At 58.1% G+C, this 236,223-nt stretch overlaps 8 protein-coding genes and 1 long non-coding RNA gene across 13 annotated transcripts in view; 5 read left to right on the top strand and 4 right to left on the bottom strand.

Moving 5' to 3' along the window:
- Positions 1–15,318, bottom strand: part of RNF4 (ring finger protein 4) — a 21,585-nt gene extending 6,267 nt beyond the window's left edge. The window contains exons 1-5 of one of the 4 annotated variants that reach the window (XM_053672378.1): positions 15,108–15,303; positions 14,167–14,295; positions 4,512–4,673; positions 3,353–3,467; positions 1,300–1,379 (exon numbers count right to left, since the gene is read on the bottom strand). In XM_053672378.1, the coding sequence (XP_053528353.1) occupies positions 1,300–1,379; positions 3,353–3,467; positions 4,512–4,520 (204 nt within the window). In that variant the 5' untranslated portion in view covers positions 4,521–4,673; positions 14,167–14,295; positions 15,108–15,303. Of the gene's footprint in view, positions 1,193–1,299; positions 1,380–3,352; positions 3,468–4,511; positions 4,674–14,166; positions 14,296–15,107 lie in introns of those variants that run through there. The other 3 variants (XM_053672377.1, XM_037126838.2, XR_008392835.1) reach the window with 3 other exon arrangements.
- Positions 15,319–18,678: 3,360 nt separating this feature from the next.
- CFAP99 (cilia and flagella associated protein 99) lies at positions 18,679–44,827 on the bottom strand. Its single transcript, XM_037126765.2, has 16 exons — positions 44,730–44,827; positions 39,200–39,327; positions 32,311–32,455; positions 31,423–31,517; positions 30,416–30,525; positions 28,850–29,021; positions 27,281–27,361; positions 27,063–27,137; positions 26,209–26,277; positions 25,899–25,987; positions 25,110–25,314; positions 22,961–23,102; positions 22,726–22,877; positions 21,566–21,771; positions 19,973–20,129; positions 18,679–19,884 (listed from the first exon to the last, which is right to left on the bottom strand). The coding sequence occupies exons 2-16, from the start codon at positions 39,308–39,310 to the stop codon at positions 19,768–19,770; spliced, it is 1,926 nt and encodes a 641-aa protein (XP_036982660.2). The 5' UTR covers positions 39,311–39,327; positions 44,730–44,827; the 3' UTR covers positions 18,679–19,767.
- A 317-nt stretch (positions 44,828–45,144) lies between these two features.
- ZFYVE28 (zinc finger FYVE-type containing 28) lies at positions 45,145–90,570 on the top strand. The gene is made up of 13 exons (XM_037126992.2): positions 45,145–45,411; positions 61,055–61,195; positions 65,505–65,642; positions 66,213–66,415; positions 67,063–67,152; positions 68,212–68,301; positions 72,822–72,923; positions 73,850–75,130; positions 86,263–86,396; positions 87,496–87,612; positions 88,420–88,524; positions 88,744–88,847; positions 89,370–90,570. The coding sequence occupies exons 1-13, from the start codon at positions 45,373–45,375 to the stop codon at positions 89,499–89,501; spliced, it is 2,676 nt and encodes an 891-aa protein (XP_036982887.2). The 5' UTR covers positions 45,145–45,372; the 3' UTR covers positions 89,502–90,570.
- A 4,841-nt stretch (positions 90,571–95,411) lies between these two features.
- Positions 95,412–109,392, top strand: MXD4 (MAX dimerization protein 4). Its single transcript, XM_037126853.2, has 6 exons — positions 95,412–95,658; positions 95,749–95,848; positions 99,262–99,291; positions 104,538–104,652; positions 105,584–105,746; positions 106,091–109,392. The coding sequence occupies exons 1-6, from the start codon at positions 95,595–95,597 to the stop codon at positions 106,231–106,233; spliced, it is 615 nt and encodes a 204-aa protein (XP_036982748.1). The 5' UTR covers positions 95,412–95,594; the 3' UTR covers positions 106,234–109,392.
- A 3,736-nt stretch (positions 109,393–113,128) lies between these two features.
- On the top strand, positions 113,129–120,871 carry HAUS3 (HAUS augmin like complex subunit 3). Of its 2 annotated transcripts, XM_037126813.2 has the most exons (5): positions 113,129–113,193; positions 113,841–114,856; positions 115,698–116,137; positions 117,237–117,465; positions 119,745–120,871. In XM_037126813.2, the coding sequence occupies exons 2-5, from the start codon at positions 113,942–113,944 to the stop codon at positions 119,976–119,978; spliced, it is 1,818 nt and encodes a 605-aa protein (XP_036982708.2). In that variant the 5' UTR covers positions 113,129–113,193; positions 113,841–113,941; the 3' UTR covers positions 119,979–120,871. The 2 variants fall into 2 exon arrangements, with proteins under 2 accessions (XP_036982708.2, XP_053528342.1); XM_053672367.1 differs by lacking the exons at positions 115,698–116,137; positions 117,237–117,465; positions 119,745–120,871 and adding an exon at positions 115,137–115,477 and having other exon boundaries at positions 113,192–114,856.
- POLN (DNA polymerase nu) lies at positions 113,137–213,968 on the top strand. Its single transcript, XM_037126812.2, has 25 exons — positions 113,137–113,193; positions 122,573–122,717; positions 132,697–132,776; positions 135,206–135,700; positions 137,914–138,110; positions 143,489–143,601; positions 146,447–146,604; positions 149,185–149,253; positions 150,388–150,448; positions 151,073–151,137; positions 156,076–156,159; positions 156,675–156,770; positions 162,898–162,954; positions 163,822–163,875; positions 164,430–164,495; positions 182,146–182,203; positions 182,708–182,785; positions 183,836–183,950; positions 196,076–196,158; positions 200,286–200,417; positions 201,228–201,338; positions 203,626–203,704; positions 211,521–211,588; positions 212,515–212,576; positions 213,636–213,968. The coding sequence occupies exons 2-25, from the start codon at positions 122,579–122,581 to the stop codon at positions 213,819–213,821; spliced, it is 2,706 nt and encodes a 901-aa protein (XP_036982707.2). The 5' UTR covers positions 113,137–113,193; positions 122,573–122,578; the 3' UTR covers positions 213,822–213,968.
- Positions 213,969–216,533: 2,565 nt separating this feature from the next.
- Positions 216,534–224,062, bottom strand: NAT8L (N-acetyltransferase 8 like). Its single transcript, XM_037126997.2, has 3 exons — positions 222,906–224,062; positions 221,555–221,719; positions 216,534–219,341 (listed from the first exon to the last, which is right to left on the bottom strand). The coding sequence occupies exons 1-3, from the start codon at positions 223,246–223,248 to the stop codon at positions 218,974–218,976; spliced, it is 876 nt and encodes a 291-aa protein (XP_036982892.1). The 5' UTR covers positions 223,249–224,062; the 3' UTR covers positions 216,534–218,973.
- Positions 224,063–227,950: 3,888 nt separating this feature from the next.
- On the bottom strand, positions 227,951–229,811 carry CUNH4orf48 (chromosome unknown C4orf48 homolog). The gene is made up of 4 exons (XM_037126998.2): positions 229,712–229,811; positions 229,408–229,559; positions 229,133–229,221; positions 227,951–228,062 (listed from the first exon to the last, which is right to left on the bottom strand). Exons 2-4 carry the CDS (start codon positions 229,532–229,534, stop codon positions 227,997–227,999), a joined length of 282 nt encoding a protein of 93 aa, XP_036982893.2. The 5' UTR covers positions 229,535–229,559; positions 229,712–229,811; the 3' UTR covers positions 227,951–227,996.
- Position 229,812: 1 nt separating this feature from the next.
- On the top strand, positions 229,813–232,472 carry LOC128628453 (uncharacterized). Its single transcript, XR_008392864.1, has 2 exons — positions 229,813–230,049; positions 230,421–232,472. It is a non-coding gene; the product is annotated as an uncharacterized LOC128628453 (long non-coding RNA).
- Positions 232,473–236,223: the final 3,751 nt, after the last annotated feature.

Genomic DNA, 236,223 nt, shown 5'->3' on the forward strand with positions numbered 1-236,223 from the left:
TGCAAGAGACGTCAGCCTGGAGCGTTTTCCCCTCTGCTGGTTACTGTGTGGCGATCCTCGGGGCCTGGAAACACGGCCCGAGTCACGTTTTGGAGGCCGCCCTGGCTCTGGGGTGCGGGGTTTGGGCCTGAAGACAGCTGTCACCAGGACGCCATGATGGGGGTTCGTGCCCAACAGGGCCAGCCACTGTCCTCCGCCTGCGGCAGGGAGCGGGGTGCAGCAGCAGAGCCTGTCCCCTCTCTCTCACCCGGGGCCGGCACGCCGAGCCTTGGAGAAAGGAAGAACTTGGCGCCTGCCGTCTGAAGTGTTAGCGAGGAGGCTGCAGGTTTCAGCCAAGGTGCCAAATTCAGTGACCTTTCTAGGACCCCTGGGCGCCACGGGGACTGGCAGCCATGCTGCGTGCCATATGGGCCACAGAACACTGACCAGGCGTGGACGGGGACCAGTGCCAGCCACGCCCACTCCAACTCATCTCTAGAAGTCCCAGCTCGTCTCCAGGCAACTGCCACCCCTCTGCAGGGGCCAGAGACCCGAGCCCCGTCCCAGCTGCAGGGGCAGCCCAACAGCTGAAGGAAAGGACGCTGCTTTTCTCCTTTGTGATGGGGGTGGGGACAGGACAACACGGACACTGACGCACAACAGGACAGCCCGGTGGTTTCAAAGCTGGTCAGTCTAACCCTATATGCCAGCACCGAGCGGGCCCCCGGAGGCGCTAGAGAGCTGCTGGGAGAGGAAGGCCACCCGAGGACGCAGGTCTGTGGGCCGGCAGACCCCCACCCGCAGGGGACCAGCCCAGGTCTCCTCTCAAGCCGAAGTTCCTGCCCGAGTCCAGACCCGGCGCCACCAAAAGGGGGCACCTGCAGCCTCCCACATGGCTCCTCCAGGCACCCGCAGTGCAGAGCCGGCACCCTGTTCTCCACTTAGAGGCGCACGCCGGATTCCGGGTACCGGCTGGGGGCCAGACACTCGAGGCTAGCACCCATTAGTCCTGACACCCAACTGACCCAGACGGCAGGGGTTGCACAGCTGGCACAGGGTATACACTTAGGCACTGAAGAGAGAAAGGCCCCAGGGCTTCTGTGCCCGGCCGAGGAAAGGTCAAGGGCACACCAGCAGCAAACCCACTGCAGCGGACTTTCCTGAACCATCTTCTGTCATGGGCTCGTCACTGAGTGCAAACCTCCACCGTGTACATGGCCTTCAGGGCTCGGTGCTGGCCAGGGGTCCTATCAAGAAGAGCTGACCATCCCCCCGCTCAGGGGACCGCCTGAGCCCCCCCCATCCCGACTCAGGGCTTACCACAACAGAGTCGCTGTGTGTCAGGTCAACGACCACGGGCTCCAACGACTCACAGGTGAGGTCCACTATTTCATCTCCAGCTTCAAAACAAAGCGTTCCAGCACACGTCAGGGGAGAAAGCACGCTGACCACACTAGTAAGGCGATGAGAGCCCGACTCCGGCCCGACCCCCGAGGGGCAGAGTGCAGAAAGCACAGGACCAACCCCATCCTGAAGGACAGCCATGGACACCCTTCCCAGTGCTGCTGAGTGGCAGCCCGTGGTTGGACAGGCACACGCACACCCCCATCCCCGTGGCCCTGCACTGCCACGCGGCTAGGCCTCCATGTCCACACCTGTTCCCTCACAAGGAGGGGCAGGGACAGATGGGGAGGGCAGCGGACACGCTCAGCTCGGGGCCCTCCTCCTTGGGACGGGCCTGGCCTGGGGCCAGCCCTGAGCCCTCGGGTCCACTGCGGCATTCATGTGAGCACAAGGCCAAGCGGGGAGGAGCGTGTGCCCAACAGCTCCTGGCACTTAGGACCCATGTGAAGGGCGGACACAATTCCAGTCCCATATGCCAATAGGAAACTCACGCCCATGTTCTTCTGTCATTGTCAACATCAGAAAATTGAGTAGAACGTTCAGAAATAGTACTTGCTTAATATTTGGGGGAAGTGACTTGTAATATGTTTAGCATATTCAGGAAGTTTTATTTTCATGTATTAGAAGTCACAGGAATAAAAACACACTGTATGAGAAATGTCTGATGTAATTTACACAAAATGACCAAGTTCTTTTCAGAAGCACAGTCCACATGCTGATGTCCCATCGTTTCCAGAACCCTCCTCTTTCTGGTTTTTGGCTTTTACAAACAAAACGGAGACTCTCACAGGCCACCAGTGCCTGCAGCCCCGTGCCTTCCCCAGGCTCGAGCTCCAAGCCCCCCCGGGAGATGCAGGGAGCAGCCCCTACTCTGGCCTCTCCTGGAAAGAGCAGGATGTGCAGGCCCGGGCGTCAGCTTTGGGGTGGGCAGGCCAAGGTCCCAGGCTCTTGCGCTTTCTAGGACTCATGGTTTGGGGTCAGGAGAGACCAGAGACAATACTGAGAACCTCCCTCTCTGAAGGCCCCACGAAATGTATCTCAGACAAGTTGCTTCTTCTTAAAGTCAGCTTGCAGGCAACATGGCTACAAAAATAATTTTAATATATGCAGAGCAAAGAGACTCCACTCAGGCCACCTGCCGCTTCCCAGAACAGCCAGTGGGGAAAAGTCTCCTGGCCTCTGCCTACACCAAACGCCTTCCAACACAGGCAGCTCTGGCCACACATTTGCCTTTTGGGGCAATTTTCTGTCTTAATGAAAAAGAGAAGAAGAAAGCTGAGCGCTTACGAGGCCACACAAACTGTAGATACACTTTGGGGCAGGGGGCAGTCTCCCCCACCCCGAAGGCCGAGCGGTCGGTCCGCCAGTGAGCAGCTGGCTCAGACCCATGGGAGTCCTGCAGCGACAGCGGGGCAGCTCTGCTCCAGGGAGTGGGAAGTGGTGACACAGGCAAGACTGAGCCTGTGAGTCGTGGAAAGGCACTGATCGGAGAGTTCACGAGGCCACTATGTGGAGTGCTCGGTAAGGCCGAGGACCAGGCGGGCACGTCCTGGAGGGCTTGCGAGTCCCAGGGAGAAATCGGGACTTTGTCCTGAGGGCACTGGGCAGGCAGCGGGGGGCAAGCAGGGCAGAGACTGGGTCAGCTCAGAAAATAAGGAGAACCACTCCCACCATGGTGTCGAGAGCGGATGGAAGGGACAGGGCTGGAGGCAGAGTAACAGGGTGGGGGCTGGGCAGTCACCAGGGCGAGAAGAAAAAGAAGGAAGAAAACAGAGACACCCAGTCAGCCTGTGCCACTGCTGCGACCCGCTGCGGCCTCCGGACAGCTCTGCAGCAGGGTGACCATGTCTGGGTCCGCACGGGAGGCCGAGGCACGGGGCTGACAGGCAGCAACGTCAGGTGCCCAGCGGTCCAGCGGTGCAGCCGTGCCCTCCCACACCTTACATCGCCGTGTCCCCGGCCACCTTACCGCTTTCCACGAGCTCAATGGGCTCCGTTTCTAGAGTCGTCTCGAGGGTGGAGGCCACTTCCCGAGCTCGCTTCTGGGCTGGTCTAGAACTCGAAGCCCCTCCTCGGCGCTTCCTCTGAGGGCACCAGAACCAACAAGGGACACTCGAGTTAGTCCTGAATGACCGGGCTCGGCAGGGCTGCGAGCAGGGCGGCCCTGAAAAAGGGCCCACGCACCAGGAAGGAGGAGCAGGGAGCAGGCCCAGGGCAGGTCCTCCCAACACAGGAGGCTCCAGACACTGCGGGTTTAGAGATGAATCATCCATAACACACAGCGAATGTAAATCCTTGAAAGTAAAACTCGCTCATCAACCCATCTGGCAAAAATGCAAGACACTCACCTCTATGGAGGCCTATGGCCCAGGTCAGGATTTGGCGGGAACTCCCTTTTAATCACAGGGACAGACCTCCCTTCCTAAAATCTGTGTTTGGCCTCACTTTGTCTTTAGCCCAAAGACCTTCAGTTTTCCCAGTTTCTACTGACCAAGGAAAGCAGGTCTTCCTTGCAGAAATCTGACCTCTGGCCTCTGACCTCCTAGGATACAGCAAGTGGGGTTCAGCCCTAAGAGCACCTCCCACCACCCAACTCAAGGAACCAGAGTTTTCTCAGCCTGTCCCCAGGGCCACCAGAGAGCCCCGCCATGGGGCGCAGACAGGAAGGACCTTCAGGCAACCTTCCCTGGAGCCCATGGGGTCTCGTGACGTCTGGGCCGCACCGGAGCAGAGCTGCCTCTGCAGTCCGAGAGATCTCACGGCCACTGTCACAGTGACATGCCAGGCATGGTCTCTGAGGGCTGGAGACCTCTCGCTGAGGACCCTTACCACGACGCTCACACTGGACGCAGAACCACACAGGGCAAAGACAGCAGAAACCACGGAACGCCGGAGCCCTAGCGTCCAAGCACACCGGCAACCGCCCTGGGCACAGAATTCCCAAGCCTCCGCCGCCACCCCGTAGGCCGCCCTCAGAACACCGCCCAGACACTGGGCCGGTCGGCGCGCACACTGCTCTAAGTCCTAGGAGGTCCCAAACTGGGGTGCTTAGAAGCATCTTAATGTGCCATGCGGAGCAAGGTAGTTGCTCAGCCTTGAAAATAAACTCCTGGGCTGACAAAACTCACCGTACTCATGGTGCTCTTGGGCTGCAATCTACAGAGAAGGAAGTGACCTGAACCAAGGTGTGCAGGGACGTTGAACGTTCGACTGCTCACGGCCACTACCTGCTCATCCTCTGGCCAGCATAGGGATCTGGGGCCGTGCAGACCTCTCCGTACCGTCAAGTTCTGAAACACAAAGACATCAAGTTGATGAACATGCCACCTGCACCTTCAACCACATTCTGTTCTCCTGGTCACCAGCAGGGGGCATCGTGCAGTGTGTCCTTCACCTCACCTTCCCCTTAGGAAGCAAGAACTCTTGTAGGATGCAGGGCCACAGATCTCAAAGCCTGAGACCCTGTTACCATGCTGGCTGTTGAAACCACGACAGCTGCTGGGAAAAGACGAGAGAATCAAACTGCCACGTGTGACCGCACCCACTCCTCGCCATGGGAAGGGACACAGCTTCCCTGGCTGGAGCAGAGCCACAGGAGGCCCCTGGCTCTGCCCATGACGCCACTGTCCTCCTCTGGATAAAAGGACTAAAAGCAGAGACAAGGGCCACCCACTGATTCACCCTGTGCGCACAGCTGAGTGGGAAGAACCAGGAGTGTGGCTGGTGTAGCCGAGCAGGAGCTTCTGGGAAGGGCAGAGAAAGAAGGTGCCAAGGACGCTGCAGAGGGAGGGGCCCTGGGTTTCACTGGGAAGAGGCAGCCAACCACGGCCCACTTAGTGTCAGAGAGGCAGTGGACAAGGGCGCAAACGAGGAGGCAGCTCTGTGGTGGCCCAGTCACAGTTGTCAGTGGTTTGGATCAGGACTCTGGTTCTCAAACTCGGGCTGGCCCCAAGCTCCCATGGAAGAGCTTCCAATTCGGCAGGCCGGGGGTGGGCTTGTAACTGTGCATGTCTGATATACTCCAGGCAATGCTGACAGTACTGCCTCAGAGGCCACCACCCCAGCAAACCGCATAACCCGGGCACCCAGACCATACCATCCCCCACCTTTCTGAGCACAACAGCCTTCGCTGGGCCCCAGTCAAGTCCTCACTCCTAAGCACAGAGAGTGGAGACAAGCGGGCCTTGCTGTCCAGCGTCTCCGAACTCTCCCCGTGACCCTGGGCACCAGCCCTGCCTGTGCCATGCTTCCTCCGAGCCGCAGGACTGGCTGACGACAGGGCGGCAGGAGCAGGTGGGGCAGGGTGCGCATAGTCCAGGCTATGGACTGGCTCCGCCGCCGCCTCGGCCAGCACCACCCACTGCACAGCCCCGCCTGGTGCTGCAAGCCCCCCATCTCGCTTCCTTACCTGCACAGCCCCTGCCCTGAGAACACAGTGGTGAGTAAACTGGCCGCCAGCTCCAGCATGCCAAGTGATGGAGGTATGCCACGTGTGAACGGAGCACAGGGCCAGGAGACGCTGGAGAAGGTCTGCTCTGTACACCAGGGCATCGGACGCTTTTCCACCAGGGCCACATCGGCCTCGGGGCTGCCTTCAGAGCCAAGTGCACATCCTGCTTCCCTGGCGCTTCCTTGGCACCATCTTCCAGCACTTCCACAGCCTCCCACACCAGAGGCACCAAGGCCAGCCACCCACCAATTCATTCCCAATCTGTTTTTCTTTGGGGGATGGCAAAGGCCAGTGGCCAGCAGGCATAGGAAGCTGGAAGGGGCAGGATTCCACCGGAAGGGGCAGTGGGGAGAAGGGGCATTCCCAGCAGACCAGCATGGGACACGGAAGGGATACGTGTGGCAGGGACTGCACTGTGGGAAAGGTCGACCTCACCAATCAAAAAGGCTCTGGGGTCCTGCCAGGCACACAGGCCACACCTCAGAGGCCACCGTCACTGTGTGCAAGGCATGCACTTCCCAACCCCATCGCTTGCCACCCTCCTCTCACCAGAGGAGGAGGCAGGTTCTGTGCGGCCACCCTTCCCCACACAGGGAGCTGAGGATGACCTCCAGGAGAAAGGGACTTGCCCAAAGACCACAGCTAGTGTACGTCACAGCCTGGGTTCAGAACAGGGCGCCCGTACAGAACCAGAGGTCTCCACGCACGGGGACTGGGCTGGGGAGGGAGTGAAGGGGCAGATGCTGAGGGCAGGCGGGTCTGCAGGCGGCTGGAAGGCTCCAGAGACAGCGGGATGGGAGCAGACATCGCAGAACGTGCGCAGTTTGGGGAGGCACGTGGAAAGAGAGGAGCATGTGAAGAGAATGGAGAGTCAGAAACAAGCCTGAGCCACCCATGGACACGGCAAGACAAAAGCAAGCATCTCAAGAAGAAAGAAAGCAGGCGGGGCCTGGCTGCTGGCTGGTGTGGCTCAGTGGACCGAGTGCCGGCCTGCGGACTAAATATTCACTGGTTCAGTTCCCGGTCAGGGCACCTGCCTGGGCTGTGGGCCAGATCGCCAGTTGGAGGCGTGTGAGAAGCAACTGATTCATGTGTCTCTCCGTCTGTCTCCCTCCCCTCTCTAAAAATAAATCAATTAAATTGAAAGAACACACAGGTGGGGCGAAGGCCAGGACGAGGCCATCGAGCAGCCTCAGGAAGCTGGTCACTAGTAACCAAGCAGAAGAAGCTCTGTACTGAGGGTCAAGCAGGGCTGCCTGGAGCACTGACACAGAAAACGAGGCCCAAAGTGAGGGGTTCTTCAAGAAATAAAGCAGGTGGGTGGGGCACACAGAGGGCAGAAGATGCCCCAGACGCTGCCCTGTGTGGTGGATGGGAGAACCCAGGATGGGCTCAGCTCCTGACCCACACGACCCTGGGGACAGTCAAGGGCCTTGGACAGAGAGACCTCCTTCAGACACTCAGAGACTGTGTCTCCTGTGTGCTCCAGGGGCCAGTGGCAGATGCAGCCTGTGCAGCTTGGAGGTGGTGGCACAGTCTGGAAGGAACAGAGGTGCCCGGCTGGATGGCAGGAGGTGTGGCGGAGGCTGGTACTTGCTGTGTTTGTTCAGATTTCCCAGCCACCCCACCATCCCACTGCTGTTAGAGGGGACCCCACAGAGTGCAACATGCACGCTCACGTGTTGCACACAGTGTGGACATGGCTGTGTATGTTGCAGACCTCATGGATGGAAGCGCACTGGGCAGGAGGAAACCAGCCAGGTGAGACAAGGCAGATTCTGTCCCAGCATCTCACAGCACTGCTGTCCAGGGGCCTCACCCAGGGGCACACGGAACTCTCACACCACGCCAGGGCGGCGGAGACCGCTACTACCACCCTCACCACCCAAGGGCTCACTCCCCACACGGGTCCCCATGGGGAAGCAACGCCGACTCACAGGTGTCCCCAGCGTGCTCTCCTGCAGGGAACTGGTGTGCGGACATGCAGGCCCTCATGTATGCCTGGTTGCCACCCGATTGATCAGGTACTGCCTAGCTGACACCCCCCCTTTCTAACCATAAACTTAGAATCATCCCCATGTTATTTTAAGTACGTCCATAAACGAAACTTCAAAATCAGGGTTACAAAATACATACTAAAAGCAAAATCTTTCAAGGACTGTTTTGTGCGGTGCTTGCTTGAATGCCTTTGGCGACGGACCAGTCCCCAGCACAACCTGCAGTAACTTTCATTTCGAACTCTCTTGAATAGAATTTTATGTCACCGTCACACCAACAACTAGGCCTTCGTACTTAAGAAACGCAGGAGCCTCTGGTGTGTTATCAGAAGAAGGTGCGTGGCAAACAGCCGCACCACGCAGCGGGCAGTCTGAGCCCGGGAGCCCGCCACGAGTACTGGCCCTCCACACCTTCGCTTTGCCATCTCCAGTGTGGAGCACATCCCTCACCCTGCAGCTGTTCCATGGGGCAGGGATGCAGAACGCAGGTGTCCAGGGTGGTCCCTAGCACCCTGCAGGCAGCCACACCAGCTGACTAAGCCGACACCCCCACACAGGCACCTGCTGTGGGTCATGCACTGCTCCAGAAACGGAGTGGGGACCTAGCAGACACCAAGCGTGAACCGTAAGTGGAAAGACGATTGGTCAATAAAATAATGACTGCGTGCTATGCCTGAGGGACGAGCGTCCGAGCACCGCACACCTCCAACCCCAGGGAGAACTGGAACGCCCGCTCCTGGCCCTCCTCCCAGGCGCTCATTCCAAAAGCAGGCTCGGCAGCCTTGCCCACTGCCCTCTCCTGGGGTGCTGTGTGGTCTGGCAAGAGCAGAAGGCAGCAAACCGTGCTCGGAGAGACAGCAACAGGCCTTCCACAGGCTCACCTTGTGACCCCAAGGAAGCTACCAGCACAGTCCCAGAGGCCTGAGAGGAGCACCAGAGGCGAAGGCCTCACCGCTGCTCAGTGGTTCCCAGGCACAGGACCGCCAGGGACCACCTCCTGCCCCCACTGGAGACAGAGAGCAGCTGGCCCTGAATGAGGTGGCTCTCCTTCTGCCTGAGGCTCAGGCCTCGAGCTGCAAGTGTCTAGAATGAAAATGAATGCCAGCTCTCCAAAAACCTGAGAAAAATCAGTACCGATAAAAATATTCTTCAGCCTTAAAAAGAAATTCCGACACACGCTGCAACATGGATGAACCTCTTAGACATTAAGCTCAGTGAAACCAGACACAAAAGGACAAATATTGCGTAATTCCTCTCACCTACAGAGAACCACCCAACCCAGAGACAGAAAGCGGAAGGGTGACTGCCAGGGGCTGGGGGCGGGGCTGGGGGAGGACAGAGGCGGGGCTGGGAAGGGTAAAAAGGCCCTGCAGGTGTCGGGCGGTGAGTGCACCTCCTGCCACTACCCATCAGAAGTGGTCCAAACGGTCTCTGTGATGTGCGATTTTACCACAACCACAAAACTAAAAATAAACTTCACCTAACACTCCTTCTCTAGACATTTTAAACGGACAGGTTCTATCAAATACTCGAAAATGCTCCGCAGTGGGCACAGCCGACCTGGCTCCCCCACCCTGTTCGCACCCATGTCTCTGCAGCCGAGCCCCTCGCGTGGCGAGCTGACAGGTCTGTGGGTGAAGCCGGCAGCCTGGGGGGCACCTCAGGGCCTGACAGCCTCGGAGCATCTGTCACTGTGGGGGAGGGTTGTCACAACTGGGCACCGCAGTAAAAGACACCAAGCCCAGCCCATTCTGGCAGGTGGGAGCCAGCGCCCTGCCCCTCCACTGCTGCTTGGGGGGGGGAGGCGGTCCTCTGGGTCACCAGAGGCCCAGCTAGCTGGTGGCTTCGCCACCTCTGACCCCCACCCAACTTTTAGTTTTCTCTCAGGCATGGTGGCCTGGGAACTGGGGGGCTGGTGACACAAATACAGCAATTCCTGAGGGCCAGGAGCAAGGGTGATGGAATGGAATGCTAAAGGCCCTTTTCCAGAGGCCGAAATGATGCCAAACACCAAGGGGGCAAAGCAAGGTCAGGTGTGGAGGCCACCAGCAGCCCCCACCCCTCCCCAGGGTCAAGACCACAGCGGCCAGGAAACTCAAAGCAGGCGGGCACACTGCTTGTGTGGACGCGGCAGAGCGCCGCACCTGCAGCAGGGAAAGCCAGCCGGGCGCTGAACTGCTTCTACAGAGCTGTCGACCGGGGACAGGTCAGGGTGGGGTGAGGTGGAGGGAGTCTAGAACCACTGCAAATAGCCAAGGCACAAGCCCGGGGCGGGAAAGGGAGAACCCCTCATTAGCATGGGAGCACTGGTCTCTCCCTTCCACTCCCAGGCAGACGCACCACAGGCCGGTGAGCAGCTGGCCACCAAACCCCACAGTCCACGGGCATTAGTCTGAGCAGTGGGACCCCCACGGCCGGCAGGCAGCAGCAGAGGCCCGCATCCAGATGCTCCCCAGCAGTCCTCTGCTCCCACCAAGCAAACTCTGAGCCAGGGGCGCCCTCACACAACCAGAAAAGGCAGACCGGAGCACTAGGAAGACCTTTGAGTGGGCCCAAGGAAGCTAGAGGCGTCACAGGGTAGCTATTAAAAAAGCCCACCAGCCCCCCCCCCCCCGCCCCAGGAGTACTGCAAATGTCCGGAAATGATCACACCCATGGCTTCAAATCCCCTCCCCTCCCTGTCCTTTCTGGTCTCATCTGCAGTTACAGACATGTATGTTGTAAAAAGCGCCAACCAGTACAAAAAACCCAAAGATTATGGGGGAAAATGGAATTATGGTCCCAACACTCAACAACTTTGCCAACAACACACACAGGTTAAATGGTTAAGAAAGGCACGACACCACAATAACCACAGTGCTTTCCCAGCGGCACTCGTGGGGGAGCGAGGCATGGGGAAGCAGGTGAAGCACGACACCAGGTGTGCATGGGCGTGGCCCAGAGCACACACCAATCCAGGTGGCTGGTGCTAGGAGGTGTGGACAGTCTGAGGAGCGCGCGGTTGGCTCAGCTGAATTCAGTTCTGTGTCCACCTAGTATTGGGTTGGCCGAAAAGTCATTTAGTTTTAACCCCACAGAAAAAGATTGTTTGACCAAAATGTCAGCAGTATCAAGAAATGTCACAAACCACTTCTGACATGTTCAATCAGTCACAGAACCTTCTCCATAACCCTGCACAAACCTTTTTTTGCATTTCAGTTTTTACCTTTCTTCTTAAAAAAGATTTCATTTATTTATTTTTAGAGAGAGGAGAGAAACATAAATGTGTGGTTGCCTCTCACACATCCCCAAGTGGGTATCTGGCCCACAACCCAGGCACGTGCCCTGACTGGGAATCGAACTGGTGACTCTTTGGTTTGCAGGCCAGTGCTCAATCCACTGAGCCACACCAGCCAGGGCAGTTTTTACCTTTCTTGAAATAATAACGAATACGCCAAAATTGTTGGGTATTTTCTTCCATCTGCAATATTAAAATGGCTGCACAGAAATTCACCCATTTTAATAAATTTTTAAACGCACGCTGATATGACAGCTGTCACAATACAATCTAAAAAAAAAAAAAAAAAAAGAGAGAATCACTTCGAAAGAAGTTAGCCTGGCTGGTGTGGCTCAGTGGATTGAGCGCGGGCCTGTGAACCAAAGGATCACGGTTCGATTCCCAGTCAGGACACATGCCTGGGTTGCAGGCCAGTTTCCAGCAGGGGACGCCCGGACGCCCGAGAGGCAACCATACATTGATATTTCTCTCCCTCTCTCCTTCCCTCCCCCTCTAAAGATAAATGAATAAAATCTTTAAAAAAAAGAAAAGAAAAGAAGCTAAAGACAACTGAGTGCTACTACAGCTGTCATATGGGGGGGAAAACCAAAGGAAGTTTGGCCGTCCCCGTACACGTCTCGTACACAGACTCAATCTGCGCTCCAACGCCCAGTCCCTGCAGCCACGACCCTCACCCCAGCGAGCACGGGAAGCAGCACTGACTGCCCGACTCCAGGCATCCCGATGGCCTTCCTGACTCAGCACCGTGCCAGCTGCCAGGCCCCCCACCCGCCCACGCGGGGGAGCTCCTGCTCACCCTCCAAGGCTGGCCTCAAAGCGCTGCTGCTACTGACTGAACCGCTTCTCCTGCCTCACTCAGCATGACAGACACGGCTGGAAGTCAAACAGTTTTCCCAGCATCCCCTACTCTCAGCACAGCCCTCAACACAGACAAGTCAGCAAAATGATTTTTTTTCCCATTGAAATCAAATTACCAAGCTCATCGGAAGAGAGGGCTCAATGTTTTGGGGGTCGGGGAGAGGCTGAGTGGAGGCAACGGAGCCTTACACTCCAAGTAAAAACAGTCACTACAAGGACAGAAAGGGAGACTCAGACAGGTGGTCATAGTGGGGTGGGGGTAGAGAAGGTGCTGGAAGTTTTACTCCTGCAGCAGAACTGCAGGAGCGGGCATGAGAGGTGAGGTGCCCGCACCCCAGGACCGCCATCCTGGCTGGGTGGGGACTCCTCAGGAGCAGCAGGCTTCAGGAACACTGTGCAGTGGCTGAAAATTGGGTTTCGTGAGGATTTCTGTAATCAGACCCCTCCTGAACAGATGTCACTTCAAAAGAAAAAGGAACAGAAAAGAAAAAGCACCGCCCCCCCCAATTTTGAACAGTCCTCATTGCCTGAAGCTACTGGAAACACTGGCTGGGAAAATGCAGATGCCCAGGCCTAGAGAAGGGAAGACAGATGCCGGAGTCGGAGGCCCAGAAGCTGGTGGGCCTGCTTGTTAACTGTGTCACAGAGAGCAGCAACCGCCGGACCTCCCGTGCTGTGGGACCTCGAATGCTCAGCACAGCGCCCGGCTGGCTGGTCTGTAACAGAGGAGCGCGCGAGATGCTACTCACCAGCAATGTGGCAGATCACACACAGACCCAGACAACTGCCTCCCATTCCTCGAAGAACTGTGGTTACAATTCCAAAACAGGAATGTGCAATCTGTTAATAATGACCTTTAGCAGACCAGGTTTTTACTGTAACTTCGTGCACGTCAGATAATCTATACGTCCAGCCAATGTATTTGTTGTCTGGGGGTATCCGCGTGGGTATACCAGACCATGTGGTTTAGAAAGAATATTCCAGGAGAGCCAATGGTCACGATTTCTCTTTCGCACAACAGGCTACGATGACCCTCATTTGGACGCCTCCCCAGGCCTCCCCTATGCTGCGTGACGTGGTGCTCCATGAAGTGCCAATCCCAGTCACATCTGGAAACACCACTGGCAAAGGAAGTCCAGGCCCCAGGAATGCAGCTTCCATGTCAACCCCTTGTCTCTTCACATTGGGACCCTACCTGAGCATCAGAGCTCTGGGCCTCCCTCCTCAGAGAGGAGACCCCCAGTGCCTTGCTCTAAACTCTCCAAGTCCTGCCGGGGAATCGCTGATGAGAAAGGACCAGTCGGACGAGCACATGAGTGTACGGAGTCCCATCTCAGTACGCCAGCCCTGCCGTATCCTCCAAAGGTTCTGAACTCGGGGACCAGGAAAGATGCAGCCCGCTGTCTCACAGAGAGACAATGGAGAGACCTTCAGGGCACACCAGCCCACTCTCACCCAGCATGCAGACCAGCCACCCTGTGCACGGACCGGCAGAGCAGCACCTCCAATCTCCTCCAGGGGTCCCAGGCAGAGGCCACTGGGCTCAGGCTTCGCTAACAGTCCTTCAGGGAAGAGTGAGTCACCAGCTACCTGGTCCTGGCTACTCTGTCCTCACCCGACCTGCCCTGAGGCCACTGACCTCGCTCCCTTCCCCCAGCCCAGTGACTGCTCTGCAAGACACATCTAACCCTGTCACTTCCCTGCTTAGAAGTCAGTTTAGTGACTTCCCATCTGGTTTTAAAATAAACTCTGAACTCCTCCATGGAAAAGCATGCCAAAGACCTTCTGTGACCAGGTTCCCACTGTTCCCTCCAGACCCATAGCTTGACAATCTCTATTTCCACCTCCCACATCCCCGCCCATTCACCTCCACCCTCACTGCTCTGCCCCCCAGGGCCTGTGCCAGGCTTATTTTGTCCACTGCTGCACCCGCCCTGAGCAGGAAGCCTGGCACACAGAAGACCTCAAACATGTACTGATTGGAACATTAAAGAATGTAATTCTTAAATAAAGGAAGAAAAAAAAAAAAAAGAATCAGAGTCGGAGGCTCAAATGCAGGCAATACAAACAACCTGCAACACAATTTTCTATTTGAATGTTCCCATTTCACCTCAAATTCAAACATTATACCAAAACCAATACCAATGTCCCTCCCGCCCCCATAACAAACAAAAAAGGAAGAAAGAAAAGTCCTTCGTTACCAGAGGCCCCCAAACTCGTCACTGAACTCGAAGGCCTGGTCCTGCAGTCTACCAGCTGGCCGAGTGACCTTGGGCGGCCCGAGCTGGCCACAGGGATGCAGGCTGCGACCCCGAGCCTGGCTCCAGGGGCTGGATGGGCGCAGAGGCAGAACAAAGGTATGACAGGGAACGTCAGTGGACACGTTCAAGGATAGCACAAAACCCACCCCACCCGCCAAAACTGCCACCGCAGGCTCCAGCCGTTCCAGCCACAGAGCTCTCCCCTTCTCTCGACGGGTCGAAAGGGAAGGCGGCATTCCCCGCAGTTTCGGGTCTCAAGCTTCGGCGTTAAGACGCTGATTAACCTTCAGGAACCGGTCCACAGGCGCCCAGGGGGCGGGCCTGCGCCGCAGCAATCACGGATCGCCAACGACCGGAAGCTGGGGATTTACCAAACTCAGGCCCTAGCTGGGCGCCCCCAGTGCGGGCCCCCGCCCCCTGCAAGCCCACAGGAGGCGCGGGGGATCAGCCTGCGCACACAAAGGGGGCGGCGTCAGCAAGGAACAAAAACCTTGCTCAAGTCTCCCGCGAACGGCCCGATGCCCCTCTCTTTGGGCCGCCCCGCCCGACTCTCCGAGTGACCTTGTGGGCATCCCTTCCCCTCTCAGCCTCGGTTTCCCCACTCTAGCTACTGCCCGCAGCCGTCCGCTGCCCGCCCGCGCAGACGAGACGTACGGTGAGGCCGCCCCACTTTTGTTGCCCGCACCGAACGGGACTCGTACAGCCGCGCGGACAGCGGGCGGATTCGCCGGCTCCGCGGTCCCGGGGAAGGCCCGGCCTGGCGTCCTGACGCCCAAGCAGGGTCGGCCGCAGCACCCAGGCCTCTGCAGGCCGCGAACCCACCCAAACCCGGTATCTGCCGCCCTGGCCTGCTGCTCCCTTCCCGAGAAGCCTGGCTTTACCTGGAACTGGCTTGGTCTCGCAGGAGCCGCAGCAGACGCGTCTGAATCAGGAAGCAGCTTCGGAAGCTGCTGAGGAGAAGCACTCCAACCAGACGCCGCCGCCTCAACTGCAATCCACTTCCGCTCCGGAGGCCTCAGCTCCGCCTACCCGGCCTTTCTATTGGCTGCCTCCGCCTCTACTCCCGCGTTTTACAGAGTCAAGGGGGTATATGTTCAAGTCTATTGGATGAGACAACCGTCTATTACCACTTTGAAACGCGGCTTTTTCCGGCCTCACTTACTCTCGCGAGACTAAACTCTAATCTCATCGCGAGAAGTGCGTCCGGCGCCCCTCGCTCGCCCGCAAGGCCTCTCGGGAATTGTGGTCCCCAGAATAACAAGGCCGCCGGCCGTCCGGGAGCTGGATGTCAGCGTAGGCCAGCCCTTCCATGGCGCTGATTCCCGCCCGCCCGCCCGGTACCTCTCCCGGCCTCAGTTTCCTCGTTTATTAATGAGGCCTTTGTGAGCAATGTTCCCGGGGAAGCTGCGTCTGGGGAAGCCCGCGCCCCCAGACGTGCCGAGCCCTGGGCCAGCGCCTGTCCCCGGAATCCTAAAACAGCCTGTCCCAGGCTGGCAGTGGAGATAGGAGAGAAGCACAGACCGGCCCATCTGCGGGAACCCGGAGGAAGCGGCTTCGGAGCTGGGAACTGAAAGGACTCGAAGAGCGTTCCAGAAGAGGGAGCCTGGGTGGGGAGAGATGGGCTGGCAAGTCCGGGAAAGTGAAGGCCGCCCGGTGTGCCAGGAGCGCAGAGGTAGGGAGCCGTGGGGGCGGGGGAGGCGAGACTCAGACCTTGGAGGTCAGTAACCTGGCCCAGATGCCAGGTTGAGAGTCTGCATTACTCTCAGGGCCGTGGGTGTCAACGAAGGGAGGACTGAACGCGTGGGGGTGGGAGCGCTCTTGCCTGGGTCTCCAGGGGGTTTAGCGGAAGCCTGGAGCTCTAAGGGGTTCCTGGGGCCGCCAGTGGAACTCCAAGGGTCAGAAGCGCACAGGTCTTGGGTCCCTCCTTGCCGAGTTCAAATCCCAGCTCCATTGTTTAAGTGAATTTCACTGTTCTCTCACCTGTCCTGTGGGGATAATACAAGACCCACGGGCCGAGGAAGAAGGTGGAGAGCTGAAGGACTCCGTCCTGCACCTCACGGCCAGCTGCAGGCCAGCCTGTGGGTGGGGGCTGCCCATGAGCCCCTTCTGTTCTAAGAATACCTGGTTCTCAGGCCTTGGCCATCATCTCTGGACCCAGACACCTCCAAGCAGCGAGGAGGTCACTCCCCACAATGTGCCTTGGGATGGACAGTTCCCTCAGAGGGGGTTTTGAACCCAAAAGATTGGGTCTTGTTTGGACATGACTAAGCAGATCGAAACCAGAGCATTAATGTTTTGGTGTTGTTTACAAGCATTCTCTGGGTTTGATATTTTATGCAAGCAGGAGGGAATTTGGCATGGCAGAGTGTCAGAACAATCTGATTCCAGCATGAAGTGCATGGTTGTGTTCTTAATTTTGATAGTGATTTTAAGTTGGAAGGTATAAGATTTGCCACAGCTTGTAAGCATAATTGAAATAGTATTACAGAGAATTTACAGGTTTAAGAGGAATGCAGACATTTAATTCACCTACAGGAATTCTAAAATACTTGACAAGGCAGACAACTAAAATGATAAAAAAAAAAAAAAAACAAATCCAGATTCTACATGTGTGAATGCAGTTTCAATGGCTAGGGGGAGTTTACGGTTATAAATCACCACCCATGACCGATCAAAGTGATAGCTAAAAACACCCAGCTTTATAAACAGATTAGTAACTTGGATTTCACAGCCTAAGGAAAAGCTGCGGTTTTGTATTTGTAACTTCCGTACATTGAAGTGTGATGTTGAGCCCTGGCTGGTGTGGCTGGTGTGGCTGAGTGCCAGCCTGGGAGCCGAACAGTCGCCTGCTCGATTCCCAATTATGGCACATGCCTGGGTTGCGGGCCAGGTCCCGGGGTGGGGGGGCACGTGAGAGGTAACCACACATTGATGGGGTTTTTCCATCTTTCTCCCTCCCCTTCCCTTCTTTCTCAAAATAAATAAAATCTTTTTTCAAAAAAGGTGTGATGTTGAGAAACGGTCATGACAAACACCACTTTCATGCCCGAAAGCTGCCTCCCGGGCCTCTGCAAAGCTCGAGGGACATGAATTTGTCACGTAAGCATCCCTAGCTTCCTCACAAGTAGTACCTCTGATCCCCAAAATCCACAGCTTAGAGGCAAGATTGGTGCCCTTCACAGTGCCACACAGCTGAGTGCAGGTGCCCGGCCGCACACCAGAACCTGGGTCCCTGTGCACAAGACCTGAGAACCTGCTTTTTGATTATCTGCAGACAGAACCGCCACCAGAGTGAGTTGCAGATATTGTCAGCAAGGGTTTTCCAGAGGTACTCATGAGATAAATACACTTCAGCAGAATGGCGTCTTCCCCGGGTGGTCCCGAGAGGGTCCCCCTGGGCGCCAGCCACACCTTACTTCTCAGGCTCGAGGAGGGAGGGGAGGTGTGCACATTCGCCGCAGCTTCAGGATAAGCCTCCACAGGGCTCAGTGCTGCCAGCAACCGGGATTTCCTGTTACTTCGGAATGCAAGTTAGTTCTGGAGGCAGGTTTGGGTCCTGGCAGAGCTCACATGTTGGGGTCTGCTGGTTTGCGGGGGTGGGGGGGGTGGCGATGACCTAGGTTGGGACAACTGGCTCTGCTGCACATAGGGCTTCATCTGAGCAGGCCACCAGGAGGTGCTCACACTGGGGTGGGCAGGTTTCCAAGAGAGCAAGAGGGAGCTCCAGGGCTACTGGCGGCCCAGGCTCCAAGCAGGTACACAGCCACTTCTGCAGCATCCTGCTGGACAAAGCAAGTCGAGGGCTGGGGGAAGCAGGCTCTGCCTCTTGATGGGTGGTCACAAGGCAGGTAATGTGGATGCAGAGAGACATTTTGCATCTATCTACCATCCGCATCCTCGGGATGGCCAGAGACTTGCTCCCACCAAGGTGTGTATGGAGCAGAAGCCCTGGGAGCTCTCGTGGCATCTCTGGGCAGCGGGCCAGTTCAGGGGGGTGGGTAGGGGCTTGTGGGCTGCTAACCACCATCGTCAGCAGTACCCGAATTGGTGGGGCCACAGCCTCTCCCCTTTGCCACCTGTGCTTTGGTCACCCACGCCCACAGCAGGGACCGGCCTGGAGAGCATGTTCAATGCAGGTTAGACGCTGCAATCGATGTTCACCCAAGGCTACAAGGAGACAAGAGGCTTCCCTCCTAAAGCACCCAGAAGCGAAGGCCTGTCTCTGTGCACACAGAGTGAGGCTGGAGCTGCTATCAGTGTGGAGACAGAGTTCCTGGGTCAGGCAGCTCCTGAAGCCCACCCTACATTTGGAGCACCAGTTCTGGGAACTAATAATACCCCTTGTGAATCCCTTGGAGTTTCCAAGCGACCCTTGGACAGGTCTCAAGTATTCCCTTGATAGCAAATGAAATGGGTTTGAAACACAACATAGTGTATCAGAAATGTCACATTTATTTTTCTGAATGAAATTTAATCTGCTCCCAGCTCTGATTTGACAGGGGGTGGGAAATTCCTCTTTTTACCAGCCTGCATTGTAGGAAAATCCTGGGGTTCTAATGCTGTTCAGAATATCATGGGAGAACTCCGTTCTTTCTGTTCTTGTCACTTTGACATACCTACCTTCCTGACCAGAACGTGCCCTGGGGCCCAGCCTCCAAGATGCCATCTTCTTTGAGGACCCAGGCAGGATGGGGGAGGGGACCTTTCTCCTGGACATCTACCCAACCTGGCAGTTTCTAGCCCTGACAGTTTGCTTTACTGTCCCTTCTTCCTGGGAGTGGCAGTACAGCCAGCCTGTCCCCAAGGCCACACCCTCTGCAGCCTGGTGCTGCAAGACCCAAGACCCAAGACAGCAAACCCATCCCTGTCTGTCCCTGGGCAGGCTTGTGCCTAGTGGTCCAACCTTGTTCTCTTGGTGACACTAGAGGAGGCTGGGCAATGCTCTGAGGTTCCCAGGCTTGGCTTTAGGCTCTGGCTCTGGGGCCATGTCCCTTCACCTCTGACTACAGGCAGATGGGGGGGGGGGACAGCTCCTTTGCCGTCCTCACTGCCCTGCCCCCCGCCCCCATCACCGCTGCGAGGTTTCCGTGAGATGCCGCATGAGAAGGGCCAGTTTCTAGCGGCTCAAGAATCCTGGCCACTTCTCCGACCAAACACACACACACCCAGTCTTAGGGGCCCCCAGGTAAAACCACTGGACTCCAGGTGGAGAGTGGGGGTTCCAGGTTTCCACTCGCAGGAGGGGCTCTGGGACCTCAGAAGAGGGCCTGCTGGGCCTGGGGAAGGGCCAGTGGCCATCTTTAACACATAACATACAGGGGCCAGGTCGGCTGGAATTCCAAATAAAAAGCAGATACTCTCTCCACATCAGTTTGTCTCGATCTGGTGTCCCGCATTTTATCTGAATACGCTGCTCCAAGCAGGTGGGGACTGGGGCGCGGGCAGAGGGACAGAAGGGGGGTGGCCAAGGAAGTGCACAAGGCAGGCCGCTCACTTTACTCCGGGCGGGGTCTCGGGGTCCAGGGAAGTTCCCCCCCCAACTCAGGCGGCCTGCAGGGGGCGTGCGGGCCCACAGGCCGAGCCTCTCCCCGCCATCGCCCGCAGCCTGCGCTCACGGCTCTGCTCCAGCTCCAGCCAGTGCTGTGCCTTCAGCTGCGCCTGAGGCGGGTGGGTGGGGAGGGTTGGTGTGGGCAGGGGCGTCTATTCTGCTCCCCGCCCTGCCCTGCCCTGCCTGGTCTTGGCTCACCTGGGGCTTGGGGCGCGGGGCCCGCGTTGCCTGCACGCACAGCTCGGCCGCCTGCCTGCGCCGCTCAGCCGCCCTCTCCTCGATCCGGCGCTGCAGCTCCTGCACGCGCTCGTCCTGTGAGGGCGCCTCTGCGGCCGTGGCTTTTTTCTCCTCCCACCTGGGCGGGCAACAGGGTGGGCTCGGGAGGGGGTCCCAAGCGCAGGCGATGGGTGGCCTAGAGCGGGGGAGCCCCCCCCCCCCAGGACCTCTCCGGTGGGGTTCCCCGGCACCACTCCCTTTTCGTTCTTTGTACTTAACATTTTAAAAAAGCTTTCCATCTGCATTAACGACGTGCATTTGGGTAATGCGTGAAAGTCCCCTTCTACTTTGCACCCCCACCCCACCCCTGGCCTAGAAGTAACCTCTGTTGACACTGCTATCTTGACAAACCTCTCCCAAACTAAGCCGTTTTCCTTCCAAAATGAGGCCAGGATACTGGCTATTCCCAGCTGCCTTCTGCTCAAGTGTGCATCACAGCCCAGGGGACGGCAGGTGCGGTTCCCCGGCCACCAGCTGCCCGGCTGACTCCAGACCGAGCGCCCACCAAACCACCCCTCGAGCCTGAATGCCAAGGGCTCTAGCTCCTCGCAGGGGCTCCGGGGCATTGGTGGAGGGTCTGCAGCCTCGGAGGCTCCCAACACCAACCAGACTGCAGTTAGGGTCTGTCAGGCACCTGGGAAGTGGTGAGGTGTCCCAGGTGCATGCCACGGTGGGGACCCCAGAGCTGTCATGGGCTGCCTCTGAAGGATAACCAGAGCGGCAGACACTCAGGGCCAATGGTGTTGGGTTTTGTGACTGTCCCTACTCTGTCAACCCCACCTCTGTCCAGTTACACTCCGACACTTTCTCTGGAGCCCTGGGTGCTAGAACCCGAGCTGGGCCCCGCCTCCTTCGGGGCAGCCGCGCCTCCCTGCCTTCCCACCCCCCCCAGAAGGATCAGGCCTGGGGGCCCAAAAGCCCTCCCAGCCTTGGAGTTTGACGCCAGCCTCTGCCTGACCCAACTGCCACTTGAAGCTGGAAAAGTCGCCACTGTGTCCCCTAAACAAAGGAACTGCCTGTGAGGGGCATGGAGACGCCAGACCACACGACGCTGCGTGAGTCTCTACTAGTAGCTGGTTTCAAAAAAAAATGTTGCAGCAAACAGCCTTAGGAACCCCAGTGAAGTGTGGGAACAGGATGTTCGAGCTGTCGAGAATTTCTGCTAAACTTTCTTCTGCCCGTGTTGCGTGCCCTGATATGGGACAGTGTGTCTCCTCTCAGGAGATGCGCACCAAATGCTTAGAACAGAGTGTCAGACGCTGGAAACCACCTGCAGACGGCTCTGCACAGAGGGATGAACTGCTGGGGGGGGGGGGGAGCACGCAGCAAAGGCGCACTCGTGACCCAGATGCAAAATGACCGGATCTAGGTCATGGGCATCCAGCCATTACTGTGTGATTTTTCACCTTCTCCAAATGCCTGAGGACCACTGATAAAAATAGCAGGGGCGGGGGCCCTCCCTGGGCCCAGGGGCACGTGTTGTGAGGAGAACCCAAGGCTGCGAAGGGCACCGACCTCAAGGCCGCAGACCGCCCCATGGCGGTGCGGCACAGCGAGATCTGCTCCAGCACGTTCTGCAGCTCCTGACTCTTGGCACGCTTGCCCTGGATGATCTGGTCCCGCTTCTCCTCCTCTTCCCGCTGCTGGGCCTCCTTGAGCAGGGCCAGCCGTTCACGCAGCTCCACGATGGACATCTCTCCTTCCAGGCCATGCCCAGGGATCTAGAGGGAGTGGGGAGGCCCCAGGCCGGGAGCCCGAGCCTTGGCGAGGGTCCAGCCCAGCGGCCATCTCCTGGACCCTGGCTGGCCTGGGGTCCAGCACTGGTGCCCCTCCCACCTTCCATGGGCCTGGCCAGGCCCCCAGGACCCCACCTGCCCTCTGCCCGGTGGTGTCTCTGTGACATTCCTGCCATCTAGTTTCTCTGGCCCAAGCCCCCTGCAGCCCAAGACCCAAATGGAGCCAGGGCTGGGCCTGGGCAGAGTGCACTCAGGGTGCCTGCACCCCCAGGACCAGGCCTGACCCCACCTCACTGAGCCGGCCGGCCTGTCACGGCGCTTCCCACATGGGCTTCCAGGCTCGGATGCCCAGACTCAGCTCCTGCCCATCCAGCCACTGGCTGCCATGCACTGAGCTCTCCCTACACCACCCTTCCCACCTGGGTAGTTCTGGACCTCTCTGGACACACAGCAGTGCAAAGCCCACCCTGTCCAACCCTGGCTGGCATAGCTCGGTGGATTGAGCACAAGCCTGTGAACCAAAAGGCCGCTGGTTCGATTCCCAGTCTAGGGCACATGCCTGGGTTTCAGGCCAGGTCTCCAGTAGGAGGCATGTGAGAGGCAACCACACACTGATGTTTATCTTCCTCTCTTTCTCCCTCCCTTCCCCCATGTCTAAAAATAAATAAACTCTTTTTAAAAAAGCCCCCCTGCCCACCCTGTCCAGCCCCAGGAGCCTTGGCCCCTGCTGCCAGGGGTTACCAAGTTCTCCCCCACAGAACCGTGACCTCTTAGGCCAGCTCCAGCCCCCCAGCACAGCGGTGCAGGACCTACAGCTGGGCGTGAGTGGCCACGCAGAGTTGAGGTGGGCACCCTGGGTGTGCCCTCCTGTGGCAACACCAGGCACACCCAGTAAGACACCGGGACAGGGGGAGGGCTCCCTGGGGGCTGTGCACTCACCTGGGTCAGGTCCACGAGCTTGCCCTGGCGAGTGGGCTGTGACTCCAGGGCCCGGAGCTGAGAAATGAGCTCACGGCGCCGCCTCTGCTGCTCCTTTGCCTCTGCTGCGCTGCGCTGCAGCCGGGCTCGCCTCTCCTCTGCCACCTCCTGAACTTGGGGCCAAGAGGGCTGCTGAGGGCTCTGAAAGCGGGAGCCGGGGGAGCCTTGCCTCAGGGGCACCTGGCCCCTGCCATACCTGTCTGCTGCCGGCCCCTCAGGAGCTTCATCTGCGCCACCTTGACATTCTTCTGCCCCTCGGCCACCTGCTCCACCAGCTCCTTCAGGGACTTCTCCTCCTGGAGGCGCCTCTCAGCACGCTGCCGCATGAGCTCAGCCATCTGCTGGGACAGTGACCTGCCGCCATCAGGGGTGCCAGGAGGGGTCCCCTGAGCAGACCTGTGTCCCCTCCCCAACCCTGCCCTGCCCCACCCCAGCCCCTGAAGCAGCATGAGGTCTGGAGGGCAGATCCAGCCTCAGACCCCAAATCAGCCTGGAATCAGATGGAAACTCATGAGCCTCCGGAGGCCGGGCCTGCTGGGGACGCCCCCACTGTGCCCCTGGGGCACCAGCCCAGACCCTCACGGCCACCCGCCCAGACCTGGAGGTGAAGTCGAGGGCGCAGCCGAGAGAGTTCTGGGGAAACCACATCGAGCCACTGGGTTCGCCCCAAAGCCACCCACCCCTGGGCTCTGGCTCAGAGACAGGTCATTGCTGCATTTGAGCCACGGCAAGCTGGCTGTTCAGACACTGCCCAGGACCGAGTACAGGATGTGCCAGGCCCCCTGTCACTGGCCCTCGGGCACGTCCTGAAGGTCGCCCACACTCTTCTTTCTCGAGGTGCCTCGGAAGTGGACAGCACTGGACAAAGGTGCAGTGTCGCTGCTCTGACCACGCGTCACTGATGGCCTATGTGGCGGTCCTGTCCGCCTCTCCTGCTCAGAGCGAGGCGTTTCTCAGCTGCACCACCCTCTCTGCCGCCTGCAGTGCGGCTGGCTCCTTTCCGTGGCTGTGTGTGGGACACACCGGGGCTCTCGGTCCATTCCACTGCCCACGGCACGAGGCTGTCAGCCACCAAGAACGAGATTTCTGGTCAAGACCCTGCGACGGACGGGGCGGGATTTGCGCCCCGGTCACTGGCCCCCCCGCCTGCGGTGGCCCATCGGGCTCCCAGCCCCGGGGACTTTCTGCAGCTGGGAACCGGGCCGTGATTGCAGGTGAGCGGAGCAGCAGCCAGCAGGCAGCGGGGCACCAGGTCCAGAGCACAGAGTCAGGCTTTGTGGACGGTTTGCTGGCACATCAAAAACGGCTCTCAGCCACTTCCTTCAACGCTGTGCAGTTTCATTCCAGGTTCTGAGGAAAGGCAGCTGGGGCTCTGGGAAGTGGCATTTGGGGCGCAGCAGAGACACAAGGCTGACTCGTTTTACAGCGCCGTGAAGTGAGGAAGTGCTCAGAAAACACAGGCCGAGGGCACCTCAAAGGGACTCGGAGGGTGGACCTGAAAGGCGCCCCCCAGTGGCCAAAGCTGGCACCATATCAACGATGGCGAATTGGATCACGGCCCAAGTGTAATGCCAAGTGCAGGCAGCCCACGCTGACGCAGCAAGTGACGGAACACACTAGCTCGCGGCGAAGACTCAGCCCACCACCCTGGGTTTGGGCTCTGCCTGGTGACCCCTCCGAAGGGCACAACATGTAAAAGGGAGGTGATTACAGTGGACAAACCCAGCAACCGCAACCCCAGCCAGATGATCAAGGTCAACAACAGTGATGAGTTTGAGTTTGTTGCTGGCAGCCTTCCCAGATAGGGAGGGGCAGCGAGGACGCCGTGGGGGTGAGTGCGAAACGTGTCCCTGGCCCCGGGCCCTTGGTGGTGCGTGTCTAAGGGCAGGCAGAGCCACAGACGGGCCGTGCGGGGCACACGGGCACGGAGGCCGTGTGTCCTGGGAGGGGCCAGGACTGACACGTCTGGACTTCTACAGTGGAAGGCGACGTCCACAGACCCTCCCGTGGGAGAGGACACGCACACACGTCAGCCTTCTCGAAGTTTCTGCCACAACCTCAGGTCTTCCTGCGTGTGCGGGTGGGTGGACCAGCTGGCCCTGCTGGTGGGGCGGGGCAGCGGGGACCTCAGGCCGGCTGAGCCCCAACGCCCCCAGAGTCCCCGAAGCTGCAGAGGTGGGACAGAGACCACAGCCGCCCTGTGGGTCTCAGGGAGAAACGGCCCAGGGCCAGCTGCAAGCCCAGGACCGCGAAGTGACCAGGCGCGAAGTGACCAGGCCCACTGCCCCCAGAGCCCCAAGGCCCTGAGGCTCAGACAGGTTCCCAGCTCCCTCCGGACCGGTCACCTCCTCTTTCTTCTGGGTGGCCCTGTCTCGGTTCTCCCGCAGGAGCTGCTGCCGGGCCAGCGCGGCCTCCTCATGGCTGAGCTTCCCCCGCAGCCTCCGGCACACGTCCGCAGCCCGCTGCTCCTCCCGGTCCTTTGCCTGCATCTTCTTCTGCCACTCGAGGAACTCTGAGAAGTCCCCAGCCCCATCCACAAGCTTGTCCACTCTGGAAAAAAGGAGAGAGGTGGCTGAAGTTCCTCCTGGGATGGGGCCTGTGCTGGCCCCCAGGAGGCCTCGGGGTCCCCTGTGGACACTGAACTCACAGGTGTGGGCCTCCCTGTACCCAGAGCAGCCGCGTCTCCCACCCACCTGGTGCCGTATCCTCCCTTCATCCGCGGCTTCCCACCCTCCCTCATTCCACTTGTCTACACACCCGCTTGTCCATCGCCATCCCCTGCCCACCCATTTGTCCATGCTCCACCCCCCGTCCATCTGTCTGTCTCTCATCCATCTGGTTAGCCGCCCCAGCTCCCACCCAGCACCCAGCTCAGGGGGAGAGCATGGGGCAGGTCAAGGTGGACCCAGGATGTGGCCTGCGGAGGCGCTGGCCCCCGAGGGAGATGTGGGGTGGGCCAGCGACTGCTGAGCCTGCTCCTGCCCAGTCTGACTCCTTCTCGGAGCCAAGGTGGTCTTTCAAGGGTGCAGCTGTGACCCCAACACCGGCTGGCTGGAGGCCCCACAGCCTGCAGGACCACAGCCACCAGGCCCGCCCCATGCCCTGCCGGCCAGGCCCCGGCCCGTTCCCCCAACCTCTGCAGCTCCTTCTCCACCTGCCGCTGGTATAAGGCCCCTTCCCGCAGGATGGTGGCCGTGTTCAGCTTGACGGGGACCTTGTTAGGCTGCGGAGAAGGAGGAGAGGCTGGCTGTGGCAGGGGTGGGGGGCGCCCCGGCACAGGGACGACCCTGCCCTCGGCCCCTCCACATCCACGCCTGCCCAGGTACTTCCCTCTTCGGTAAGGGTGGCGCTCTGGCCACCCAGCCCCTAGGGGCAGAACGGGCTGGGAAGTGGGTGCCCCGGGACACCCTGCGCCCACCTGGACCACTTAGCAGCACCCCTCACCCTGTAGAAGGTCAGTTTCGGAGTCTTATGAATCCGGGGCAAGAACCGGAGCTGCAGCTTCCTGGAGCCCTGCAGGAGTCAGGGCCTGGCACCGAGCCCGCCAGGTGCCCGGAATGCCCCCCGGGGGGCCCACCCTGCACACAGACTCCCCCAGGGCAGCGCCTCTGTGCTGCGGTGCACCGCAAACCTCGGGGGGCACGGGGCTGCGCCGGGAGGGCCAGGGAGAGTGCAGGGCCTACCAGGCTGGGAAGAGCGGGTCCTGGTCAGGAGGGCTCAGCCTCTGGCTCAGAGTCCTGCTACCCGGCTGTCCCCAGGGCTGACCCTGTGACCTGTGGCGGGCTGCTCCCTGAATCTGTCTGCTCCCCCGGGTGGGCACCACAAGCCCCAGTGTGGAGAGCCACTGGTAGAGGTGCCCTCCATGGGAACTCAGCCATCAGCGGCCAGGGCATGCAGCTAGGCTGGGTGGCTGTGCCCCACTGGCCCCAACTGCAGGGGCCCCGGAGGGAGGCAGGCAGGGGCTGGGCTGGCACCCACGAGGCACCCAGGGCAACTGGCCTTCCTCATCCTGCGCCATCACCTCTCCAAACACACCTTGGGCTTTTTTCTTACAGACGCCATCAATGCTGAGCGTGGAGATCTGGACACCCCCAGAGAGGCTGGCCAGAGGCTTCCCAAGATGTTTCTGGGGCTGCGTCTGCACAGCCCCCAGTGGGGCTGCCCTCGGCCTGGCCCCAGCCCTGGGGGCCTGGCCTCCCGGCTCCAGACGGGCCACCCAGGGGCTCGTGTGTTGCCACTCCCCCAGGCCCAAGCAGATGCCCCATGAGGACCTGCCGGTGCAGAGGGCAGGCTGTCACCTGCTTGGGGGCCTCCCCTCGGGCCCTGGGCACTGCACACCGCATCTCCTCCAGGTTCGCCCGCAGCAGCAGCTCCTGCAAGGCAACAAGAGGCTCAGCCTCCCAGGCTCTGCCCTGTCCTCTGTCCTGGAGTTGGGGGGCAGAGGCGCACACTGGCTCCCTCCTCCTCCTCTCCTTTCCCACCTTCCCTAGGGGGCCAGGTGCTGTATGTTGCTCACCTCCGCCCTCCGGCGGTTGTATCTCTTGGTCATCTCCAGCACCTTCGGCTCCATGGGTGGCTGGTAGGTGCTCTGGGGGGCCTGTGGGTGGTGGAAGGAAGAGCCACATCACCAGTGGCCTAGGGGTGAGGGGCAGCCACAGCCCCCAAGCCAGCAGAGGCTGGAAGAGAAGCCTTAGCTACGGCCGGGCCTTGTGGGGTATTGGCCATCACCCGGGGAAGGGAGGGACATCAGGCCAGCAGCAGGAAGCAGGGTGGCCGAGCCCAAGCCACCGGCCACTGGAGGGACAGGCAGAGGACTACTGCCTGACTGGGCGGGGGGGGCATGGAGCGGCTGGAGCAGCAGCTGAGGCCGTCCATTCATCCACCCATCCGCCCCACAGGTATTTGATGAGGGCCTGCCCGGGGCCAAGGCTAAGCTAGGCATCGGGACAGGTTAGATGGACAATGTCTGCTAACAGACCCACAAGCTACCAAACAGCCACAAAACCTGAGCAGTGCCCGGAAGAGACGGAGCTGGGGGTCACGAGGAGGACGTGGAGCGAGGGTCCTGTCCAGGGGAGGGCCTTGCGGAATGTCTCTCTAGTGAGGCTGCACTGAGTCCCAGGGGGGGCCAGGGTAGGCGGGGCCCGGGGACCACCAGCACCACCCACGACCCTCCCGACAGCCCTTAGTTCTGCTGGGGAGCAAGGCTGGTTCTGGGAAGCTGAGTTCGCCCTCAGTGCCCAGCACAGAGTCCGTGTTGGGTCAGAGCACCGCACCCTCGGTGTGGCAGGCAGCTCACCGAGGGGAGACACGCGACTGAAGCTGGTCTAATCGTGCTTTCACAGAACTCTGGGCCTTAGATGTCCTCTGGTGCCTGGACACTGTGCAATGTGGTTATGAGGCCTGGGCGTTTTGCTACACTGGGAGAGGTTAGCCCAAAGAAAAAGTAGACCCACAGAGGGGACCAGGGCAGAGATGGTCAAGAGATGTGGAGCTGGAACCCTGATCAAACTATGCCTGAAACCTATCCTACTGCAGCCACAAATATCTGAGCAAGACTGAGAAGCTTTTTTTTGTTACTTGCAACACAAAGCATCTTGAATGACAGGAGCCAGCAAGGCAGGGGGAAGGGGGAGGGGACGGGAGGGGGAGGTTCTGGGCAGAAGCTGTACAGTGGGGACAGGCCATGTGACTGGGGTCACACAGATAGACATTGCCACCTGCCTGTGGTAGGACCCCCAGCCCCACCAAACTGACAACGTCCACTAAAGGGCCAGGAACACTTTCCTGACCCCTGTGGGCGCTCAGCCTGGGCCATGGGAGGCGGTGGCCCACAGCGGCAGGGCTCAGAGTGGGCTCCAAGCACGGAGTCCAGCAGCCTCACCCCACGCCTCCTGACCGGAGGGCGTGTGGCGTGTGTGGAGTGTGGCGACCCACGGCGCAGGCTCCAGGCTAACTGAGCTCCCCTCTCTGCGGGGCGGGGTTGGCGAATGCTCCCGCCCTGGTTTGGGCCGCCCACCACTGGCCCACAGGGCCCACTCTCCTGGCCTGGACGGCCTGTGCCACTGCAGAGGCCGGCACTTACTGGTGTTGCCTTGGCCATGACAGGGACAGGCTCGGGCACTGGAATGGCACGGGGTCTAGGGACAGTGAGGTTGAAGCTCTTGGGTTCTGTGACCTTGGCCTTTGAAGGACGGGGCTGACTGGCCGACTGGCCCTCCAGCTGGCTGAGCAGCTCCTGGACCTCCGGCCGCCATCTGGAAGGCAAAGGTGGGAGCGACCGCTGAGGGCTTCCCGCACCGGCCTCACCCCAGCGCCTCACAGCCCCGCGCTTCCCGGTGTAAGACGACGCGGAGGCCCGGTGGCTTCCCTGTCCTAGGTGAGTGGGGAGCGGGGGGCACAGGGACAGGGCAGACCCCCTCTGGCAGAATCCAAGGGCTCTGCAGACCAGCTGCGGCTGGGACGTGGAACTAACCTGGGCCCAGGCAGACGGCCCAGGGGAAGGAGGCAGGTGGAGAGGAAGGGAGACCCCAAAGGGCTGGCGGCGGGCGGGTGTGGGGCAGGGGAGGGAACCCTGGAGCAGGGGCTGGGGAAGGGCCCAGCCGGCTCCAGGACCGGGGCCCCTTCGTGCCTCCACACCCTCCATGTCCCCTCCTGTGGGGCTCCCCTGGGGGGCGACCACAAACACCGAAATAGCTCCTGCCCTCGAGTGGGAACCAGGGCCGCCAGAGGGGGGAAGGGCATACGTGAGGGCCAGCAGGAAGTGAGGGGGGACAAGTCTGTGGTGGCACCGGTCCCAGGGCAAGCAAGGGCGGGCTGCACATGGCTGTGGTGGGGCGGGAGGGGCATCCAGGGCCCGCTGAGCAGCTGCCCAGCGGCCGGCAGGTCCAGGCCGTGGGTGAGCACCCCAAGGGGAGGCGGCGAGTCCCGCCTGGCTGGGCTTCTCATTCCACAGGACGCGGGCAAAGGCGCAGCGCCGGCCTGGGCCAGGCCGCCTCTCCCTCAGGGTGGCCACCTTCCCTGAGCCTCCCACTCTCTTGCTCACGCCAGAACAGTCCGTGTGTCCCCAGAAAGACAGGGGTCCCCCAGTCCTATCAGAGGCAAGCAGCTGGGGCAGCCGCCCTCGGCTCCAGCTGCCTCTCCGGGGAGGCCAGGCCACAGCACTGGTCCTGCTGCGGCACCGGCGATGGCAGGGCTTGCCCGCACCTGTCAGGAGAGGCCGAGAGGCCACTTTGGGATGACAGACCCAGGAGCGGTGCCCTGGGGGACTCAAGACAGGGACGCAGGCCAGGATCCACCAGGGGCTCCCTGCCCCCGGGTTTACAGGAAGAGGCTGGGCAGGGCCGAGCCCCACAGGGTCCCTGAGGGCCCGCAGGGCAGGGGCCACAGTCACAGTCCCGCTCCAGTGGTCAGCTCTGGGGCTGAGGGGCCACTCTCACCCCACAGACTCAGATGGCCCTGGAACCACCCTGGCCATCAGGCCTGTGGGCCACCAGCCGGCCGCCTGCGGTGGGGGTCAGCCTGGGCCCCTGGGCTGCATGCTCTCACACATGGGCCATGGCTCTCCAGACACCCTCACCCCCCGTGGGGCCCTGTGAAGCAGGGAGGGGACCCGAAGAGGCCTCAGGAAGGGGCACAGCGCCCAGCCCACCTCAGCAGGGGATCCGTCCAGTCCTTCACGTGGGCTGTCTCATAGATGAGGCTCCACTCGTCCTTGATCCACGAGCACAGGTTTAAGGGGTTGAAGAAGAACCCAAGGAACTGAGGGAGGGATGGAGGTGGGGGGCTCAGCCGAGACCCCTGTGCCTGGTGAGCCCTCAGTGCCTCTTACAGGGAGTCGGTGCCCTGGGGCAGGTGTGGCTGATGTGCCAGAAGCCGGGGCCAGTGCCCACACCAGGCAGGAGACCCCTCAGGACAGACCCCCCCTCCCCAGGGACAGGAAAGGGGCCTGGCCCCTGTTCACTGCCCCTCGTGCTGGGCTGGGGTGCCCATTCTGGGGGTGCTGCCCCTCACCAGAAAGGCTTCTGCTCATGGTATCTGGGCACTCGGGGCAGCCAAGTGGGCTTGTCCTCACGGCGGGGACCCCCGATCTAGCCAGTCCCTGGAACCTGGAGGCCTCCACCTCCCTTCCAGAGAGTCCATGGTGGGAACAGGCAGATAGCTGCCCTATCCCACCCCATGGGCTCGGGAATTCCCAGAATGGACCGGCTCCCTTTTCTGCAGCCTGGCCTCCACCAGCCCAGGGCAGTGCGGGGCAGGGGGGTCCAGGGGAAGTGGGCTGCCCACTGCCCCTCCCCTGGGTGGCAGGTCCCCGTGCTGGGACTGAGGCTGTTTCCCCTGGGCAGACCTCGGGGCCTGGGGATGGTGCTGGGCAGCCGGGGCTTCTAAAGAGATTTTCCCAGCGCCTGGCCCTCAGGAGACCTGGGGTCCCTTTTGGTTGCCAGGGGAGCCCCGCCATCCCCGGGGGCTAGAGGCACACACCCACACAGAGGCCTCTGTGGCCCCTTGAGGGGGCTCTCTCGCAGCTGAGACGGGCACAGGCGCCAGCCCTTGTCCCAACACAGAACAAGACCAGCAGGGTCTCCCTCTCTCGTGAGGTCAGCGCCTGGTGGGACAGACCTTTACCCTCAGGTCCAGGGAGAACCGGCGCTGGCTCACCTTGCGCATCTTGTCCGCAGGCTGGGACCTGACGATGTTGCAGAAGAGCTGGAAGCCGAGCTCCTCCAGCTGGAACGTGGCCAGGTAGCAGATCACTGAGGAGACAGACGGGCACGGTGCGGAGGGCACACCCTCGGACAAGATGCGGGGACCCGGCCTCAGGGAGTCAGCCGCAGGCACCCACAGGCCATGACGGCAACATGGCAGGACTGATGACCTGTCCAAGCCAGTGGGACACCCTGTGCTTCGGAGCAGTTCTCGGCTGTTATCTCACTGAGAAAGCTCTCAGAAGTTCCAAAGGCTCCCGGTAGAAGTGAGATCACTTTGGGCTTTATTCGCTCGTTCTGAGAGACTGCACTGTCTGCTTCAAGCCAGTGGGGACTCCGACTTGCTGAGTGAGGCAGGGGGTCTGGGAGGTGAACGCCTGTCCACTGTCCATCAGGCCTACGGCCCACCGGGCACTGCTGGCCCAGGGACCCATGCTGAGTGGCGAGGGGGCACTGGGGCCAGGACCCCAGCACTGGACCAGGCAGCAGGCCACCCAGCTCAGTCTCCGAGCACCTGCTGTCCCCAGCCCCCCCCCGGACAGTGGCACCCAGACACAGTGGTCCCCACACCCCATGAAAGCAGGCCACCTACAGGAAGGCCTGGGCCCAGAGCTCCTGTCTCACCCCTCAGGTCTGGGCCCTGGAGCCTGGCCTGCAGTGTGCCCAGCTGGAGCCCGTGTCCAGGTCCCTGAGGTGGACCCCGTCCACAGTCCACACAAGGCAGGCAGCCAGGGTGGCAGCAGGACCGAGACGGGGAGGCTGCGTGACAGCCGCTGGGGGGAGGGGTGTGAGCAGCCAGGAGCAGGCAGCAGGCAGGGTCCCAGTGGCAGGCGGCATGTACCCTGGAAGAGGTTGTAGTCAGCCCGCAGGCACAGCCGGCCGTCCCGCACGTAGAAGGCATCCACCACGACGGTCAGCAGCTTCCGGTACTCGATGCAGCCGGAGAGCACCTCCAAAATGAACGCCTGCTTCTGGGGGCTCAGAGCCTGGAAAAGAGACAGGCTGGGTGGGGGCTGCAGCCTCTGCATGTGGAACACAGGCCGGTGGGCACAGCCCAGGGCCCGGCCCCGCAGGCTCTCCTGAGTGACGCAAGGTGGGGGCGAGGACAGAAACACACAGAAAACGACCAGGCAGGAACAAGAACGGCGCAGCAGGGCCGGCACTGTGTGACTCCACTCACGTGCAGTCCTTGTCTCCCAGGACAGAAAAGCAGACAGACCCCTGGCTGGTGTGGCTCAGTGGACTGACTGAGGGCCTGCGAAGCAGAAGTCTGCCGGTTCAATTCCCAGTCAGGGCACATGCCTGGGTTACCAGCCAGGTCCCCAGCAGGGGGTGTGTGAGAGGCAACCACACATGGATGTTTCTCTCCCTTTCTTTCTCCTTCCTTCCCCTCTCTAAAAATAAATTTTTTAAAATATTTTATTTATTTATTTTTAGAGAGAGGGGAAGGGAAGGAGAAAGAGTGGAAGAGAAACATCAGTGTGTGGTTGCCTCTCATGTGTCCCCCACTGGGGACCTGGCCTGCAGCCCAGGCATGTGCCCTGACCGGGAATCGAACCGGTGACCCTTTGCTTCACAGGCCCATGCTCAACCCACTGAGCTACACCAGCCAGGGCCCCCTCTCTAAAAATAAATTTTAAAAATCTTTAAAAGAAACAAAGATGGACATTGCCAGGGGCGGGGCGGAGGATGGAGAGTCACTGTTTGATGGGGACCGAGAGTCATTGTGGGGAGGTAGAGCCCCGGAGGCGACGGATGAATGTGCCTGATGCCACTGAGCTGGACACAGTGGTTAAAAGGGTAAATTTTATGTGTGTATTTTACCACAATAAAAAAAGAGCGAGCTACTACAAAAGTTGTCAGATGAGTGATTTAAAAAATACTACCCCCCCAAAAAAAACCCCAGAATGACAAGGAATGTGGCTGTGAAGGCTGGTCAGTTACACAAGCCAGAAGGAGGCGGCCGGTCACAGGGGGAGGCCGGGTCTCCGGGGGAACTGGAGTTGGGGCGACCGGCTCTTCCCTGCTCACGGTGGACCCATGTGGGGTTTGTCACTGTGGGCCACGCGTCACCCGCTCACACAGATGACCGCATTTTGGAGATGAGGAGATAGGACACCCGCTGCCTGCTCAACGGCGGGAACAGCTGGTGGGTGGGTGCTGGCAGCACTTCCCTGAAAACAATGTAAAAACATGCTTCCAGAACTTTCTATTTCCACGTCCTTCATCCCAGTCGTCATACTTCCAAGAGACCAAGCAAACAGTCCAAAATTCAGGAAACACTGGGGGGTGGGGGGGGAGGACAGCTCCGGCAGCGGCGCGAGCAGGGGTGGGACGGCGGCCACATCCACAGGCCGGCGGGGCCTCTGTCTGCAGGTCCCGTCACTGTCACCGGGGCAGGACGCAGCTGTCCGTGCCGACCCCGGGGCGTCCAGTGAACTCACCAGCAGGGACGTTAAAAACCTTTATTTTTAGCCCTGGCTGGTGTAGCTCCGTGGATTGAGTGCAGGCCTGGGAACTAAAGGATTCTGGTTCGATTCCCAGTCAGGGCACGTGCCTGGGTTGCAGGCCAGTTCCCAGCAAGGGATGGACGAGAGGCAACCACACACTGATATTTCTCTCCCTCTCTCCTTCCCTTCCCCTCTAAATATAAATATAAAATAAAATAAAATAAAAACCCTTTACTTTTGCCAATCGATTAGATAAATTTTGGTATCCCATTGTTTTACTTTGATTTTTTATTGTCAGTGAAATTTTTATGTTTACTGGACACTTATTTGTCCTTCTGTGTGTCCCCAACTTGTATTCTTGGCTAACCTTTTTAATTGAGACGGCCTTTTTCTTAATAGGTTTTTACGAGTTTTTGCTGACAGAGGTGACTGACGGGGCCCCTTGGTCAAGCCCTGTGGCCACCACCCACCGTGAGGTCTCTCGCAGCGCGCGGTGCGCCCTTCGCTCTGGGGGCGTCGGACCGGTTTTCCCTCCTGTGGTTTCTCCCCTTGTTCTTGTGCTGAGGAGACAGCAGGCGGGCACCCGAGGGGCTTGGCCCGAGTCACCACGGGAGCAGGACCCCTCCGGAGCCTCTGCGGCCCTGCATCTGTGTGCTGGGCGCAGGGGAAAGCCAGGCTGCCCACCATGCAGACCCTGCAACCTCCCCGTGGCTCGCAGCACCAGGGCGAACCGGGGCTCCCTCCGGAGGCTGCCTGGCCTCGGGCTTGGGACCCCGGGCAACAGGCGATGACCCCGTTCTGCGACCGCGACCATCCTCTTGCTCCCACAGGCTCCCCCTCGGCCTCGCTGCGCCCGTGGTCTCAGGGCTCAGCCCTCAGACCTCACTCCGTGACCTCCCTTCCCAGCGTCAAGGCTGAAAACCTGCCAATTCCAAGTGCACGGCAGCCCTCCAGGGGCTCTGTCCACTCCTGCTCCACCTCCCGCTCAGACGGACAGACAACGGGCCGACGTCTGAGGCTGCGCCGGCTGCCCAGCTCCTGCAGCTTTTCAGACAAACCTCGAAGGCCTTCCCCACACGCCCTGTCTGGTCTGCACCCCGTCCTGAGGCGAGGGGGGCCCAGCAGCTCTCGGTCCCCCCATGGTCTGCTTCCAACCCAGTCGCCAGGCGCCCAGGCCTCCGCCTCCAGCACGTGGATGTGCCCTCAGGGCCCCTGCGGGCTGTTCCTTCTGCCCTCCACGCTCTTCCCCACGTGCTCGCTCCCCGCTCCTGTCTTTGCCCCGACACCACCTGGCCCGGGGCACCTCTGACCCCACCCCAGTCAGACACTGCCCAGTCCCCGTGCCCAGCACACCAGCGGCTGTGCTGCCCCTGCCCTGTGACGAGGTCAGCTGGGTGCCGCCGGACAGGGAATGGACACCCTGGGGGGATGGGGGTCCCACTCCGGGTCAGCTCTGGCCTCAGCACCAGGCTTCTGCCTCGGTGTCCCTCTCAGGCTCCCCAGTCCTGGAGCTGAGCCCACGCCGAGGGCACCAGGCACAGTGACCCCCCCCCCGCACCCCTGCCGAGAACCTGGTCCACTCAGTGGGTGGCAGACAGGGCGGCGCCGGCAGGGCTGGCACTGGGGTTGCTGAGTCAGCTCTGGCAGCAGAGCTGAGTGACTCTGCACCCGCCTCCCCTCGAGGCTCAGAGCACAGCCCCTGCACTTCCCATCAGTAACCTCCAGGCCTCTGGGGGCAGGGAGTCTGGGGCGGGTGCACTTTCAACAAGGTCAGACCCAGAGCCCGAGACGCGGGTCCTGATGCCATTGGCCCCCAGGCAGGGAGGTCAGGCAGGGCTGCACTGGGCCAAGGGGTGGACAACACGCTGGCCCACGGCCAGGTCCCCACCACTGGGGAAGATCAGCCCTGCTGGGCACAGAGAAGACACTGAGACCTGGGGATGGTGCAGGTCAGAGGGCGCCGAGCAGGCTGGGCTGGGAGGGGGCAGGGGGAGGCCAAGGCTGTGCTGGGAAGGCCCTGTGCTAGAGCTGGGTCCCGACTCCGGCCAGCCTGTCACGGAGGCCAGCGGGCCGTGGCTGCCCCAGGGTCTCTGGGTCTACGATGCGCTCGTGAGCTGCTCCCTTCTGTTCTGCCCGCCCTGCCCTCCCTTCTGGCTCGGCCTTTCCCCACCCCCGCCTCACCCCTGCATCGGCAGACTGATGACTGCGGGTCACCTGTCTGCCAGCCCAGTGCCCACGTCTCATTCTCCTGCCCGGGGGCCCCCTCCCGGGCTCCAGCACCCAGGCGGTGTGCCTGCGGGCCCTCTGCAGCCCCTGCCCACACAGTGCCCGGACCACTGACTCCCCGGGGCAACAGGTCAGGACTGTAGTCCCTGTACCTGGGTTCCTCCCATCCCCCGGGGACCTCCTGACTTCTGGAAGCCCCGGGCTGCCCGCTATGTGCGATGCACCCGCCTCTGTCCCACAGGCCTGGGTCCATCCTCTGGGGGTTCCTAAGCCCAGCCCGTCGGCCCTGGTGCCCGAGCTGTCGCACTGGCCAGCCTGGAGGGGCTCTGCAGCTGGCGGCAGGGAAGGGCGTGGCCCCCAGGGAATGACAGATCTGTTCCCCTTACAGGACATTCCCACGTCCCTCGTGGTGGTGCCCTAGTGAGATGATGCCAGTTCCCCCCAGAGAGCCTGCAGAAGCCCGGTTTTGGGGTGGCCCAAGCTGCGTGCCAGCAGCGTGCCTGGTTGCTAGCGCCCCCTGTGCCCCTCGTTCCAGCCCCAGGCCCGGCCCAGCAGCCCGGGCTCAGAGTGGTTCCTAGCCTTCAGGCCACTTCCATTGTTCTGCAGCCGAGTGGAGACACCCAGGTCTCAGCATCCTATGTGAAAGGTGGGATGATGGGTCCCTTTCTGGTCCCTCCAACCTTCTCAGTGAAGGGCCGCTAGATAGCTGTGGAGGGAAGGCCATCTGGGGCCAGGGGGCTGTTCCCTGCCTGTGTGTGGGATGGTCCCTGGACGTCCATCTGGAGGAGGAGAAGCTCCACACCTGCCCCAAACCCACGACTGCCTGCACCCTGTGGGCTGCCCCGCTGTGCCGGGCCTGACCGGGGCCCTCGGGTCCCTCCTCTGCACCTGGCCCGGGCCCAGCACTTGGGCAGCAGCTCGGAGTGCCCCAGCCTGGCCCTCCGTCCCCCAGGCTCCTGTCTGAATGGCTTTCCTGCAACAGGTTGCCCCAACTTGCTGGCCAAAAACAGCAAACCACGTCCTCCCACGGTTCTGGAGGCCCCGAAACCCGAAACTGAGGCGTCAGGGCTCGGGCCCTTCCTGGGCAGCCAGAGGGGCGGCCCCACACGCATGCCCCCCTCCCCGGGCCGGTGCGGCCGGTGCTCTGCCCCCGCCTCTGCAGTCCCTCGGCCTCCTTGTGTCCCTGCCACCACGTGGTCTGCGTCCCACCTCCCTGCTCTTAAAAGGACCGTCGCCTCCAAATTTGGGGTTCACTCTAAGTCAAGGATGATCTCATCTCGAGATTCCTAATCATGTCTGCAAAGATGGCATTTCCAAATAAGGTCAAGCTCGCAGGTAGGGGTGAGGGGGTGAGGACTCCAGCATATCTTTGTGGGGGTACAAGTGAGCCCCACAACCCTGCCCTTCCTTGGCTGCCTGTTGTCTGTGTGCCCTTTGACTTCTGGCCGGGGCCGTCCCAAGACTTGACCCTAACAGCTGGAGATAAACATGTGCGGCTCAGATCGGTCACTGTCGCCTGGGGCCCCCGTGGCCTTCTGAAAGGGTCAGCAAGGGCCAGTGTGTCCGACAGAGCAGCTGTGACTCGGCCTGCGTGAGTGAGCACCCCGCCATCCCAGCACGCCGGCCGCCTGGGGTCAAGGTGTTGGGTACCCCCCGTCACGCAGACAGACGTTACGCCAGGCTCACCCAGTGACGGCCAGGGTGCGTTCCCCATTCATAACCCACTGGTCATGGGGACGAGGTCCCCCAAACATTTTGCAGTAACAGCCCAACTGTCTGTCCCAGTTATGAAATAAAGTCACTAACTTTACCACTTCCGCCTGAGCCGGTGGTGAGCAGCGAGGACAGAGCCGCACGTGGGACAGTAGGAGCTACGGGGGGCGGGGGGCGGGGGCAGGAGGGCTGTTCTTAGAGAGGGAGCAAAGGCCCTGGCTGGTATGGCTCAGTGGCTTGAACACCAGCCTGCAAACCGAAAGGTTGTTGGTTCAATTCCCAGTCAGGGCACATGCCTGGGTTGCAGGCCAGGTCCCCAGCAGGGGGCGTGAGAGAGGCAAGCACATGCTGATGTTTCCCTCCCCTCCCTCCTCCCTCCCTTCCCCAGCACACAGTAGTGGATGGGGAACCCCTGGGGGCAGCTGCAGGCAGGCACTGGGGGCGGGCAACAGGATGGGTCGTCCTGAGCCGCACAAGGGCACTGGGCCTTGCAGCCTCGGGACGGACGGGTGTGGTTGGGCCTGGCCCTTGGCAGCTCCATCATCTTCCCAAACTGCTGTGGGTTCAGGGAAAGGCCTGGAGAGTGGGGTGCAGAGCCGTGGGGGAGGGGGACACAGCCACCGGCCTGCAGCCTCAGTCCGCGAGCTTTCTCCCACAGGTCCTGCAGCCCCTCCCGTCCTCACGGGCACGGCCCAGGGCCCTCCGCCTCTCTGAAGGGCAGTGACCACCTGTCCTGCCCCACCCACATCCAGAAGCTTTCTGGGGGCTGCACTGCAGGGCCTCTCCACCCCAAGGGGGTGCAGCAGAGGCCACACCTGAGCAGGTAAGGGGGCTGCGGGGGCCGCCTCCCTGGGGCCCACAGCCCTGTGGGAAAAAGCGACACCCAGGCCACTGCCCTGGCCCGTAAGCAGATAACACAGGACAGATAGGACAGACAGGACAGAGGGGTGCGGCCGAGGGCAATCTGGCTGCCAGTGCCCAGCCACCCCACGGGGACTGAAGCAGGGGGTGCACAGCCCGGCTGGGGACAGTCAGGCGTGCGGACGCGGCAGCCCGAGGTTCACGCTGGTGTATCTCGCAGCGTGACGCACACTCTGGGGCCCGGCCCCCCGCCCAGGGCCAAGAGGGGTCTGCCCCTGGAGGGCGCTCGGGTGAGCACTGTCAGCCCCTCCAGGGACCTGCTGGAGTGACATTTAGGATGTCCGGGCTTTGGAGACCAGGGTGCGTCCCCAGGCCTCCTGTCAGGAAGGAGCCTGATGCCATCTCCTGGAAGGTGACCAGCTCCCTGACAGGTGTCCCTGGCCAGCCCCTCGGTGACCTGAAGCACCACTCCACGCCTACCTGCAGGGAGGTGCGCGCGGCCTCCAGGAACTGCCCCGGGCTGTCCTTCTCGGGTCTGAACCGGCCCAGCTGCTCGGTCACAGCCTCCAGGCACTTTCCGTAGTAGGCCATCTTCCCAGGGAGGGGCCCTGAAAGCAAACGGTGCAGCCCGCTCAGCAGGCGGCAGCAGTGGCTGCAGGAGCCTCACCAACAGGGCGGGAAGCCGCCAGGGCCCTGGGGCCTCATGTGCCGGGGAGTGTCGAGCGGAAACAGGGACCCCAGCCGAGGCAACCTGGGCCACTTCCTGGGCTCTCCCTGCATCTTCTGCTGTCCAGGGACTCACACTGCCCCCACCTGTCCCCCAAACCTACACGGTAGGGGTGCATGGATGGGGACGCCCCCTGGGAGGTGCCAGGCCAGAGCTGAGGCACCTAGGGGCGTCCCTCAGCCCAGGGCTCGATCACGTTACTCCGCAAGACACACCGAGTGGGGATGTGTGACCTAACCACAGGAGTTTGGGGTGAGAAGAATTTCAGGTCGCTAGGTTGGTCACCCCGCTTTAAAGATGAGGGTGCAAGCTCCGGGGAGGCTGAGTAGCTGGCCGTGGCCAGGCTCCTGCGGGCCCTGGAAGCTCTGGTGACACCGGAGCTCCAAAAGAGCAGGGTGCCTGTGCCCCTCTCTGGAGGACCCTGGAGGAGCTGCTTGGGCTGGGCCCCAGGACTGGCTCTCCCGGGTGGCTTCCAAATTGCCCAAAGGGTGTGGCCAGGCCTCCACGGGCCCCCTTCCCACCGGTTCCGAGCTGACTGAGCAGCCCCTCTGGGCAGCACCGCCGCTGGCCGTCCTGGGCACCAGCTGCTGGCTCAGCCAGACGGCTCATGCCCTGGGACAGCAGGGCCACCTCTCTTCCCCTGGATGGCGGCCCCCAGATGGGCTAATTCCCCCTCCTTGCCCCATCACTTTCAAGAGAATGAGGGCCAAAGCCACCAGCACTTGGGACAGATTCGGGTAGAGAGACACACGAGCCGTATGAGAGCTGGACCCGAAACATTTTCTGCAGTAGGAGCAGCCCCTTGTCCGTGGCTCGAGGGAGGGGGTGTCCACTCAGCCCCTCCTGTCCTCCGGCCTGGGCAGGGGAGGGGGGGCGGGTGCTCAGGCAGTGGGCGAGCAACGGGGGAGGGTGCAGAAGCCTCCTGGGGGGTGGGCACTTTGGCGGCTGCTGGAATGCCGGGTGGGCTGGGCACCTGAGGACGAGTGGCTGAACCTGCAGAGCCCAGGTTCTGCAGAGGGAATAGGGACCATGGGTGGGTCAGTGTGACCCCTGCAGCCTTGGTCCTGACCTTGCTGGCCCATCTGGGTAGGTCTCTGCCCTGCCCCACCCCTCACCCCGGTGGTCCCAGACTGGCTTGGACACTGAGCTCTCGCTACTGTCCTTGAGCATGGGGCCCCTTGTCCCTCTCCAGGTCACTCCTAAGTGGGAAACTGTCCCAGGCTCTGCAGGAGCCTCTGAGCCAAAGGCAGCCCTGGGGCTGGGGATCTGAGCTTGGGTCCAGTGCCCCCCAGGTTCAGGGCCTGGCCCTAAGGGCTGGGGAACGCGGGCACGCAGGTCCCTGGAAGGTGGGAGGGTGCCCAGAAAGGACACAGTTTCCAGGTTTGTGAGCGCCTCTCCGGAACAGCCCGGGGACACTGGCTGTCTGTTCTCCACAACAGACCCTGGAGGGGCAGGGCAGAGGGCAGGGCGGCCAGAGCTAGACTGTCGCGTTTCTCAGGGCCCCAGAGTGGGGCCCACCCTCTCAACTGGTTCCCTTCCCGGGGCCGCAGGGATGTCCCAGCTGAGGCTCATTGAGGCTGGCTGCACCCACTGGCCACACCAGACCTCCCAGACCTGGCCCGGCCTCACCCCCCAACACACCTGTCCCTCCTCCCTCCCTCTCAGGCAGGCCTCCTGCCAGACGGCAGAGCCTGGGGCCCAGCCTCCAGTGGGGGTGGGGGTGGGGGTGGGGGGAGGGGCAGGTCTGGGGAAACGGTCTCAGCTCAGGGCAGTCTCCTGCCACCCCAGCTGTCACCAACACATCCCCCACCTTCTCAGCTGCCTGGGGACCCAGAGGGGCCTCCTCAGCATGCTCACCCTTCGCAGCCTGGACCCCAGTCCCCGGGACCCTCCCTGCCCCGCCTCTCCACTGCGTCTATTCAGGCTGCTTCCTGCCTCAGAAGCCCCTTCCCGTGAGCCCCCTGAACCTCAGACACTCCCCTTCCCCTCCCAGGTGAGCTCCTAGGCAGCCCTCAATACCCAGCTCGAACACGGCCACCTGTGAAGCCCGCCTTCCTCCTCCCCGAGCTTTGCCCTTTGCTGTGCCTCCGCTGACGTCACCCGAACCTGGTAGAGGGCTGGCTTTACCACTGGGTTCCGCCCCCCCCCCCCAAAGCTCTCCATTTTCATCTGAAACTGCCTTTGACCTCCTGAGAGAGACCTACCCGGGGGTCACATTCATGCTGTTTTAGGCCTTGGGTTTCTCAGATCCCACAGCCCAACAGAGCTCAGGCTTGTCTCATTGAGCTGGAAAATCAGGTGCCACCATATTTACTGAGCAAGTAAAGGAGGAAGAGAAGGGGGAACCATGCTGAGACAGGGGTGGGGGGTGTCAGGCTCCCGACCCCCATGGGAAATTTTTCTGCCTGTGGGAGCCCCTCGGGCCCCGCACCTGGTCTGCCCGACCCCCGCAGCCTCTCGGGATGGGCGGCAGCTGTGTGAAGAGGCGCCCACGTCAACACGATGAAGGAAACAACCCCGCGTGTCTGGGGCTCACAGCGAGGAAGAGGACACATCCCTCTGCTCCTCACTGGGCAGGGACAGTGGGGGGCCTGTGCCTGTGCAGTCGGAGCCGCCCTGGCCAGATGGCTTCCCTGCCCTCCCCTCCTGACCTGGAGCCTGAGCATTCTGGGGGAAGGACGATTCCGGGGCCCGCTGGTGATGAGGCAGGTCGAGGAGCAGCATGAAGCACCACCAAGCCCTCCCCAGTCCAGACGGGGCCTGGATGAATTGAGGGGCCCAGGGGAGGGTGGGGGGAGTGTGTGGGACTGTGGGGCAGGGGAAGGGGTGCTGCCGCAGCCTGGCCCTGCTCCCATCGCAGGGTACGGCTGTGCCCTGAGGGCTGACATCAGGAAGAGAGACACCTGGGCTGTGTGTTCCCATGAAGACTCGCCTATGAACTTAGTCAAAACACTCACGCCTCTGGGCAGGAAACAGGCCCTAACGTTTGCTCAACTCTGCCGCCAGCTTCCGGCACCTCGGCCTGATCAGCGGTGCAAAGCCATCCATGTGCGTGCGCACTGGGGTTTCACTCTCAAGCTTACCGATTTTTTTGGCACTGATTTTCGACTTTGCTACTCAGGACTTGACTGTCTCCTATTTAAGGAAACTCCAAAGGTGGGCTGGACCAACACCTCCCTTTCCTCAGCAAACCTTTTACAGACAGAAGTGAGAAGATCTGAACGTTACGAGACACAGACTAGTCCAGTGCTCTGAACCACGTGAGAGGCTTCGCTCACAGATCCCAGATGCGTGCTGATTAAATATCTATTCCTTTCTGGCTTTTAACCCCAAGGGTTTCTGCCAAGTCATGCTCTGATGGCCCGCGCTTCAAGCACAGGCTCACGTGGCAGGTTTTGCTGGTTGCTCTTCAATCTACTCCCCCTTTCTTCCTGAGTAAACAAAACTGACTTTGAGTTGGGCATCTTCCAGCCTCCCTGGCAGCTGTGTGGCCAAGCAGTGACAGGGTGCGAGACTTCGGGAAGGCCTCCGTGTAAGGAGCAGGGGCATCCCCTCCTCTTCTTTTCTGTCCCACTGCCTGGACTCGGGAGGTAATGGCAAGAACATAGGCAGCTATTCAGAGCCGTGAGGAAACACATTAAAGAAGAGCAAGCAAGCCCCCAGGTCTCTGATGACCTCCCAGGATCATCTCCCTGTGGATGTCCTTCACGAAAACATGAATAATTTTGCTTGGGCCACATGACGCTAGGAATTTTCCTCTCATGCAGCCAAACCGAATCCTAACTGATACATCCACGGCCCTGAGGTCAACCTTCACCCTGAGCAATTTCAAACTGGGGTGCTTTGGAAGGAGTCTCTGAGCAGTAACAACAGCCTGGCCTTCCCATTAGCCAAAGGCAGACCCACAGAAAACGGTCCTCCAGGTGTCTACCCTGAGTTCTCCCACTGGACAGGTGGCAGCGGGGTAGCAGAAGGTTTTACTGGGGAGAGTGCAAGCTGGACATGTTGAGTGGGAGGGGTTCTGTCAGACTCCCAGCTGGCAAAGAACAGGGAAAGGGGGCTGGAGTCCCAGGGCAAAGTTTGGGCTGAAGATGTGAGTTTTGGCAAGACTGGGAAGAAATGCTTGTTTATGAAACCATATGACCACAGGAAGTCACCTGTGTAGGGCTGGAGAGAGGGGCTTCCAAGGACTAAGTTTGGAGGCCAGGCAGCCCCAGGGGAGAGGTGGACAGTGTGACCTGTGCCGGCCAGGTGGGGACAATGTGTCCAGGAGGGTAGCACACAGCCAGCTCACCTGCAGCAGGAAGTTCAGGGGAGAGATGGCATGAGGTCTAGTTATGGGACTTAGCAACATCGGGTCAAGGATGACTCGGGCAAAGAGCCTCGAAGGCGGCACTGGGTGAGAATCTGACTGGAGTGGTGGGGCGGGCCCAGGAGGGAGGGGGCTGAAAGGCCCTGCAGATAAGAGGCAACTCAGGAGGGCTGTGCGCTTTGGGGGAGCCAGGGCTGGGTAATGGCCGGAGGCCAGAGGGGAAGGTCAAGCAGGTCCTCAAAAGTGGGCATGGATGACCACCAGCACACGGGGACATCTTGGAAGCTGGCTCTGCCCGGACGCACCTGACTTTAAGGGAATGGAGGGGTCAGGGGGTCCAGAACCATTGGAGTACCCACCCTGGGCCAGCGACAACACAGTCGCACAACTTAGCCTCTGTAGCCTCTGTCCGGAGGACCTCACTTTCCTCCCCTGCGGGCCGAATCTGCACCTGGGGGAGCAGCCAAAGAAGTGCCACTGGGTGGGGGTGGGAGGGTGCGGGGCTGAGCAGGAGGGTACACCTGCCCTGCCTGGGGACCCTCGTCCCCTTCCCCAGCCACAGCAGGACAGCCCCTTCAGGTCTCAGTGTCCTCAGCTGACAATCGGAATGTAATGTGAGACCAGCTACTTGTCAGCTTGGCACATTACAGGTTCTCAGATTTTGCTGACTGCTTTTATAGATCCAAATTAGGGCACCGTTGCGGGTAGTAGTGAATGTGGGGGAATATACATTTTTTAAACTACTGTTTACTGTGGCGATTCAAAAAAAAAGCTCCGTTAACTGAGTGAAAGAGCTGGGAAGACCAAAAAGGAAGGTAGTGAGCGAAAGCAAGAAGGCGGGAGCCAGGGCGCCGAGGACCAGCCTGCAGGGCTGGGATGGTGCTGGGGTGTGGGACCCGGCCGCGCTCCACCACCCGGGCCCCACCTCTTTGCCTCCGTACCCGCCGGCGGCGCCGGGGGCGCTTTCGCACCTTTCTCGCCTCCACCCGCCGCCACAGGGGCTGCCAGACGGACCGGGCGCGAGGAGACTCGGAAACTTCGAGGGGGTGCCCCACCTCGCTCCTGCTCCGCTCGGAGTCCGCGAGCACTCGGAGAGTGGGCCGTGGGGGCCGGGGGACCGTTTGAGCGTCGTCGCCTAGCAACGGCGTCACGCTCGCGTGCCCTAGAGAACACTACAACCCCCAGAATGCACAGCGTGCGCGGTGTGACGAAGGACACCACGTGAATTGCCTCGCCCCTGCGTCGTGGGACGGGACTTGTAGTTCCCCAGCCCCGCTGGGTGCTTCCCAACGCCCCCGGGCGGGGAGCGCGCCTCGGACGGGGGGCGGGGGTTCGCGGGCATCAGCGCATGTGCAGCGCTGGGCGGTGGGGGCCGGCGGAGTCGTGGGGTGTCAGTGAGCGGCGAGGAGCCGGCGCCCCGTGCCGCGTGAGCCCGTCCGCCCGCCGCTGTCTGCGGGTACCCGTGGCGCGCTGCTTGCGGAGCATCTCCCGGCCGCACACCTGTCCCCGCACCTGCCCGCTGCCCGCCCGGCGCCCCGGGACCGCCCGCCGCAGCCGGGCCCGGGCGAAGCGCCGCGGAGGGAGGGCCGCCGGGCGGGCCGGGCCGGCGCGGCGATGATGCACAGGTTCCGAAAGTGGCTGTACAAACCCAAGGTGAGCGGCCCCGTCCCGCCTGCGTAGACAGTCCTCCGCCCCTCCACCAGGCACGGACTGTCGCCTTCGCGAGCAGTGGGGCACAGTTCCAGCCCAGCGAATGGCTGTGTCCCAGGGGGTAGCCCCAGCGCCGTCTACGGTAGACCGCCCGCGCTAGCCTTTGGCCTGTGGGCACCCCTCTCACCCCGTCCGTGGCCAGGGCGGCTCCCCTCTCTTCCCATCCCAGTCCGCTCGCATCTCACTTCAGCCTGTGGCAGACCCCTACCCCTGGATCCCCGAAGAATACTTCCATCCCCCCGCCTGCCCGGGTGTGACTCCCTCATTCCCCTCTGCCCGCCGCCCCCACCTCTTTACCCTGGGCTTCAAATTACCTCTCAACCTCGCTCTGCACTCCGGAGTGGTCTGGTCCCCTTCCCACTTCCCTCAGGTTCTACAGGGATCCCGTGCCCCTCTCCCGGGTCTCGGTATCCAGAGCGAATCCCCATCCACTGTCTGGGCCCTGCCTTCCCGAACCGGGACCCTTCCGCACCTCGGCCAGTGGCGTCCCCATCCGCGCCCGGTGCCCACCCGCACGCTCCCGGAGCAGGACCGGAGGCAGTTCCCCCATTTCCTGGCGCGGCATCCCTCCTCCGCACGGGGTCGGGGTCCGGATCCGGGCCGCGCTCCCCGCGCCCTGGCTGCTGCGCCAGTGGCACTGCGGGCGTAGCGTCCCCGCCGCCTGCCTGTTCAGGCTCGTGTCCGCTGCAGCCCGAGCGGCCAGGGCAACGGCATCGCGGAGCCCGACGCAGGGTCCTGGGCTCCTTCTCCGTGTCGGGGCCGGCGCTGTGGGAGGGCCCGGGCGCCCAGGTCTTGGTTGGGGGATTGAGGCTTGGGTGGGGTTACGGGCGACCTGAGGGCGCCTTAGATATCCGAGGTCGTAGTGTCTCTGATGGACCAGGTGCCCACCCCTTCCCCCAGGCTGACTACTTTTCTGGATTAGGCTTCTCAGCTCCCGTCCTCCCCCACCCCCAGGGTGGTTTCTCCGGGTAGGGGTTTCCTTAAATCCCTGCCCTCTCGGTGCCCCCATGCAGGGAGGCAGCAGATCCTTAGATCCGGCAGTCTCTGCAGGTCGGGGAGCGAGAGCGCAGGGGCCCAAAGGCCTAGAGGCCTTGGGAGGGAAGAGCCGTCCCAGTGTGAGTGTTGGACTGGGGGCTCAGGATGCCTGGGGCCCGCCTTGGGGGCCTTAGATTTCCGTTCTTTCCTGCTGGAGCAGCAGCCCTGTCCTTCGTGTCCTGCAGCAGCTGCTAATTGATGGCGGCGGTTCCCCAGTGCCCGGGGCTCCCTAAGGTTGAGTGTAGTTTAGGGCCTCCACCCTTGGCAGGTCCCCCAGGGAGGCTCTCGCTGGGTCCGGCCTGCTTTTGCTGTGCAGGCTGCAGGGGAAGGTGACGGGCGGCTTCTGCACAGGAGCAGCTTCTTGTGTATGTGACTTTTATCACGGGTTGAAGAAAAACTAAGTTCACTCGTCAAAAGGTCATTTGGTGGTGGGAAGCAGCATTGTTTCTTCAGTGACAAATGGCAAGGGCCAAGGGAAATGTATCACAGGTCAAGTAACAATTTGTTCTCTGAAAATTCAGGCTTCGTCTGGGGCCCTGGGGGTCCCGTGGCTGCTGGCTGCCGCTGTCCAGGTGTGGCTGTGGAAGAGCCTCGTTTGCGGGGCCACCGTGCCTGCGCTGTTGTCGGAAGGGGAGAAACTGTGTTTCATCAGTAGCTGGGTAATTTTCCTGGCCCTGCCTGTTTTGGTTGAGGGCAAGTCTTCAGAAGTGGAAAATGATACCGTCCTTGAGCTCATGCCCCAGAATTGGGAATTGTGTCCCTGTGCTTCCTTCTTCAGCAGGCTGCCGCCCTTCCAAGGCAAGCCCTGGGTGCTGACCGGGCAAGCGGGGGCAGGGCGAGTCCTCCACCCTGCTGGCTGTGCCCACAGCTGTTTGCTCTGGGGTGGCAGGGTCGACTTTGACCCTCTGACCCTCACCTGTTCCTCACTGTCATCTCTCATCATGCTGTCAGATATGTGTTGCTGACCCCTGCACTGCATCTGAGACCCCTGTGTCCTGCGTGACTTTGTGGAGAGCAGTGCTCTGCGGTCGGCCTGAGGCTGGGCAGCCCCTGATCCCTGACCTGCCTTGCAGTTCAGCGTCCTGACCATCGGGAGGGGCGGGGCGTGTTAGGTCACCCCAGGAAGGTTTTCCTTTGTCACACCGGAGCTCACATTTCTGCCTGGCGGTATGAACTGAGTTTTTGCCCCTCCTTCCTATTCGGTGAAACGCATTTTGGCACCAGGGAGCGCCCAGCCGGTCCTGGAGGAGTTAAACGCCAGCTGTGGGGAGGGCGTGCTGGGGGACGGCTGCCTGAGGGCTTTCCACTTTTGTATTTAGATGCGTGCAGGATTCCGAGGGCATTCTCGATTTACTCCCAGCTCTGGGTTAAAACCAAACACTGAACTTCTTGTTCATTACAGTGCAGTGGAAAATACTCTGAAACCCAAAATACTCATTGTTCTGGTAGTTGTAGAAGCATTTGCAAATGCTTTAAACCGTTCCGACCTGATGCTCACTAATTCCTGTCTGCATCATTAATAACCACCTGAGGTGAGTAAGAAATAAGTCGGGTGTGTGTTGCGGTGGTTTAACGAGGAAACGCTAGTTGCAGATGCTCACACTTCCTAGAGGTTCTTGAAGGCCAACTTTCCAACGCCACTGTGACTCTGTTTCATGCCATTCACTGGGGACGAGTGTCTTAGCAGACTGAGGGCGGCCTGGGAAGGCCAGGGGGTGAGGGGCTGCCTAGCCTGTGCTTCCCTGGGCGTGTTGGTGAAATTCGTTCTGGGCTTTTGTTTAGGGAGCACCTTTCCAGGACGGAGTCAGCTGAGAAAGGTGAAGATACCAACACTCATGTTTCTGGCAGGATGATCACGTTGCTGTTGATCCCTGATGACGGGGCAAAGGGGTGAGACCGTGGCGTGGGGGGAGGGGCCCCGGGCTGGCCCCTGGAGGACTTCTTGGCCATCCCCAAAGAGCATATGAATGGTGGCCCGGTTGACTTTGTATTCTCCATCTCTGAGGCAGAATCGACAGGCAGTGGGCGATGCTGTCCAGATGGACAGCCCCGCCACAGCGGTGTGGTGGCCCACTCGGCCACGCTGTCCTCACTGAGCTCCGTCAGAGCCCTGAGCCCGGCACAGATGCTGCACCAGGGCTTGGGATTTTCATGTTAACTGCTAGCGAGGCTGCAGACTGGCTTTTTTTTTCAGCCGATCAACTAGGAGTGCCTGGCTGCGACTGAGGCTGTCCTCAGAGCAGGGGGCTTCTCTCTTAGGGGAGCTACTGGAAAGCCAGGCTTCCGGAAAGCCTGGCCGCACAGGCTCTGTCCAGACCATCTCCTGCTTCTAGCAGGTGCTCAGCCCGGAACGGGGCCAGGCAGTTCTGGGAAGGATGCTGGGCAGTGCTGAGTCAGGGTGGGGCTGGCAGGTCCAGCGCGCTGTGTCCCCTCCCTGAACTCAGAGGCATCGGCCCCTCCTCTCCACTGCCCAGTCCGCCGCCCCTCCCAGAGGCTTCCTTCAGATGCACTGGCGCTGCCAGGCTGTGGGCAAATCAGGCCGGCTTGGCTGGCTCCGAAGCCTGGGGTGGAGGTGACTCAGCAGGGTTCTGGACTCCTGTCCTAGGCCTGCCTGCGTCCCTGTCCACAGCGGGGGGCGTGGGGGCCTTGGCCTAGCCCCAGCCGTCAGCACCTGCAGGCCGGGCAGAGGCCAGCTACATGTCATCGCCCAGGGCCTGCTCTTTGCTGGTGGCAGTGCACTTTCGGGAAGTGCACAGTGTGGTTTCTGTTAAATGGGTGAGTCTCGGGCGAGGTCGGAGCGTCACCTAATGGTGTCTGGCCAGGGTGTCCAGTGGGAGGTGGTATGCTCCCCCCTCCCCCCAGTCCTCCGGGAAAGGGAGCCCGTTAGGCCACTTCAGAGCTTACTGCCTTGCCGAAGCTCAGGCAGCCCCAGAAGAGCAGACACACTTGCTTCGAGTGTGCAGAATGCGCCACAGTGACCTGATCGTCTGGACGGCCCGGCGTGGTTCTTGCTTCGAGGGGCAGCACACGTGCCTCAGTGCTGTGTGGTGCTGTGTGCCATCCCCCGATTCCAGCTGTGGGGCGGCAGACCCCTGGTGCCACGGGGCCCAAGGATGCATTGTCCTGCCTGCCGCCCTTGGGCCCGAGGAGGGAGTGGCTGTGCAGGGCCCTCCAGGGCTGTCCCTCCAGGGCATCCCACAGGCCCCAGCCCGGCCTCAGTTTTCCTGTCTGTTGCGGGGGGTGACGGGACCTGCTGCATGGGATTTGAGAAGACCGTCTGGGTGGAAGGCCGTCAGGAACGACCTGGCTAACTGATGGCTGCAGTCACGTCCAATGGGATGCAGTCATGGCCAGTGGGACGTGCTGGTGGGTGAGAGGGCGTGGCCTTGACTCAGGAGTTTTCTGGAGCCCCAGGGGCCATCAAAGTTTCCAGTGACTTCTGATGGGTTATGCTGACAGCGGAAGTGTCTCAACAGGTGCACCCCCCCTTTTTGGTGGCATGTCAGGTACTCGGTTTGGGGGCACAGACCCTCAGGCATGCTGACGGGTCCTCACTGCCACAGCACCCACCTCCCGAGTGACAGTGGGCGGCTGAAGTTCAGCCAGCGCGGGTAGCGTGGGGCCACCATGTCAGGCCTGGCCCCCAGATCTCTCTACCTGTCTTCCTGAGGCTGTGACCAGGGGCTCAGGACCCAGGAGAGGCCCCCAGGGCCATGGAGGGCATGGGTACAGGGGCGGGGCTGGTGTGATTATGGGTGGGGGTAGGACTCCATTGGCTTAGCCGCCGACGTTTTAGGGTGCTTGTCAATGGTTACACTGTCCTAACGAACCCTGTTTTTCAAATGGGGGCTCAGAGGCCCGTGTGAGCTGGCTGGAGCCTCCCAGGCAGGTCTGTGGCCTGCAGCCACAGCTGTGTGGTCCGTGGTCCCAGCCGGGAGTCTGGTGGGCGGGGCTAGCACTGTGCTCAGTGTTCGCCAAGTGTCTCTTTCAGAGAAACAATTGCTTTTGTACTTTTCACAGTTGGATGGCAAAGAAACTTAGACACTGACAGGCCGGTCAGGTGCTGGGAGAGGGGAGACTGAGACGAATGGGTTGGAAGCCCCTCTGAGCAGAGGGGGCAGCAGAGAACAGGACATACTGGGTGGGTGTGGGGCGGGACAGAGGGCCTTCGGCTTCTTGCAGGCAGGACCTGTTGGAAGCTCTTCCTTTTCACATTGTTTCCATGCTGGGTGGGCGGAGTCACTGGGGAGGGGACGCCCTTCATGGCCGGTGGTCCTCCCAACTGACCTGCCTGGGGGGCTCTGCTCCAGCCACGCCTCACCTCCCACGTCCTACCCGGTGCCCGGATCCTGGGGGCATGTGGGCTGCCACACCCACTGTGGGTGCTGTCTTCAGAGAAGCCATTTTTACCTTTGGATTTTCAGTTCTTCAGAATGATTCTAATTATTTTTAGGGATGTTACCATTATAAAAAAGTCTGGCTCTGCCCCAGCAGCTGGGTTGGTTGGAACGTAGTCCTGTGCACCAAAAGGTCTTGAGCTCAGCCCCCAGTCGGAGTGTGTGCGGAGACAGCTGATCCATCCGAGTCTCTCTCTCTCACACCCATGTTCTTGCCCCCTCTCTCTCCTCCCCTCCCTCCCTTACTCTCTTTCTAAAACCAATGAATATGTCCTCGGGTGAGGATTAAAACTTTTTTTAAAAGTCTAAACTGAGAACATAGTACTTCAAAGTCAGAAGCATTCGCAAGTTCACAGCGAGCTCACAGCAGCATCAATCATCACAGCCAGAAGGCGGGAACTGCCCACAGGCCCGTCCACAGGGGCAGAGCGGGCCAGCCTCGGGCTGCGCCCTCCGTGGGGCGTCGCTCGGCCACGAAAGGGAGCGAAGCACCTGCTGCAGCCAGGGGGGGGGGGAAGGCTAGAAACAGGAACGCAGTGTGGGGAACCAGGTGTGCGTGGTTTTAATCCTCACCCGAGGGCACGTCTTTATTAAAGACACGTTTTTTAAATTATGTTTTACTGATTATGCGATTACAGCTGCCCTGATCCCCCCACTTTGGCCCGCTCTACCCAGCACCCCCTCCACTCAGGCAGCCCCCCCACCCCCCGTTCACATCTGTCCTGCGGATATGCTCCGTGGCCGCTCCCTGTCCTGTGCTGCACTCGGCATCCGTGGCTGCTCTGTGACTGCCCGCTATACTCTGCCGTGTATCACGCACACCCGTGGTTCTGCACACATGTTGCACAGTGTTACTAAACCCATGGAATAGAATCCCTAAACCTCTGTTATAATGTGTATCCTTCTCTTTTCCCTCAAAACATTCAGCAAAAAGAGTGCATTACATACGGCAAAATAGAGTGTTTGTACTTGTTACTCCCGTCACCTTCTCATGCACTCCCCCCACCCCCTCCCATCTGGCAACCCTCAAACAGCTGGCCGAGCTCTGTGTCCATGACTCTGTCCCCCTCCTCGCGTTTGCTCAGCGTGCTTCAGAGTCAGTTGTTGGTACATGTGTCGTCATCGCCATCTTATCATTCGTGGTTCCCATCATCCTTTTCTTACGTAAGTCCCCTTAACATCTCACGTGACAGTGGGTTGGTGAACTCCAGCTTTTCCTTGTCTGGGAAGCACTACCATCTCTTCGTTGTAAGTGATACCTTTGCCGGGTAGAGCAGCCCTGGCTGGAGGTCCCTGCTTTTCAGGACTTTGTGAGTCTGTCTTGCCAGGCCCTTCTAGGTGGCAGAGTTTCTTTGGAGGGAGAGAGAGAGAAAGACCGGCACGAGAGACCCAGTGGGTTACTGCCTGCCCACGTCCGGACTGGGCGCCGAGCCTGCACTCTGTCCGAGCATGGGCACCTCTCTGACCAGCCTCTCCAGCTGGCACATGTGGCTTTACGGATGTGAGAGGTCGGACAGGGGAGTCCAGAGCCGGAGCAGAGCTGGGGGGGCACGGGGCGGGGGCGACAGCTGGAAGGTGCAGGCCGCGAAGAGGCTTTCCCGCAGGAGAGCGGAGAGCAAGGACGGCCCGACCGTGCTGTGGGGGTGCAGGTGCCGCCCTGCACACGTTCAGACGGCCAACTGTATGTGGTGTGACTTTAACCTCAACGGAGAGAATTTGAGCGTTTTTAGAGTTTTTTTCAGAAGTGTAGCATTTTTTAAGGTAGCCCAGGGAAAAGATGCTTTTCAGCTGAGTCAAAAGATGCTCCGGGCCAAGGTCCTGGAGGGGCCTGGTGTGCTGAGGCCCAGCCCCCATGCGTCCGCCCATGGGGTCCACAGGGCCAGCCTGTGCTCAGCTCTGCCTCTTGGGGGTGGGTGCTGCCTCTTGGGACCACCCGGGGCGGCCCTGTGGGAGGTGGCCCTGGCGGAGCTGTGGGTGGCCGGACCACCATAGGGCCAGGGCTGGGGCCCAGGTTGAGCTTCGGAGGGAGCGCGTCCAAGGCTTCAGGAAGCGGTGCCCTCTGTGCCAGGGGCCCGGAGCCCTACCCATCGCTTTGTCCCCTGTGGGCGCAGAGTCACCTGGGCGCCTGGCAGATAAAACACCTCTGAGGTGAAGGTCACGGTGAAAAGCTACGAAACCTGGGAGAGAGTGGCGAGCCCCGAGCAAGAGTCTGCACTCAGCAGGGCCCACCGACCAAGGGCGGAGAGGCACTCACGTGGAAGAGGAGGGTTGGAGCCCACCGGGCAACACCAGCCGCGGAGCCCACCCAGCCGAGGACGAAGACCCGCCCCAGATGTGCTGAGGCCTCCCAGGGGCAGCACCCCGCCCCCCTGCACGTGCCCAGCAGCTGCTGTTCTGGTTCTGGTTCTGGCTCAGTGAGCCCAGGTCGCAGCAGGGTGCCTTGGGCTAAATGCCCGGATACCGCAGGGCGAAGCTGCTGGGACCGACCCTCAAGTGTGGTCTGCAGCTGAGGGCTGTGGTCGGAGGGACGCTGACTCCCGGGGGGTTCTGGTGTCGGAAAGGGAGGGCAGTTTTGGATGGGGACAGAAGAGCCCCCTCCCAAGTCCTGGAGGACAGGCCGGGACGTGCTCTCCAGGAGAAGGACCTGGGTCGGGGGTGGGGTCAGGAGGCCGGGGTGGGAGACCCGCAGGAGGCAGGGCAGTGGCTGGGCCACCGGAGTCCCAGAAGCAAAGCGAGCGGACGGGGGCGGCATCACCGTGTGGGTCCTCAGGTGTCCCGTGGTCGGGCGAGCTGTCCGCTGACTCCAGACGGGAGTTAAGTGTGTGACTCAAGCCTGGGTGATGCCGGGACAGCTGGGCGGGAGGGAGAGAAGAAGGAAGGCGTGCCGGGTGCGGTCAGAGCGGGAGAGGAGGGAGGGTCAGGAACACGTGTCATGGACGTTTTCATATAAGTCCGTGTCTCGGAGACTGCAGGGTCCGGGCTGTGCGGGGTGGCCCCCGAGGGACTGAGTGTCAGAGGCTGGTGGCGAGAGTCACACGGGCCCACTCAGCCCCTGCGGTTGGATTCCCAGGCCTGGGATCCCCCCCTTTGGCCCCCCACGGACGCCGTGTCCACACCTGCCCCCCTGGGCCCCCGGGTCCGGCCAGGTGGGGCTCCTGCAGTGTCTGGGGCCGGCCCTGGGCCTGCGAAGTGCAGCCCCGCCGCGGCTGCCGCCAACACCAACCCTGGACTTCTAGCCTCCAGAACCACGAGAAAATAAACGTGTTTCAGCCGCCCGGCCTGTGGAGTTGGTGGTGGCAGCGCGGCTGACGGAGGGGGGCGGCACTACCCCGGTTTTGTGATCTGGTTCCAGGAGGTTCTCTGAGTCCTGGTCTTTCTGGGTTTCCAGAGTCCTGTGCTCTGGGACAGCCAGGCCTCGGTCTCCACGTGGTCACCCCCCCCTCCCCACAGTCTGCACTGGGCTTCTTTCTGTGCTGGTGCCCTTGACCTGGACAGGGACAAGGTCCCAGAGCACACTGGGCCTTCCTCCTCCCCTCTGCACTGGACCTCAGTCCCCACATACCAGACTTCACCCCCCTGTGCACCTCACCCCCCCTCCCCCGGGCACTGGACCTCACCCCCCCGTGCACTGCACCTCACACCCCCCAGGCACTCCACCTCACACCCCCGGGCACTGCACCTCACACCCCCTGGGCACTGGACCTCACACCCCCTGGGCACTGGACCTCACACCTCCGGGCACTGCACCTCACACCCCCGGGCACTGCACCTCACACCCCCGGGCACTGCACCTCACACCCCCTGGGCACTGGACCTCACACCTCCGGGCACTGCACCTCACACCCCCTGGGCACTGGACCTCACACCTCCGGGCACTGGACCTCACACCCCCCGGGCACTGCACCTCACCCCCCCGTGCACTGCACCTCACACCCCCTGGGCACTGGACCTCACACCTCCGGGCACTGGACCTCACACCCCCCGGGCACTGCACCTCACCCCCTGTGCCTGTTTAGTGGTATACCCTGGGTTCTCTTCTGGTCTCTCCCAGTCTTCTAGATCATTCCCCTTGAGGTGAAACCTGCTGTGACCTCCTGTCTCTAAAACAATAGCCCGGTCACCCACCCCCAGCCTTGAGGAGAGCTTCGTGGACCCTGATGCCCCTGGCTCTCAGTTCTGCCAAGGCCACAGGAGGCTGACTCCTCCCCCACCCCTCCCCCACGGCCCACTGTGTCATCGCCTCCTAGAGCCGGCTGTGCTTGCCCCTGTCGCCCCTGCTTTCCCTTGTCTCCCTGGTCGGTGGGCACCTCGGGGCTGCATCCCACCTCACGCTGTCCCGCCCTGTCTCCTCGCCCAGCCTCCACGGGCGGTGTGTCCCTGGCTCCAGCCCTTCTCCGTCTCCCGGACTCTGGCACGTGGCCGGCCAGCTCTCAGCCCTCTGTGCCCTGACGGTGCTCACACGTGTCCCTGCAGCCGTGACGCCACCCACCCATCCCATCCTGGCCACCCCTGGACAGAGATCTGACTCTCTCTTGGCCCGTCACTGCGCATCCCCACCAGCAGCAAACCCGTGGTGACACGCCCTTCATCTCGTCTCAGCAGCCTCGTTTCACAGTGGTGGGGGACGGCAGGCACAGGGTGGTCTGTCCATTCCTGTCCAGCCTCACAGAGGGGACCCTGGCACCTGCCATACCATGGGTGACCCCGGAGGACGGCATGCTCCGTGAGATAGGCCAGTGACAGAAGGACAGATGCTGGCGATCCCGCTTCCCCGTGAGGCCCTCCAGGTGGCCGGGCTCTTCCAGGCAGAAGGGAGGAGTCAGGTGCCGGGCGGGGGCGCTGCTCGGTGGGGCCGCCTTTGAGCTTTGCAGGATGCGACCGGTTCTCGAGGTCAGTGGTGGCAGTGGCGGCGGCGGCACGGTCCCGCGGCGTGCCAGGTGCCTCCGAGCCAAGCACTTCAGGGACGGTGGCAGTGACAGGCTTTCAGTCCCATGTGTCAGTGCTGCCTGAAGTAAGGACAGAAGAGTGTTTCTGGGAGGTGCCACCTCCAGCCCCGCACCTCCTCTGTGTTCAGCCACCGGCATCGCCGGTGCCCCCATCTGCCCTCGTCCACCCCCAGGCTGTCCCCACGCAGCAGCTGGAACCACGTTTTAAACATGAAGTTCGTCTCCTCTCTCTTCCCGGACGCTCGGCCCTCCCAGAGTGAAGCCCCAGGCTCCACTCTTCGCCTCCGGGAACAGGGGGCCCCACCTGCACCCTCCTCTCCCCGCCGCTGTCCTGCGCAGCCCCACTGAGCTCTTCCCGGACCAGCCCTTCTTGCAAATCCCACCTCACCAGACCCACCTGCCCCCCCCCCCCAATTCCAGTGGTTCTCAATGGGGGCGACCAGCCTTCAAGGACATTTGGCGACGTCTGGAAACATTTTTGGTGTCACAGGTTCGAGGGGATGCTCTGTTGGCGGCTAGTAGCTGATGCTGCCCTCTGCCCAGCAAGGCCTAGGATAGCACAGGCTACTGGCCCCAAGGTCAAGTGCCGAGGCTGAACAGCTCTGCCATCATCCACGGGCCCCTCGCCCTCCCCTTCGCCTGTCTTCCCCTTGTCCTCTGTGTGTTCCCACAGTGCTGGCCGGTGCCCAGCAGGTGTGCGCCCCTGCAGGGCAGGGCAGAGGTTGAAGGCCATCCCCATGGTTCTGGGTCCGGCTGTCCCTTCTGGCCTGGCACTCTTGGTGACCCTGGTGGCTGGAGAGCCGGAGTGGGCACGCCTCCCAAGGAGCCTGCCTGTCCTGCCCCCAGTCGGTGACGATGAGATGTTCATGTCTCCAGCCCAACGTGACGGGCCGCCACCATGGCAGCCCTGGATTGAGCAGGACTGAGCGATCTCGAAAAGACTTCCTCCTGCAGTTTTGTGCTCTCACCTGCCCTTGGAAGCGAGCGGCGTGGTCAGGCATCACGTCGGAGTCCTGTCGCCCCTTCGAAACCTGACTGAAGAAAACAGAGCACAGGGCGCAGCCCTTTCTCACTCTGCCCTGTGCGTGCCGTTCGCTGGGGGGGGCGGGGGGTGGGGGGGGAGCGGCTGGCCTGGCTTCCCGCCGGCGTGGCCGGACAGTGGCGGGTTTACTTCATCCTCGCGCTCCCTTTCTGTCCTGGAACAGAAGGTGCTTCGCTGGGAGCCTGCCTGCATCCCAGCCCGATTCATCCTGTTTCCTGGAAAGAAGGGAGAGGCTGGGGGGTGAGGTTGGGTTTTTTTTTTAATCCTCATCTGAGGACATTTTATTGACTTTAGAGAAAGAGGGAGGGAGGGAGGGAGGGAGAGAACGTCAATGAGAGCACTGTGGATTGGTTGTCTTCCACACATACCTCTACGAGGACCAAACCCACAGCCGAGGCATGTGCCCTGATGGGAATATGGGGATCGAACCTGCAACCTTTTGGTGTGCAGGACGATGCTGCAACCCGCTGAGCCACCCAGCCCGGGCTGAGGTTGGACTTTTATTGGGAGGGCCGGAGAGGTCCTGACCAGCAGGCTGGCCTTGTTCTTGGCAGGAGAGAGATTTCCTGGTCTCCCATCGGCTGGTCACCAGCAGAGCCACCCACTGCACTGAGTGTGGGTCTGGGGGTGAGACGAGGACTGGCCTGCCTGCTGGTGCCCCAGTCAGCATCAGGGCCAGGGCACCCCTGGCTGGGACCTCAGCCCCAGCTGTGACTGTCCCCATGACTGCATACCCCAGTGGCCACCACCCAGACCCCCAGGCCCCGCCACCTTGGGACTGTGAGCTGGAAACTCCCTCCTCACGTGGTCAGCCACCCTGTGCAGGGGAGCTCGGGCCCAGGAGTCCAGCGCTGGGGCTCCACCCCACTCGGTGGCAGCACACCACGCCCCTGGTGCTGTGCTGGGGAAGGTGGGACCTGGGAGCTGCGGCTGCTGGGTGCCAGCTGTGTGACCCAGAAACGCCACCAGCGGCAGGCAGGGTAATGGCCCCGAGATGCTCGCATCCTGACCCTGGGAGCCTGGGAACAGCTCGGGCTCCGTGGCAGACTAGGAGGAAGGTCGCCGGTCAACTGCCCTGGAAAGGATGAGATGGGCCGACGTCAGCTGGGGTCCAGTGTGACCGGGGGCTGTGACTGTGGAAGAAGGTCCAGGAGGTACCCCACTGATGTCTCCAAAGACCCAGGAGCCACCGAGGGAGGAGGACAGCGAGGGAGCAGCTCTCCCCTCCACCTGCCAGGAGGAGGGGCAGCCCTGCCGCCTTCAGGTGCAGCCACGGAGACCCCTGGTGGTCTGTCCAGCAGACCTGCCAACGGGTGCGTTTTGTTTAAGCCACTAAATAAAGTCAGCGGAGATTTGTTAGGGCCGCAGTGGGGAACTGATGCCTGCCTCCTGGGGCTGTGCGCACACGGTGAGGGGGCAGCCGTGAATCTACCCGCACAGCAAATCCCCCAAGGCCTGGGCGCCCTCTGGGGGCAAGGCCAAGTGCACGTGGGCTGCTCTCAGGGCCGCCATTTGTGGGACAGCCAGCCACCTCGCGGCACAGCGCACAGGATGTGACAACTGAAAAGCCAGCCTCAAAATACCACTTACGCGTGACATGCTTTTTATAGAGTGAAAAACAGCCAGAAATACATTTGAGGGCTACATATGGCAACAACCAAGCTGTGATGAAGGGGCCGTGTGAGTCGGGATGCAGGGCGTAGGTAGCCTTGCGGAGAGCGGGGGTGGGTGGGGCTGCAGCTGGTGGGCGGGTTCTGCCTGCGCCGGCTTGGTGGGCTCCTGGACGTCAGAACAGCTGTGGCTCCATTGAACTTTTTTGCATAGTTGAGAAAAGGCCTTCTGCAGGGCCCGGGTGGCCTGTGAGGCTGGGGCCTGCCTCCCTCCGGAGCAGCAGTTCCAAAGCTTCTGGAGTCGGATGGTCTGTGACCGGCCGGGAGGCAGGCGTGGGTGTGCAGGGAGGACAAGGTGAACCAGGGCGCTGACCGCTCCGGCAGCTCCCGGGGCTGCGGGATGTGGGGTGTCTTCCTGTGGCCCGTGTTTGACGCGTCCAGCGGTGAGTCCTCTCTGGCTCCGCAGAGGAGCACCAGCCGACTTGCGTGGTCAGTGAGACGTCTTTGGTGGCAAGAAGGACAGCGCCTTGCCCCTAGAGGGGGAGCTTTGCAGTTTTACTTCCTTCCAAGGCCCCAGCCAGAGGTCCCACTGTTTTGCTTGGATCTGGAGAGGGAGAGAGCCTTGTCTTGGAACTCCGGGGCTGACGCCACAACTCGGTCCCCCTAACTTCTGTGAACTCCCTGCAGTGAGCTTCTTACTGAACTCGGGCTCAAAGCGGAGCTCCTGGGCATGGCAGCCGGTCAGGTCCTGGGTGTGGCCGTAGACAGGGTGTGTCCAGAGACCGTGCACAGGAGGGGCACAGAGGAGGCCGCCCCTGGGTTCCCTCTGGGGACTTCTCCTTTGAGAGGTGCAGGGTGGGGCGAAAGGGCCGCTGTGTAAGACGCGCCCGAGTCATCTCGTTTGCTGCAGGGGATGGTCCCTCTGGACTTGCTCGTCAGCACTGGCTGTTAGCACCGTCCTTCCCGAGTCACCCAGGTGGCCGCCTCCATGACTGAAAACCTGATGTGGCCGAAATGTGCTTTCCCTGAGAGGTGTGTGTTTTGCGCCCTTTTGGGCCCGTCTTCACTGGTCACTGTGTGGCACAGGCCGCACTCAGGCCCCAGTCTCTCAGTCAGAGAGTGACCACTCGGCGCTGCTCGTCTCGGGGAAGTCGGAGCCAGCGAGCGTGTGCTGGCCGAGGGCTTCTCCCGGACCCGGCACTGTGCCGGGTGCTTCCCCCCGGAGCGAGCCTCGCTTTACTTTGTTTTAACTAAGAGAATTCAGGAGATGCGATGTGAACTATTGCATTTAGAGCAGACAGTTCTGTGGCGTTTGGTACCTTCACAGGGCGGTGCGGCCGCCCCTCCGTGTAGTTCTAACACGTTGTCGTCCCCCCCAAGGAGACCCCGTGCGTGGCCAGCAGCCCCCCTGCCCCCTCACACAGCCTGCAGCCCGCAGCCTCCCCTCTGCTGAGGGGCCGCTTTCCAAAGTGCACAGGGAGCAGCTTAGAAGGGTTACAGTTAGGTTTCTGCCGACTCGTCACTCTCTGTGTGTTGAAGGATGAAGGTCACCAGCGTGGCGGGGGTGCACCAGGCACACCTGGCCCCATGGCACCATACTGTACCTCTCTCTGTCCCAGTTTCCTCTTGAGGGGCTGAGCGAGAAGCCCTCTGGGGGCTCAGTCCCCACCAGGGTCCAGTGGGAGCGAGCGACGGGCAGCTGGCACCATGGCTGCCCTTGGCCCTTCCTGAGCCCGAATCGTCACTGCCTCCCTGGCCGTGGCTGGCACAGCAGGGCCTGTCACCGGGGCGCCGGTGTGTTTGGGCCTGAGGTCTGTAACGCGTGCCCTGCCCGAGCCCTCCTGTGGACAGGTGCGGGTGTGGCCCCAGCTGGTGTCGCCTTAAGCAGACCCGGCCTCCCGGAGGCGTCTCTGCTCCGTGCCCTAGACTCAGTCCCGCCGCCCTGCTCACTGGTCCAGACGTACGTACGTGTCGGCAGGTGGGCTGGGCCGCAGGACAAATGAAGGAGGCTCGGCCCACCCACCTGGTTTCAGTCACCACGTGGCATCTTCTGTGCGAGCGTCCCCCACTGTGCCCGCACCCACACGGTGTGAAGGGAGGTGGGGGGGTTGGGGGCTGGAAGGACCCCAGTGGGCTGTGGTGACCTGGGCCCGCGCCTGAGCTAGGTCTCAGGATGTCGGTCAGGTGGCCATCATCCTGGGGCCCCTGGACCCCACTCTCCCCAGGCCCCTTATTTGTGGGTCATCCTATCACAGGGGGCTGTGGGACTGACCATCTGGCTTCCGCACAGAGACACTGTTCTCTGGGGCCCCACAGCCTTGGGCGGCCTCCGAGAAGCAGGCACAGCCCTGAGGTTGTAAAGTAGAGGGACTCAGGTGTGTCAGGGACAAGCAGCAGAGAGATTCCTGTGCAGAAAGCTGATGGGAGCGCCCACTCTGCTCACTGCCCGGGGGTCAGGGCCCTGGGCCACAGCCACACCTCACGGCCTGGGAACAGGCCATCCCCGGGCCGCCCTGCCTCCTGCCCGGCTCACGCCCGCCATGTCTGTCTCCGCAGAGGACAGACCCGCAGCTGCTCGCCCAGTTCTACTACGCCGATGAGGAGCTGAACCAGGTGGCCGCCGAACTGGACAGCCTGGACGGGAGGAAGGACCCACAGCGGTGCACGCTGCTGGTCAGCCAGTTCCGCTCCTGCCAGGTGAGCGCGGTCAGGCCGTCCTGGGCTGGGCGGGACCCAGGCCTCGTTTGGTGTCAGGCAGAGGGCCCGCCCGCATTGTGCGGCCACGTGGCGACCTCTGTCCCCACCCGGTGTCGGCCTCCTTCTGCCGAAAGACGCTCTTGGCATTTCCCACGGTGCCGGTTTGCTGGCCGGCAGTTCTTTTAGCCTGTGCTTGGATGGAGAAGGGCTTTGCCTTGAATTTGAAAGATTTTTTTGCTTGGTTTAGAATTGTAAGTTGTTAACCATTCTCCCCTCAATGTGTTCTTTTCATTCTCTCTCTGTTTCTCTCTCTTTTTTTATCCTCACCTGAGGACATACATATTGATTTTAGAGAGAGGAAAAGGAAGGGGGGGGGACATCGATTGGTTGCCTCCTGTGTACACCCCAACCGCCCCGACTGGGGACTGAACCCACAGCCCAGGCGTGTGCCCTGTCCGTGAACTGAACCCGCAGCCTGTTAGCCTGTGGGGTGACGCCCCGCCGGCCGAGCCACACCAGCCACCAGCCAGAGCCTCCCCTCTCTTCCCACTGGCCTTGTTTCCAGGGAGAACATGTGACACCTCTTTTTCTCTCCTTCTACTTGTAAGATTTCCTCGTTTTATTAGTTTTGATCAATTTGACCATGCTTCAATTTGGCGTATTTTTCTCAGTGTTTCTTGTGCTTCAGGTTCACTGAACTTCTTGCATCTGTGAGTTTATAGTTGCCATTGAATTTGGGAAAAATTTGGCCTTTATCCCTTCAAATATGTGCTCTGTCCCCTCCCTCCCCCTTCGGGGCCTCGAATGACGTGCGCGATGGGTTTGTGAGCCTGGGACCTGCCCCGTCACTGCCGCTCCCTCGCGCACTCACTTGGATTCGGCCGCCTCGTCTCCGAGCTCCTTGTGCCCGCCCCCCAGTGTCTGACCCGAGGTGCATCCATCCGGGGCATTCCCGTGGGACACAGACACAGTGGTTTTCCTCCCCACCCCCATGTGGCTCCTTTGTCACTTGGTCACCATCTCCTATAACTTTCTGGACTATCGACCTCGGCGGGATCTCACTGTGTCCGCAGCAGGTGTTGGTTGGTTTTGATTGGTCGCTTCTCTTTTCTTCACGCGACCCATGCCCCTAATTCTTTGTAGGCCTGGGGATTTTTCGTGGGCTCCTGACAGTGTGAACTTGACCTTGCTGGGAGCCGAGTGTTTTCTTCTTCCTGTGAACCTCCCTGAGCTGCAGTTTGGTCGCCTGGAAACACTTGGGCCCTTCTGGGCCTGTTTCTGAGACACTGGGCGGGTTCAGATGCTTGGTGCAGTGAGGGACGATTGTCTTCCACTGCTGAGGCCATGCCCGGGTGACCGCTTGCTCCAGTCCTTCAGGCCCACTGCCCGGTCCTCACCAGCACGGTGTGGCCTGCGGCCCGCTGAACCCTCAGGGCCCCGATCTTGAGGGCTGTCCTGGGGCAGTGCCCTCTCCTCTGGATTCTAGCTGCCTCAGTTTCCCTGGACTCTCAGCTCTGTCTCTTCCACCAGGGAGTTTTCCGGGGTTCACCGGCGACCTCCGCCTGTGCCGTGACCTGAAAGTCCCCTCAAGGTGGTGACCAGAGCGGTCGCAGCTCCCGTCGCTTGCTCCTCTCCCCTCTGCAGTCGCCTGGCACCCAAGTCTCGTCTCTCGGAAAGCCTGGCTCATTTTCCTCCCCTGTTGTAGTTCAAGGGCGCACGTTTGGTTCCTGGTGCTCCCTGTGTTTGCGGGGGCCCCGAAGTCCCGTCCGTCCCAGCCAGTCTTCGCCAGGCTCACTCTGTGTTGGGCGCAGCTCTGGGCGCTGGGGGCCTGTCAGTGAATAAAAGCAAGACCCTGCCCTGGCCCTCGGCAGCTGATGCCCTGGCAGGCCAGGCGGCATGGGGAGCAGGTCCACGCACACCCCTCGGGCAGCCCAGCGTGGGGCCAGACCACCGCCTCGCCGAGCTCCGAGCCCTGGCAGGTTTTTCTTTTTCAGTCTCCCCCTCCCCATCCCTCCGCTTCCACTGCGGCCTGTTCTCTGCGTCTGTGGGTCTGTTTCTCTTTTGTTGTGTCTGTTTACTTTCTGTTTCGGATTCCACGCCTGTGTGAAATCCTGTGGCACTTGTCTTTCCGCGTATGACTTATCTCACTCGGCACGACACCCACCCTTGTCCATCCGTGGTATGGCAAAGGGCGAGAGTTTATTTTCACGGCCGGGCGGCATGTCCACGTGTGTGCACTCACTGCGCCTTCTTTACCCGTCTGTCTGGGGGCGGACACTCGGGCCACTTCCGCGTCTGGGCCGCTGCGGCTCGTGTGCCGCGGACGGCAGGGCACCAGTGTCCTGTTCTCCAGACCCCGGCTCTGGACGGGGGCCGCCATTTACGCAGCACCGACTGCTCTTCCTTTCCAGCATCTGTTCACCACTTTACAGAATCACGAGAAAGGGACCTTCCCACCCTGAAGTCCTGCAGAGCGAGCTCACAGCCGAGCCGCTTGGCGGCGGCTGTGTGTCGTCTTTGTGTTGCTTGGGCTGACGCTTCCGTGGGGCACAGAGTCTCCTGCAGAGTGCAGTGTGCCCGTGAAGGACGTGCTTCCCTGCACGGTGCTTTCTCAAGTCCGCTTCCTCAGAAACACATGGCAAGCCCTGGCGTGGGGGAGGGAGGGATGCGGAGACCTGGAGTGGCCAAGGGCGAGAGGGCCAGGTGGTGCAGTCTTTCTGGGAAGCAGTCTGGCAGACTGCAGTAGGAGCCTGGAAGCACGGCTTACATTCCCAGCCTCGTCATGCCGTCCCCAGCAGTGTGGGGACCCCAGGGAAACGGCCCCTACTTCAGAGTCACGCACCGCAGCAGCGACTGCTGGTCGTTCATGGAGGTGCAGAGTCAGAGACCCTGCAGATGCCCGGCAGGAGGACACGGCAGTCCACGGGAGGGTCACCTGCTCACGCCTCACGTGGCTGTCCGAGACAAGGTGGACTTGTGAGGTTATGATGACACGTCCCCACAGTAATGACAGCCCCAGGGCACAGAACCGTGTGTGTGCACACAGGATGAGCTCATCGACTGGAGCAGCACCCCCCCCCCAGAATAAGAATCGGGAGACATGCCCCCCGGCCCCGCACCTCTCCCCCAGGGCTCTGCTTTCCACTGCTCCCAGGTTTCTGTGGGGAATGTGCATTGAATTGATCTTTGACAAATTAAAGAAAAAAGTAAATTTCAATGTTTCTGTAATTCTACAGCACAAGTGGCACATGTTTAAAGAGCAGGACGATTTAAAAGAAGAGAATGGAGTGTAATTTAAGGTGCAGTAACAGCGATCTCGTTGCCCTTTTATACACAGCATCCAAAACAGTTGTTTCAGCGGTGGCAGGAGCACAGGCTGAGTGGCCTGTCCAAGGCTCACAGCCGGTGTGAGGGGCGCCCGGGGCCCTGTGTTCCAGGCGCAGGCTGGTGCCCCTCGCCTCTGGCTGGTGTCCTAACTTGTTGCCCTGGCTGATCTGCTGGTCCCAGAGGGGTTGGGAGGGGACAGACCTGAACGAAGAGGACAGCTGTGCCCTCCACCAAGGCGTGCGGGGAGGTTCGGCCGGGACAACAGCTGCGCCCAGGAGCCCAGCCTGCGGAAAGTCCGTCTGAGCCCCCACGACTGTAGCTGCTGCATGAGGCTTTGGGGTGCAGTCTGTGGGCAGTGGGAGGGGCATCACAGGTCTTGTCTGCCTGTGCTGTGCACACGCCCGGGTGACACGGGCTAACATCCGTGTCAGCGACACAGCAAGTCGGCGGTGACGATCAGATTGGTGTCTGTCTGCCTTACCATGCCATTTCTTCAGCTCTGTCCTGAGAATCTCACATGTGGGTGCTCAGTGGGGATTTGGGGGGCCAGTCACGGCAGCCGGGCTTTGGGGGGTGCAGTGGGTCGGCAGGGTTGGGTGAGAGGGCCGTCAAGGTGACAGCATCGCTCTGGGAGCAGAGGAGGTCACAGAGTGACGTGCGCAGCGGCCGGTGCTCTAGGCGAGTCCTGGGTAAGCAGAGGCAGGTCGTGAGTACTTGAAACGGTTAATGGTCATCGTCACTAATGAGCGTGTAGTTTTGCACACGAACGACGGTGACCCTCCTTGGCTTCGCCCTGACGTGACCCCCCTGAGCGCGCGGAGGGCAGTGGGAGGCAGAGTTTCACTCCTCACTGTGGATCCTGCTGGAGTCCGCACGTCAGTAGCAGCTGCGCGGCCAGTGCGGACGAGCCGCCACCTCGGTGAGCGCCCGGCCTGCCCCCGCCAGCCGCAGCCAGGCCGCAGTGCCCTCCCGTCTGTTGCAGGACCACGTGCTGAACATCATCAGCCAGATCATGGACCTGTGCATCCCCCAGGACCGCGCGCCCAGGGACTTCTGGGTCAAGTTCCCCGAGGAGGTCCGGCACGACAGCCTGGCCGGCCAGCTGTGGTTCGGTGCCGAGGTAGCAGCCGTGTGCCTGGGGCCCGGGGCCCGGCGTTGGCATCATCCAACTGTTTCTCTGTGAGCCCTGCTCAGCCCCGGAGCATGGCTCTGAGCTCAGCACCTGGGCTGCTCCTGTGGGCTGCGTGGGAGGGGACAGGCACACGTACCCGAGGCTCCACCGGCCCTCCCCTCCTGCCTGCCTCTGGGGTCCAGGCCCCAGGGAGAGCGTCCGTGGCCTCTGCCATGACAGCTCTGGACTTCAGAGAAGCCCGGGGCAGGGGCCCACTTCCCTGCCCACCATCCCCATAGCGAGTGAGGGGCTGTGAGGCGGGGATACCTGGGAGAGGGGGCTTAGGGGGGTCTTGGGGATGACAGCCACGTCCCAGCCTTTTCCACATGTGCCTGGCTCTGGGGACCACAGTCCTCTCACGGGGACCGGCCCTGCTCGGGTCGGCTGGCTGTGTTGGGGATCCTGGTCTCTGCAGGCCGGAGGAGCGTGGGGGGCAGGGAGGCTGGGGCCCCACAGGGACCAGGCGCAGCCCTGTGACCCCCGAGAGCCAGCGCCCTGAGCCACCCCTCCTGCCCACAGTGCCTGGCTGCCGGCTCCATCATCATGAACCGGGAACTGGAGAGCGTGGCCATGCGCCCGCTGGCCAAGGAGCTGACCCGCAGCCTGGAGGGCGTGCGGGGCGCCCTCCGAGACCAGGCGCTGCGGGACCTGGACACCTACACGGAGAAGATGCGGGAGGCGCTCAGACACTTCGACGTCCTGTTTGCCGAGTTCGAGCTGAGGTGACCTGAGGGCCGCGCACGAGCTGTCGGCACAGGGGTCGGCGCAGGGGTCGGGTTGTGGCCGTGCCGTGCGGGGAGGGACGCACCGGCTCTGGGGGGCACGCTGGACGGGGAGGGGCTGCAGCCGCCCGAGGGCTGTCGCCCTGGGGGACAGCGTGGGGCTGTGGCGGGGAGGCTGGGACACCTCTCCAGGGAGTAGAGGTGCATCCTGAAGACAGGGGTAGGTGACCCAGCACGCAGGGGCCCTGGCTGTCCACCCCCCACCACCGCCCTCCCTGGCACACTCAGGTGCACCAGACGGGTCCTGCGGGGGGGAAATCGCCGTGGGCCTGCCGCCTTTGAGCTGGTGACTGGGCTCAGGGGGTTACTCACGCACCTGAGTGTGTGTTCATTTGCTCACTGGCTGGGGCTGGTGACATTGGGAGGTGGGTGGGGACAGTCCAGGAGGGGCAGGGCTGAGAGGGCGGGGCTGGGGCCCCAGGGCGCAGCCCTGAGGGACCGTGCTGTCCAGCTGGTGCCGTGGACCGAGGCGGCCGCCCCGGGGGGCGCTGACGCGGTGCTGTCAGGCGGTCTCACCTGAGACCCCGTCCCTCTGCTCGGGGCTGTGGCGCGGGGCAGCCCTCACGCCCTGCCCCCCTGTGTTGCAGCTACGTCTCTGCCATGGTGCCAGTGAAGTCCCCCAGGGAGTACTACGTGCAGCAGGAGGTCATCGTGCTCTTCTGCGAGACGGTGCAGAGGTGAGCGGCCTCGGCCCCGGTCCAGGGCCTGTGCCTCGTCCTGAGGACACACCGGCCGGCCGGCGCCTGCTCCTGCCTCACCCTTGGTCTGGGTGGGGGGTGCCCCCAGCGGGGAGGCCCGCCCCGGCCTTGTCCTTCATCCTGCATGTCCCCCTCTCCCTCCTGTGCCCCCCAACTCTGTCCTTTTCTCTGGGCCCAGAGGGCCTATCCTGCTGTCGAAGTTCAGGTGATAGGAAGTTCTTGGGACAGAGCACAGAGCTGCACAGGCTCCGCCTCCAGGAGCTGGGACTCCCCGCCCACCCTCCCTGGTCTCCCTACCTCCCCCAGTCGCCCCCTTGTCTCCCCACCCCGCTGCACTCACCTGCACAGGCCCGGAGGGACCCGTGCTGGGTCTCCCGTCTACCGAGCAGGTCTGGGGTAAACGCCCGGTGCTCTCAGCATGACACAGCATCAGATTTTCTGGATGGGCTTTGGGACTGAGGTTTTACCTAGAACATTTTTCATGTTTGACCAGCGCTCTGGTGTTGGGTTAGTTTTGAAATCGCCTGCTGTCCCCTCATAAGTTTTTCCTTTTTAAAGACACATCACTCGGTGTTTGGGTGTTGAGAGAGACTCCAGACCACCAAGTGTCAGACGAAGGAAGTGCCCTTCACCGGGAGCCCTGGCGCCCGCTCCTGGGGCGTGGAGAAGCCCTGCCCGTTGTGGGCAGGGACTGACCGGGAGGGTCTCTGTCCCCGGGAGTCACCTGTTTGGGGACGTGGTTTGGGTCGTTTCAGTCCCCTGGCTGAGCAGCCTGCAGCCGGGTTAGCTTTCTGATTGGACTCCGTGGCCGTCCTGCCTGCCACCCACTCTGCAGCCCTGCCCACCTGCCTGCCCTGGCGCTGGGATCGGGCCGGTGGGCGTGGGGGCTGCCCACCCGTGTCGCCTCTCACCTCCTGACCACCTGCGGGGCCAGGTCTCGGGCCGGGTCGAGCGGGCCGCCTCCCCGACTCCTCCCACCTGACCCAGGACACGGGCGGGGACGGGCCTGCCCGCCTCACTGCCCCCTTCCGCGGCCAGGGCCCTGGACTTCGGGTACCTGACGCAGGACATGATCGACGACTACGAGCCGGCCCTCATGTTCACCATCCCCAGGCTGGCCATCGTGTGGTAAGTGTCCCTCCGCCCGGGCGGTCCTTCGGCGGAGACCTGGCAGGGCGCCCCGGGCTGAGGGCCCTTCTGGGGCCCGGAGATGGCCCTCACACCCCCAGAGGCGACCGTTCAGCCACCCAGAGCGGTCGCCCGGAAGTGCTGCTGCCGTCCCTCGGCAGGTGGGAGCCACGTGCCCCCTTGGTGAGTGGGAGCCCCCTCCCTAAACAGTACAGGATACCTGACACCGGGGCCAAAGGGGAGATCAGGGGAGGAGGACCCGTGGGGAGCAGCGACCCAGGAGGGGCTGTGGGGCGACTCTGAGGAATAAGAGGCGGTTCCCCTGGGTCTGAGGGAGGCTGTGATGGGCTCACTGGAATCATCTCAGAGGCCGGCAGGGAGGCGGAGCCTGGTAGGTTGAGTAGCAGCTGGGGAATGTGTGTGGGGGGCACCTCCAGGAGAGTGGGGGGCTCCCGTCAGCCTTGTGGTCTCGTGGGCTCAGAGAGGTCAGGGCGGTCAGAGCTCGACCTTGAACATGCCAAGGCTGGAAGCCCACAGCCACTTACAAAGAGTCTCCGAGCGCAGGTCAGAGCCCAGGTCAGAGCCCAGGTGTTCTGGGCGTGGCCTGCTGCTGCCCAGCCACCGCCATCTCCCAAACAGAGACCACCCCCTCCTGCCAGGTGAACGGGCATGGGGTGGCCCATGGGGATCTGGGCAGACGGGCCTGTGGGCTGGCAGCTGGGGAGGGCCCCGTGGGCAGCTGGCACGCAGGTGTGGAGCCGGGCAGAGATCTGGGCGCTGGCAAGGTGGCCCAGGACTGTCGGTGGGTGTGGGGGCCAGCACTGGTCCAGCGCAGGGCCCCTCCTGTGGGATGCGGGGGTGCAGTGGTGGGAGCGGCGTGAGGCTGTGGGCGGGCAGCTGCTGGGGCAGAGGGGCCCCTTAGCCCAGTGCAGGAGGAGGGGCGCCAGCAGGGCCACCCTGCCCTGGGCCGGGCCAGAGCTGCCTTTTCGGCCTGAGACTCTGGAGAGTTAAACACCTTGGAGGCCTGTGAGGCCTGGGCAGGACGGGGACTTAACGCCTTTATTCACGCTCACATAGTACCTGTGACTCCAGAAAGCAAGAAGGTGTAGCAGGCACAGTGACACTTTGCAATACGATAATTGGCTTTGTATATAAGTAAACATGGAGTTAAAGAATTAAAAGATCCAAGTCCAAGCTGACTCTATCCAGCAAAGGTATCATTTAGAATGGAAGGGCAGATAAAGTGCTTCCCAGATAAGGTCAAGTTCCAGGAGTTCATTATCCCCAAGCCCTTATTATACAAAATATTAAAGGGACTTATCTCATAAAAAGAAAATTAAAAGTATGCACAGTAAAATGATAACAAACTCACAATTATCAACAACTGAACATAAAAACTAAAAACAAACTAAGCAACCAACCAGAACAGGAACAGAATCACAGAAATGGAGATTACATGGAGGGTTATCAGTGGGGAGGGGAAGGGAAAGAATAAGGGAAAAGATACAGGAAATAAGAAGCTTAAATGGTCAGTACAAAATAGACAGGAGGAGGTTAAGAATGGTATAGGAGCCGTGGCCGGTGTGGCTCAGTGGATTGAGCGAGGGCCTGCGAACTAAGGGGCCATTGTTCAATTCCCAGTCAGGGCACATGCCTGGGTTTCAGGCCAGTTCCCAGCAGGGGACACACCAGAGGCAACCATACATTGATGTTTCTCTCCCTCCTCTCTCCTTCCCTTCCCCTCTAAAGATAAATGAGTAAAATCCTAAAAAAAAAAAAAAAGAATAGTATAGGAAATGGAGAAGCCAAAAAACTTCTGTGTACGACCCATGGACATGAACTAAGCAGGGGGAATGTGGGTGGTGGTGGGGTGCAGGGTAGAGGGGAATAAAGGGAGGAAGAACAGGACAACTATAATAGCATGATCAATAAAATATATTTTAAAATAATTAAAATGAAAGTTTTTTTCTGAAAGTCTGGGCCAAGAACACGGGTGCACATACATAGTAAAACATGGTAACGGCAGTGAGGACAGTGGCTGCCCGATGCCGGGGCCCTGCGGCCGCCCCAGGCCCACGGAGGCTCCCAGACGACTGCCTGCTTCCTGCGGGCGCCTTTCTCCTCGGTGCACAAATGGGGAAGAGCCGGGCGGGCGGCCTGTCAGCGCCTCTCAGGTGACGGTCACCTTCATTACTAGAACGCGAGCATCTCCCTTCACACGCAGATGTCAGGGTGAAGGCCGGGCGTCTCCAGCGGACCAGCTGAGGCAGCCTGGGGCTCGGGCCCGGCTTTGAAGCCCGGGCTGCCCCCGTGCCCTCAGCTGCGACCCGCGTGCCTTGTTCCATTGTTTTCTTTCCAGGCCAATGGCTCTCTAAGGCCAAACTCATTTGAAGAAGTATTTTAGGGCCTTTCCTTAAAAAACAAAACAGTAAAGCTGCTTTGAGCTCAGCCGGTGGGGACAGGGGGCTCCCCACCTCTGTCCCCGCCACATGTCCTGTCAGGCCCGGTGAGCGCCGTGTCCAGGCCCAGCCGTGCCTCCCAAGCCGCACTGCCACCACGCGCCGCGGTCCTGGGCGGGTTTCCTAGGTGCGCCGGCCCTGCCCGCTCTGAGCCGCCCAGTGGCACCTGTGGTCTCTGCTGTTGCCTCCGCGTTCCCGTCCAGCCCTGCGGTGGGCCAGAGTCCCGGACCCCGGGGACACGAGGGGCTCACACTGCCTCAGGGGAGCCGCTCCTGAAGCGCGCGGATGCACTCGGCCAGCGCACCTGTGTTAGATAACAGCATCACGAGCCGACGCCCAGCGTGTCTGGGTTTCCACCCTCCAGTCTGTGGCGGCTTTGTTCAGCTCTTTGCAGTCAGTCCTTCTCGTCACCACTGCCATTGGCCGAGCCGGGTCTGTGGCCACGGGCCTGTCTGCCTCACTGAACTCTGGCCGACACAGGAGGTGAATTTCCACATCCTCGGATTGGCCAAGGACCCTTTGACACCGAGGGCACGAGCGGCAGGTGGGAAAGAGACAACTTGGGCTCGGTCACAACGAAGAGCTTCAGAGCCTCCAGGGACATGGCCCCAACAGCGAGAAGACAGCCCGAAGATGGGGGGCCGCCGGCTTCTCACCACGCAGGGTGTGCCCCCCGCTGTGCCCGTAGCCGCATTCACGCCTCCTCGCTGCCCGCGTGGGGCCCAGGAGAGAAGGGAGGCTCCATGTGCTTTGCACAGGAAACCCGCTCTTGTTCAGGGAGGAAGAAGTCCTTCTGCTCAGCGTTGCGCACCCCTGACTGCGCAGACTGGGTGTGCTCCTGAACACGCAGGACCCGCCCTCGGCAGTGACCGGACCCACGCTGGCGGTGAGGTCCCACTCACTCGGAGAGTGGAGGCCGCTGCCCTGCTTGCATGTGGACACCCGGGGCCTGAGCTGTCTGGACCCTGGAGGTGGGGAGGCCCCAGAGTAGGGTCCTCTGGAGACACGGGCTGGGCCAGGCAGGGCTGTGCGCAGTGTATGGGGGGCTCGTCGTGGCTGGCGCGACTCCGCCTGCAGACTTGGCCCCTGGAGGAGCAGCCAGTGGGGTGTGGGGTCCCAGCACAGAGCAGGGGCGCCTCTCGAGGCCCAAGGATGCCTGAGGGAGAAGGCCATGCTGCCTGGGCCATGACAGGAGGCTGGCTGTTGTCCTGTCTGGGAGGGGGACGGGCATGGGCCAGACTTCTGGGAGGGGCCCAGGGGCTTGGGGACGACCTGGGAAAGGCCAGGGAGCACAAAGCACAGAGCTCCCGTGGTTCAGGGGGGCTGGCAGGGAGGGGCTGCGAGGGGATCATCAGAGCTGGTGGGGGCCGGGAGCTGGGAGGCCACGGCCAGAATGTGTCCGACACAGGGCAGTGCCTGGGTGTGGGGCGTGGACCGGGCAACGGGACTGGTGGCCTGAGTGCTGTGGAGGTGGGTGGGGGGTCGCCGGGAGAGCGCCGCTGTGAGGTCTCACTGTCTGCAAAGTGTCCCCAAGATGCTCATCCCGGATCCCACCAGGACCCGGGCAGGGCCCAGCATAGGCACCCAAGGTCGCAGGGGGTTGGGGGGAAGCCGGGGTCAGGCTTCTTTCTGTGTCCAGCGCAGTGGACAGGGGCTGCCTGCTGCCCCAAGTGGGACTGTGGCTCGACTTCTGTTTGGGGGCAGATGCTTCCAGACCTCGTTCTCCCGAACCTCTGTCCAGATGGCCAGTGAAATAGACACAAAGCATGTGTTTCGTCCCCCGGGGGCAGCTCTCAGTGACAGCCTTGTGCTGACCGATGCCGTCGCCATGCTGCACGCACACGTGTGTGGTGGTTGATTTGTGGTCCTTCCAATGACCACGGGCTAATCGAACATGGTACCATCTGCGTGGCAGCTCCTGCTGCTTTTTCCTAAACTAACTTACGTTCTGGCCACGAGGCAGAGTTCAAGGTGGCTGTGGAGGCCACAGGTATGGTCTGGGTTCTCCCAGGCCCCACGCACAGGGCCAAAGCCAGGCCAGCTTTTTTGTCTTGAATGCAGTGGCCTCGTGGTCTACTCAGACGGACCCCTGAATTTGGACCGCAAGGTGGAGGACATGTCCGAGCTGTTCCGGCCCTTCCACACACTGCTGCGGAAGATAAGGTAGGGGGGAGAAGGTGGGGGCGGGTCGGGGGGGCAGCGTTTGCCCCGCCCTCTTTTTCTGTCCGGTCGGGTGTGGTGCAGCTCCTCGCCCTCTTCTGCTGGAGCCTTGGCCTTGGCCTAGCAGCTGGATCGTGACGTCAGAGCCCCTCAGCAGTTCTGTGCCTATCCTCCCCCAGGGGACCAGGCCTTTGTGCCTGAACAGTAATGTGCCGACCTTCAGCGCAGCACCCTGGCTGCTGGCCTGGCGCCAGCCCTCGTGGTTCCCCACGGCCCTGTGGGATGGGCCGTGGACTGGGCGGTGCGGGCTACGGCGGCCCGACCCACAGGCTGGGCGCTCCTTCCTGCGTGCTCGTCCATGACAGCACCAGGGTTCCGCGTGGGCCACGGGTCCCAGGCTGGCTGAGCTCCTCTCCGCACGGAGTGGGCCTCCGCTCCCTGGTTCAGGGCGCCCTCCTCCAGGACGTCTCCCAGACTAGGCCAGGCACCCTGCCCCCGGCCAGCATTTTCCTCTGTTGCAGTTGGTGTTACTGGAATTGGATCATCCCTCGCATAAATATTTGTTTTTCTGCCTCTCCCGAGGCAGACCCGCAGAGCGGGGGCCACCTGTCTTCCTGAGCGAGCCTGGCACACAGACTGGGTTTGTGGTGGTTGCCCAAGGAAAGGGTGAAGGCCTGTGTGGAAGCCAACACATCTTTTTCACTCCTAAATGTGCTTATTAACGCAATTACCACGTCCCCGAGGACCAGAGCTTTCTCGTTCACAGCACGAGGTTTCAGAGCCCCGCGTCCAGGAGGAAACCACTCGTGGCCCCCGTGCCTCACTCTGCAGTGAGGAAACGTGTGCCCGGGACCGGGTGGCACCCCGCCCAGTCTTGGGGGGCCGGTACGGCCGTCAGGTCTTCACTCCTTTCATCTCGTCCCTCACAGGGACCTGCTGCAGACCCTCACCGAGGACGAGCTGCAGGCGCTGGAACGGAGCCTCTGCATCTCGCAAGACGTGGAATTCCCCATCCGGGCCGATGGGCCGGCGCCGCCCACCCTGGCGCCCGCCTTCCCCGCGCCCCTGCCCCCCGAGGAGCTGCTCTCCACCAAGGCCAAGGACCCGGAGGCGGAGCTGGCCTGCTCCATGCAGTACGATGACCAGGAGCTGGAACAGCTCAACCGCATGGTGTGCCGGGCTGGGGACGCAATGTCCTCCCTGCTGTCCCCACCCAGCGCCTGTCAGTCCCCTGCCCGCAGGCCAGGGGCCGAGGGCAGCCCCCGGGGCGTGGCCTCCCCCAGTGACGGGCTGCTACAGCCAGGCAGCGAGGAGGAGGAAGGAAGGGTGTTCTTCATGGATGACGTGGACGGGTCAGCAGAGGCCCCGGGCAGCCCGCCCGGGTGGACAGGTGGCCCCCGTGCTGAGCCCCGGGAGAGAGGGCAGGGTGGGCAGGCAGGGGCCCGCGTGCCCGGCACCTCCGAGGAGGAGGAGGAGGACGTGAGGAACAACAACGTGGAAGGCGGCAAGCCCTGGGCCACGGGCCCCAACTCCTGCAGCTGCCTGGGCGCGCCGCCACCCCTGGACGGCTGGGAGGTGACCGTGGACGACGTCGAGACGGCCGAGGCGATCGCCCACCGGACGGGGGGCATGAAGCTCTCCGCCACCGTCATCTTCAATCCCAAGTCGCCCACCTCCTTGGACTGTTCTAGCTCCGCCCCGGGAGGCTCCGGAAATGGCCTCTCCCCGTCAGAGCCCGTGGCCAGGGGGATAGAGGATGGCTCCCATGGACTCAATACCACAGCCACCAACTGTCTCCTTAACTCCTGCGTGTGCTGTGGAGGCTGTGGGGGCGGCAGGGAGGACACGGCCGGGGGTCTGCAGGACAAGTGCGGCCCGGGGGGCGTCATCAGCGCCTCCTTTGTGGGCGTGGCCAAGGCCAGTGCCAAGGGTGCCCCCGAGAGACCAGAGGAGGCCCGGCCTGCCCTGGAGACACTGCCCACGGGCACCCCAGCCCCCCTGCACTCAGAAGACACCCTGGACGGCCAGGAGCCCAAAGCCCCTGCTTCCAGCAAGTGCCTGGCACCCCCCTCAGGGCCCCCGGCAGGTGCAGTGGACGGGTCTCATGGAGGTGGTGATGGCGGTCAGCAGAAGGAGCCTGTGGCCAGGCTGCAGGACGCCAGGCAGCCCACAGAGGCCAAGGAGGGGCGCCAGCACCCGTCAGGGGCCAGGTAAGAGCCTCAGGCCACTGGACTCGTCCTCTCTGGCTTTGCGCTTCAGGGTGCAGCGTCTGCTGCTTCTCAGGGGCCACGTGCTTCCCTCGGGGCCTCTCCAGTGAGGTGCCTGTGTGACAAGGGCCGTGTGTGCCGCGGCGGACCGCCTGTGGCATCGAGGCTGCGGGGGGCTGGAGTCTCAGGTCAGGCCCTCCTGGGCCTGGTGTCTGCACCCAGCCAGGAGATGTCCCCCAGTGGGCCCCTGACATTATGCGAGCCCTTGAGGGCACGACACAGTGCCCAGCCCTTGGCCCACGCCCTTTGGCCGCCGTGGCCCATCCTGGCCCTGGCATGGTGGGCATGTGGGTGGGCTGGGCAGTGGCGAGGGGCCATGGCTGCCTCTGAGCTCACTTTCCACTTGTCTTTGCTGGGCACCCGGTGTCCCTGCCCCATGGCTGCTCGGCTCCCATGGGCCTCACAGGCTCTCAGCCGGGGTCACTTGGGGTCCCGAGACTGCCCTGGGGGGGTCCTCAGGCAGCTCCCTCCCTGCCCCTGCCCTCCCTGGACCCTCCTCCCTTGCCCCCAGAGGCCCTGACTGGGGTGAGGGGTGGGGGGGGCCTGACTGTCTCCCTGGACTCCAGGTCACCTTTGTCCCCATGCTCCCCACAGCCCGACTCCTCCTGGACAAAGCAGGTTCAGCCTGCCACGCACCCACTCTGTCCTTGACACTGGGCAGCGCAGGGGCGGGACTCAGCCTCCATGGCTCCCGTGCGGCTGCCGCGCCATCCCCAGGGCCCTGACTCCCAGGCTTGCACTCTGTCCAGCGGTGTGAGAGCTGGGCCAGAGGGTGCTCAGTGGGGCAGCTGGGGGAGTCTTCGCACCAGGGGTCTGGGTGCAGGGCAGTGTGGCCCCACCACCCCCTTTCTGGCCTCATCTTCCTACCGAGTGGTATGAGGAGCTGGCTGGGACCCTGCAGGTGTGGGGACCACGCCCGATCCTCTGGCCACCCTGTGTCGACAGCACAGCCCGCACAGCTGGCAGCCACCATTTCTGTGTGGGGTCGGCGGTGACCCCGCCCCTCCTGCGCCTGGCACCCACGACGCTGGCCCCACAGACCGGCCTGGTCTGCACGGCTCGCAGAGCCAGGTTCCCGTGCTCGGCAGCCTCGTGTGTGGTGTCTGGCCGAGCGCTGTGCAGTCACAGCTCATCTGCGGCCACAGCAGCGCCTTCTTCCTCTTGGTGGCTGCGAGGAGGGACCAGGTGTCGGTCACCCTCCCGTCCATTGAGGCGTGTGCATGTGCTGTTCCTGCCTCTCGGCTCCCGCAGCACTGCGGCCGGCACGTTGTATGCAGGGTTGTGCGGTCACGTCCCCGTCCGTGCCCTCTGTGCCTGCGCCCAGGAGTGGACTTGCCGGGCCACGTGGTGTAGCTCTCTGAGGTGCTGCCATCTGTCTCCCACAGTGGCCACAGTTAACACCCCCACTGCCCCAGACAAGGGCCCGTTGCTCCAAGTCCCCGCAGACACCTGGGGTCCCATAAGGTCTTGTCCTCAGGGCACACCTGCCGGAACTCACCTGCAGTCCTGCCTCGGAGCGCGGGCACCCAGCCCACCCAGGGCAGGTCCCTCCGTCAGCACCGGCTGTGTGGGTGCCACCTTGCGCTGGGCCTCACGTGGTTATGTGAGGTGTCGGTGTGGGTCCCAGTCGGGGCCACGGACCAAGACGTGACTGAGAGTTCTGTCCCTCTCCTGAAGTAACAGTTTGAAGGTTTTTTAAATAGTTTCTCCCTCCCGTTTAACAACAGTGAGGCACACTCACCCACACACGTGATTTTTGGCGTCCTACAGATGTTCTGCTCCTCCTTGCTGGCCTGGCCTGGCCTTGCCTGGGGCTCCTCCATGGCAGTTTCTAGAGAGGTCCCCACTCTCGCTCCCGGCCACGTGGGACCCACTGCGTGGCTGCACAGCGCACACTCAGACCACTCACTGCCGTGGCCCACACTTGGCTCCCACACACGGCGCTGCAGGGTCAGCCCTGTGCGGTCCCCGGTCTGGGAAGGCCCCTGTGCGGCACACGCCCGGCCACCTCGGCCGCGTCCAGCAGGACGGATCTGTGCACCGCGCTCTCCTCCAGCTGCATGCAGAGCCCAGTCGGCGGGTAAGTGCGTCGCTCTTCTGCAAGGCTGATGAGAAAACATCCAGGTTCTTGGACGGCAACCACTGGCTTCAGTGGTTGACCTGCACCTGCTTCTCTTGCTGTTTGTGCAGGTGACAGCTGGTGGACACCTGCCCTGTCCTGATGTGTCCTGCTGTGGACACGGCTTGTGTGCGTCACGCCACCGGCTCCCAGGCCCTGTCGGCTCAGCACGTACACTGAAGCCGAGCTGGGAGAAGGAAAGAGAGCCCTAGAGCGGCCTCGAGAGATGTCCCGCCCTCCGGGATTCCGGAGGTGCAGAGGGGCTGGGAAAGGGCCAAGTGGCAGGTGGCCAGGTGCTCGGGACAGCCAGGGCTTGGGTCAGGACCTCGGACAGCGGTGCGGGGCCGGCAGTTAGGGATCCGGCCAGCAGGTGGCGCCGCCCCACCCACAGGAAGGCCCCCGTCCCATCACCGGCTGGCTCCTGGGTGTGGGGAGAAATTGGGGAGGCCCCCAGGAACCAGACCCCGCGGCAGGACCTCGCGGAGCCTGATGGAACGCCGGGACGGAGGTGACGAGGCAGCACTGACAAAACAGGCACAAAAGACCAGCCTGGTGTCTAGCCGCAAGCAGAAATTTCACCCACACGCATGCGGCGGGATTCCCGGAGCCAGGCCAGCATTGTTAAGGTGACAGCGGCTGGTCTGCTGCGCGGCGCGCGCACGCGTCACCCCGCCCGGCTGGTGGAGACACACGGAGCCCACAGGGGCGGTTCGTGCCTCAGCTCAGGGCGCTGCCCTGTGACCCTGTGACCAGGCATCCGCTCTCCACTCGCTCGGACCAGCTGTTGTCCTGATCTGCCCCAGAGGCCTGCCTGTCCAGCAGGGGCTTCTGCAGGATCTGCGCTCAGGAGCTCCTAGTCCTGGGCGTGAGTCCGGCTTGGGCGCCGCACTTTGAGGCCGTGCCTCGAAGGAGACACACGGAGCTGTGACGGCGGGGGCGGGGGGTCTGCTTGCCTGAAGGAGCCCTGGAGGGTCTTTCCCCTGCCCAGCCGAACAGCACGCCAGCCCGCCCCACTGGAAGGGCCCGGCTGCGGGGGTCCTGGATGAGGTCCCAGCCCAGAGAAGCCCCGGCCCTCCGCTTGCTGCCCTGGCCCAGAGTCCTCGGCTTTCCTTCACTGCCTCCTTTCTTTCCTCTTCAGGGCTCATAGATTAGCCTTTTGAGGAAACGTTAGCACTTTTGAAAAAGCGTGTTGTCCCTGTGTAGACTCGGCTCATTATCCAGAACCTTCCATACTCAAAGGCAGCTGAATCAGTTACTTATCTAGAAACAGGAAATCCATCCACCTCAAGTGCCTCGTCTTTCCTTGGATGTTTTATCACTAGCAAGTGTTTCTAGCCTCTGCCTTGAAAAACAACACTGACTCTCTCTTTTCCCTAATTAGCGGCTGGGCCCCTTTCACTGTGGAAACTCATGAAAACGTAAACGAGAATAAAGGAAGGCAATGAAAACCACCCCACATCCTATGAGCAGCTGTTATTTTCCCACCGAGTACTATTTTGATTGTGTTCCACAAAGACCACTGGAAATGTGGTTTTCTTCGTAGACTTTCACCGCTGATTTGTTCCCTAGTTTCCCCGGGCTGGTGAGCCCCGTCCGTGTGCCCCTCAGGGCTCTGCCTTCTGGATTGTTTCCTTAGCAACGGTGCCTCTGGACAGAGTGACCCCAGCGAAGCTGTGGGGTGTCTAAGGCTCCGCCCGTGTCCTCAGGGCTTCCTCGGTGGCCTGTCCCCCACTGGGGCTGTCGGCCCCCGGTCCTCTCAGCCTGAGAGCAGAGCCCGTCTCTTCCTGCAGCTTCTGCTGCTTCCACCCTCCTGCTCCTCTCAGGGCAGGGCTGGTGCTGCTGCTCCGCCGGGTGCCCTCTGTGGGTTGTCCAGATGGGTTGCCAGGATTCCCTTGCTGACTCAAGAACGTCCCTTCTGGCTGCTGTGTTTGCTGCCGGTGGCTTTCCCCAGACACCCTTTCATTTGGTTCACTGATATCTTTCGACTGACAGACGCCTTTGGTTTTACTTTGCGGACTGAGTTTACAAGTCCCAGAGACAACTTCTGCCCTCCGGTCCCCCTGGCGGGCTGCGCAGTGGCGAGCGGGAGAGAACATGCCCTGTCACCAGGGTGGTGGTGACTGGGGTGACTGCCAAGCCCACAGATCCATATGGGCCCACTCGTCCCAGGCTTGCCACCCTTGGGATCTCGTCTGGCCCCAGCTCTAAGGCCCCTCATTCCTGACTCAGCTTCTCCCACAGCCTGGCTGCCTCCCCTCCCCTCCCCCTTCCGTCTACCTTCACCGCAGCCCACCTCACCTCCTCGCTGGGCCCGTCTCCCACCCCACCTCCATCCCTCAGCCAGGAAGGAATGGAATGGTGCTGGGCCATGGGGGGTGGCCTCCCCTAGGGGGTGACATTCCTGAGGCCTGGCGGGGGTGAGCCAAGGTGGCAGCCTGAGGGGAGGGCACAGAAGGTGAGCAGAGAAACGGGGTTGCTCTCATGTCATTGTTGGCGTACAAAGATGCCTTTTATTTCTAGACATTGACTGTAGGGGCAGCGCTGCAGGGGGTGGGGCATGGTGGCACTTTCTGAGCGGAGGACACAGTGTCAGTGACCCGTCAGCGCAGTGGAGATAGTCGGGTGCTTCGGTGCAAACAGCCAAACCAAAATAAACCGGTCTGTGGAACACTGCCGGAGCAGAGGGTCCCAGTCCCGCACAGCCTGGCCCGCACTGTCCCTCAGCCGCTGTTGGCTGGCCTCACCATCTCCCGTGCACGTCCGTCACCCACCTGTGCCCCCAGGCGAAGCATCTGTCCAGATCTTGTGCTGTTTCCCTCTGCTCACTTCCTCGGCGGGCGTGGAGAGCTCTCCGGCTGCGTAGGCGTCCTTTCTCAGACGCACACCGCACTCGCCTCTTCTGCAGCCCAGGGCTGGTCCGTGTCTTCTAGGAAGAGCTTGAAAGAGCAGAACTTCTTCATCTTGATGAAGCCTGGTTGGCCCAGTTTATCACCTTTTTGTGTGTGGATTGTAATTTTGATATTATGCCTAAGAATTATTTTTATAATCCAAGCCACAGTGATTTTCTTCCTCTTTTTTAAAAATTTATTTATTTATTTTTATTGATTATGCCATTACATTTGTTCTATTTCCCCCCTTCATTCCCCTCCACCCTGCACACCCCTCCCCCACCATTCTCCCCCCTTTAGTTCATGAACACGTGTCTCAAGTTCTTTAGATTCTGTATTCCCCCTACTATTCTTACCCTCCCCATCTATTTTCTACCTACTGTCTATGCTACTTATTTTCTGTACCTTCTCCCCCTTCTCCTCCTCCCACTCCCCTGTTGCTAACCTTCCTTGAGATCTTCATTTCTATGTTTCCACTCCTGATCTAGCTGTCCTTTTAGTTTGCTTTTGTTTTAGGTGTGGTTGTTTATAACTGTGAGTTTGCTGTCCTTTCACTGTTCATATTTTTTAACTTCTTTTTCTTAGATAAGTCCCTTTAACATTTCATATAATAAGGGTTTGGTGGTGATGAACTTCTTGAATTTGATCTTATCTGAGAAGCACTTTATCTGTCCTTCCATTTTAAATGAAATTTTTGCTGGATTGAGTAATCTTGGTTGTAGGTCTTTGGATTTCATGACTTGGAATACCTCTTTCCAGCCCCTTCTTGCCTGGAAGGTCTCTTTTGAGAAATCTGCTGACAGTCTGATGGGGACTCCTTTGTAGGTGACTGTCCCCTTAGCTCTTGCTGCTTCTAGGATTCTCTCCTTCATTTGAATCTTGGCTAATGTAATGATGATTTGCCTTGGTGTGTTCCTTCTTGGGTCCAACTTCTTTGGGACTCTCTGAGCTTCCTGGATTTCCTGGAAATCTATTTCCTTTGCCAGATTGGGGAAATTCTCCTTTATTATTTGTTCAAATAAGTTTTCCACTGGTGGCTGTGCCTTTCCCCCTTCTGGTACCCCTATAATTCGGATGTTGGAGCGTTTAAAGACATCCTGGAGGTTCCTAAGACTCTCCTCATTTCTTTGAATTCTTGCTCCTTGACTCTTTTCTGTTTGGCCATTATTTGCTTTCTTCTGGTCCACTCCATTGATTTGAGTCCCAGTTTCCTTTTCATTGCTATTGGTGTTCTGTGCAATTCCATTCATTTCAATTAGTTTCGCCTTCATATGTTTCTCTAATTTGTGGCTATAATCAACCAGATCTGTGAGGATCCTGATCACCAGTGTTTTAAACTGTGCGTCTGAGAGTTTTGCTATTTCTTCATCGCTTAGATTTATAGGCTGTGGGGCTTTGAGATCTTCTTGAGCCATTTTTGGTCTGTTTGAGCCCGTTGAGTGTGAGGTGTGGAGCCTTGGACTCCCAGGTCGCTGGGTCGTGACGCTGTATGTGAGGGTGTGGTCAGAGCAGGGAAATGGTGGTGCTCTCTACTGCCTCTCGCCACTGGGGACCCGCTGGGTCCCATCTAACTGCCCACTCCCTCGCTGGTCTATCTGTGCACTGTGCAACCGCAGTCAAATCTTGGCCCTGCTCCCCCGCTGGTTCCCCGCGGTCGCTCGCTGGGTTGCTCACTAGGTCCAACCCTGCGCCTGGGTTCCGCGTGCCTGAGTCTGTCTGACCGAGTTTTCCTGTGTAACCTGCTCCACCAGCTGCTGGTTTCGCCCCTCTTACTGGTCAGGCTGAAGAATTTGTTGTTAACAGACTTCCGAAAAGTTCAATTTTCCGTGTTCTGGCTGTGTTTTCTGTTGCTAATATTTAGTTGTCTCTAAACTTGGTTGTGTGAGAAGGCACGGCGTCTCCACCTATGCCTCCATCTTGGCAGAAGTCCCTTCTTCCTCTTTTGTTTTTCCCCCAAAAAGTTTTATACTTTTTGGTTTTACTTTTAGGCCTCTTACCGGCTGGCGTTCACTTTTATCCACGGTGTGAGGTGCGGGTCCGAGGCAGACTTGGTTTTGTGCAGGAAAGGGAATGGCTCCAGCCCCGTTTGCTGGGACACACGGTCTCTTCTCCGCTGCACCGCCTTTGCGCCCACGCCAGACACCTTCTGCTTGGTTTGGGGACTCTCCAGGCTGCCCCCCTGGCCTGGTCTGCATGTCACCGGCGTCACACTGTCTGGGTGGCGGTGGCTTCCTAAGGAGCATGGGGTCAGGCAGTGTGTGTCTCCAGCTCGCTCTCCTTTCTCCAGGTCATTGGGCTGCTCTGGGACTTGCGTGTTACGTACGGATTTTAGAACCAGATTGTCAGTTTCTTCCTTTTTTATTTTTATTTTTTAAAAGCCTGCTAGGAACTTTACTGGCCTTATGTTGAACCTATACGTCAATTTGGGAATTAAGAGTTAACAACTTAATACTATTTCATCTTCCAGTTCGTGAAGGCAGTAAATCCCTCTGCTGATGTAGGTCTTGGATTACTCGCAGCCACACTGTCTCTTTCACTGCGGGAATCTTACACATCTCTTGTCATATTTATCTCTAAGTATTTTATATCTTTGACGCTATTACGACTGGTGCCGCTTTGTAATTCAAGTACCAAATTGCTCCTTGCTAATGGAAATAAAATTAACTTTCGTAACTTTTGTATTGATTACCTGCAAACTGGCTAAATTCTCTTAGCTACAGTGGGGTGTTGTTTTTTTTAAGGTTCCCTACGTAGATGAACATGTCACCTGTGAATAAAGCCAATCCCCCTCTTTCTAATCGGATGCCCTTCACTCCCTGGCCGTGTGTTTTGCCCGGTGAGGACACAGGGTGTCTGTGCCTTGTTCCTGGTCTCAGGAGGACATGCTCGGTATCGGCCTCAGGCTCAGGAAGCTCTTCTTTGTATCTGTAGTGTCTTCACCCGAGGACATGCTTACTGACTTCAGAGAGTGGGGAGAGGAGGAGAGGGAGAGAAACATCGAGTGGGTCACCTCTTGCACGCACCCCAACGGGGGACTGAACCACAGCCCAGGCAAGTGCCCTGACTGGGTATTGAACCTGTGACCTTCCGGTTTGTGGTGATGACACAACAAAGCCATTTCTGTACTGGAATATAGAGAGTTCTCACTGGGTCCACGGTCTGCAACATTTTCTCCATTCTGTGGGTTGTGTTTGCTTTTCTGGCTGGTGTCTTTGAGGAACAAAAGTTTTTAACTTGGATGCAGGCCAGTTTACCTGTTTTGTCTTTGGGTCTGTGCTTTTGGTGTTAAATCTAAGAAACTGTTGCCTAATTCAAGGGCACAAAGATTCGTGTTTTCTCTGAAGAATTTTAGCTCTTGCATTTGGGATTTTGCTCCATTTGGAGTTCGTGTTTGCATGTGGTGTGAGGTGAGGGCCCAGCTTCCTTCTTCTGCATGTGGGGCCCGGTTTTCCCAGCCCATGTGGTGGAAAGCCTGCCACTCCCTCGGTGACGGGCCTCAGTGCCCCACAAGTGTCCAGGCCCCCACCCCTCTCGATTTGTTCAGTTTCATGCTGAACGGCACATCACCAGTGGGAGGTCTCCAACTTCAATCATTTTTTTCTTTTTCAAGATCGTTTTGGTTGTTCTGGGTCCTTGGGTTTTCACGTGGATTTGAGGACGCGTCTGTCCACGTCTGCACGGCAGGAAAGGGCAGCTGATACCCTGAGCCAGATCGCGCTGACCCCGCAGACGAGGTCGGAAGAACATTGTCCCCAGTCCGCGCGCACAGCCTGCCTTCCCGTTGGCTTAGGTCTTTAATCTAGCTCAGTGCCGCGCTTCAGCTTTCACTCTGAAACTCTCCCACTTCTTTGTTAAATTCATTCCAAGTACCTAAATCATTTTGATACTATTGCGAACAGGCGTGGTTCTTAATTTCACTTTCAGTTTGTTTATTGCTACACTATGGTCATGTAACCGATTTTTTCAAAATAACGGCTTTATCGATAAACAGGGAAGGGCAGAGGAGGGTTTATGGTTGGTTAGTGGAGAACAGCACAGTGATGAATGGACCGGTTTCACCTCCTCCCAGCTGGAAGCCCGCCTCCGCCCGCCCGCGCAGCGCACGCACGTGAAGTCCCTGCTCTGCAGCGCGTTCGCTCTCACCTCGCATACTCTGTGTCTTTTCCCGTGTTCTCCCCTCATTTCTGCTTTTTACTTTCGGCAAAACAGAGAAAGTGCCGTGTATCCAACCTCACGCACGCGGCGGCGCCATGCGTCTCCACCTGCGAAAACCGCCACCTGTGCACGTGCGCGGCACTCACTCCCGCCGCCTTCCGCTCTCCGGCTCCGCGATTCTGGTGCTCCCGCGCCCCCTGGAGCGGGCCGACTCGTGTCGTCTGTCCTCGGTGACTGGCAGTTTCGTGCAGTCCCTTCCTTCCGGAGTCCGAATGACACCCCACCGTGGGCTGGGGCACGTTTTGTTGAGCCATTCCTGCATCGGGGGCGCACGGGCACTCCCACCGTCCGGCTGCTCTGAGGGTTGCTGGGTGAAACTGTGTACCGCACGGACCGCAGGTCTCCTCCTGTGTTTGACCTGCCTTTGCCTTGACGTTGAGCTGCCACGGGAAGCAACTCTTGTCCGAAGCAGGTGCTCCAGGCTCTGGCGTCCCTCCGGGAGTTGCGGAGCCTCTGGGCCTTGCTAGGTTGGACTCGCTGAGTGTCTGACCCCTGCTTCCAGGTCTTTCAAAGGAAGCTGCTGCCCCCCCCCCCCAGACAGGCGGTACTGCACGAAGCCGACATCCTGGAGAGTGAGGCCCCCTCTCCCCTTGTGCAGGTCCTGCCCCCCCCCCCCAGGCTGAAAGTCAGGGGCTTCTGCCTCAGAGCCCGGAGGCCGGGAGGGCAGAGCTGCAGATTGTTGCTGGGGTCTTCGTGGGGCCTGAGTCCCCTCAGCAGGCACACCCGGCCCCACGCGCGGCCTCCTGTTCTACTGGAAGGCTCAGTACTCATAAGTGGACAAACGGCCCGTCCTCCCGTTTGCAGCGGCCGAGGTCTCAGCAGCTCCACACCCGAACGTGTCCCAATGGCCTGGCGCAGGGAGGGTGAGCCCATGTCAGACTCGGGGCAGCTCTGCGTTCCCCACTGTGTCTAACGGGGCTCATGCCCCCACCCCAGACCCGCTTGCTCCCGCAGAACCAACCCGTGGGTTCCCCATGGCTGCGGGGTTCGCTGGAACAGCCGGTGCACACGGCTGCTGCACTGCGTGGGGCGCAGTTTCCGGGGTGCCGGTGACCCAGCTGGGAGTGGGCCAACCCTGACTTACCCAGAGCCAGAGGTGTTTCCAAAGTCCCCAGCAGGTTTACGAGGGGGGCCTGCCTGCCCGCCAGGCAGCTCGGCCTGCTGAGGACCTTGCCAGGGAGGGGCCTCTGGCCTTGGAAAGAGATGGTCCCTCCCAGAAACAGGTGCCGGGGATCCTACAGGCGCCAACGCAGCTTCTTAAAGTTTGTAAGGAGCGGTCCAGATAGCCGAAAGATTTTGCATCCACGAAACTACAGCGAGAGCAGGAAATTAAAATGCCAAGGGGATATTAAAAGGAAAAAATGGAGGGAATTGCCCAGAAAGTACGACCAAATGACAGAAATTGGGGACCAGAAATAAAGGATTGAGGAACTGCAGGGTCAGTCTGCACCCCGCCTCAGAGTCAGGCGAGGGGAGCACCTCAGCTTAGCACAGAAGTAGCTGTCAGCTGTTGGAGCTGCCAGGGCTCCCCTGAATGGCAGCCTCAGAAAGGGGGCTACACCCCTTGGAGGCTGGGGAGGAGCCTGGTGGCCCGGCTGTCCCGGGGCTTGGGGCTGCATCCCACAGCCTCTGCGTCGGGCCACTCAGCCTCCCCCTCCCAGGCGTGTCTGGGTCTGCCCTTCCGTCTGCCGTGGAGACACCTGTCCCCGGGTCAGGGCCGGCAGACACTCAGAGCAGGTGCAGGACCCCCCCCCCCATCCCCGCTACCGCCTCAGGAGAAAGTCAGCACACGATGCTACTGGGGGCCCCTGCCCTGCCTCACCCCACGCTGCCGTGTCTGCTTCTCTGTGCAGTGGCTCCCCAGCCAGGCCCCAGCCCTCAGACGAGACCGCAGTGGAGGCGGCCCCTGTGGCCACCAGGGAGAAGATCCGATCCAGGTTCCATGGAAGCCACGACCTGATCCATCGCCTGTTTGTCTGCATTTCAGGTGCCACGTGTGGGCCTGGGGTGGGCGTGGGCTTGCGGCCACCTGGGGCTGTGTTTTGGGGGAGTGGCCGGTGCCTGTGGGGGTGGGCCCCGGTGTCCACCGGGGCCGAATTTGGACCAGAATGTGACACGGCAGGATGGGTGGTATGGGCCCTGTCTGGGGCTTCCCCACTGTGACAGGTCACCCTCTCCAAGCCCTGCCGCGAGCCCGTGTGCCCAGTGGAGAGGAGGACTTCGTCTGTGGCCAGGGTCGCCCCGTCGTGGCCCCTCAGCTTCCTGGACAGGGAGGCTCGGCTTCTGCTGCTTTCTCTCTTCCCTGTGGGCGGCTCACAGTGGGAGGCTGGGGGCAGGTGGCTGTTCCATCTCCCAGGATTCAGAGGGGAGCAAGCAAATAGGCATCTTTTCCTGTTCTCCTCGAGCTTTGTGTGTTTTAAATAAGTGCACGCCCACATGATTCAAAAGTATAAAAAGGGTGGCGTCTTTGCCCACGCCTGCCCTTCCCACCCGCTCCCTGGGGGAGGGGCCCCAGCCTGGTGCCTCATCTGGGGCCTCCCCTGCTCAGGGCGGTGGGCGCAGCCACAGTGCAGCCCGTGGACTGGCGTCTCTGCAGAATCGGGGTCATGAGCCCAGAATCGTTGCCCGGCCCCCCCACAGGTCGGTTTTGAGGGTTAAGGAACATTGTGCCCGGCAGGTGCTCAGTACAGCCGGCACACAAGGGGCCCTCTGGAAGCATGGGCCACTGCGTCGTCGCTGGGAGGGGCCACGGGGCATCTGCTCTCTGGCGGGGCACACATAGCTCCCCTTGGCTTCACTGTGCGGAGCAGCCAGCTGCCCTGAAAGAGCCCACGGGGCTGTTGCCTGAGAATGGCCGGGTCTGGAAGGAGGGAGCCACTGCCAAGGGGGCCGTGAGTTCATCCCTCAGGGGTGACTGCTTAGTGGTGGTGGCTGTGACCCTGAGGCTAAGACGTATCTGAGCCTTTGAGTCTGCCCAGGGAGTGTCCCCGGGGCTTGGGCGGAGGTCCTACCCTGGTCCATCTGAAAACACATGGAGTCCCCAGGCGGTCCAGCCCACCCTGCCCTCCCTTGGCCCCCTCCCCCAGGTGTGGCTGACCAGCTGCAGACCAACTATGCCAGTGACCTGAGAAGTATTCTCAAGACCCTCTTCGAGGTCATGGCCACCAAGCCAGAAATGGACGACAAGGAGAAGTTAAAGAAGGGTGAGTGCCAGCCCGGGGACAGTCTGCAGCCGTGCGCCCGCGGTGCCCATCGGCCCCAGGCACCAGCACGTGGGATTCCCGACTCCTAGCCCTGGGCACATGTGGCCTCTCCATGGCCACCCAGCTCTTCCGTGACCCGCCGCACCCCACACAGAAACCACCCAGCCGTGCCGGGCTGTCTGTTGGGGACCCAGGGGCCCACCATACAGGCCCTGCCACTTCCCCGAAAGGCCACCTGCCTGGAGCTTTGCAGGCGGGTCACGTGCCACACACACGCCTGCAAAGGCGGCGCCTGCCACTTCCCCACCTGCCCTCTGCACACGCCCGGCAGGGCCGCCTGGCCTCCTGTGGCCAACAGCAGCTGGAGGGACGGTGCCTGTTTGCTCAGAGATGAGTCCCAGACGTGACATAGCATCAGTTCCCTCAAATCCCATCTGTCATAGTGGTCAGGGGCCAGCCAGAGTCACAGGGGACAGAGGCCCTGCGTCCTGAGGGGGGAGAGGCCCCCAGGGAGCTGCCTCGGGTGTCTGCGCTCCACACAGCACAGGCCCTCAAACATGCTCAGGACATGTGGGTGCATGCATGTGTGCACACACATGTGCATGCTCTCCCACACACACCTGCACACACTCACACAGCCCATCACGTGGTGAGGGAGTGGGGGCAGGTCAGGCAGGGTGCCCACCCCTTGCTCCTGGGAAGAATGGGGGACTTTGGCCTGGGTTTGGGGGTTGACCCCCTGCTGGCAGCACCAACAGGGGACGGGTGATGGTGCACGGAGCCCAGCGGCCACCCTTCCTCTTCCAGTCACCCAGACGCTGCGGAGCGCAGCCTTGGAGGACTGTGCCCTGTGTCAGGAGACCCTGTCATCATCGGAACTTTCAGCCAAGACCCGGGATGGGGACCTGGAAGGTGCGTGGGGGACTCTGGCCTGGGAGGACGCTTCCTCTCTGACCCAGACCACCATGAACACGGCGCTCTACCAGCGGTCCCCACCCAGGCCACCCTGGGAGCTGAGGAGGCACCTCCCAGCATCTCCTCAGCTCCCAGGTGTACACACGGTCCCCTTAGCCACTGCCGAGCAACCCCCGACCCCCTCTGCCTGACGTGTGCCCTACTCTCTTGTCACAGACCCGCCCGAGTGGGTCCCCGATGAGGCCTGCAGCCTCTGCACCGCGTGCAAAGCCCCCTTCACGGTCATCCGCAGGAAGCACCACTGCCGCAGCTGCGGGAAGGTGGGTGGGGCTGGGGACACAGCACAGGGTCTGGGAGTCGCTGACGCCCTGGGATGCAGGGCGGGGAGGGGGCACTGGCGAGGATGTCGGGGGCCTTGTGCAGAGGCCCTGGAGCCCAGGCCCTGCTCCGACTGGACACAGAGCGTGGACCCTGGGCACTTGGCCCGAGCGATTGGGTGGTGCCCGCATCTGCTCCCCACTGCCTTGGAGCTGGGGACAGGGAGGGGACAGGGAGGCGGAATAGGATTCTGCGGCAACCTCGGTGTGGGACTCTCTCCTTCCATCTGGCCTCCAGAGCCATGGCCCATCCCAGGTTTTCCTGAAGGTCATAGCCCCACCCTGGGGCCAGGAGACCCCTCCCGCTGACACCCTGCTTGGTCTGGCTGGGAGGGAGGTGCAGGAGGCCAGAGGCACTCTCAGCTCTGACATTGTCCTCTGGGTGCTCGGCCTGTGCAGCTAAGGCCAGGGGCAGTGGCAGGGGGGTGGGAACCCCTCCCCGCTCACTGCCCCACTGCCTTCCAGATCTTCTGCTCCCGCTGCTCCTCCCACTCGGCCCCGCTGCCCCGCTACGGGCAGGTGAAGCCGGTCCGTGTGTGCACGCACTGCTACATGTTCCACGTCACGCCCTTCTACAGCGACAAGGCGGGCATATGACACGCGCCGGCGCTCCCCGGACCGCCGGGTCCGACAGGTCTCCCAGGAAGGCTGCCCACACTCCCCACCCCTCCACCCAGATGCTGGTTCCTGGAGGGTTTTCACTGCATTCCATCAAGTTGCTGCTGCTGCTGCTGCTGCTGCTGCTGCTGCTGCGGAGACTTCCAGAACGTCCAGGGCCTCCGCCCAGCCACGCTGTCCTCCCCACCTGTCAGGGCCACTAGGAGGTCAGCCTCAGCAGCGGGGGCTACGGGGTGCCAGGTGGCTGCCCAGGCAGGGCAGGCTCTCCTCCTGCTTGTCCACCTGCCCTGCTGAGGTGCCACCTGGAGGCTCAGCCACAGCAGAAGGCCTACTCGGCACAGTGACAGGAAGTGCGGCCGTGGTCGGGGCTCTGGGCAGCCTCAGTGCCTGGGACGCACCTGGTGACAGGGACACCTGTCAGAGAGGGTCTGGGCTCAGAGTTCCACAAAGCTTCCCTGTGAGCTCACCAGCCCAGAGCCCAGGGCGCCCAGCTCATCCCCTGTGCCACCCACATCTGCTCCTGCAGGGCCTTGGCTCAGCCACATGCACCCCATTGCGCCCAGTGCTCCTGCAGGTGAGCCCTGGCCCCGTGCAGCCTGTCCACCCTCATCCCCCTGCTGATGGGGACGGGACAGCGTGGAGACCTGCAGGCAGAGGTTCTGGGTTCTCTGCCCAGGCAGCCAAGGACCAGCGGATGGTGCCCACTTGCCCGCCGCTACCTGCTTCCCTCTGTGCCCTGGGACCGGCGCACCTCCCCAGACCCTGGGGCAGCCGGGCCCCAGCACGGACACCTCCTCAGGCTTAAATCTCAGGCTTCACATTGCAATGACAATTGCAGCTTTATTTTTAGAGAGAGGACTCGCCTCCTGCTTCTTTTATAGGATAAACCCTAATTACTATTTAATGGTGGGATATACCTGCAGAAAATAGCTTCTGGGGGGAGCAGGATTCTGTATTGAGATTATTTTTATTTTCTAAATGCTGTAATTCAAGATCATTTCCATAAATCTATTTACGGGTTGCAGACACTCGCTTGTCTCCCTGTGACCACGGCCACCTGCCCGCCCTCCATCTGGACACGACGGGGCTCCTGCTCACGTGCCCCCTCCCAGGAGGCTGGGGGTTCTGGACTTTTGGGACAATCCATGGGAAGGATTGGCTTCCTTCCCACCAGGTCTCCAGAGGAGGGTGGCCAGCCACCCCAACCCCTGCCTACAAGGGCTCCAGGGCCACTGCCTGCCCACTGGGATGCGTGGTTGCTCTGTCCTTCTGCAAGGACAGCCCCAGCCTAGGGGCAGGACCAGGACCAGGACCCGGGGGTGTGGAGGGTCAGTCTAAGGCAGAGACCGCTGCTCAGGGCTGGGAGAGCCTGCGGTGGGCACCGGGAGAGGGCCAAGAGCACCAGCTGTAAATTCAGCCCTCGAAAGCTGGCCTCAGACCTTGAGCAGGTCAGCCTTCCTGAGCCTCAGTTTCCCCATTGCCCCATCATCGGTTGTCCTTCCTGTTACTGTTTTCTGAGTGATGTCTCGCCCACTCCCTGTGACAATCCCATGTCCCGAGTGGGACCCCCATGTCACAGATGGAGAAACTTAAGTTCACGGAGGTGAGCAGGCAGCACAGCCAGGCACCCAGCTTTCAGGAGGTGGAATGGTGCCGGTGCCTTGTGGACTGCGGGGCAGCGCTGGCCCCTGGGGGCTCTGCCTGGAGGCCACTTCCAGGGAGGCAGCGCCGGAGACGAGGGCTCAGCTGCGTCAGGCACTCCTATGCGGCAGCTGGAGGAAGGCTGGGGGCCGCTAGACGCTGGGCACAGCTGGGCACTTCACTACTCTCTGGGCTGTGCACAGGCCTGGGGAGGAGGCCAGCGTGTTCCCCAACATTCCCCTTAAGTTCCCAGTAGCAGGCGGGGGCCCTAGGCCTGGCTGCCCACCCCCCCGCCCCAGCCCAGGTACTCAGGACTAGGGATCTGGGGAGTACATAAAAGGAAAAATGGTGTTGGTGTCCTGGTTTCTGATGAAGGCGATGAGACTGCCATCCCAGGAGGCCAGGTTGGGGGGCAGCACTGGGGAAACTCCCCTCTCGCCCTCCTGGGACCTGGCTGCAGACCCTCATGACCACCAGGGGGCGCCCGTCCCTCCACCTCCTCTCCCAGTGGCCTGACTGGGGGGGTTGGGGGCAGAGGGAGAACTGCCTGCAGGGGTCGCCATACTGTGCTTGGGCATTCCATGACCAGTCATGACCACCAGCAAGGCCACACCCACTGGCCAAGCCCTAATCCTTCAGGTCCTTAAGGCAGTTGGAGGGTCCATAGAGGCCCCTGGCCTAGCGAGGACCACAGGCAGGGGAGACCCCACCCAAATGGCTCTGGGAGCGGGTGAGAGGGGTCCTGGTCAGAGCTGGGCACCTCGGCCCCAGGGCTGGGGCGCAGAGGTGCACTATGGAGGGGCGGCCCCGCCTCGCCTCTGGACTCTGAAGCAGGAGCTAGGGCAGGTGGGCAGGACTCAAACTGCCCACCCCATGTTGCCCGGTCTTGGAGGCACTTGTCTCCTCCCAGGTCACCCAGAGCTACCTCCTCCAAGCAGCCTTCCATCCAGTGGTGGCCCCAGCCCCCGCCCACACACGCATTGTCAGAGCAGGGCCTAGGCAGGAGGGTCCCCTCGCAGGGCCAAGTGAACCTGTCAGAGCCGCTGCTGCCCCTGAGGCTGGGCAGGAATGGGCTCCAGGCCAGCACGGGGCAGTGCTTCAAACTCACCCGCACACCAGCTGAAACATGAGCAAGGTCTGGGTTCTGCTGCTGTGCCCAAGTGTCCCCAAATGGTCTGCAAGGATGGGAACCCTGGTACTACGGACCTTCCTGCTCTTGGGGGCCTGCAGGCCTGGGGACGCTGGAGCTGACGATGCTGACTGGGCCTTGAGGGTGAGCAGGGTGTGTCTGTGGAGAATGGGGTGCCAGAGCTATAGAACGGCCCTGAGAGACTGAGGGGGGCCAGCAGGGGGGCCCAGATGGGGAACGTGGCACTGGGAAGCCCTGGGAGGGCTCTGAGCAGGGGAGGAGCAGGTCTGTGCAGGGAGGGCGGCCCCACTGCTAGGACCAGAGCTACACCAGAGGCAGTAACACAGCTTAGCCACAGTCACCACTCTGGCTTTGCCGTCCCCTCACCCCCAATCACTCAGGACTCTGTGATCCCAGGGGCCTCTGTACCCTTGGAATGAGGCCACACTCACCAGAGTCTGACCTGCTCTGTGTGTGGAAGCCGCTGGATGATGGGCCCTGGGAATGGGGAGCTGGGTGGGTTCTTGGGCTCAGGCCCTCGGAGCAGCCAGCCAGCGGCGAGGAGGGCTCTACCCTAGGATGAGCACAGCAGCCAGGGCCACCTGGCCATGGGCTGGGGGAGGTGGGGGAGCAGGCCAGGACGGCACCGGGCAGAGGAGCCTGGACGGCACGACCGGGAGAGGGGTGTCGGGGTTAGCCCCAGGCCCTTATTGTTCCTGGCAGCGGGAGACTGCAGGAAGGGCTGCCAGGGCTCAGGGAAGGCTCTCTGGAGCACGTGGCGGGCACCTGCTGGAGACCCGCACTACACAGCTGGACCCGGGGCACCTGGGCCCCGCCCCGACGAGGGCCCCGAGCGGGGCCAGTACGCGAGCCCTCCTGCTGCCCTCTTCCTCTCCCCGACTTGCGTTTTAGCCCGCGGCACCCACCCGCCCAGCCGGGGCCGGTCCGCTTTAACCGCCCCTCCGCTCGCTGTCTTCCCTTCCCTCCTCTCGCTCGCGCTTCGCGCCGCCCGCGCACTCAAGTGCAGACTCCAGGGCTCCCCTCCGCCTGGGACTCCGACGCCTTTGCCCACGCCAGGCCCCGGCGCTCCGGCCACGCCCCTCGCTCACGCTGCTCACCCGGCCCCTTCTGCCCACTGCCCGCGGTACCACCGCGCCCACACTCACAGGCGGTGGGGATCCCCGTGGCACCCGATGTGGCTGGAGGAGGGGTCCCCGAAATGGCCTAGATGTCAGTGGAGGAAAGGTGGGGACGGCCCCTTCTGGTCTCAGGCTAGCACGCGGCTCCCACCGTAAGCCCTGGGAACTTGCGCCGCCCGCTGGAGTACCAGGCGCACCGCAGGCCCCACCGCAACCGGCAGGTGCGCGCACACTGGGTGAGGTGCTACTTAGGCCTGCGGCCCCCCAGCTCCCTCTTTGCAGACGCAAAGCTGGAGTGACTTACAAAATGTTGACCAGCAAGTGATGAGCCAGAGATCCCGCTTCCTGTCCCCCAGAACCCGCAGTGCTCCCGCCCCTCCCCAGGGCTGAGCAGCCCTGCGTGGCCCCTGGCTCTCGTTAGGAGCTCTGCCGTGGCCCTGGGGTGGTTGTGGGTCAGGGCCAGGAAGCACGGGGTCAACGCGGAGAGGTGGTTTCACTGTCTGGGCGGGGCCGTCCACCCCGCGTGCAGGCTGCATCCAAGCCCTCCCGGGGCCCCACCACTCTCAGGGCGCCCGTGCCTAATCCTGCTTCTCACCACACCGCGGTGGCTGTCATTCCAGCAAGTCGTGCTGGGCCAGGAGGTGGCTTGGTCTCGACACTGCGTGTCACCCACCCTGCATCACCCGTATGGGGTCCCTAATTTCCATTCTGCGGAGGACTGCCAGGAAACCCAGGGAACCCCTAAACCTCGGGATTCCCTGTGCCCTTAGCTGCGAATTGTGGATGCAGAAACTCTCAAGGAAATGCATGGAAAGCGTCCACGAGGGCCCAGGACCAAAGTGACGAGGTCTTTATAGTGTTTGTTTTATTTTAGGACTGGCGAGCAGCGGTACCCCCCATTTAGAAATTATGGAGGGGTCCGGCCACCTTATCCCCCACACTCCACAGCCTAAGAGCTCCCAGGCCACCAATGAGAGGCAAAGTCAAGGAGGACGGAGGCCGGTCTGGGGCTGCCACCATGCTGCCCACCCTGCGGGTCAGGGATCACCAGGGCCAGTTGCCAGCTGGGAGCTTCCTGGGCAACTCTCTTCCACAATAAGCTTTTCCCTGGCCAGAGGGACCAGCACCTGCCTCGTGGAGTGCCCTCATCCTCCAGTCACACAGGAGCACGCAGCCCTGCCCTCACCGGGAGACCCTCCCGACTGCGGCGGCAGGTCTTCTCCCCCTTCTCTAGGCCTAAGGCCCCTCCTTCTGCTCTGGGGTCCATTGGACAGCTCTGAGAGACACCCCCGCCTCAGTTGCCCAGCTGACATCCTCACGGAGATCTGGCTCTTGGGCTGTCTACTCCCCTCTTCCGAGCTCCGGCCTCTCCTGGGGTCGCCCTGGGTGGGGCGGGGATGGATGTCGTTTTCAGGACCACGCGATAGTGCAGAGGGCACTGCGAGGCCACGTGCTCCCGCGCAGCCAGTACTTCAGGTCGCTCCGGGGCTCCAGGCTCCTCCTGCGCACGCTATGCCCACCCAAGACTGGCGGGGCTATCCCGACGCTCCCCGCGCCCTAACGGGTTCTCGCTCCGGGCCCAGCGGTGGGTGCTCAGTCTCACAGTACTCCGCTTCCTCTCAGCAACGCTACCGGCCACGGCGCCCTCATTGGCTGCGCGCCCCGCGGCCGGCCATTGGTCGGGGGCCCCTGTTTTACATAGACCTCTCTGAGCCAATCGGCGCTCCGCGCCTACTTAACATTCACGCCGGCCGCCAGTCAGCGAGCGCGGGGGCCGGGCCACCACGTGCTGTTGCTAAGCTTGGGCTTCTAAATTGTTACTAGCGCTGCTGGCCTATCCGAACCGAGCTTCGCATCTGTCAACATTCTGGGCCCGGCCCGAGGCGTTCGGCCGGCTCCCATTGGCCTCTGACTAAGCCAATGCCCGCCTCCGGAGCTCTAGTGTCGGTCCCTATTGGCTGCATCGGCCGCCGCTCGCCCTTAAGTGTCAATTTGAGGGCCCGAGGCAGAGGGTGGCGGCCGAGCGCTCGCGGAGTCCGCGGGAGTCCGGGCAGTGGGGCCGCCGGGCGCGCGGGGCGGGCGGCGAGCGGAGCCGGCCGAAGCAGGCCGGGCAGCGGCCGCCGCCGTCCCGGAGCGCGTGGGCTGGCGCAGGCGGGCCGGAGGATGGAGCTGAACTCCTTGCTGATCCTGCTGGAGGCGGCCGAGTACCTGGAGCGCAGGGACAGAGGTAGCGCCCGCGCCCCTTTGTGCTCCTGGCTGCGGGCGGGCGGGCGGCGGGGCCGGGGCGGGGCCCGCTGACCGCACCGTCTGTCCTCAGAGGCCGAACATGGATACGCCTCGGTGCTGCCCTTCGATGGCGACTTCGCCAGGAAGAAAACAAAGACGGCCGGCCTAGTGCGCAAGGCCCCGAACAACAGGTACCGCCCCCCACGCGGCCGCCCCCGCCCTTCTCCTGCGCGGGGCTTCCTTTCTCTCCGGTTCCGTCCCCGGCCCCGACCCCCGGCCTGCAGGCCGGCCGCCGCCAGCCGCCAGCCGCCGCGCGCCCCGGCGGCCAGCCTGGAGGAGGCGCGCCCGTGCCGCGGACGCAGCCCCGCCCGGACGGCCCCGCCCGCGCCGTCGCCATCTTCCTGCGGGCCGCGCCTCCTCGGCCTCTCGCGTAAACAGTGCCACGCGTACAGCCCTGCCGCTCGGGGTCTCCTCCCGTAGCCGCTCCCCGCCCCCAAGTTGTTCTGGACTTTTCCGGGCAGGAAAAAAGTTGTCAGTGGGCGTTGGCCGGTGCCCCTTGGGCCCGGGGCAACTGAGGCTGGGTACGGAGCAGCGTTAGGGCTGCCGGGGGCTTGGGGAGGGGGCGCATCTATCCGACTGTCTCCAAAGGCCGAGCCCTGCTGCTGGGCTGAGTTTCCCCAATCCCAGGGGCCTGGACAAAGAAGGCTCATGGAGGCCCTACCCTGACCCCCACTCCTCCATGCTACCCGGTAGCCACGCTCCTGTCCAGCCAACCTGCTAAGACAAGTGAAACTGGGGCGACAAGTGTTCCAGTCCCCTTGCTTGGGGCTGGAGGCCCTTTTTAAGGGGGCAAGAAGAGGGAGCAGTTTGCACAGCTTCTCCTGATGCCAGAACCCCCACCCTCAGGCTGCAGACACCCTGAAGCTGGGGTGTGCATCCCTGGGTAGGGACTAGGGAAGACCTTCAGCAAGGGCTTCAGTGGGGTTCCCCTTTCCCGGCAACCAAGAGGACCACAGCAAAGGCCCACTTTGGCCCAGGTCGTGTCACCAGGCTGGGAGCTGCACTTGCAGGGGGCTCTGGAGCCCCTGGCAGAGGGTGCGGCTCATTCCTGTGGCCTGCTTGTTCTTGGGAAGCAGAAAGGCTGGCACAGGGACCCATCTCCTGTGACGTCCTGGCGCCCTGGGCCTGGCAAGGGATTGGTTCAGTCTCCGTCTGCCCTGGCTTGGGACATGCCTCTGAGCCCCAGCCTCTGGTCGGCTGCTGGGGACAGTTTGGGAAAGTACTTTGGTGTTGGGGGTGAGGGACACTGCCTCAGGCCTCTCCAGGCCCCTGCTATTGTCCCTCACTGTCCCAAGTGTCCGGCCACCCGTGGGAAAGTCCAGGGTGTGACCCCCATGGCCTGGCTGATAACGAGCATCACAGTTAACACTCTGTGCTTCCTACGTACCAAGGGTTTTACCCGCATGTCAACTAGCAGCCACCCAATTCCATGAAGGAAATGTTCTTTTTTTCACCATTTTAGGGCTGAGGAAACAGGCAAAGAGATTGAACTACTTGCCTCCCTCCCACCTCTGGGACTCCTGTCCAAGGTGGGGTGCTAGTCTCCCACATCTTGCTGGGACGGAGGCCCTGAGGCTGCTGGGGAGGGTCTCCTGGACTGGGGTGCATCTCCCACTGCTCCTCTGGGCAGAGCCCTGTGTCCCAGTGCTTTGGGCACCCAGGGTTCACGGGATGGCCCCTCGAGCCCGTCCTGGCCCCACTGGGCCTCAGCCAGCCCAGACCAGGGCTAGTGCAGAGCAGGGCCTAGAGTCCCTGCGGCCCTGACGTGGCGGCCATCCCCACACCTGCCAGTTGAGGAAGGGTAGGGTTCAGCAGGGGGGTTGGAGCCAGCCTGCCGGGAGTCAGACCCTACAGGAAACTGCTCAGAAGAGCTGTTTCAGGGGTTGACACGAGGGGCAAACCATGTGCTGCAGGGAACGAGTTTAGGGTAGCCCTGGCCAGGGAGTCTTACCTCTCCCCAGGCTGCCGTGGGAAGCATAGCCCAGGATGGGGTGCTCCTGGGACCTAGGTGACATATCTTCCCACAAGGTTCCCACAGGTGTCTGGTCCCCTCTCTGTCCCCCTGCTCCTGACAAGTGCTCTTCCCCAGCAGGGTGGAGTCCAGCCCAGGCCTCCAGCGGGTGGGCAGGTGGGCTTCTCTGCACTGAAGGACACTCGCTGATCCCTGCATCCCTCACAAGTGGGCAGACTACAGAGCCACGCAGCCCATCTGCGGTACAGGCCAGCCAGGAGCTTGGCGGCTGTGCCCTGTCCTGGACCTGGGGGGTTTGGAGGCATCTTGCCCAGCCCCTGTGACCAGCAGGCACTCAAGGCCCCTGAACCTGGTTCTAGAAGGAGGCCTGCAGCTGCTGCCCTAGCAGGAGACGGGGGACCTTGGGCCCCAGGTGACTATTGGGTCCACAAACCATGACAGGTAGCAGAGGAAGGCAGGATGGGGAGGCACCCTGGCTTCATGGGTGGGGACGGAAGATGCCTTGTCTTGAGTGTCTGGAGCAGGAGAGCCTGAAGGCGGGCAGGCAGGCAGGCTACAGTCCACAGAAGCCCCAGGCATGGGGCCGGGTCTGGTTGCCCCAAGGTGGCCTGGGTCTCTGCTCACGTGGGAGGCAGCCTGGATGGCCCAGGAGCCCTGTGTGACCCAAGAGGCTCATGCCTGGACCGGGGGGTGACGTGGAGATGCCTAGCTGTCCCCCTGGACAGACACTGGCACTGCCACTGCAGCGCTCCGGACTCTCTACCCCAGCTGAATGGGCCAGATCGGCGGGGCTCGAGCAGTAGACGGGGCCACTGCCTCCAAGGCCGAGTGCATGAGCCTCGCGTGCAGGGTGGCCACTTCTGCCAGACCATGACCTGGAAGGAGGTGGAGGGCCCATTTGGGTCTCCCACTGCCCACTGTCCCATGAAGCAGCCACATCTCAGAGGCCTCACGGGTGGCCTCCAGGGCGCAGGGCCTGCTCTGTCCTTCTGGATTCCGTCGGCATGATAGACTGTGACCGTGTCTGTGTAGGAGCCTGAGGGGTGGGAGGGTGCTCTGGCCAATGACATGGGACAGGATCGCTCTCTGTCCCGAGTACTGGTCTTTGTACCAGCACTCTCAGCTCCAAGGACCGCTGGCCTTGGGGGGTGGGGAACAGAGAAGGCAGGTGGCTCTGTGCCTAGGCAGTGGCTCTGGGACCAGCTTTGGGAGCACAGGGTGGGTCGGCCCCAGCACTGGCTACCACAGGTCCTAAGGTCACACCCGCCCTTTGTGGATGGGGACCCAGACCTCCCTGCAGGCTGAGTCCCCACGTGCCTCAGTAGGTGAGCTGGTGGGCCCTGGGTGCCTCAGACATGGCCGTACTTCTGTGTGGCCTTGTCACTGGTGCCAGGTTCCCCCGGCCTTTGGTCAGCAGCTGCTCACCTGCTTGGCGCTCCCTGTTCTGGGCTGTGCTGGGGCCCAGATTCACCCCCGGGCGGCAGTAGAGCCGGGGCCCTCAGTGGAGCTGTTGTCCTGTGCTCCGAGGGTCGGGCAGTGCAGTGAGCTTTGTTTCTCTGTCTCTCTGAACAGGTCTTCACACAACGAACTAGAAAAGCACAGGTAAGTGACCCCCGGGCCCCCACCCCCAGCTCCTGGGTACAAGCTACCTGACACATCGGCCAGGGGAGGCTGCGGGCAGCCTCCCACCCATCACCCTGTGTGTGGCTGGCCACTCTGCCAGGCTGTGCCCTCACCTTGGTCCAGTTGGTCTTGAAGGAAGAGGCCAGGCTCTGCTGTCAAGCACTCCTGTGCTGGGAGGCAGGGGTGGGCGCCCAGGCCAGGGGGCTCAGCCTATATCCAGAGCCAGGTGGGCGTCAGGGACTTGGGGCAGGGTCCCTTTGCCATGTGGCAGTTAGGACCAGTTCCCTGGCGGAGGAGATTGATCTGCTTTGGGGTGTCCTTTAGGGAGCGCGCCTTAGCCCTCCAGATGTTGGCCTCTATCCAGGAGGATCAGCCCTTTGGGTCTGGTGCCTCCTGTGCATCTTGTTTGCAGGGCAGTGGGACAGGTAGCCAGTCCCAGGCCACATGGGCCCAGGGGAAAAGCTCTGGCCCAGGGCAGCATCCAGCGGAGCCCACTTCATGCCCACCCTCTGGCCGCAGAGCTAGATCCACTTGGGTCTCCCTGGAGGAGGGGGACCTTTGTCACTGGGAAGTGGGAAGGACAACACAGTCCCCAAGAAGTTGTTTTGCTCCAGCCCCTGTCACTACTCCTTCCCCGGTCAGGTGTGGGGACGAGGCCCTGACAGGCGTGGCTCCTGCAGGCAGGTGCCCTCGGGGCTGATCACTCAGGTCGGGGGGAGTTTCGGGTGAGCGTGAAGACCCCCCAGGCAGGAGCCCTGCTGCCAGCACCAGAGATGACCCCCTAGGGACACTGTGCTGGAGCTTTCTTCTGACCTTTGCTCTCATCTGTATAATGGGCCAGTTCTTCCCTCCCTTCTTGGGTTCCGGGAGAGGTGTACATTCCAGCTGAACCTTCCTGGCCTGCTCTGGGAGGGTTTGGAGTTTGGCCAGCTATCTGTCCCACCCTCCCCCCTACACACACACACACACACGGCCACGGCAGCGCCAGCTTCCGCTCCCCTGGGACCGGGCCTGCGCGGGGCGGGCGCTGGGGCAGGGACAGGACGCCGTGTTCTCTAGAGGAGTTGCACTTCCTGGACTGGTCTTGTGTGTTTGAGGGGCTCCTGAGGCCGTGGAGGTGGGGCAGGTGCCCAGGCTGTCAGACAAGCTCTGGGGCAGCTGCCAGGCCAGAGGCAGGGGTGCCCTTGAGTGGGACCCAGGAGCCCGAGCAGGTTCGTGGGCCACTCTGGGGAAGGCTTGCTGGGGGTGGCTCCTAGAACTGCCCCTCAGTGCGGGCAGAGGTAATGAGGTTGGGGGAGGCAGGGTGGCAAGGGTATGGTAGCCCTTCAGAGTAGGGCAGGCACTGGCCTTTGACCTCTGCAACTTCCCCTGCTCCTGGCCTTGGCCTCAGCGGCCTTCTCCGAGAGCCCGCACTTAGGCTGAGCCTCATGGGTCCCTTTTGAGACACAGAGGGGTCTCTACCTGGCTGGCCAGGAGGCAGGTGTGGACAGCCTGAGGAACCCATAGGCCTGGGACTGCGGATGCTGGTGGGGACCTCGGTTGCGGCTGCGCCTGTGCTGCCCGGTGCTGACGCCGAAGGCTGCCGGCTGTGGGCGCAGGAAGGGCTGTGTGCCGTCCCAAGGGAGGGAGGGAGCACCCCGGCAGGCCTCCAGGGCTTCGGGCCCCGGACACCGTCTTCCCTGGACATGTGCTCGTGCTAGGCCTGCAGGGACTTGCTCGGGGCTGACCTGAGTAGTCGTCCTTCCTCCCTCCTGCCTCAGGGACAGGACTTTGGCAAACCTAGTCTCTAAGGCCAGTATTGGACTACTGATGCTGGAGGCTTGGGGATCATGGAGGCCTCATGCTCCCTGACAGGATGATCCCGCACATGCGAGTGTCAGGGCTCATCCTGACGGCCAGCCCGAGGTCCTCTGTGAGGCCCCCTCTCCTGGCGTGTCCGGGGCCTGGCAGATGCCCGCCTATGTGGCCCCTCCTGGCCTGTGTAAACCTCACAGCCAGAAAATGCAGGTGACCAGGAGGGGAAAAGGGGCTACGCGTACTCCCCCGTATCCAGCGCATTTCTCTGCTGCCTCTTCTGTGACGTCCAGGCCCCGGGGTGCTCTGAGTATGGACGGCTGGGACCGTGCTCCTCAGGTGCTGGGGGATGCTGCTCAAGAGCTCTGGGCCCCGCACGGAAGCACGGCTTGTGGCGAGAAGCTAGGAAGGGCCTGTGTCCGGGCCGGCTGGGGCATCCGCACAGACAGCACTGCTGTTGACAGGAGCGCGGTGATCCCCAGAGGCAGGTTCTGGCTCCTGCAGCCACACACGGTTCCTCCAGGAAGCACTGGGTTTCCGAAGCTCCCAAGGATACTAGGGACAGCCATGGGCGCTGGCGGGGGGTCTGGCCCTGCAGCCACCTCAGAGAGGGTTTGATGAGTGCACCCTGCAGCCCTGGGCAGGCCTGGGGGTGCCCATGCCCCACAGTGGTGGGTACTGGGCCCGAAGGGCAGGGACCTGCCTGGGGCCCCACCACCCACGCTGCTAGGGCTACGTGGGCATGTTGTCACGTATGGTCAGGTGGCCTGTCTGTTGAGAAATGTGATTGCTGAAGCAGATGGTTCCCGTCTGTCAAGGATGCTCATGGACTTGCCCTGTGCCCCCCCAACCCCCACCCTCCCGCCCTGCCATCCTAGGCAGCTGGGGGGCTGTGTGTGCCTCCTCCCCTTCCATTGCAAGTGCTGACTTGGGTGAGAACAAGACCTTACTGTCCACTGTCTCCTCACTTGACCTTTCACCTGGCACTACCCGAGCACTGTCCCCCATGTCCCTAGGCTCGCCTCCCCCTGCCGGGTGCCGTCCCAGTGCTGCCCCAGTGCAGGTTCTTAGCCACCTGGTTAATGCAGCCGGGGCTGCAGCGAACATGGGACGTGTCGCGTGTCTGGGGGTAGCTTTGCGGGACCCAGATGGAGTAGAAATGTGGGTTAGAGGTCTGAGTCTCCTCGACGGCCTTCAGCCCTGCAGTCGGCCGGCAAAACCTGCAGGGCCCGCGCACTGGCCAGCGGAGCCGGCGAGCACCTCCTCGTGTCTGCCTAAACTAGCGCGTCCCCGGTGAGCTCTCACGGCCTGGAAGCTGGGGGGCGTCAGCTCTGTGTCCTCTGTGCTCCGCAGCCCGCCTGTTTGTGTCCTGTGGCCATTTCCACGTCGAGACGCTCCCCTTTCCATGTTTGCTGTGTATGAGCTCGAACTGTCACCAATACTAACTGTTGTCTTTACGTGTATTGCAGATACCTTCCACTGTTATTTGTCTTTTAGCTGTTTTTTCTTTCTTGTACAAATGTGTCTTTTTCTGATTGTAAAAGTAATGTGTGGTTTTTTTAGCATAGAAAACCTGGAAAGTGCAAAAACAAATCAAAACAGAACACAAAACCAAAGAAATAAACGTTGCCAACCGCCTCCCCTGGAGACGCGCTTCCTGCTCTTCATTGTGTCCTGCTGAGTCTCTCATGTGCGTCCCGCTGTCTTGCCCCCCACGAGCGGTGCTGGGGCGCTGGTCACGCGGTGGTCGCGCGCCGGCCTTCTCCCCGACATCCGCAATGCGAGTGCGTGGCACGTGCTGGACCGATGATGCTGTCGGTTGTCTCTGGGGGTGGAACTGGGGGGTACTGTTCATTTATTTTTTTCCTGTTGGTTAGCATTTTCCGATTTTTCCCCAAGATCATGTGTTGAACATGTAAACAGTAGAATTGCCATTTGCTGTGGAATAAGTGGGCAAGGGAAACTCCCTCCCACCCTGGGTGGCGGGTGCAGGGGCCCGAGGCGGAAGGGGGTGATTAGCAAGCTCCTCTGCAGCTCTGCCCAGTTCTGGCCCATCCTCAACGGCAAGCACCCTGGTGTGTGGAGGCGAGGAGGCCAAGGTCTCTGGACTCTGGGGGACCGGGGCTCACAGCAGTGGCTGGAGACCCGAAGGTGTGAGTTCCAGAGCCCCCCACATACCCCCTTCCCCAGCCTTGTGTTCGTGCGGGGTCAGGGGCTCACCTCTGAAGATGCTGGAGCCTGGGGACCTCGCTGCACACAGGTCTGCAGGGTCTGGGCTGCTGGGTCCTCACAGTCTCTTGGCTGACCCAGCATAGCCTCTGTCCTGTGTCCTAGAAGTTCTTTCTAAAGGTCTGACTTGGTTTCACCCAGAGAACTTCCAGGGCCCAGGGTGCTGGGGTGGGGGTGGTTAGATACGCTTCGTCACAGGAGGGTGCTGTGTGGACGCAGGTGAGAGGCCCAGGCTCTGGGTGCCCGTATATCCGGAGCTGGTGCCACCTGCCCACTTTCCTCCAGGGTTTCTGAGGCTGAGCAGGAAGGGTCTGCTGGGCCTTGGCTCATAGGCAGCAGGAAGGAAGAGGGGCACGGGCAGTGTGGGCACGCCGGCCCCGTGGCCTCTCGGCTCTTCTCCCAGAGCGGAGCCTGAGCAGAGACAGCGCCGTAGCCCGTGAGAGCCGGTGGGGCCCAGGCCGTGGCATCTTGGGGGCTTTGGGGTGAGCTTGAGCCACCCCCGGTCTGCCCGCCGGCCTCCCCAGACTGGAGGGACGGGAAAGGCAGTCTGTGTGGGCCCGTGGCCTGAGGGCCTGAACAGACCCCTGAGTCCCGTGGCTGCACTGTTGTGGGAAAACTGCATCCGTCTGCACGGAAACAGGGACGAGATCTGAGAGAAGCAGTTTCCCAAGGAATGCCAGCCTGGAGGGGTGCGGGGGTCCAGGCCTCAGCACTGGACGGACTCCTGCTTCTGTGGTGATGAGAGTGACCAGTGAGCACCCTGCACTTGGCGAGGTGGGGGACATAAATCTGGCCTGAGGCCCCTGGATCTCGGGGAGCAGCCTGACTAGCACCCCACCCATGCCTCCCCAACCTCCTCTAGGCTGTCCCCCTGCCCACCAACTCCACTGTGGGGGGCGGTGAGCTGGGGCTCCCAGGCAGCACCTGGCCCTGGTCCCTGGGAGGCAGCGGGGCCGGCTGGACACATGGGCCCGGCTGCAGGTTCTTTTTCTCTGCTGGGACACTTGGAGGCCTGTGAGTGCCAGGCTGCCCTGAGTCTTGGGGAGCTGCCATGCTGTGGGGAGAGAGCTCCAGACAGGGGCCCCCAGCAGCAGTTCGGCCCTGCCACCTCCAGCCCTCCCTCAGGCCTCTCGGCTGCTTGGCTGCCTCTGCCTCTGCGGGCGGGGCTGCCCACCTGATGGCTCTGTCTCTGGCTCTTTTAGACGAGCCAAGCTCAGGCTGTACCTGGAGCAGCTGAAGCAGCTGGTTCCCCTGGGCCCCGACAGCACCCGCCACACCACGCTGAGCCTCCTGAAGCGCGCCAAGACGCACATCAAGGTGAGCAGGGCCACACCCTCTGCCCCTGCCCTGACCACCTGCCTGGTCCGACACAGCCCATCCGTCTGTAACCTGGGGCATGGCCGAAGGGCCCTCGGGTCGAGTGGGGAGTTGCCCTGCAGGTGTACATCTGGGGCCTGGCAGTCTGGGGGTGGGTGGTGAGCAGCAACAGGAGCTTTTGAGGGTTGAGGAAGTCTTGGGCACACGTGGGGGTCATTGGGTGGGGCTGGGGAAGGTGGAGGTGACAGTTGGCTCTCCAGGGTGCTGGCTGTGAAGAGCAGCTGGAAGGAGAGGGGGCCAGGAGGGCAGAGTGCCTTCAATGCTGGGAGGTCTGCAGGAAGTAGGTGCCCAGCAGTGGGGGCCTTTGGGGCCGAGGGCTGGCAGTGGGGCGTGAATAAGTGAGACGTTGCTGACGCAGGCCCCCAAGGTCTGAGACAGAGACCTGCTGGTTTGGGGTCCCATGATACTTGGGCCAACCAGGGTGGTCTTAGCCCCCTTGCAGGGCCCCTGGGGACTCCACAAGCACCGGTATTGACGGGCAGGGTGACGGGCACAGTCAGAGCAGGCAGAGTCTGTCTGCAGAGGGTGAGGGGGCTGGGCGGAACAGGTGTCGTGTGGGTGGGGGAGGGTGGCCCAGGGCAGCACTGTCCTCGGGGAGGCGGGGCCAGGCCAGGACTGAGCAGTGCCGTTCAGGGGCTTCAGGCCTGCGGAGGACTTGGCTGGTCGGTGGCTGTGAGCTCTGAGCTGGTCGGCAGAGCCCAGGGCTGGGAGGTAGTTGTCTGATAGAACCCCCAAGCTGAGGTGAGGTAGGAGTGCACCTGCTTTGGGGGCCTGTGGGGCCAGGGCACAGGCCAGGAGGGGGACAGGGAACCTGCTCTGGTCCCAGTGTGGGGCAGGGGTGTCCCCCGGCTCACGGCCTCCCCGTCTCCAGAAACTGGAGGAGCAGGACCGCAGGGCGCTGAGCATCAAGGAGCAGCTGCAGCGAGAGCACCGCTTCCTGAAGCGGCGGCTGGAGCAGCTGTCCCTGCAGAGCCTGGAGCGCGTGCGCACGGACAGCACCGGCTCCGCTGTCTCCACTGACGACTCGGAGCAAGGTGGGCACGGGCTGTGCGCCCCCGAGTGGGGGGAGCTGGGAGGCTGGGGCGGGCCAGGGCGGTGGCTGGGGAGAGCAGTGGTGGGGGCGGCAAATGCCCACTGGACAGCCTGTCCCCAGCCAGGTGACCTGTCCACCCGAGGGACACACCTGGGCTCCAGCCCGGCCCTGTGCTGGGGGGCCGGTGTTCACAGCTGAGCCGTTGAGGGAGCTGGAGCCCCCTCTTGCCTGCACCCCACCCCTGGAGCCTCTGCCACCTCCACAAAAGGCAGAGGTTGCCCTGACTCTGCCAGGAGCCTGGAGGGCACGCTCGCAGTCCCTGACTCATGCCCTCTGCTCCCCCAGAAGTGGATGTAGAGGGCATGGAGTTTGGCCCTGGCGAGCTGGACAGTGTTGGCAGCAACAGTGACGCGGATGACCACTACAGTCTGCAGAGTGGCGGCTATGGGCCCCCCTGCCGGCGGCCTGCCCGCCCCGCCCTCTCGTAGGCCTGGCACCCTCTGCTCCTGGCCCGCCTGCTGCCCAGCCGTGCGCATCAGCCCTCCAGCCCTCTCCAGCCTCTCCGCGGGCCCACTGCTGTGCCATCCTGGGAGCTCCAGCAGCTGCCTGGGCTGCCCACCTCCACCTGCCTGCCGGTCAGGGCCCACCTCGCCACCCGCCACTCCCAGCTGGGCAGGGACCCCTGCAGGGAGGCGGGCCCAGCTCCTGAGTCCCGGAGCCCAGCATAGCCACCCATGGTCTGTTCTCAGATTCCTAATCATTCCAGAAGTATTAAATGTCATTGCTGCAAACCTCGGCGGGCACCGTGTGAGGGGCTTAGTGACCGCCTTGGGGAGCTCAGACCCCACCCTGGACACCAAGATAAAGAAGTGGACCGAGGAAGGAAGGAAGGTGTGGCTCTCCGTCATCCATCTGTCCATCTATCTGTTGGTCCATGTAGGCTCCTGAAGCATGGACAGAAAGATCCATGAAGGGCGGGACTCGGGTGAGCACCCTGGGGCAGGAGGTGGGGAGTCTTTGCAGCCCAAGGGGGTCAGGAGCCAGGGCTAGGCTCCTGGGGCAGGCCAGGCCACCCCACACCCAGCTGGACAGCTTCTGCTTTGTTAGGTCCCTCAGGGTACACACGCATGCACCTAGGCACATCTGCCCGCCTGCACACACGCACACACAGTCACTTGTGGTCACCCAACCCAAAGGGGTCCTGGGGTGGCTCGTCTTCAGGGGTCGCCCGAGCTGGCGCTGGCCCCTGGCCTGTGCCTGGCTCCCCTCCCACCCCCATTCACCCACCCAGTCTTCATGGGAAGGGGTTTCACCTCCCAGCAGAGGCTGAGGTGTGTGCTAGAGGCCCTCAAACTGAAGCCACTGGGTCCTCGGGGCTTTCTGGTTTCCCATTTTTTTTAAAAAAGCAGAAAACAAACAACCATCGGGCTGCAGGGCAGAGCAGGGCTCCCCACGGGGAAGCTTTCCCAAAAGACGAAAAGCGTGTTTGAACAGAGGAGCCGCTCTCGGGTCTCTGGCGAGCACTGCCGGCCTGCCGCGCCACCTCCCTTTCCTGCACGAGATTTTTGTACTCTATTTTCCTAGTCCTCGTTGTGTCCCCGTTTGCTGAGGGTTGGGAGTGACCCAGCATCTCAGGGACTCGCCTGCCTGCCACCATCATCCAAGTGTGCCTTGTGTCCTGTGCCTGACCCCACCCCAACCACCACCACCAGCATCTCCCTTGTGGCTTGGAGGACTGCACCCCTCCCCCGGCCTGCCCAGCAGGTGTCGTCCTGGCCCCTCCCCATGGACCCGCCCCTCCCTGCAGCCACGTCGTCCAGAGAGTGAGACTGCAGCGCCAGGTCAGAGGCTGCTTTCTGTCACTGGGCAGGAGGGGCCATGACCACCCCCCCCAGTGTCACCTGCCCCCGTGGCTGGCAGGGACCCACTGTGCCACCTGGCCTCCAGGTGGGGGGGGGGCCTGCTAACGTGAACCCAGCGTGAACCCTCCCTGCTCCCCTGCCTGGGGCGAGGGTTCCAGACTTCAGACGTTGGCAGCTAACGAAGTAACATTCACCCTGGGTGGCCAGGCCTGAGCAAAAGGCTGCTCCTGGCCTTTCATTCTGAAGCCCTTGTCCCCAAGGACCACCTTGTAGGTGGTGGACGGTGGGCCGACCCACAGCAGTATCTGCCTTCCTCTCTGGTGCACTGTAACCCATTTCCAGATTGTGTTTATTTTCAGTCATGCCAGCAGATGGGCGCCCCAGGGCGGGTGGCCTCACTGAGGCAGAAGGGGTCCCTGGAGACGGCTCTGGCATAGAACCTGCCCCCCGGGCCCGGGAGGATGGGTGAAAAGCAGGCCTGTAGGGGCAGAGCTGGGGTCGTGGAGAAAGCCATTGTGTTGGCACCTCCTTCCAGCGGCTCTGGGGGCTCGGAGGACCCTGAGAGGCTTCTCCCATCTGCCTGAGCACGTCCACAAGCATGTGCACTTACTCCGCGTTCCTTTCAAGCACCCCACGTCTGCGGGGCCGGGGGGGGGCATGCCCGCAGTATGAGCCTGCCCCAGGACATCCCGGGCAGGCCCCGGGTGGTTTGTGTTCTGATTCTTAAAGCACCAGTTTGCCACCCCACCCCCAACACCTGGGGAGGTTCTGCTCCCACCTCTGGCCCCAGCACCCTCCCCACGACCAGCTGTGGCCCTCGGCCCACCGTACTGGCAGCTCTGTCCATGGCTTTTCAGGCTGTGGTTCCCATGTGGGCCAGGGCATTGGCCTCACGGGCCACCCAGGGGTGCTGTGATCCCAGCTGCTGCTCCTTGCTCCGCAGCCGTGAGGAGGCAGTCCCTGGGACCAGGATCAGGTGCTAGGAGGTGCACATCTGTTGCCCCTCCGCTGGCTCCCTACCGTTTGCACAGGTTGGTTCCTGTTGGTGGCCCGGGGGACCTAGAGAAGGCCCTGCTGGGGCCGTATTGGAAGGTTAAGAGCACACCTCAGCGTTGCTGGGCCTAGAGAAAGCCAATGGGACCAGAACAGGGCCACTCGGGATGCCGCCCTGTCTCTCCATGTGCCCTCCCATGCCCAGGCAGGCCACCGTGGCACTTGGCGGCTGAGATCCTGGAACCCCAGGCTCGGGTTTGCTCCCCACCCTCGTTGGGTAGTGGCCCCCACACTCCTGGCCTGCACGCTGGCGTAGGCCCAGCTGGCCAGCACGGCTGCAGGAAGACTCTCCCTACTCAGAGCCTCGGGCCCACCCCTACAGGTTGGGTCTCAGAGGCCCTGTGCCCAAGCCTGCTTTCCTGGGCAGATGGCGCCTTGTGCCAGACTGTGGCCCTGCAGACCCTGCTCCTGCCTCCCCCAGACAATCCCCATCAGCTGGGCCAGGCAGCCTTCCCTCATCCCCCACCTCTGCTTCTCCCTGGGCCAGCCAACCCGGGCCCCCTCCCCACTACTGTGCACACAGGACTCTGACCCTGGGCCATGTCCAGGGCACTGGGGCAGGTTCCGTGCCAGAGTCTGGGGCTGCCCAGAAGGCCTGGTGCTGGCCAGGTGGGCACATAACAAGATCCTCGCTGGAGAGACACAGGTCACTCACCCACCTGCTTGCCAGGAGGGATTGTGCTGTACCGTTCTGTCTTTGTAATATAAATACAGATTTTTATACCTCTCCCCTGTGGCTTCTGGTTCTTTCCATCACTACGATCGACTCTCCCCTCACCCCTGTGGGGAGCCTCTCCTCGCCCTCTCCGCCCTGCCTGAGGCCTTGGCTGTCTGGGCACCTGTTGGCCCACGGTCCTCCCGCTCCTGCTGGCTGGCACCACTGAGACCCCCCACCACAGCTGCCTCCTTGGACAGTCGCAGCTGGACCTGAATGCAGGTGGAGGTTGAGGTGGAAATGCCCGCCCCACACGCCTTTGACAGCCAGGCGCTCTAGTGGCAGGCGTCTCAGCTTCGCTTCTGGCTCTGTGGCTGGGCGCTGCCTGCCGAGGGCCACTCAGCCCTGGAGGTTCTCCCTGCTGCCCAGGTATCCTGGGCACGTGCCCTTGGCCTGCCTCCGCAGGCCATTCTGTACGGCCACTGCTGGCCCTCTGGGACGCACCTGAGAAACACTCCTCAGGCCTGTCCTCAGAATCCCCAGCACGTCTGAGACACGGCCTGTCTCCCTCCCTTGGGGCCTGCGGTGCCGAGAGGGGGCATGAGAGGGTATGCCCCCGACTCCTGCAGAGGACAATGGTGGGGGGGTGGGAATGCCTGCCTGGAGTGATGGAGAGTCGGGCAGTCCAAATGGGCTGCCAACCCAAACTGGAGGTGGCTCGAGGAGACCCACAGGTGGTTTTGGGGTATCCTTGGGGGGATCTAAGTTCCTTCCCCACAGCAGCAGTACTCTGGCCTCTGGAACCAGTGTGGGTCCCCCGTGGGTACCCTTAGAAAATGTGGGACTTCCTACTGGATGATGCAGCTAGGATCCAATGTAAAGGGGGACATCTGATGCCAAACGTCAGTGACTTAAATCGCCACCACATTTTACTGAGGGCAGGAGGGCTCGGAGCTGCACTCGGCACTTCGCCAACATCGGCACAGATTCCATCTCCACGTTTCAGGCCTGGGTCCCAGCACGTGCCCCCAAGAGGGACACTGACCCTGTCTTCCTGGTGCCAGAGTGACCCTGGTGGTGGCGTTGCCCCATCACCTCCAGGAATAAGCCAGGTGCCTGCTTCCTCCCCATCTGCTCCTATGCCTTCAGCGGAGCCCACCCCTCCTCTGCTTCCCTGCCCCTCTGCTGCTGCCACCCCTCTGCTGGGAGTCAGGCCCTGAGCTGCCCAGGCTTCTTTCCATCACACTTTTGCTGGGCTGATGGCTGCCCGAATTGGGTGCTGGGCTAATCAGAGAGAGGCCCCTTCTTATGCTGTTTCTTTCATTCCCGGTCTTGAGCCAGGCCAGGTCCCCGGGCACACTGGCCCTATGGGGTCTTCCCAGAATGTCAGTGGGATTAGGCCACTTGCCTCTCTGGCTCGTGGTGGCTGGCCCTTAGCTCCTCCTACCTCCTCGCCTTCTGTCCCCTCGACCTGTCCTCAGGCTCTTTATGAGACCACATGCCCCCTCCCTGGTCCCACTGCTGCCCCCTTACTCCCACAGCTGTCCTGCTCCCACCCCCCACCCCCCTTGGCCCTGTCTACGCCAGCCCATCTTGGTGAGCTCCAAGTTTGAGGACTGAGGTCTCACCTTCATCACCTGAATGTCAAAGTGATAGAAGACAAACTCCTCTCCCACCCTCCGCAGTGTAAGCAGATCTGCTTTATTTCACAAGGGAAGGAGGAAAAGGAAGAAGTGCTACTTCCAGCTGGGCACCCTCTGGCCGGGAGGCCCAGGGTTCTGCACTCAGGGCTGCTCTCTGTCCCTCTGCCCCAGGTCCCCTGAGCCAGCTCCCTCCTCTTCCCCAATGCAGCGGAGCCCCCCTACTCCTGTCTCCAGCTGCCTTTCCTCACTTTTGGTGAAGACAGCTTGTCCTGGAAGTCAGTGTAATGTATCTGTTTTCCTCAATTCCAGGGGCAGCCTTAAGTGCAGCAATACCCCAATAAGTATGCAAAGGAAACTTTTCAAGTCTGTACAGTTGAACTTACTGTGTTTGTCATTTGTGTGTGTGGGGGGGGGGTGGGGCTAACACCATTGATTTTTACTTTATATTTTATGTTTTTTTTGGCCCCACTAACATCTCCAATAACATGGTTCAAACAATTAACCGTGGTCAGAAACTCAAAATCACATGGAGAATTTGTGGGTGCAGGAAATGACCCAGGAGTCACTAGGAAGAGTGGGCTTCTAGAACCACCTCATGTGCTTGTGGGCTCACCCTCCTCTCCCCTGGGGACTTTTCTATAAAGTAGCCCCTTTTCTTCCTGTCATTGTATCTCCTCTCAGTCTATAAAGATCCCCAAGTTCCTCCCATCTTAAAACCAAACCAAACCCAAATCCTCCCCCCAGCTCTGCATTCCCACCCCCTCATCTCATGTCCTTCTGCCCCTTCTCTCTGTTCTTCAATTTTTGCCTCCTCAGCAAAATTTCTTGAAGGCACTGCCTGCACAGCCTTCACTTCCTCCCTACAAGCCAAGGGAGCTCCAATCTCCTGCCCCCCACCCCCACTCCCCCACCCCCACTCCCCCCGCCCCCATCCCTCTCCTCCTGGGCCAGCGGCTCTAATTTAGCTTCGGAAGCTCACTTGCAGGACCCCTGATTTCAGGCAGGGCACCGCCCAGTGACCCCTCTCCGTGTTTGTTTTTCAGATTATTTCAGGCTTTGTCTTTTTAGGATAAAAAGTAAAACAAATGAATTAACAAAGTATTTTCAACTCAAGACTTGTGTATCTGCCTTAGAACAGCTTCCCCCTCCCTCCTGAAACATATTAAGAAAAACTATGCAGAAAAACTTGTGCCCTTCCAATGTCACACTGGGCAAGGACGTTGTCTAACCAGCCACCTTAACCATTTGATGCTGGGGGTGTGGCGATAACCCTTGATCTTTAGTTGATTGGGAAGTGAAAAGACTTTGGTCTGGTAGAGATGTAAATGAGTTCCGTTCAGCACAAATGAGAATCCCAAAGGTCTGGGTACATTGGAGGGGGCATCAACCAGGTTTTCACAGAACTTTGCAACTTGTTTCAGGGCGTTCTTTCTTTCATTGCCTACACACGCTTGCTTCTGGCATCCTCTAGAAACAGTGTTGCATATTGAGTTTACAATGCCTTGGAAAGTTATGTTTTGAAAATGGGATTGTGGAGGACATCGGCTTTCGCTTAGTGGTTAGTCGAGGACTGACCCTCAAACTGCTGTAGTGAAAGTGTTCATGGTAAGAGATTGTAAAGCCAGTAATAAAACAGGAGACCACCAAGCAGTGCTCCGATTGCTTTAGACTCACGATCTGCTCACTGCCTCGCGCTCCCCCAGGAAGTGCGCCTTCAGCACCACGAGGACCTGACCCGGGGGCTGAGTCAGGGCTGCGGGGTCACGTAGCGAGCCAAAGGGCTGGCTAGGTCCGCACGCCTGACAGCTGAGCCGTCCTCTAAGAGCCTGTCGCTAGGGTGCGGGGGTTTGGGTGCGAAAGTGCAGGGAGCAAATTGAACAGAAGAGTCCCTGGTCCAGAAAAGGCGCAAGTCGACGGGGTGCAGGACTCCAGGCCGACCCGGGAGCGAGAAGTCAAACTTCCACCAGACCACTTCTTCCACCCAAGCGCGCTTAGGCCTCGCCCCTGCCTCGGCCTCGGCCCCGCCCCTATAGCAGAAAGCCAATCAGTTCTCGCCCTGCAAGTCGTCGCCCGCCCCTGCGGCCAAGCACCTACAGTCGCATTGTAGCCCCGACTGGGCCCTCTGCGCACGCGCGATGACGCACACCCGTGAGGCAGTGCGCGGCGCGGAGCGAAAGGCGCGGAGCGCGACGACCGCGACCGCTGAGGGAGCGGGAGCCGGAGTCCCATGCTGAGGTGAGTCCCGCCGGCTGTTCTGGGTGGCGCAGGGCTGTAGGAGCGGCGGCAACCCCCCGCTGCCCCCTATTTCTTCCGGGCACCCTTGGGGACTCCTTTCAGCAGCGCGAGGAGCCCCCGCAAGGCTCAGTCGGAGTCCGCGGGTCCCGAAGCCGGGACCTGGGGCCCGGCCGGCCGGCGCGGGGCCCCACTGGCCCCGAGGCGCGGTAGGGACCCGGGCGGACGCGCGGGGCTTCGCAGAGCCAGTGCTTCTGCTGACGGCGCCGAGCGGTTTGTTTTCGCGCGAGTCGGCGGTGTCTGTGGGCGCGTCCTGTGAGCATGCGCACTTGCCGTGAGCGATGACACACCCGGAGGTCTCCGGTCGGTCCGCGCGGCCGCCGCCGCGGGCCCCCAGGGGGTGTTCCGCTTAGTGACGGCCCGGTCCCGATCGTCGTGGGCCGCCAGGCCGGTCCGCCCGCGCCAGGAGGGTCTCGAGTGGACGGCGGGTGGTCAGCGCGCGTCCGCAGCCGCCCCGGCTCCGGGGAAGCTGGGTCTCCCCCTGGGGAGGCAGGCGCCCCGTGCCGTTCGCGCCGCTGCTGCTCCCCGTGTCCGCGAAGCGCTCCGCGCCGGCCGCCCCCCGGCCTGACGCCTGTGTTCTCCCCGCCCAGGAGAGGTCGTAGCGGGCGCTAAAAAGGCGGCCCTCCTTGCGGACGTGGCATTGTGCGTGCGGCGCTGCGCCCGGGACGTTGCGGAACTCGGGCGCTCGACCATGAGTTGTGGGGAGGACTTCGTGGAGACGCTGCGGAGAATCGGCTACCCCAGGGCCGAGTCGCTCCACGGGGCCGACTTCGACTGGCTGTTCGAGGCCGGCGGCGCCGAGCCGTTCCTGCGCTGGTTCTGCGGGAGCGTGAGCGAGCGGAACGTGCTGTCGGAGGAGGAGGTGCAGGCCTTCGGCCGCCTCCGCGGGGCGGGCCGGCCGGTCCTGGAGGGCGCCGCGCTGGAGGAGGCGCTGCGCACCTGCGCCGCCCCGCTGGCAAGGGAGCCGGCGCCCGGCGGCACGGAGGTGGAGGCGCTGGAGCGCGAACTCCGCGCCCTTCGGGACCTGCGGAGCCTGCGGGTGCGGCGGCGTGACCAGCGGCGGCTGCTGGCGGCAGCGACCAGGCAGCGGGCTCTGCGGTTGAGCGCCGCGGAGGAGTTGGCCGCCGAGCCGCTCAGGCGGGGGCGGGCAGCTCTGCGCGCTGCGAGCGGGGAGGTGAAGGGCACACTGTGCGCCGCTGCGGATGTGGTCGACCAGCTGATGCGGTTCTTCGGGGCGCCGCCTAACGCGGCGGCTGCGGGGGCGAGCCCTCCAGTGTTTCTGTACCGGTGCCCCTCGGAGCAGTACCTGAGCCAGGAGGAGAGGAGCACCGCGGCGCTGGCCTGCTACACCAGAACCCAGTTTTTCCAGGGTGTGCACGCAGTCGTGGAGAGCTCCAGCGAGGAGCATTTCCAGCTTGTGGACCTGCAGGCGCCGGCTTTGTGCGGCAGCCCGGAGGACGCGCAGGGGAGGCGGCTGGAGATGGCGCGCCTGCAGCTGGCGTTCATCTGCGCGCAGCACCAGGCCGTCCACCTGCGGGCCGGTAATCTGAGCCTGAAGGCGAGGATCGAGTGGGCGGAGGAGACCCTTCGCAGCCTCGCCACCCAGGTGAGTGTGTGGTGTGGGCGGGGCGGATGCACCGCGTCTCTGCGGTCAGTGCTTGGTCGGCCGTGTGTCCGCGTTTCCCGTGGGCCCCGCCGCCTTGCTTCACTGATTTGAAATGAAAGTGTGTCTGTGTCCGGACGTCGGATTCCGTTTGGGTCAGTTGGGACACAGACGGGGGAGCGTCCTGCCTGAGTAGCGAGCCCAAGTGCGGGGCTGTGTCTTCCCCCCTGTGCGCTCTGCGAGGTCCGATACAGTGTGAAATGTAATCACTTTCTTTGTGTAGGCTCTTGGAAAAGAGAATTTGGAGGGGCGGGGTCCAAGGGGAGAGTGGGTGCACGTGCTGCAGACGCCCGCGTGCTGCTTGGGGTACCTTCTAGACAGTGCGACCACCAGCTGAGTGAAAGCACCAATTTAATTACAACTGAGGGACTTCGGTATAACGTGTGAAATCCTGTCATCCTCTAGAATGCCAAAAACAGCTGACGGAATGGGCAGGACAGCTATTGAGATTATTTTAATTTTGAAACCAAAATTAAATAGCGTGTATTTGCAGTCATTGAGTAGTGTGCTAATAATTTTTATTGATTGGGACAAGTATGACAAGGTCTTTATGTTTGGTAGCCAGGACATGTGTGGCACTAACAGTGGTAAATTCTAGCAATTCATGTTAGTTTTACCCTTGACTTGGTCCATACTTTCCCGTGACTTTGGCTTTTGCTAATAGGAAGTTACTTTTTTTATTATTGAGCATGTTATCTATTAACCTAAAATGGAAAGTGAAACTAATTTTAAAACTTTGAACTTCATAGATATAGTGTGAAATGTAATCACTTTCTTTGTGTAGGCTCTTGGAAAAGAGAATTTGGAGGCTAAAATTTCTAGCTTGAACACTGGTATTCTGAAACTCGAAGAACAAATTACTCACATAAAAGAAAACACCTTGCCTGCTGTGATAAAAGAGAATGCCCAGTTATTGAATATGCCAGTTGTAAAGGGAGATTTTGATCTGCAGATTGCCAAGCAGGACTATTATACAGCAAGCCAAGAGTTAGTTTTAAATCAGCTGATAAAGCAAAAGGCATCATTTGAACTTCTACAGTTATCATATGAAATTGAGTTGAGAAAGCATCGGGATATACATCGGCAACTCGAAAATCTGGTTCAAGAACTTAGTCAAAGTAATTGGATACTCCACCAGCGATTAGAAATGCTAGCTGAGCTATCAATGTCTCAGCAGAGAAATCCAAAGAATACCATTGATACCAAGGATTATTCTACTCACAGGTACGCTTCATTGTTTCAGTACTGAGTAATTGTTTTTCCTTTTGTAGAATACTAGAGAGAGTTTGAACTGAAATTGGGCAAGGTTAAAAAATTCTTTGCACTCCATTTTTGACCTTTTTATTCTCCAACTTTTATGTGCTCCCCCCCTTTATTTTTTTTCCTTCCCTTTACCATTTATGTTAAATGTGGAAGTAGCTTCTGTAGAGCTGAGAGTATTGGATTGGAGGCATGAATATGTACCAGATCTTACTCACCTTTAACACCATTATTTAGATGTCTTATTTTAAATTTAGGGCAGGAGTTTAACTACGTTGGGAAGTTTGAATGCAGGTTAGTGTAGGGTTGATACTACTTCTGGAGAAGGTGGCAGTAGAGGGAAGACTTCAATTCTGTGTCTAGTCAAGTGAGTCAGCGAGAATGAAAGCCTGCTCCCTACCTTTTCTGGATGGTCTTAAGCAATTTGATGGTGGGGGATCCTGAAATTGGAGGGCTAAAGTAGTCAAAGGCCTCACAAATCTGGATCCTGCTCCTGATTTTTTTCTAGGGCCAGAGAACAATCATCTGATCCTTTGTTAAGTGAAATGAGACATAGATACGTCTGCTGTTACTGTTTATGTTGCTCTGTATTGTTCCCTTTTTACACATCTTACATCATTTACATTTTCAAATTACCTCTTTTAAATGAACAACAATCCTTTAACATAGGTAGTAAGTATAATGTGAAAATTAAGTCTCAGGTTGACTTGACCTAGGTCTCATATAACAGCCAGAACCTAGTTGTATTCTGTGAAAGAAGTGTTTTCCTAGAGGTGTCTCTGAAATATGCTTTGTTTGAAGTAGGTTAATGGCAGGTAAAGTAAAAAAGAATTTTATTTTTTATATAGGAAAACTGGGGGTTCTGATACAATAATGTGAATATATATTTCTCTAGGAAGAGTATTTATGTTGTAGTGTGTTTAGTTACTTGTCTTAACGGCCGGCAGAATAATATTTTTAAGTTGTTAGCTATCCACAAAGATGCCCCAATACAGTGGATTATAATTTTGAAAATGGCTGATTTGAGGATTATTTCCCTCTAATTTTTATTTTCACATTTTAGGCTTTATCAACTTTTAGAAGGAGAGAATAAGAGAAAGGAATTGTTTATAACCCATAGAAACCTGGAAGAAGTGGCTGAGAAATTAAAACAAGATGTTTCTTTAGTACAAGATCAATTGGCAATATCTGCTCAAGAACGTTCTTTCTCTCTGTCCAAACTGAACAGTGATGCGGACTTGCTTTGTGATATTTTGTATCAAGGAAGAAACCAGCTGTTGCTTAGTGATCAGGTGGGTGCATGCCACCGTGAAAAATCCATCCTTTTGTTCACATATAAATATACTTCTCAGACAGTTTTGATAGTGTACACAAAGTTTTCAAAGTTTATAAAGTATTTCAGACATACAAGAAAATGTAATGGTAGTGCTAAGAATTTTTTTAAATAATACAACCACCCTTACATATATATTTTTAACCTATCTTAGCAAAAAGAGTATTGGCATTATATTGTTAAAATACTGTGTACACTTAGTGGTAGCATGCTCCTCCTAAGAGCATTCCCCTCCCTTCAAGGAGTAACTGCTATGCTCAGTTTTATCGTTTTCTTGCCTTTGTTTGTAGTTTTATTCCACTTGCATATTCCTAGACTATATATTGTTTGTTTTGTCTATTTTTGAGCTTTATATACATATTATTACTTTTGTATGTGCTATTCAGTAACCTGTTTGTTTTTTAATGGTATTCACCCATGTAGATATGTACAAAGCTGTAGCTCATTTATACTTTTTTATATATTTCATATTCCATTGTGTGATACTCCATGATTTAATTACCTGTTTTGTTGACATTTGTGTTATTTCCAGTTTTTGCTATTGTAGATCACACTGCTAGGGACAGTCCTGTTGCATGTCTCATAGTTGTACATTCATGTGTACGTACACATACACACTCATTCTTACTCTCACTCAGAAAGGGCATTGCTGGATCACAAGTTCAGTTTCACAGCATTTATCAGGTCGTTTCCCAGAGTAGTTGAGCCGCACTGCACCAGCAGTGCCTAAGAGATGCTGTTTGTCCATGACCTTTTCATCACATAGTGTCGTCTGGTTTAACACTTCTCTCAACCTGTGCTTCCAAAATAGCGTCCCACTGGTGGTGTAATGTGCATTTCCCTGATTAAAAGGGAGGTTGTACTGCCTTTCACTTGTTTACTGGCCATTCATCTTTTTCTGAAAATTACTTGTTCATCTCCTTTGCCTGTTTTTTAGGTCCCTTAAAAAAATCATTTGTAGGAGATACTAATCTATTTTAAATGCCAGTCCTTTGTTATTTATATGTCTCTATATATTTTTCACTCCCTATTTGTGGCTTGTCTTTTGTCTTTTTACCATTCTTTAGTTCCTGGCTTCTCCTAGGATTTTATTATCATTGTTGTTATTTTTTAAGATTTTATTTATTTATTTTTGGAGAGTGAGGAAAGAGAGGAAGAGAAATACCAATTTGTGGTTGGCTCTCTCACTCCCCCAACTGGGGACCTGCCCTGGCCCCAGATTCAGGCATGTTCCCTGAGTGGGAATCAAACCAGTGACCCTTTGGTTCTCAGGCCAGCTCTCAGTCCGCTGAGCCACACCAGCCAGGGCAGAAAGCTTTTGTTTGATTTTTAAAATACTTTGCCTTTTACATTTTTTTCCTATTGGAGAGTTGATGTGAATAACTAGCCTACCTTTCCTTGAAACAGGAAGGCTTGTGAGTAGTTTTTTGTTAATGATTTTTAAAATTCTGGCAAGTAAACATTTTTTCATTTTTAATTTATTTATGGTAAAACATACAGAATATAAAAATTACAACTTTAGCCATTTTTAAGTGTACATTTCAGTGGTGTTAAGTACTTTCACAGGGTTGTGCAACCGTGACCGCTACGTATACATTTCCATAACTTTTCCACCTCCTTCAATCCCCACTCCTCCTCCTTCCCAGCCCTGGTAACCTGTGTTCCACTTTTCTGTCTCTGGATTTGTTCACTCTAGATACTTCATTAAATGGAGTTACAGAATATTTATTCTTTTGTGTTTGGCTAGTCTCAGCATAATGTCTGTAAGTTTCATCCATATGGGAAAAATGCTGCTGTGGACATTGGTGCACAAGTGTCTGAGCCCCTATTTTCATTTCTTTTGGGAAATACCTACGAGTGGAATTGCTGGGTCCTATAGAAATTCCATGTTTAACTCTTTCCAGAAACTGTCTGACTTTTCCATAGCTGCTGCACCTTTTTATAGTCCCACCAGCAATGCACAAAGGTTCCAGGTTTTCCCTATCCTTGCATACAGTTTTATTTTCCTTTTCAAAAAATATCTAGTAGCCATCTAGATAGGTGTGATATGGTAGCTGTGATTAGTTTTTTAAAACTTATGTTACTGATTTTTGTCTTGATCCAGTAGATAATTGTTTTATAAAATTCTGTGAATGCATGAATATCATTTATATTACTTTCATGTAAATTACATTTAAGATTTGTAATTGGTGTTACAAATAGAGATCTTGCATTAAAAGCAATTTTTATTTTTTTTAGGAGTTAACAGAGCAATTTCATCAAGTTGAGTCTCAACTGAATAAGTTAAATCATCTTCTTAGTGATATTCTTGCTGATGTGAAGACAAAAAGAAAAATTTTGGCATCTAATAAACTGCATCAAGTGGAGAGAGAATTATATGTATATTTTTTAAAAGATGAAGATTATCTGAAAAATATCGTTGAGAATTTAGAAAACAAATCAAAGGTTAAGGCTGTTGGTCTCAAAGATTGAAAATTACTAAAAGCTACATCTTTACTACGTATGTTTAATGTTTTACATATTAGGAGGAGAGTATAGCTAATAAACCCTACTAAAGTATTAAACTTGAGGTCAGTGGAATATTTAATGAGTTCAAGATTCACATCAGTTTGTTTTCTTCTTTGTATAACATCTATGTTCAGAGTACCAGTGCTTTATGTGACTTGAACATTTGCTTGTTGGCACTTGGTCCTGGTAACTTTTTACATAAAGGGAAAAAGTATTACAGTAGCGGCCCCCTTATCTCCAGGTTTGCTTTCTGCTATTTCATTTACCTGCAGTCAGCCATGGTCTGAAAAGATTAAACGGATAATTCCAGAAATAAACAACTTACAAGTCCTAAATTGTGCGCCATTCTGGATAATGTAATGAAAGCTAACGCCAGCCTGCTCCATCCGGTCCTGGACGTAAATCATCTTTTTACCCAGCGTCTTCACACTGTGTGCTGCCTGCTCGTCATTCACTTAGTAGCTGTCCTGGTGCGTGTGTCCAAGTCACCCCTAATTTACTTAACTATGGCCCCAAAGTGCAAGACCACTGATGCTGGTCACCTGGATGTGATGAAGAGAAGCGGTGATGTTCTTCAAGTGAAAATGCGTGTATAGGGTTCTCTCTGGTTTTGGGCATCCACTGGGGTCTAAGAATAAATTCCCTGTGGATTGGGGGGGGTGGGTTCTACTGTATTATAGAATGCAAATATTGTTTATTAGACTTGTACCTTTACTAATTTCTTTTTTTTTTAAATAGAAATTTTTTGTTAAGTATTTTGAAATTTTGTAGTCTTTTGAATCAACGCTGTTGAAGCTGTAGACTTTATTATGTGGAATAGCCACATCTAGACTGTAAAATAAAATTCTGCTACTCTGTGTCCTTGTAATTTTCTTTTGTAGACTTTGAGACTCATAATGTTCTTACACCACAACTAATATCAAGTCTCCGTATGCCATTGTTCATTTTACAGGCTGGGTCTGAGGTCTTCCATTTTTCGTAAGACATTTCAGCAGTTATTTGATTTCAGTGTGACTTACACATGAATAACTTTCAAATGAAATTTCAGAATTCCTGAAGTGGTTGCTCAAGGGTTGCATAATGCTGTTTTAATCAGTTTCTTTGGTGTGAAAATACTTAAGTGTTGACTATAGTAGCTGGGATATAAGTATAGTATTTGGACAGTTAGAAATCTTTGTTTTAAAATACAACAAGCATTCTTCTATTTTTTAAAAGATTTTATTTCTAGAGAGAGGAAGGCAGGGAGAAAGAGGGAGAGAAACATCAGTGTGTGGTTGCCTTTCACACACACCTTACTGGGAACCTAGACCACAACCCAGGCATGTGCCCTGAGCGGGAAGCAAATCAGCAACCCTTTGGTTTGCAGGCTGGTGTTGAGTCCACTGAGCCACACCAGCTGGGGCATAGAAATCATTTTAAGAGTTGGTATAAAAAAACTCGAAGTAGCATATATCAATTACTTCATTAAATGCTGCTTCATTGCCCGATTTATACATAGCCTGTATTATATACCATGTAAGCTTTACAGAGAAAAGATACAGCAAGAATATTCTTGCTCCAAGAGTATATTACCCACCCTTCATACTTAAAAACTATATTATAGGTGATCTTTATGGAATTTTTCAACTATGACTATCAAAATGGGTATGTGTAGGTGACAGATGAGCGCTGATAATTTTTTTAATCCATTGAGCGAAAATGTTTTGCCAATTAGTATTTGTACATTATTTAAAAATTATGAAGTCTTAAAATTTTGTAGCAAAGATTTTGTCTTGCCAAGCCCATATAGTGCAATGGGTTGAGCCCAGGCCTGCAAACCAAAAGGTTGCTGATTACCAGTTAGGGCACATGCCTGAGTGCAGGCTAGGTTCCCAGTTGGGGGTGTGCAAAAATCAACTAATCGATGATTCTCTCTCAAGAAAAAAAATCTTTAAAAGAACTTTGTCTAAGTTCTCTTATTAGTTCCTCAGGTAGTTTTTTGTTTCTTTTTCCTCTATTATGCTACCTTGCAATAAAGAAATTTAAAATTTTATTAATGTGGGAAAGTGTCACCTGGTTTCTTGCCTAAGAAAGAGCAAATTCTGTTTAGTGTCAAATGTGTTAGATTTTTGACCAACTACTTGATGCTTTGTACTGTTTCTTCCAGACCTTCACCTGCTCAGCCTCAGGGCCAGTACCACTGAGCAGTGTCAGGGAAAGAATGTTAGCTTGTGTCCTTATGCAAGTCAGTTCAAAATAGTTTTGTTAGTAAATTTGTGTATTTGAAGATTATAACAGCTGTTTCAAACCTCAGGTAGTATTTGAGTAGATCACTTGCTTCAAAATTGGGTAACTAAAAAATGTTTTTTACTTTGTTACTTATTTATCATAATACCCCAGATGAGCCTCTAATCATTGCCTTCTTCTTGCTCTACAGTATGTTACAGGGAAGACTTACTTCTTGTGGTTGTTAATATAGTAATTTTTATGAAAGTCTCAGTACACAGAAAATTTCAAATTGTGTCTTATTTTGAAGTCTCAAAATTAATATATAGGTATTATGTTTATCTTGTATTTAGGATTTTATGAAAATGGAAAATTACCAGGCATTTGTAGGCTTCGATCTGTGTAAGATACCACTCTCCAGTGTTGCTCAGAAGATTATGTCTGCTATGCATTCAGGCAGTTCAGTGGAGTCTGTGAATTGGAGAGAGAATGAAAAGAGTGAGTAATATTTATGAACCTTTAATTACTTTGATGTTAAGAATTCTTAAGACTAAGGTTTGAAAATGAACTGCAGCAAAATTATTCTGTAGCATTTAGGTTGTGTGTTGAAGCCCCTGCCTACAGACAGCCCAGCTTCCCTCACTCACTCTCATGAGTGGTAGCTGAGTATCTGCTCCCTAAACTTACACATGCTCGTGGCCTTAGTTGCTTTTAAAATGTGTGACATTCCCTCGTTCTAGGCATTTCTACCAGACATTCCTTTAGAATCCAATTAGCCGTTTAACCTTGAAAGAGAGGGCCTCCTCTACCCCGCTTGCTGCTTCAGCCTTAGCTCCCATCAAACCTGTGCATGGTACAGTGGGCCCTCCGTATCCACGGGTCTCACATCTGCAGGTTCCACCAACTGCAGATCCAAATGGAAACATCCCAGAAAGTTCTGGATAAAAGCAGAACATGACTTTGCCATGCACCCAGCACTGTGCTGAGTCCACATAAAGGAAGTGATGTGTAGGCCTGCCCTGCTGTCGTCTTTGTGCCAGTATGGCGTTCATGTAAGTACTGCGCCGTTCTCTGTAAGGAACTTGAGCGTCTGCGGATCTTGGTAGTCCTGGGGGTCCTGGAACTGATGGCCCACAGACACTGAAGATGACTGTATCTGCCTGTTGTGTGTGGTGGCCTGGGGACGTGTCTTCGATCATACATAATTTATAGTGCAGAGAAATGCATCACCTCCCCCGGGGCAAACATCATTGCACCCAGTGTGCATGTGCTTGTGGTGTGAGGTGCTCACAAGTGGACTGAATTGTTCTGAACTCCTTTTTAAAAAAAACTACTACTATCAAAGTAGTTTTTACTTTAAATTTGTAAGTCAGGGCCAATAATCTGTTTCTTTTTCCAGAGTAAGTTGTAGGGAGTGAGATAGAATTAATTACAATGAGATGAAATAATCGAGAGTTGACAGTGCAGGTGCTGTTATAAATGCAGTGTCTTCACCAGGGTGTGATGGCCCTTAACGTCTCGGCCTGTTCACACCCAGGCATCTGCTCCTTGTGTGTCTCAGAGAAGTCACTAATAAATGAGCTGGTGAGAATCTTGGGGTGTGGACTGCGTACTTAGTGCGTTAGGGGAAATGACACTGGTGGGGGGAATAGTAAAGAAAAGTGAAAATCTAAATGTCAAAGAGCTTTCTCTCGTGTTCTGTGTGCTTTCTAAAATAAAAGCAGTATTCACTTGACCGGTGGGGATGTACTTCCCTTAAATAATCATGATAATGAAATGCCTTTGGTGGCTCTGTTGTGTCTGTTGAGAAAAATTTCTGGCACTCAGCCCATCTCATGACCTCTTATCATGTTCTTAAAAGACCCTGTGAAAACCCTAAATTTATGGAGAAGATAATGTAAAAAGATGAGGTTTTATTTTTTGTCAGGTATTTTGGATTTGGAAAAATCATGGATTTTCACAAGGCTTCTGTATTCTCTATTACATTAACAACATCACTGCAAACTTAGTGACTTAAGACAATAGTTGTCTCTGTTTCTGTGGCTCAGGAATCTGGGCCAAGCTGAATGGGGCCTCTGCTGGGCTACAGAGCGGGTGCAGCCAGAGCCGGAGCGGCATCTGAGGCTCAGATGGAGAAGCGTTCATGGGCAAGCTACCATGGTTCTTGGCAGAATTCAGTTCCTTTCCACCTCATTCTGGCTGCAGACAGCTTTTTGTCAAAGGCAGCAAGAGCATGTCCCTAGCAAGACAGCATCAAAGTGTTACATGACATCATCACAAACATCCCCTGACCATCGAGTCTTCCTGTTGTGTAGAAGTGAGTCACCCAGTCCCACCTACACTTGGGGAGAAGTTTGCAAGGTGTGAGTACTAGGAGGCATGGGTCATGCGGCCACCTGAGGGTCTGCCTGCCACTGAGTCCTACCAGTTTTACTATTTCATAGGCGTTTGATTTAAAGTTGGATTGCTAGTGGGTTACTGGCGAATGATGCTGGACTCAACACCTAGTGATTCCTGGGCTCGTTATATGCTGCCCATTTCATACCAAATAAAATCAAACTTGAACTCAAATAATTGGAAATAAACTACAAATGCTTGCTTTTACAAACACTGAAGTAAAACCAGATTATTAATAGTCACTATGGGCTCTTCTCTTCGGATATGCCACACCAAACGAAGTAGCTGGAGATACATACCCAAGTAAGGACTGGACTGTATAAGCTCCTTGCAAGAGTGATCTTTTAAAATTTAAAAACCCTTTGCTGTGAAAAAAGAAAGATGCAGAAACTAAAACCACAGCTTAATGATTTATGTAAAGAGGGCATACGTGTTACTACCACCTACATTGCCAACATCTCAGAATTTCTGTCTCTCTGATAACCCCTCCCGGCTCTGCAGTGACCACTGTCCTGACTTTCTGTGGCTACCACTTCTCTCTTCCTAATCACAGGCATTTCGTATTGCTCCTCAGGCCTCCAGGGCCAAGTTTGCCACACTACCAGAGTGTCCTCCGCTTTTGTGAGGCACACAGACTACAAGGCTCAGCGTTCTTACAGTCAGGCGTGGCCAAGCGGCAGGTCCCTGTCTAAGTGTGTGTGCCATTTCCAGGGTCGGAAACATCCAGCTTGCTTCCTAGCCGCCGCCTCTTGCCTGCCTTCCAGTTGCAGCCCACAGTGCCTCCTCTGCAGCCCTGCAAATGATAGCAGTGCCCTAGAGGATTGTGGGACAGCCTGCTGGAAGGACCCTGGGTTCCAGAGTGACTCTGGGGAACAGCTGCATCACCAGCTGAGGCCACTCGCCTCAGCCTGAGGGAAATAAACGTTTTGTTCTTTCAGCCATGGTATCGTGTTGTGTCACTGGGTCTTCTGTGACTAGTAGTTTCGCTTCTTACCCTAACTCAGACGCCTTTAAACTGGATTCAGAATGGGATTTGTCTGAGCTGGATTTTCACTGTCATTTTATTGTTCAGTAATGCCACTGGACGTCTTGAGTAAATACTGGGGGAGTAGTTTTCAGGGTGATTTCAGGGGTGTCAGCTGACCTGGTACTCTGATAGGACTATTCATGTGACTGAAGCCTGTATGAGAACATACCTGTGTTTTGTCTAAGTACCTGTGGAGATCAAACACGTTTGCTAGTATACTTTTTTCCAGGTTGTTTTAACTTGATAGGGCCCAGAGATGAATATGATATTTTCCAGTAAAATAATATTTTTAACCTGTTTTAAAGATTTTATTTTATTTACTTTTAGAGAGAGGGAGAGGGAGGAGGTAGAGAGGGAGAGAACAGCAATGTGTGGTTGCCTCTTACACACCCCCTACTGGGGATCTGTTTAGCAACCCAGGCATGTGCCTTGACTGGGAATTGAACCGGTGACCCTTTGGTTCACAGGCTGGTGCTCAATCCACTGAGCCACAGCTGCCAGAGCAAAATAAAAATATTTTTACAGACATTGCAATTTAAGAGTCTGAGGCCCCTTGAAGGTAGATACTTGTTAAAATCTGATTGATTCACGTGAAATGTTTATTCCTATCTTGTGGAAATCTCTGCAGTTTTAAGGACAGATAACAAAATGGTAAAACATGTTTTGATTATATTCATTCTAATCAAGAGTGTATGGATAAACACATTATTTTCATTTCTGCCCAATAACAGAGAGCTCTTGTGTCTGACCACAGCAAACCGGGCCAGGCGTTGGGTCTCAGTGCGCTGCCCTCCTGCAGGGCTGCCTTCTCTCCCCCTTGGGTTTGCAGTCGCTTCCTAATGGCTGTTTGCCTTCAGTTTATTGTCAGTTTGGTCTGGTCTTTGCCGGACTTAGCTGAGCTCCTGTCCTTGCTAGTTGCAAGCTTTATCTGCACGAACGGCCTGGACCTGCCTGCCCTTTATACTCTGACGTTGCCCCGTTCAGATGTGACTGTAACGTCCAAACCTGTGGCATTTCCCAGCTTTCTACTTCCCCTTCTTTTTTCATCCTCCACTCACAGTGGAGTGCAATCTGTGTTTTTCTAGGTTCTGCTTAAATACTTCTTTCATCATCACAGTGCAATGCTTCCACATTGTTTCCATCGTGCAGGAATTGGTGCATTTGATGCAGTGCCGCTCCATCTAGAGAACTCACTGTGCAGTGTTCCGGGTGCTTTAACTTGCTCTGCGCTCCAGCCCCTCCCCCGAAAGCCGAGGTGAACTTTCTGGAGCACAGCTGGATCTGGGTCCCAGGGAACCTGATCCACTCCAGCTGGTGCCGGACTTGGCCGGAGAGAGCTGCTATGGTGGTGTGGGGTTTGGTCTCCCTCCCGTAGGCTGGCACAGATGGCTTATCACAGTTGTACTTGGGACACAGGTGGCAGCAGTGCAGTTAAAATGGTCACTAGAGGAGGTTGGTCTGTACCAGTGGAAGCTGCTGCCTGGGCTGCTGGGATGGTACTGAATAGAAGATAATGTGTAAAAGTGGAGGGATGAGGTCCAGAACTCGGGGTGTTTGGGCTAGGGGTTCCCTGAACAGAAAAAGTCCCCCTGCCCAATACAGAAAGAACACCGCAAAGTCTCTACAACCTGGCTGGGGGAAGGGGAGGTGGACCAGGGCAGTGGGGTCCTTGCACACCTAGAGCACTTGGCGGTGTGGAGTGGCCGTGCCTGCCCGCTGGATGCCAGGGAGATGAAGTGGGCATGACTCCTAACTCCTGATGGAGCCGGAGGGGCTGGCTGCGCCTACAAGGGAGACTTCGAGGTGATTTCTACGTCTTGGGGGCCTTGCTTGCCCGGACTAACAATGGCAACTGAGAAAGGCAGAGGAGACAAGACTACTGGCAGATGCAGCCCAGTGTGGGAGGAGTCAGAAGTGGGGTTATGAAGGAGGATCTGCGCCAGGATTTAAACCCAGGCACTGCGACCAGTCTGCTCCTGGCTCTGCGGGAGCTCTGGGCCAAGTGGGAGGGAGAGGAGGAGAGCCACGAGAGGCACGCTCTCACTGTCTGACCATGTAGCTTGGGAAGGAGGAGCCTCCTGACTACGGAGCAGCCATGCCATCTCTACCGTGCAGTTTGAAAGGATGCAGAAGGACCCTCTGGGCCCGCCGTGAGGGTGTGGTTCTGGGTTAAGAGCTGGAGCCTAGCTGAGCACGGAAGACTGGAAGGAGCTGGAATTCAGATGGGAATCCACCCAGCTAGGCTGCAGACTTCTGTCTCTTTTCCTGAGAGACGACACTGCCGACTGGCTTGTTTGGGGGGGGGGGGCAGGAGTGTGCGTGTGTGTTTTGTCTCTAATGGGCATGAGATTTAATGGCAGAATGCCGCCATTATTCTAAACCTGTATGACTTCTGGATAAACAGTCCTTTTCCTTTCCGTAAGACTGGCATTGGGAGTCACGGGCCCTACGGGCAGCGGACAGTAGAGCCCAGTGGCTCTGTTACAAATAGAATCGGTGGCTGCTGCAGGGAAGGAATAACTGCTCCTTTGGAAAAAGACAAAGGCTGAGAGTGATTACTTAGCAATTAAAGGCTGAATGTGAGAGCCCCAGGGCTCCCCTGGTAGCCTAAAAAGAGGCCACCTGCAGCCACAGGCCAGTACTTACAGTCCTGAGACTTGGGTGAACTCCAGAGGGTTGGATTCCTACTCAGTCCTGGCAGGTGTGCCACCTCAAGGCTGGCGCCTTGGTCTGGAAGAGGGACTGGACCCTGAGGTGTGCACTGGTGCACTCAAACCTTGATATCTCTGGCACCTGCAGGAGTGGTTGCTCCTCTGTTAAAGGCTAGTGCCCCACCCGCTCACAAGAGGCTTCTGTCTTAAGAGAGTAGACACGTACCCTCAGAAGCTGCCATCTCCTCCCTCCTGGCCGTGAAGTCTGCATAAGCCGGCGGAGAGGACCTTGGCCTGCTAAGGGGTTGTGTGAGTGCATGGGTCGGTCAGGGAACAGAAATGTACAGTAATTTGGTCAGGGGACATTTAAAGCATTTTAATTAGTAATGGGATTAGCTATGTGGAGTAAAGAGGAGTCTAGAGATTATGGTATTAGCAGACACAGGGAGCAACTCAGAGTGCGGGAGGAAGGAACGAACTTAGACTTGGCCAGTTGATGTCCACCAGCCTGTCACCTGCTGTCCCCGTTCTGGCACGTTGGGCTCTTTAAAGGAGTAGCTGCAGGCAGGGGTGGAGGCTGGGAGGGCCCAGCAGAATGGCTGACTGAATTCCCAACCTTCCTTCCCACACACACCAAACGCTGAGTCCACAGTGGTGCCATCCTGTGAGCAGAGCAGTCAGGCACTTGCTGGCAAGTTGACAGCACTGAGCCCCTCTGTCCCTAGGGATGCAGAAATGGACCTTGACTGGCATGGACACGTATTCCAGGTGTGGTTTGCAGGGCCTCCGTGACTTGTTGTCCAGGGCTTGCAGAACAGAACTTGACACAGAACCCTGCATAGCATCGTATTAGGCGTGGGGACCCACTTGACAGTAGAGGAGCTTTAGTGGGCATGGGACCGTGGGACCCACGCACTCACAGCCTCACTCCCATAAATGCCAGCCTGAGGGAGCGGCGGAGTGGCCTGCAGCAGAGGCAGTTTAGCGCCAGCCTGGGGAGGACGCCCCGCAGCGACGGACCAGGACCCTCCAGGGTGCAGTGTGCACTGCACGTCAGCGACCACCCAGGGTGGTGTCCCCCAGGTGTAAAATAGAGGGTTTGGGGACCGAAAGGTAGAAGTGGAAGTGGCCCTGCTCATCAGCACTCTGGGTTCTGCAGGTGGTCCTGACTCCCAGAGGGGTGGCCCCCCAGGGGCACAGGAAGAGCACCATTCAGTTCCCGGTTCCCACTGCCCAGTCAGTGCAAGTTCCTCATGCGAGGAGACTGGCAGGCAAGGTAGGTCATCTCCATCTTGCTCCAGTGAGCCTCCTGGTCATTGTAAGTTATGGCTGCGGTTGCATAATTGAGGCAGGAAAGCATGTACTTGGCACCAAGGTGACGTGAGTGGTCACCTCTTGGTCCCTGCCCAAATTTCACAGCACACACATCAGCCGTGGCTGAGAATGGTGTAGTGACCAGGGGCTTACATCGCTGGGGGATGAGGGTTTGGTCACTCCCTCAGTGAGCTACCAGGACCAACAGAGGTGCTCAGTCAGCATGAGGAGACCTTATGTGGGTTGTAAAGAAGGAAGACAAATATCATTTGCAACTTTGAGACCAGCTGCAGTGCCATTTTTTTTTAAGTTTTCTCCAGGCAGAAGGCCACCAGAGTCCTAAAGTAGCTGCTCCAGAATGCACTGGAAGCAGGTGGCTATGAGCAGCAGATAGTGAGCTGTAGTGCAGGACTGTAGTGAGTGCCTGATGTCCAGCCCCCCAGCTCACCCACCCGTTAGGATGGAAACCATTTATTCCCCAGGGGCTGGGAGCCTTGCTGGCGAGCTGCTCACACGCGGCCTCCTGGTTCACCTCCTCTTCAGAGAGCTGCGTGGCCCAAGGGCACACTGCTTTCCTGGGAGCAACCCATCCAGTGACCAGTGGGTGCTGGGTATAGAGGCCCCGCTCCCTAGACCCAAAGGGACTACTGTACAGGGCCACATCAGCTGCAGAACAGACCTTTGCAGTGACTGCATCGTGGTCCCGTCCTCCCCTCACTCACCTGCAGACATCAATCCTGAGAGTGCTGCCCAGTGACTGTTCTGAACACAAACCTCTGTCTCCGAGATGGCCACCAGGGCAAGAACTGTGCCATTGTGTGTGTGCAACATACTCGTGTACACGAGTGGGGAGATTTGGTCACTGATTTAAAAACGGGATTGTATTTTCACTGATTTCTGCATCTTGAAGTCAACTGATATGGCTCTAAGTCATTCTTTTCGGTGGCGACGTGCTTCACGGCGTGGACATAACATGGTTTATTCATCGACTTCCCGTTTGATTGGCATGTGCTTTGTTTTTAGTCCTTTGCCGTAAAGCAATACTGCCATAAATGTTCGATTTAAACCAGGGATGTCAAACCCATTTTCCCCAGGGGCCACATCAACCTTGTGGTTGCCTTCACAGGGCTGGATGTAATTTCAACTCAACAGTTAAGGGTAGTTAGTCCTGTATACAGTCCTAAATTATTTCAGCCCTCTGAGGGCAACTGTGAGGCTGATGTGGCCTCCAGTGAAAATGAGTTCAACACCCCTGACTTAAACCTATTTACTGTTACACAAATTTCTGTGAAACAGCCAGGAGGGAGGCGGTTTGGTTAGATGATTTATATACTTTAAATCTGATCGCTTTTATTGAGGTTCCACACACACACACATACACACACACACACACACACAGAGCACATATTTCCAAGTTTGTAGCTCAAAATCCCATAAACTGAACACCCTGCAGCCCTTTCCCAGACCAAGAAACAAAACATCAGTGGCACCCGGAGGCCCAGCTGTGCTCCCGTTGTATCGTCCCACCTCTCCCCCAGCTCCCAAAGGGGAGGCTTGTGTGTTTAATTTTAGTAAGTGTTGACAGGTTGCTTTCCAGAAAGATTCTAACTACAGCAGGACCTCAAATAATGTCATTCTGTTGTCATTCGGACAAAGTGCCATAGAAACTTAACTCTTCTCCATGACAGGCCAGGTACAGTTGGTTTTGTTACACGTCTAAAGCCACAGAACCTACTGGCAATACTAAGTGAGGACCCTCTGTCTTCATAGTTCTACCAGGAATGCACGAGATGACCTGTTACCATCCACCCCCAGTTACACTGAATTTCCATTTCCCTGACTGCTAGTGAGTATGAGCATCATTCAACGTGTATTTGCTTTTTGGAGTTGCTCTCGTGTATTGCCTCCTCTTATGTTTTGCTCATTTTTCTATTGAGTCGTCTTTTTTTTTTTTTTTTTCCTTAACAATGTGTAAGACTTGTTGTAGAATACAGGTATTAACCCTCACTCATTTTTGTCCCTGGTTATTTTCCCAGTGTAGTGTTTCCTGTTAGAAGTTGTGCTAGTTGTCCCGTCCCTGTTTCTTAACGGGAACACCGTCTTCGTTGTGTATTAAAATCTCAGAAGTCTTGGGGTCAGTTTCTGGATTGTCTCTTCTGGGAGAGCTTTTCTTCTTTTCCTATTCAAACACCATGTGGATTCGAGGACAGCAGCTTTACAGTGTGTTCTGATGATCCGGAAAGACAAGTCTTTTGCTTCTTTAAACTCTTCTTATCTGTTTTTAGATAGTGAACGTTTCATATGTATTTTGAAATTATTTTTTCAACTAAAAGAGCCCTGGGTGGTCTCTAGTGGGACCTGCACGGAGTCTGCGTTTGGGAGAGTTAAAGGTGTTGTGAGCACCCCAACGCTGCGTCTTTCCATCTGTGCAGACCTTGTATTACGCGGCTTCCCAAGACTGGAAGTTCTAGTCATTGAGTGCCTTGTACCTTTCTTGTTGAATTTATGCTCAGAGTGGCTTTTTTTCTGTCATTGAAAGGTCCCCCTGCATTTGCATTTCTTGGGTGTTATCATATCTGCAGACCATGGGCAGTCACTGTGGTCGTGAGCACACTCTCCTGGGTCGTGTTGCCTGGGGCAGAATCCAGACTTCCATCACTTATTACTCAGCCTCAGCTTGTTACAATGAAAGCAAAATTTAAATCACGAGTTTGTATTAATGATGTTCTACTGAATCTCTAATTGTTCTATGGTAATATTATTCAGCCTGAGAATTTCCTTAAACCTTTAATACTTGTAAGGTTTCTTATAAGGTTTTTCAGAGTCAAGTATTCAAATATAAATACCAGGTAGTAATCTTTAATGAACGTTTCATGATTACACAGATCTGCCTCCAGTTAATTCGAGGATACTTTGCATAAGTGTTTGTTACAATGACACTAGACATCTCGGTTGAATTATGTTGTTTTAGACAAGTAAATGGTTAAATAGCACAATTGTAGAGGCTGTTTTCAATGTTTACTAATTGTATGACTTAGATATCAGTGTTTCATTAGTGTCTCAGGTTCCTTTTTTTGTGTTTTAAAAGCTGCAGAAGTGGTGAACAAATCCAGTGTTACGCATTCAGGACCACTTCACGATGGGAGGAATCAAGCACTGGGGCAAAAGGTAAGTGCCTGCAGGGATGGAGATTCTAAACAGCCTGCGTGTGTCCAGCAAGGACTCATTCAGTGTGTGTTGTATGCCAGGCCCTGGGGACTCCATGTCAAAAGTGGGGGGAGTTATTGTTCTTCTGAGGCTGTTGGTTAAATTCATGTGGCAGGAGAGGAAGACAAAGTACAGAGGGTCTCTAGCGTGCGGCGGTGAGCTGCGTGCTGTGATGGAAGGCAGACCGAGGGCTCTGGGAACCGCAGGAGAGACGTCTCCCCAGGCCCCGCGAGGCCTCCGTTCGCCTCTTCTGGGTGATGGGGAGAGGAGTCTGGGATGTCTCTCTTTTAGTGTGAAATTTTACTTAAGTTGGGATCTAAAGGATAATTAGGAGATGGGTTACCCTGTGGAGAGTGGAGTTTGGGGGCTAAGAGAAGAGAGCTTGGAACTTTTGGGCAGTGGACATGAAGAGATGTTCATAAAGGAAAGGGTATAAAATTAGCAGTGGATCAAGTTGCATGGTTGAGGAGAGATACATGAGGTCACATCTCCAAAGACCTTATATGGGGGGATGGCCAAGAAAACTGGACTTGCCCTTTGGAGGGTGGCCCCCTGGTGATACAGCCTTCTCCTCCTGGATGAGTGTTCTGGGAACCCATCTGAATCAGTGCACCAGCTGGCATTGTTGTGAGAGGCTGTTTTCGGCTTCAGAAATGTTTTTTAAAGACTTTCAGTACATTTGCCCATTTCATGATGGTGATTTACTGGCACACCTGCCCACACTGCGCTGAGTGTTCAGCAGTTTGGGGCCAAAAACGTCATGATCCCCATGCCCCACCCTCCCCATTCACCTGATCTCATCATGAGAGACTTTTTTCCCCTGTGTGAGAAAAGTCCTCAAAGGGAAATGTTTTGCCAATATGCTGAAAATCAGCAGAAGCACTGAGACAGGCAGACATCGAAGAAAACGGTGACATCATCACGTAGCCACTGAAATCTAAACACACACTGTGCTCTGGAGGCTTGGTGTCTGTGGTCATCCCTTTAAAAAGTACTTTGGTTAGACATTCTTCAACAATCCAAATTTTCATACTTCTCTTTTCTCTACAGAATCTTTTTCTTCCATACACCTCCACAGAATTTTTAATGTGATAGAGTTTTACGCTCGAAAATCTTTTCTTGAAAACCACATAGAATTTCTCTGCAATAAAATGAGTATAAATTCAAATTTTCTGTGACCTATGACCATGTGTTAAAACACATTTTTTAAGGATTATTTAAAAGTACTGTTAGGATAGAGTTGTTCAGAACATCATTAGTGGCCCCGACTGGTGTCGCTCTGTGGTTTGGGCAGCAAACCGAAAGGTCCCGGGTTCGATTCCCAGTCAGCGCACATGCCTAGGTTTCAGGCCAGGTTCCCTGTTGGGGGCATGCGAGAAGCAACCAGTCAATGTTTCTCCCCCTCTCTCCTTCCCTTCCCATCTGTCTAAAAATAAATAAATAAAATCTTTTTAAAAACCCAACACCCTTGTATCTGAAAAATAAATATTAAAGATAACATTTTATGGTGAGTGAATCCTATCATGAAATGGATAGACGTGACCCCCCCTTGGTTAGTCCGTGATTCTGTGAGTAAATTATGCACACTGCTAGACTGACACAGAAAGCGGATTCCTGCTGAGCCGTATTTTTAAGAAGTTTAGCCTGTCTGGCAGTGGCAGCCACCCCACGACAACACGCCTGTCGCTAAGGGCCTCCCTCGTCCCTCTCCAGACGGAAGAGGAAACACGAGAAGCAGCGCCTGGTGCAGAGCCCCAGTCCCTGCCTCACGGATGCGAAGGCCCAGGATGCTACAGAATCACCACCGCCTGTAGCCCTGTGCGGACGGTGGTCTCGTAGGCTGCTGCCCGCTGTCCTCTGTCGGCCCACAGGAGGCACCACAGGTTGACGGGGGCCGCTCCTTCAGAAGGAGGCGGCACACAAAGCCCCCAAATCAAGGTGTGTGGGGAACCATCCAATAAACACACTTTGGATGCAGAAAAAACCCAAACACTTAGTAGGTAGATCGACATACCAAATGGTTGCAGTGATTTCATTTTCTCTCTAAACGGCCTCTACGTGGACGTTGTACGTTAGTCACCTCAGTCTTCCGCACATCTGCACCCGACCCCCGTGCACCGCATCTCCGTACTTGTGGGTTCCAGCGCAGGGTGTGGCTGCACACTGGGAGCTCCCGCCTGGTCCAGCCCATGGGCCTCGCGGGCGCTGCTGCCTGGGTCCAAAAGGCGACTGCCCTCGAAGGCGCTGTGTCGCTTCATCAGGAAGCTGGGTCTAGATAGTACGAGGCTGAGTTCTGCTTTATTTTAGATGACGTGCCAGAAATTCATTTGGTTTTAAGTCTCTGTCTTATCAGTCCATATGCTCATGAAATATCGCCTGGTTTTCTGTAGCGTCATAGTGCTTTCACAAGCCAGACATCAGGAGCTCCCATCAGACTCTCTCCGCGGCCCTCCACTAGCAGAGCCACGGATCCGCTGCCCACGGACCAAAAGCGGAACCTCAGCTCACCGGCTCCTGCCCGTTGTCTGATTCCACCACGTAACCAAGAGGCTTCCGTTCTGCAGGAAGTGGAACATAAAAGAAAATATTTTCTTAAAAAATATATAAGCAGTGAAAATAAAGAAAGCATGGATATGAAAAGAAAACGTATTACATGTAGTGGTTTGCCAGAGAAAACCACTAGACTTGAGGCATTGGAAGACGCTGACAAGGTGGAAGCCTCCCTAAATTCTGGGGACTCCGGAGCATTCGGAACCCATTTTTGCGATACCAGGTATTTGGATGATTTGGGGAAACGCCAGCTCATTGAAATGCTCAAACAGGCGGCAGCGGTGGTGGTAACTCTGATGTATAAGGATGGCTCAACCCAGCTAAGAGCTGACCAGGTGAGTATACAGTGGGGATTTTGTTTGTTTTGTTTTTCTGGCACCTTAAAAGAAACCCATTTTCTTAGTATCTGGTTTTAATAGGAGAGCTAGAAATAAGGTTTTAAGCCTTCCCTTCTCCCACAAAGGTAAGATGTTGGTGATGCACAGTTTATCGTGTTTTTTAAGAAAGTGCCAACGTCTTTCCCAGGGTGGTTGTGCCACTCTGCATCCCACCAGCCGTGCAGAGCCCCAGGACCCCCACCTCCTCGCCAGTTCTCGTCGTCTTTTTTATTTCAGCAATTTGAGCAGGTACGATCTATTCATTTATGCTTTAAATTGGATTTCCCTAATGAATAATGGCATTGAGCACCTTCTTGTGTGCTGATTGGTCATTTGTATATCTTCTTTGGTAAATGTGTGTTCAGATCTTTCAATTATTTTTAAATGGGGTTATTCGTGTTTTATTTGGGATGCATAAGGGTTCTTTATGTATCCAGATACAAGTCTGCTGTCAGGTCCATGATTTGCAGTTGTCCAACTCTGTGGCTGCTTTTTTCAGTTTCTTGATAGTGTCTTTGAAGCACAAAATTTTTTGAATTTAATGAACTCTTTAAATTTTATTGCCTACACTTTTGTTGCTATATATAAGAATGCTTTGCCAGCCCAGTTCATGATGATTTACTCCTGTTTTCTCCAGAGTTTGTAGTTTTAGCTCTTACGTTTAAATCTATGACCCAATTTTTAAAATATTTTATTTACTTATTATTAGAGAGAGGGGAAGGGAGAGAGAAAGAGAAAGACAGAAACATCAGCGTGTGGTTGTCTTTTGCATTCTCCCCACTGGGGACCTGGCCTGCAACCCAGGCACATGCCCTGACTGGGAATGGAACCGGCGACCCTTTGGTTTGCAGGTTGGTGCTCAGTCCACCAAGCCGCACCAGCCGGGGCCACTTTGAGTTAATGTTTGTGTGTGGTGTGAGGCGGGCAGATGTCCACCCTTTTGCGTGTGGGTATCTAGTTTTCCAGACACTATTGGTTGAAAAGACTCTTTTTTCCCCATTGACCTTTTTTTGACACTCTTACTGAAAATCAACTGACCATAAGTGTAAGGGTTTATGTATGGACATTCAGGCCTTTCCATGAATCCAGTTGTATATCCTTATACCAGTACCACACTGTCCCGATTACTTCAGCTTTGTAGTAAGTTTTGAAATCAGGAAGTATGAGTCTTCCTACTTCGTCTTTTTCAAGATTGTGTAGGCCATTTTGGCTCCTTTGCATTTCCATATAAAGTTTACAATCAATTTGTCAATTTCTGCAAGCATCTGAAGTAGTTTTTCATACAAAAGGTGTTGAATCTATAGATTAATTTTGGGAGGTTTGCTACTTAACAGTATTGAGTTTTCTGATCCACGAATGGGGGTCTCCTTTCATCCATTTAAAATTTCAATTTCTTTTAACAGTATATTGTAGTTTTCAGTGTAGTATACAAGTCTTGTTTTATCTTTGATTTTTTTAAAGATATTTTTGATGGCTAAAAAATCATGATGCTTTTTTTCTTTCAGCAACTACAAGATGTTACTCCATTATCTTCTAACTTGCTGTGTTTCTAAGTAACGTGATCCCTTCTAGCTTCTTACTCTCTTTGTTGTCCTTGAGTGTGGTGTGCCTCTCAGTTAATATCAGGTCTTCTCTGATGTCCTTCACCAGTATTTTGTAGTTTTCAGCATATACATCCTGTACATATTTTGTTGGTTGCTAAGTATTTCATTTTTTGAAGTAGTTATTAACAATGGTAATTTATTTTTTAAACATGTTTACTTTTACATGTTTATTGCTAGTGTATAGGAATGCAGTTAGGTTCAGCATTTTAATCTTGTATCCTGCAACCTTGCTGATTTTTTGTAGATTCCTTTGGGTTTTCTATGCAGACATTTGTGTCATCTGTAAATAGAGACTGTAATTCTTCCTTCCTCATTTACCTGCCTTTTATTTTATTTTTTTCCTGTTGCATCACACTGGCTAAGACCTCTGTTACGATGTTGGACAGAACAGATTTGGAGAGTAAGGTCATTGGTTTGGTTTTTGGCCTTGATCGTGACTAGAGAGCTGTTCACTTACACGTGAAATTTTTGGCCCTTTCTCTCTTCTTAATTATAAACCACGACAGACCTTTCTTGAGTAAACCGCTGTATCTATCATTGAAACTTTGTTTCACTGTGTGTTCGCAGGCTCTGGCTCCCTCCGTTAAAGGGGTTGCCATGTTACTGCAGAGCCATGAAGAAGGAGGCCGGGGTCTTCTGGGTGCCTCGGCCTCTGGCCGGGCTCTGGAGGAAGGCTTTCCGCCCAGGGATCGGTACATCTATGTGGAAACAGAGCACTCTTCTGTTTGGGGCCAAGAACCGGAGGCTCACAGTCAGTTTGCCAGGTAAGACGTTTTCACTCATTGCCTTAAAAACTACCGATATGCCTGATTTATCCCAATTTAAAGTTTCCCAAGCTTCGATTTTACTTGAACTTTTAGACGTTCCGTGTGGGCACGTGTTAATGAGGTGGATCTAAATGACAGGAGCCTCTAGACCCCAGTCCCCTCGCCCCCAGCGAGTGTCTGGGGGACCTGATCCAGGGTTTGCATCAACATCTCAGCAAGACCTGGTGGGAAAAGCGCCCTCCCTGAGCCCGAGGCCCCACGGCATGCCGGAGGATGGTTTTCCTCATCACACCAGGTCACTCCGTGACAGTGCTGGAAGGCGGGGCTCTCCCTGCTTTCGCACAGTGGGCCATCCTCGGGGCCGCTGAGTTAATTCAGGGATAGTAAGTGAGACAGGTCTTGCTTGGACCTGCCTTCTGAAGGGGCACCTCAGAGTTTTAGCCCAGGCAGAGGGCCTCTGTCTCCCGCCTTGCTCAAGCGTGAGAGGCCCTTTTGTGGGTGGAGCCTGTGCCCCTCACTGTTTCTTTGCTGGTGGCATCAGCCGTCTGGGGCTTCCACCCTGGCCGGGGGCATCCGCTTCCTGTGTGCCGGGCCCTCGGTGTGCGGGCTCAGTTAGCTGCCCCATGAAGAGTCCAAGGAGGCTCGGGGTGAGTAGGTGGGCCTGGTCCTGCCCCTTCCCCCAGCACCATGTCCCGGGCCCTGGGGGAGGGCTCCCAGCCTGCGGATCATGCTGCTCTCTGCCGGGAGCGTCTGCGGGCCTGGCCGCAGCCTGTGTTACCCACACGGAGCCTCACAGACATGCCCCCACAGAGGCCGCTGTGCAGCTGGACCGGCTCCTGTGGTGCTTGCTGTGACCATAGGACACACTTCAGCAGGCACCCCCAGGGGTCTTTGAGAGGCAATATCTATTATTCATAGGTTCTGGAGGACGCACAGCCTGCCGTAAGGCCACCCAGAGAGGCTGCTGTGTGAGGGGGAGAGAGACTGAGGGATGCCCAGGGTTTCCAGGGTTCGCCCTTCAGTGGCTAATTTAAAGCCTGAGACAGGGAGTCAGGGCCTGGGGAGGGAAAGTAGGGCTGCTTAAGTGCCCGGGCTCTCTGGGCGAGGGGCCTCCATGGGGGGGTGTGGGGGGGTGGCCAGGCCTCCTAGGCCGCTTCGAGGGCGTGTGTCATTGGCTGGCAGCACGTCTGTGCAAGGGGGTGGCTTTGGGAATGGCTGCCTGGGCAATCAGAAACTCAATGCCAGGCACTTGCACATGATAATGTTCAGTGAGAATGGCACAATGACAGATACAGCACTCTGCCCCCAAGGGACCCATAGCCTTCGTTTTATATGACTTTAGAAGAACAGATCTGTGCCACGGAAGACAGCCCTGTGCTCAGACGGCCTGTTCTGAGCTCTGGATTGAATAGCCTGCCCGACTCTCCATGTGGACATCTAAGAGTCACTTCAGCTTTAACACATGCAGAACCCACCTCCTGTCTTCCCTGAAGCCTGCCTCCTGCCACCCTTGTCATTCTAGTTCATGGCAGGGTCAGCCCACCGTGGGCTCGGGCCAGAAGTCTTGGTATTGTCTTGAATGCCTGTCTTTTTTCATATACTACCTCCAAACTCAGAGAATCCCATCAGCTCTGCCTTCAGAATATAGCCTTAGACTCTGACCCCTCTGACGTCTGCTGCTGCCATTCGAGGCAACCCTGCACCGTCTGACCTGAGCGTCCAGGCTGGCCTGGCCTGCACCAGCCCCTGTAGTCGGCACAGCACTCAGGGTCCTGCTCAGATGTAGACCAGGTCACACCGCCCCCGGCTCACGGTCCTCTGACAGCTCCTGCTTCGTGCTGAAGAAAAGCCAGAATCCCACAGAGCTCTGTGTGGCTGCGCGCCAGCCCCTCCCCTGTCTTGGACCATGTCTCCTGTCCCTGTGGTCCCTGCACACCGGACTCAGGGTTGTTCCCAGTCGTGGGGAGCCTATGCCCATGACTTCTAGCAGCTCCTCCCTCTCCTGCCGTCTTCTTCCGGGTAGCTGCACCATTCCCTCACTCATTCCTTTAAGCTCTTTAAGCAAAAAAATCAGGGTAAGAAAGCGCAGAAATAGAGAGAGTGGTATAATGCACCCATGTCCTGTCGACCCAGACCAGTCATCCAGACAGAAGGGAGGACTGTGGGGCTGGGGTTAAGGAAAATTCCAGATGTATTATTTATGTCACATGTCTCAGGATGCTCCTCTAAAAACATGGGCTTTTTTTTTTTACACACAGCCACTGTGTCATTCTCAGACTTAAATTTAATACCAAGTCCAATTTAAAGTTATCCGATTGTTTCAAAAGTAACTTTCTCCGCTCGATGTATTGGGGTCAGGACCAGTAGGGCTGCGTCGAGGCCGTACTCGTCTGTCCTCTTCCAGGGAGAGCGCCCTCTGACCCCAGCCCACCGTGCAGAAGGCCTGCCTTCCGGACTTCCCTGTTTCTTCCCCGTGCGGCCCCTAAACTTGCTCTCCTTTCCTCCAGGTGCTCTGTGAGCCAGACTTCAGTTCCGGAGGCAGATGATCCCGGTTCAACTTCTTCCACTAGGATAGCGCCCGAGGTGGTGGCTTGTGCCTCACGCTGCACGTGAGGTGCCGCCAGGTGGCCAGGTTTAGTGAATAAAAGCGAAGGATGCTGAATTTGGATTTTAGATGAGCAGTTAAGTTTGTACTGTTAGTACATCCCAAATACTGCATAGGACAGTCTTCCACTGAAGGAATACATCTCTAAAAATGTTCCCACTTTCTCAGATACAAGTTACTTGCTGTTTTTCTGAATCTCAGGGTCCCCGGGTGTCCCATATTCTGTCTGGCCGCCCTTTGGGATGCCAACGGGTTGTCTCAATGTCCATGATGCTGGCGTAGCGTCATGGGTCAGGTGGTGTCAGTGTGATCCCCCCACTGTGACTTCCCCACCAAACTGTCCCTTTGTGGTTTTGACTGTCGACAAGGGTCACTGGGTCACTTTTTAATTACGGCTCTCACTCTGTCGTTTCTCCACATTGCGCTTGTTCCTGTTTGCAAACGGGGCTCTGACACTTATGAGCACGTTTACTGCTTAAATTATTTTGTAGAGAATTTTCCTTCATCAGTGAGGTGGTTCACTTTGTCCTTCAAGCCGTTACTCGGGCGTCGCCCTGACACAAGGTCTCCCCTGGCTGCCGCGTGTGAATCGGGGCCCACCCCCAGCTCCGCACACACTCCTGAGCTCCCTGCTTTGTACCTGTCTGTGATGCCACCAACACCGTTCTGTGCATCTGGTGTGTTTGCTTTCTTTGTAAAAATACGATTCTGTTTATTCATTTTTAGAGAGGGGAAGGGAGGGAGAAAGAGAGGAAGAGAAACATCAATCGGTTACCTCTTACCTGCCTCCAACTGGGGACCCAGCCTATAACCCAGGCACGTGCCCTGACTGGGAATCGAACCCGCGGCCTTTCGGTTCATAGGACGACGCCCAGTCCACTGAGCTGCACCAGCCAGAGGACCTGTCTGTCTTGGGCTTTCTGAAGGCAGGGATTTTTATGTTTTGTTCATTTTTGTGTTTCCACAAACACAACACCAAGAACAATGCCACAGAGCATTGCTTAATAAATATTTAATCAGTGTTGTTATTCAGTGAACGAGGATTGAGGTTTAATTGTTGTAAGTTCCAGGACAATTATAGGAATGCATTGCCTCAAGGGCCATACAACTGGAAATAATCATCCCAATGCTATTATAACATCTTTGAGATTCAACGTGAATTTAAATAAATAACTCTTTGCACAAAATGTATTTAATAACATGTATTGACACCCGTGCAAGGTCTTTCCACAGACATGGTCTCTCTTCATGTTAGCATTAACTGTACGCGTCAGGTCTCATTAATTCCATTTTATGGATGAGGAAACAGACTCAGAGAAGTAGTCATAGGTCAGTCCTGCAATCTCAAGTCCAGCCTCCATGTTTTAGACTCAGATGTAGCCTTTTCACATTTGAGCTGCTTTTTTGTCTTGCCAGCGTGTCACAATCGAACTACATGACTGACTTATGGAACACCCTGGGTTTTAGCCACTTTGTCTTACAAAACGGTCTTTTAGTTGTTTGTCTCATCAAGACGGAAGCCGGAGAGATGCCTCTGCCGTCAGTGGAGCTACTGTGGTTACCAGACGACTTTCAGGGACGTCCGAGCTGCCAGTGTGTGGAGGCAGCAGCAGAGCGAAGCAGCTCTGGAGCCGGCTTCCCTTCCCCCTCTCGTGCCCCCCGCCCAAGCCCCACGGAGCCAGACTGAAGCTGTGCCCTCGGCACTTTGCCCCGCCCTGCCATCCTACCCTCCCTCTTCAGGAGAAACCAAGGTGGAATTCAAAGAAAATGCAAAAAGCCTGCGAAGCGAGCCCAGAAAAGCGAAACCATGCGTTGACAGCTTGTGCGGCGCTAACTGAGCTCCTGGGTTCCCCTTCCTCAGCCAGTCCGCAGGCCCTCATTAGGTGTTCACACGCAGGTGCTGGGGAGGGAGTTCGCAGTGTGGGCCTGGGCCAGCGAGGCTGGGACTGGGACCTCAGCTTGCTGCTCGCCGGTTGTGTAGTGCTGGGAAGGTGGTTTTCCGTCTCTGGGCCTCGGCTTCCATACCTGTCCAGTGTGTCTTGTGCCTGCCTGATGGACTGCGATGAGCTTTCCAGGTGACAGTCCCTGTGAAGCGTGCAGCGTGCCATCTGTCCAGCGACGCCGGAAAGCGTCGGTGCCCGTGCACTGTTGGCAGCCCCTCCCCCCCCCCCCCCCCCCCCGTTTGGGAGCTCGTGCTGTGGGGAGAGTGAAGTGCTGAGGCGAGCTGTCGGGTGTGCTCGCTGCTGTAGCAGCTGTGTGGGCAACAGTGGGGAAGGGGCCCAGGACGGGCAGCTTCCTGCCTGGGGAGTCGGGGCAGACCCTCCCGAGAACGGCTGGCTCTGGAGTGGGAGAGGGTGCCGCAGAGTCTGCTGATGGGCGCGAAAGAGCTCTGATCAGAGGGGGGAGAGTTTGGGGGTGTGCTGGGTGCAAGGCCAGAGAGTCTTGTTGGGGTCTGGGAGGAGTCTAGAGTAGGTATGCTGTGCTCAGGAATTTGGGTCTTTGTCGGTAATGGGGCTTTGCCTGAACTGCTGTGTGACCTTGGGCTCGTTATTTAGCCTCTCTGTGTCTCAGTTTCATCATCTGTAAAACAGAATGAGTACTACCTACCTCACGGGGTTTTTGAGTTGATGGATGTAAAGCCTTAGAAGGAGAGGGGCTGCGACAGAGCACTGGGTCAGTGGCAGCTGTCAGTGTAGTAGTACTAATATTTTACCAAGGTCAGAAGGTGTCAGTTCTTGTCTAAGTCAGTGAATTTCTTTTCATCTTCCAGAAACTTGCTGTTCCAAATACTGAAATGTGACTGTCCCGTCATTTGTTACAATGCTAAGGATTTTGTGAGAACAGTGTTGCAGTTTTTGGGTGATGATGGCAGTTGGAAGCATGGTGAGTGACAGCTGGTCATTTGGAAGTACAAGAAGCCCGGGACTTGGGACAAGCACCTGGCATGGGAACAGACTTGTGGGGTTGAGCCCTGGAGCTGCAGGGTCTACAGCAGCTCTGGGTACTTGGCGTCAGAACCGAACTGAGCTGTTGGACCCCTGCTGGTGCCCGCAGAGAACTGGAGAAGTGAGGTGCGGAGGCCCACCCACCTGGGGTCAGGGGTGCTGGAGGACAGCGGGCACCGTCACCTGATCCCAGCGGCTGCCACTGCGCCCAGTCTTCTCCCGCATCTCCACGCCCCTGGTCATCCACAGCAGATCCCAAGCACCATATGATTAACCCATAAACGTCCTGTAACATTTCAGTCATACGACTAGATACAAGGGTTTGTATTTATTTATTTTAGAGCGGAAGCAGGGAGAAAGGGAGGGAGACACACTTCAATGTGTGGTTGCCTCTAGCACACCCTCTACTGGGGACCTGGCCTGCAACCCAGGCATGTGCTCTGACTGGGGTTCAAACCTGTGACCCTTTGGTTCACAGGCCGGCACTCAATCCACTGAGCCACACCAGCCAAGGCCTAGGATTTCATTTTTAAGATGGTACCATCATTGTTATCTCCCCCCTACAATTAACAACGAATTTTTAATATTATTAGCTATCCAGTCAGTGTTTGTACAGTACTTCCCAGTTGTCTTTAAATGTTTTTGTTTGTCTTTGTTTTTTACAGTTTGTTTGAATTGAGAGCCACACCTGGGATGGGTGGGATATATTTCTTAAGTCCCTTCTAACGTGTATGCTGTCTCCCTCAGTTTTACGTCCTTGCAGTTACTTGTTGGGGTTGGTGGGGCCAGCTTGCTTGTCCCGTGGGGTGTCCACAGCTGGGGGACGGTGGTCACACCCCTTCTTGCCAGTTAACATGCTCCTCTCGCTCCTCTGTTTCTTGTAAATTGGCAGCTAGATCCAGAGGCTGAGTCAGAGGGCAAGGCTGCTTCATAACTCTAACCTTGACCCTGACCCTAACTCCCACGCCAGCCCTAGGTGGCGGTGTGTCCTTCCGTCAGGAGCCACAGCGTGTTGGTTGTTGGCCTTGCTGGTGACGTCTGAACCCCTGTGTCGCATGGTAGTGCCTCTTGCATCTAGTACGTACCTAGGGTCTGTGTGTAATCTCTCCGTTTCTCTTGTTTTTAAAAACAGTCCTCTCCTCTATTTTCTTTTTTACTTAAGGCATCATTTGTTACACTTATCTGCCTTTATGTATTGCCAGTTTTTATTTCTGAAATATTTTTATTTATGAAAATTTGTTTTATTTCTCTTTCCTGGATTCTTCCATTTTTCTTTTTCCCATGTCACCTGATTTCCAAGTATTTCTAATTCCGATTTACTTATTTTTTATAGATTTATTATTTTCTTGATCTTTCTTAGCTCATTCAACTCTGTTGTGTTGTCATTGCTGTTTCCACGGCTGGCCTTTCCCCCCGTGTGGTGTTTGCCCGGTCAGGCCTCGGCGCATGGGTTTCAGGAGGCGTGGGGACCGGCCCCACACCGTTCCAGCGCGGCAGGCATCCCTCAAGGATTTTCACAACTGCGTCTCGATAAGAATCCTTAGTTTCGGAACAGCAGAGCTTTGAAGGGGCAAATGGAAGGAGAAAGCCCTGCTGGGTCAGTTGGCGTCACCAGCCAGTGCTATGTCGAGTCGTGCACTGCTGGCCTGGGTGGCAGGCAGCCCGCCACTGCCACCTCCTCCTCCAGAGCTCCCACTCTGCCTGCGTGAGAGACTCCCAGACAGCAGACAAACGGCGCGTGACCCTGGCTGCCCCGGGAAATGGGGATCTCGTCCACCTGCCCAACGCGGGGCTGCCGGATGGCGGCACGTGCTCCGCGAAGTGATCTCAGGCCGCAGGGTGTTTGCAGGCAGACCCCTCGTTTTTGTATGGCACCAGTCGGGGTGTTACAGGGACTCAAAAAGCGGTCCCTCAGGGCTCAGATATACTTCTTAACGTGCCAGCTCCCCAGCCTTTTATAACACCCCCACTGTGTCTAAAATACTCTGGGACAAAAATGTACCTATTTAGCAAGTGTTCTTATTTTGTAAAAAGCACCTTCCCATGTGTCTCACACATACACACAGTCCTCTTTCTACCCAGTTTTCAGGTGAGAAAACTAGCACTTGAAGCAGCCTGACCTCCCAGGCTCCCAGCCTGGTCCCTCTGGCTCTTTTCACGCATCTGGCTATCTCACAGGATGTCCTCCCGCAGGCGGGGCACATGTCCAATGTGTCCAGCACCTTGTTCTCGAACACCCACCTGCCCTCCCCAAACCCCATGCTATCTGATGGGCAGCTCTGAACCGTGACACTTGGGTTCCCAAACCTTCTGTCGTGGGGTCAGGGTGGCCTGGGAAGGCAGCTGGAGGAGGGGAGGACTTGGACAGAGTTGTCATATGGACCGAGAAGAGGGAAAAGGAGAAGGGGAAGGGACGGAGGTGCCTGGGGCAGTGAGGGGCTTGGGAACAGGAGAGAAAGGGAGAGAGGAGGCAGAATGTATGGCTGAGAATTCTAACTGGGATCTCGTTTAACATTTTGAGAGGTTCAAATTCCAAGTTGGTTGGGAGTGGTTTGGGGATCAGTTTCCATGGAGATTGGCCTTCTGGGACCTGGGTTTTTGGAGGCCGCTTAGCAGAGTTTCCAAATTCCTTCATATTGAGAGAAAATCTCTTGGTACTTAGCTCTGTATTTGAGCAGACAGTGATGCTAGGGTTGTTAATTTGAACCTTGAGAACCTTGTAAAGCATAGAAAACACAAAGCCCTGTGATCTGAGGGTGACTGGAGGTGCTCTCTCCCCCCAGTGGCTGGCTTTATGGGGCTAGACCCGAGCATTGCCGCCTGGCTCATCGACCCTCAAGATGCTGTGCTGTCCTTTGAAGATTTAGTGGCAAAATACTGTGAAAACTCCATCATGGTTAAAGTGAGCAGCACACAGGGGAACTCCTCAAAAACTACTGTGGTGAGTCGTTTTAAGATAAGATTTTATCAACCTTAGGGCAACCCTTGTTTTTCTCCGGAAGCCCTACTTCAGAGACAGTGCAGCAGCCGAAAGGACGTTGCTGGTGTTCATTTTCACTCGTTCATCACGGTGCTTTTGCCCTGACATTTTCCAGGTGTGCCCCACCTTTTGTCATCTCTGGGCCACACATTAAATACACAAACACCAGTCCTGGCTGGTGTGGCTCAGCTGATTGAGCTCCGGCCTGCAAAGCAAAGGGTGGTTCAATTCCCAGTCAGGGCACAAGCCTGGGTTGCAGGTCAGGTCCCAGTAGGGGACGTAGGAAAGGCAACCACACATCAATGTTTCTCTCCTTTTTCTCCTTTAATTCCCCTCTCTCTAAAAATAAATAAAATCTTTAAAAAAAAAAACACCACATGCAATAATGAAAACTGGTGAGCCAAAAAAAGGTTTTAAGTAAGTTTAGGATTTTGTGTTGGGCTGCATTCATAGCCATCCCAGGCCGCATGCCAGCCGTGGGCTGTGGTTGGACACCCCTGTCAGGTAGAGGAGGGGAGTCCGGAGGGGGGATTCCTGTCCCCCAGAAGCTGTTCCTGGGAAATCCCCCCTCTTGGCCTGTCTTCTACACAGACTCTGTCTGGTGTCAGAGCCGCCTGCTTCACGAGCAGAGGCTGCCCGTTCATCAGTCCTTGGTGCTGGTGCCGTGGCAGCTGGGCAGAGGGTCTGGGGCGGCCCCTCCCCAGTACACAGCCGCCTTCTACACAAGTGAGGGTGCTCGCAGCTCGGGGGCCGTGCCCTGAGCCCAGCGACAGGGAGACCCTGCTTGGCCTGCCCCAGGCACTCCAGTGGGAGCCTCAGGGGCACAGCGGGGCCTGTCTCTTCGGGCCTCCTCGGTGGGAGCTCACAGCGGCAGGTCAGAAGCATGACTAATAGATCGTGCTGGGGGCGGCAGGCGGCGATGTTGCAGGCTGGGTGGCAGCCTGGGGAGCACGCAGGGGGCGTTGGGAGCCTGCCGTGCCTGCCCCCCTGAACTGGGGACGCCTGCTGCCTGCCCTTCGTCTCACACACCATCTGTGCCTCATGGGGGCTTGGGGTCGAAAATAGAGAATCCCACGGTCCCTTAATTTAAAAAGATCTGTCAGAGGGATATGGGGTAGTTCACGGTCACCTAGGAAAAGCAGAACCAGGCTCTGAGGACCCAGGGAGCAGGAGCCCAGGGGCCTGAGCCAGCGGTGAACCAGAACCTACTTATCTTGTGTCCCTTTTGTCCCCCTTTGCCCCCTGGAGGGAGGGAGGGGCAGTCCTCCCAGATTCCGAGCTGTCTGCAGACAGAAGCTGAGATCTTAGTACTGAAAGGAGTCACCCACCTCAGTCTTACCGGTTCCAGTTCACAGGTGAGAGAATGGAGGTGCAGAGGCGTCAGCATAACACGTCTTGTCTGAGGCCGATGTTTGGCTCTCTGGCCCTGATGTCTAGGTTCTTCCTAGTGCAACCTGTGAGTGAGCAGGGATTGGCTGTGGGGGCAAAGCGCCTGGCCTGACTTCTCCCTGGCCAGTGCTGGGGGCTTGTTCACTCAGCTGCCCCTGCAGGCCTGCCCCTCTGGTTCCACCGGGAGCTTTCCCCAAGGCCTCGTCCACCCCAGCCTCACGGGAGCTCCCCGCGTGTCTCATTGTCCAGTCACGAGTCTTCATGGAGGCCTGCGCTGCACGCTGTGGGAGGGGAAGCCGGCCGCCAAGTGCTGCTCTGAGGGCTGCAAAGAGGTCAGGAAGGGGAAGGGGACTCTGGGCGGAGAGACAGCGTGGAGACAGTCCGGAGCCGAGGGAGAAAGTGGCTCCTGTGGGGAGCAGCGAGGCCCCACGTGAGAAGGAGAATGAGATGCGGGGCCACCAAGGGGCTCGATCTTGTCCTGGGAGGCGTTGTGCAGGCGGCAGTGTGGCCGAGAAGCGGGCGTGAAAGCACTCACAGGGCCTGCCCGGTCGTTCCTGGGGAGCGAGGCCCGGGGCTGACTGGGAGACACAGGCTGCGGGTGTGTGGCCAGCCCCGCCCCAGGTCCTGCCGAGTCCTGAGTCTGAGGGGCCCAGGGCCTGGGCTTCCACGTGACAGAGGCCGGAGCTCCGGGCGGGGAGTTAGAAACAGACCAGTGTGGGGGCTGCAGCGGACCCTGCTCGTTGTCCAGGTGGGAATGGACAGCGGGTTGGACGGCAGGTATGGTGACCTGCCCCCTCTGCTCGCTCATGGAGGATGGAGCTGTGGGGGCCCAGAGGCCAGGTCCCCATCCTCCTGCCTCTGCCACCACGTAATCCTCACACTCTGGGCCCTTGGCCACTTGGTGGCTCATTGCTGGGAGAATGAGCAGAACAGAGGGCTGGGGAGAAAGGGTCAGGCACTGGGTCGCTCGGGTTTGCCCAACAGCAGCTCACCTCCCGGAAGCGACAGGCGATGCCGCGGGTGGGCGCTGTCTGCCGTGGAGAGACCGTGCGACCCAGCTGCTGGGCGCTGCTGGGAGTCGTGTCGCTCCCCAGGCTGTGACGACCATGGCTGCCCAGTGCGCCTAATTCTAATTCTTTTGATCTTTTAAAGCATCAGAACACATGTGCAAACCTGAGGACTCTCTACAGGCTTACGACAGACCTCTGTTCGCAGCTGAAGGCAAGGCATCCCACCCTCCTGGGAGCAGGCGTGGAGTGCTGGGGCCAGGCCGACGTCACTCTTAAAGGGGGAGTCCAGATGATAAGGCCTGAAGTTTTTGAAGTGTTTTCTATGGGCTAACCATTGTAACATTTTTAAAAGCCTCCAATTCGGTCAGAATGCTTCTTATACTACAGTTAACGTGAAAGCTGAGAGTGATTTTCAGTTACTGGTGACATGGACACAGTGCCACTCAGGCTCATTGCAAAGCAGAGGGCGTTTGATCCAGAAGAGTTGCAGGAAGGGACTGTGTGTGAGACGAGGGGCCAGTCCAGGCTGGGGAAGCCTCCAGCACAGGCACTGACTGCGAGTTTCCCCATCCCTGGGCTTGAAGGGCTGCTGCTGCTAGGGCCCGGGAGAGCAGTCGGCCCTGCGGGGGCTGCTGGACAGGAGCGGGATCCTGGAGCTGTGGCCTCAGGCAGAGGCGTGCAGCCCACAGCGCACTGTGGGCAGGTGGGGAGAGGAGCCCCGCTTCTCTCTCCACCTGGCGCCCGAGAGCAGAGGGAGCCCAGGCGATATGGGTGGAGGGCGTCAGCAGGGCAGGCCAAGGACATGAGGGCCATGGAGGAACAGATGAGGCCGAGGACCCTTTCAAGGGCAGCAGGCAGGAAAGGAGGAGATGGGGACTCTGAGGAAGAGCACGGGCGGTGGTCCGACAGACGGAGTGGTGTTCTGCCCTCTGGGCGGGCGTGGTCCGACCAGAAGGTCCCACTTCCCACCTTTGTCTGTGAAGTTGATGCGAAATCAGTGACAGTGCTAATCACATTTTTAGGAATCCAGTTAGCCTATTCTGAAATTAAAAGGGAAGCCTAAAAGCACATGAATACCTGTATCACACAAACTCCAAAGAGTAGAGAAAATCGGGGCAGGGCAGGCTTTCCCACCTCTACATACCTCCCCTAGGTCCCAGGGCTGTTAATACCCTAGGACACTGGATGGACATGAGGGGCCGGCGAGGCACGGCTGCTGGGGGCCAACCCTGCCCAGTACAGAGGTTGCCTGAATTCAGGTCACCATAATTAGGAGGCTGTTCAGCAACGTGCAGGTGGAAGTGATCATTTAGAAGTAACATTGGTATTTCTTCCTACAAAACAGGTTTATGGTTTATGGCAACTGTTTTGTACTTTGGAGCTTCCTCTGATACCGATTCTGGCAGGTAAGCTACCATGAAGATGACCTGTGGTCACTTTCAGGAGGACTGTCTGCACTGCTGGGGAGGACGGTGCGTTCAGGGGCAGGCAGCGTCTCCTCGCATGAGCACTGGAGAGGGAGCGAGCCCTTGGCTTTCCAATCAGTAATGAGAGGCGTAGGACGACATTGTGTCTTGGTGTAGAGGGGCCAGCGGGTTCCGACACTTCTCTCCTGTGGGGTCCCTTCTGTACTGTCCAGACCTGGGCGCCCTGGCCGAGGGACCGCTGCCCTCCTGCTCCCTGGCTCTGGAGAGCGGAGTGCATGGGCAGAGCCTGTCTGGACACTGCATCAGCAGGTGTCAACCGTGCAACCCTGGGGGACTGTGGCTAGGCTCTCTCCACCCTGGCCCCTTGGCGCCCCTCTGCCCAGGTCCTACTGGGTACAGGGGAGCAAAGCCTCACCCAGCTCCCTTGACAGAGTGTGGCTGGCCAGTGCATGTCTTCACGCCCACCACCACCGTGGCGGGGCTCGGAAACTGGGCCTGGGGGACCCTTTGCCTCTTGAGGCCGTGTGGTACGCTCCCACCTGCCGTCTCGCACAGAAGCGAGGCACTGATGTGGTTTTTCTCGGCCTGGTTTTTGCACCGCAGTGATGGAAAGCCACAGCATTCGGGTAAACAAGGAAGACTTAGAGAGGACCTCAGCTCTTCTCGGGGTACGTCATCCTGCAGACCCTTTGTGTTGCTGGCACTCTCCTTTCCTTCCCAGACCCAGGCCAACCTGTGCCTCCTCAGGGCGACGGGGGGGGGGGGGGGGGGGCGGGAAGCTCAAAGGCTGCCTGCGGTTGCTGTCCTGCTGCGTGCGCACTGGGCTTAATGGGGCTGTAGCAACCTGCTGTTGCTAGGTTCTTGCAAGGGCATTGCCCCCTAGTTTGACGACAGGAATTGATGGGCTTCTTGGACTCTTTAAAAAGCAAAAACACAACTTTCTAACAGTGAATAATGAAGACCACAGAGAGACACATGAAGATGCACGAAAAGATGCATTAAAATGTCTCCCTGAACCTCCTGTAGAACCTTGCCTGTCAGCACCCCGCCGGCCCCCATGCCTCTGCTTTCACAGTTTCCATCCGGTGCCCCAGGAGTGCTCGGCCTGCCCGTTGAGCTACAGGGTCCTAGCTGGGCCTGACTGCTTTTGCTCAGGGTGCCCTGTCACTCGCGCTGTGGTCCCCATCACACTGCTATTGGCAGGCGTCTGGGCTGTTCCAGTTTGCAGTCACCACACACCATGCTGTGGCCTTGGGTGTGTCTCCGGGGCTTAAGCACCTGCTTCTCGGGAGTGCAAGGCAGGTGGGGCTGCTGGGGTCAGGGGCCCAGGGGCAGGATGCGCAGGTCTCACCCGCCGGCAGTGCACACAAGGTCCTGTCGTTGCCCACCTTCCCCCCACCCCGCCCCCTGGGCTGTCAGGCTTCAAAGCAGCCATTTGGGTGAGGACAGAATGATGCCTCATCCTGTGAGCGCACATGCAGGTTCATCTCTGGACGCGCCATGCTCTTCCCTGAGCCGCCAGCTGTCTGCGCCAGGGCCACCCTGTTTGATTTCTGTGCTTTGTAGTAAGTTTGGAAGTCGGGGCGTGTGAGGCCTCCAGCTTTGTTCTTCTGTTTCAAGACTTTTGGCTACTCTGTCTCTTGGAATTCCATACGAATTTCAGGGTGGGTTTTTCTACCCCTGGGAAACAGAAGTCTTTGGATGGGATAGGGATGGAGCTGACTGTGTGGCTCGCTGGACTGGCGTCCCCACCCTCGTACCCGAAGCCTCCCGTCCACAACGTGAGAATGGTTTCTGCTTTCGTGTCCTTTTACTCTGCTCCCAGTGATGGTTTCTGGCGTTGGCTGCACGAGTCTTTCACCTCCTGGGTCAACTTGACGCCTAAGTGCAGGCACAGCCTGTGTCACTGCTCTCGGCTTCACTGTGCTTTGCAGGTACTGCTTTCCTGCACAGATGCAGGGCCCGTGGCGCTCCTGTGTCAGGTAAGTCTGTCGGCCTCAACTGTCCGATGGCATCTACTCACGTCATGTCCTTGTGTCACGTTTTAGTCATTCTCATAGCATTTCAAATTTTTTCCTTCTGACCTTTGCCTTGGTGATTAGTGACCAGCGATCTTTGATGTTACTGTTGTCGTTGTTTTGGGGTGCCAGTAACCAATCCACATAAGACAGAGAACTTAATAAATGTGTATTCTTTTTTTTTAGATTTTATTTATTTTATTTTTAGACGGAGGGGAAGGGAGAAAGAAAGAAAAGGAGAGAAACATCAATGTGAGGTTGCATCTTGTGTGCCCCCTACTGGGGACCTGGCCTGCAACCCTGGTATGTGCCCTGACTGGGAATCAAACCGGCGACCTTTTGGTTTTCAAGCTGGCACTCAATCCACTGAGCCACACCAGCCAGGTCTAAATGCGTGTTCTGATTGTTCCACTAACTGGTCATTCCAACGTCTTTCTCCCTTTCCTCAGACCTCCCTTTTCCCTAAACCACGACAGTATTGAAATTGGGCTAGTTAATAACCCTACAGTGGCCGCTAAGCCTTCAAGGGAAAGGAAGAGCCTCACAACGCGCACCTTTACATCAACAGCTGGAAGCAGTCAGCTCGGCGAGGAAAGTGTGTCGGAGGCCGACGTGGGCTGAGAGCCGGGCTTCTTGTACAGAGCAAGTAAGTGTGAAGGCAAAGGGAGCATCCTGGAAGGAAACCGAAAGTGCTACTCCAGTGAACACATGAGACAGTTAGGGGTCTGGACAGATCCGACAGCCTCAACAAGCCCCTGGTGAAGCAGCAAGAGCCGACGCAGGAGCTGCAGCAAGCTCTCCAGGTCAGCCCAGACAGTCAGTGAAGGCAGCTGCTCCCAACAGCAGATTTTCAGTGGGGGTGAGCCAGCCGTCCACTGGAGGAAGACACCATCCAGGACGCTCATGGCTAGAGAGTAGACGTCGGGGCCTGGCTTCGGAGCTTCAGGGGCAGTCTGGCTCTCCTGTGAGGGGCTGATGTGGCCGGTGGCCTTAGGGTGAAGCCAGTGCCCATTCACCATGAAAACCCTAGGGCCCTTAGGAATTGCACTGAATCTGCTCTGCCCGGGCTCTTTAAATGCAACAAAAGAGCCGGGAACCCAGCACGTACAAGGGTGCCCACCCTTGGGGTGTCTCTGGGCCACACGTTAGATACACTGTGACATGTAATCACAAGAAGAATCTCATAATATTTGAAGTAAATTGACGATTTTGTGTTGGCTACATTCACAGCCGTCCTGGACGGCATGCGGCCTGCCGGCTGCAGGTTGGATACGCCTGGTTTACAGCATGGTCTTACTGAGTGTTTGGAGCCCACTGTTGAGACCTACTGCTCAGAAAAAAAAGGATCCTTTCAAAATATTGCTGCCCACTGACAGTGCACCTGGTCACCCGAGAGCTCTGAGGGAGGTGAAGTTACTTCCACACCTGCTAACCCATCCTGCAGCCCATGGACCAAGAAGCAATTTCCGTTTCCAAGTCTTGTTACTGAAGAAATACATTTCTTAGGGCTATAGTGACTCCTTTCATGGATACGGGCAAAGTAAATTGAAACCTTCTCTAGATTTTGTTTGTGGAAACGACGATAAAGCTTCCCAGAAGTAATAAATGAGATTACCAGGGTACCAAGATGGGAAGTCAATATACAAAAACCAGTTGTACGTCTATGTGTTGCCAATAAACAAGTTACTGAAATAAACAATGCTCTTATGACAGCGTCCCAAAATCTTAGGTAAAAACCTGTACACTGAAAACGACAAAACACCCATGAAAGGGATCAGAGAAGCCCCGTTACACCATATTCATGGTTTAGAGCACTCAGTGTGCCAGTGATCCCCAAATTGACCCATAAATTTAACACAGCCCCTGTCACAATTCCTGCAGAGTTTTTCATCGCTATCAGCAGGGTTTTTCTGTCCATCACGCTGACCCCGGGTCCAGGGCTCGTGCTGCTGCAGAAACTGCCCGTGTTTCCCTGCAGTTCAGCTGGGGTTTCTTCATCTGTTTGACGGCTGTCACTGGGGGTGTGCCCGTGTGTAACTGTTGTGTCACTGTGTGTGTCAGATATAAAATGTCATCCTTTGTCCTTGGAACCACTTCTGATGGAAAGCCTGTTTTGTCTGGTATTCATATGGCCACCCCTGCTCTGTGACGGTCCCTGTGTGCACACAGTATCTTTTTCCGTCTCTTCACTTGTAACCAGTTTGTGTCTTTGGATTTAAAGGGAGCCCCTCACAGACAGTACGTAGTGGGATCATGTGTTCTTACTCACTGTGCCGGCCTCTGTCTTTCGAGGGAAGACTTTGCTCCATTTACATCTAAGTGATTGCTGATGAGGAGGGCCTTGGATCCACCGTTGTGCTGCCCGTTCTCTGTGCGCCCCGTAGCTCTGTTTGTGTCCCGTTCCCCACATTACCGCCTTCTCAGTATTTAAGATCCTTCCTCATTTCCTTTTGTGTGTATTCCACAGCTCTTTTCTTTGTGGTTACCATAGGGATGACATCGTAATGCTACCATACTCTAATTCGAATGCACACCAGCCTGACTTTAACACACAAAAGCTCTGCTCCGTTGCAGCTCCGCCCCGCCCCTCTTGTTGTCCATGTCACAAAATCATGCTTTTATGCATCATGTTCCCTAAAACATAAACGAGTAATTTTTTTAATGCATTGGTTCTTGAATTATGTAGAAAACAAGATTGGGGACACAAAACTAAAGTTTTAGTAACATCAGCTTTTCCACTCAGTTGTTTACAGTGTGTTTGTCTCTCTCTCCCTGCGGCACAGAGCTGCGGGCTTTGCCCTTCATCTCGGCCCCCAGGCGCACCTGCAGCACTTCCTCCAGGGCCTGGCTCACGTCTCCATCAGCTTCTGTTGTTCATCTGGAACCTTCTCGGTGTATCCCGCAGCCTGGAAGGGCAGTTTTGCCCGATAAGTATCTTGGGTGGCAGTGGTTTTCTTTTAGCATGTTGAATATAATGGTCTGCTTGTTCTGGCCCCTAAAGTTTTGGGTAAGAAATCTGCTTATTGTCTTACCGAGGAACCGTTGTCTCTCTTGCTGCTTTCAAGATCCTCCCCTTGTTTTGTTTTTGAAAGTTTGATTGTGATGTGTCTTGGTGTTGATCTCTGATGAGCCCTTTGAGTTCATCTACTGGAAGTTTGTCGAGCTACTTGGATGTCTGTACTCATGTCTTTCGTCACTTTGAGAGGTCTTGAGCCACTGTGTCTTTGAACATTCTGGCCTCCCTTTCTCCCTCTCTCCTCTTTGAGGATTTCTGCCGTCGCGGTGCCCACGGGTTCCTCAGGCCGTGTTCTCGTTTCTGCAGTCTTCATGCTTCTGTTCTGCAGCCTCAGCAAATCCCTCCCTACTCTCCTCCCGTAGTCGCTGGAGCACCTTTGAGACAGTCCTTTCGCGGCGTCTGTCTCGTGGTTCTGCCGGCCCTGGAGCGGCAGTCTCAGTTACCAGACAGCCATCGCGGTAGCTCCGTGCTTGGGTTCAGGTGGCCCTAAGTTTGTGTAAGAAAGTCCCAAAGCTCAGGGGTGGTGACGCTGGCAAACTGGGGATGAGACTGTGTTTCCATCACATTCACAGTCTCGTCTCAAGGAGCTGGAGCAGGAAGCCCATTTTGTTGCAGGAGAGCAGTTTCTTATAACAAGTAATAATCAGCTTCGTGAGGTAAAGCCCCATTTTCATTCTTTAAAAAAAATTTTTTATTTATGTATTTTTGGGGAGGGGAGGGAGGGGACAGATAGAGGGAGAGAAACATCACTGTGTGGTGGCCTCTCGAGCACCCCCTACTGGGGACCTGGCGCACAACCCAGGCATGTGCCCTGACTGGGAATCGAACTAGCAACCCTTCGGTTTGTCAACCAGCGCTCAATCCACTGAGCCACAGCAGCCAGGGCCATTTTGGTTCTTTTATAAAGTGAACTTCTTACTCAGGGGTTAAAGGGAGATTTATTCTGAATGTATCTATGCTATTGTATGTTGTTTATCTGAAAAGTATATCAGTTCACGTTCTCACATGCTGAGAGTCAGTATGCCCAAGAACAGCAGTGAACGGGCACGTAAGCACCTCGCACTGCGCGGCCAGCATGTCTTCTCCGGCTGGCCGCGTCACCCTGTTGGGGTGCGGCGTGGAAGCTCTCACGCCCATGACCCTTTCCGTGCATGTACTGCCTCCACTGAAGATCCTGTTTGGCAAACTGAAGCTGCACCTGCTGAGCCCAGTGGAGACGCTTCCTAAGACGGGGCCGTGGAGTCACCTGTCCACCTCTGAAGCTGTGGTAAGGCTCAACAGTTGTCCCCTTTTGCTTGACAGTTGTCCCCCCTTTTGTGCAACAATAGCGTGTCAACAACATGTGAGAGCCGACTCTCAGACCCTCCTGTGTCCTGGGTGGGATGTGCCAGCAGCGCCCATGGTTCGAATTGGTCATCGCCCCCACCCCACGCTCGCTGCCCCTCTGCTTATGCAGTGGGCAGAAAGAAACAGCACTGCTGCTGCCCAGAAGCAACCAGTCAGCTCCATTCCCGCGAGGGCAGTGTGGTGGGCTTTGGCTCTGAAGACCAAATTCTTGGCAACGGCATCCCAAGCTGTCCCTTTCATGCCGCACAAGAGACTGGGAAGGGCACGGGGCATCAGTCCTCGCCTCCCCCACACTCGCTTTAGGGAATTCTAGCTGCCCTTCTCTCAGGAAGGGGAGAGTTTAAAGGATGGCATAGTGAGATGCTGCTCTCAGAGGGTGGCACGGCCTGGACACAGTCAGAGCCCAGGTGGTGGCCCCTGTGGAGGGGCAGCAGCAGGGGCCAGGTGCCCCAGCCTGGACCCTCCAGGCCCATCCAGCATTTGGCTCTGCAGCCGAGGACAGTCCCCTTGTAGGCTCCCCCATCATTCTGCTGTCTGCTCGTCTGAGCCCTGGCAGGGCCCCTCGCGTGCTGCCTGTCCGCAGTCCTGTTCCTCGAGGGCTCGGGGCACCCTTGTCGAGTGAGGCATGGACTGCTGCCGAGCCAGTCCACGGCAGGGACCTGAATCCATCCTCTCCCACAAGTCTCCACCCTCAGTGAATGGCCTGTCCTGCTCTGCACCCCTGGGAGCCAGCTGTGGGGAAGCCAGGGCAGCAGCGCGGCCCCCATGCTCACCTGCAAACTGTGGCCACATTACTGGGCACCTTTGGGCCTCAGGCCCCTGGTCTGTAGAAGGAAGATTGTAACAGGAATCTCCCTACAAGAATCTTGTGAGGAGTCAGTGAACGAGGGAGGGAGGGAGGGAGGGAGGGAGAGACAGTATTTGGGGCCTTGTCTGGCATGTAAGCTCTCAAAAGCCAATGAGTTCTGGTTGTTACTATTAGCTTCTTCCTCTAAGCCTAGGAGCCACCTTTGATCTCCTCTTGGCCTCGCCCACAGCAGAGGGGAGTGCCTGCCTGTGACACACAGGGTCTGCCCACTTCTCTGCGCCTTCACTGTCGCCACCTTCACCTCCCCACCTACCTTCCTCCAGAGCTTCCTGCCCAGTCCCCGGTCTGCCTGCTGCTCTTGCATCTGGGCAGAGTGGTCTTCAAAAGCATTAGAGAAACCACGTCAGGCCCGTGACTTGAACTTCCAGTGGGGACACTTGGAATAAAACCCCAGCTCTCGAGTGGGTCCTAAGGGGGCATGGGTGTGGCTTGCCCCTTCCCTTGCCCACCCCCTCCGCCTGCCCAGCACCCACTGAGCAGGTGCAGCCCCGCCCTCCAGGTCATCCACTTAAGTCACTTTCAGAAACCCCCTCTAGTCATCAGAGGACAGCAAGGCCTCAGCCACAACCCATTTCTTCACCGTAATTTCTCTGCACACAACTCACCATCACCTAGAGTTGCCTTAGTTGCTTGCTTATCCACTGGGATGCAGGCTGCGCAGAGCAAAGCCGCCCAGAGCTAGTCCTGGGGGTGCTGCCGGAGGCCTGGGCTTTGCACATGGAGCGTGGAGCACTGGACAGCAGGGGGCAGGACGCGGCTTGTTGGGGAGCCCGGGGTGGATTTCAGTTCGCTCCGGCCAACTGGGCAGCAGGCCCAGGTCCCAGCGGGGTGGGACCTGGGGAAGCCGTCCTTGTCCCCCCTGGCCCTACCTGAGTGGGGTCCTGGCTCCAGCTGGCAGTGCTGCCCTTCCCTGGCCATCCCTCGGCTCCCCAAGATGACAGCCACGCAGAGAGGAGAAGGGGCTCTCTCTGCACTGGGTGTGCTTTCCCGCAGACAGGGTCAGACGGCACCCTCAGTGTTTTCCCACAAAGGCACGATCGACCTAAATCCTGTCTGCCTCACTCTCAGCTGGACCAGCAGCACCGTCCGTGCCTTCAACAAAACAAACGTCTGCTCAGCAGCACATGCGCGGTCAGATGCGGAATGAAGCCTCCTTCCCTGCACTGCCCTTCCCCCTCGCCGTGGCCTTCAGGTGGTGGGTGGCCCGGAGCCACTCAGGGAGGGCGCCACTGTCACCCCAGCTGTGCTCTCATCAGGCTTCACCCTTGACAGCAGTGCTAGGGTCGCAGCGAAACTGGGCGGAAGGCACAGAGCGGTCTTGCACCCCGCCACAGCCCCCCTCGGTCAGCACCCCCACCAGAGGGGCCACCCGGCCTGCACTGGCATGTCACCCTCGCCCGGTGTCCGGTGCGTGCGGGTCCCTCCTGGCACTGCATACCCTACGGGCTCGGCCAAACCTGTGGCGAAACGCGTCCACCACTGCAACCCCTGCGGAGCAGTCCCACTGCCCTGAGTGCGCCCTGTGCTCTGCCTTCCCTGCAACCCGCTGGCGACCACGCGTCTCCCGCCGTCTCCTAGTCTTCTCCTTTCTAGGATGTCCAGTGCGGAATCCCAGTGTGGAGCCTTTCCAGACTGGCCTCTGTCACTCAGTCTCGTGCATTTATGGCCCCACCGTGTCCTTTCACGGCTTTGATGGCTCATGTCTTTGTAGTGCTGAATAATATTCTGTGTCTGGATGTGACTGTTTATTCTTCTGTTCATCTGCCAAGGGACATCTCATTTGCCTCCAGCTCTGGCAATGACGAATAAAGCTTTCTAAACATCTATGCACAGGGCCCTGCGTGGGGGTGAGTTTTCAGCCCCTTTGCATAAATGACCAGGGAGCTGGACTGCTGGGTGGGGTGCTGAGGGTGTGGTCAGTCTTGGGAGGAACACCCACACCGCCTCCCAAGTCACCGCACCACGTCCCCCCCCCCAGCAGTGAGGGTGTGGTCCTGCTGCCCCTCGTCCCGCCAGTACCTGCTGCATCAGGGTCCCGACAGGTGTTCTGACAGGTACGTGGTGTGTCTCACAGCTGGTTGGAGGCTCACTACTAGGCTGTCATTGTCACTGTGTGTGGGGACCGATGTGGCCATAGTCCAAGTGACAGTAGTGAAGATGGGGCAAAGTGGGTGGATCTTCAGAGCATTTAAAAAAACTGTTTTACTTATTTTTAGAGAGAAGGGAAGGATGGGAAAAAGAGAGGTAGAGAAACATCGATGTGTGAGAGATACATCCATTGGTTACCTCTCACCCGCCCCTACTGGGGACCTAGCTAGCAACCCAGGCATGTGCCCTGACTGGGCATCGACCTGGAGATCTTGGTTTGCAGGCCGGCATTCAATCCACTGAGCCACACCAAACAGGGCTTTCAGAGCAGTTTTAGAACAGAAAGAAACCTCTGTGAGTGTGAATGGAAGTCAGGACTGTGGGGTCCTTCCTGGTTTTCTGAGATCTGTGCCTGAGCAGAGATGGCAACTACTGAGGGAAAACTGGGAAGGGAACAGATCACTGGGGTGGGGAGTGAGGAGTCCAGTCTTGGACTTCAGACAGAGACAGTGACACAGATGTCACATGAGCCATTGGGTCTGTGAGAGTTCCTTGCGCTAGAGATATGCACTTGGGGCTGGCCAGCTGATCTTAATAAAGTCACCTGGGCTGGCGGTCCCCAGGCCTGGCAGGAGCTTTGGAAAAGCACGCATGCCCAGGCCCACAACGGGTCCACAGCGTCAGCATCAGTGGCTGGGCAGCCTAATCGCAGGCATGCATTTGAAGCTCCCCATCTTATGCTGATAGGCAGCCAGCACTGAGGACCAGAGAACAACTCAGAAACTGCCAGGTAGAAGCCAGAGAGAGAGCACAGGGGATGAGAAGAGTGTGGGGTCGAGAGCCAGCGTGGGGAGGGGTCGGTAAGCTCCTGGATCAGCGGGCAGCAGGGTGCTCGGGGCCTTGTGCAGAGTTTGTGTGAGACCCGACACCCCGTCCTTTTCAAGTGTTCTTGGGCAGCTCCCGGGAGATGCGCTGGGAGACTGTGCTCAGAAAGGTATTTTGTCAGTAGGGTATCAGGATAAGGAGAGTTAGTTGATCTTAAGCGGGGTTTTTTTGTTTTTTTTGTCTTTTGTCTTTTAGCTAAGGATTTTCATGCACTTTCATCCCCCTAGCAGTGGCTTTTCTAGGAAAACAGAACATCTGGCTGAGACTGAGTCAAGAGCCGCTGCCCCCCACCCTGCCACCTGGGCAGTGCCCGCTCCCAGGAGCCGCGTCAGTGCTCCCGCTCGAGCATCCCTGGGTGGCTAGAGCCCTGTCCTTGGTTTGTCTGCCAACAGCGATGCAGTTCCGTGGTTGGTGCCATTGCACTGAAGTCAGCGCGCTAAATCTCAGATTAATGTATAGACCGAAAAAATGGTCCCAATCAAAACCTTAGCGGGAGGTTTTTGTAGAAATTGACAAGCTGATTCCCAAACTTATATGGAAATGCAAAAACTAAGAAGGAATGAGATCATCTTGGGCCACGAGGCACGACCGGAAGACAGCGCGTTAGATATCAATACTAATCACAAGGCAATAGAAATGAGCAGGAATCAATCATTATGCTGGAGGGTCATCCCAAGGACAAGCAGACAACCACGGGGCCAAGACCGAGAACCTGCAAGCTGGGGATGTAAACAATTTGGGCCAGCGCCTCTGGGCCCCTGTGTCACACCTACACACAAAAGTCCAAGTGAATTGTGTATCAACACGTAAAAGCAAACAGCACAGATTGTAGAAGACACCATAGGGTCTCTTCGAGACCTTGAGGTCAGCACACAGGACATGGGCACATCAGCCAGAAAGGCAGAGACTGGCAGATCGGGCACCAGTGCAGTCGAGAGCCTCTGTTTATGGAAAGACAGCACGAAGCACGTGACAAAGCAAGCCCCGTGGGGAGGAGGCATTTCCAGTGCCTATAACCGACCAAAAGAGAACCCTGTTCAGGTGAGTGACTGTTTACAAACCAGGAAGGAAAAGACACGAACCATGTTTTCAAATGGGCCAAAGACACGAAAAGAGGTTTGATGAAAGACATGCAATTAGTTGATACCTGTTGGGCTGCCGTTCACTTTCTCACTCACTGGGAAACAGACGTTAAAACCCTACCGAGATACCACTTCAGTTCACCAGAACGGCTAGGATTAAGACTGAGGGCAGCAAAACAAGCAAACAGGCGAGAAAAGCAACTGAGGAGAGCGCGCATCACCAGGGATGTGGGGCCACTGGGCTTCCGTGTGTTGCTGGTGAACTGACCAGTGTTGTCCGTGCGCAGGGCCACCTCGCTCCTCTGCGTGTGCCCGTTCGTGCTAACCAAGATCTGTGTGCCAGACGGCTCACGGCGGCGCCCTCCAGAGCCTGAAGTGGCAGCAGCCCGTGCAGCCGTCCGTGGTGGGACGGGTAAACGTCCTGCCTTCACACAAGGCAGCCTTACCAGTGAGCGACGCGCTCTTCCCACAGCGATGTGGATGAACCTTAAAGCTAGGAGGTCGATCGCAGGAAGCCACGCACAGAGTGTACCCGTCCTGTTCCACTGGCAAGATGTCCAACAACGGGGAAGTGGCTGGGACAGCAGCAGTCGGCGGTGGGGGGCAGGGACCTGCTTGGGAGCCTGGAACGTTCCACCTGGGTGAACCGGAGCATGTTTACTCATGATACTTTAATAACTTGCATTCATAGGACCTTGTATGTTGCTGTATGTTCCATTTTGACTTTTGGAAATTAATGTCAAGACCCACGATCGTCTTCCGATGCTACCTCCCCGATGGCTGCCCGATTGCCGTGGTTCCGATGCTGCCTGTTCCTGAACTATCAAGCCACACATCGGTGGGCGTTTTTCCCAGTTCACTCTCCCAGGAGCTGCTTCATTTAGATTTCACTCACTGGAATCTCAAGAGAAACCCATTCCCAGGTCTCGTGAGGCCCACAGTGGCCCTGTAGGGGATTCCAGGCAGGACCCTCGGTAAGCCGGCCTGCCTGGGCCTTCATTCTGGAAAGCATGCTCAGCGTAGACCATTTTCTCATTAGGACTCTCTCCCAGTAAAAGTAAGTGCTTGAAATGTCGGAATTAAGTGAAGGAATTGTTTCGGTGATACTTACTCTCACTTTTCAGTTGAATGCTCTGCGAGACCTGCACCCGTTGCCCGGGGTCATCTTGGAGCACAGGCAGGTGGGTCACGTTCTCTTCTTCTAAGTCGGCGACAAAGGGGGTGCGGGTGGTGCCGTCTCTGTTAACAGAGCCCACAACACCGAGGTGCCCCTGACGTGGTCGGTCCTGAGGGGCACGGCATCTGTTCACGCTGCCCTTGTACTGGCATGGCCAGTGTGCGCCCTGACGTCCTTGTGCTCATGTCTGCAACCTGCCCCACTCCACACTGCAGGCGGCACGGGAGACCTCGGAGGGCAAGGTCTGGTGTCAGTGCCTCTCTGGAAACCCGCCCCCGCCCCCCCAGCCCCGGGCCTGCTGCAGTGGCTCCTCGGCTGTGTGACCCCCGGTGCAAGGTGGTGCTGCTCACTGCCCCGCCTCCCCTTCCGGCAGCTCACGAGTTCTCCGCTCACACACCTGCGTTCGCTCTGCTGTTCGCGAACCTTGTGCACCGCTTTCCCCAGATCGGGAACCTCGGTGTTTTATTTGCTGAACCTGCGACTTGCTGTCTTTGCTAGGGCTGGGCAGCTGTCACAGGGCTTGGCAGTGGCAGCTGATCCTCGTCCTTGATGTAACGAGGGGATTCAAAGAGAACGCAGAGGGCGCCACAGGGGACACCGGGTGGCGGGCGGGTGGGAGCGCCCGTTCATCTCCGTGACTTGTCTGAAAGAATTACTCCAGAGCGACACATTTATCCAAAGAGGGGAAGGGACACCTTTTGGTGTGGGTCAGTGCTGGTTAGTTCTGGGAGCCACACAAGGCCACTTCTGGGCCTCCCAGGGTCACCTCAGGTGGCACCAGCGGCTCGTGCCCAGCACTCGATGAAACGTGGCTTTGACGCTTGCTCCTACCTGCACAGAGAAAATGGTCATTTTTGTCTTTGTGATTTAGGTTCACAAGATCAAGTCGACCTTTGTAGATGGACTACTAGCTTGCGTGAAAAAGGTAACTGAGGCTAAAAAATAGTAGAATGTGGTTTTCACGGGAGTTCAGATGTGGAACTTTAAATTTTAGTTAATGGTGAAATAATCTAATCAACCTGCAGCTGTGAGCCATGATTTTGCTGAGAGTCAGGCCTCTTTATGGAAGCCGGGCCAGATGTGGAGGCTGGGCTGCTGACCTCCAGCGACCCCACCCGGGACTGCAGCTCATTTCTGTGGTCATGGCAGGGAGGTCTGCACCCGGAGGCCACACAGCCACCTGGGATGCATAGCCCACGCTCAACCCCTACAGCCTGTGTCCTCACGCACCGGGTTTTTAAGTGACTCAAAGACCCATGTATCCTACTGCAGTGTCCCATCGGTGGGGGGGTGTCTCCTTGTCTACCTGATCACATGGCAGCAGCACCCGACACCTGGAACCTGTCGGGTTGGGGCTCAGGGCCTGTGCACGGGAGCGGGGAGGCTGCCTCTGGAGGGGCAGAGGCTGAAGGGCGCAGCACGGGCCCGACTGCACGGTGCGCTGTCAGAGCTGTGACGAGCCCTTTCTAACCGATGAAGGGCTCCGTGGCCTCCACGTGGAACCAGACCGGGACTGTGACCGGACGACTTTCCTCCAAGCACCCGGTGAGTCCGCGCCCCTGGCCCCTGGCTAACTGCCAGTTTCTGTTCTGAGGGGGCCCTGCTGACAGGGTGTGTTTTCCCTGTTTGTTCATCCGGCACCTACTGTGTTTGGGGGACACAGAGGCAGATGAGACGCATGGTCCGTGCTGTGCTGTCCTGCTCGGTCAGGGAGGGGCCCCTCCCAGCCGGAGAGCTGTGCCCACAGTGCCGAGGGCGCGACTGGTGCCCTGTTCCCACCCCCACCGTCGTTTTTCAGATCTGTGCTGAACGGGTGGCTTCTGACGTCCGGAACCGGGTGGAGCTGTCCCTGAGAAAAACGCTACAGACGCCCGAGTGTGGGGTGCGGGTGTAACAGATCTCAAAGCAATCAATTTTTTTTTTAAGATTTTCTTTATTTATCTTTAGAAGGGAAGAGAAATATCAATGTATGGTTGCCTCTCGTGCATCCCCTGCTGGGAACTGGCCTGCAACCCCGGCATGTGCCCTGACTGGGAATGGAACCGTGATCCCTTAGTTTGCAGGCCCATGCTCAATCCACTGAGCTATACCAGCCAGGGCTCAATCAACTTTTTAAATGGTTTTATATTTTTGAATTAAAGACAACCCATTACTATTTTCTCGTTATAGGAACAGTTCCTTAAGTGCAGAAAAGAAATGTAAAAAATACTAATGGAAGTCCCTTGGGGCCCCCCCATGTGGAATTCACTGCAGCTGCATGGGAGGGGGGGGCTGAACTCCCAGGAGCTTGGCCGAGTGCGTGTGTTTATAAAACACAACTTTTCTACAAGAACAAAACTACACTTCTGCTTTTTAACTTTATTTAAGAAGTCTTGATATCACATGTCTATATATATATGTATGTATATATATATATATACACATATATATGAACGTACAGACTTAAATAATTGAATGATTTAAATATACGAATTAAGTGCACGAGTGATTTAAGTATGTACTGTGCTGTGTACACATATGAACATATGTTCAGGGGAAAGAAATGCAAGCGATGCAGAAATTTAGAGGATAAAACCTAGGAGGCTGCTTTCCCTTCCGTTGTGCTGCCCGTGTCTGTCCTGCGGGTCCCCGAGTCACACATCTGCACTGCGTCCTGCCGTGGTGGCACCAGCCCACGGGTGTGTGGGTACCTGGTGCGCACAGGCAAGGGGGTGACAGCGCAGCAGAACAAGGCTTGGGCTGGACTCGCCTCCCCTGGGCCGGGCGGGAGCGGCGGCTTTCGGTGGAGGACGCCCTCTGAGGACTCTTGAGTCAACGGCTGTCTCTTGAACATTGAGCCCTTTCCAGGAAGGTCCTATTCTGGATGTCCCCCTTCAGAGAGCAGTTCTGTGCCTTCACCCTGCCGGTGAGGACGGGCACTGACACTGGCAGGAACGCTGGAACCGTGCCGATTCGGACTGAAGCGCGCCGTTGCCCAGGAGCAGGTCCTGTGTCCTGCGGTGCTTCTTCACGCAGGGCCCCACCTCTTGCACCCGCTGCAGCCCCATCCTGCTTGGGGCTGCTTCTCCTCGAGGACTTACTCAGAATTCTTCCAGGAAAAGTCACTTTTCAGGGGGTCCTTGCTCTTTCCTATTTTTATTGCACTTCCAAGTCAATCTCTTGCTCTGCTCTGCTCTACTCGCTTCCAGACATTTCTAGTGTCCCTGTTTTGTGGGCAGCGCCCTCCCTGGTGTTCAGCGAGGCTCCCGTGTTACTTCTTATGCTGCTAGTTCAGCTGCACTTTGGGAGGAGGAGCTGTGAGCGTAGCACGTGCGTCCGCACTGCCTTTACCTGGGAGTCTGCGCTGTGCTCTGCTAAACAAGCGGCTGTCTCTGTTGGTGGCCATTTAAGGCTGCTTTCAGTTGCAGTTATTTTATGCTGAAATGCCATATTTTGGCTGCATTTTCTCGAGAATTTCCATAGTGTAAATTCCTAGAGATGGAACTTCTGAGTCAAAATATGTGTTTATTTTTAAGGCTTCACGTTACTAAATTGTCCTCCAGAGAAAAAATTATTTACGTTCCCAACCAACCAATGTGTGAAGTGCCAGGTGCCTCCATCTTTGCCAGTAAGAGTCTTCATTGCACTTAATATTTCCTGGTTTGATTTTTAAGTTTCTACTTAAAATAGTTACTCAAGTTTACGTGAGGTTGACTGCATAAAACAGTCACTCTTCTCTGACTTGTCTGTTCGCACCATTTGTCCGTGTCCCTGGAGGGTGCGGTTTATCGCGCAGATGCAGGGAAGCTCTCTGTTCAATAAGGATCGACCCTCTGCAAAACACTGGATTTCTTTCCTCCATTTTCCTTTGCCCTTTGATTTCTAAAATACATTCTGTTTGCCATACTTAAAGTGGCTTTATTTTACAGGTAATGTGTGGTCGTTGTAAAAAATTCAAATAGTCCATCAAAATATAAACAACAAGGTAAGAGTCTCCCAGAAGTGCAGAGCCTGCGGTAACGACCGTGAACCTCTGGGTCGCTGCCCTCTAATGTTTCTCTCCACATGTGTACAGACACACACACACATGTACATGGACAGGGTTGCACCCTGCATGCTGTCATTGACCACGGACCCTCCGTCATCACACCAGCTGGCAGCCCGCACCCTTCAGCCCAGTGCCCCGGTCTCCCACACTGGCAGTCTCGAGTGTGGGCATCCGTGTGTTCCTCCAGACGGACTTCCAGACCTCGCACAGACCAGCAGCCATCCACCCGTGCGTGCACAGGGCCACGTGGTGACCTCGCCACTTAGTCCACAGAAGGAGGGCCTCGTTTCCCACACCTTGCTTCTCCTCTCACCGGCGGCATGGGGGCTGCTTGCAGGGCCCTGGCAGGCCCATCCCACTCTCGTCTGGGGTCTCCTGCATTGCTCTGCCGTGCTCCAGAGCGGGCGGTGGTGGGCACCGTGCACGTGCGCCCTGGTGTGTTGGTGCTCGTACTTGGTGGGACACACAGGCAGGTATGGAACTGCCAGGTCCAAGGGTATGACATTTGTGCTTTTCGTAGCTGTTCTTAGCTTGGCCTCCAGACACTCTCGGCTCCTGGCGTGGCCCAGAGTGGGTGTGGGCCACCTTCCTGCTGTCTGCGGTGGCTCCCTGGACTGAAGGCCTTGTCATCTGTCTCTCCCCACTGTCACCTTCAAATGGCCTTCCTCAGCTCCACATTAATGAGGCCGTCATCCTGTTTTCTCACAGAACTCCTGCGTTTTCATTTTCTCACACATAGAACTTGAATCCAGCCACATGCATTTAAACAGGTAGTGTGTCGTGTGCCCTACAGTGCCTGGAGCCTGGCGTGCATTGTTTTTTGTTTAAAGTTCACCAAATACACTTGAGTAGCATTTTTAAAGATCACATGGTAGCTGTTTTTCAGCACTTCCGGAAAGCTAGTCTCTCTCACACACATACAGGTCCTCCCCAGAGAGCGATTGTTAAGAAGTGCTCTTACCATGCACTCTTGCAGTCTGCTTCGTGGTGGCTTCTGACAACGGGAAAATGTAAAGTGTTTTTTGTCTTTGGCTGGTGCACGTCTTTCCCATATTTTGACACTTTAGTGAGTCGTTGACAGGGTATAGTGTATTTTAAGAACTGGGAGAAAAGAGTTGGTTGATTCAGTTGATTCAACTCCTGTCCCAGTCATAGACGTAATAAACGTGTCGGAGCATTTTGGTGGCAGCTGTTTTAAGGTCTGTCGGACAATGCCAGCATCTCGTCCTTGGCGTCTCGTGTGATTTGGGAACTGTCTGCTTCCTCACGTGCCCAGTAATTCTGGGCCATGCACTAGGCATTTTGAACATTGTGTTGTGATGGGTCTTGTTTAGGAATCGCATTAAAATGTTGATGTTTTTGTTTTTACTGGGCAGTCCACCCAGTTAGGTTCAGGCTGCAAGCTGTGACCTGCGTTCCATGAGCACTGGTTCCAGCGTATGTTCAGATTCCAAAGCACCTACAGGCTGATTCGGGTGTCCCCAAATGATAGCCGCCCAGTGGCCAGTCTGGGAACCAAGCTGTGGTCCACCTGTCCCTTCAGTTCTCAAGCCTTGGGTATGCTATGCAGGCAACAGCTCCCCGTGTGCAGCCCCGGGCTGAGCCCAGTGGGTCACAAACAAGGCCACAATGCCAGGCTCCTCCCTGTCCACAGGGAGTCTGGTCGGCGCCGTGGTCTCACCGCGTTACAGGGCTGTCCTGAGGCGGCATCTTTGAGCTCTGCCCCCTTAGCAACTTTCAGATGCCAGGGGGCACAAAGGCAGGCGTACAGCTGTCGGTGTGGAAACAGTCCAGTGATTAATAAGTCACAGTGCAGGGGAAAGCCTGTTCCGTGCACTCGCAGCTGCAAGCCCGCCTTGGCCCCGCCCTGCGCACAGCACGGCGTCCTCTGCAGCGGGCGTGGTGGGCGCCTGACACCCAGGACTGACTCGCTCTGTTCTCACCAGGAGTGTGACTCTTCCCACACTGTCCTCTTTAGGAAACAGTTTGCTTATTCTGTGCTTATTCTGGGTCTTTTGTGTTTTCATCAGAACGTCATACATAAGCAGCTTTTAAACTTCTACCAAAAGTTCTGCTGAGTTTTGCATTGGGATTACATCAAATCTAGAACTCGATTTAGGGGGATTCACATTTTAACAATATTTAGTCTGCCGTCTCTTTAGAAGGGCATATCTCATCATCCACTTGGGTCTTATTTAAGTTCTCTTGGCAAGGTTTTGTAGTTTTCAGGGTACAGGTCTTTATTTTATTTTATTTTATTTATTTATATTGATTATGCCATTACAGTTGTTCTATTCCCCCCTTCATTCCCCTCCACCTACCCCCCCACCCCCACCATTACCCCCCTTTAGTTTATGACCATGTGTCTCAAGTTCTTTAGATTCTATATTTCCCCTACTATTCTTGCCCCCCCCCATCTATTTTCTATCTACTGTCTATGCTACTTATTTTCTGTACCTTCTCCCCCCCTTCTCCTCCTCCCACTCCCCTGTTGCTAACCCTCCATGTGATCTTCATTTCTATGGTTCTGCTCCTGATCTAGCTGTCCTCTTAGTTTGCTTTTGTTTTAGGTGTGGTTGTTAATAACTGTGAGTTTGTTGTCCTTTCACTGTTCATGTTTCTTTAACTTCTTTTTCTTAGATAAGTCCCTTTAACATTTCATATAATAAGGGCTTGGTGATGATGAACTCCTTGAATTTGATCTTATCTGAGAAGCACTTTATCTGTCCTTCCATTCTAAATGAAAGCTTTGCTGGATAGATCAATCTTGGATGTAGGTCTTTGGATTTCATGACTTGGAATACCTCTTTCCAGCCCTTTCTTGCCTGTAAAGTCTCTTGAGAAATCTGCTGACAGTCTGATGGGGACTCCTTTGTAGGTGACTGTCCCCTTATCTCTTGCTGCTTCTAGGATTCTCTCCTTCATTTTAATCTTGGCTAATGTAATTATGATGTGCCTTGGTGTGTTTCTTCTTGGGTCCAACTTCTTTGGGACTCTCTCAGCTTCCTGGATTTCCTGGAAGTCTATTTCCTTTGCCAGATTGGGGAAATTCTCCTTTATTATTTGTTCAAATAAGTTTTCCACTGGTGGCTGTGCCTTTCCCCCTTCTGGTACCCCTATAATTCGGTTGTTGGAGCATTTAAAGATGTCCTGGAGGTTCTTAAGTCTCTCCTCATTTTTTCGAATTCTTGCTTCTTGACTCTTTTCTGTTTGGCCATTATTTGCTTTCTTCTGGTCCACTCCATTGATTTGAGTCCCAGTTACCTTTTCATTGCTATTAGTTTCCTGTGCAATTCCATTCATTTCAATTAGTTTCGCCTTCATATGTTTCTCTAATTTGTGGCTATAATCAACCAGATCTGTGAGGATCCTGATCACCAGTGTTTTAAACTGTGCGTCTGAGAGTTTTGCTATTTCTTCATCGCTTAGATTTATAGGCTCTGGGGCTTTGAGATCTTCTTGAGCCATTTTTGTTCTGTTCGCGCCCATTAAGTACGAGGAGTGGAGCCTTGGACTCCCAGGTCACTGGGTTGTGATGCTGTATGTGGGGGCGGGGTCAGAGCAGGGAAATGACAGCGCCCTCTACTGCCTCTCTCTACTGCCTCTCGCCACTGGGGCCTGCTGGCCCCCATCCAATCGCCCACTCCCTCGCTTGTCTATCCACGCACGAATGCACGACCACAGTCAACCTGCAGCCCTGCTCCCTTGCTGTTTCCCTGCGGTCGCTCGCTGGGTTGCTCACTAGGTCCAACCCTGCGCCCAGGTTCTGCGCGCCTGAGTCCGTCTGACTGAGTTTTCCTGTGCAATCCCGCTCCACCAGTTGCTGGTTTCACCCCTCTTACCGGTCAGGCTGAAGAATTTGTTGTTATCAGACTTCCGAAGAGTTCAATTTTCTGTGTTCTGGCTGTGTTTTCTGTTACTGATATTTAGTTGTCTCTAAACTTGGTTGTGTGAGAAAGCACAGTGTCTCCACCTATGCCTCCATCTTGGCGGAAGTCTGCTGGTACAGGTCTTTTTTAATATTTTGTCAGATTTGTCTTTAAGTGTTTCTTATTTTTGGTACTGTTGTGAATTAACTTGTTTCTTTTCTGAAGTGTTCATTGCTAATATATAGCTATATACCTGATTTTTATATTTTGATCTTGCATCGCAAAACCTCAGTTCTAGTAGCTTTTCTTTGCAGTTTCCATCTGGTTTTCTGTGGAGATGGTCACGCCCTATGTGCATAAAAGAAGTGTGAGTTCTTCCTACCTAAGATGGGTTCCTTTTGCTGGTTTTTCTCGCGTGGCTGTGCTGGCCAGGACACTGCACCACATCGAGCAGAGGTGCTGGGCGCGGGTGTCCTGTCCTGTCTCGCTGCTGGTCTGAGGGGCCCTCGCTTGGTTTCATCGGTAAGAAGGCTGTGAGCTGCGGGTTCTGCATCAGCACCTTCACCAGCCCGAGGGGTTCCCTTCAAGTAACAATTTGCTGAGCTTTTATCTGGATGTTACATTTTGTCAGAAAAATTTTTTTTTGCATCTATTGAGATGGTCCTATGGTTTTTCCTCTTAAGTTTGTTTATATGGTAGATTCCACTGGTAGATTTTCCAATGTTAAGCCAATTCTGCATTCCTGGAATAAAGCCCATTTGGTCTTGATGTTTATCCTTTTTATATATATATTTGGTTTAGATTTGCTAAAGTTTTGTTCAGAATTTTTGCATCTGTTTTAGTGGTGGGCATTGTTTATTAGTTTTCTTTCACTGTAATGTCTTTGTCTGGTCTTGGTAGCAGGTTAATGCTGACCTTAAATAGTGAATTGAACATATTCCCTCCTCCTCAAGCTTGTGGAAGAATTTGTGTAGAATTGGTTTCATTTCCTCCTTAATTAATAGAATTTACTAGTGAAACTGTCTGGGTCTGGAAGTTTCTCTGTGGGAAGGTGTTCAACCAAAAATTAAATTTCTTTAATCGAGATAAGGCTATGCAGTTTGTTCATTTCTTCTTGAGTGAACTTGCTAGTGTGTGTCTTTCAAGGGATGTGTCATTTCCTCTGAATTGTTACCTTATGGGCACGAAGCTGCTCGCAGCTAGTCCTTTGTTTTGTTCTTTTACTGTCTGTGGCTCAGCCGCCTCTCTCATCCCAATCTCGGTGATTTTGTCTTCACACTTTTTGCCCCCAGGGTCAGGTTTTGGGTTCACTGATTTTCTCTATAGTTTTTATTTTTGATTTCATGGATTTACGCTTGGATGTTGATCTTGTTCTTCTGCTTTGGTTTTGATCTGATCTCCCTTTTCAGGTTTCTTAACGTAGAAACTGAGTTTATTCATTTGCAACCTTTTTTTTTTTTTGATACAGGCACTTTGTGCAATAAAGTTGCCCTCACATACTTTTTTTCTGCCGTTGAGTAAATGCTGCTATTTGTATTTTCATTTTCAGTCCGTTAAAAAGAACCTCTCTAGTAACACTTTCTGCGTCTTCTTTGACCCATGGGCTATTTAGAAGTCTATTATTTGGTTTCCAAATGTCTTTCTGTTATCGGTTTCTAATGTGATTCCACCGTGGTCAAAGGGTACACTTTGCACCACGTGGACCCTTGTGAGGTTGGGCAGACCTGCTGTACAGGCGGGTCACGCAGTGGTCAGTCGCCCTGACTATTCGTGTGCATTAGGTTATGGGGGGAAGGGTCTCTAACTCCCACTTAGATCAAGGCGGCTGGTAGTATTGTCCCGCCTGCTATATTCTTAATGGTTTCCTGTCCGACTGTCAGGTGCTCGAGTCTCCAACCAGTGCAAGTTTCCTCTGCCACTTGCGTTTAGCTCCTCCAGCTCCTTGTGGATTTCGCTTCCTGGACTTGAAGCTCTTTCATTAGGGGCAAAACCATTAAGGATTGTGATGTCCTATTATTTCTGTGAAATGACCTTTTTTAACCCCTGATAATGTTTACTCTGAAATCTATTTTGTCCAATATAAAAATATAAGTTTAAAATAATAAAACACATTATACATAAATTTATAAACAAGGAAAATATCACCCACTATCAGTGTTAAAATAGCCACTGCTGTTTTATTGTGACTGGCGTTAGTGTTCATTTTCCCGCCCGTTACCTGAATCTTTGCTTGTAAAGTACGGTTACCACAGGGAGCGCATCGCTGGTCTGGTTTTCGTTCATCCTGACAGCAGCCTCTGCCTTTTCGGGGATCTCGGTCCATCTGTGTGCAATCTGAGTTTCACAGGCTTGGACCAAAGTCTGTCATCTTGCTCTTTGTTTCTGTTTATCTCGACTGTTCTTGGTCCCCTTTCCCTCTTCCTCTGCCTTCTTTTGGATTCACTGAGTTGTTTTTTTTTAAAGATAGATATAACTATACTTTCTATTTTTTAATCTATTCATTTTTAATTGTGGTTCAAGTACAGTTTTCTGTCTTGTACTCCCAGCCCAGCCCACCCACCCACCCAGTGGAGCCACTGAGTTTTAATGGTCCTCTCCTATCTTTTCAGTGTGTCGGCAGTGGCTGCTCTGTCACTCTGGAGGCTGGCTCAGCAGATACAGCCCCCGTCTTTCACCTGTCACAGCCTGTCTTCGGGTGCCATGCCGCCTATGTGGTGAAACCGTGCCATAGCACCGTGCTGTCGCTCCCAGGCCTTTGTGCTATTGTCGTCACGTATCACTCTGTACGTGAGGTACCCGTTCCACAACATACTGTTTCCTTCTGCTCAGATCCTCCATGACCTGCTTAATAGATCGAAATCCTAAGGAAAGCCGTGTGGGCGTGGCCGTGCCCGCGCTCCGCCCTGCTCCGCCCCGCTCGTGCCAGTGGCGCGTCCAGGCCTCTGGGCAGCATCCATTTCCTCCTGGCGTCTCACAGCGCAGGCCTCTGGCGATGAAGTCTGCCAGCTTCTGCGCATCCAAAGATGCTTTTATTTCACTTCTGTTTCTAAAAGTTCTTCCTGTGAGTAGGAGGGTCTCAGCTGAAATTTTTTTCTTTCTACTTTGAAGACGTTATTTATTCACATTGTTTCTGATAAGAAAGCTACTGTCCTCTGCAGCTTTGTCTCTCTCCCTAAAATGTGTCCTTTTTTTTTTCTGGCTGTTATTCATTTGTTTTTTTCTTATAATCCCTAGTTTTGAAGTATGTGATTATGATGCACCTTAGTGTGTTTGGGGCCGTTGCGTTTGTTGGAATTACTCGTTCGCATCCTGCTCTGCCCCTCCTGCCGTCCCTTTAGACACCCACTTACGCACGTTGCTGGGCCACGTGAGCTTGTCCCCCAGGTCACCGAGACTCGTTTTTCTTCTTTCCCTGGGATGTTGTTTCCTGTTTCAATGTGGGCAGTTTCTGTTACTGTGTCCCGTAGGTCACTCATCTTTTGTCACATTCAATCCGATGTCAATCCCACTGAGTGTGCTTTCATATTAACATTGTAGTTTTCATTTCTAGAAATTCAGCTTGGATCTTTTTTTTATGTCATCGCTCCCTGTACTTAATTTTTTTCAATATTTTGGATGCAGTTATAATAACTGTTTTCTGTTTTACTGTCCTTGTCTGTACTTCCAACCCTGTGTCCACTACAGGTCAGGTTATTCTCTTATGAGTCTATTTTCCTGCTTCTTTGCATGTCTGGTTTGGGGGCCAGACATTGTGGATTTTGCACGGCCAGGTCATGGACCTTTGTGTAATCCTGTGAGGATTCCTGCGCTTTCTTCTGCGATGAGCTAAGTTTCCTGGGAGCAGATCGTTGCTTTCTGGCCTTGCTTTTATGATGTGTGAGGCGGGTCCAAGAAGTGCTTCGTCTCCTGCGGCTCATGAGTGCCCACTCCCAGAACAAGGCCTTCCTGCACATCCTGCTCGTTGTCCCACGAATCGGGACCTTTCGGAGAGTGAGATGCTCCTTGCCCATGTGAGTGTCCCGCCCTGTTTCCTAATCCCTCTGGACGGGCTTCCCCTGGCCTTCGGTCATGTCCTCCCATGGACCCCTGATCCATTCTCTGCCAGGTGCCCGTCTCTCTGCTGGGCTCAAGAAGGGGGTCGTCGTACAGATCGTCTGTGTTTCGTCCGTGTGAAGATGGCAGCACTTGTTTCCAGATGCCCACAATCCCAGTGGGAATAGAAGCCCCCATCTCAGAATCTGCAGCCCAGCCCACACCTGCACTCTCCCTGTCCTCTCAGCACTGAGTGAGCCCTCGTCAGCATGGGCTTCGCTGAGCCTCGGTCGGGCATCCTTTCCAGGCGGCCCCTGTACTCGCTCTGTCGGGGTGCTCCCCACAGCGCACTTGGCCTGCCCGTGTGCTTTGGGGTCCTCCCTGGCGTGGGAGCTCCTTGACGGCCGGACCCGTCCTGCCTGCCGCACTGACCTATGTCCAGGTGCGGCTCTGTGCCTGGGCCGTGGTGGTGCTTGGGCATCTACTGAACAAAGGACCGGATGTGTGAGCTAGTCTTTAAACTGATTGGAGAGAGAGAGAGAGGAAGGTGGTTGACAGCAAGAGACAGAGGGATAAAGAGGAGAGAGAGAGAGAGATGTGGGTTTGTTGTTCCACTTATTCACGAGTTTGTTGGTTGATTCTTGTGTGTGCCCTGCCCGGGGATCGAACCCACAGCCTTGGCGCATCAGGACGATGCTCTAACCTGCCGGGCTTCCCGGCCAGGGCCAGTGTGACCCACCCCTGAGCTGTTCGCCCACCTTCCAAAGTCACTTGGCTTGGGGTCATCATCCAGATGACAGCGTGTGGAGGGGCCTGGACAGGCCCCGCCCCTTCCCTGTGCCCAGCGGTCCTACTCCTCACGCTGGTCACAAGTCGGTCAGAAAGGCTTTTGTTTGCCTAACTTCTCCCCTCTGGGGACTCAGCCATGTTCAAGTTTATGCCCCTCAGCCCTTGTCTGTGCTCTTAGAACCAGCGTGTGTCCTTTTGCCTTCTCCTGGGAAGCACGGGGGCCTTTGTTCTTCCTTCCTTTGCCCGGGCCGCATTCTTAGCCCGGCCTCATCATCTAATACCCGCTTATCAGGCTCAGACGCCCCTTCTGAGGTTTCCACGGGGACAAGGCTGCCCTTTGTCAGCACCCGTCTCGCTGCAGCGCCACCCGGGGCGCCAGCTCACTCTCCGGCACTTGTCGTCGAAATGTCGGACCTTTCCCATGTGCTCCCATCAGCTCTTCAGTCCCCTTCTCTCCAGTCACCCCCTCCTGACACTTTAAAAATGTTTTCTGTAATGTCAGTTTGAAAATATATGGACTGGAAATGGGAAAATCCAAGCATTATTTAGATGGATTTTTGCTTTGGGTATTTTTCCCTTCATTTTCTTTACTTTCCTAACTGTATGTGCAGTATTTTGTTAGCATGTTTGGTCTCCGAGTCGGAGCCAGGTTGCGACTTTTGTCCTGTCAGGTTAATGCTTCGGTGCGGGTCGCGACCTCTCGCGCTGCCCTCCCCTTCCAGCGCCCCTCCTGCTCCGTCTGTGGAGGTCGCCTTTTTCTGCCCCTCGAGCCCAGACACACGCTCCTCCAGCCCAGCCCGTTAGTCTCACCCCCTGTGGCCTTGCCCCGAGGAAGCCCGGTCGGACTCCCCCACCCGGGCCTCCCACCCACGGGGCTCAGGTGCTTGCCCCTTTCCTGTGAGGGAGGTGCATTTTCCGGAGTGCGTTCTTCTCAAATCACTTCCCCCCTTTAGCCCAACCTTCGTGTTTATCATCCATTTTAATATGTTTCCTTAAATGGTAGGTGGGATTCTGCACTGTTTTCAAACTGTGTAAGTGGTGCCCTGTGGGACTCACATACGCCTGCAGCTTGCCGTCTCCGTCCAGCCTTAGGTTTGGAGACCCGCCCCGGTGGACAGGGGCGCTCCAGTCCGTGCACCCCGGCGCCCGTGCGGCCCCTCACCGTGCAAGTGTGTTGGACGGTCTCTCTCGTCTCTACCGGAGACGAGGCTGCAGGGAGAACAACTCCGAGATGCGTGCCGGGGGCATGTGCAGACCTCTGTAGCGTGTCCCCGGCATGGCCTGGCCGTGGGGCGTGCCGGCGCTCCGCTTTCTGAGTCACCCCCCGGAGGGGGCCCACTCCCACTCTCACCCACCCACGCCAGGGCTCTGGCTGCCCCGCACACACCCCTGCCCTGCACACGCTGCTGCCCTGGGGCTTCCAGACGGTGTGTTTTTTGCCACTTTGATGAGTGTGAATTTCTCTCTTCATTACTAATGAGAGTGAGTATACTTTCATCAGTATTGGTCATTTGGGTTTCTTCAGGGACATGCCTGTTGATCTCCTGATAGCCCGTTTTCTGTTTAGTGGTTTGTGTTTCGTCAGTTGCAGAAGTTCTTCATGTGTGTGGACACTGCCTCTCGTCTGCTTGTGTAAACGTCTGCTCCCATCTGTGTTTGAGCGTCTGCATTTCCTTCCACGTCCTAGTTTACGTCTCCGAGTTACAGACGTCTTCTACTTCAGTCTTGTCAAGTTTGCACTCTTTTCTGTATGGTTTGTGCTCTCTTGTGTCTTGTTCAAGGCATCTCTCCGTACTGGGAGATCTTAAAGCTTCTCTGATTTTCTCTGAGTAGTTCTGGGGTTGCACTGTTTACATTGGGCCCGCAGTCCCCCCTGGGGTGTGCTTTTGTGTAGACGGGAGGTAGAGAGCCCGTTAGTTTTCCATCCGGGTGACTGCTTGTTATAACTGTGGGCCTTGTAAGTTCCTACCCTGATAGTTTACAATAACCTGTAACACCTCAGTCCCACACCGACTTTGACAAATGCCTGAGCCCATTTCTGGGCCCTCAGGCCTGTGTCCTTGGTTCACTTCTACACCACACACGGCCGCAGTTTGTGACGTTTCACCGTGGTCATGCAGCCCCAGGGCCGGGGGCCTCTGCGTCAGGGGGCCTCTGCGTCAGTCGCGCCAGGCCTCGCCTTCCTTTTCCTGCCGGCTCGTGAAGTCGCCTCAACATTTCAGCCCAGAAACACGCAGTGTCTGCCATACGATAGGCAGTCACCACATGTTCCTGGAGGAACGAATGAAACCGGGGACTTAAACTTGGGTTTTGAGTGCTCAGTGTAGCCAGCGTGTCACTGGGAGGAACGCAGTCACAGCAGCTCTCACAGCTTGTGAACAAAGGGGCTTCCTCCCGTCGTTTATGGAGCACGGAGACCTTAACAGCTCGGACGCTGCGTGTGCAGTTCAATCTGGCCTCAGTGGCCCGGGCCAGCCCAGCTGTGTCCCCGTCCTTAGCTCTCGTCCTCAGCCTCCCAGCGGGCCATGGGGACACCCCCTTCGTTCCTCCGCAGTGGGGAGGAGTTTGTCTCTCCGCGCAGCAGCGTTCAGGAGACAGGAGGCCGCATCTTCCTGCCCTGCCCACTCATTCATCCCTCCGTTCCGCAGACACTGGCTGAGCACTTTCCGCAGCCTGGCTGTCCCAGTGGAGTCGGGGGCGGGGGGAGACCACAGACCCACTAAATGAGTCATGATGTGGGCGATGTTAAAATGTGGAAAACGGAGTCGGGGCCGGGGACCGACAGAGGTGGTGACCACCAGACGGGAGCTTTAGGAGGTGAGGGAGCAGCCCCCACAGATGTCGGGAGAAGGGCACCCCAGGAGAGGTGAGCTGGTGCATGCCGGGGCCATCGGGGTGGTCACAGGACCCCCGCCCCACCCCGGGTGGGGCGCACGCTGCCCTGGGGCTCCGAGCAGAAGTGCACGGCAGCCACCCTTGTGGGGAAGGTCTGTGTGGCCCCTGCTCTGCTCTCCGCACCGGCTGCCCTTCCTGTGTTCCTGTTGCCTTCCGTTGCACTTGTTTCTTTTTCCAACATGTTCTTAAGAAAAAGCGATTTCAGGAAGCATCTGGCGCGGTCTGATGGTTTTAGGCAGACCGGAGTTCAAATCCCAGCCCAGGCTGGAGCCGTGGGACTCCAGCAAGTTATCCAACACCGGGGCACCTCAGCTTTCTCATCCACGAAATGATAAAAATCATGTGTCTTTACTGGGTTATTATGAAAATTATTTCTTTTTCGTTTTATTCGCTCAACTCTCTGTGGATTGCTCCTGTGTGCTAGGAAGGGCGGTAGGTGCCTAGCACGGACCCACGGGCTCCTGGGCGCCTGCGTCCTGCCTGCGGCAGGGTTAGTGAGTCCGTTGTCCCTCACTACCCTGTGCACCCTGCGGAGGGCACCCTTGCGGCCTGGGAGGGCGTGGCTGCGGGTCTCCACGTGCAGGTCAGGACTAGTGGAGCTGGTGCCAGGAGGCCAGCAGTGACCCTCCTGATGGTCACTGCCCCCCAGTGGAGACGTGGCTGATGCCCAGGCGCAGGCAGGGCCCAGCGGACGGGCAGTAGTGTCCTCCCGGGACTTTTTTTCTGGAACATTTCGGGTAGAAGTTAATTTCATTGGTCTTCTACAGGAACCAGTTTTGGGTGTCATTGATTTACCTCTTTTGCTTTTCTCTTTTCAATTTCTCTCATTTTAACTACTTACTACTTTTCTGTTACTTACATTGAAATTAATTTGCCTTTTGTTTGTTTGTTTGTTTGTTTCCCAAGGTTACAAGCTGAGATAATTGATCTGAGAACTTTCTTCTTGTCCAAGTGCTGCTTCAGCCACGTCCCATACACTTCACTTCTGTGTTTTCTTCTGCATTTGCTTCCATGAATCTTCTAAGTTCCTGTGAGAATCTCGCTTTGACTCCTGGCTTAGGCAGTGTGTTATTTAGTGTCCAGATATTTGGGGGTTTTCTAGCTATCTTTCTGGTACTGATTTGCAGTTTGATTCCAGTGTGGTCAGAGAACATGCTGTGTATAAAGGCTCGTTCTAGGGCCTGGGCATGGTCCACCCCGAGTGGCGTTTGCTGAGGCTCTGGAAAGGGCAGCGAGGTGAGGCTGGTTGTCAGCGTCATGCTGTTCGAACCTTCCACACTCCCTGCTGGCTGTACCCCCGCGTCTCTGCGGAGCCCTGACCGCAGTGGCTCGGCCTCTGAGTGTCCTCTCGCAGTTTGTCTGTGCTCCCGTTCCTCCTGTGCTCCCTTTGTGTGCCCCTGAGTTCTGCCGTCAGATGTCCACGTGCTTAGAATTGTTACAGGCCCTTTGTAAGTGTCCCTTGGATCATCGCGGCACTTTCTCTTTGCACACGGCGAGTCCCGTCTTCTGAAGTCTCCTTGTCTCACGCTGATGAGGCAGCCACTTCTTTTTTAATCGGTGTTTTCACGGCATTTTCACGGCTTTTTCCTCTAATTTACCTTTAATCGTTCCAAATCGTATTTAAAATGGATTTCTTTTAGACAACAAATAGTTGGATCTTATATTTGTACAATCTAACAAAACCTGCCTTTTGCATGTTTAAAGAATTTAAATTCAATATAATTATCAATACGGCTGTGTTTGGATCTACCATTTTACTTTTTCATTTGTTCATTCTGTTTTCTGTTCCTGTTTCCTCTTTCCTGCCTTCCTTTGAGTTATTGAATATTTTTCAGAATTCATTTCAATGTGTACATTGGATTTTTGGGTAAATCTCTTTGATATTTTTAGTGATTGCTATGGTAATTATAGTATATATATCCATTCTAATGTTTTTTTAGATTTTACCACTTCAAGTAAGTCATAAAACATTTTTAAAAGCCAGTGACATATACCAATAGATGGTGTCTACAAGCATTGTGAACATCCCCAGAAAGTGTGATGACTTGGGCTTTTAATGGTTACAACTGTTCCAAAGCACTTGAATGCAAACACGGTATTTTGCGTTTGCTCAGGTGTTGACTCTTGTTCATTCTCCCTCTGTGAAGCTCTCAGTTCACTTTGCAGACGTCTCCCCACGGCCTGAAGGGCTCACGGAAGCCCTTCCTCCAGAGCAGGTGCCCTGGTGACAGGTTCTCTGAGTGCTGTCTGCGGTGGCGCCCCGGTGCCTCCCCTTCCTGGAGCACGTGGTGAGAGAGAGCCCTGGGCCGGAGGTTCTCTCCTCCCAGCCTGCTCGGCCCCACCCCCGCCGGGACACTGGCACCCCTGCCTAGGCGCCCCTGTTATCGCTCTGGCTGCTTTCGGGATTGCGTTTCAGCCTTTGGTCTTTAGCAGTTTGGGTGTGATTTTTCCAGGCCTGATTGTCTTTCAGTTTATCCCATTTAGAGTGTTTAGCTTCTCGAATCTGAAATATATGTCTTTCACTAAACTTGGGGATTTTTGAGCCATTCTTTCTTTAAGTATTTTTTTTCCTGCCCAATTGTCTGTTTTCTCCTTCAGGGGTTCAAATAACACAACGATGTTGTTCCTTTGAGACTACCGCACAGGTCCTGGAAGCTCTGTTCACTTCCCCCAGAGTTTCCTCCCCTTTCCATTGGACATTTTCTGCTGACGGATCTTCAGGTTCACGGGCTCTCTGTTTCACCTCTGTTCTGTTGCGAGCCTGCTGTGTGAACGGGCAGCATTTGTTGGAAGCCTCATGGGATTCTAATGTCCAGGGAACTTGAGAGCCGCTAGCTTTGCACCTGCAGGCCTCCCTGTCCTCACCTTAGAGTGAGGGTGACCACTCCAGCTCACCACGGCCCAGGGCTGCCAGTCACCTGGGGTGCTCAGCAGTTTTCACAGTAGTGCATGTGGCCAAATCTAGGGAGATGAGACCAGCCAATGCACAAGGAGCTGCACCACTGGGCAACGCAGGGCACCACCACTCAGGGTGCCGCTGGGGGCCAGGGGCTGGCACACCGACATCCCCCGGTCTGAGTGCAGACACGGCTAGAGGCCAGCCGCTCGCTGTGTGGCTGTGGCCTGTCGCTGTCGTCCTGAGTTGTGATGGCACTTGATGAACAGTCCCCAGGGGCTTTCAGGGAGTCCTGACACATTTGCCGTCAGCCACGGGGCCGGTGCCAAGTGCCCAGGGCTCCAGAGGAAGGGTGGTCAGCGCGGAGAGACCAGAACTTTCATCTTCACAGATGTCATTACAGGAAAATGAAAATACAAATCTCACCAGAGTGTGTGTGTAGCGTATGATGTAGGAATTTTCAGGTTAACTCAGCTGACGAGTTGGGCTGCTGCCCAAGAGTCGCCGCGTGTGACTGGGCTCTCTGGGGCCGCAGGCCAGGCTACAGAGTCAGGTTACACACAGTACATCAGCGTGGGCTGTACTGTTAATGTTTAATAAAACGTGACGCATTTCAAATTTCTGTAAATGTACAGATTAACTTAGAAGTAAATCTTTTAGCCAAGGCTATTCTCTTATTATTAACAGAATATCCAAGGAATCTCCAAGCACCCAATTCAAATGACTAAACCTCAGGATTACAGAGGTAACGCATTTCTGTCTACTTTGCTGAAGTCCTGGGTGACTTTTCTTAAAGACCCGCCAGCCGTTGTGCGCACGCTCCTACTGCTTCCCGGAGCTCTCCTCTGAGCCTGCCTGGCCAGGAGCGCGGTGCTCACGGATGAACAGAGCACGGCTCACGCCGTGCAGCCCCGCCCTGCGGCGGCTGCCAGTGAGGGCTGATGAGAATTACGCAGGGAAGGCGGCTCCCCTTCGACCGTCACCCCCTAGCAACCTCCCGATAATAAAAAAGCACTTATAGAGCCGGCTTTTATTTGTCTGAAAATTACTGGAAATGTTTGCACGAGCGGGCTTTCTCCTAAGCTACCTCACTGTCATCCAGCTGGGTGCATTTCTGAAAACCCACGCAGAGGTGTCCGGAATCCGGACCCCTCTGACTCGAGGATGGCGGTGCAGTTCCTTTGTATGAGGAGCAGCTGCGGGTGAGCTCATGGCCACTCTCACCCCATGTCCTGCACTCACACCTCAGGGACAGAGGAGGACACACTCACGATCGCCCCGAGGACCGTGTTCGTCGCAGCCGAAGGACACAGCTTCCTGGCAGCAGGTACGGGCAGACCACGGCAGAGGCGCCGCATGTCACTGGAGCTCACGTATGCACTTCGCACCACTAAAATGTTTAGAAATTGAGCCCTGGCTGGCATAGCTCAGTGGATTGAGCGCGGGCTATGAACCGAAAGGTCGCCAGTTCGAGTCCCAGTCAGGGCACAGGCCTGGGTTGCGGGCCAGGTCCCCAGTAGGGGGTTCATGAGAGGCAACCACACACTGATGTTTCTCTCCCTCTCTTTCTCCCTCCTTTCCCCTCTCTCTAAAAATAAATAAATAAGATCTTAAAAAAAAAAGATTAACAAGTATTAAAAAATATTTAGAAATCAAGTCATTCAGAGGTACTTACAAAACTCACTTTGTAAAATAAACCCAGAGGCAAATATTTATATGAGGCAAAGAGTTCTTACGCACAGCAAACAAGTACAGTCTGCGCCCAGGGCCCCCCACTTCACTGTACCGAGGTGGCAAATCCCTACCCCCGCCTGCTCGGCCTGCCCCTCCGGCCAGCCGTGCGGGCTGCTCTGCGGGCCTCCAGCGGGAGTCCTCATTTCCAGGTGGTGCCTTGCTCCCTCCTTGGCCTCCTCTGTGCCTTTGCTCAGACGTCACTGTCTTCATGAAGCACACACTGACCCCCGTCACAGCAGCATGTTCCTGCACCTGCCATCTGGACCTCCTCGCCCACCCCTTCCGTGCCTTGTCTCACCTGCCACACTCCCGACACACGGGGGGAGCTCCATGAGCAAAGGGGCTGTTGCCCGTCTTGTTCACCACAGCCCGGCACACAATAAGCCCTTTCTGCAATCTGATGTTCAGAATGAACGGGGGAATGAATGCAGCCCCCTCCGAGGTAGTACCGGCCTCATGGAAGGCTGAGGGGTCTCTTGGACTTGCAGACACGGATGGTCAGTGGCCCCGCTGACCCAGGACCCCGGCAGAGGGGCGGGGTTGACCCTGCTGCCAGGGTGTGAGTGGGGGGCCGAGGTGTGAGTAGCGCCAAGGAGGGACCATGTGGGTAGGTTCTGAATTAACACAGAGCTCTTTCTCACAGACTTTTCGCAGATCGAATTGCGCATTCTTGCACACTTATCCAGGGACCCAGAACTTCTGAAGTTATTCGAGGAACCTGAAAGAGATGATGTGTTCTCTACCCTGACTTCGCAGTGGTAAGACATGTGAGCTCACAATAGTATCAGATCTGCAGGAATGCCTACATTTCAAAAGCCTGAAGTTATTCCAAGGCTATTTTCATAAGAAAGAAATAATATTTTTCTCTAGAGGTTAATCTTTCTGAAACGGAGAGTAGATAAGTAGGATGCCAAGAGTTTCCTGAATATGAAAACCGATAGTGCTTAACCACTAGAAAGGGAGTGCACTGCGAAGGAATGCAGTAACAAATACTGGAGAAATTGGAAGTGCGAGTCACGAGTTCCCTCCAGGTGACCGGCAGTGTGAAGAGCGCAGAGCCCGGGTGGCAGTCAGCCTGCTGCCCCACCCCCACCGGGTGGGCCCGGAGCCCTGTGGGCTGCACGTGACAGTCCTGTCCACAGTGACTCACCCTCAACACAGCCCTAGAGGAGGTGGCCTCAGGGGCCGTTGGGCAGGGCCTGCCCTTCTTCCCGAGTCGGCGTCGTTAGGGTGCCGGCCTCTCATGGTCGCGGAGCCCCTGCTGCCTGCCTCCGACGCAGGAGGCAGAGGAAGGGGCATGCTCCCCTCCCACACCCTACCTTTGGTGAGGGGGTAAGAGCCCTGCCCCAGAGCCTGCTACGGACGACTGACTGCTGCATGTCACTTTCCAGAGCCAGGGTGGCAGCTGGCATAGCTGTGAGAGAGGCTAGAAGAGGGGATACTCTAGAACAGAGAGGTATAGTCACAATGTCTCCCCAAGACCAGGTTCATCACTGCTTGGAGCAGAGTCCGACTCGGCTACTCGGAAGCAGAGTGGCTGTGGGGGCTGCGGGCCAGCTCTCGGGAAGGTCGCTGCTCCCTCCTCTGGGTCTCCTCGCCCTCCGAGCCCGGTCTCGCGCCCTGACCCCTGCAGGAGTGACACTGGGAATGACGCCCCACGAGGTCTGCTCCGCCGTGTTTTCCACCCCCGCCCTTCCCTCCCCACACCCTCACCCAGGGTCATTGTCGCCGTCTGCTGTGAAGGCGTGCGAGCTGCGTGAAGGCAGAGCCACCTCCTTTGGCCCAGTGCACTTGCTGGCCCCTGCCCCTCACTGTCTCCAGCCACCGGGCCGGTCCAGGCCCACACCTCACCCAGGCCTTTCCCTCCCAAGGGCTTGGGAAGCTTTCCCCAAATGTCCACGTGGCTCGTCCCTCACCAGTCCAGCAGTTATTCGTACATTCATGAGGTTTTGCAGCCGTCGCCACTAATTCTAGAACATTTCCATCACCCCAAAGAGCATCCCCATGCCCATCAGCCATCACCCCCTATTCGTCCCTCCCCCATGGAAACTACTAACCTACTTTCTGTCTCTATCTGTTTGTTCTGCACATTTCATGTTAATGGAATGACGCCATATGTCTGGCTTCTTCAACTGAACATACTGTTTGCAGGGTCAGCCATGCTGTTTCACAGATCAGCTCTTCACTCCTTTCTGTGGCTGAGTGATGTTCCAACGTGCAGAGCAATGTGTTCTGTGCACCCCAGTGTGCAGAAGCAGACAGTGTTTTCTTTGTTACCCATTCGTCAGTTTGTGGACGTCCAGCTTCTTTTCATCTTCTGGCTCTTAGGAGTAACACTGCTATGAACATTTATGTGCGATTTTTTATGTGGACATGGGTTTTCATTTCAGTTGGATATATACCAAGGAGAGCAATTGCTGGGTCATATAGTAATTCTGTTTTTGGTTTCTACTGTGGGGTAATAGCATAACATAAAATTAACCATTTTGGCCCAGGCCAGGCAGCTCAGTTGGTTGGAGCCGTTGTCTTGAAGCATCAGAGTTGCGGGTTGGTCTCCGGTCCGGAGACAACCAGTAAATGTGTGACTGGGTAGAACAACAGATCGCTGCTTCTCTCTCTCACTCTCTCAGTCTCTCCTTCCCTCCCTCGTTCCCTCTCTCTCTAAAATCAACAAATTTTTTAAAATTACCATAGTAGTCATTTTAAAATGTACAATACAGAGCTAACTATGTTTTATGTTTCTGTGGAACTGCTGAACTAGTTTCCAAAATAACCATACCATTTTACACTCCCACAAATAGAGCATGACTTCGTGCATACGCTCGACACTTTTTATTACCTGTCTTTTTAACTCTGGCCACCCCGGTGGGTGTGATGTGGTTGGTATCTCACTGTGGCTTGGACTTGCATGTCCCTGATGACAGCCACTCTTCAGCATCTCCTCCTGTGTTCGCCACTTATTCTCGCTGTCTTTCTTGTTACACCTGGAACAAAAGTGCCCCCTGGGGTATTTTGCTAACCTCAGACATTTCTCCTGTAAGGTGTCCTTCTGTTTCCCTTCCTCTCCAGTTGGTATATAAGACAGCACCGAATTTGAAAGGCATGCCATCAAGTTGCTAACACTCCTGGCCTACCTCCGGAGGTATGGGAAGTCTTAGAAGACAGTTTTTGTCTAGGCAGAAAGGATATTTTGCTTATTTGGTTCATCTTGAGCTCTGTTGCTATCTCAGTGCTTTGATGGAACAGCGCCCTGGACATCCTCCCGCAGAGGGTGTGAGAGGGTCTGTTTATGATTCAAAGTTACTGTGCAGACTGCTGAGCATGTCCTTTGTTCAGTGGGCCCCGAGCTACTTTGGCTGTTGCTAACCAAGTGTTACAGCAAAACGTTTTTGTCAGTGTATGAGACAGAGGATGCGGCCAAAGCAGTGCCAAGAGGGAAATGTATAGCCCTGAATGGTCATGTTAAAAATGAGGAAAGATCTCAATTTATCCATGAAACCAGTCTTACCCTGATACCTGAACCAGACAAAGAAAGTGAAATTAAATAACACAAACCTCAGAACTTGGAATCAGAGCCCTCAACAAAATATTAGCAAACTAAATCCAACAGTGTCTAAAAGTAATTCTACAGTGTGTCCTGGTGGGACTTGCACTGTAGAATTACAGTGCACCCCCCATTCCAGGGGTGCAAATCTGGCTGTGTGTTTGAAAATCAGTCTAACACACCACATGATCACAGTAGAGAATAAAAACAATGTGATTATATCAGTTGACCCAGACAAAGCATTTGATAAAATTCAGCAACCACTTACGGTAAAAATTCTCAGGAAGTTAGAGAGGGGAACAAGCACAACTAAATAAAGAACATCTTAAAAAATACCTACAGCCAAGAGCATATTTAGTTGTGAAAGTCTGACTGGTTCTCCCTAAGATCAGGAATAACCCATTAATATTGAGTATTGAAGTTCTAGCCATCGATTAAGGCAAGAAAAAGAAACAATGGTATACATATTAGAAAGGAAGAAATAAAACTATCTTTATTTGAAGGTGACATCATTGTCTATATAGAAATTCCCAAATCATATAGAAGAAAAAAATTAACTTCTAGAACTGATAAAACAAGTTTAGCAAGGTCACGAGACACAATATCAACACAGAAATCAATTACATTTCTATAAGCTGACAATGAACATGCAGAAACTCAAATTTAAAATGCAACACTATTTACAGTCGTTCCAAAGGTAAGGAAATACCAAGTGTTCAGTTAACAAAATACGTGCGGGTCGCCGTGTCTAAAACTGCAAGGAGCTGATGGAAGCAGTCTAAGGTCTAATGAACGGAGAGGCCTCCTGTGCTCGTGGAATTGAAGACTCGACATCGTCGGTGGGTCGGTTTTCCCTAAAAACAATCCACAGGTTTAATGCAACCCTATCAAAACCTAGGCACATGTTAGAGTAGACAAGCCGATTCTGAAATCTGTGAAACGGCACAGGCCCGGAAGAGCTAAAATGGTCTCCACAGAGAAAAAGGTCCGGGGAGTCGCTGCCTGACCCTAGGACAATGCGAAGCCACGGAGAGAGTGTGGCACTGGCAGAGGGACGGACACAGAGACCAGCGGGACTGAAGAGAGAAGCCAGAAACAGACCCACACAATATGCTCGATGGGTTTTGAAAAGGGTTTCAAGTATCAGGCAGAGAATAATTCTCTTCAGACTCAAGTTCGGCTGCTCACTCATGAAGACAGCTTGAGACGTTCATGTCCACACTGGCTATTGTTTGTCTGTGTTGCATTTTATTAGCTTGTACACGAGGTCTGTCGGGAAAAAGGCCAGCCGTGGTTAATGTGATGGGAATGGTTTGCGGGACCTCGACGCCACCGGCGGCCAAGGCAGCTTTCTCCACAGTGATCGTGCACATCTGTCTGACGAGACGGCTTTGTAAAACGTTCACAAAATGCAATTAAAAAATGCAATCCTTACAGCTATGCATTCGGCTCAACGTTTTCAGGCCGAAACTCGAAACAGAGTTTTCCGCTGCAGGATACATTTGTTTTCCTTCCACTTAACACTTTTCGGGGTGCTGTTCTGAGATGTTCTCTCTAAGGCAGCCACGTTCGAGGGTGTTGCCGGCCACCCCCTCTCTGGGAAGGTGGTGCTTCTCTGTCCAGTAGCTGCCAGACCTGGTCACGTGACTTGCTATGGCCCGTAAAGCAAAAGTGGTCTGCGGCCTTCCTAAGCTGAGGCTTCACGGAAGCGCACACAGTGTCCCCTGGCCTCTCCTGTCAGCACGGGTGGCCCCCGGGAGAAGCCAGGGGACACCACGCGGCAGGTGGCAGAGCACGTGATGGGGTGCGGTGAGGAAGAGAAACGGGCCGTGCTTGCTGTGGGCAGTGACCCAGGGGGGACATTGTCACAGCACCCGTTGTCCTGCTGCAAGACGCGCAGGTCTCGGGGCCAGAAGGAAGAGGCTGCCGTCACGAACCCTGACCCACGTGGCTTCTGGGATGCGGGGCAGGCAGGGAGGAGGTGTTTGCTGGAAGATGGCATCTGGCAAATGGTGTAACGCTTGGCAACCCTGTCACCTGTGATCACTTGCAAGGCAAATAACATCCTAATGCGCTGAGGCTGTTGGCAGACTGGGCCAGCAGGTGCTGGGCCGTGCTCTGGCTGCTGTGGCCGGCAGGGGACGAGGTCCTGGGAAGAGAAGCAAGCTCAGGCCGAGGCTGTGGACGCCACTGGCCCCAGTCCCAGAGTCCATGCACAGACAGATTATTTATGTGTATATATATATTTTTAAAGATTTTATTAATTTATCTTTAGAGGGGCAGGGAAGGAGAGAAGGAGAGAAATATCGATGTATGGTTGTGTCTCATGAGTCCCCTGCTGGGAACTGGCCTGCGACCCAGGCATGTGCCCTGACTGGGAATTGAACCACGATAGTGTGGTTTGAAGGCCCAAGCTCAATCCACTGAGCTACACCAGCCAGGGTTTCCTGTGCCAACAGTTTAATTCTAGAGCCACAGCTTGCGTGACCCTGGTCCTCAGAGAGCTGGCGCCCAACCTCTTTCTCGCCCCCTGCGTTTGGACCCTGTGGCTGTCAGAGCCCCCACTGGGGTCCCCATCTGACTTAGCGCCCCTTTGCAGAGATGCGGCAGGGCTACGGGAAGGGGGTGGGCCAGGCCCTCAGGCCCCACCCTGCAGCCTGGGGCACGCGGGGAGGGCCCAGCTGGAGCGGGGCTGTGGCATTGAGGTCACAGTGCCCACAGGAGGCACAGGGGCGCTCGGGCCCCCTTCCTCCCACACTCCGCCACCAGTGGCGTCCCTGTCGGCCTAAGCCAGGGAAAGCTGGTGGCCGCCAGGACCGTCTGTGGAGGCCTGTCCCTTGGGGCCCAGGGTGGCGCCGGCCTTTGGGAGGCAGCACACGGAAACCGGCTGAGGGGCGTCAGGGAGCGGAGGGCAGAGCCGCCAGCTGCATTCTGACGAAGCGTCTTGGAGAGGAGGCCAGCTGCAGGAGGGGGTGGGGGGTGGGGCAGGGCAAAGGCCTGAGGCCCTCGGGTGCAGGTGTGAAGGCCAGAGCAGGTGGGAGGAGCGAAGGACGCCTGGGGTGGAGGTGCAGCACGTCCGTCCTGGGCACCAGGCCAGCCGCTCCAGTTCTCAGCAGCAGGGTCCCCAGCTGTCCCAGCAGTTCACACTCAGCAGGTCCGCAGGGGGCCATCCTGATTGCTCCCTTCCTGCCTCCCACACCTGATTCCAGCCTGGCCTGTGCTCACTCCTCTCCTGGTGCCCCCTTCACCTGCCGTCGTGGTAAGTTCCCAACAGCCCCCGCTGCAGAGTGCCCCTCATGCATCCCCCCTGACTCAACCTTATCCCACTATGATGCAGTCTGAATGCATGACCCCACTGGGCTCACCCCGGAGCCAGCTGGCCATGGCCACTGGGCGGGACCACCAAAGGGTCCCATGAAACTCGGGAACAGAGAAGTTGCTGTCATGCGGCTGCTCAGGATGGCAGGCATCAATCGACTGGGACGGAACAGCAGTGTCCCCAGGGAAGGTGGTCAATGAATGCCTGCCGGGGAAGCCCAGGCAGTCAGCTAAAGAAAACCCACCACTAGGGCCTGGGGGAGAGGAGGTGGTGGAGCCGGGCAGAAAGCAAACGGGGGAGGGAGGGGTGGCGAGAAAGGCACAGCACCTGGGGCAGCGGAATAACCGAGTGCGAGATCCAGACGGAGAAAGGGTGGAGAAACTCGGAAATGATGGTCGATGATCGGAACACTCCGCTCTATCGCAACGCCATCCTCCTCCCCTTGGTGTGCACGCGGAGGATGTGTTTGTGAGCACACCCAGTAGTAGATCAGAAGTTTTCAGTAGCTACACAGGCTGACCTGCTGTTCACGATACAAAATAATCCATCCTCATGGGGGAAGAGTTTGAAGAGGAGCAGTAAGGAAGCCCAAGCCTCACCAGGCCCTCGGGTGTGTTACAAAGGCAGTTCGGAAACGTGGTATGGAAGCAAAATGGACTAGAGCGATGGTAAGAAAACTACTTCCAAAAGTAGACCGACACACTCGGGAATTCGCACGCAGTAAGAGACCCTAACTCCGAGGCAGACTCTTGCGTGACTCTCTGGGCACGTGGCAGAGAGCCGTGGGGGTCTGTGCAGCTGGTGCTGTGAGTGCTGGAAGGGGATTCTTAAACTCAGCAGTCCAGTCTTCCCAGCCTGGATGTGGATTAGGACGTAGACACGCAAACTCTGGCGTCATTCCCTGGGCAGAAAATTTTCCAGACGGCCTGTCAGGATGACAGGAGGCTCCTGAGATGATTCTCACAGGACACAGCCGCCAATTCCGAAGTCCGAGGGTCTCGCAAGCCCTCCCAGGGGAAATCCGGAACAAAGGTGGAGGGCGGCCTGCAGCGGGGAGGGAGCCCCTGCCAGGTTTCCCGCTGGACGGGGACCCAGCAGGACATGCACCTGGACGCCCCCAACATGGGGGGCCCGCAGGCAACACCCCACAGCCACAGGGGACACCACCTCGTTCTTTCTTTAGGCTCCTGTTCGTGGAGGGGGGTAATTTTTTTTTTTAATCCTAGCCCAAGGATGTTTGCTCATTGCTTTTTTTTTTTTTTTATAGTGAAAGAAACATCGTCAGTTGTCTCTTGTACCTGCAAAGTGAGGCACGTGTCCTGACTGAGGATCAAACTCACGACCTTTTGGTTTACAGGATGATGCTCTGACCAGCCAAGCCACACCTCCAGGGCCTGTTGGTGGTTGTCGATTGTGAAGACTCAGTGTTTGGGGCCAGACCCTGGACTGTCTCTAGTCAGCATTACAGCCAGGCGTGGGCAGACCTGATCCACGACTGAAGGCCGTAATCTGCCATCAGGGCCGCTTCCTCCCAAGGCCACAGTTGCAACGGTCGGGGCTCATGTGGTCTGGCGCTGGGCTTGGGCCACAGGGTCTCTCCTGCTCACTCAGATGGCCGCCTGGAGCGTCTTAGGTCTTCACAAAGGGCTCCAGCTGCATTTTTTGGGGGTGGTCCGAGGAAAGAGCTCTTGACCTCTGCTCTCCTACGAGATAAAAGTAATCCATTCTCATACGTTGCCAGCGGGTAAGATGGTGCAGCGCACCGGAGCAGCCCGGCGGCACCTCAGAAAAGCTAAAGATAAAGCTCCCCCACGGCCCAGCAATTCCCCTCCAGGAACCTGCCCGAGGAGGGTGGAGACCTCTGTCCACTAGTGGCCACAGAGCCAGGAGGTGGGAACACCCCGGATGTCCGTCACGGAACGGGTGGGCAGTGTGGCCCGGGCACAGTGGGATGTCACCCGGCTGTGGAAGGGAACGCAGCTCTGACGCGTCTCCACATAGACAGCCCGTGAAGACACTTGGTGCAAGAAGCCAGCCACAGAAGGCCACAGACTGTGCGACCCGTTCGTGGGACGTGTGCAGAACAGGCGAGGGCGGAGAGATGGGAAGTAGTGAGTGGTGGCCGGGGGGCGGCGGGAGTGGAGAGCGGCGGATGAAAATGCTCTAGAATTAGATGCGGCAGTTGACTGAGCGTGTGTGAATTCACTAAAAATCACTAAACTGTGCACCTTAAAAGGGTGAATGGTCTGTGAATTATATCTCAATAGTAAAAAAAAAAAAAAAAAAAAAAAGTAAAAGTAATCAGTTACTCCTCGTATCAATTTTTACAACTAAAGTTCAGAACAAGTGGAGCCCCGACTGATGTGGCTGGAGGGCTGGGTGTCGTCCTGCAGAGGGAAAGGTCGCTGCTTCGGTTCCCTGTCAGGGCGCCTAGAGAGGCAACCAATCCATGGTTTTCTCCCTGTCTTTCTCCTTCCTTTCCCCTTGCTCTAAAAGTAAATAAAATCTTTTTTTTTTTAAGGTGGAAATATGGGCACATAGTTTCAATTCAGGAAAGTGAAAACTTCTGGAAATAAATGGCAGTGATGGCTACACGACACTGGGAACGTCCTTAATGCCACCAAATGGTGCACTTAAGCATGAGCAAAAGGATTAATTTTAAGTTATGTATATTTCCCCCCCAAAAAAGAAAAAAAACCCTCAATTAAGAGAAACATGTATTTGAATCATGGACGAGGCGTTTTAAAGGGGAGCCTTCGTCACCTGCTCTCGGACCACTAGGCGCTCCAGGCCGTTTTGCCTGCAGGTCAGCGGCCCTTGCAGGTATCCTGCCACCCCGAGCTCCAGAGAAGTCACAGTGGACAGCCTGGGCAGTAGGTGAGCCTCCCGCTTCCCCTCCTGGCTGTTGTTTTCTCTGACAGCAGGCTGGTGCTCTGCCTGCCTTGCAGCCTGGCTCCCAGCACGTGGGGCTGCCCCGGTGTCTGGCCTGGGCCAAGGCCAGGATCTGCATCCAGGAGTGTCTGGGTTGGGGTCTGCCCTTCTTCCCCTTGGTCAGCTTTTCAGAGGCCCCTTCCAAACTGCTGTCCCACTCTGCATGCCAGAACCTACAAGGGTGCCCTCAGAAAACCAGAATTACCTTCTGGAGGACGGGCCCCTTGCAGGACAGGCTTCCCCACTAGGTATCCTAGGATTTAGGGTCCTAGTGCTCTAAGTATCCATCCGGATCAGTGCACCAGCTGGTGTTGCTGTGAGAGGCTGCGTTTGGTTGCGATGAATTTTTTTGAACTCTTTCAATGCGTTTGCCCATTTCAAGATCTGCAATTTATGAGTGCACCTGCCCACACCAAGCTGAGTGTTCAGCAGTTTATAACCAAAAAACGGTGTGACCCTGTGCCCCAACCTTCCTATTCACCCAATCTCACCCTGAGGGACTTTTTTTGTTTTCCTGGATGAAAAAAGTCCTGGAAGGGAAGTGTTTTGCTGATGTGAAAGAGGTGAATCAAAAAACAGCAGAAGCACTAAAAGGCATCAGAATTGACGAGCTCAAAACTGTTCTGAGTGCTGGAGAAACGTCTGGACAGGTGTTGTGTTACGTGAAGCGGAGAGCACTCGGGAGGGGACTGAAGTGTAAACATGGAAGAGTAAATGCACAATTTTTTAATAAATAAATTCTGAGGTTTTAGGGGGTGCCCCCTCATTCGCCCTTTCCATCCCTCAGCAGGGGACTCATTTCTGCTAATCCACTCTGTGCAAAGCCATGTGTGTGCCTTGCATCTGTTCCACACAGGACTGGTGACGTTCTACCAATTAGCATTTCGACTTCTGCTTCCAAATGGCCTGTTTGCTCCCCCTGCTCAGTGTCCTGTGAAACTGTCTGTCCTTGGTGCCTCCTCGAAGTTCTTTGTATGTTCCGGGCAGGACCCCATTTCTCCTTCGCACGCGAGCCTATAGTTTTTAGTTGTCTCTAAATTTTCTGCGACGCTTTTTATCATACTGAATTTTAAAACTATCATGTAGTAGATTATTATTTATTTCTTATTTATAGTTTGTATTGTTTGCATCTTTCTACCAATACTCTTCAGTTAGTGGGAACTTACATTCTTTTTGGTTTTCTTTCATTTTATTCGCCTTTTTTTTTCATGTGTAGGCTTTTAATCTGTCTGGACTCTGATTTCCTGAGTTGGTGGTACAGGAAAGCAAAGAGCTGACGTTCTGTCCACCGTGGCCAGCCGCGGCCCCTGTTCGAGAACGCCCCTGCCGCGCCCAGGCCCGCGGCCGGGCCTCCTGTGCTGCTCTGTACAGATCTTTGCCCTCATCCTTTCCCATCTTCTGCAAGACTTATTTTTAAACTCTTTAAAAAGATTTTATTTATTTATTTTTAGAGAGAGGAAAAGGAAGCGAGGAAGAGAAACATAAGTTGGCTGCCTTACATATGTGCCCCAACTGGGGACCAAATCTGTATGTAACCCAGGCATGTACCCAGGCCAGGGATCAAACTGGCGACATTTCAGTTTGCAGGACAGCATCCATCCAACTGCACTGCACCAGGCGGACTTTACCAGTGAATTAGTTATCAGTGCTGAGCTATTTTATCAGTGAGTCACTAGAAATTTCCAACCAGGAAAAATTTTTTAAAATTTTAAAATTTAAAAAAATTTAAAATTTTTTTCCAGTTATTATGCCTTTAATTATTTGACTGATGTTAAATGATAGGTGTTAACACCCAGAACGATGTTAAATAATAGTGGAGGTGCAGCCCTGGCTGGTGTAGCTCAGTGGATTGAGCACAGGCTTGCGAACCAAAGCATCGCTGGTTTGATTCCCAGTCAGGGCACATGCCTGGGTTGCAGACCATATTCCCAGTATGGGGTATGCTAGAGGCAACCACACATTGATGTTTTACTCCCTTTCTTTCTCCCTCCCTTCCGCATCTCTCTAAAATAAGCAAATAAAATCTTTAAAAAGAAAAAAAAATAATAGTGGAGGTGGTGGCATTTCTGTGTGGTTCTGGGCCTTTTGGAAGAAGTCCAAGAAAAACTGTCACAACCAGTTTTGTCTGCCCTGGGAAATGGGTAGCGGCTCACAGCCAAGCAGATGCTGCATCGAGAAAGGGGCAGTTTGGGCCGTGGCAGAGCAGCGCGGTGGGTTGCGGTGCCATCCCCGTAGGCCAGGGCTGCGGGTTCAGTCCCAGTTGGGGTGCACACAGCAGTCAACCAGTGGCCCTGGCTGGTGAGGCTCTGTTGGTTGGGCACCAACCTGTACGTGGAAAGGTGGCGGGTTTGACGCCCGATCAGGGCACGTGCCTGAGTTGCGAGTTCCGTCCCTGGTTGGGGAGTATGTGAGAGGTAACTGATTGCCGTCTCCCTTTCTCCCCCTCCTTTCCCCTCTTTCTAAAAAAAGAATTACGTTTTTTTAAAAAGCATCAACTAACCAATACATTAATGAGTGGAACCACAAATCCATGCTTCTCTCTGTCTCTCCCTTCCTTTCTGTCTAAAACTAATAACGTGTAAAAAAAGAAAAGGGCATCTTGGACAGTAGGAGAGCTTGTTGGTGTTTTCGCTTGGCCTGCCCCTCCGACTCCGCAGCCTCGTGCCCTGCACAGGACCCGGTCTGTGCCCGGTTCCGGGGAGCAGGCCCTCCTGCTCACAAAGCATTGTGTTTGCGGGTTCTAACCTGCCCGGGAGCCCGTCTGCTTGCCCGAGCACTCAGTTTGGGGCAGGAAGGTGGCCGACACTGCGGAGAACACTGTAAGGTAAACAAACGGCCTGCAAATGACCAGGTCCTGAAAGCTTGGGGAGCGGCGGGGAGAGGCCCGCAGGTGCCGGGTGCTCAGAAGGCCCCTCCTGTGCACGCCCAGGGCTGCGCCCCTGCTCAGAAGAATCCCGAGAAGATCCTGAACTTTCCCTGGCTCTGAAACAGTGAAGTCCCTCAGGAGAAAGCACCGTACAGGGCTGGCGGGGCTGGCGGCCCCTCCACAGACGGTGAGTAGTTCCTGAGATGCGCCCCCTCCCCTGCAGGAAGGACATCCCTGTGGACCGTGTGACGCACACAGACAGAGAGCGGACCAAGAAGGTGGTGTACTCCGTGGTCTACGGGGCAGGTAGGCTGCGGCCATGGCGGGAGAAATCACCGTCAGCCTGGGGGGTCCCATGCGTCTTTCACAAACGCCGATGGGATTTGCCACGCCTGCCCGACACCAGTCAGACCCTTACAGACCTGTTCCCCCGTGCTCACGTCTCCCTGTCAGATCCGGGGACAGGACCGGAAGTGAGAGCCAACCAAAGTCACGCCCCCCGGGAGGGCATGGCAGGGCCTACCCCAACCTCACAGCACCTCGCTCTGTGGGGGGGGCGGGAGATGCCCAAAGAGGCCTCCTCCCTCGGCCCCTCCCCCGAAGCCCCACGGCCCAAGGCCAGCTCCTGTCCACTGCCCCTCTCTCCTCCCTTTGAATTTCTTCCCCTTGGTCATGCTGAGTTACTGGGGCCTAATGTCCCCGCAGGAGAGCAAAAGAAGAGTCAGGAGAGGCTGGGGTCAGCCAGCCCCTGCCTAAGGAAGGGCCTGGGTGGCTGCGGCCAGGCCCGTGTGACCACCTCCTCCAGTGGCTCAGGTGGCTCTGGGCGGCGGCGTCCTGCACAGACCCAGGCGAGGGCCACTCCCTGCCCCGGAAGCCTGTGCACAGGGGAAAGGCAGCCAGACCGTCCGGGCAGAGGCCCACTGGTTACACGTAGGGACCACCTTGTGCCTCCACAGCGCCTCTTCCCCACCATGGGTGGCTTGCTCTGACGGGTCTGGAAGCCACCCCAACCCAGAGGGCCAGCTCCGCCGCGGGGACCCCTCGCCCCTCCGCCCCACCCACTGAGCTCACCCTGACTTCCATCAGGTCTTCACTCAGCTGCCCCGCCCAGGTGTCCTGAGCAGTGTGGCTGGCCCTCCGTCGTCTCCTAGTTGCTCTGGGTCAGGAGTCCAGGCTCAGTTTGGCTGGGCCCTCCGCCGGCGGGCCAGGCTGGGGGGCACCCTGCAGAAAGGCCCCATGAGGCCAGGGAGACCGCTCCTGTCCACTGCCTCCCTCCCCCAGAGCCAGGGCCCTGCCGTGCCCAGCACCACCCTCCCTCCCTGGCGCTCCATGAGGCCTGAGCGCCTCCCTGGCGTGGGGCACAGACAGCGCTGCTTGCGGAGCAAGGGAGTGAGTGGGAGGCTTTCCACCCTGCTTGGGAGGACATTTTGTGTGCGCAGTTTTGGAGGACAGGCTAAGCAACTGGACCGAGTGGGTGGCAGCAGGTGGCACTGACTGCTGCCCCATCGCCTGCTCCCCGCCTTCCCCCTCCGGTGCCCCTGAGCTTCCCCAAGTCTCTGTCTGGCCAGAAGCAGAGTTGCACCCATCATGTCCGATTCCGGTGCCTGGCAGCCTTGTCCAGAGACGCGTGCTACGTATGGGGCACCATTGGCTCTGGTGCTGCCAGTGGACACTGCTTCCTCTTCCCCGGCCAAGCAGCCTGGCCGAGTCCTGACTGACCCCTCCTGGCTGTGTGACCCTGTACAAGGCCCTCCACCTCTCTGTGCCCCGTCACTCGCTCCGGTGAGGTGGAGGTGGGTTGTTGGAGCGGTGGCCGACACCAGCCAACTCCACATCTGCCCCACTTGTCTGCCCCACGCCTGGGGCCCTTCCATTCAGTGCCAGGCCAGCGCACTCCCCCAGTGACTGGCAGCACTGTGGGGTTGCGGGCCCCCATCCCAGATCCAGCTGGGGGACAGGCTGCAGGGCGAGGGGCTTCACGAGGCCAGCAGGGGGCATCCCCCACTCTCCCGACTCACCCAGTGTCCCTTCTCGGTGGTGCTGGTTTGGCGCCTTCTGTGTTCTCCTTGTTTCTCCTGGAGGGGAGAGAGCTCCCCTCTGGAAATAGCAGTGAGCCGCTGTGTGATGACTGTGATGTTGGCACAAAGGGTGATTTGGCTGCTTTAGCTCTGGTGATGACGGGGCTCCCACCCCGAGCCTCCGTTTCTGCAGCTGCTGTCCCCGTGGTCCCCGTCCAGCCTGACAGCCGACCCCTGTGCATTCCCAGGTGTGCACAGGCCTGAGGCTGCTCGTGTGTGAGGCGGAGCCTGGTGGGTGAATGCGGTGCTTCCTGGGCAGCCGGGACGCTGTGGGGATTCCGCCCAGGGGCGTCTCACCAGCCAGCTTTCCTGGGTTGCAAGGACATGTGGTCACATAAATGTGCACCCAAGGGTCCAGAAGCTGCTGCTCTGGCTGCTGGGGGCCCAGGGCAGAGGCAGATTCCGTGGGGTGGTTGTCCTCAGGACCACGGAGAAAGACAGCGTGGGGAGAAGCAGGCCTGGGCCACAAGCGTTGAGGGTGCTCAGGAGGACGCCACGTCTGTGCAGCCCACTGCGGCCTCGGGGCAGCCTGGCCCCACGCCTCCCGCAGACCCAGGCCTCTGCCAGGGAGGGCGGCCCCGCTCCCGAGACGGCCTCCACCACACCGGCCACGGAGCAGCTGTTACCTGGGACCCACACACAGCACCCTGCTGCTCCTGCCCTCAGTGAGCTCACCCTGGCCCTCCGCCCGCCCCTCTGAGCTCACCAGGAGGCACCACCTCCAGGAAGCAACTCCCGACCCCTCTGGTCCTGCCGGAGCTCCCGCTGCCCCAAGAGCCAGTTCACATCTTGGTTCTTCTCAGCAGCCGGCTCCACATCTCCTCAGTCCACCCCACACCTTATCTGATCACGTGGGGTCCCCGAGTGTGCGCCAGCCTCAGGCTGCACAGTGGGTGCCAGGTGGGCCAGCCAGTGCCCCTGCACCCAGGAGGGGCCAGGTGCCCCCAGGCCCCGGAGTTACCCACAGGAGTGCGGGACTGTTAGCAGTGGTGCGTGGGGTGGAAGAGCGCTTGGCGAGAAGGGAGCGAAGGGGGTCTTGTTAGAGCACAAGTCGCACACGCACATGCGCACACGCATGCGCACACGCAGGATTTGGTCACTGTCCGTGGGAAGAGTCACCCGTGTGTTCATGGCAGATTTAAGAGCTGGGGGCCCTTGCTCTCGGGGAGACGGTCCTGCCTGCGACCACAGCCCCACAGCAGAAGCCTGGCCCTTGGAAGCGAAGTTCAGAGTGACAGTGGGTGGAGAGGGGGCACGAGCCACCACGAAGCATGAAAGAGAAGCCCCCCGGAGCCTGCTTCTCCAGTGCGGGCCCTCCAGTGCGGGCCCTCCAGTGTGACCCCAGAGCCAACCCCGTGCAGAGGCCGCAGGTCCATCCCGGTTCCAGTCGTGCTCCCAGGCCTTCACGCAACTCGTGTCCTGGGGTTCCCTCCAGAGACGCAGCCCCTCTGAGCCCGGTGCCGTCAGTCACCCTGCCGTCTGGGAAGGCGCCCACACCCCTCCTTGTGGCTGCTCACTCCCTCTGGGAAGCCTTCTTTTCTGGAGGACATGGGAGAGCGGCTCCACACTGAACACCAGCTGGGGGCCAGTCCGCTTGGAGCTTTGCCTGCCTCAGCTCAGGGGGTCCCCTACCAACCTGAGGGGCAAGGATGGTTTTCCTCATTCACAGGGAAGAAATGGGGCTTATGGCAGGTCAGGTGACTTCCCCAAGGCCACACAGAACCGCCACCTGGACGCAGACCCAGGCCAGGGTGGCCCCAGCACCTTCATCCAGAAGGCAGTGCTGGGACTTGGTGCCATCCTGACCACAGACCTTGCTGTAAGGAGAGTCATTACTTGAAAAACAATTAACATTTAAAATAAATTTTTTTAAAGCATCATCAGAATACCAGCGTCCCCTAGGAGGCAAACACTGGCCGGACCAAAAGTGCTTGTGTCACCGAGAACTTGGAAGGGTGGGCTCCCGGGTCCCATTTCCCCTAATGTGGCATTGGAGCGTTCCCCCCTGTCTTCCTCTGCCCAGCCAGCTGCCCGCAGTTCTGCACAGGCTAAGTGCCGGGCCACGCCTGCTCGGGGCCCAGCTGCACCTGCAGCACCTGCGGCACCTGGCAGGCACTCAGCCGACACGGAATAAACACGTGGGTGCCACCGCAGGCGGGCCAGCACCCCGCACTCAGTTGTGAAGCCGATCAGAAGAGGCCGGTGGTGCCGGCTGGTCCTTGACTCGGCACATGCCCAGGAGGCCTCCTGTTGGCTCTTCCGCGTGTGGGGGTCCCTGCCTAGGAGCTCGTGCTCTGGGTCCCCACCATGCGGGGGTCAGGGCTGCCTCTGATCTCCACGTTCCTGCTCATACAGGGAAGGAGCGGCTTGCTGCTTGCCTTGGAGTGACTATTCAAGAAGCCTCCCAGTTTTTGGAGAGTTTTTTGCAGAAGTACAAGAAAATCAAGGATTTTGCCCAATCAACCATTGCCAGGTGTCGCCAGACAGGTAAGCCAGAGCAGCAGCCAGAGCAATCGGCAGGTCCTCCCCCTCCCACGTCTGACCTGTGGCAGCTGGGTGGCCCTGCCCCTCTGGCCAGTGGCTGGACAGACGGCAGCGGGGGTGGGGTGGGGGTGGGGGGGAGGTGACGGCGGGGCCTGGAGGATGCGGATTGTCCAACCCCTGTGGAATGAATGGGACCGAAAGGTTCCACCTGACAAGGGCCCAGAGCCAGGCTCTGCTTGAGGCACCAGAGCCAACAGGGTGGAGTCAGAGAAGGGCCGCTGCACAGACACGCGCAGAACACTGGCTCCCTGCACCTAGCAACGGGGCTTGCACTGCCCCGGACAACGCGTGCATGGCTGTAGCACCAGGGCACGCGGGTGGTCTCGTATCTGTACGCATGGCCGTGTGTCCATCTGCTTGTCAGAAGTGTACTGCCCTTCTGAGTGACCCACTTAGGATTGAAAAAGGAGTCTCGGTAAAGTTACAAGTGACAGCAAAGCATCTCACACAAAATACGGTGAGTCAGGCTGACTGAGGAGTTGAAGGAATACTTTGAGGGTTTTTAAGAAAGAAATGTGAACACAGGTGGTGTGTGTTCCACCCAAGACATTTGGAAAAGAGGAGCAGAGTTAATTTCAGAGAAGAAAATAAATGTAAAACGTGCCACCAGGCAAGCGACAGCCCCCCACTGCCATGTGTGTCTCCCGCCACAGACCGGCTGGCCTGGGCAAAGTCCGAGGGAGCTGCGCCCACCAGGGCATCACACTGCCCATCTGCTCCTGCCCTCACCCCGCTTTCCTTGGTGCACCCCAGGCTACGTGACGTCCATCATGGGCAGAAGGAGACCGCTGCCAAGGATCCGTGCGCAGGAACAGCAGCTCCGAGCACAGGCTGAGCGGCAGGCGGTGAACTTCGTGGTGCAAGGTATGCACAGCCCCCAGCCTGCCTGCTGAGCCCCTTCATTTCCTGGGCCAGCAGCTGCAGGGCCGTGACACTGACCAGATCACTGTCCCATATTTCCTGCTTCCGCCCTCCCTGGCAGGTACTGTCAGGAGGCAGTAATGGAATGTGCCGGAAGGTGAGAGGTGTCCAATACATGGTAATTTTTATAGTTACAACATTGCCCCAAAAGACAGTCTGGAGCAGGGCTGTCCCTGCTTCTGCACAGGGACCTGAGACCCCCAGGAGTTTACCCAGCTGGGCATGAGGGCTGGGCCTGGAGCCCAGCCCCTGGGCCCTTGGCCTGGGACCGTCTATTGTACCCTCGTGCCTGGCAGTGTAAGGGCTCGAGCAAGGCACCCACATACAGCGCGTCCTCGGCACCCCCAGCCCCCGCCGCAGGAAGCAGCTGGTGGTGACACCACACTGTTTGCCTCCAGTTATGAAAACGCTTTAATCATCCTCAGCCCCAGCACACAAATAGCTCATGTGTCTGCGTGGAGCTGCAGTGAGATGTAGTCATGGGCTTCTCACCCCGCGTGTGGTGCGCTGTCCCAGCACGGCCTCAGGGTCGGCTGGGAGTCAGGCATCATCCCGGCCAGGACTCCACAGGGCACAGAGGGAGGGCTGAGGCCCCAGAGCCCAGCCCAAGGGTGCCTGCTGCGCTACCCTACCCACAAAGGGCTGTTCTGCAGCAAGAGGGTGGCCAGGGACCCCAGCAAATGAGGAGGACAAAGGTCGAGGCCCCAGCCAACCCTGCAGAGAGGCCCGCAGGGCAGAGCCGTTCGGCACAGGCTCAGCCTTCCCGCGTCCGTGCACAGCATGGGGGCAGCGGCAGCTGGCGGGACGGGCTCAGTGTGGAGCCTTCCTAAGTCCTGTCTCCCAGCGTGACCAGCGGACGAGAGCCCTTGAAATGCCGAGATGCCTCTGGTGCTGAGGCAGGTTCTCATGTGTGAGGAAGCCATCGGTCATGAACGCGTGTCTGTTCAGTAGGTGTGTGCACTGGGTTGGGTGAGGGGCTGTGGAAGCAACTCCAGAGTCCTTCCCGTGAGAAGTGCACACAGGAGAGCTGCACGGGCCAGGCTAACGAGGCTGGGCGCCCCTGCCCACCCGGGCCTCTGGACAGGTGCCTGGGCGGCGGCTGCTTCACTTCTGTGCTGAGCCGAACGAGGTGCCTGGGACGAGCAGTGGCCAGTGCTACAGGGAACGTCTGCCTCCGCAAGGTGGACACGCACGCTGACAAGCCATAGCGCCCGCCTGGCTGGGGCCGCCCTGTCCACGCTGTCCCCTCTGCACCCTGGCTCCCACCGCCTGGCTGCAGCTCTGGGTGCCTGTCTTAAAGTAGCAAGCGTCCTGATGTCCCGCCCCCAGTGCAGGGTTCCCATGGCCTTGAGACCCCACACAGCCAGCAGGTCCACCTGACACCAGGCCCTCCTGCCATGGGGACACAGCAAGTTGGCATCTGGGGGTGCTGCCTGGGACCACCAAGGGCAGCCTGGACCTCGGTCTGTTTCCCAGGGTCAGAGCAGCTCAGTGCCCGCTGTGTGGCTGGCGCTGACAGACCTGCGCCCTGCGCCAGCCAGCACCTTGGACGGGCGCATGTCCCAGTGACCGAGTGAGCCACCCCCGCCCCGGCCTAGGACGAGTGCCAGGGCCCCGTGCCGTGCACATGGGTGGGGGCCATGGGAGTCAGCGGGCCACATCTGCACTGGGTCATGCTGCTGGCTGGTGGCCAGGGACAGAATCTAGAGTCTGCAGCCCACGTGCACGACCCACGGGCAGGCGGGACCTGCACTCGCGCCAAAACGTCACACGGGACGCTGAGCTGATGGAGAGGGGCCACCGCGATGGGCCCAACCTCACCCTCTGACGGAAGGGCTCGGGTGGGGCAGGGACTGACAGCAGCAGGCGCCCTCCCGCTGGCCGTGGACAAGCATGTGCGCTGGTGTGCCCGCCACAGGGGCCCAGGCCCCCCCCAGAGCCCCATGTCCTCGGCCCACAGTTGGCCCGGCAGGAGCCTCGGTGGCTCGGCTGCAGGGACGCGTGTTTCCCAGCCACCGGAGGTCACGTGAAGTGGGCGTTCCCCTGGCTGAGTCCAGACGAGTCCGCTGCTAAGTCCGCACTCATCTCCGGACCTGAGCGGGGATGATGAGACAGTGGACCCGGCAGTTGGGGGGTCAGTGTGGGAAACCAAGACAGCCGGCTAGTGCCGGGCAGTCCCTGCGAGGCCTGGCCTGACACTGCACGTGAGACGGAACCTCTGTGCCCACAGGCTCGGCCGCAGACCTCTGCAAGATGGCCATGACCCACATCTTCACTGCAGTGGCTGCCTCCCCCACCCTGACAGCCAGGTCAGTGAGGGTGTGCCCCTGCCTTTCCAGGGGCTGGGGTGCGGGGTGGGGGGGGCCCGCTGCTCCGTGGCTGGCCTACATACACGCACTCCCGGCTTCCCCCCGCCCGCTGTGGCCCTGGGTCATGTTCTGGCAAGGTCACTGCCCCCCAAGGAAAGGGACCCCTTGAGTCTCAGCTCCCCTCAGCACCCCCAGGAGGGCCCTTTCTTCCCCCCAGGCCGGGCCACGTACGCAGGGGCCGCTCACAGCAGCACGAGTGGCAACAGGCGCTCTCCCCTGGGCGCCAAGGGGTCTCTCCGGTCATGCCCTCCCCTCGGGGCTCCTGGGCTCCTCCGAGTGCAGGCGCTGCCCACCCGCCCTTCAGACAGGACACAGGCTCTTGCCGCCGGCCCTTCCCAGGCTCCAACACACCTCAGAAGTGGGGCCACGCCAGGGCTGCCGGGACACAGCTCACTCTGCCTGGTCGCTGCTGTGGTTGCCCCCCTGGGCCCACTCCCTAAGTGTCTGGGGAGCTGGGTGACAAGGGGCCCTGGCCCAGAACCACCCCACCAAGTTCACCAGGTCCTGGCCCTGTGTGCCAGGCGGCCAACCTGAGACCCCCAGACAAGCCAGCGTGTCAGACTCCAGTGGGCCCGGCCACCCCCCCCCTCGTCCCCGGGCACACCTGCCAGAGGGTCCCGTCCTGCCACAGGGACCCCCAGGCCGACAGCGTGTCCACCGCCGAGGACGGGCTCACGGTGGACAGGCAGCACTTCTCTAGACGATGAAATGTTCAGTGGCCTCACCAGCCCCACCCTGAGGGGCATCACGCTCACCCCCAACCCCCAAGGGCAGGCGTGTCCAGTGGAGGCCAGCTGGATCTGTCCTCCTGCCGCCTTTGGACATCGGGACCTGCTTGCCTGTGGCCGCCCTGTCCCATCTGAGGGACCGCTCCCTCTGGGCCTCCGACACCGTTCTGCTCTCTCCGGCGTCTTTCTGAACAGCCGTCTGCTCTCTTGTCACGCATTCCCTGCTGTTGGCTTTGGCTTCTGAGCCGGGTTCCTTGGGTGCTTTCAGCAACTTGGCACAGAAGTGCGTGCGGGGCAAGGGCCACCCCAGGGCTGTGGAGTGGCGTCCTGGTCAGGGAAGGGAGAGACTGTCCCCAGGCTGCACGGAACCCATCGGGCACCCCCCTTCGCATCCTGCGTCCATGCTCCGCCTTCCGCCCCAGCGAAGGTTGGCCAAGCAGGAGGCCTGGGCTGTCCCCCACCCGACCCTCTGGCCTGAGACCCCAGTGACCCTGCTGTCCCTACCCTGCAGTAGGCGCTGCACCTCTGGTTTCTGTGAGGACCAGGGAGGCAGGAGCAGGAGGGACAGCGCTTTACCCTCCCCGAGTCCCTCCAGCACAGCGTCTCATGGCCACCGCACCCAGGCAGCCCACTCGTGTGGGTGCCTCTGGGGTGTGTTGGGGGAGGGGACAAGGGGCTGTGCTAGCTCGCCCTCCAGACACGTTCTGCTGCACCTGTGACAGTGTAAGTCTGGAGTCCGTTTGCAGGTGGTGTGGGTTGAGAAAGGACACTGAGGACTTGGGGTCTTTGTAGTGACAGAGTCCTGAGGTGAGCATAACAGTTCTTCCCCAGGAAATGAACAGCCCAGCCGGTCCCCTGTCTGTCATCAGCCCTTCCTGTCCTCAGGAATGCTTCCCGTAACAGTGCATCAGGCCACGATAGAGACCGAGCAGTCGGGTGTGGGGTCGGAGGGTTTCGTGTTCTGTGTTTTATTTTTTGTATATATTTTATTGATTATGCCATTACAGTCGTCCCATTTCCCCCTTCACTTCCCTCCTCCCTGCACACCCCTCCCACCCACATCCCCCCCTTTAGTTCAAGTCCATGTGTCATAAGTTCTTTAGCTTCTACATCTCCCACACTACTCTTGCCCTCCCCCTATTTTCTCCCCACCGTCTATGCTCCTTATTCTCTGTACCTCCTCCTCCCTTCTCCCCCTCCCCCTCCCCTGTTGCTATCCCTCCATGTGATCTTCGTATCTGTGGTTCTGTTCCTGTTCTAGTTGTTTGCTTAGTTTGCTTTTGATTTAGGTGTAGTTGTTAATAACTGTGAGTTTGCTGTCTTTTTACTGTTCATCTTTTTTATCTTCTTTTTCTTAGGTAAGTCCCTTTAACATTTCATATAATAAGGGCTTGGTGATGATGAACTCCTTGAATTTGATCTTATCTGAGAAGCACCTTATCTGTCCTTCCATTCTAAATGAAAGCTTTGCTGGATAGAGCAATCTTGGTTGTAGGTCTTTGGATTTCATGACTTGGAATACCTCTTTCCAGCCCCTTCTTGCCTGGAAGGTCTCTTTTGAGAAATCTGCTGACAGTCTGATGGGGACTCCTTTGTAGGTGACTGTCCCCTTATCTCTTGCTGCTTCTAGGATTCTCTCCTTCATTTTAATTTTGACTAATGTAATTATGATGTGCCTTGGTGTGTTCCTTCTTGGGCCCAACTTCTTTGGTACTCTCTGAGCTTCCTGGATTTCCTGGAAGTCTATTTCCTTTGCCAGATTGGGGAAATTCTCCTTTATTATTTGTTCAGATAAGTTTTCCACTGGTGGCTGTTCCTTTCCCCCTTCTGGTACCCCTATAATTCGGATGTTGGAGCGTTTAAAGACGTCCTGGAGGTTCCTAAGACTCTCCTCATTTCTTTGAATTCTTGCTTCCTGACTCTTTTCTGTTTGGCCATTATTTGCTTTCTTCTGGTCCACTCCATTGATTTGAGTCCAAGTTTCCGTTTCATTGCTATTGGTGTCCTGTGCAATTCCATTCATTTCAATTAGTTTCGCCTTCATATATTTGTCTAATTTGTGGCTATAATCAACCAGTTCTGTGAGGATCCTGATCACCAGTGTTTTAAACTGTGCGTCTGAGAGTTTTGCTATTTCTTCATCGCTTAGATTTATAGGCTCTGGGGCTTTGAGATCTTCTTGCGCCATTTTTGGTCTGTTCGCGCCCTTTAAGTGTGAGAAGCGGCGCCTTGGACTCCCAGGTCGTTGGGTTGTGACGCTGTATGTGGGGGCGTGGTCATAGCGGGGAAATGGCGACCCCCTCTGCTGTTTCTCACAGCTGGGTGAGGATCAGCGCCTTAGGTGGTTCACCTGGGCCGGGCCTCTCAGAGTCGCTGGGTTATGACGCTGTATGTGGAGGTGGGGTCAGAGCAGGGAAATGGTGGCGCCCTCCACTGGTGCTTGCTGTGGGGACCTGCCGGGCCCCGGTCCAACTGCCCACTCCCTCGCCTGTCCGCCCGCGCACAAATGGGCGACCACAGTCAACACGCAGCACCGCTCCCCCGCTGTCTCCCCCGCGGTCGCTCGCCTGGTGGCTCGCTGGGTCGCTCACTAGGTCCAACCCTGCGCCTGGATTCCACGGGTCTGGATTCCACGCCTGAGTCCGTCTGACCGAGACCTCCTGTGCAACCCCGCTTCACCAGCCGCTGGTTTCGCCCCTTACCGGTCAGGCTGAAGAATTTGTTGTTAACGGACTTCCGAAAAGTTCAATTTTCCATGTTCTGGCTGTGTTTTCTGTTGCTAATATTTAGTTGTCTCTAAACTTGGTTGTGTGAGAAGGCGCGGCACATCCACCTATGCCTCCATCTTGGCGGAAGTCCCTCTCCTAATTTTTTTAATTCTTTATTTTATTTTATTTTTAAAAAATTGTTTTTAAATTTTATTTATTTATCTTTAGAGAGGAAGGGAAGGAGAGAAGGGGAGAAACATCAATGTGTGGTTGCCTCTCGTGAGTACCCTGCCGGGAACTGGCCTGCAACCCAGGCATGTGCCCCGACTTGGAATCAAACTGGGATCGCAGGCCCACGCTCAATCCACTGAGCTACACCAGCCAGGGCCAAATTTTTTGAATTCTTGTTTCATTCTTTTCTCTTTGGTTGGTTGTTTCTTCCTTCTGGTCCACTCCATTGATTTGAGTCCCAGTTTTATTTCCATCACTATTGGTTCCTTGTGCATTTCCCTTAGTTTAGCCTTCATTTTTTCATCTAATTTGCAACCAAATTCAACCAATTCTGTGAGCATCCTGATCACCAGTGCTTTGAACTGTGCATCCAATAGGTTTGGCAATTTCTTGGTCACTTAGATATATTGGCTCTGGGGCTTTGATCTGTTGTTCTTCTGTGTGAGCCTTTTTTTCCCCCTCTTGGTCTGCTCCTGCCTGTTATGTGTGAGGGGCGGAGCCTTAGGTGTTCACCAGTGTGGGGCAACCCAGGCGCTGGGTTGTGACGCTGTACGTGGGGGCGGGGTCAGAGAGGGAATGATGGCAGTTACTCTGCTCTCTCTTGGATTTCAGTCCCTTCTGTCTCTTCCCACAAGCAAACTGGGCCCTTCTGGTGCTGGTTCCCGGGTGGGTGGGCTTGTGTATGTTCTAGGACCCCGTGGGTCTCTCCAGCAAACTCTCCTGTGAGACTGGGAGTCTCTCCCAGCGCCTCAACCCCACAGGTGTTTTCCATCGGTGCTTTTAGGCTTTCCTTCCTGGTGCTGGGGCCCTGGGTTGTGTGGTCTGTCTCGCTGCCCGTTTTTGCCTGGTTATCTGCTCGTGAATGTGTGACCGTGGTCAGGCAGCCACCTTGCCCGCCTCACTGGGTCTGCTCGGTGCCACCCCAGGCCCGGGGTCTGCTGGCCACTGCCTGCGCACCCGGGTCCCCAAGCCACCGAGTTCTCCTGCTGTGACCCCTCCCCGTTGGCCACCGACTCCGCCCTCTTACCAGTCCGGGTGCGTGGTTGCTGGACCTCCGTAATGTTCAGTGTTCCGTCAGTTCTGGTGCTTTTTTGCTTCTAAGTTTTTGTCGTCCTTAATTTTGGTTGTGTGAGGAGGAGGCTCAGTGTTTCCACCTCCACCTCCACCTTGGCCGGAAGTCGTGTTCTGTGTTTTCCAAGCGTGGCCCGTTCTTTTCCCCAGAGCAACAGGAAGTTCTAGGGAGGACAGGGGCGACGTCCCGGCGCTGTGATCATGCAGGGACACACCCTCCAGAGCCCTACCCCATTGGCCCAGGAGCCTTGTGGGCCACAATTTTGGTGCAGGACGGGGCAAGCCCAGGGCAGGACGGCTGGGGGGTTCCCACCTGAGCTCTGCAGTTGGCTAGGAAGTCACTCATCTCTGGCACCATCCTCAGTGCTGGCGGACCTGTGGACCGGGGCCCCTGGGAGAAGGCCTTGCCAGGCATCAGCATGGTGGGGCTCGAAAGAAGCTTCTGGCATTGTCGGCCCCCACACCTGAGTGAAGAGAGAGGGGACTGAGGCTCAGAGCACAACCGCATTCACTCAGCTGGACTGGTCCTAGGCTTCCCAGCTTGGAGCCGCAGCCTGGCCTTGCACTTCCGAGGAGGGACCGGGAGCCCCGCCTGAAGCCACAGCCGAGGTGGCAGCCTCAGGGAGACACTTGGTCTTTGCCCTGGGTACAGGGAGAGCAGGGTACCTGCAGGGGCTTATGGACGGTGGCTAACCTGCTCGCCTCTGGGCAGCCACTGACCTCTGGCTGCCTCCCAGGGCGGCAGCACCCTGGGGCACCCCCTGGCCAGGCTTGGCCGGCACAGAGGGGCTCAGCCCAGAGCGCACCGCCCCAGACACAGGAGACAAGACCCCTCAAGAGCGGCCCCTGGTGGCACGGCCTGGCGAGGCCTGGCATCCTCAGTGACGGTCGGGGCGCAGGACCACAGAGGGGTCACCACAGGTCGGCTGGCCTCCCGAGCAGTGGACCCGGTGCTGTGCCCCGTGCCCCAGTTTCCGTGAGAGCTGTGGCCGTGAGCGGGATGTGAGAGTGACTCACAGCCCAGGCCTATTCCGAGGCCGCCGCCGCACCGAGCCAGAGCCCCACCTTGTGATCTCAGGTGCGAGGACGCCCTTGCGGCCGTCTTGAAAGAGGTGTCTGCGGTCTGAGCACTAAGTCCCCGCGGGAGCCACGGTCCCACCATGGCCTCGAATCAGCCAGAAGGCGAGACCCGTGCTGCCCGCCCACTCTAATGTCCGGAAGGGCACTGCCCATAGCCCTGGGCCACATAAAATGCGGGCACCCCGCCCGGGGCTGCTCGGGGTCTGGGCCCAGCAGGACGGCCCGGGGCGTCTCTCCGTGGGGACATGTTCCCGTGCTGGTGACCCAACCTGGTGGCTGCAGCCCAGACCTCACTCCTGGCCTGAGGTGTCCAGAGCACCACAGGTGCCAGCTTTGTTTCCAGGGTTCAGGACAGCAGGGCCCAGGTCCCCCCAGCCCTGTCCCTCTTGATGCTGCAATGGGAGTGGCTGCTGTGGCTGTCCCAGCACCTTCCAGGCAAAGAGAAAGTGGTGACGGGCCAGTCCGCCCTGACGGAGGCTGCCTGGGGCCTCCTTATCTGGGAGCGAGCCTCGGACACAGCCCCAGTCCCCCCCCAGCAACCCACAGAGAGGAGGAGTGGAGGGCAGCCCCCCGTGTTTCCACTGCGGAGCCTTGCGTGTGTCCCATGGAGGGTGTGTGCCATCCGTCTGCCGTGGGGTTGGAGAGCTGCCCTCCATGTCAGCCCGTCGCCTGGTCAGCTCGAGCCCCCAGCTTCACCATGCGGGGCGGTCTGCCCACTGCCCCTCCCTGAACACGCTGTGCCTGCCAGGCAGCAAGGTGACAGGACTGGGCACAGCCAGGCCACACAGAGGGCAGAGCACACTGCGCACTGGACCCCTGACACCCACCGTCCTTCCCAGAGGGCTGCAGACCCTGGAGGTGGTCCTGAGGGTCGCCGCTCCACACCTTCCCCTCCCCGAGGGGCAGGGGCACTGTGTGCATCCACCCTGAGGGAGGGGCAGGTGTCCCCTGCCCAAGGCTCACAAGCCTGCCCAGACCCGCCTCCTGGAGAACGGGCTGCCCAGCCCCAGTGCTGCTTCGTGCAGGCAGCACGGAGCTTCAGGGCCCCGGGTGGCCTGTGGCTCCACACACACCTTCACACCAGCTGCCCCGTCACCGGGGTCTGAGCCCTGCCGAGGCTTTGCCCTTGGGTGGGCTTGGGCTGTCCTTCCACAGACCATTCTGTTCAGCATCCGCTCCCTGCCCCTGCTGAGGGGCCTGGAGGGGCTCGGAGGGGCGGCCAGGGCGCAGGGCCAGGTGGCCCCCAGTGAGGACTTGGGCCTGTGATGGGATGTGGCGGTGGGGGGAGGGGGGCTGCAGGGCCACGGGTGAGCTGGGCCACGCCGCTCTGTGCATGCTGCGGCCGCCACACGAGGGGTGACCCACCCAGTCCCGGGCACATGGGAGGTGGGGGCTTCAGGTGTTTGTTTTGCACTGTTGAGTTTTGACTGCACTTTCCAAATTTTATTAAGTGTTTCTTTGACTTCAAAAGTGAATTTGGAAAAAGGACTGTCCCTCCCAGCACCTCCCCTTAAGTGTTCAAGGTGGGAGGTGGACCCACCCAGCCCGGCCCTGGAGCAGGCCCCACTGCCGGTGGTTAGCAGAGACCCTCCTCCCAAGCCCACGCCGTGGCCCCAACGCCCCCCAGGGCTCTTCCATGCTGCGTGGACCTTCTGCCCTCCCTCTGGGCCCTCTGCCTCTGCTCACAGGTCACTTCTAACCTGTGCCCCCACCTCCCTGGAGGCGTCCTGGTGATGGGTGACCAGGCAGCAGGCCCTCGGCCGGGCCCTGCCACTCACCACTGAGCCGCAGCCTCCCCAACACCCTGTGCCAGACTTGGAGGGCGGCCTGCACCCCTGTGCGCACAACCCCCAGGTGGTGCCCCCTTGCTGGGCAGACAGGAGGCATCCTCACTGCCCCATCGAGGGGTGACGCACTGCGCGGCTGTGTGTCTTTCAGGCTAGTTGCCCAAATTCACGATGAGCTGCTATTTGAAGTGGAAGACCCGCAGATTGCTGAGTTCGCAGGTGAGCCCAAGGGAAACAGGGTTGTTTGTGTCTCACGGGGAGCTCGAGTGCCCCCCGGGTCTGGCCAGGCGTCTGCTGGGGGGTGCAGGGGGTCAGGCTGCTCTCCTACCTCATGCTGCACGTGCCCTGCACCCAGGCTGACAGCCCTCGGGGCCCCCAGCGTGGGGGTGGCCCTGTGCAGGGGCTCTGTGGCCCAGGCCCCGGAGGACTCCCGGTCCGGGCAGCCGCCTTCTCCTAGGGGTCTCGCCTGCTGGTGGGGGCGGGGTGCTCCCACTCTGACCTCACTGGTGAGAGCAGGTGGGCAGAGGACAGGGCGGAGTCTGTCTGCTCCTGGGTGTCTGTCCAAACCTCTGTACCGAGATGTCAGGGGACTCGGGACGGAGCGAAATGCCCGTCCACGGAAGAGGCAAAGCCGACTCAGGACCCCGAACCACACTGGCCCTGCACCCCGCCGGGCTTCCCCCCCCCCCCGAGGCCGAGCACTGTGGCCAAGGCCCCCCCGGGGCCTCCGTACCAGCCGATGGCCGCCCTGACAGGCGCTCAAGCCCTGTTGCTGGGACCTGGGAGCTGGGAGGGCACACAGTGCCCCTGCCCTGGCCGCTTCCCTCTTCTGGGCCCAGAGCCTCTGCCCACAGACAGCTGGGGGCCTGGGGGACACCTGCCTGACCCTGCAGGAACCCTGAGGGGTGAGGGGGCCCACAGCGGAGAAACCTGGGGGCGGGGCCTTGGCACTGTGGGGCCAGGAGGACCCTCCATACCTGGGGGACGGGACCCACAGTTGGGAGAGTTAAGGGGCCTTCAAGCCTGCTACAGACATGGCCGGGGGAGCCGGAACCAGGCACAGAGCGCTGGTGGGGGGCAGGAGACTGGGGTTCTCATGGCCCAGTGCTGCCCTGGGGCTGAGCTCCACCCCTTCCCTCTCCCAGCGCTCGTCAGGGGAGCCATGGAGTCCGTGCAGCACGTGAGGACCCTGGACCTGCAGCTGCAGGTGAGCACCCCCCACAGCCAGAGCCCCAGGTGGGAGAGAGCCCAGCTCCCAGAGGGCAGGTGAGCTGGGGCAGGGCATGGCCCCAGCCCTGCCTGCAGCACCTGAGCCCCCGGCTGTCCCCGACCTGCCTTGTGAGGAGCTAAACTACCCTGGGTGACAAGGCGTGTTCTCTCCGAGCCTGGTGAGAGCAGCAGGCGTGTCCTCAGGGCCTTCGGGAACCGGGCCCGGTGTCCCCCGAGGCTCGGCAAGGAGGACTGTCAGGCCTCCACTCAGGGCTGCCGCCACCTGGCTCAGGGGCACCCTGGGCCCTGCTGAGCCTGGCCCCAGCCCCACTCCTGCCTGCTCACCTGTCTGAGGGGCTCCCCGAGGCAGTGGGGAGGAGGGGAGAACAGCACAAAGGTGAGGTGGTGGGAGTCCCCAAAGCCTGCGCGACCACCTGGGCAGGACAGACGTTCCTGTCACTGTCCCTATCTCTCTGGAGGGGTGCCCCGGCCCACAGGCCTGGGAGCCCCCAGCAGACAGGGGTGTAGACAGGCTGCTCACCTCCTCACTCCTTCTGTGGCTGCGGGCCCCACGGCGTGCCCTGGGACCCTGGGTGGCACCCCTTGCCTTGTCCCCCAGCAGTGGTTGGTGGGGTCAAGGAACGCAGGCTTGGGTGCAGCCAGACTTGGGGGGACTTCTATTCCCTGGGAGCCCAGGACCCCTCCCCCAAGTACCCCTATAGCTGTCAGGGGCTGCGGCTGGGCGGCCCCCACCCACCCTACTCAGAGGGAGCTGTCCTGCGCAAGGTCCCGGGGAGGACTCCCTGGCATCTCTCAGGGTCAGCCAGCCCCCCAGGGCGCAGGGCCTCGAGGTTGCCTGCACAGGTAGGGCACCTTGCCTGACCCCACCCCTGCAGGCACACTGGTCCTGGCAGGTCAGGTGGGTAACTCAGCCAAATCAGTGGGGTGCGAACGTGATGTGAGCCTGCCCGCCTGTCCCTGTGAGCATGCGTCCGTCCGCAGCGTGTCTGCCTGTGCACTGTGGGGCCTGGTGCTCACCTCTGGCTGCCACCCACAGGTGCCCCTGAAGGTGAGCCTGAGTGCCGGCAGCTCCTGGGGACACCTGGTGCCCCTGCAGGAGGCCCCGAACCCTCAGCCACGCCCACGTCCTGCTGAGTCTCCAAGCAACCGCCAGGCCACCGCTGGGCCCCTGGTCAGCACCTGCACCCCACGCCTGCATTTCCCCCCTGAATTTTGTCTGTAGCTCCAGGCAGCAGCGGGAGGACAGAACCGGTTTCCACCAGCTCAGGCTGTGGCCTTGTCCACGGTCAGTGGCTGCCGGTCTGTGCCAGCTCCCAGCTGCAGCAGAACCGCTGCAGAGGGGCCACCACCAGGAGTAAACGTTGTGCACAAGGCTGTCTTTGCGCCTGAGTGACTTCCTTCTGGGGCGGGGACACCATGTCCACAGTCCTCAGCCCCCAGACCCAAGTCGGGGCGAGGGCCTGTCCAGGCTGCCGGGGCCAAGCGGTCTCCCCATGAGTCTCGGGCAGGCCGACAGGCCCTAGGGACGGGCTGGCTCCCCAAGCAGGTCTCCCAGACCCGTGGGGCCCCGGGAAGGGCCCCGCTGTGCACCCCAGCAGCCTCACAGCAGCCTGGGCCCCAACCCCTGCACGGGAAGGCTGCGTCACAGGGAGCAGCACGCAGGGCCGGAACGAGCCGGCCTCTGCCGCAGCCCTGGCCCCAGCGCTCCATTGCCAGACCTCCCTGGCCCCATGAAGGGCCTCGCCGCTCCCACCAGCCTCCTTGTCTGGCCCTGGGCTCCAACCTGTCCCGGGCCGGGCGAACGTGCAGGCAGGTACCCAGACTCGCCCTCCCGCCTGGGCCGTGGCTGCTCTGTGAGTGTGGCCAGGTTTCAGTGCCGCTGCCTCTGCAGAGCCCACTGGGCACAGCTGGGTCTTCTCGGGGGGCCCAGCTCAGCCCTGTCTCTCTCACGGCTCCCGGACCCCATCACCAGTCTGGACGGGGGCGGGGGGGGCGGGGGGGGGCTGTCAGCCGGCCTGGAACAGTAGGGGCCTCCACGCCGGCACCTGTGTGCTGGCCCTTTCCCCTGGGCCAGGGGCCTGGCTGAGCGCCATCCCCTCGGGCACAGCCAGCGGAGGCCTCCTCGAGGGGAGTCTTGCTCAGAACCAATGCCCGGCCTTGGGGACCCACGTCCAAGCACCCTCCACATCCCCAGGGGCAGCCCAGCCCACGCGTGTCGCGCAGGGATGAAGCCACGGGGCGCCCATCCCGGGCTGCTCCTTGAGGCTCTGAGCCCCACTGACACCAGTGTAACACCAGAGAAGAGGGCGCAGCTAAGTGCTCGGGCGGCCGCAGTGTGGACACTGCGGGAGGGACTGAGCAGGAGCTGGGCCCGGAAGCGAGGCCGGTGTCCTCCCCGACCCCTCCCCATCCCTCCCTTACAGACTCCGGGTCCCACCCTGCTCCGTCCACAGGGGCCTGCAGAGGCAGCGGGGGGTGGTGGTGGTGGACGGGGCACCTCAGCCCCTCGGCCTGCGAAGGCACCCGCCCAGTGTCTCCCAAAAGTCGGCCCGGCCCGGTGTGCAGGGCTGGGGTTGCTCAGGGAGGCTCGGAGCCCATTCTGTCAACTCTGGCTTTATTGAAACCAGCAGCACGGCCCTGGGCCCCAGCCCCCAACCTCTCGGAGGCTGGGCCCCCACCCACGCCCGCCCCGCGGCCCGTCTCCTCCGGAACTCAGCCTCACACCACGCCAGCCCTCTCGGGGGCTGTTTTGCCACGTCCTGGGGTCTCAGGGCAGCCGCCCGGCTGCGGGCTCACAGACAGTGAACCAGGTGCTGCCACGGTCCCGGGTGTGCCTGACCAAAGTCGTGGCATCCACCGCAGTGGTGGCCCCGCAGCTGGGCTGGGCTGACCCCACGACCCCAGATCTGGTCTTGGCTGCCCCCCCACACGCCCAGAGACCCCAGCAAACACTGCTCTGGGCCCAGCACCCCTTCCCCGGGGGGACAACACAGTCACAGCCACGGGGCCGGCCAGACCCCGCACTGCAGCAGTGCTGGGGGCACCGCCTCCCTCCCGGGCTTCCTGCCTCTCACCGCACACGGGCACACGTGCGTGTCACACATGTACACACGGGCATGTAGACACGCTTGCACATGAGAGGCACACCCCTTCCTCAAATGGCTACTTAAAAAACCGCATCCCACAATGGCAGGCTGGGCGCCCCCCTGCACCCCACACCTCGCCCTCCCTGAACCACAGCACGGAGGAGCGCACAGTCCAGGGGTGGCCCCTACCCAGCCCGGACCACACCCCCCACAGGCCCCATGCACGGAGCTCCCTGCGCGGGAACATGGGCCTGTGGCCAACACTGACAGAAGTGGCTTCAGATGGACACAGCCGCAATGCCACTGCCCAGGCTGGGTGCTCCCTGGGCGCCACCCAGGCCCCAGGGCAGGGGGCAGGCGCTCCTATGGCCCGTGTGCCCCGCAAGGTCAGAGCCAGGCCCTGGGGCCCCGAGAGCTGCCCAGGCACTTGCCAGATGCCCGAGAAGCCACCTGGGGAGCGTGCCCCCGGCCTCCTCTGAGGGCCTCCTCTGAGGACAGGGGCCCAAGCAGGGCTTCCCAGCCTGACCTTTAGCACCTAGGACAGGTCTCCCACCTGCTCAGGGCAGGCCGACCCCAGCCCACCCCCACCCCCACCCAAGGGTGGTGGAGGAAGGCCACGCCCGACGTGTGTGGGGCAAAAGGCGGGACACACCACCATGGCCCCTGGCGGGGCCTCTCCACGGGGCCCTGGTCCCACACCCGGAGCTGCCTGTCTTAGGAAGATGTTCCGGATTACTCCACAGACAGAAGCTCCCGGACAGACAGCGGAAGTCCCAGCAGCCCTGACCCCTGAGCGCAGATGCCTGGCCCAGGGCGGCCTTTCCCCGAGCCTCGCCGAGCAGCCGTGGGGTGGGCCAGGAACCAGCAGGGAGGAGGGGCCCCAGCAGATGCTTCACAGAGAGAACACGCAGGATCCACATCACAGCACACGTTTCTGGGGCAGCCAGTGCCCAGGCCAGCGGGCAGCGGCCAGCCAGGGTGCCCAGGCCCCAGCTGGGGGGACGGGAGGACAGGGGATCTGCTCCGGGGGGACTTCAGGGTCTGCGGAGCTGCACACGGCTGGGGCAAGGCCCAGAGCGCAGAGCACGCCCCTGCCCCTCAGCAGCCGGGCATGAGGCTCCAGACACGTGACCACCCTGCCACAGCCGCCCAACTTCTCTCCTGAGTCCCAGCAGCGACAAAGGGCAGTAAGGAAAGGTCAAGTCTAGGCAGCAACCTCCCTCTCTATGCTGTCTGATGGGGGGACACAGCAGCCCCCCCACGTCCCTCTCAGGTGCCTGCAGAACAAGAAGTGGCCGCATTGCTGTCCAGGAGCAATGCCTGCAGGGCGCCTTGGTCAGCACCAACTAGACGCTGGCAGCCCCAGAGCGCAGGCTCTGCCCTGGCCGCCTGCCCCACCTCAGGGACCAGAGGCTCCAAAGGCACAGGCTCAGAGGAAGCTGGTGGCATCCCCGTGCTATCCCAGTGTGAGCCACTGCGCTGACCGGAGGACACCACTCGCCCTCCCGCCCCCAAGATCCCAAGGCGACTGAGGCTGCCCCAAGCCAAGACCAAGCCGGACAGAAAGAGGAAAAAGGCACAACTGTTTCCATTTTGCTAAAACACTTTACGTCTGTCTGTATAATCCAGGTTAACAAAATCTGAGAACTGCAAGAAAATAGGGTGCCGATTTCTGTACAGTCTACAAAACTCCCACCCCGAGCGGGGCCCGGGCGCCACCAGGGGTATGTACAGGGGAGCGGGGTCTGTACAGGGTTCTGCAAATATCTCGTTGCGGACAGCACAGAAGGCGCTGCGGAACGGGCGTTTCGCTCACTTGCTAGTTTCCAAAGGTCCTTTTAAGAACGTCCCCTCTGTGGTCCCATACGTGGGCCCTGGTTCAGTGGCCCATTCAACCTGCCACTCCCCCTTCCTCCAAGCCCCCAAATAAAGGGGTCTCTGGCCGGCGTCCAGCCACTGCCAACCACCACCAGCCCATCCCCATCCAGACCACCCACGCCTGACAGCCCCGGCCTCCAACCTCCAGAGCCGGCTGCACACAGCCAGCTCCCAGCCAAGGTGCGTGGCGAGGCCACCGGCCCCTCCGGAGGCTGCGGCAGGTCAGGGCCCAGTGGGGCCACCCACAGCCTCCCACAGACCAGGAAAACGATGCTGGATCAGGATCTCCCTCCAGATTCCAAACTTTGAAACCCTCCACCCACCCAGCCACCCACCCCCACCAAACTGGGCCAGAAATAGCACATCTTCCAGACCACACACAAGTGTGTGTGTGTGTGCGCGCGCGCGCGCACATGTGAAGGTGTGAACTACCGTTTTGTCCCAAGAATTAAAGACATGCAGAGTGCTATGCTGTCTAAATAACTTATTAAAAAAATAGGTCAGTTCCAGGCCGGGAGAAGCTGTGGGTTCAGTGACGGCGGTGGCCTCGGTTAGTTAGTGAGTCACAGGGCAGAGAGCCCGTGGGCTGAGAGGCAGGGAGGTCCTGGGCTGGCGGAGAGGCCGCTGGGTCTGGCTGAGGCTGGGGGAGAGGCCCCGCCCGCCCTCCTGAAGGGCCTGGACCGAGGCTGTGCAACGGGTTGCTATGGGAACCACACCAGGGTGGTGGTTCTGATCAGCAAAGCCCAGGCAGGGGACAGGTAGGGACGGAAAGGAAAGAAGGTGACTGGGTGTCAAAGCAAAGCTGAACTGGGTGTAGCAAGGGGCTGCTGGGACTGGCCCTCCCGAGAGCGGGGGGAGGCGGGGGCCAGCTCAGGGCCGGGCAGGGGCGCTCTCCAGTCGGGGCCCAGCGGGTGGGGCAGCAGGGCAGGAGCCACGGGCATGCAGCAGCCAGGCCACGTGCTCAGCATGCACAGAGCGGAGGGGCCCTCGGGGCCGTGGCTGGCCAGCCTGGCGGGCCATGCCTCCTAGGGAGCGATGGCTGAGCCAGAGCCTGGCTGGTGGCCAGGGGTCTACTGGGCAAGGCCCCCCTTGCAGAGGTTCTGTGCTCTGGCAGGCAAGGCCGGGAGCCCCGGAAGCTAGAGCGGGCCCCTGTGTGGGCAGGTGGTGGCCGGTGCTGTCCCTCCTCAGGGTGTGGCCCGCAGGCTGGGGAGAGCAGGGGCCATGGCGGCGGAGGACCCCCCCCCCCCCGAGTCACAGAGGAGCGACAGCCCCTCCCCACCCCCAGAACCAGCCAGAACCACAAGATGTTGAAAACAGGAAAACCCAGCAGATGCGCCGAGAAGAGCGTCTGAAAGCGGCCCGGGCGGGGGGCAGGCGGGCGCAGGCGGACTGGCGGGCGGCGGGCGGCGGTCACTCCTCGCGCAGCTGCAGGCGGTAGCGGTGGTAGCGGACCTGGAAGAAGAGGCGCTCGGCCAGCGAGAGGGTCATGCCGGGCAGCACGTAGCGGTCACTGGAGCCCACGTGTCTGAAGCCCAGCGATTCGTAGAGCTTGTGGGCGGCCACCTTGACGGCGGTGGTGCCCAGCACGACCGCCGAGTAGTCGTGCACCAGGGCAAACTCCAGCACCTTGCGGCCCAGCGCCTTGGCAATGCCCTTGCCGCGGAAGCGGGAGTCCACGGACATGCGCAGGAGCTCCACGGTGTTGTCCGCCTCGTGGGCCCGCGCCGCCACAATGCCCACCACGTTGCCGTCCAGCACCGCCACCCAGAAGCAGGAGCCTGTGGGGAACAGGGCGGTCAGCGCTGCGGGCTCTGCTGTGAGGCGCCACTACCCCTGGGGGCCTAGCGTGGCCTCTGCCTCTGAGCCCGAATTCCACCCCCTGGTGCTAAGAGCTGGGCCGGCCAGAGACACGTAGGCCCCTCCCCTGCCCAGTGACCCCCCAGACTGAATGCCCGGAGAGCCACGGGTGACAACCACAGAGAGGTCACATTGCAGCCACCCGGAGCCCACCGTCCTTGTCCCCCAGGTGTCCACACCGGGAGCCAGGTGCCAGGAGGGAGCATCAGGAAGGGTCCATACGGTGGGTGCTGAGAGGGTCCAGGAAGGCAGGCCGGGGTGGCAGGGCCACCTCGAAGGGCCAGAACCTCAGGGCCTCAGAAGGTCTCAGGGGCCTGTGGCCAGGCCAGCCCCATGGCCTCCACTGTCTGGGATCAGAGGCTGCTGGGCTGGGAGCCCGGGGACCTTCAGCAGGCCCGGGGGAGGTCTGCCAACATCTGAGAAACCCAAGTGAAGAGGCTAGGCCGGCCCTGGGCACGGTGCCCCACTGACCCTGGCCTCTCCTGGGCAGCCAGCCCGGGGACCAGGCCAGCTGTCCCCAGCCACAGCCCAGGCCCATCAGAGCCCCGTGCAGATCAGGGTGGTCGGGGCAGGCCTCAGGGAACAAGACCTCAGCGAGGGGGAGGGAGTCAAGACTGGAGGGCGGAGGACTGCAGGGTGCCGGCCTGGGATTGCCTGGGACCACCGGCAACCAAAGACCCAGGGGCAGTGGGGGGCAAGGCCTGGCTGGGGACGGGGGGCACACACTCTGAGGGGCCTGCACACACCCTGCTCATGGACACCCCAGTCTCTGGGCTCTCCCACCCTAACTCCCCCTGTGAGTGGACAAACTCCTCACCCTAAAAGCTCTGCACCTGAGCCCTGCCTGGAAAACACCCCCCACTCCTCCGCTGGCCCCAGGGGCCCCCGCCGCCTGGCCTCCCTGCATCCCCTGGCCACACTCCGAGACCGGACACAGGGCAGAGCGTGGGGACGGCTGAGCCGGCTGCTGAGGGCACACTGCCCGTCAACCCGCTGGCCCGCCCACTCACCCAAAGGTCGGGGCAGGCCTGGGAACCTTGCCCCTCCCGGGCCTCAGTTTCCCCATAAGTCCAGCACGGCCCATCGGCCACTGTCCAGCCTCTCTGCCCCCGGGTGGCCTTCCTCAGACCCACTGGATGTCTCCGGGGGGCAGGCACAGAGCCCCTCCCTACATCACACTCAGGCAGACTGCAGCCCGGAGAGAGGGTCCTCATGCCACACTCTGCCCCCCGGCAGACCCCCGTTCGCTCCTGCGCCCCCCCCCCCCCCCCCCGGACAGAGCCAGAGCCAGGCTGCAGCAAGGGCTCCACGAGGCAGACAAGGTCCTCTGGGCTCGGCGAAGGGCCAGGGAGAACAAAGGCGCCCGAGGCCAGCCACCAGAGGTGCCGGCAGTGCCGGGGTCGCCCATGCTCTGGGACACTGCCTGTCTTGCCCCCACTGTCCTTCCCTGGCACTCAGCAGACTCCTGCCAGACGCCAGCCAGCCGTTTGGGCCCATCCTGTCCCCTCTCCTCAGCCCCGGGAGACCCTCATGCCCTGGAGGGCCACACTAAAGAATCTGTCATCCACTCCGGGCGTGGAGAAGCCTGGGGTCCTGCGCCCCAAGACCCGGCCCGCCTGGAGGGCAGACAGGGCCCCCCCAGACAGCAGGCCTCACTAGGGGCCTGGGCGAGACTGTCTGGGTCATTCATTGAATGGCCCACAGACCAGAAGGAGTCCGAAACTTAGGGTCCCTGCTGCCCTGCCACACGCGCCCCCACACCAGGACCGGGTGCGCCAGGCCAGCCCAGCAGCCAGCAGGGCACCAAGGAGCAGCTTGGACCAGAGGGGGCCCACGAGACTTGAGGAAGGCCCACCCTCAGGGGGGTGACAGACAGAGGCCCGGGGGGTCCATGTGGACACTCAGGGACCTTGGTTCAGCACCCAGGGCCTGGTGGCTCTGCGCCCCAGTCTCTTCCAGCCCACTGCACCCCCAACTCTTGGCCAGAAGTCTAGTCCCAGGGCCCAGCCCTGCCTGGCCCTTCCCCACAGGCCTGGTGGGGAGAGGGCGAGCTGGCTCTGCCAGAGGGGCGGCTGGTGGGGGCAAGAGTGGCCGAGAGAGGAAGAGGAGGAGGCTGGAGGCTTCAGGGACTCACCGGGGGGCTTCATGTAGTACTGCTCGATGTCAGCCATGTCGGTGTGCAGGGCGCAGTCCAGGTAGGCCAGGACCACCTTGCGGCTGTAGTAGTAACGCAGCCCCAGCAGCGCCGCGGTCGCCAGGCCGGTCAGCAGCAGCGAGCGGGTGAGCGCGAAGCAGAGCACTGCGGGGAGACGGAGCCCAGCGAGAGGGACACGGTGAGGACGCCGGGGGCCAGGCAGTCCGGGCTCTGGAGAGGACCTGTGCCCCCAGGGAGTGGGCAGCCAGCAGCCAGCCACTCACAGCAGGGCCCCTGGGACGTGAGCCCATGAAGGACAGGAGTGGAAGAGAGAGCACGCCCAAAATGCCAAGACTGCTTTTTCTGGAGGAGCAGCGGGTGGTCTCAGCCATCTCCACAGTCCTGGCCACCCATCACACCCCCTTGCTAAGAACAAGCTGCGCATGACCACAGGTGGGAGCAGCCCGGAGGGGCTCTGGGAGGGGCCCTCACCCACCACCCTGTGGTCTCTGGGGTGGGGGAAGGGCCGGCGCTGGCCCACTGGGAAGCCAGGAGTTGCCCTGCAAGGCTCCTGCCTGGGGGTGGGTAGGGACCTTCAAACCGAAGGCCCCGGGACCACCCTCCCGGGGCCCCAAGCAGAGCCCGCCCTGAGCCACCCCCCACCCCCACCCCGGGATAAGGCAGGGAGGCCCAAGGTGTCTCTGGCCCCATCTGAGCGGCCAAGAGGCCCACGCGCTGCAGTGACAGTTGCCTCTGCTCATGACCTTGGGAGAGTCGCACCCCACCCCCAAGCCTCAAGCTCCTCATCTGTGAAATGGGGAGAAACGCGGCAAGGAAAGCCCCCGAGGAGGCCCGTGTGAGACTGCCCACTCCGAGGGCCCCAGCCCCCCGCTCGCGTCCTCTGTGCACACCCGCCCGGCACCCCGGGAGCTGGCTGTCGTCCCTCATAAATTAGCACTTGGAGCCGCCGAGGAAGCCTCCCCCGCCGCGCGGATTATATATAGTCACACGCGGCCGGCGCGGAGCCTCGGCCTCGGAGCTACGGGCTGTCGCCGCCCCCACCAGGACGGCCGACATGGACAGGCGGGGACGCAGGTGGAGACCCCCGCGCGCCGCCCCCGCCCCGCTCTCGTTCCCACGCCCCCGCCCAGCGCGCCCTGGCCGGGAGCCCAGCCCGCCCCGCCGCTGGAGGCCACCGCACGGGGCCGCCGCAGAGCGCGGAGTCGCTCGGGTGCGTGTCCGCTCCCCTCCCGAGCTGCGTCCTGGGCCGGAGGTGGGCCAGCCGGGCCCTGTGCCTGTGTCCCGCAGGGGCCCGGAGGACACGGACTGCGGCAGGTCCCCGCGCACTGACCGGCCAGCAGGGCGTAGAGCAGCTGCGTGCGCGGGTGTTGCCGCAAGCCGCGGAAGGCCGTGTTGGGGATGCGCTCCATGATGCCGTCGTAGAAGATGCGGCGCGCCGCCTCCTGCTCGGCCGGGCGGAACTCGCGGATGTACACGCCGCGCCCCTCCGGCGGACCCTCGTCCTCCGCACCGCCCAGGGGCTGGGGCTCGGGTGGGGGCGCAGCGGGCAGCGGGGGCCACATGGCGCCGGCGGCGGCGAGCAGCGCGTCCTTCTTGGCCCCCGGTAGCGCCTCATGGTCCTCGGCGGCCACGATCTTCGTCTCGCAGACCATGTCGGGAGGCTCACAATGCATGCACCCGGCCGGGAGGCGCAGCGCGGGGAGGTGGGCCGGGCTGCGGGCCGGCACAGCCCCGGCCCAGGGCAAGGGCGCGGCGCCCTCGGACCCGCGGCGACGGCAGCGGTGGCGGCTCAGGAGCGCGGGGTGGAGGCGGCGGGCGGCCGGGGCGCGCGCTGGGAGCTGCGCCGCATTTTGGAGAAGTATTTATAATGCAGCGGCGCCGGTGCAGTCGCGGCGCCCGGGGTCCCGCAGGGTCCTAGCGTCCACTGCATTGGCTGCCGAGGGTCACCATGTGATCTCGGGGGTGGGAGCAGACACCGCCTCCGCGCCCGCCCGATGGCACACTTGGGCGCTGCGGCGCGGCCGGGCGCGGGCAGTCAGCGGGGATGTGCCCGGGCGGGGGGCGGTGCGGCGGCGGGGGAAGGCCGGCGACGAATGAGCGCGAGGCCGGGATTCCCAGCCCGGAGGGGTCGCTGGGTACGGCTCCGGGCCCCGCGCCTCCCGCCAGGGCCCTGCGTCCCCGCGCCGCCGCCGCTCCGCGCGGGCCTGGAAGCGCCGGGACGTGAGACCCGGCCTCCGGATCTCTCAGCACCGCGTCGTCCTCTTCCTCTTCAGCCGCCGGGCGCAGTCACGAAAGCACCTCCACCTCCCGCCCCATTGTCTGAACGCGGCGCCCCGCGGGGTCCTAGGAAGGGGCACCCCGGTGTCTCCGGCCCAGCGCCCCTGGGAACGTGCGCCCAGGGCCGCACGGGTTGGGGGCGCGGGGACGCGACAGGAGCGGGGCCGGATGTTCGCGTCGCCCAGCGCTGCGTCCCTCGCTCGAACGAGAAACACCCGTTGCGGGCAACGAGGAGGGAGGTTCGAGGGCCCGCAGGACCCCTCCCGGACCGGCCCCCGCCTTCCGCGGCCCGCGCATGCGCCCTACGATCTCGGTGCAGGTGCAGGGGGTGCGCTGACGGAGTCCTCCGGCCCCAGCGAGCCGGGCGGGCTGACGCCGCGGGCCACGCGCGAGGTTGGAGGTGGGGGGACAGGTATCCCCAGAACCCCCCACCACTTGATGCGCCCAGCCCCCTGCAGCTCCGCACTCCTTTCTCCTTGCCGCGCGTTTCCCCGGAGGTGACCTCCCAGGGCAGCCCGGAGCGAGGTCCCTGTGCCTGCGCTGATGGGGACTCCTCCCCGGGGTCCAGACCTGAGGAACCTCGGCCCGCGCGGAGGCCCAGCGAGGCGGCTGCAGTCACCCGGGGCGCAGCAAGGGACCGACTACCCTTTGACGTAGTCCTAAGGGACCCAGACAGAAGAGCTCAACTTGTCCGCAGCCAAGGCTGCCACGGGGGGAGGACGCAGCCGGCTGGGAAGTCACTCCTACACCGTGTTTTTGAGATGCCAGACTTGTCTAGGCCCTGGCCGCGACCTTGCAGGGGGTTAGAAGTGGAATCACAGCAACTGGGGGACCCGTTCAGGACCCATCCACGTGCTGCCTGAGCACTGCTGCCCGGACCGACGCGGGGGCGCGGGGGGCGCCCTGCAGCAGCCTGAGCTCTTAGACGGCAGGGCATGTCCCAGCCCAGCCAGTAGCAGCAGGGCGCCCGGGCAGGACAAACCAGCACTGGGGAGGGGCGCTGCTGGGCAGGGTAGGCCAGGGGCTCCGGAAGAAGGGGAGGCCGGGCTTTGCTGGCTGGCTCTGAGCCCCAGGTCTGGAACTTGGGGAGCGCTCCCTCGCGCTTGCTGATGGGGCCTGGGCGGGGAACCTCGGTTCTGCAGCTGCACAGCCCCCACCTCCAAGGCCCTGGACCTCCCCATCAGCCCCACATGTCCCTGACGGCCCCTGGGGGCCGGGATGCCCAGTGCCCCAGCTCCTGGTGAGGGGGGGGCAGAGACAGGATGAGATGGGGGGGCAGCCAGACTCAGCTCAGAAGGGACAGGGCTGACTCTAGGGCCAGATGCCTGAAAGGTCTGGGAGACTTCACCACGCTTGGAATGGGGTGACCTTTGTGGAGACAGCAGGGCAGCCCCAGGCCACTACTCTGCACCTCACAGACATGGGGGTGCGCCCCACACCAGGGAGGCTGTGAGCTCGGCCCACACCAGGAGCCTGTTTTACAGACAAAAAAAAAAGCAAGGCCAGACAGCTCAGGACTGGCGGGCCCTCCCAGCGCCCTCCCTCTGAACCCCACCTGCCCACGAAACCCCGCCCACCCCACGGTTCCATCCGGTGCTTCCCTCCCCGCATCCAACACCTTCGTCAGGGCCCCGTGGGCCCCACCTGAGGGGCTGCGACAGCCGTAGCCAGCCCCCCACCAGGCTCCACAGGCAGACCCGCAGGCTGACCCCAACCCTGGGCAGAATGACGGCGCTGCCAGCAGGAAGACGGAGGGACAGGTGCAGCCTGGGAACTGGGACAGGGCAGGACGACAGAGGTGGGTTGCAAGAACAGAGGACCCGGTCAGCAGGCCCAGGGAACAGCGAACAGGGTCCCGGGACAGGAAGAAGATGACAGTGAGGGCTGTGTCCCCAAGCTGCAGGCTGAAACTCCTGGTCACAGGCTGGCCAGCCTGGAGGGATTCTCGAGAAGGGAGCCCAGGCAGCTGTCGGCCCCGGGCAACTGGAGGCCAGAGGGCCGAAGCACTGGCGCCCTCGAGAGAGAGGGGAGCACCTCGGCAGGCAGGACGGGCCAGGGATGAAGACAGGCAGGTCCTAGAGGGTGTGTGTGTGGGGGGGGGTCGTGCCTACTGACAGAACCTGCCAAACAGCCTCCAGACCCCTGGCTCAGAAAGGCGACTCACCACTGATTTCTGGGAAGCTACTTGGCTGAATGTGTGTGACAGGGAGATGACCTGGGACCCAGGACACAGTGGCCCTGAAGCAGAAGAGTGAAGGGTGGGCAGTGGGCTGGGAAGGCCCAGGGGGCTGGGGACGTGGGGGGAGGATGAGAAGGTGGAGTGCGGGCGTGACAGGCACACTGGAGGCCCAGGAGACGTGAAAGGCTCCCGCCAGGTAACGGCTGCAGTTAGTGCCCGTGTTTCCTCACAGGACAGAACCTGGGTGCTCTTGGCCTGGGCCACTTGCCAGAGCCACTGTCAGCTTTTGCCCCCCAGCAGAGCCCCCCAACCCAACACTGGTGACAACCAAATGCAGGGGTTCGGTGGGGCCTTGCTCCACCTCAGCAGCAGGGGACGCACCGAGCACCCCTCCCTCCAGTGGCCTTGCCCGCCCCCTCCCCCCGGCTGCCCCATCTCTGCTGGGCTCCCTCACCGCCCTCCGCACCCCCCCCCCCTGTCCACTCGGGCCTCAGGGGTCCCAGCCAGCCCCACCTTCCCACTCCAGTCCCATCCGGTCCTCCACCCAACACACGCAGCTGGGACCTGTCCTCCCTTGTCCAGTCCGTCTCCCTGCCCTTTCTCCCAAACCTGCCTGCTGGCCGGTCCTGCTGGCCCTCCTTTCACCGACCACAGCTTCTCCTTCAGCTGCCCCCACCCAGCCTGACCCTGACCCTGAGCCTGACCGTGTCTCCCTCGTGGCCCATTCTGTCCCAGGGTCCACTCTCTCCCAGCCCAGCGTCCTGTTCAAACACCACAGCGTGTCCTCGCTTGCGGACACCCCCCAAGACTGCTGAGGGGCCCTCTCCAGCGGGACGTCCCAACCCCTCCTGTCCCCCTCAGCTGTGGGGCCGGTCACTACACAGACCACACACAGCAGCCTCCCGAGGCTGTGTTGGGTGCCCTCCACTGTCCCCATTTCTTCTGTCAATAGAACCCCCCACCCCACCCCGAGCCAGGGCTCACAGCGCTCACCCTGAAAGCTCTTTGGCCTCATACTAGCGAGTGTCCCTGGGCCTGTGTTGGTGTTCGCTGAACCCCACGGCCCAGCCCACAACGCTGCTGCGAGGCAGCGTCCCTCCCACCAGGGGGACCGAGGGTAGCCCCTCAGGTGTGAGCGCCCCGCACAGGTGCCGCCTCAGCTGCCCCTCGGCTCCTCTCTGGTGCCCTCAGGGCCACCACGCTGGACCTGCCCTGGCTTCAGTGTCTGGCCTGCTGTGGCATTTGCAGGTCCTGGCTCGACCCCGCCTGGACTGCGGTAGGACCCTGCTTCCTTCACAGAGGTGCTGACACCGGGCTGCCCGGTGCCTCCAGGCACAAAAGCACTGGGCACAGAGCGGTTGAGGGGCTGGGCAGCCAGTGGGGGTGGGGACAGCAGGGCAAGTCCCGAGGGGCCTGCAGGGCACCTGAGCGGACACGGATCACGCCACAGCTGCAGAAGGGACTCAGCAGGCGGGTGCAGGCTGTGGGGAAGGTCCCAGCACCCCTCCTGGGAGGAGCCCTCCTTCCCCAGGCAGCTGGGGCTCCACTGGCTGGGCCTCACAGAACAGCCAACCCCACCACAGTGCAGAGGGCTCAGCGCTGAGGCCGCTGCCGCAGGGACCACGTCTCCTCCTCTGTTGTTCCCCGCCCTGGAAACTCGGCAGGCAGGTGAGGGAGCAGGGGCCTGGGAGGCCCACCAGCCACAGAGCAGTGCCCGTGGGTCCAGGGTCCAGGCCCCGGAGTGGGGCCAGGTGTGCAGGTCCTCGCTCCACATTGGCACTGCGGCCGCACATGTGCCCAGAGGGGCTCACCCCTCGTGGAACAGCTGGGGAAATCAAGGCCTGGAGAGGGGTCTGCTAGGGACTCTGGGGACGACGCGGGTGGGCGCTGGTGGGCAGAGGAGGAAGAGGACACAGTCGTGCCGAGCTGGGCCTTTATTGATGGGGACAGCACCAGCGAGGGTCCTCAGCGGCCGGCGGGCCAGCAGGCACACAGGGCGCGACGCTCGGCCTGCAGCAGGAGGGCCTCAGTCTGCAGAGAACAGGGAAGCTCAGGGCACTGCGCAGCCTGCACCTGCACCCACAACCCACCTGCACCCACAACCCACCTGCAGAGCCCCTCCTGACCCCGCCTGCAGCCCACTCACTTCAGGGACCTCCTGCCCCACCCAGCCTGGGTCCCCCACTCTCCTGTCCCCGCAGGTTCTGCCTCCCTGCCAGTCCTGCCTGGGCACCCTGGCCCTCCACCAGGATTACTATTCTGGCTTCTCCAACCCTGCCGGCCCCTCCCCACCCTCTAAGGCTCCCATCTTCGAGGGTGGGCAGGGCCGCTCCCCTCAGGGGCCCAGCTCTGGACCTGAACTCGGCTCTCAGACCTTGGGGCACTTCAGACCTGGCCAGAAAAAGGGGCCAGGCTTGGGCCGCCCCTCTCTTCTACTTCTGGGAACTCCCCACCCAGAAGTAAAGACTCTTCAGCTGAGCCCTGGCCAGGTGGTTCAATGGGTTAGAGTGTCTTCCTGATGCAACAAGGCTGCGGGTTTGATCCCCAGTCAGAGCACATACGGGAACCGACCAGTGAGTGCATCCGTAAGAGGAACAACAAATCGATCTCTTTCTCCCCCCAAATCAATAAACTTAAAAAAAAGACTCCCTGGCTGAGGCACAGTGACCGCTTTGGGGGCTCACTGTTCACTCCACACTTGGGGGTCACCTCTGATGTCCTGAGGCAGCCTATGCAGGCACCCATCGCTCCCAGACCACCCTGCCCAAGCCCACCTACCATGCCCAGCACTCCCGCCCCCACGTTTCCTCTCTGCCCCGTGGGGAAGGCTGGACTGAGACGGGTATTCTCCTTTAGGGTCTGGCTCGGGAGGGCGGGCAGGGAAAAGTGCCCAGTGAGGCCTTCGGGGGGTTGCTGGACAGCCTGCACCCCCCTAAACTGGGGCTGCAACCAGTGTGCTGGGCGCCTGAGGAGGTGCCCAGGCCCAGGTGAGAGGAGCGCCCAGAACGCCCGGGGACAATCGGGGCCAGAAGAGGGCGCTGCGCCAAGAGCAGGGTGGGGAGACTGGGGACGCAGACCCACGGCCTCTGCGGGCCCCTCACCCGCGTGTCCAAGCTGTATGCCGTCTTCCTCAGATCCTGCAGGGCGCGCTGCATGAACTCGAACGCGTGACAGTCCACGCACGGGCGGCCTGCAGGGACTTGGGTCAGGCGGGGGCGCCCCAGCCCTGCCCCCCTCCCCCACCCCCCATCCTCCACCGAAAGGGCGGCGGAGGAGCCGTGCTGCGGGCGGGGCGCGGGGACTGCCAGGAACAAAGGCGAGGCGCGGCCTCCCGCAGGCCGGGAGGGGCGGGGCGGGGACCTCGCGCAACACCTACTCTGCGCAGGGATGGAGCTACCGGTGGCGGGCTCGGCGCGGGCTTGGGCTCCCAGCAGCGCCACGTTCAGCAGCAGCAGCAGCAGCAGCCACGGCCTCGGGGGTCTGCACAGCGACGGCGGGGCCATGGCCAAGTGGAGAGAGCCGGCCGCCCTGCAGCGAGCACTGGTGGATCAGCGCGCCCGCCCTCCACCTCCACCCCGCGACCCATCACCCCGTGAACACTAGCCCGTAACCCCCGCCCTTACACCCCACCGCGCCCCACGGCCCAGCGACGCCCCACCGCGACCCAACCCTGTCCTTACCGCGGCTCAGGGACCCGCGAAAGCAGCGCCGGCGGCTTGGTCAGACCTGCTGCGTTCGCCGCGCACCGCGCATGCGCTCTTACTGGACCCTGACCGGTTCCCTTCCGACGTCGTCGTCATGGAAACTCAGACTGTGTGAACTGTGGTTTAAAGGGACCCTGGAGCACAACCCCTGTCCCGAACACCGTCCGGCCCACGGGATGAAGGACGGCAGCCTGGAGGAGGCGGTGTCTGGGCGGAACCTTCAGAGCCATTGCCGGAGGGAGCAAAGCTGAGGACTCGGGAATCTGCGGCTGGAGCTTTGCAGGAGCTGAGGAGTCCCTGGGGCGGATCTGGAGGTAAGAGCTGGGCGCACGCGAAAGGCCGGGGACAGTGAACGCAAAGGTGCACCGCTGCTCCCCCCGGGTAGGTGAATCCAATCGGCTTGATTACCCCGGGAGGTCCGGTCCAGGAGCGACCCAGGCTGGTGGGCAGGGCGGGCCCACCTTCTCCGGCCCTCATTGCGTTCGGACTCGCCTCCAACCCCTCTGCCCACATTTCCGCGTCCCCGTATTTGCTACTCTCCTTCCCCCACCTTCGCGGTTCCCCCTACTGTGTGACCTCAGAGCAGTCGCCAGGCCTCTCTGTGCTCTTTTCTCCCCTGTGAACGCACACGGTTGTTGAGAGCCGCGTGTGGCCTCCGCTAACACCCGATGCGCGCGTGTTTCAGGCCCGTTTCAGACGCGTGAGTGCGAGGAGACCCGTCACTCTGAGAACCGGGGACCCAGTTGGCATCCACCGGCCTCTACACAGCCCAGCAGGGGCGCAGAAGCCGTGACTCCAGGGAAGGAGCCCAGGCCCACGTCCTGCTGAGCCAGGTGGGGCTGCTCCACCCGCGGGCCTCCTGTCAGTTGTCTCCCAGGCACGGGATGGAGACGCTCATATGTTCTCTGACCAAAGGCAAAGGCCCGGCTCGTGGCATCCACTCTGCTCCTGCCCGTGGGGCGTTCGCGGGGCCGAGAACCCCATCCCGGGCTCTGGGGACAGGGTCTTGGTGCAGCCCCGCCTGGGGGGTCCTGCGCCCCAGGGCGCCACACGCGGGGCCGCGCCCACGTGCTCAAAGGGAGCCCGCGGACTCCGGAGCTCGGCTCTGCCCAGATGCAGTGCACTGCCTCCTGCTTGCCCCACCCCCAGCACCTCTTCTCGCAGTTGTCCCCCCTTTTCTCCCCAGAGCCCACTCCTGTTCCTGCGCTGCCCCTAACTGCCCATAGCGTCCAGGAAACAGTCCTCGCCTCCTAGGCCCACTTCCGACTCCAGCCCTGCCCCTGCGGGCAGGCACTGCTAGGCAGCGATTGCCCCTCACCTCTCCTGTCCCCTTTCCAGGGTCCTGTACTTGGGCCCCTCCTCCACTGCACCCCATACTAGGTGGCCACGGCTGTGAAGACCAGGCAGCAGCTCCAGGTCCCCTGAACATGTGTCCCCGCCCTAAGAACAGGCTTCTCAGAATCAGGAGTGCAGAGCTGACCTGACTCCAGCCTCGGTCTGTGCCCCTACTCCCATCAAGACGGAGCTCAGTCCAGGCAGGGGCTCTGGCTGGCCTACAGCAGCCCAGACCCAGGCCACTGCCCCCGTCCACCTGCCCTTGCTGGGCTCCTCCTGCTCCCCCTCCAGCCCGTAGGACAACCAGGACTTTTTCTTGTAGCTCCTTTTTCAAATTGTCACATACACACATGCATTTAAAATGTGCCATGCAGGGGACACGCAGTGTGGGCAGCCACCCCTGCCTTCACCTGTGGGGTTTTTCTGTCCCCCCACACTGGCACTCCATCCCCGACAAACTCCCCGCCTGCCCCAGCCCGACCCCCAACCTCCCCCATCTCCCCAGGATCCTACTCCTCTGAGCGTCTCGCGAGTGGGGTCGCTGTGCCTGGCAACTCCACCCGCCCATGTCCTGCAGACCACCCACGTGGCGGCTACAGCAGGACCCCCTCCTTTTGAAGGCTGCGTGACATCCATTGTGTGGACAGATGCGGTTGCTTATCCACCTGCCCTTACATGGCACTCGGGTTGTGTCCTCAGCTCTCACCTTGGGACCGTGCGCCTCAGCAAACTCGCCAACTCTTGGTTGTGCCCAGAGTTCCCGGGGCGGCTCTGCCGCCCGACAGCTGACAGCTCTTCAGACGCCATGTGTGGTTGCAGCTGGGCAGAGTGACCCTGCATCTCCTGGGGGCCTGCCCTCTTTGTTGCTGGTGAGGCAGTGGGAGGGGTGCACTGGTCTGGGTGGTGTCCCTCAGAGGCCAGGCCCTGGAGGGGGCGTGGGGTCTGCCAGACAGACCTGTGAGCACAGGACTGCTGGGACCAGGTGAGCAGACGGCAGTGCCCGCCCAGGGGGCGGGGCACAGAGAGGGGCCGCTGCAGGGGACCTGGAGGTGGGAGTGTGGGACACACGGCCGGACCCAGAGCTCTGTGTCTCCAAGTCAGGGTGCACCAGCTCCGCCTGGCCTCCTCCTCCAAGTCCTGAGCCAGGCACCCTCCAGGGGCAGGCTGGGCTCCAGAGGGGCAGCCGGATGGTCCCCCTCAAGGATGGAGGTGCAGCACTGCCTATGGTCTGCAGCCCGCAGGGCTCTGCTTCCAAATTTGTCCCAGGTTGTGGGTGTTTCAAGTGGAAGATGGTATAGACTGTGATAAACCACTAAGAACAGCCCGGAGTGAGTGACTCTTCAATTAATACACGTGATAAAATAATAAAGGAAAACCAAAAGATACAAATGGAGGAAACGGACACACCACTGACTTTTAATCAATGCTAACAAAATGTCACAGTTAATAGACAAAACTAGTCAGCACCCTAAAAAAAGCGAAACCAGCACAACTACACACTGTCGCCTGTGAGGCCCTGTGCCCTTGTGCAGCACAGACTTATTGGCAACAAAGCAGGGAAGAGGCGCAGTGTGCAAACACCCACAAAACGAGATGGGCACCACTGTGTTAAAAGTCGGCCGAAACGGATGGCAAGGCGAGAATAACAGAGACAGAAGCCCCATGGAACGGTGCAGCCCAGAGGGCCCCAAATAGGGGTCTGGGATGGGGTCCAGAACTCCAGCTGTCCAGGAAATATTAGAAAGACATAAAGGATGTCCTCACCCCCTCCCCTCACAGGTGTGAATTGGGGGAAGGGACACATGGAGCAGGAACATGCAGAGCTGTTTTGAATAGCAACAGCTTTGCAGCTAACCCCTGCCATGGTCATTTAACACATCTGTAACCTTTCACTGGCCGCAGAGATATGTTAAGTAGCTATGGCCATGCTTTGAGTGGGGGATGGAAGTGACTTCCACCCAAGATGTAACTGGCCCCTGGCTACTCCCCCTGGTTACAGCGCGCATGCGTGAGAGCTTGGCGATGACTGGCTTCACACCACGGGCCCACACCTGCCCGGACTTACTATGGCAGCCCAGTAAAGCTGGACGGATGCTGGAGTGCCGGCAGCTGTGGCTGATTGTGGGCGGAGTCGGAAACGGGGCTGCAGAGGACTGGCCGGGGGTTTCTACCGATATGCGGTAGCCATTGTGGGGAGAACTACATGGCTTTGGCCAGAGTGGGGACCCCTGCAGTCAAGTGAAGGCAAATCCCCAGGGGGCAGGAGAGGGTCATGCAGCTTTAGCAGAGAATCACCACTCAGCTGTGGCAGAGTGGAGACTCCCTCGAAGCTTTGCCAAGGAGAACCACGCAGCTCGATCCTGGCGGACGACACAGCTGATGGTGTCGGGAGCCTGAATTGACTTCTTTTCCTGAGCTACGGTGCCCAGTTTAGGACTGAGGGAGAAGGGAGCGCTGTGTGCATCTGTGGGTGTCCTAAAGGACTTCGATGTTTTAGTGAGGACATTAGGTCACTACTCTAAGTCTGTATAGCTATAAATAAACATTTCCTTTCCTTTTCACAAACCTCTGGCATTGAGACACGCCTTTCCTCTGGTGGTGGACAAGTGTACCTAGTGGGGGTCCTTCAAGTAACAGTATATCGTACCCTCCTTGGTCCCTGTTCTGTAACACCCACTATCATGGTCGGAGACGCCCACACTCCTCCATCAGAATGGACAGACCCACCAGGCAGAAGGTCAGCGAGGACGTGGTCGAACTCAACAGACCATGAGGACATGTTTAATGCATCTATTAGAAAAGATCTGTAATCAATAATCGAAGCTTCTTCTACTTCAAGACGAGAGAAAAACAAGAACAAATTAAATTCAAAGTAGGCAGAAGAAAAGAAATAATAAAAATTAGAGCAGAAATTAATACAACTGAAAAGAGGAAATCAACAGAAAAATCAATGAAATCAAGAGCTGATTCTTGGTAAAGATCCATAAAATCAACAGGCCTCAGGCCAGCTTGGCAGATGCACAGAGAAAGGCGCTCGCAGCAACTCATCACATTGCACACGCCAGCCTCAAACAAAAAGCCAGCCCCACAGCACGGCCTCGGCTGAGAATGAAGGGGTGGGGCTCCCAGGCCAGAGACGCGGGGTGTGGCAACACGGCGCCCCCCCCGCCCCCGCCCCAGGGCAGTGTAGCCCAGGTTCCCACTTGCCAGTGTTTTAGTGACGTGCTGGGAGGAACGTACTGTTGCACGTCAGTCACCTCCGTGGGGCAAAAGGAGAAAGGCCGCAAGTCACTAACGTCGGAAAGGAAAGACAGGCGCTAGTTCCCACAGCGCCGATGCTAAGGCGCAGCGACGCAGAGAGCACACGCAAACTGCGGGGGCGTCCCGTATTGTGTCTGCGTTGTGACTCCTGCTTCTGACACAATTTCTGGTGTGTAAACTGGTCGTCTTGTAGACGCAGAGTGCAGCCCCCGTTGGTGCAGCTCAGCGGACTGGCTGCGGCCCGTGACCCAGGGGTATCTGATTCATTTCCGGTCAGGGCACAAGCCTGGCTTGCGGCCAGGTCCCCAGTGCAGGGTGCCCCACAGACATCCACAGTGATGTTTCATTCCCTTCTCCCCTCTAAAAATAATAAATAAAATCTCTAAAAAGAATAGTTCCATTGTAAACAAACTATTGTGGCTGTTAAAAACAGAAATAAAAGATGGGGCATCACTACAGACCCCATGGACCTTACGAAAAGATCAAAGGTACACTGTGAACAACTTCTGTGTCCACGAATTCTTTCTAGAAATTGACAAATAATTCTAAAATATACTAGATATGCAGAAGACCTAAAATAGCCAACATCACTTCGGTAGGTTACAAAGCCACAGCATCAAGCAGTGTGGTGTCAGCGTGAAGACAGGTGGTTGGAACCATCAGGACAGAGCCCCACACCCGACAGGACCTGAAACCAAGGCTCCAAGGCACTTCAGCTGGGAAAGAAAAGTCCTTCCCACAGACACTCAGACACCAGTATTTAAAACAAAAACTAGGTCTTCTCACACTGCAATCTAATGGGTGTGGTGAGGCATCATGTTATTTGTTTTCGGGTGACTGGTCTTTGCTTCTCAGATTTCAGGTCCCCCCCAACTTTACCCTTTGCCCATCTGTTTCCTCTTTTTCTGACTTAACGGGCACTCCTTGTTTCCTCTAAACGTTACCCCTCCGGTGTTTTAATGTTGCAAACACCTCCTCCCAGTGGTCTGTCTTCCCTTTGTTAAGCCAGTGGCTAAATGAAGTTTTTCTGATGACCCAGACCCGAATCGAACAGGGTGTAGGGCCCAAACATCTGGGCTGCTGCCCGTGTCTGCCCCGGTTTGCAGACTTGCTCAGCCAACTGCCGGCTCCACACAGCAGGGACTTGACCTGCGGAGGTGCCTCCCACTCCACTCTTTTCCCAGGGGCTGTGCTGCCGTTGAATTTGACAAGTGAGCATGTGTGAGACTACTTCCCACCCTCAAACAATTTTATTTACTCCTTCCTTTTTCTCTTTAATTTATTGGGGTGACCCTGGTTCATAAAATTATGTGGGTTTCGGGAGCACTATTACACAGCACATCGGCTGTGTTCTGTGTTCACCACCCCCAGGCACATTTCCCACTGCCACGTGCCCCCTTTCCCCGATCCTGCTCACCACGCCTTTTCCCTCCGGACACCGCCACGCTGCGGCCCGAGTCTGTGAACAACTTGGGTTGTGGCAGCTGAAACTCCTTTTAGCCCCAGCACCACTGACTGCAGAGCCGCACCGGGCAGTGGGCGTTTCTGAATCTGGAGAAACTGCGTGTGTCGTCCCCTCGGCAGTGACCACAGACACAGCAGGCTTTTAAGTCCGATGTTCGTTGCTGGCATTTCCTCTATGGCTGGGTCGGGTTTGGCCAGTCAGTAGACATCACGCCCTCTGCCAGCCCCCACAGCGACGGTCCTCCCAGCAGTGCTGAGTTCAAGTGCAAGGCCTGAGGCCCTGGACAGTGGAGCTGGAGCAGTCAGGCAGCAGTGTGCTCCCTGGAAGTCCTGCTTTGCCTTGTCCGTGGGTTCTTGAGACCGACTTCAAACAAAACAACACGGGGACCCCAGGTCCACCCTAGGCTAGTGGATATGGACAAGAGTTA

The sequence above is a fragment of the Artibeus jamaicensis genome, unplaced genomic scaffold, assembly GCF_021234435.1.
Source record: "Artibeus jamaicensis isolate MK-2021 breed Jamaican fruit bat unplaced genomic scaffold, CSHL_Jam_final contig_76, whole genome shotgun sequence".
Classification (NCBI taxonomy): Eukaryota; Metazoa; Chordata; class Mammalia; order Chiroptera; family Phyllostomidae; genus Artibeus; species Artibeus jamaicensis.

Excerpts from the sequence above, each read along its gene's own strand:
- HAUS3 (XM_037126813.2), top strand. The coding sequence starts at position 113,942 with ATGAGTTGTGGGGAGGACTTCGTGGAGACGCTGCGGAGAATCGGCTAC. Across the intron at positions 114,857-115,697 it reads TTCGCAGCCTCGCCACCCAG|GCTCTTGGAAAAGAGAATTT; the intron begins GTGAGTGTGTGG and ends TTCTTTGTGTAG. Across the intron at positions 117,466-119,744 it reads AGCTGTTGCTTAGTGATCAG|GAGTTAACAGAGCAATTTCA; the intron begins GTGGGTGCATGC and ends TATTTTTTTTAG.
- ZFYVE28 (XM_037126992.2), top strand. The coding sequence starts at position 45,373 with ATGATGCACAGGTTCCGAAAGTGGCTGTACAAACCCAAG. Across the intron at positions 75,131-86,262 it reads CAGCACCCGTCAGGGGCCAG|TGGCTCCCCAGCCAGGCCCC; the intron begins GTAAGAGCCTCA and ends TTCTCTGTGCAG. Across the intron at positions 86,397-87,495 it reads CCTGTTTGTCTGCATTTCAG|GTGTGGCTGACCAGCTGCAG; the intron begins GTGCCACGTGTG and ends CCCCTCCCCCAG.
- CFAP99 (XM_037126765.2), bottom strand. The coding sequence starts at position 39,310 with ATGGCCTACTACGGAAAGTGCCTGGAGGCTGTGACCGAGCAGCTGGGC. Across the intron at positions 31,518-32,310 it reads TGACTACAACCTCTTCCAGG|TGATCTGCTACCTGGCCACG; the intron begins GTACATGCCGCC and ends CTGTCTCCTCAG. Across the intron at positions 29,022-30,415 it reads TGGACGGATCCCCTGCTGAG|ATGGCGGCCGGAGGTCCAGG; the intron begins GTGGGCTGGGCG and ends TTTGCCTTCCAG.
- MXD4 (XM_037126853.2), top strand. The coding sequence starts at position 95,595 with ATGGAGCTGAACTCCTTGCTGATCCTGCTGGAGGCGGCCGAGTACCTG. Across the intron at positions 95,659-95,748 it reads CCTGGAGCGCAGGGACAGAG|AGGCCGAACATGGATACGCC; the intron begins GTAGCGCCCGCG and ends GTCTGTCCTCAG. Across the intron at positions 104,653-105,583 it reads GCGCCAAGACGCACATCAAG|AAACTGGAGGAGCAGGACCG; the intron begins GTGAGCAGGGCC and ends CCCCGTCTCCAG.
- CUNH4orf48 (XM_037126998.2), bottom strand. The coding sequence starts at position 229,534 with ATGGCCCCGCCGTCGCTGTGCAGACCCCCGAGGCCGTGGCTGCTGCTG. Across the intron at positions 229,222-229,407 it reads TAGCTCCATCCCTGCGCAGA|GCCGCCCGTGCGTGGACTGT; the intron begins GTAGGTGTTGCG and ends AAGTCCCTGCAG. Across the intron at positions 228,063-229,132 it reads CATACAGCTTGGACACGCGG|ACTGAGGCCCTCCTGCTGCA; the intron begins GTGAGGGGCCCG and ends TGTTCTCTGCAG.
- POLN (XM_037126812.2), top strand. The coding sequence starts at position 122,579 with ATGAAAATGGAAAATTACCAGGCATTTGTAGGCTTCGATCTGTGTAAG. Across the intron at positions 138,111-143,488 it reads GCTCACAGTCAGTTTGCCAG|AAACTTGCTGTTCCAAATAC; the intron begins GTAAGACGTTTT and ends TTCATCTTCCAG. Across the intron at positions 151,138-156,075 it reads GGACCTCAGCTCTTCTCGGG|TCTCGTCTCAAGGAGCTGGA; the intron begins GTACGTCATCCT and ends TCACATTCACAG.
- NAT8L (XM_037126997.2), bottom strand. The coding sequence starts at position 223,248 with ATGCATTGTGAGCCTCCCGACATGGTCTGCGAGACGAAGATCGTGGCC. Across the intron at positions 221,720-222,905 it reads GCTCTACGCCCTGCTGGCCG|TGCTCTGCTTCGCGCTCACC; the intron begins GTCAGTGCGCGG and ends GTCTCCCCGCAG. Across the intron at positions 219,342-221,554 it reads GTACTACATGAAGCCCCCCG|GCTCCTGCTTCTGGGTGGCG; the intron begins GTGAGTCCCTGA and ends TGTTCCCCACAG.